General features: G+C 41.5%; 3 protein-coding genes across 10 annotated transcripts; 2 read left to right on the top strand and 1 right to left on the bottom strand.

Moving 5' to 3' along the window:
• Positions 1-1,236: 1,236 nt before the first annotated feature.
• On the bottom strand, positions 1,237-2,268 carry LOC116240293 (2-oxoglutarate receptor 1-like). The gene has a single exon (XM_031610623.1). The coding sequence runs from the start codon at positions 2,266-2,268 to the stop codon at positions 1,237-1,239; it is 1,032 nt and encodes a 343-aa protein (XP_031466483.1).
• Positions 2,269-71,763: 69,495 nt separating this feature from the next.
• On the top strand, positions 71,764-177,147 carry MBNL2 (muscleblind like splicing regulator 2). Of its 8 annotated transcripts, none has more exons than XM_090129785.1 (10): positions 71,764-71,874; positions 106,854-107,694; positions 146,896-147,060; positions 150,730-150,930; positions 151,987-152,250; positions 156,467-156,520; positions 157,166-157,319; positions 160,426-160,461; positions 161,849-161,943; positions 174,468-177,147. In XM_090129785.1, exons 2-10 carry the CDS (start codon positions 107,521-107,523, stop codon positions 174,480-174,482), a joined length of 1,158 nt encoding a protein of 385 aa, XP_089985911.1. In that variant the 5' UTR covers positions 71,764-71,874; positions 106,854-107,520; the 3' UTR covers positions 174,483-177,147. The 8 variants fall into 8 exon arrangements, with proteins under 8 accessions (XP_089985911.1, XP_089985942.1, XP_089985937.1 ...); XM_090129795.1 differs by lacking the exon at positions 71,764-71,874 and adding an exon at positions 86,229-87,138; XM_090129816.1 differs by lacking the exon at positions 156,467-156,520.
• A 17,210-nt stretch (positions 177,148-194,357) lies between these two features.
• Positions 194,358-225,296, top strand: RAP2A (RAP2A, member of RAS oncogene family). Its single transcript, XM_031610624.2, has 2 exons — positions 194,358-194,755; positions 223,590-225,296. The coding sequence occupies exons 1-2, from the start codon at positions 194,442-194,444 to the stop codon at positions 223,825-223,827; spliced, it is 552 nt and encodes a 183-aa protein (XP_031466484.1). The 5' UTR covers positions 194,358-194,441; the 3' UTR covers positions 223,828-225,296.
• The last annotated feature ends 15,979 nt before the right edge of the window (positions 225,297-241,275 follow it).

Raw genomic sequence — 241,275 nt, 5'->3', positions numbered from 1 at the left:
TGGATATTATCAAAACTGTTTTTTTAATTCCTTGTTCCTCCCTTTTTTCAATACATGTACCTTCTTGCACGTATTTCCCTTTACTCACCACATTCTCTACCTTTGGTACTTCTCTCTCATCTTTCCCTAGGCCAGCACTAAGATTTTGTGATTTGGTTCTTCAGTGTCCTATGGTGAAGTTCATTAGGCCAATCAAATTTCATAGAATCATAGAATCATAGAATCATGGGATGGCCTGGGTTGAAAAGGACCACAATGATCATCTAGTTTCAACTCTCCTGCTATGCGCAGGGTCACCAACCAGCAGACCAGGCTGCCCAGAGCCACATCCAGCCTGGCCTTGAATGCCTCCAGGGATGGGGCATCCACAGCCTCCTTGGGCAACCTGTTCCAGTGTGTTAACACCCTGCCTCGGTTTAAAACCATTCCCCCTTGTCCTATCACTGTCAACCCATGTAAATAGCTGTTCATATGCTCCCTTCAAATATTAGAAGGCCACAATGAGGCCTCCCCAGAGCCTTCTCTTCTCCAAGATAAACAAGCTCAGTAACCTCAATTTTTCCTCACAGGAAAGGTGCTCCAGCCCTATAAGCATCTTAGTGGCCCTCGTCTGGTTGCATTCCAAGAGCTCCACATCTTTCTTGTGCTGGAGGCCCCAGGCCTGGATACAGTACTCCAGATGGGGCCTCACAAGAGCTGAGTAGAGGAGAATTTGAAAACATCTGATTTATCTAGGTGCTTTCTAAGTATGTAATTTATGTAATTATGTAATTCAGAGACAATCCTGTGCATCTCAGTCCAGCTGTAATTAACAAAACACTATACCAGTGGCAACACTGAACTCGTTAGAAGTTGTTCTCTTGTCCAAACCCAGCTCCCTGTGTTTCTGCAGCCAGCCTCCAAGTCTGAAGGAAGAGAATCCAGCATTTCCCAAATATCAAATAATCCAATTGGGTAAGTTAAAATTCCGCTTTTAAGGACTTTTACAATTTTTTCTTTTCATTCCTTTATTTTATTTTATTTTATTTTATTTTATTTTATTTTATTTTATTTTATTTTATTTATATGTATATATGTTATATATGTATAAACCTGCTTCTGAGATGGCTTTTTGGACAAGCACTCTACTATGGAGAGTGAGAATCCAGTAGCAGTTCTCACAGCCATAGCTATACACCTGCCTATGTGGCAAGAATGCAATCCCAGGTTTTCTGGAATTTTCTTCAAGGGACTCTTCTATATCCTTAAGGTGATTTCTGACTTGTTCACAAAATTACTGCTCCCAGGTGGCTGGATGCATTTGCTCCTCTTGCACCATGAGAGTGAAAGGATGGCCTGCTGGAAGTTATCTCCCATCACGACGTACAGCAGAAGGTTACCACAGGTGTTGAGTGCAGCCAGAGGTCGAGAGATGATGTAGATGGCATGAATCTGCTTCTCAACATGACAGCTGACTGGGCACAACTGCAGTTCAACCCGAGCTACCCGAAAAAGGTGGAAGGGGAGGAAGGACACATAGAAGACCACCAAGAGGATGATGGCAAGTCTGCGAGCCTTCTGTTTGTGGCTAGCCCATGTCTGGGGTCCAGTGGCCAAGGCAGAAATAATAAGTGCATAGCACAGAGTCACTGTCACCAGGGGCAAGAAGAAGGCCAGGCTGGTGAGCAGCCAGTTATACCACCTGATTGCACCCAGGTTTTCAGAGCTGGTGAAATCAAGGCATAAGGATCTGTTTTGCTCCTCTTTTGAGGAGATCAAGAAGTTGATGGGACTGACAGCTGCCAGGGAGACCACCCAAATGGCTGCACAGGCCACTGCTGTCCACCGCTTCCTCTGGACATGGAAAAACTTCATAGGGTGGACAATCACCATGTAGCGGAAGGCACTGAAGCAAGTGAGGAAGAGGATGCTGCTGTACAAGTTGAAGTGGAAGCCAAAACGAATGAACTTGCACAAGAATTCCCCAAAGATCCAGCGCTCCCCATTGGCATAGTAGTGTATCAGAAACGGAAGGCTGGTGAGGTAGAGCAGGTCTGTGAGTGCCAGGTTCAGCATGATGATGGTGCTGCTCTTCCAAGGCCTCATCTTGAAGCTGTAAACACAGATTGCAATAACATTTCCTGGGAAGCCCACCAGAAAGATGAGGCTGTACATAACAGGGAGGTACAAAGTCTTCAGACTGACTTCTACATCGGTGCAGTTGGGAAAATCACCTCTGATATCTTGCCACGTCGCGGGGTTGGCTAAATCACCACTTGTTGCATTCATGTTTCTTCCTTAATGCTTAAGGAAGAGAGAAATACTTAGTGTTCTCTGACAGAAAAGACCCTGTACTAGCCTCTTAAAAACAATGACTAACCAGGTCTTATTTCAAGTTCCCACCACTGCCTCTGTTATAGTGCCTTTATTAAATAAGTAAAGGCCTTGCTGCTTTGGTGAGAATTAAACCTGATCTATAGGCTTTTTGTTCATATTTATACAGATACAGTAAAAATTGTCTTCCCACATATGTGTTTTCAGGGAAGGGTCTCCACAAGCAGAATCTAAGGGACTCCAAGCACCACGGTGGGTGATGTGTGTCCTCCAGTACATAGAGGTCACCTGCTTTCATCAGGACTCAAGTGCAGCAGAAAGACAGACTGGTTGTGTTGTGCCACTGATGAAAGGCACAGAGAGGAATGTTCAGAATGTTGCTACTACATAAAAGCTATTCACATCATTGCTAATTAACTGGAAAAGAAAGCAGATGTTGAAATGTTTGCATATTCTTTTTAACACTGGAGTTTGGTAGCATTTTTATTCCTCCTTCTCGAAGAAACCCAATACACGAATATTTAATTTTTTTAGTTCATTAACAAGATTAATGTTGCAAAGAAACAGGGTATTTTTATAGATTTTCCATTAGCTGCTATGTAAATGTCTATTCCTTAAAAAAAAATTAAACGGTGATTTTCTTATAGACAGTAGCCTTCAAAGTTCTCTGAAACATTTGAATAAATGCGGCCAACTTTGCAAAGCAGCCATTCTCAAGATATTTTCTGGGACTTGATCAAGATTCAGTGGACTTAAAGATAGTCATAGAATCATAGAATTGCTCAGGTTGGAAAAGAACTTCAAGATCACCAAGTCCAACCTCAACCTAACCCCAACCTAACCTAATCTCAACCATACTACCCTAACTCTAACAATCCTCTGCTAAATCATGTCCCTGAGCAAAGTATATAGAATCTGCAGTATATAGAATCTCCAGCAGGAAATATGGGGCCACTGAAGCTCATAGGAAATAACTGCCAAGGTCACGTGCAGTAAGAGCTCTTGTGTGGATTCCGGTTTTCTTTTAGAGCTGTTTTGATGGGAAAAATATTGAGTAAATCTCAAGTGTAATTATTTCCTGAGGTAGGCAACCTCTTACAGAGTGGTGTCCATCCTCAAATTATTGTGGTCTGCATCTGTTAAAGAGAATCTTATTGAATCATCGCTTCCATTTCTTGTTCCACCTCGAATTTTCTTGATGTGGCTCCCACCCTCAGTCACTTTTGGGATCTCACAGAGACAGGTTCCAGGATTTTAATTGAAATTTGCGTGGAACATACGGTTGAAATGTATTTGAAACACTTACTGTGTGGATAAATCAGTGTCTTGAATTGAGGTGTACAGCAATATACTCAGTAAGGCTTCCCAGGCTAGCATCCCACCCTGTGTGAGAAGGACAGGACCACCTGAGAAAAGACAGTGCTGTCTGTGAACCTCTGCCATATAGAGAGATGCACGTGGATGAGGGCAAAGAGAAGATGACGTGGAAAGATGGCTGGTAAGAAGAAATGCAGTGACATTGTCATACCCAGAACAACCTGTAACATATGGCTAATGTTTAACAAGCCAAACAGCAGAGGCTCTGTTCCACAGCAGCATGCTGTCCATACTGGGAGAACAGCCCTGCTCACAGCATGGTGTTTACAGTGTGCACCTGTTAACTGAGCTGAGGGGCATGGCTGGGTGCTGCTTCCTGCACTTCATGGTTTTTTTTAGGACTATCATTTTGTCAACAGCATTTTTTCCTGCCTATGATTGTGTTGCTGCAGCAAATCCATAAGGACTATAGAGCAAACTCATAGGGGCTGTAGGGCAAATACTTACAAACATCAAAAAGTGTGGTGGCAGCAGCAGCACTCAGATGCTGCATCCATGAGGACCACCACATTCTTCCAGTGGTCCCCTACATTATGGGTGAGGTATCTGACAGGGCAGGGTTTGGGTCCCAGGCCAGTGAGGGAAATCTGGTATGGGGACAAGCACTGCAAGAAGAGCACTGAGTCTAGGGGTCTCCCTTCTGACCTGCCAAAAGATTATACCCAGTGTAACAGGCTGCCAGTGACCAGAGAGAGCAGGCAGCAAGTCTTTGCTGTTGGCCTTATTATTTTACAGTCAGAATTACAAATACAATGTAGACAAAACTTAAATCTAATTAAGCAACAGTTTGTGCTGTGGCAGATTTTATCACACTAAGTAATTGGCCGTAATGGGACTTCTGCAGCCTGAGCTGAGGGCAAGTGATATATGCTGTAGACACATAATGAACTTTAAATAAATTATCCAAGAGCAGAACTCAAAATAAAAGGGAGCTAGATTATTGAAATAGAAACCCTCTCTTAGTCTTAGCAGTGGAGCCACTGCTCCATTACACGCTGTTCTTTACTGTAACCAATTGATTGGAGTCACTTCAAAAAATGTTGTGATTGCATGACTTTAATTGCAGTCACGTATAAAGGAAACGTATTTGCTCCTGCATTGTGATAATTTAATTAGAGCCTGCTGGAAATAAAAGCCAAATGTCTGCAGCCGTGGAAAAGTAACCTAATACCCGTAATTGGACTATATTTCACACAGATGTGTTGCTGAATAAATTAAACAGGATTTGGCTCACAGTGTCTGACTCTTCCACTGGCTCAGTTCTAAGAACCATAAATGATAAATTTAAGGATGAAGATACGAGTTCAACTTTCCTTAGTCTGTAAAATTCTATGAGATATCTCCATGCAGAAGGAGTGTGTGGATTTAACCTGAGCAGTGGATGCATTCCAGAAAAGATAAATCTGTTGTTAATTTGTTCCATGCCTTCATCCCCTTTAACTCTTTGCTCGTTTCTCCTCATTTTGCTCTCTCTCTGCATTCACAATGTTAAAGCAAAATAGACACGTTACCTGTAAGTCCTCAGGACAATCTCCTCTCCTCCTCATAGCTGGACCCTTAAATATCCTGCTCCTGGTGCAGTGGGGTGATCTGGGAGGCTGCAGAAAATCCCCCAGCTGAAGGCAGGCTGTGGGAAGGCTCTGTCTTTGTTTGCAGCTCTAGGTGCCTTCTACAGGTGAAGGCAGCGTGGGCAGCCCCAGCCCCTCACACCTGCATGCAAACTGGCTGCCACATCCCTGTGCCAGCTGTCCCCTGCCTGGCCTCTGCCTCTTGCACAGGATGCAGGGACTGGCCCAGAGTCCATCACAGCATGGGTCAGGACTGCCTGTAACCTGTCTGGTTTGGCTGAGGCGGTATTTTTTGGCTGTTTCCAGCCTAGCAGAGGGAAGCAACCTGGGCACAGAGAAGCAGCACTACAGCAGAGTCTAAGTGAAGGAGCACCAGCTCATCTGGTTCCAGCACATGGGAAGTGGGAGATGTGGGGTGTTGTGGAGAAGGAGCAGGCTGTGAGCTGAGGTGAGCTGCTCTGCAGAGGGCTGGGTGAATGCTGAGGGCAGGACCAGGCCCTGGAATTTCCAGAAAGGTGCCTTTGTTGCCCACACTGTGAGCAGTGGGACCACTGCCTCTCCTGTGGGGAGGAACTTGGAAGGAAGTAAAAGAATCATAGAATCATTAGGGTTTGAAAATACCTCTAAGATCATCCAGCCCAATCATCGACCCATCACCACTATGCCCACCAACCTTGTCCCTCAGTGCCACATCTACCTCTCTCTTCTCTATCCCTCTCTCACATCTGTGCCTCTCTCTTCTGAGAGGGAGGAAGGACACAGGCACCTTTTTGGGTGCTGTGGGACAAGTGTTTTACTTACCTTGCATAGTGACCTGCAAGGAGCATGGGCTTGCCCAGAAGTGCTGAGGTAATTATGTGGGGGGAGGCCGTTAAACATTTTATGGGATGACTTTGCTTTCTGGTGTGGTGCTACCTGAGACTATGACGCTGCTGAGAGTTCCTGCAGAAACTGTGTTTACACATATTGATTGATCTCTCCCATCATCCTTTCCAACAGTTTTGTTTCTTGGGATAGCTGTGCTCCATTGTGGACAGTTATCTTGTTTAAATGCAGCAATCAATGCTCTAGTTTCAAGTTTCTCTTCTTTTTTATCTTGTTTTCTTTTTTTTTTTTCCTCCATGAAGAAAACAAATAAACTTTTTCAAAAGCATAAGCTCCAGATTTATTTTGAATCAAATATTTGCAGACAGGTGGGAAAGTTATTATCTTTAGAGGAAAATGTTGAGGCTGAAAGGAACTTGAATGTTTTCCACTGCTGAGCTTAATTTCATCGTGATAAGAAGTGTGAACTTGGAAACATGGGCAATTATGCACTGCATAATGTAATGGTAAATCGAGCCTCAAATTAATTTGTAAACAGTGCAATTAAAATTAATACATAACTATCCTGTTTCCTTATCTTTATACAAGGGCTGCTCTGAAAGTCATGTCTTATTTTAATTATGTTGGCCCATAACACCAGAGGTGGATGTTGGTGGTAGGGCAGTAGAGGTTGAACCTTCCCACCAATATTCCATTGCATGTTGTTGCTGTGTGACAGATGGCAGCAGAGGGGCAGTCTGACAGCATGATGTCTGACATGGAAGTGCATATGAAGAAAAGGGGTGTCACAGAACTCCTTCACACAGAAAAAATTGGTACCCATTGACATTCATTGATGCTTGCTGAATGATGATGGAGACCAAATGGTGTGAGTACATGAGGCAGTGGGTGATGCGTTTCAGCAGTGGCAGTGTGGTTGGCAGCATGTCCCTGAGAAACAATTGCTATGAACCACTGTTTTTTTTCTTGTTATCGAAAAGTGCTGAAACCACTTTTTACTGTGTGACTAGCTACTACAGAGTAGTACTTTCATTACTATACCTCATGGAAGTTATTTTCCAAAGGGCATTTTTGTTCAAATTTGTGTGGAATAAATTTGTTTGTTTATTCGAGAGCAAATTTAAACAGGAATGATGATAGCCATGCTTGTATTCATGGGAAGAGACTCCTGGCATCAGTACAGTGAGAGTAGTGCCAATCTAGGCTGACAGCAAAGCACAAGTATTTCTTGGTGGGAGTGGGTAGCTACTGAAACAAATCCCCTTCGAAAAGCAGTAGATTCTTCAACTATTGAAATTTTTAAATCAACACTGGAAAGTCTTTTGCATGAAGTAGGAGAGCAGCGTGAGATGATGCCATCATGCAGCTTCATAGGAGATTCAAAAGTTTCAAAGGCTAGAAGAAATTCTAGAAAACTGAACCTGATTCTTGTATACTCATCACTAAAAGGTTTTGCTCAGAATTCCCAGTATAGTTACTGGGAATTTGTTTGGCAGTGTGTATTCTCTTGATTTTTTGTTGTTGATCTTAATAAAGGATGATCTTGGTTTGAAGAGAAAGGCAGAACCCTCTCATTCCTTTGATAGTTTGTTCTGAAGGTGAATTGTGCCCACAGCTGAAATCACATGCTTAGATTTTTATATGACTCTCTCTGGCTTCTGCTTCCAGACTTCCACCTTCTTCATGCCAGTCTCTGCGATAAGAAGCCTGTTTAGCAATGTTTTTTGTTGAAATAAATGAACATTATAACCCAATCACCCTCCATATTTCTTTCTTACTGGGAGGTGGTTAAGTCACCATCCCAGAATGTGTTTAAAAACCATTTGGATGTGGTGCTCAGGGACATGATTTAACGGAGGGCTGTTAGTTAGGGTAGTGTGGTTAAGTTGTGGTTGGACTCGATGATCTTGAAGCTCTTTTCCAACCTGAGCAATTCTATGATTCGCTGATTCTATTAGGTTGATAACTTTAAGGCATCACACAATATGCCTGATCTTCTACAACATATTCTGTCCTTCCTCCCATCAGCCTTGTTAGGTAGAACATGAGGTCCTCCAGACTCCACCCCACATTTCTGCATCTTGGACAGTATGTCAGAGCCAATGGCATCAGAGTCATAGAAAAACCATACATCCACAGTGTGTGTACACAAGTCAGCTCTGCCCATCTACGCCCATGTGACACTGCTGAGGGACATCAGGGATGGCATCTTCTGCACACCTGACCCCCCTGAACCCTAGTATGCTCCTGCAATGTTTGTAATCCTACCTGCTTTGGGGCTCTCTGTCCCTTCACCCACTGATCTCATTGACTTTTCTTCTCTATGTGACTGATGCATCATTTGATTACTGTGGGCATCCTCCTATAGGGACGGAGGAAAGGAGAGATGATCGCTGTATCCATCTTCTTGATAATTCTTAGTTTTTCCCTTGGGAATAACTTTTCTTCAACTCCAATTTGACATGGTGTCCCCAAATTGCAGCTTGTCCTGTAGGAGCTCTGCAGCAAGGCAGTTTTTCTGCTACAGCATCTACACCATTCATTCTTCCGGCCATTCACTCCCCTTTCCTGTGCTGAGTACTTCCTTCCTGTGCCCAGTGGAAAGCCCAGACTGCCAAAATGTGATACTAATGCCCCTGCTATTCTCTTGGTACAACATGTTTGTCCCCAAGAAAGGAGCAGTGTGCCTGCAGGACTTATAAATACAGACAGAGGCACATGAGATGATGCACAGGAGGGATTTCTTCCTGTGCATAGCAGTCAGACACATATAGTCCAAAGATGTACACCTGTTTCCAAATAACTTCCACATATTGTAGCTGTTTGCTGGGGTGATGCAATAAACAAACAAACAAATAAACAAACAAATGAAAATGCCAGAAATGCCTGTGAAAGCTTGAACAGCAGGATGAGTAATTGGTACATTAGTCTTTGGTATGTTTTATTTGTTGCACTTTTTCTTTATTTAAGTTCAGTGAGATTGCAGCACTATGATGTTAGGCGACTGCTGCAGAATATATATTTCAAGGATGGGTTATCTCATATATCACACTTAAGGGCTGGCTGACTGTGTCTGAGCTAGGAGTTCATGCTTCTTACTTTAGTTCTCTGCTTTCATATCAGTGTTCATGACTTTGATGTTTTTTCAAGCTAGTATGGCACTGAGGAAACCTCCCTCCTGCATTATTGTGCTACACCCTGCTGAGGGTTCCTCTTATCTATAAGGATTGCTTTGTCAAGGGTGGGTGTTGCTGACAGATTGTTCTGCAGCTCATTGCAAGTTATTTCCTCATTCCCTTTCCCTGTATGGTTTTGCAGGTTGAGCTATTTACATGTCCTGTTCTTTGCAGTTAGGGATGAACCCTGCTGCTTTTCTTTAGCTACAGTGGTCCAGTTCAGGCAAACTGAGGACAAACATTTCCAGTAACAAAGTGCCCCACTGTACAAACTGTGTATTTGATCTAACCTTTCTCAGCCCAGAATCCCACAACTTGTAGAACCCTTGTAGACCCCTCCTCAAAGCGAAGGAGGATTGGGCTGGCTGGTTGCACATCCCCAATTCCAGAGAGCTTCTGCCTTCTTGATTTGTTGATTTTTAAATGTTAATAGTGTTGCTTTATTCATAAATGTCCTGACTTCTGTTCTGACAGAAGAAGTGATGAGGTGCTGACACAAGCTGCTCAGGGAGGTGGTGGAGACACTGTTCCTGGAGGTATTCAAGAACTGTGTGAAGTGGCACTGAGGGACATGGACAGTGTGCATGGTGGTGACATGTGAGCTGATGGTTGGACTAAATGATCTTAATGATCTTTTCCGACCTTAATGATTTTGGTACTAACGACTACAGGTTTCATTTTTGTAAACCAATCCGAAGTGTGGGTGATTTACTGCTACTTATTATCATAATACTGATTCTCAATCATTGCAATTGATAGCGTGAACTGAAGACCGAAGAGCAGAAATGATCAGAACTCACCTGCATCCGTGTCCTTATAAACCAGGAGGTCAGTGTGCACCAGCTCTGCTCTTTGTAACTAACAGCAGATGTCACTCTTGCCTAACGTATAGAGAGCTGTTTCTCCACTGGAAGAAAGAATCCTTGGTGAAAGTGTTTAAGAGGAGGAAAAAAAGAAAGAATTTTGAGTGCTGGTCATAATTGCTACTGAGTGAAAAGTTTATTTTCAAGTAGAAAATTGTCCACTTTGAAAAACATGTAGTTTTCTGTTGTATTCAGCACTTGTTCTGAATTTCTAAAGAAAGGTATGTTTCAGGTCCTTTTTTTATTGACTTCATTTGTTATTGCCATTATTATTACCCTGAGCACAATCTTTGAAATGTATGTTGGGGGACTGCTGAGTTGCACAGAACCACCCATCTTCTCTACATTTTGCCATTTTGAAACATAAACCTGTGAGAATATAATAGTAAATTTGGACATCCGTGCTACATGTGAACAGCAAAACAGTACTGCTCCACTATCTGTGATGGTGGAAAGACTCCAACTTGGGCTGTGAGGCCAAGTTCTGCTCTCCTCTCTGCACAACAGCTCTAAGGGCTCACCTAGCAGCTGTGCAACTCTTTGCAGTAATCCCTCAAGCACCAATGTCTGTAGTTTGTAAAAGAGAGAGCTTTGTACTACAATTATATATGTTGCCACAGCTGACTTGTTTTTGAATAACTTGTTCAGAGTCCTCTTGAGTGTTTTGGGAGGATGGACTGGCTTCCAGACAAGAGTAAAATGACTGTAAAGTGGCAACCCCTGTGAGCACATGTGCTATTTCATCTTCTCTTTTTCTTACTAATTAAGAACCACATTCTGCAACAGAAATATCAGATGCTCTCAGAGAGGCGACAACAGTTGGTGTAGCTCACTTTATAGAGATATGTGGAATTTGTAGTCATTTCTGACATCTGTTGGAGTTTGGGCTGGTGGTTTCTTATAGAAGTTGTGCTTCCTTAAATAGTGACCATTTTAAAGGCTTTGAACACAAGATCAGGAGTTTTCCTATCAGAAAAAAAAATCCACTATTCTGGCATACCAACTATATAAATTCTTCCAGTTGTGCCTGGATCCCTAGAACCTCAATTTCACCATACAGGACCAGAAGGTGTTTACAGAAAGAAATACCTGTTTTCTTTGTTGTTAATGTCTTCTGAGAATATGCAGTTTCAAGAAGGAGACAGAATGGGGGAACTGTTCAACAGGGACATTACTTGAGGGAGAGATGCTTAGACAAGACATTTCACACTGCACGTCTGGTACCTACTCCTTTCTTTCCTAATCCCACCCTGTACTCACTTTAAGATCTTTGTTGATCTCAGTCAAGCATTAAATGTTTGTTTTTAAAAGAATCTTTGAAAACATAAGATTAATCAGATTAGTGGCATTATTAATAATCCTAGTGAAGACGGTGACAAGGATGTATGTCAGTTTGGCAGTTCTTTAATTTCTCCAGAGGAAGTCAGTGCACAGCTTCCTTCATAACAGCAAGTCACATCCACCCCAGAGATTCTGCAAGAAGAGAGAGGTGCATCAGAAGAAAATAGATTGTAGGCAAATGCCTGAGTCTAATTAAACCAAAGGGTCCACGTAATGCCAAGGGAAACCTCATGGATCCATCCACTTACACTATTTGGAAATTTTATTTTTCTGAAAAGTATCATTTGGAAACAAGCTGTCACAGTGAGCGATAGCCTGCAGAGCACTCAGCCTTATTTAAGAACTAGCAGAAATGCTGGCTAGCCCTACCTGATTACCTGGGGCATCTAGTCCTTTGCTGTCCCTGTGCTGTGGTCACAAGGTCTGGCTGTTCCTTCCCAGCAGGGAGATTGCTGGTGGCACAGCATGGTCAGGCACAAAATTAGGCTGGTTCGTGTTGTGATGCTGCCCTTTGTTAACAGTGTCAGGCACTGTGGGCCAAGGGACCTGGGCGTCCCCCAGCAATCACCTCCATACAGCTGTATGGTCTATATCTTTTCTTTCTTTCATTCATTCTTTCTTTAAAAGGCCAAGTTGAATGGGATTCTGGGCAGCTTGATCTAGTGGTTGGCAACCCTTCCCATGGCAGGGCGTTGGACCTAGATGATCTATAATGGTCCCTTTCAACTTAAGTCATTCTGTCATTCTGTCATCCCCAGACATGAGTGTAGTGTGCAGGAATGACCCTGCCCTGCAGGGACATGGGGGCAGCAGAAGAGAACAAGCTCACCAAGCACTCCCATTGGTGCATGAATGGGATCCATCAGCAATGAAAATGCACTCCTTTGTCCTCAAGTGCTCCTCATGTAAGCTCCTCATAAGCTCCTTGATGCTTAGGGGATGTGACAGGCTGCCCAGTAAGTAAACACAGTCTGTCTGTCCAATGGGATTCCCTTAGTTCTGGTGGTTATTTCCTCAAGGCAGTATGTGGGGAGATGCAAAGTCCCTGCCTACAGCTCAAGTGGGTTTCTCCACAGCTTGAAAGAATCTGGACCTGTGTATAGATCCTGCACACAGACCCCACAATCCCTCTCCAGCCCCTAAAGATCCCTTATGATGAGATATATTGCAACACATCTTGAAAGCTTTTCTGCTTTGTTCTCCATTGCAAATTATTGTGTTGGTGATGCACATCCAGCTTATCCCATGGAAGCCATTATGGAGCAACACAAGGATTGGGGTATGTTTTTCCTTGGAGATGCATGTGGTTCCCTGGTCAGGGCTCACCCAGGCCCCAGTTCAGCTGACAGACTCTGGACCTACGTGTGGTTCTCACAGTACTATGTGATCCCCTGCCAGGCTCTGCAGTCCCCTTAAACAGAAGCCTGCCACAGTGTGGAAAGGAAAACTTTCTTCTGTTTGTTTACAGACCTGCCTGCACGCAACACATCTGGGCTACACTGTTTTCATCAGCCTCAAGGCTTCCCCAGGGGTGGGTGGTATGTCTTTGTTCATTTCACAGTGTCAGCACTTACTTTCGGCCTTGTCTTCCTGTGGAACTTACCTTACCACATTCTCTGCTGTTGCTGGGATGTGGAGAAGAGCAGAGTAGGAATCAGGAGAGCACAGAGTTGTGCCCTGAGATTCTTTGCCCTGTAAAGCTGTGTCTGCCAGAAGCCCCAGCCGTGTGCCTCGTCCAGTGCTGACCACAAAGGCAGAAGTACTTGGGGCAGAGTGTAGAGCTTCCTGGGGGTCCTTCACCCCAGCAAACCGATGCATGATTTGCTTTATGGCAATACAGAGCATCTTTTGGCAACTGGCACCCATTTGTCCCATATTTGTAGTAGGAGAGGGAGAATAGTGTCTGTTAGTAAGATTGTTTGCTGCCATTCAAAACTGAAGAACTTAACTGCAGTGTATGAGAGAAGCTGTGATCTTCTGCCTTTGGCAGATGTGGCCACAGGCACTGGCTCTGCAACTTTGCAGTGGGGTTCTGATTTTGAGCCTTGGAGGAATCGCGTGGGTACGTAGTGTGTCTAGACTTCATTTGAGAGCTGCCAGGCTGCATCCAGAAGGCCAACTTGATCCCTCTGCAGCTGCTGCTTATGAAGCAGTGTATCACCACATGTAATGCAAACGTTCCTCCTCTGTTTTCACTTACTGTTGCACTGAAGATGGCTTCTCTGCCTTCTTAGGCAGATCCTGCTTTTGAGACAGGAGCATCGCAATTGACATGTTGTCAATGTCTGCTTAGCAAAAGGAACAAACATTTCTTTCTTGAGAGGAAGCTACTGCCAAGCTCCGCATTCTCTGCCATTCAAAGCTGATGAGATTCATTCAAATACGCAATGGGAGTTGTTCTGCCTGCAGTGGCAGAGCTGGCCATAGAGGATGGCTGTCAACTTCCAGCAGGATCCTGCTTTGGGTCTTTGGAAGTAAGACATGGGCAATGGACTCCCATTCATTCTCTGAGACATAGCTGGAGGTAGCAACTGTTCAGCCTCTCCCTTGCAAGCAGGCTCTTGCTCAGTAGGACTGTAAGAGGTCATCCTCATCCTCTGCTGCTAAGACAGGAGAATGAGGGAAAGGAATTGAGTGAATAATATAATTACTTGCACTCATCCAAGACACTCTGATTCCATCAGTAGTGCAAAACTAACTCATGAAGGCATTGGGCTGTCTCATTTTCTCCAGGTGCTGGTGCTGAGAGAACTTCAGAGGGTATGGACTACAAAAAGGGAGATCACTCTGCAGATGTGGTGCTTGCCATCCCGTTGTCTCTGCTCATTCTGGCAGCTTTGGGTAATCTGGAAAAGTAGCTGCTGAGTGTGTTTTGCCAGCAGTCTTTGCTAGATGGCTGCTCTGTGCATGGAAATACATGTAGTGAGAGCATCCCAGAGCATAGTGGGCTGTGGGCAGCCCTCTGCTAAGATTTCTCTGGCATTTGTTTCTTAAGTCATACAAATTTGGACTCTTTTCTAAAATCTCTTCTTTCTGTTGCAGGAAAGCAGTGCTAGGTGAAGCTGGGTGTGGAAGGAAAAGTGAAAACCCAGCTCCACTAGAAAAAGCTGAGAAATTAATGAGAATTACCATAGGAATTGATATCAGCACTGCTGGCAGCTGTGCAGCATTAAAGAGTGCACACAGGATTCAGATATGTTGGCAAAAGCAAGAACCAACAACATTGCCACTCAGCAATTGGTTGAAGATACTGTCACCACCAGTCAACCCCAACTGCACAGAGGAGGGCCACAGATGATGTGTTTTCCAGTTCTGTTGCCCAAATAAACATGCCAAAGCCAAAGACAATGTTGGTCATCGCAGTCCTTGCTTGGCCTTTTTAATAACTGTAGATGTAGCAAGCTTTAATTTTCTTCACTGGTTTGATTTTTTGATCTTTTGTGGAATTTTTTATGGCAAAGTTCTCTTTATTGATGAGCATACACCACTGAGGAAGACCTGTAATTTTGTAACATCTCTCATTCACTAAAATTGAAAGGTCTCCTAGTTGGTCTCTGAGGGGACCCAATACGCAGGCCATCTTAAGATGAAGCCCCACAGCCTGGAGTGCCCCTAAGGTAGCTTGTACTTCTTTGAAACATAACCCTGGTGTAAGGTACAGGCTAAGCAAGGTAGGCTGCTGGATTTGGGGACAGTATAGGCAGCCCAGCAGGGCTGTTCCTACAGCACAGGGATTGCCAGGCATGCTCCTCCATCTTCCTGGTATGTTGAATGAGCCCTGCCGTATCTGCCCTCTGCACAAAGAGACACAGATTGTGAGGGACCTCTGTAGATCATCTAGTCCACCTTCCTGCTAAAGCAGGTTCTGTACAGCAGGTGGCAGAGGAAAGCATCCAGGTGGGTTTTGAGTATCTCCAAAGAAGACTCCACAGCCCCTCTGGGCAGCCTGTTCTAGTCATTTGTCCTTTGCGCTGCTCTTCAGGTATTCTTCCACTGACCTCCATTCCCTTTCCTGGCTTTGGGCATCTATTGCTGGTGCTGACACCAGGCGTGTGGGATTCCTGTATTTCTCTACATCGTGTTACCCAAAATGCTCGAGTCTAAATCACCTGCTGCCAGGAGCTCTGAACACGTGCAGGAAGCAGAGTAATTCTGTCATCTTTTACTTTCCATTCTGCACATCCTACCAGAGTAAAGGAATCCTTGGAGATGAAGGCTGCCCAAGACAAATGCAATGCAAAGACATTTTGGTGATTACAGAACAGTGCTCGGCACAGCATCAAGACTTTCTCTCCAAATCAACCCCCTGGCAGATTGTTGTTTGTATTCTATTGCTATTTTATTTTAGAAACATTCCAAAAAAATCATTTCCTTTGACAAAGAAATATGTAAGATAAACTTATATCTAGCAAATATTCTACAGGTCACCTATAGCCCCTTTGGGCAGCATACAGGCACTGTGTTGGCAAGTGTGGTGCTATATGATCAATTAAAGGACTATATTCTCAGGAATATAATAAATAAGAACTAGATTGTATTGTATAGGAAAATGCTAAGCTAAATGTTTGATCATTAGGATAAGCAAAAGACAGCAAATGTTATAATACAGTGCCAAAATCCCAGCAAAACTGACTCAGTCTTGCTAGCTTTTACCCAATGGCTTGGTAATAGCAAAGTTTCTGTTGCTAAGGAAAAGGTATATTTGATTTCCTCAGCTATCTGAATGATATTTGAAGCCACACCAGTCAGGACAGATTCTCATCTGCAGAACATGGCATTTTCTAAGGTTGGCTGCTTATCAGCCTCTCCCATGGCACAGCTCCATGTTGTTAAAATATCTTTGGAAACCAAGTAAGAATGATTGCAGTGCTTACCTGGGAGGCCTGGCTGCTCAGCTGGGAACAGGGATAACTAAGTTTCTTCCTTGCTCCACTGAATGCCCAATAACTCAAGGTCAAGTGCCATCAGCAGAAGGTTTAAGAGCTTTTCCCATGCTCTGTCTTGTAACATGGATGGCAGAATATGCTCCTGAGGCATAGAATATCCAGTTTAAAACCCAGAAGCTAAAAGTAGCTTCCCCACTTCTTGAGGAAGAGTTGTAGCCAGTTGGCCACCAGGTCAGGGGTTGGCAGAACCTACCCACAGGTTTTTTACCTCATCTCCTCTTTCTACCCCCAGTCTTGGTTCCAGTCAGAACAGAGTAAAATTGGTACTGGTCTGGGGGGGGGGGGGGGGAAATACCACTATTTTTGCATTGTTAACCATTTTCTCAGAAAATATTACCCAAATGTAAAAATTATAATTCCTATAGTTTCAATATTCACTGCAAAAGCTAAAAGAGAAAGCTCCCCAGGCTGCAAATGTGAACATTAAAATCACTGCTGGAAGGGGTTTTTGCCCCCTTTCTTTGAAACTGTTTGTGCTCCCACTGATATGAATGTGAATGCTTACCCTTACGTTTGTAACCAGTCTGGCCTACCTGCTGTCATCTACAAAAGTCTGCTCTGCACTTTGCTGAGTGTGTAACAGCTGAAGGTAAGCAATACTGTTAGCTATGTCTTCATGCCTATGCACTTCAGCCCTTTATGGTTAGTGCATGGCTGGATTATACAAAGCAAAGTGTGTACTGTATTGAAAAACGTGACTTTTCAAAGTGTAACTATGAAGACAGCGTGCACCAGAATGCATCTTTCTCCAGGCACTTTACCTAATCAGCAAGGTCTGTATGTATACATATATATGTCTAGATTTCTAGATTCAGGCTGGATGTCACGAAAAGGCCCTTCACCAGAGTCTGGTCAGGCACTGCCCCAGGGCAGTGGCACTGAGATGCCAGAGTTCATAGAGTACCTGGACAACTATCAGTCATCTGGTCTGATTTTTGGGTGGTCCTGGGGACACAAAACGGCCTCAGTGATCTTTAGGGTCTCAGGATGTTCTATGATTCTATGATGTAAGTGTACATATATATATCTACTTCTATCAGAAGAGGTTTTTTTCCCTGCATTCTCACTGCTCAAAGCTTATCTAACATTTCTGCCTAACCTTCAGACACATGTTGACTTCCAGAAGGGAACCAAACTGGAACTTTCAATGCAAATCAAGAAAATGTTCTAAAAGTGCAGTTAGAATTGAATTAGCTATAGCTGCAAATATATTTGGGTATTTGCTTCCTTTTATGGAGTAGATGATCTTCCAATGCTGAGACTGAATATTTTAAAACAGTGCTTTCAAATCACTGAGTAAATTGCTGATGAGCTTCATGTCCTTCAACAGCAATTGTTATTTCTTACACTTTGTGAGCTTTAGGTACCATGTTTTAAAACAGTAGCCAGTGGCTTACTTAAACTGTAATGTTTTCAATGCTTACCAAAATGATCTCATCAGTTAGTTTTAAGCACTGGCCTTGTTCACTCAACTTGAGCTTACACAGAAAGTATCAAAAGTGTTTTCAGGAAAGTGGCTATGATGGAAAACTGTCCCAGTGCAGATGTTCGGCTTCTCTTAGAAAGAAATACTAAAAAAAATCCTTGAAACTGCTACTATTATATAAATCGTTTATCTTATTAAATTTAATAGATATTAAATGTAAGATATTTAATATCTTATTAAAATGTTCATCTAAGATACCAAGGCAGAAATTAAAATGGTAGATTTAATGCTGTGCTAAAGATTTCCTGAAGTGAGATACGCACTGAAATGATGTTAAAGAAAACCATAGAACAGAAAGCTACCAAAAAAAAAAAAAGTGAGGAAGGAGAAGCCTGATGATATGCCTAATATGTGATTAGGAACTTTATCAGAGCAGAAGACAACTCAAGGGCACTCATTTGCTTCCCCCTGCAGTCACAAGCAAGAGCCTTGACAGCAGCTAAACACAGGATGTGCTCTGTGCAGAACATGGGGTATTCTGTTCTTCGTGCTCTGTACAGGACTGGTGGCTGAAGAAGCTCAGCATCAGAAACATTTCCCAGTGTCATGCCGCTGTGGGGCATGGTATTTTTAATCATCATCTTTCTGTATGCAAGCACTGTCTGGGGACCCCAGGGAGGCTGTCACTGCAGGGGAAGACAGAAAGGTCTCCTTTCACAGCCTTTAAAATGTTCTTGCTCCAGCAGTCTGCTCTGCATTTTGACATCATTTTGTTTGTATTTATGGTTAAAATATGAAAAGCTGCATTATGATGCCATTCATTATCTCAATTTGCTGCATTATGATGTCATTCATTATCTCAGTTTAATAAACTTCGTAGCCCTCCATCTCACAGAATCACAGAATTGCAGGGTTGGAAGGGACCTGAAGAGATCATCGAGTCCAATCCCCTTGTTAAAGCAGGTACCACAATAGGTCACATAGGTAGGTGTCCAGACAGATCTTGAATGTCTTCAAATGACACTCTACAACTTCTCTGGGCAACCTGTTCAGTGTCCCGTCACCCTCACGGTCTTCTACAAACTTGTGTGGAACTTTCTATGTTCCAGTTCTTGGCCATTGCTCCTTGTCCTATCACTACATACCACCACTGTTCCATCCAATTGCTTCCTTTCCTTTAGACATTTATAATCACTGATCAGATCCCCTCTCAATCTTATCTTCTCCAGGCTGAACAGTCCCAGGCCTCTCAACCTTTCCCCATACAGGAGGTGCTGCAAGCCCCTCACCACCTTTGTGACCCTCTGCTGGACTCTTTCTAGGAGATGGCTGTCTTTTTTGAACTGAGGGTTCCAGAACTGGATGCAGTATGCCAGATGTGGCCTCACCAGGGCAGAGTAGAGGGGGAGGACCACCTCCCTTGACATGCAGGCCATGCTCTTTTTAATGCACCCCAGGATATCGTTGGACTTCTTGGCCACAAGGGCACACTGCTGGCTCGTGGCCAGTTTGTTGCCCACCAGGACACTCAGGTCCTTCTCTGCAGAGCTCCTCTCCAGCAGGTCAGCCCCTAACCTGCATGCAGTTATTTCTTCTCAGGTGCAAGACTCTTCATCTGTTCTTGGTAAACATCACCAGGTTTCTCCCTGCCCAGTTCTCCAGTCTATCCAGGTCCCGTTGAATGGCAGCACAGCCTTCTATGTCAGCCAGCTTTGTGTCATCAGCAAACTTGCTGCAAGTGGGCTCAATCCCATCAACCAGGTCATTCATGAAGATGTTGAACAACACCAGACCCAGCACCGACTGCTGGGGAGCACCACTAGTTACAGGCCTCCAACTAGATTCTATGCCACTGATCACAACTTTCCAAGCTCTGCCAGTCAGCCAGTTTTCAATCCACCTCACCATCCACTCATTTATCTTTCACTTTCTAAGCTTCATTACAAGGATGCTGTTGAGACTGTGTCAAACACTTTGCTGAAATCAATCTGCACAACATCCACCTCAGCACTTATTTGCTGTTAATGCATAGGCCACAATCACTGTAGTTGCTTTGGCCCAGGTTATTTGCCTATAAGCAAGAAGCAGACATAAACTGCTTTGATATTTGCATGACCTGTAGCTGAGCTTGCTTTACCTCTCTGCATTGCTTAATTGCAACCAGAAATGGCACCACTATGCATTATTTCCATGTTCTGCACACAGTGCTCAACTTGTGCACAATTTAGATCACGAAAAAGTCTGCTTATACAGTTGTTCTCTATTTCTTGCTAATGGAGAAATGGAGAAAATGGAGAAGAAAAAAAAAAACAACAACGAACATATCACCATAATAGCAATAAAAGAAGTATAAAAATAAAGATGACAGTTTAATGGGGATTTGTTTGAACAGTATGTTTTTCTTTTAACTAGTTGTTGTGGTGCATTACTAATGGTTTTCAACAGCCTGAAATGGAGCTGCTGAAAACATTATGAGGTTTGCAAATATCTTATGTTTTGAGCCACTGGTTAGGCATGCAAATGGTCCTACTGAGCTTTCAGAGCCATGATAAGTTCTCTAAGCCTTGGAAAGCAAGTTGTCTTTCTTCTATTAAATGTTGTGCTTCAGCTGTCAGTCTCAATTTTTTATACACAGTTAGCTTTTCTGAACAAAGAAGAATTTGTCTATTACCACGAGGAAATGCTGTCACTTGATAAGACTTAATCTTGTGGTCATTATAAATAACTTTATTGTAATCACTCCCCTCTTATTTAGACTTACTTTCTTGGCGATGCTTTTGGCTCACAGTAAATCTGTGCAAGGGAAGATGCTGGAGAATAAGCACACGTGACCTAATGCAACAGTCTCCCTTCACAAAGCTCATCAGTAGACTGGGATTTTCTTTAAAACTTTACATGTTTCACACCGAGTGCTTCCATAATACTGTAACATTGAAATGGAAAATAATGCCACAGACAAAACCAAAGCCAGGTTCCTGGAGAAACCTAGCAATCAAGCATTTATTATATATGTTTCTATGAAGTAGATGTACAGGTCTTGGTTCTTTTACTGTTTCTCCTTGTTCTGTTGCTTCTCTTCTCCACTACTAACAGAAGTTCAGGGATCTTGGCAACCTGATCACGGCATCACAATAACCCACACAGCATTTCTGTTGTGCAGTGCCGTCTCGCTCTTAAGCCATGCGGGAAATTCCTTGGTTGTCAGAGTGCAAAGCCAGCTGTTCATCTCTGTAACAGGAACAGCACAGAAATAGCTGTTCTGCTCAACGCTTCCAGCCACATCAATCTCCATAACAGGCACTGGGATCTGTGTGTGACACCACTGCATAAAATTACTGCATGATGTGATGGCTGGCACCCAAAATAGTGTTTAAGCCCTGGCTGGCAGAATTAGTTTTTGTTAGTCCGTAGTGCCCTGACTGTAGGACAGTGGGGCTTCTGGTGTGATGAGGAGGAGGCAGTTTGCTCCACATTGACTGCAGCTGGAGAGATCGGTGTTGGAAGCTGACTCATTCAACTCTACGTTCCCTGCTGCAGTATTTTTTTACCCAAACTCTAGAGCAAAGGCATTTATCTTTCCCAAAGGCCTGCAGGACACCGTGGCACCTGGGCACATCTACTTCCCTGCTGCCCTCTTCCCCACGGCTGTACACACATGGAAATGCTCCAGCTTCATTTCCTCCACATCTCATCACAATGGTGAACTAGGGAAACTCAGCTTCTGATAGAAGCATCAACAGCAATATTATTAGTAGAGTCAGTGTATTAAGATGATAAATGATTCCACTGTAGAAAACTCACTCTGAGGGGTGTGTGTCTTCTGTTGTATTGTGTTTCCTCCTCCCCTGTCTTCTGCTCCATGTCCTAGTGAAGCCAGTGAAGCCAGTGCTCTGCCTTTTTGCTATGTTGGGCACCTGACAGAAGGAACATCAGCATCCTCAGAAAGCTCAATAAAAAACTTTGTGCTTTGCAGGCATAGGTACTGAACTCATCATCAGCAATTTGCAAATTGCCTGTATGTTCCTGTAGTTTCATGCTAGTGTTTCCTATTCTTCACTGGCGGGTGTTCCTATGTAGCCTGACAAACTACCGTTTCAATTAATGTAACTCATCTTCTTGCACATGATGTTATTGTGCAGTTGAGTCACCTGATTCAAGTGAGAAAGGGCAAAGCTGCTGAGAACTCCATGCTGCACTGACAGCAGCCCTGCAGAAACTGAGGCAAAAGGCAGCTCTGAAATACTCCACAAGCAAATTGACTGTGTTATCCTTAGCATTGCTACTCTTGCCCAGACTGTGAAAATGTTTTCTGCTTTTTCTTCTATTCTTATTCATGCTGTGCCAGTATCATGTGCTGGCCTCTCTTGAACATGATGTAAATCCCTTATTCAGACTTAAGTACTGCTATGAACCTTCAGATAAACATAGCATAGCCCATGAGTGTTCTAGCACGGATACCCTCAGCTGGGCATCCAGCTACTCAAAGGTGACCAACTAAAGAGGGATGCACTGTGGCTGATAAGAAAAACATTGGCCACATGAGGAAGGAATGGTTGGTGGTTTTTGCTCTTCTGGACTTGTCTTGCCATGCAGCTCATTAGGAGTTTGTATTTGGATTTTTTTTTTGATCTGCTAGTTCTTCAATTTCTCTGTTTCATAGTTGTAATAAATGTAAAGCTCTCTTTTGCTCTGTAAGTTTTTTGGATTTTGGTGTTTTTATTTGGTTGTTTTTTGTTTGTTTGTTTGTTTTCCATACAGATTTGGTTTAAAAATGAAATAATGTATAAATACAAACCTATCCCAAAGTGACTTTCCATTCTATAACCCCACTCTGAAGCCAGCAAGAATGCTAAAGTCAGGAGTGTATTCACCTCCTTACAGCTAAACACATAATCAAGGTTGTTCCTATAGAGGCTGGAAAGCTGGTCAGTACCATCATTGATGCACAGTGTACAGTTACCTCATCCTCAAGTAAGTATTTCCATTTGATCTTAAGACCCCATTGACTGGGTCAGTTAAGGCTACAGTGGCAGACAAGAGATTCACAGTGAGTCTGGAAGCCCATCCACTGACAGTGCGAGGCCAATTGAATGTACAGTGAAGGTGAGATCTTATTTACATGATCTGCCCTTGGAGTGCTCCTGAAAAATGAAGGCAGGTACAATAATAGCTTTTTTTCTTCTTTCTTTTTCTTTTTTATCCTTCGACAACAATAGCACAAATTCCTGTGGTTCAGCTGATGGTCAGCTAAAAAACAACTCCACCTTGTCAGGGAAATGGAGTTGAGGACAGGTTTCTCTCTGGTGGATTTTACATCAAGTAGATTAGAAAAACCTCTGAAGTTTGTGCTCCACACTTCACACTGTAAAAACTAAGCCATGGTAAATAATCTGCAATAAGTCTGTGAGAGCTGATAAGGACGCAAAGGAGCAGGATTTCAAAACAGATAAATTGAAAAAATGCAAAACCACATATGTGCACAAGACAAGCAAAACAGATACTTGTTAAATGTTATCTGGAGGACCCCAGCTGTGTATTAACCCTCCATTGTGCAAATATAGCGAATAGACATTCTTCATCCTACAAAATTAAAATATTCATAATGACTGACAGAATTGCAACAGAGGCGTGGAAAGTGACACCAATACTACTTAAGTGGTAATCCTAATGTTGGTTAGATTTAAAGTATATGTGATAGGCTTCTCCTAACATTTTAATGAGTATATACATGCATATGTTAGCTTTCTTATAGGTGAATCTGGTGAAAGATGGTCTCGGTATGGTGTGCAGACCCAGGACTGTCCCCTCCATGTAAGAGCACTGCCACTGGACTGTAAGGTCCATCCTTCCCGCTTTCATTTTACATCCATTTTTTGGCCTCACCTTCAATGCCCTCCCTTTTCCATTAGCTTTCTAACAATATTAGGAGGAAGCTGTCTGATGGAGAAAAGACATCATCCTCTCACTTAATGTAGAAGAAAGCAGTTGTGGGATTTTGTCAGCCCTTCAGTGCACAACCACTTGGGAGGGCATAGTTTGAGTCTTCCTCACAGTGTCAGAGCCCAGAGAGCAAAGGAACCATCACCTCCTGCAGCTCTTGTGAGGTCAGACATGAGATAGGTACCAAGTGGTTGAAGTAGAAACACTTCCTGTGCCCAGAAGCCTAAACCTAGGCATTTGGGGATTTTTAAACTAAAAAAGTTGAAAGCCTGTGCATCAGGGCTCTGTAACAGTGCAGCAGAGAGCGTGCAGGATCTTCTGTGTCAAGCAGCTAAACTCTGTTCAGGTCTTTATAGGCTGTGTCTGGACCTTATAAATTTCCATCTGCAGTGGTTCCAAGACCCATTCATATAACAGACTAACGACCTGTAAAATTTCAGTTTGAGTTACCTTTGGAGAGTTATAGTAAACATTAAAAATGTAACTGAGAATACATTTTCATTTTGTTTTTACTATTACAACTCTTAGAGTAGAAAGCATTCCATACAAAAAGAGTCTAAAACAAATCTCTTCTCATTTTAATTTTGCTGAAATAATCTATAAACCATTTTCATAAAAGCATTGTAAAAGACATGCCCTTCTGCTTCTCCACTATGTGAGTGATGTGTGAATTTCTATGTCCAAAGTTCTGGAGATAAGGACTTAGAAGCAAATATTGATGCTGTCTTAGCTTTTGTGCTACGACCAACACCACAGTAACAGAGCACACCAATAAAGTGCTGCAGTTGTGTATAATTATTATATTAATTGGAACATTATTTACAGAGAGGGCTGCCTACACAGCATGCACCTACTTTCTGAAATGCTCACAGCACTCAGCACACAGCAGGCAGCCAACATAAAAGTTCGGTTAAAGAAACAGTAAAATAGCCATCCATATAAGTGCAAGTTAATGAACTGAGTCCTCCCGGCAGGAAGACTTGAATGTGGGCAACCATTTTCAAATTTAAGAGAGGTGACCTTAAAAACCTGCTGTACATCAAAAGTAATGCAGTGTTTATGATGATGCTGGTGGGGCCCAATACATTTAGAAGAACAATGAATATCATTTATCAAATTAAAATACATTGTACATAATACACTATATGTTCTAAATTCTATTCTGACAAAGATCTTTTGTGGAAACCAGAGGAAGAAAACAACCATTTCAATGTATAGGGCCACTATGTCACATTTAAATTAAGTACTGAAACAGCATTTTGCATACTAAATCCTGTGCATGGCAGCTGTTTACGGAGTCCCTCTTTCATGAAAGTTATCTAGACACCATGAAAATGAACTGCCACCCTCTCCCCATGCACCTAAAACTAACATTAATGCCAACTATTCAACAAAGCATTTCATATATGAAATATCCCCATAAAATCCTTTCATCTGGCAGAAGGGAAATTGCCACTGCAGTGTCCAACTGACTTCCTAGCAAACACAATGGAAAAAAAAAAACAAACCACCCTGCAATGCATGCAGGATTTCTTCAAAGCTAACAGATTTGATGGATTGTTACTCCCAAGATTAGTATTTCATTATCAAATATGAAGTATGGCACAGCTACTATATCATTACTCATTTTTACAACATCAGCTCAAAGTCCATGAATGACTCTGCAGTTTATTCAGCACAGGTATACAACACTGTGTGATGGAAGAGATTTACAGCACTCAGTATTTCCACAGGATAGTTTGTAAAACCCTTTTCATAATTTGTTTCCTAAAATATATCATCTCTGCAGACTTTTGCACAGACTGTCCATCATGCCTAGGACTTTCTGACCTAGCTCAACTTAATGCAGGAAGATAATTTTTGCCATAAAGGATGAGTTGTCATTAATCATGTTTTCACTGCAGGTTCTTCTGATGCATCATTTGTGATGTTGGAACTTACACACTGTCCTCGTAAAATGAAGCCAGTCACTTCCTTGGTAATTATATGGTATAACAGCAGTCTGGATCCCAGCTAATCTTCAGTGAACGTTAAAGCATTTTATGTTAGGTATTCAGAGGAACAAAGAGCACTCTGGTGCCTAATTTCCTCTGCGGATCATGTCAGAATTGCAGTATTACAGAAAAGCTTGAGTTGGAAAGAACCTTTAAGGCACCCAGCCCCAGCCCACTGCCATGTGCAGGGCTGCCACCCACCAGCTCAGGCAACCCAGGGCCCCATCCAACCTGGCCTTGAGTGCCTCCAGGGATGGGGCACCACAACTGGGGAAATGTGTTATAGAGAAATATTTAGGTTAAAACTGTTTAGCTTTTCAAAATAAGATGGAGAAAAGATTTGGTTACAGTACCAAATCTGTAAAGCTGTACCTATGGGAGAAAATGGCAGTGTTAATCTATTTAATCTAATGAGGAATAGCATAACAAGAAACAAAGACTAGAAGCTGAAGTTAGATAAATTTAAATGATAATTAATGTTTCTCCTTCTAGCAGAGAGAGTCATTAACCTTTGAAACAAAGTACCAAAGGAAGTACCAGATAGTCTATTTACTGAAAATTTCAAATGAAGACTGTATGACTTTCTGGAAAATAAAACACATCAGTGGAGTCCACAAGAGAAGTTTTTCTGTGATTTGAACAGTTCTACACATTAACATCTTCAGTTTTAAATACCCTAGCTCTCTGTGAAGTACAAAAACTTCAGTGCATTTGATAAAGACATGAAAGAAGCTGAGACTAAATTGCTCCTCTTCACCTTCTTCTCCACAAGTTCATTATGATGATGCAGGACATACCTCTCATACAGAATTTTCATCAGAGTGCATATTACCAGATTCCCAGCAGAAGAGTATATGTGCTGTTTGTTTCTGTACAGCAGAAACCCACCAGCAGCAGGACCACCAGGATGCCCATCCTGCAGGGCTGCTCTCAGTGAGTTCTTCTCATATCTGGGATTGCCCTGATCTAAGTTCATCACCTTGCACTTGGTCTTGTTCAGTCTCATTAGATTCTTATTGGTCCACTTCTCAAGCCTTTCCAGGTCCCTCTGAATGGCACTCTGTCTTTCTGTTGTGTCAACTGCACTGCACAGCTGGATGTCATCAGCAGCCTTGCTGAGAGTACCCTCAAATTCAATCTCAATGTCGTTAATAACCTGGCTGCAGCCATCCGGCTAATATCTTATCAATTAAATAGTGCATCCTTCAGATCCATATCTCACCAGCTTAGAGATAAGGATGTTGTGCAAGACCATGCAAAGGCCTTACAGAGAAGTCCAGAATGATGACATCATTTGATCTTGCCTTGTCAACTGATGAAGTCACTCCCTTGTAGAAAGCCAGAAATTGAAAACCAGATTGACTACTGACAATTTCTTTTTTCCTCAGAAAATACTGAAAATCAACAATGTATTTATTTTTTCTTCACATTTTCTGTGGTTCTTTGAATACAATCAATTCCCTTGTGGTTATAACATCAATCTGTATATATCTAGGTATCTATTTTAGACAGACCTATCTTGTAGGAATAAGGAATAGATTACCAGACATTGCCTGGCATTAGTCTATTATCCCTCTAAGGCACCCCTAGCTGGGTGCAGCCAACAGCATTGCACTTATTCAAAAGTTTTTTTAAGATTAAAAGTAACACAAGAAGATACATAAAGTATGCTATCACTGGCACTGAAGGAGCAAACCTGCCAGAACCATCATACTTTGATAGCATAAGGAAAAATGTGAACTATTTTCCCAACTCAGAAAGAAATAATTAAGACATTTAATATTCCCATGCATTGGGAATGTTAGTGAGTACCAGGGTACTGATTCATTCCTGTTGGACAGAAGTATCTATCTAGCTGCTGCACAAACATGATTCACCTAGTTGTTAATTGCCAGTTCAGTGGTCACATTTCATATCAAATCATTTAAGTACCTTGAAAATGGGTGCTTTGTACTCGAACATCACCTGGTTTCTCCTTGGTTAGTGTGAATGTTGAAAAGGTAGTAGGAAAAGATCCATATGCAGTGTTCAGTGGCAAAGTTTGAGCCAAGGTAACATTTTTTCAGTGGTTGTTCTTTGTAAAACAGTCTAGAAAGAGACAGTACAGAGATCTGTAGATTGCATGCAAAAACAATTGCTCTTATGTTTTGCTTATGAAAGACATATTCTGTTTTTCCTCATTTAAAGATTCTGACATAATACTTAAATCATCTGCAGATGATACCTAAGCCTGCAGCTGAGAGTCCTGTGATGGGCAGCAAAAGGATACTTGAAGAGACATGATGTCCATGCTGTTTGGCTTCCCCTCATGCCTTGCAAGAAGTCAGTAAAGGGAGCTAACTGGCAGCTTCCACCCCCTACAGGAATATCAGCTGCTTGCACCAGCCTTCCCACTTCTAAAATAAATAGGGATCTGCTGACCTTGTGCTTTAAGTGAAAAGGAGACAGACGTAAAATAATCATTCTGGCTGAGCTAAGAGCACTAGGCACTTAAATGGGTCAGCCTCATTCAGGCACGCTGAATTCCCCTCCAGATGAGGGGAGGCTCTGCCTGCCAGGCTACCTTACCAGATAGCAGACAATGACAGGGAATGGCACTTAGGATGAGCAGCACTTTCCAATGGGCGCTGGATACTAGAATCCAACTGACAGCCAAGGCAAATAGTAAGACCCATAGCCAGCGAGACCATTTCAAAACTGTACTCCTGGGCTGGAAAGAGCTAGCTGAGCACTACCAGAAGTCTATCTATTTATTTGCAATTAGTAATTATCAAAAAAGATACCCTGCAGTTATACGTTATTTGTCAACCACTAAAAATAAAACCCCAAATTCCCTGACAAATACCATAGAGAGTAGTATTGGCAGAAGTATGAAATTGTTTCATACATTGAATGCTGGTTAGAAAACAGTAATTCCTTGACAGCAACAGACATTCCTAGGAGGTTCAGGAGATGTAAGTATGTGAGAAAGTTCTACCCCTTCTCCATTAATATCTACTGATGTGGCATGCCTCTGCTATCATCACTTTATGCAGTCTGACTCCAGTGCTCTGCAGAGTCTGTTTGATTATAGCTGGGTCTGCTCCTGCACATCACCACCAAGGCTGCTACCACTACAAAGGAAAGAACCAGCTAGGGATTCAGACAGCACTGAGATACAGGGAGGCTTTAGGCACTGACACTTTTTGGGTCCCTTGTGTGGACATTAGAGAAGGTAAGTGTTCTTGCAGAGCAATCAGCTGGAGAGAAAGAAAATCCAAATTCCTCACTTCTCTTTATGTCAAAGCCTATTTTTCCCCCAGAGTAGCTATATTAACTTCATCATTCTGGATCAAATTGAGCAGAAGTAGGCAATAGGCGTATTACTCCTGCAGTTTCAAACACTGGTGGCATTCTCTTGGCTCTCCGACAAGTTTAAAACCATTACATGTTGTTGCTTGATTGTATAAATCGTTACCAAGCTTCCTGTGAATACTTACTGCACTTCAGTAGTGTCTGGATAGCATTTTGCATGACTTAAAGCTGTAAATAGTATCATCTTCCATCCAAGGTGATCTTCCTTCCAGAAATGCTACTCCATACCATTGGCTCATTACTTTTTCCAAACAAATTTGCCTCAAAATATTGAGTTTTTGATTGGTTCCACTTAGGAAATGAAATTTTAAAAGACTTAAGGAAAGTAAATTAAGCCCACCTCAAGTAAGATAAACACACATGTTTAAGTGGACATTTAAGTTAGATGGGTTTTCCTATAACATATCATACCAACCTGTATTTGATTCATAGGTAAATCAAGTTATTAAAAGCTCACATTTCAAATGCAAGCAGGTATGAGGAAAGAATTTTTTTAATTTTTTTATTTTTTAATGTTGCAATGCTACTGTACAACTGTAATAGAGAAAGCTCAGATTTAGGCAAACCTGTGGTAGGTCAAATGTTTATCATAGCCATCTGTTCTGGCACTGGGCTTCTTTCTCCCATTTCTTTCTTAATCCTTGTCAATGACAAAGAGTTTTTCTGGCTCTTTGTACTTCTGTCATAAGTTCATCGAAAGTTTGATTTACTAATGTGAAATATTAGTTGCTCAAACATGTGAATTCATGCTCTTTTCTATTTTTTTTTTTTTGTGTGTGTGTTTACTGGAAGCTTTACAGTTTTAAATTTTGTTTCTGACTCCAAATATATCAAAAACTGTTTATATTGCCAAAATACACAGATGGCGTCCATTTAACAGAGTAGATTTTTAGTATTGGATGTGGACATTTCATGCAATCAGTCTGACATCTTCTCCATAACACCTTTTTTTTTTTTTTAACATTTCCATAAGGTAAATAGGTGTTTGGTCAAATGCTTTTGGTTCTACTCTCAGGAATTAATTTAATGGAACTCACTCTGGTGTACACTCATGATATACAGAGTGCTGGGTCAATGATATTCTATTTATTATTTCATTTGAAGAACTCTTGAAATGCCTTGTAAATTTGATCTTTCTGGTAATTCCTAACACTGCATGTGTATCAGAGCCATATGAACACATTACATCTTTTCAAGAAAGAAAAAAAAAAGCCTCCGGTCTCTTCAAATAAAAGAGAAACTAGAAGCAATGAAGAGCTTCACCTCTGTATATGTGTTCATTGGCCTTGATTGTATTTATTAATTCAAGACATGGAACTAAACAAACATGAAATTATTCTTCTGAATTGCTAAACCTTTTTCTTCCAGGAGCCTGAAAGTATGTCTATGAAGATGGCTGAATTTAACAATGATTTCTGAAGCCTGAGCTTTATGAATAGTTGGATTATGTTATTATAAACCTAACTGTGATAGGACTGGAGAAAGTTACTTGGATCCTGTGGCTATACTACTATATAGAAGTGAGATGAGCTGCTGAGGCCAAGTGATATGCACAGACAGACTCATGTTCTGGGTCTCTGGGACTCTTCCCATATGCCTACATAGCCCAGTGGAACATACTTATTTTCATGAGCTTTTTGTCAGTTCAAGCTGTTGGAAGTGTTGTATAACTTGTTCTGCAGCTTGCCAAAGTGGTGTCTTTGTAATATGAAACTGCATACATATATGTCACATCTGAGACTGTAAAACCTTTTGAGATTGTATTGAGAAATTGTGTAGGATGGAAAGACTCAGACTTCAAGCAGTCTTGCCTATGCCCTCCTGAAATGAACTAGTTTGAAGAACTGAGCCCTGGCATTGGTGAAAGTCAGGAGGCAACCTTCAGGGGCAGCTAAGCAGAGTAGTTCACCCCTTGGTGACCTGAATTAGGGTTAAACGCAATTTACTGTGGTTTACAATTCTCCATAGTTCATCTTGAGATTTAATCTGGTTTTGGTGCCCAACGAGGTTAAAAAGAGCAAAACATTCCTTCATTTCTATCACTGTTTCTGCTTCTGGAATACTACAGTCCAACGGCCCAAAAGTTTAATGTTTTAAATGCTGGGAAATGATTGATTAGCTGAAAGCACCTATCTATAGAGGCAAGCCTAAAAACCCTGCAACTTCCATAAGGCAAGGGAAAGACATTGAAAGATTGTATGTCATGCACTTTCAAACATGCTTTTTCAGATACTTTTCCAGTCAGATGTGGCACTTGTAAAACAGGATCCTAAAGAAACTGGTTTGACTGAGAAGACTTATATGCAGTCCGAGACAAGAGGGACACGGTGTTCTTCTCATAGCAGACGAATAGAGACAGGAAAAATACCAAAGCTGAGGAGAATCTTTACACCAATGCTGTGCAGGATTCTCTGGGATTTCAGACTCCAACAGGAATATTAATTCTTTCCATCTGCCACATTCAGTCACTCAAGGTAGGCGATGAAAGCAAACCTCATATAGGATGCCCTGCAACCAGCTCCAGACCAGTGAAGGCAATTCCCGTGAGCAGAGCTCATTTGGTATTATTCCCAGATATTGCCAATGAGCTGCATGGCACATACCAGCAGTCACTCAGCAAAACCTAGCCAAAGCTCTGTTATTGATCTCAAATGTCTTCTCCTTTTCCCAGCAAGGCGCTGGAAATAGCATAAGGTTCTCCATTTACTTGGCAGCACAGCCTACGGACACAGCAGGGAAGTGCTGTGGGACTCATCACACGGCAGAGACAGATGGGTTCTTCCTGCTCATTACCTCCTCCTATTGCCTGTTCTTACTTAAATGCTGTCCTCCCCTTCCCCTGCCGACTAAGCTCAAAGGATATTGGATAGCTGCACAGTTAGCAGCACTGATACCTATGGCTGTGCTGTCTACTCTGCACTCACCTCCTCAGGAGTTGCCATGTCATTCCGTCCAAATCTCTTCTCTAAGCAAGTCCTGAGGAACATTTCACAGAAGCATCAGTCAAGCTGAATGTTCTCATACAGTCACATAGTCCAGAGGAAAGACTGATGTGCTCCAAGAATAACAACCTAGATAACCACACCAGGATTTGGACATCTCCACATACCACCAAGACACTACACGGAATGTTAGCACTGGACTTATCCCTGAAGGTCCTCCACCACACAGCTGTCTGCTAAAGCCATGTTCCCTTCCCTTGTTGCTGAAGGAGGTCAAGTCCCACTTAAAGTCTTCTGAGGGACTCCAACTGTCAGGTAGAGCTACCTCTCTCAATGGGATGGAGCATAGGTCACAGCTATGGAAATAATACTCTCAGAATACTGTCTGCTGAAATGAGTGTTGGAATAGTCAATGAGAAGAAAAAGAGGAAAAGAGCTTTTATGACTGTTCCTGATGACTAATGTGGTGCCTAGGGCTCTCTACAGGCCATCCTTCTAATTCAGTTAGCTTGGAGCACCTGAGGTGAAGTAAGGCAAATCAGCTGTAATGGTTCAAAGGTAATTTGTTCAGCAGAGTTAAGGAAACAGCCTCCTTGGGCTAAAGCTAGGAAGAACATCAGCCTGGAGGTACATGAGAACAACTACCTGTAGGACACAGAAGGCAGCCTTCCCCCACCATTACAGATGTGAACACTTAGCTGAGAAAGGTGGGAGTAAGAATAGCTTCAGATCTCCAGGATAACTTCTCTACTTATAACTACTGTGTATCCAAGCAAAAGGAGAACTGTGCTTAAAACCTTATGTTTGCGATGATCTCCTCTCAGCCTTTATTATTCCACATCTGTCTGCCGTAGGGTTCTTTTCAGGCCCTGCGTGATGCATGAAGTTGTCTGTGTTAGGGACAGCCTTAGAGTAGAGCTGAGACAGGGAGACCATCGAGAGAATTAAATGACAAAGACCTTCTATTCTACCTGAAGAAACCATCACATATTCAAGTCTGATTCTCAAATATCTTGGATATGTCTTACTAATCATAACCTGTGCGTGCTGTGCCTATGGACAAAGATACAGTGAATACTGTTACCTTGTATTCTGATAGCAGTTCCCACCTCTTTTTGTCACTGGTAATTATTCTCCTGATTGCAGCTGAGTGGTCATTACTATTGTAAGGAACTTATAAAATGCTAATAAAGGATTACTTGTTTGTTTGCCTAGCTGCTACCTCAGGCATTTCTCTTGTACTTATTGCCCATCATTAAAGCATGCCCTCCCTCCCCTGGGTCTCGTTTCCAGATAAGCTCTGTGGCCCCAGGAAACATTTTGCATAGTTTAAAAATTAGCAGTCAGTCTGGAGATGGGAGGACTGCCAGCTAGTCAAGCAGCACTAAAAATCATTGCTTTTTTAATCTGCCTGGCTCAGTACTCCACCTTTCAAAAGCAAATTATATGCTTCAATTTCCAATGTTTTTCCTATACTTGCTTTACTGCCCTATACTGTCTATTGAATTTTATTCTTAGTTGTGAGAGCATTGCAAAGCTACCATGAAATACAGAAATACAGATCCCAGTTCTCCTAGTGCTCCTGTGTTTTTTCTTCAGTCTTAAATAAAATTAAATTAAATTAAAATAGGAACCAAATAAACAAAGGTATATGTAGAAAGAAATAAGGAAGAAGAGAAGGTTAAAGTGAAACCAATGGAATACAGACAAGTAAGGTTAGGGGAAGAAGAAATATGGATTAGCAGATAGTGGCTGGAAGTCAGATGAAGTCAAGCTGTATACATGAGCTACATACTGCTCTTTGGGGTGTATGAAAGAAGTCAGTTTAGTCTCTGGAAAGGAGTTCTCTGTTGTCTAGTGGCCACTGCAAACAGAAACAGGGTGAGTAGGAGGTCATTCAAGCCCATACATTACATATTTAATCATTGTTTCCTCTAATGTACGGCTTATTGCTGTAGGCATGCTTTCCATTTTATGCATCCCTCCCTTGGGCTACACATAATTCTTCATACTGTGGCTGACATTTGGGCATCTAAATTACAGCTCTCCATCTTGCCTTGCAGACTGCAGAGACTTTTTTGACTTTAGAGTATTTGCTGTCCAGATGGTTGCTGTCAAACAAGAAACAGGTGGCAGCACTGACATGTGGTTTGCTTATAAATTTCTTCACAAAGCAGCATAAAACTGCAAAACGTTCTTAAGCTGGATGGTCTGTATTATTAAAAGCCATTTCATTGTAGATAGCTTACTAATGTCCATGGGACTTGGGGAGACAGAGCCTTAAAAATGCCTGTATGCAACTTAAAGACAACTATTTCTATGATTTGCACATTCTTCCCCCAAACACCTGATTGCCCTTTCACGTTTGGCTCTTAGTTCTTGTATTTTCATCTCCTTTCAGCAAATTCAGTGTTCATTTCTAGAGCAGGTGCCCAACAATGGATGTAGCTGCAGCAGTGAAGATGGCATTGGTGAATTGGGCACAGGAGGAAGGTGAGGAAAGCCTAAGGAGAAATGGCTGAACCAGGGGTGCAGGACCCCATCATCTGCAGTCTTATATGTCCATTTAAACCTCTCTCATGCATTCCCTCCACTAGATGGTACTAGGGCAACACATTTGTCTTCACAGGCTCCCCCAGCTATTATAAACATAAAAATATCCTGCACATAGAAACAGTGAATGGTCAGGTTTTTCTGACTACAGGAAACTTCTGGCAAAGACCATTAGACTTTCAAGGTGAAAAACTCAGAATTTAGTAAAGGCCACAAAACAGGTGGCCTGAGCAATCCTAGTCTGCTGTTACGCCTGTTACAACAACGTTCAGATGCATATATCATGTTTCTTTATTCAGTATTTTTATTCATTTCTTCTCTAAGGGCATATATAAAATAGAAGACTGTTACAGAAAACACATGGTAAGAATTATGTTGCAGTTAGATCTGACTACAGCCTTCTTTCCCAAAGTTGCCATTTAATGAAAGATTAATTCATTTGCCCGTCCTCACCAATACATGCATTGCTTGCAGCAACATATGGCATTCAAAGCATGGCAAAACAAATCCTGGTAGTTTGTTAGTATTGCTGGCAGCCATCAGCTCAGTAAACGATAGTATCTGTGACTTCACAATATTCATATGTTTTACAGTGATGATTTTAATACCTGGACTTCCATATCTTTGGGATTTTTTTCAAGTGGAGGAGTGAGTGAACGTATAGAGAGGAGTGAATCTGCAATCAGGCTGGATGTTAGGAAAAATGTCTTCTCTAAAAAAGTGCTAAGGCATTGGAGATAGAAGAGGGTGGAATCACTGTCCCTGGAGGTGTTCAAGAACTGTGTAGACATGATACTGAAGGACATGGTTAGTGAGCATGGTGGTGCTGAGTTGATGTTTGGACCAATTGATCTTAGAATTCCAACCTTAATGATTCTATGATTCTATGTTCATGGCAGTGCTGTGGTTCTTAGGTCCCAGGCAGAGCACAGCAAATTCCTCCATGGACAGGATGGTGAACATCTTTGGCTATTTGAGTCATAGGCTCATGTGAACCAGACAGATTCTGCCATTCTGCTTCAAGACAAACAGAACTGTAATAAAATTCTTGTCAGCCAAAAATGCTGTACAGCAATAAAGGAACAAGCCTCACCCCCTGTGCTGGAGGCTCTGTCAGCTCATCAGACAAGTGCAAAGCTGTCTGAAAGGGAAAAAAAGAAAAAAGATGAAATAAACACTTAGCTATTAGGTCACGTTGGCCACTCTCGTACATCTCTCAGACTTCTAAATCAAAACTCAACTTCTTTGGAAGTAAAATGTATAGACTCTCTGCAGCAATAAGCCACAGTAATTTTCATTTAAAACCACTTCAAACTTCGGCTAAGTCTTGAATGCTTATCCACTACTTCTGCATCACCTTCATTTTAACTGTTGGATATATATATATATATATATATATATATATATATAAGATAATTCATTTTTCTTCATTTTCTCTGTGTGTGTGACTGGAGGATTTAAAGCATTTGCTATATCCCCTTTTCACATCCTATGGCTGTAAGAACCTCCTTAAACTCTAGAAAAACATCAGAAGAGACAAAAGTAAAAGATAATGTATCCTTCATGTTATTTATTGCTTATAATTCTAGAAGACTTTATTGGTCATTAATGTTACAGTATGACATTCCTCAGGAAGTTTCAGGTTGACGGCATCAATCTCTGGCCAAAGTGTATGTAAGATGATTTGAGATTTCTAATGAAAAATGGGATTTTCATAGATTTTCTTCTTTTAATGTACACATATCAGAATTCTATTACAGGCTACATAGTAGAAGACATTTGGAGTTGGTTCCGCCAGCACTAAAGTAAGATTAATTTCTCCTTTTTTATTAGTTTCTGGTACCATTTTTATGTATCTATAAAGAGATTTTCTGCCTGCTAGCAACTCTTTACTTTCTAATGAACCTATGACTGACAGAAAGTTGAGCTTTTCTTTCCTCCCACTAATACTACCATTGTGTGCGCCTTATTAACCAGTATTGTGTATCAGTCACAAGCTGACTCCTTTGTGTCTTTGTAAAGTATCAATTTAGTCAGCATTATCTACTGTGGAGACAATGGCTGTGGTATGCAGGAACACAAAATCATGTAACATCATAAGCCCTAAAAGCAGTGGTCTGGCCAAAAGGGCTGAAACGTGGGAGGTGAAGAGGATGGTGCTGCACATGCAAGGGCAGGACTGGCCAGCACAGCACAGAGGCAACTCAGGGAGCATCTCTATTCTGGCCACTGGATGGGTTGCTTGTTGGGAAATGAGATACACCATCCAGATCTGCCTGCCAGCATTTCTTCTACTTGATTACACTGACATCTGACATCACTGATGTATTCCCAAAGCATACTTTGATTTTTGCTTGATCAGTCTTTTCCAATAGTGAACTCACTCCTCTGCACTGAAAAAAAAAAAACCACAAAAGCAAACCCAGTGCATGGCATACATAGAATGTAACAGCTCTGCTGTGGACCTGGCGCTCTGCAAGGAGTTTACAGCTCCTTGCTCCTGCAGACTTGAGCTAACTCCTCATCGGTTTCTAGGCAGACTTGAAACAGGAAGGGAAGACCAGTTTCATCTCTGCTTTCATGTTTTACTGCTGGGTAATGGTCAACAGAAACACCCAGCCCCCCCAGCGATGGCTGCATCCATCACACCAGAGAGGGGGAGGGCAGCAGCTCTGTGGGGGTTCTGTGTTTTGGATGAAATTGTCCCTTTGTTAGTCCAAAATAGCTCAAATCGGGCAACTTTCCAAGCATGCAGTGAAAGACGTCTGTTTGAGACAGTGCTCGGAGCAAGCTGAGGACGGAAGGCTGGAAAAGAGGTGCCTGACTGGCTGGGTTCCCACTGGTGTGATTAATGTAATGCTGCTGGGATTTTACTGCATTATTAATGAAGTGTTAGGGGTGCCTGCAGCACTGCAAAAACATCTTGGGAAAATTATTACTAAAAATCTGAATTGGTGTATTGGATAACCTTTCCTACTACTTTTTTTCTCTGCCCGTAGAGCCCTCATCGTGCCAGGGGACAGCTATGAATACCAACCAGCAGAGCAGGACCACGCAAGCGCTGTGCCCTCCACCTCCCAAAGAGCTGAGGCTCAGAGCACCAACAGCACACCCCCAACATCCCTAATTGGGGACTGCACCCAGCAGTGCTGGGATCCATCCCACAGTTGAGGTTTGTTGTCTTCATTGATGAGCAAGAAGCTTGCATCTCAGGTGATGATCAGTGTAAAACATCTCTACGTTTTTACTAAGCTGTTATAGATGATATCTGATTTTATTTCTCTTTTTTTTTAATCAGCTTTGCCACGTCTAATTATTGTGTTAATTTTTTTTTTTTCCCTCCAAATCTTCTACTCTTGTTATCTATATTTTAATCATGTTCCATTTTCTGATGGTAGCAACTGTGCGTTTGGTTTAGGGATGCTTTGTTGACATTGTTATCTTGTGGTGGGTTGTTGTTTTTTTTTTTTCAAAATTTAATTTAATTTAATTTTTTCAGACTGCTGTGCTCTCATCAGGCTCTGCCTGTCTGAAGCTTCCCGTTGCTAAGCAACATTTCCCCTCCGCCCTTTTTGCAGCCGGTTGCCATAGCGCTGCCAGCCTCTGCTATCAAGAAGCAGAGAGCAGTCATTACTCACCACCTCTCCTCCTCAAAAAAAAAAAAAAAAAAAAAAGGGGGGAAAAAAAAAAAAAAGCAGGGCTGTACAGGCAAATACACACACTCTTCTCTTTTTAATTCATTTTGGGACCCAGCAGGAGGATTCCTGCACACATTACAGCTGCAGATGCACACTGCGATATTTTCTTGCAGAAGTTCTTGCTTTGGTTTCTGTGCTGAAACACCACGAACTGCAGTGCTGACTCATGGACACCTGTGACGTGGTCCATGGCAGCAACAGATACCTCAGGATGTACTTTCTAAGATAGTTCTTGTACCTGTGCAACTGGCACTGCACCCTCCTGATAGCAATTCACTGAGGTGTAAGCAGATGCTCTGCAACTCCTCAAATCAAAGCATCCTTCCTCAGGAACATGGTTATACGGGTAGAGCTTCTCTCTTGAGATATTTTTTAATAGCAGTAATATCATAATTACTAATATCTGCGCTGTGCTATCATCAAAGCGTAAAAGAATACATTCTGTTTAAAAATTAGCTTTTTAAATGCGTGCAAATTTGTATGAAGAATCATCCCCAGAGAAACAGAGAGCCTTCCATTCTTTTTTAAGGAAAAACATAGCACTAGTGGCTAGGATGAGAGGAAAGTTAATGTCAGTCCTAAACAAAAACTTATTTCTGCTCGAATTTTCTCATTGCCAGCCTACTGGCTGCCAGGCTTTGCCAGCTGGGTGCCACACGGCAACAGGGAATGCAGAAATACAAACCTGGAGCTCTCATCATCCGTGTCATCCAACATGCCTGGTTAAAATAAGTATTTGGCTTCTGTATAAAGGTGGAAGTGTGCATACTGGCCTTTAACATGCCTTGCTAATAAAGAATTTGGTAGTATTTGATTACCCATGTGGGAATATAAATTGTGCAAGTTAAGTATGAGATGGTATTTGGGGGACAGAGGCTTTTACAGCAGCGAATGTTAAAAGCAATACTTGAGTTTGACAGAGAATAGCTTCAGTTATTCTATTATTTTAGTTTCCATTAATCATGACAAAAGCCTCCACCTCGCTTGTCAATAGAAAGCCGCTCTTAACATCCAGAGAACTTTCTTCCCACGTTCTGCAGTTGGTGAGATATTGTGCTAATAAATGCAGCGAGGAGCTAGACTCCGTGTCCTTAAATGCCCTTCCATTTATCCAGTCCAGCATCTGCCTGCTTGAACAAGTGCATCAGATACAGGCAGCCTGCCAGCTATTAAAATGTTACACCTACCGCCATGGAGCTAAATTGTACATTTTGTTTTCCCCTGTCCTTGACAAGGGCTCACTCCTAAAGTAAGAGGAATGTGCTTAATGTCTGCTTGCCTCAAATTCCCTCTTTATCCAACTATCTCTTCCTTGATTTGATATTTTATATTCTCTTCTTTTCATGCTATTCTTGGGAACAATAAATACCATTGTGTAAGAAGAGACATTTAAGAAAGAACCTTTGCCAACAGTACGGAAAACTGATTTAAAAATCCATTTCTACTCTGATGAAGCATGGAAATCAAATATAGTGGAAAAAAATAAACGGGATTATTTCACTATTTCTTTTTCAGTTGGGATATTTTTGTTCTTTTGGGGAGTTGACCTGAGATAACTTCATCTAGAGGTCCCTGTGCCGTCATCAGAATGCAAACATCCCTGAAGAATCCTTTGGTTTCAATAAATTGCATTTTCTTAATGGGAAAAAAAATATAAAAAGAAACACTATTCACAGTTCTAAAGGAATTCAAGATTTGAGAACAGTTGTATTCAATAAATTAGAAATTGAAGGTACATGGAAAGCTCTGGAAATACTGATTTAAGGGAAAATATTGGCAAACACATTACATGAAGACCCTAGCCTAATCACAGGAATAGATGAAGATCCATACCCTTGCTTAGGCTGCTTTAGTTCTGGGCTTCATTTTATGCAGAAGAGAAATTACTGGAATAAATGTTAAATATCCAAATCAGAAGTATTATTGCCTGTGTTCCCTGATGGTTGAAATGGTAATGGAACAAATTGAACATTAACCTAGTAGGACCAAGGCATCTCTTTGTGCCTGATTTTGACATCTGAATTGTGCAATAACTTCTCCTTGCTGAAATTACGCAATGGTTGTTAGTCAGTCTCTCATTTCCTCAAGCATTTGTGCACAGATTACATCCGCATATTATATTTTAGTATGAGTCATTAAAATGCTAATCGACAACAGTACGAGATCACAGTACCAGCATAGATCTACATCATTGAAGGGTCCACATTTTGGTACCTTTTTTACAGCCAACACAACACATCAACTGAAATCCACATCAGCAGCTCGCTTCTGAGTTTCTCAGCAAGGTCAGTTAGCTTTATGCACTGCTAGTCCCTCTGTACTTCTAGGTTTCTGCTTGCTGTGTGGTCTCCTCCTCCTGATATCTTCCTAGTTTTCTACCTTTCTTCTCTCTGTGCTTACCTGTTCTTGAGGTAAACTACAGTCTCATGATTGAGATACTTTCATGAGAGCTGTCTCCTCTGTTGTCTGAATTCTGTATTTCATCTGCCTGTCACAATTACACTTCTTTGTTTGCCCACACAAAACATGGCTATGTCACTTTTGTACCTACCTGCGTGTTGTGGCATCTGTAAATTCTGAAAGACAAGATATCAAGCTGATCAAACAGTACATTGTGCTTGTAGCTGGTGGCAGACAGGACACTTACATTACCCCTTAAAGCCTTTATGTAACGACAGCTTTACAACAGCACAATTTCCATTTTGCTGACTCTTAGTTACTGGGGCTAGAAATAGATCGCAGGAAATTGTTTTTTGCTAGGCATATGACTACCCTGTTCCCCGTTTTCCACCACTGGCTGCACCTTGATAGCATATTGATGGTTTTCCTTGCCCCTGAAATTACTTTTTTCAGTTGTTCTGTAAGATTACTTCCCTCTGACAATAAAAATTTCTCGAGTTTTGCATCCATTTCTTGAAAATTTACATTAAAATTTGAATCTAAGTATTCAAAGATATATTCCCTTCCTTAAAGGAAATTACTGAGAAGGAATGACCAGTTTTAATTCAGAACTGTAGCCTGCCTCTTTTAAAGATCCCACTCTACTGACAGGAGGAGTCATTCATTTTTCAGCCCCATCAATAAGATGACGTCCCCAGCTCTTGGTCTTTGTATCAACTCATATTTTTGTGTCACTAGTTTACATTCTTGTTCCTGGACCACCTGGCCATAGGGGCAGGATTTGTGGATTTATCAGTGTTAATTTGGATATCAATTTATTTGAATTTAGGCCACAATTTTAGGAAGGCCCAGGTTTATCTGCCCACAGACAGCGATAGCAAGTGATGCTGACAATCCTGAGAAATGAGAAAGCTGACTGTGACTCTCTTAAGAGAGTTATAACCTGGATTAGCTGAATCTGGGACTGCCATGACTTTGTTTAGATTGTTGTGACTGAAGAAGGTTGAGGCATTCTGACTGCTTTCAAAATAAATATGTCGATCATCTGCTGCCATTGGCTCCCACTCCAGTTGGCTTACTTGGGTTTTTAAAAGTAGCATGTCTGTTTGTCATGCACCTGGTGTACTTCTATTTTTGTACTAGTATGTGGCATTTTATAAAGTACATAAATCATGCCAAGTACTGCAGTATTTTCAGCATGTGTAACACTAGCACATAGCCCCAAAGAAAATCTTGTGTCAAAATTATAAATCTCTAGATATTTATTATTCACTATTGTTTGCATTTCTGTCCAGAACACTTTATTATCCTTTTAGTCTGATGGCAGTTTTCTAGACCATTGTGCAAGCTTGTGTTACTTAGCAGTTCATGTCATGCAAAACTGGAATAACAGGCCTCTTTTTGTCTACCCAGATTCACAGTTTGTTGTTTGATCTAATCAAAGAAAAAAAAAACACCATTCATTTTTATAGTACCACTTTTTCTTCCATAGAACTCTCAACATACTGATATAATTCACATACAGCCAGAGTTTTTCAAAACAACAACAAGAAAAAACCCCACAACCCCACAAAACACCTTGTAGAAGAGGCTAAGCTTCAGTCTGAAACAGTGTGTGACAGTATCTGTTACAAATAAATAGGAGAAACCTTAGCACATTCTGTGGAGCTTTTGAAGGACTGGCTCAGATCCATACATACTCAATTCTTGCTGTGATGAGAGCTTTCAGAAATGAGTTGATAGATAAAACTGGTTTTTATCTATCACCATTTTTGTTGTTTAAGTTTTGTATGTATGGGGTTTCTTTCTCAAGTAATAAACACGTAATGAGGTTCTTCTTAGACTGATGATTACTTTGGGTAAGCAGTTTCCTTAGCACGATCAGGATGAACTTCCTACTTCCTCTCTAGAAAAGTCATCAACTTATATTACTCATCAATATCTGATTCCAATCCACATACCCTTAAACTGGAGATGCCTATGTAAAATTATTTCTTCTCTTTGCAGATAACAAAATGTAATAGCCCAGGGCTTCAGAGATTAAGGTGTTTCTGTTGCTCTTGTCATGTTTTTGTCATTCTTTTTTTTTTTTCCTTAGTCTAATTCCCTACTCTCCTGTAGATTTGTATTTAAGATTTTAGCCAGAGGCACGAAATGCTTCTTAGAGAGTCTCTTGAAACTTCTCAGTCCATTCCAAGAAATCAGCATGAACGTTCTTGTCTTACGGAACTCCTAGAATAGGAAAAGAAAACCTACAAGGGCATCTACAATGTGAAAAACCACAAAGAAGAAAAAAGTGAGTCAAGTTGACCAGCTTTTTACCATCAGTGAGAAAGTCTGTCCTCTTATTTCAAAATCAAGGCCTCTCTCCAGTCTTCACTGGAAGCAGTGGAATGTTTTTCTGATTCTGTGATTCTGTGATCTGAATGAGAACTGCAATAGTCCGCAGCACTCTTCTGCTATACACCACTTTTAAGCAAGATCTTAGGTCTAGTCAGGCTGTGGCAATACCCCAAATCACTTTTTCCTTCCCAGGCTAAGCAATTATCTGGCAATGTTTTGTCCCTCTACATTTCTTAAAGATTTTTAATACTTTACCAAATCTTTAAGAACACAAATTATATTTTTCAAGACACCACATGCGTCTTGAAGCCTAACATTCATTACAAGTCAATTGAACTTTCAAGTCAGGTTGATGCAGGAGGAAAAAACTTACTGTGCTTCTGAGGTAAGATTTACACATTTTGTCATCCCTCGGTTTCTTTTCAGACTTTTCATAGACACAACTCACACTCTTACTATCTTGTACCATTCCATCAGTGCAAGATGAATGTCAAATGAATTTAATGCAGCTCTTTATGATCTCACTTGATCATAAGTGAGATCCATTGTTTGCACTAGTGTTTGCTTAAGGAATACCAAAGATCAGTTACTGACCATTACCACAGGAAACAGAACAAAAATTTATCCTTATTATTGAATAAAATTCATTGGTGCTATTTACATGTCTGTAGATACGGCCTTTCACAAATAGATTAAAAGCTTTTTATATCCCTGAACTTAGTGTCCACAGGCCGTGATATACAGAGGCAACCAAGATCTAATATCTAAGGTAGATATTGGTAGAAGTTCAGCCACCGAGATTTATACTGTGTCCTTGAGGATCTGATCAGAGAGAGTACAAAAGAGAAAAAATAATTCCAGAATAATGCACATCTCATTCCCCACCCTGGGCACTAGAAAACTGAGACTTGCTGTTCACATCGTGCTGTTCACATCGTGCCCTAATCTGGGCACTAAAGACTCTTCATGTATTTGGAAGTCCTGAAATTGTGAACTAGGACTGGGGATACTGGCAAAGGCACATGTAAACCCCCTCCTTGCAAGAGATTCTAAAAGGAGGCTAAAGATGTCGTGGAGCAATAGTTCAAAGACTTGGAGAACAGAAAATCCAGTGAGGGAATTCCTGTTGGAGAGTTTTGGGAAAATTTCACGTTTTCTCATTTTCCGTTCTTACCTGAACTACTTAAATGGTATTGCATACTTGTAATGTTCCACATAGATGTATCCCCAGAAACATAAAATCTCAATAGGGCAAAACAGACACCTCTAGAGGGCTGTCTCCCTTCACTTTCCCCGCAGGGACCATGAGTGAGTGACTCAGCTTTCAATGGAGGCACATGATGTAGATGTTTTCAAGCAGACAGCATAAACTTTCCTGTTTTGTATGTGCAGAAGGTGATGTAGATGTTGAACTAGAGGTTGTAAATCTAGGATAAACTTTTGCTCTCTTTCAAGAAACCAGTGTCTTCAAACAGAGAGAAGGACGGAATTTCCTTCACCCATTCCTTTTGGTGAGGGAGATAAGTAACAGTGCAGCCGAAGACACAGACCATAGTACATGAACACCTCTGATTATGTGTATTCCAAAATCTTCTGCACATAAGGGCTTTCATAACTGCCACACTGCATAGCATGCTCAGTAGAATAGAAATTCCATTGAGAGAACCTGTTGGAAAAGAGGTAGGGATTGTTTCCACAGTTGAGTACATACTATCTACACAAATATGTGTGTGTTGGCTGCTTTATGTTCTTGCAGGAAAAGTGGCATACCATTTGTGCTCAGTGGACACAGTGGCTCAAAAGCAAACCAAAACCCAGTCGGCATCTCTGCAGTTTTTTATTGCTTTTGTTATTGTTGGGAGTGGAAGGATTTTTTAGTTGGACAGGTTTTTGTTATCGGGATTTTTTTTTTTTTTAATATGGTACAGTGGATAAAGGAACTGTGTAATTTACTATCTAATGTACAATTCATACATATTTTCCATCTTCTCAAGTTGTATTTGTTGTCATCCATTCCATAAGTCCTAACAATCTGCAATCTCTCAAACAGAAACTTCTCTGTTTCCCCACCCTTGCTCTCAGTTTGCCAGCGATATAAATGTTTTAAAAATAGCAGCTCTTCCTCCCCAGAGAATCTATTTATGTGGTACAATAATTACAAAAATAAATACATAGCTAATAATGGACTGAATTCAGATTTTTTTTTCACTTTAAGAAAGCAAAAATTTAGCTTTCACCATGCCCAGGGCATCCAGAATAATCGCAGCAATCAAGAATCTGTTTAAATTACTTTAAATACAGCTATTTAACCTTTGAAGACCTTATACTAGGATTTGACAAACTATTTTCAACAGTAAATTAACTGCGTTTTCGGCTCTTAAGTAGCCTTTGTTTCAGACGTTAATAAATACTTCCATGTTTAACTAGATATACACTCATTTAGAGATATGTAAGAGTTTTCAGCTGCTATGAATGATGGATAAATACCATATTGATTCTACTATATTTGTGAAATGTAAAGAATTTCAGTAGGGAAGTACAGAAAACCTGGTGCTGCCTCCAGTATTGCAGGTTTGTGTACTGTGCTTCTGGTTGTACACTCTGCTGCTGGGACTTCTTCCTAGTCAGCTGTTGCTTGGGCCACACTGAGCCAGCATCCAGTTGTTCTGTTCATGAACACAAGTGGTCTCATTGGACACAGCCATTTCATCTCCATTAGAGCGTGGCCTGGTTAAACTGACACTGGAACAACCTGTTTTGGAGATGATATTGGTCTGATACTCCACAAATGTTTGCGTTCAAAAGCGCAGAGGTAAAATGTCATTAAAGGGCATCGTTTTCTGGAGCAGATGTATCAAGCAGCGAGAGCACACTCTCATTTGCTCTTTAGCACATAGAAGAGGAAATATGGCTGGCAAAGCAGTGAAAAAGCAAGGGGAAAGGGAAAGCACATGAATATTTTGGTTGGCAAGCAACCTTTTGACAGAACAGGGTCTTGGCAGACTTCAGACTTTGTAGCAAAAGAGCTTTGGATTTCAGTGAGCTGAACAGCTGGAGTAAGCAGGTGCAGAGAATAACACGCTGCTGGTAGCTCAAGTTCTCCTTCTCATTCCACTGCTATCACAACAGATCACTGAAGCTAGTTTGTTTCTTGCTGTTTGTGGTTTTGGGTATTTTCATCCCAGTTGCAGCCATTTGACAAAAATGCAACATGGTTTCCCTCCCCCCCTGTCAATCACAAAACACTGACAAGGGAGAAGGGAGAACAAAACAGCACACTGCAAAATTGTGAAATGGCTACAGCAGTGCAGAAGAAGCCCTGAAGATCAGAGCTACAGAAGAGCAGTGCAGGAGAGAATACATTCATTATATGGACAGTTTTATTTATTTAGCCTCATGTTCTTATACAGTTTTTATTGATCACAGAACAGTTTAGCATACCTGCAGAAATGTTTCCTGCATCCCGCTGGGTATTACTGAAACCCCAGCAATATTTCACATTCATTGGGGTCAAGAGAATTTGTTATGTGTACTGCCACAGTAATACTGTTTTTAGCAGTACTAGACAGCATTAACGTTTCCACTGATGAATGCATTAAGGGCTTAATAGTTGTAAATTGCAGATTACTAAATACCTATAGATTTGTTTAAAACTCATCTGGAGTTCAATAAACCAAGGATGCCAAACATACCAGAACAGTTTTAACGTCCCTTCAAAAATATTGATCACTGTATTGCTGATTTTTTAAAAAGCTTTCAGCGAGACCAAAACACAAATTCACAGATAGTTCAGATGTTGGTTGCAAGTTCTGAGCAGAAGAAAATGCCATACAGAAATAATCTTTCATTCCATGGGATTTCTTTCTGAGGGTTAGGGTGACAGTATGGTACTGTTTCGCACTCCTCCAAACAGAATCTACAGCCAGCATTTTCTTGCCACAGGAAGTGGCCTCAATTCCATGCATGGAACTTGACCATGCACAGCTGTATCTCTTGGTGTAACTGTAAGTGCAGGTTTGTGTAACAGACTGCTGGACTGCTGATAGCATGGACTTGTTTTCTTTTTCTTGCAACCATGCTTGGCGCTAAAGTCAAGGTTGAGAAGTTTCTGTATCATCTAGACAGTGGTTGGCCTTGGCTCTCTCTCAGTTATTGTACTGGTCTGTTCCTTTCTTTGCCCTGCTTTCTGTTTTCTACCCTGCTTCTTTGGCCCTTTCTTACTTTTTTAACCCATCCAAAGGAGTAGATTGCTAGCTCCTATTTAGCCATAGTGGACATTCCTTTTTCTCTTTATCAGGAAGGCTGTTTCTCTTTGGTTCTTGCTTAGTAGAGGCATGCTCCTATATAGGCTTTTGGCCAAAACTTCTGATGCACAGACTTGTCTCAAAGTCCTGGGAGTTACACTAGTAAGTTAAGATACTCATTAACTGAGAAAAGCATCCTCACTTCTAATCACTGGCCTAACATTAGTGTTTCCAAAAATAACTTTGTTGTCTCCAGTCTTAGTTGCATTCTTCTATTGCTGTTACCAACTTGAAAACCACTGAAGCTGAAATATGAGTGTCACCCACCTCATTAGGTCAGTCTCATACTTGATGATTGAATGTAAGTTGTTTTTCAACATCAAAAAGATAGGTAGTTTAATATTTGTCTCTGCTTCGGTTCTCTTAGTAAATTCCGAACCTTGTTCTTCTGCTGTTAAAACAAGCAGCTTATTTGCTTTTTTTTTTTTTTTTCCAGCTACCAAACAGCGCCAGTCTGTTTTTGCTATATGTAGAAACACTGGATTTCCTTATATATTTCTCACCAGTACTTTCTGCTCAAATTCACTGGCTTATTGTAGTTCTCCTTCAAAAAAACAGTGTCAAGACATAAAAAAAGCCAAAAAAGGTCTTAAACTTTCTTCAGAGAAGAACGAGTCCAGAAAAATGTCAACTTTGAGCACTTCTGAGTAGCTCATATTACTTAACAAAGACTGTTACAAAATGAATGAGATGACCTCTACTCTTACAAATAGGTCACTTGGATTTACTACCGCCTTGCTCTCCCTCCTGTCTCTTCACTCAGTAAATACAGAGGCACTGTTCAGTGCTACTGCCAACATTTCCGTGAACTCAAGACAACTTAACAGTTCTTGGCACAGATGCCATTAGGACCAAGTGAGCTGTCTCTTCTCCTGACTGCGTCCCCTCAAGTGTGAGGTTTGATTAACTCTGAAGTACAACATCTGCAATTCTCCTCTACCCTGTATACCAAACACACTCAGACTGGGTAAAACTCTTTCCTTTAGTATTCTGTAAATGTGAATATATGAACATGATCTCTTTATCAAAATATTGTCCAGAGAAGGAAGCAAAATTCAACAGTCAAGGCAAAAGATAAATCAAAAGGATTTGCTATTCCCCAAGCACTATAAGGACTATATGGGTATCCAGCTTGGCAAAGCTCTGCCATTATAAAACCCCCAGAACATATTCTTCCCATCTTCTGGAGCCTTTCAGGCAGATGCTTGTTCAGTGCAAATAGCTCACAGATCTCAGTAGAAAAATGTCCTTGTCAATTTAGATTGTTTTCTGCTTCATTTCCTAGAGTTTTTGACCTTGCTAGTAAAAAATGATTTGGTGAGCTCTTCAATGAATAGGTCTTAACCTTCTATGGAGAGCTTTTGTACTTGATACCAAACTACAAGGACTTTCCTAAATGACTGTCCTGTCTTCTGCTTCTTTTCTGATGCAATGTCAACACACTGCAAACAAACTAAAGCAATATAATCTGCTGTGACTATGCTAATAACCAAGCCCAGATCCTCAAATGTTTTCAACCTTTCTGAAGCCCTATCAAAAATAGATGCCCAGATAATTACAAAAGTCTGGGTCCATGCTGCATGCCATACATACAAATCACCACAGACTGACTGTGTCCCTTGCAAGAATGGGATGGAAGGAAGAAGTTTGGAAATACATATTCAAACTTGTAAAAAAAACTTGTACAAAAATCTGACCATAACTAGACTGAGTAACTCTGGTCCTTCCTAAGTCACTGAACAAAAGAGTAATACAGTAGAAATAAAAAATATTATTAAAGATGAGGAAAAAACAGGCTGAGGAAGAAAGTAGATATCAGTGCGTGTACGCCTGTGCTGAACAGTTGGCAGCAGACAATTCCAAAGGAGCTGCTTCCACCATTTGGTTTCATACTGGACAGTGGGAGAAGAAAGAGTTATGTGGCTGTGGGAGGGCTCTCAGGTGACAACTGAAGAGGAAGCAGCAGGGCTGGACTGAGAGACAGCTGACCAGAAGATAGGAAAATAAATTTAGGGAAGGAGTAGGCAGAGCTCTTAGACACATGGTCATATTTTTGGGTTATCCTGTGTGGAGCCAGCAGTTGGGCTCAGTGATCCTTTCCTCAAGGATTCTTATGAGGAACAGCTGAAGGAACTGTGATTGTTTAGTCCGGAGGAGGCTCAGGGTAGACCTTATTGCTCTCTACAACTACCTGAAAGGAAACTGGAATGAGGTAGGTGTCAGCCTCTTTTCCCAGGTAACTGTGATAGGATGAGAGGGAATGCCTTTAAGTTGCATCAGGGGAGGTTCAGGTTGGAAATTAGGAAAAAATTCTTCTCTGAAAAATTGGTGAGGCACTGGCACAGGTTGTCCAGGGAAGTGGTTGAGTGACCGCCCTTGGAGGTGTTCAAGAACTATGTAGATGTGGCACCGAGGGAAGTGGTCAGTGGGCATGATGGGGATGGGTTGACGGTTGGAGATGATGATCTTTGTGGTCTTTTTCAGCTTTAATGGTTCTGTGACCCTTGTGGGTCCCTTCCAACTAGGGATATTCTGATTCCATGGTCTGATGGGAGCTGACAGGGCAGAGAAAGATCATCAAATGGGAGAAATCCAACTTATAAATTTGTGACTAAAATCATGGCAAGTGCTCAATTTTTCATTCCTTCAATGGATCTTCTAGATCCAAGAAACTGAAACAAGCCCACCCCACGCTGCTATGTTGTCCCCAACTATCACGTGGCTGCCTCTTCTCATCCCGTACTGCAAATGCAGCATGATGGTTTTACTCAGAGTTGTTGGGCAGGATACGATTCACACATGAAAACCACACACCACACTGTTATTTTCCTCCCACTGTCTGCAGGATTTATTAACGCTGAGACAGAGCCTGAAAGATCGCGGTGCCGGATCTGACTGCGGTCAGAGCTTGGGGACACACTTCCCACCGCTTGCCACCAACGTCCTTTCACACGGAACCAGGGAAAAACAATCACGGCGTGCCCTCACCGCCGCGGGCCGCAGGGAGCGAGGCGGGCGCCATGTTGCCCCCGGGCGCGGCGCCAGGCGCCAACCGCCAGCGCAGGATGGGGGGCGAGAGCAGCGTGGCGGAGGGGGGAAGCGCAGGGCAGCCGCACGGCGGCCCCGCAGGAAAAGGAAATGGCGCGGCCGGAGCCCGGGGACGGGTCGGCGCCCGCTGCCCTCCGCGGAGGAACCGCCCCCTCCCTGCCCTGCGTTCTCTGACCGGTGGCCTGCTTGGAAATCATAGAATCATAGAATGGCCTGGGTTGAAAAGGACCACAATGATCATCTAGTTTCAACCCCCTGCTGTGTGCAGGGTCGCCAACCACCAGACCAGGCTGCCCAGAGCCACATCCAGCCTGGCCTTGAATGCCTCCAGGGATGGGGCATCCACAGCCTCCTTGGGCAACCTGTTCCAGTGCGTCACCAGCCTCTGTGTGAAAAACTTCCTCCTAATATCTAACCTGAACCCCTCGTGTCTCAGTTTAAAACCATTCCCCCTTGTCCTATCACTATCCATCCTCATAAACAGCCGTTCCCCCTCCTGTTTAAATGCTCCCTTCAAGTACTGAAAGGCCACAATGAGGTCTCCCCAGAGCCTTCTCTTCTCCAAGCTAAATCTTTATATGCAGCCACTTTTCCTCTATGAAACACAACGGGCGTTTGCTGCGGTAATGTGTCTCCATGCAGTGCAAGTCCCTTCTACACCCTTCTTTTTTGGGAAACACCCTTCCACATCACTTTGTATTTATGTACTCTTAATCCCGTAAAGGGAACATGTTTCACTTCCTTTGAATAGACTCCTCTGGCACAGTGTTAAAAACGGGAGTCTTGCTGTTTTTCTAATTAAGAGCCAACCCCTCAGCATGTTGAAAGATGGGTGGTTACAAGCCTGGACAGACAGCAAGCTAGCACAGTCAGCAGCTAGCTGATGGCAGTAGGTCACATTGTGCTAACTGCTTTCCTACCGTACCCTGCCATGTGTAGCAGCTTATCCTTTCACTGAGGGGTAAGCAACCTCAAATTACCCCATCCACACTACAGCTCAAGTCCTGGCCTAAGCACTACATCCTCTAATTGCATATTTTGCTAAGAAGTGCTACTTTTTATCCGTTTTTAATTCGCTACCTTGCAATTTCACTGGATGTCTCTCTAGTATTGTGTTGAGGCAAGGAACAAAGCTGTCTCAACAAAGCTTTTTATCTACCTTCACTTGCACTGTTCTTTGCTTTAAATACTATTATCATGCTCTCTCTTAAATGTCTGCTTTGTAAAACGAACAATCCCAATCATTTCAATCTATTTGTGAGTGTTTTTTCTTTACTCCTAACTTTCTTGTTGTTTTCCTCTCAATAACCCACTGTTTGCCATGGCACAATCACATTTGCAACCTGTATTATACAGGATACTAAGCTCTTGTCTAGATAATTAGTCCATAGTAATTCTGGGGGGACATTTTTCTCTTTCCCACTCTCTCATGCATCACAAAGTCAGGTTTTGTTTCTGAGTATAACTGTGTACTAAAAAAGACTTACATCTGAGCCATCCATTCTGGTGAATGGGTGCCCTTTCTGAGTAAGAATCCTGAAAAATTCAGTTTTCTCTCACACATGCATTATATACTGATGTTGAGCTGAGTATGTCACTGTGTTATTTATTTACCTGGCTGGGTTAAGTCCTAATGTTCCTAAGGGTCTTTTCAGGACTTGAGTAGCCTGAGTGGCCATCACTGCATGTGGCTCATAGCCAAATTTGTAATTTGAGGAACTCTTTAAACCAGCATAAGCTTTCACTATTCCCCAGCTGCTCATTCTCTGCTTTATAGAGTCATACATGTTTGTGTGGTTGCACCATGAACCAAGTTTTGGAACAAATTGATCTGTAGGCTAACACACTGATCGACTGATCTGTCTGAGTGTGTAGCTGTGGAAACGACAGTGTCCATGAAAGAGTAGCAGCAGGGCAGGGAAGGGAATGAGCTGTAGAGCATGGAGAGCATGGTCTTTATTTCATTAGCAGTATTGTCTCATATCATTAAGAAGCACTTGGTGAATTACAGCAGCTTTTAAGAATGACAGATTGTGGTTTTGGTAGAAGAAGCTTTGTGCAGAAGTTTCTGTCTCTGCTATAAATGAACACATTGACAGCACTCAAGATGAGCACCTCACATGGACCCCACCATCCCCAGAGTGAATTGCTGTGCATGCCCCTCAGCACCATGGGATTCTTCATTCTGCATTGCAGTCAAGAAAGGAATTTCAAGAACTTTCATCCAAATTGGTTTGGATCCATGTTGACACTAGATGTTGAAAAGCAGAGTTGGGATGCTGCACTAAAAGTTAAATTAAATTGGTTTGATATATATCAAATGTCAGATATATAGCTGAGGCTATTAGAGGCTTCCAACAATAGGCATATGAAGAATCATTAGCCTTGAAAACATATAGAGTGAGATCACAAACACACAATCCAATTAATCACATGGGTTGGTTTTGGAAAAGCTGATGTACTATAGCATCAATTTGTTTTTACTCTGACAGGCCAATTGGATTAGAGTCAGATCTTCTGTGAGGTAAAAGATTTTGCTTTTAATATATGTTCTTTCCTGAACAGCTTCTCTGGAGCTTTATTATATCAAACACCTTTGGTCTACTTTGGGATTACAAATAGAATATCTAAAATAGGCAAAACTGCTAAAATAGAATTGTTGCAAGATTATTTCAAGATGCAGACTTAGCATTGAAAATTCTCACAGTAAAGTTGCATTACATGATTTAGGTTGAATTGTTCCTCAGTCACTTTGAAATATTTCTAGTTCATTCTTATAACCCCAGCTTTAATCACATCTCCTTCTGAGAAAGGAATCCCTAATCCATATCTTTTGGAGAAAGACTTCAGAGCTAACATGATCTTATTACCTCTTCTAAAATCTTGACTAGAATTGTCTAATCAGAGACAGAGTAATAAAGTTGGGAAGTATGATACAGCTAGAGAACCTTGTTTTTTTAATGACTATAACAGTACTTCAGCTGCTATGAACTGATTTGATTACAAGAGCCTTCACTGCAGTAATGTGTGAAATATTTGTAAGGCATTCATCAGACTTCTTAATACAATAATGAAAATAATAAAATGCAATTAAAGCAAAGAATTTGCTTGGTGTAGATTGATGTCAATCTACACAAAGCAAAAAGATGATATGGCTACTTCCTTTTGTTGTTTTAAGAGAGGTGAAAGAGATATTTTATGTTTTGTGCCATCTGCTCATTTGTCAGGTTCACCCTGGTCTTGCCACTGCTATTAGAAAGTACAGCACTTAACCTGAGTAAGTTCTTTCTTCTTCCCTGTGTTCTGTTTCTCTTTTATTCTCCACATATTGCACATCAGAATTTCAAATGTAACTTTTTTTTTCTCAGATTGCCTCTGTACTTAATTAAAAAAGAAAAAAAGAAAAAAGAAAAAAAGTGCAGCAGAATCTCAACACTATTGTCTTTATTAGATCACTTTTGGATAGGAAATGTTGCTTTGATTGCAAAGCTCTCATATTTCCTTCCTTCCTTCCTTCCTTCCCTCCCTCCCTCCCTCCCTCCCTCCCTCCTTCCTTCCTTCCTTCCTTCCTTCCTTCCTTCCTTCCTTCCTTCCTTCCTTCCTTCCTTCCTTCCTTCCTCTCTGTCTTCCTGTCATTCTGTCTTTCTTTTTCTCAATGATGGTTTCTGCTGCTGTAAACCAAGAGAGTGATAATTAATGTCTCCTTCTGTTTATGCCTGCTGACATCTACAACGATGAGCTGTTATTATTTTGTCTGCTAATACTTGGAAAGGATACCACTTGGATGACTAATCTAGAATGCAGCAGGTAAAGGTCATTGTCACAAATGCCTGAAATGGAAACATTGTTATGGATTCTAGAAGTGAAAGCTATTCATTTTATTGGGTTCATCCAGTTCATCTGGATACTTTTGCACATGCTCTAACATTTCACATAAGAGCCAGGATGCTGTAGGTATTAAATCTATGAGATATGCCTTGAAAAATATCGTGTTCCCTTGAAAAACTGTTTCATATTTATGGTCCTAGGCAGACCTGATATTGAAATGTGGTCCAGTTCAATGGACAGCAAAGCACTGATCTTTCTGCTCAGGTCCATGTACTGGCCTGGAGTCAGTCGGAGGGAGCTGTTAGAGTAAGTAGTCTTCCTGAGGAGATCTAAATTACAAAACAGTGCAGAATAAAAGGCTATGCTCATCTCTGTTCCCATGGGTTGAACAAAAAGAGGAGCAAATAAGCTAGGGTTTGGTTGTGGGAATTTTTTTTTCTATTTATTTTTTTCTCCTTTCTCTTTCATTTGAGGAGCTAAAGTTTTGTGGAAAAGAAGTCCCATGCCTGTAAAAACTCTGTCAAGCCACAATTCTGAGTGTCCGGATGATTTCTTCATGGGGACACGCTTATCAAACAAATGTAATTTTTTCACTGCTACTCTTCATGTTTTCTTGTGGAAATGCAGATGACATGTGCCACTAGAGAGCTCCTAACATCTGTGATTCTTCTCTCCTGAGGTGTGTGTGTCTGTCTTAAAAGGCATACTGCTCCATACAAATGTTACAGAAGCCATCTATCTGGCAGTCCTCCTATAGCATGTGGTGCAGAACCCCCTCTATCCCCCTCATAAAAAGTTTCTTTACCATTTCACATTGCCTTCATCTCCCCCAGAAAAACTGTCTGTACATTATTGCTTGATAACCCGTTGCAATCAATACTTAGTGCTAATCAAGTGCTGGTCACTACCAGGAAGTTGCTCCAGTGGTTCTTACTGATTAAAAGCCATAAGTAAAAAGAAACAGTGTTTGAGTATTTCAAATACATTTTAATTCTGGGCTATGAGACTTTACGTGGTCTGTGGAGCCTTCTGACTTCTCCCTAGATATAAACATCGCTGAAAAAGATTTTAACATCCAACAGAGGAAAAGGCAACATTTTCTTGTGGAAACTCATGAATGACAGAAGCTGAAAGTTAAATCTCTTCAATCGTTCTATAAACTTTCCAAGAAAAACTCTTACCTAGATTGAAATGTAGAAGAGGGATGTTGAAATGTTGAATGTACGTGGGAGGGATCTATGCTGTACAAAGCAGGAGACCAGGAAACAGTGTAGTTCACAGTGGAAAAATAATGAAAGTAAGTGATTTCTTGCAATCAGTGGGAACTGATTCAAAAAAAAAAAAAAAAAAAGAGCTTGAGAGTTTGAGAGCAAGCCTCATTGTAAGGATAATTTTCAATCCACACATCTTGAATATTTCACTTGCACTTCAATTTTAGATGCCTGTTGAGTCACTATTTCCAAGGTAAGGGCCTAGGTCCTTTAAGAAGTGAAGGGCTGGAGGTCTTCACAGAGGCACCCACACCTCTGTACCAGTATCTTAGTGAACCAGTCTTCTTAGAATAAGCGTTTAAATGCTAAGAAATGATGCCTACAATTGCAGATGGTGTTGTAACCAGATTCACAGACCACAGTGGCGTGTTTTCTTTTTTTCTCAGTGCATTTACTTAAACTATGATTGTTGTAATCTGAAATAATATTAAAGTATTCCGTTTATTGTATCTTTTTATGTAGCTGTTCCTACTTGCAGTCTGTGTGTGTTAGTGATCTCAAAATGTAATACACTGCTACTGCAGATCAAAGTAGCAAAAGAGCTGTTTTCTCTCTTGCTTTATTTAAGGCATGCAGATATCTTTAGTTCTTCCCTTAATTCTGTATTTCCATTGCTTTCTTGTTTAAGTAATGTTTACTATCATTATACATGTTTAGTAAATTGTCCACAGCTGTTCTTTTTGTCTGTTTTAATAGGAACATATTGATTCTCTTTGTGCTTATCAGTTAGTACATGTCAGCCTGCTCTCACCTCAGTACCTTCTGATGGCATTGCTCAGGTTCAGCTGGCTTTAGCAGAGAGATTGAAAGAGGAGTTATTAAGTTTTTATGAATTTTACAGAACTAAAAGTTTTGTTAGGTAGGCAAGAGACCACTGTTGGAAAGGCTCCAGCATGACTTTGATCTGTTTGTCTTGCCTGATAGCCAGCTAGCACATGTGTAGTGACTGGCTGGTCAGAATTAACACTGTTTGGAACAAACCCAGACATATGACATGAATCATGTTCCTCCATAGTCACTCTTTTGCTAGACTAAGCAATCCGAAGCCTTTTAGCTTCCTGTTGTGAGGCAAGCTCTACATTCCCTGGATTATCTGAATATCATTTGCAACTATCGGAATCTAAATTCCTCTCTCTTAACCATGGGTGGGCAGAACTGAATATAGGGATCCAGCTGAGGTCACATTAGGACTGGGTGGTAATAATTTTTTCTCGATTTCAGTAGGAATATTATGGCTATAACACACAGGCACATTCTCAAAAAGCGCAAGAAGAGGCTTACATTTGTGTGCCAAACGTGTTTGAAGAATTGATGAGGGCAGGTGTCCCTTTTATATCCACAACTAATTTTTTTTTTTCACCCACTGAGTTGTATTGGAGCAAATTACCTTGACAGTGACATTTCTGCTTTTGTACATCCTCTTAAAATGCACTGAGCCATATGATGACTTTGAATCTCTGGCTAGTGACAATAGCTGCAGTAAGTCTCTCTAGAGCCATGAAGATGATTTGTCTCGGTCTAGGACAGTCCAGAGTTATTAACTTAAGCTTTTCCTTTCTTTTCTTTTATTTGCATGATGCTTCTAGCTAAGATGTAGCTAAAATACATTTCAAGGTTGCATTCAGTATTTATCTTTTAAGAGAGCTTAATAATTTCTTGACTTCTTCATTTGCTTTATAGGAATAAATCTTGCAGAAGCAGATTTTGCTGCTTGGCTGTCCAGTCATCTCTACCCTGCAGAAATAATACTACTTTTTGAACAAGTTGTTACAGAAATTAGCCTTATGATGTCTCTAAGTCAGATAAGAAAGGAAAAGATGAGTACAGGCAAGCAGCTGAACTAACTGGAAGAAGGGAAAGCAGAGCTCTTTGGAAGGTTGTCTGTTGAGATGTCAGAGTATTTAATGCCTGGCATTAAAATTTAGGGCTTAAAAGTATGCTTGAACTGTCATATCTAAAATGTTCACTGGTCAAATGAGTGGATCTTATAGTAAGTATCTTTCAAAGATGTGTCAAGAGAAAAAAACTGTCCTCTTGCCTGTTTGAAACTTCTCTTTTTCAAATACACTAGTGGGTATTTAGATGAAATGCTGAACATATGTTTGAAATTTGCTCATATTTAGTTTGGTTGATAAAGAGAAAAGAGTGGAATGAAAACAGATTTCTTTAACAAGGGATGATTCATTTTCCTACCTAGCGGTAAAGTACTGAGTTATGCTACTGCATATGAAAGTCAGTTCTAGTAATGAAGATGTTTTTCCTTTTATGCAATAAAAAGGGTGGACTATGGAGTACCTATGAAAAAGAAGAATAGGAAATATATTGTTGTGAAGAGCTACACTGTGTGCTTCTTGTTAGGATTTTTTTTTTGTAAAGCCGAGTTGCTGAAAGTAATCCACAAATAGGCTTAAAAATAAGCTTCAGAATTTTATTGTGAGTATCTCATCAAGAACATTATGGGAACATCATGTATATTGACAAAAATGACTCTGTGTCAAGCATTCATTGTAGCTTCAGAGCTGCTGCATTTTTAAGTGTGTTTGCAAAACATCTTTGGGCCTTGTGGACCCACAGCAGTCATGATTACTTTAATCCCTTCTCTGCAGATTTCCCATGATTTCTGGCTTATGAACATGAAAAAGGCAATCAGCCACATACATTTAGATAACCAGAGCTACGAGGAGCATCTGTTTTCCAGACCTCTCTGTGTCGTACGTGACCTATGGTACAGATTTGGCTGAAATCTGATAGCATTGTATAATTTCACATGCCATCGTTAGAACATTCTTGTGAGGGGCACCGGAACAGGCCCCACATCTGGGAGCGGCGTGTTTGGGTTATCTCCTTGGAGCATCTTCCTGCTGGTAAGGAAGCTTCACGCAGAATCACACCCAGCACATGGGGAGCAGTGCCCTGAAAATGGGTTTGGTAGGCAGAAACGAGCCGGTCTGCACGCGAAGCCTCACAAAAGCCATGCAGCAACGTTAGTGCCGTGATCAGCACGTCTCACAGCAAGGTTCAGTAGCTGTGGTTCAGTCAGCCACAGCAATTGCTGCCTCAGTACATGGGCTTGCACAATGGTTTGCAAAAACTTGCAGACATGTCCCTCCCAGCTGTACCAGGTCTACATATACGTAGAAAACTGAGGCTGTGCACGTGTCAGCCAGTATTATGATGTATTAGGAGTGGATCAATAGATCTACTGTTAGATGACAAGCCTCCTTCATATTCAATAAATGCAGTCTGGAGTTTTGACTCAGTCTTGGTCTAATCTGATATTCTGTACCGAATGTCTCTGGCACACATGTGGTTAGAAACTGTCTGCAGTTTGGTCCGATCACTATGGTTTTGGACCCCTTCTGGGGATGAAGCACATTTGGGGAGCACCTGGCATGGTGTTTGAGGTTCAGCTTCTCTAGAAGAAATGTAGGTTGAGTGTATAAAAGCCATTCCTTTTATGCAACAATGTGCACTGAGTGTGAATAACTGGGGAATCTGGTTCAAAACTGCTTTAATAGTCCAGGCCAAAATGTGAATATAGACAAAGCTGAATTCATTTTCTAATTATATTTCTTCACTTCCTCAGTGTTTTCTTTAGATCAACAAGATGTGAACAGTTCATGTAACTTAAAATCATTGCACATGCGTTCTCTTGAAGGAGCACATAAAAAGTATTTTGAAATTGAAGAATGTGTTATCAAGTGGCGGAAAAGTCCAAATGTTTTGTTTTAATGGCTTCTTCTGGAAAAAAAAAAAAAAAAAAAAAAAAAAAGCCTGGATTTTGTCAACAGGAATTTTACTTACATTATGTTGTTATATAGTAAGTAGATTTAAAAGCTGGAGAAACAAGTTCGCCTAACTGAAACACTGAGATGGAGGTTACCACTACCAATGACTGTGTACATAAACTTAATGTTATGTTATTGTGACATTTTCTCTGCAGTATATCCAGAAGATTGGACAAAGAAAAATGATTTGATTGCAAAACCTTTCTAAATCCTTCTATACTTGAGTGCCTCTACCTTTACAAACTTGGGGAAAACACAGAAGAATAAAATTATAAGATATGTCTTTTAATTTAAATTATGGTTTCTAATCAACATTGAGAGTCATGTCTGTCTACTGATATCCACTGACATTCATATAAGAAAAAAAGTCAATTATAAATCAAGTTTCAGGCTAATCCTTTGAACTTGGACTAAAATTTAATCCAATCCTGGTGACAGAGATCTGTTAGCAATGAGATCACAGTTGAGGTGATATCAATCTGGTTTCCCTGAAGACTTGTGGATGGATCACAGAATTCCAGCAGACTCAATAAAGAACTGAAATATCTGAACAGTAGGCAAGTGGAAGAGCACAGAGACAAAAATACCTTCTTAAGCCTCACTAGATAGATATACATATTTGACTTGCATTCAGGTTGCACTGACTCATAGAGTAATATTTTAACACTATGTACCAATGTTTAGTACAATTCAGTGAAGTTCAGTTGTGGTAATCGTAAGCACTTGTCAAAAGCCTCAACAGAAAAAAAGGCATCTGCAAGTGTTCTTTCCAATGTAAGTCCTCCAACAAAGACATGAACATGTTAAAAAAACAACAGCAACAACAACAAAACAACCCTATGGTAACTTTACAATATTTTAAAAAATCAACTTTTATCTCATATTTTATTCATCAAGAATACCTATGTGGTCTGATATGGAGCACATCTAGATTTAAATCATTACACAGAGGGTGAAAGTTGTCTGAGCATCTTCAACACATGCTGTCTGCAGGGCTGATGCCAGAATTATCATGTTGAAGTTACCACACCTGATGACAGCAATCTAATGTGTTACCAGTCAAGTGAGTATTAAAAGGAAAGATTAAAAAAAAAAATAATAAATAAATAAAAAAAAATAAAATCATAAATAATCTCCTGTAGCAATATTGAAATTTCTTTGAAGCAACAGTTCATTCCTTACTCAGAAAAGCTAGAAGCTGAAAAGGTCTCCTAGATTGCCATAGTAACTAAAAGAATAATTTAAGCCAGCCTTTTAAAGAGTTGTAAATAATGCAAGCGTAATATCAGTCACTGCTCATCGCCAAGTTGCATGCTCCAGAACACAATTTGAAGAAGATTGTGGTATCACAGTTCCTCTTGTAAGAAATTCCAGCATCATAAAATGATGGGACCTAGTCTGTCCCTTCCTCTGTTGTTTCCCTCTGGATCTACCTGCTGAGAAATAAGAACTTGTAGAGCAGTCCTCATTTATGTCTCTTTGGGATGCTGAAATGCACACAGGCATCCACTCCAGTTTGTCCAAAACAACATCGTTATAAAAGATCAAGAATATTGATAAGGTTCTGTATGTGTTTGTATGCTGATTGTTGAAGAATATGCTGGTAGCATTGCAGTACTGATACACAGCTGCAAAACTTGTGCCAGGGTCTTCAGAATTACCTAGAAGAGTGGAAACATACAGATGCATGGCAGGGGTGTTGCTTCATATACTGTTAATAAGTTTATATCATATATTTTTCAATAGAGATTTAAATACAAAGAAAAAATGATACTGATGATTATCTACGGACTGTTGTAAGTTGAAAGGCATGTATGTTTCTAATCTTGTTGTGTTGGAGTAGAATATACAGCAGAACAAAAAGTTACTGAAGAACAATTTAGGTAGTAATTTTGTCCTCTAGAAAATGGGCATTATAAATAATTCAGAAGACATCCAACGTATATGTGTGAATTGTAAAGATCTGAATGTAAACTTGAAGTTTTGATCTAATACCCATATGCTGTTTTAATTCCATATGGTGCACAATAGTTTTATGAGATACAGTCAAACTGCAGTGTGCGATTTGGAAAAGCAAATGGGTGTGTGCCTTTAAGCATTAGGCCTTTGTCTCTGACATGGGTAGGTGTGGAATTTCATTGTATTCCTCCTCTTTGACTGGAATCAGATGGTACTGCAGCTCCCAGGCCAATCTTTCACTGTCATGACACTTAATTTTTCCTGACACTGAGGAGCCTTGGACTAACTCTATCTAGGATGAGAGAAGTGTCTCCTGAAAACATTTTGAGAACTGTAGTTGAACTGAATAAAATGCTGCTTTGAAACGACTTTCTTTAGCAAACAACAAATGCGCATTTTCATCTTCTTTGGTCGTTGTTGGGTGTCCTTCTTTGGATACAGGAAAAGAACGGATCCGGTTCACATCCTTTGGACAGGAATCTGGATTAGTCTGCTTTTCTTCCAGAACCTCTGTCACTCGCATTCATTTTTTTCCCTGGAGAAGCTGTATTTTCCTGAAAACGTTATTTTCTTCATGGTTTCTGGTTCTGGAATAGCATATTTCTTGTTAGCATTGTTGCAGAGCCTAGAAATAAGATCTTCCTCTGGCTCCAGACGGCTTTTAAGCCTAGGCAGCTTGATCTAAGAATATATACCTGTGACATTTGTGCCAAGGCTGTTTGGCCTTGGTCCAATCAGCCTTTATGTCCTATCCATTGGCAAAATGTACTACTGCTGCATTTTCTCCTTGACATATGAGGTACTATTTCAGGAAACCTGTACACAAGATGTGTTTTGAAAACAGCAATGTCTTCCACTAGCCTTCACTAGTTATATTGCAGGAGCAATGGGAGTGAATAGACGAGTCCTCTGGTACTGAAAGGTTAGGCCTACAAGAAAAACAAAAACAAACAAACAAACAAACAAAAAGGTAACAAAAGATTTTTCTGAATCTGTTAATGTATATTCCATACAAAGAATTAAATTCCATACTAGGCAGATTATTGACATGAGCCTTTGTCTCTCCAAAGTTATGGGGACTTTGTCTATATCATGGTATTGGTATAAGTAAGCAAACCCCATGATGGCTCATGCAGAGAGAGCAAAAGAAGCAAGGTCTTTTAGTACTGGAGTTGGTCTTGTGTTCAAGCAGATAAGACCAATGTGGATGAGCATAGCACTAAACCTTAAAAGAAAACTTAAGTAGTTCTAATCAATAACACAAATAAGATGACTTTAATGTAATTTCTGACTTCATTGCGTTCTCTTAAACAAATACAACCCTTAGCCTATTAAAGTTCAGTGTAACATTATATTGAGTTCCTAGCACTTATGTTGCACTTTGAAAAGGCAAAGTGCTATAATGTATTGATCATACAGCAAAGGGCTGTTAGTATTTGAAAAGACAGTGCTAACATGTGGTTTTACTTGGGGGTAGGAAAGATTGTATCCATTTTCCAGCTCTTGTTTTTGGCAACGGGAAATTGAAGGCTGAAACTGAGATTCCATTGACTTAATTATTCTATTTAATTCTCCAATTTTTCCTCCAAATTTATTAGAAAGATCAGTGACAGAAATAGTTCTGCAACAACACCTGCGATTTATACACAGTGTGCTTTTTTATTATCCAGTGATTTCATAGACCTGACTCATTTTCTCTGTGGTGCCAGTCTTCCTTTGTATTACTGTTCCGCCGACATGAATGTGTTTTGTGCAGAACTCAACTTCTCTGGCAATGATGCATTTAAAGGTAGATAATGGTAGGTAAAGTACCTGAATAAGAAGGGCTAAATCCTGCTGACATTTGTCATTAAGTAGAAATTCACACAGTTGCAATTTGTAGCTGCAACTGGTTTTCCCAATTCACTTTGAAAACTGACCAAAAGGAAAAGAGACACTCATCATCTGAGCCCTACCCAGCTCCACCGAGATGTGTTGCCATAAAGTAACCATACTTTGAAGCTCTGAAATGGTGATGTGCAAAATCCTGAAATGTACAAAGGACCTTACATACTTCAAATACTTTGGGATCACATATGGAGACATGAGTGTTTAGAATAGCAGAGACCAGCCTGTCCATGTACAATTACAGAGACAGAGTTGCTTACCTCCCAGGCTAACAACATGTCACCATGGACTTTGAAAGCTTCTGTGGTCTCCCCGTGAGATTTACAGATTCTCCTACCCACCAAAAGTGTTAGCCTCATTCTAATTATGTTTCTAAGGTAAAAGTAATTAGAAATAAATATAAATACTGTGGCATTAAATTCAGCTAATTATTTAAAATTTATTGCCATGGCATTATTGCAAAGCAAGCACTGTGCTGGTCCCTGAGAAGGAAGACTACAGTCAAAAAACACATTTCAGAACAAGAAGAACAGTTTTCAGCTCCCTATATTTCATACAACTACAGTGCAGTTGTCTATATATCAACAATATAGGTTTCTTTTTCAGCCAACAGAGGGACATAATTCTAAGACATAATTTGACTATTCCTAGCATACGAGTCTAAAATTGGTAAATCAACTCAAGCAGATTTTTACAGCACAGCTATCAGGACAACTCAGTATTCCATGCCCACAACCTAGGTGTCTGCATGTGAACTTGCTGGATGAGCTTTCATTGTAGTCAGTTAATCTCTGGTTGTTGCAGTCAACAGAGCTGTGAGCTCAGTAAGCAGCTACACGGCTGCCCAGGCTCCAACGGCAGCATTTCCTCGCTCTCTGTAGCTATCTGTCTTATTTAAGGACACACACATTTATCTGATATTCAGTCCCACACCCACATTATGGGTTTATATGTTTTTGTTGTGTTGTTTGCTTGTTTTTTTTTCTCCCACATAAAGCTTTATTTAAGTTTTTGAAATAAAGAAGAATTTGACCTGGATAGGTTGAGGACTTCCACTGTTACCTTCTTTGGTGTTATGTTGTTAAAAAAAGAGAGGAGAGGGGTGACACATTTTAAGCTGCAGGAGTGAAGAGACAAAATAACAAAGACAAAATAACAGGGTTTATTCCTAACATACGCACCTGTTCAGATTTGTGGAACACAGTGTAGACATTCATTTAAGTATAGATATCCATTTAAGGGTGAAAGCGTATATTTCACATACTTAAGTCAGTATTTGCACTCTGCATGCTGTAAATTTGGTCCAGACTAGCAAAAACACAATTAGAGATAGCATGATGCCAAATCAGAGTTTTAATCCATACACAACATATCAAATATAAGATTTTCTGCTCAGAGCCAGATACCCTATTAGCTGACCTATGGATGCACTGCTTCTTCTAGTACTCAACTGTTGCTCAGTTCCAGTTCCATGTTAGGCTGAGGCCGTGGAACTTTATTGTATTGTCTCTAGCTCCCAGCTGGCCCACCTGAGCCCTTGCTCCCTGATTGCCATGTCTGTGTGCTAATTCAGATGGTGATCATAGAATCATGGAATTATTAAGGTTGAAAAAGATCACTAAGATCTTCTAGTCCAACCATTAAACCATGCCCACTAATAGTGTTCTTCTATGTATTGACTGACTGCAAACTTGCTTCATTGCTGTTGGGATAGGTATACCACGCCTTTTTTTTTTTTTCCTATAATTTTTTTTTCATGTAAATGGATGCCTATTGTTTTCAGCTCATGTCAGAATCTGCACAACTGCACTTCCCGATTTATGATACTTTTGCACCTCCAGGTTTCCAGAAATTCTCAGCTGTTTCTTCACACCACAGCTGAGATCCATGTAGATAGTAAAGGACCCGTGCTTACCAATGCATTGCATGTATAAGGACATGAATTATTTAAACATTATCCATTTGCAGCAGCTCTGCATAGGTATGAAGCTCTGCCTTAACTTCTACGAAGGTGTGCCAGTAGCTTTAGGTATTTGTTAAGTATTCATTGAGCGTATGACTATAAGAGTCATTTGCACATTTTAAAAATTCACTGCAGTGTATAAGCCACTGGATATTTCAGTGCTTTGTTCTACATTTCAAAGGACTCATTCTAAAAAAAATATTTGCATATTTTTCCTTGGTAATTTAAAACTAAAGCTCTTAAACAGCCATCATTCTCAGACATTTAGTAGGAGAAATGCTGCAAATCTATATTAAGTTGCAGAATAAGTCTCTATTCCAGAAAAAAAATAAATAAAAAATAAAAAATCCAAACCTGTTAAGTGTATACTTCCATTCATTTCTGTTCAGCAAGCCATTTAAACATACCAGAGCTACACTGGAACTTCAAGATATACTTAAGTGGTCTGACAAACAGTGACAAACTTAAACAAATCCTTACAGTTAAGTGCTTTGTTGAAACTGAATTCAGTGATGTAATTCTCACCCTGTAAATTATTAAATAGGTGTAGGTGAAACTGTGAGGTGTGAGCTTTGGCAACCTTAATAATGAAACTAAGAAAATTCCTCTGGTAGCGCACTAACGATAGTTAAAAACACGTGTGCTGTCTTTCTACAGAGTAATACAGTTTGATTAAATGTAAGTACAAAAGTTATGTTTTAAAAAAGCATGTCTGGAAATAGATAGAGATGGAGTTTTGTATTAAAACAGCTAAAGGTGATTTTAAAATACAACTTCTCTAGTAGGTGAGCATCCGCAGCATGAAATTCTGCACAAATTTACTCTATGTCACAGCGGTAGGAATAACTGATGCAACATCTGACCTCGCAGTGCTCTGAGTTCTAGGAGATATGGCCTCAATGTCCTATTTTAATGCAGGTCTGATTGGATTAGTGCTGTGGTCTTCACTAGCATCAAAAAGCTGTGGGGTAAAATGTGTGAAACAGGTTCTTCTATAAATACATTCTCGAAACATTTGGATCTTACTTTATGACAAGTTGTTTCACACTGAATCTTATGGATTATATATAAAACACCGAAGAGAAAATGCATAACATTAGTTAATTCTACCTAGGAAAGATTTCCTGGACAGCATGTACGGGGAGGGAAAAAAAAAAGTATATAAACTTGAATGGGGAGGGTTATTTTTTCAAGAGTTTCTCAATCCAGCATGCTCTGCTCCCTAACGGAATGACTCATTATCAGACCTTCTCTTGACAGACAAAGAATAGTTAATTGTCACTCCAAACACTGCTCTGTTGTTTATGTATTTCTGATTAGAATCTGATTACACCCCATTTGCGTAAACACGTAATGTTGCCACCAATATTCATCTATGAAACTAGAAAGGAGCTAATTGCCCAAAGCTTAGAGTAATTGTCAGCATAATGGACAGAGAACATGACTGAGAGGAAGGAAGCGTTAACAGAAGCTGCCAGTTGTTCAAAGACGTCCAGTTGGATATGCAGAAAGTCACAATTTCATTAACATGTAAAGCTTTTGCTGGGCTCAATGTCATCCTTGTTAAAAAATGATATGAGAAAATATAAAATCGATTTGTAAAGGCTCAGGTGGGAAAAAAGAAATTAATGACAGGGATTAAAAGTAACAAGGCAGAGAGAAGAAAGAAGCTACTTGCTCGTGTATGAGTGGGCAACTGAACTAAACACAGTAAAAGGACTCTTAGTAAATATTAGGAGGGGAGAAAATAAGTGTTTTTTATTAAATATTCATGAAGTCTGGAGAGTAAACAGTATGAAAACAGCAAAAAAATGTTTCATAGATTTCTGTTTGGAGTTATGTATCACCATGACAAAGTGGCAAAAAGAACGAATATCACCAGCAAGAGAGAAAGCAGGGAGTATCAGTTCAAACTCAATTTCATCTTTCAGCATGGTTAGATGAATGCCTGCCTTCAGCTGTTAACAATGTATTGTTTAGATCTGGGGAAATTCTGGAGGAGTAATGTCAAAATTTTCTCAGCATGTAAAAGCTTGAAAGGACATATTGAATAATTATCGGATGACATTCATAACCATCGCAAAGAGATAGCTAATGTGTGCTCTTGTCAATAAAAATTGGAGGTTAAGATAGCATTCAAACCAGTCTGCAGCATCTCAGAAGGTAGGCCTTACTGAACTTCTTTTGCCAGGGGGCTGTCTATGCCTTTCAGTGTGCTTTGAAAATTTATATAATTCTGAGTGTGAAAACAACGGTGTTCACATAACAGCCATTGATTTCTTCAAAGCATTTTAGTCAATCCCACAATAACACTTTGATTTAAAAGAACTTCTATTATATGCAATTAGCACTGCATGGATTAAAAACTGACTCACTGGTGGATCTCCAGATGTCACTGCTAATGAAAAGACATAAACAAAGACCATTATTGTGAGCAGTTTTTTTACCCAGAGATTGATTTTTTTGTCCAGTACTATTATCAGTGATGTAGACAGCATAAAATATTATGATAAAGTTTGCAGACGATTGTAAATATTGAAGAGCGTATATTACTTTTGCCAGTGGGGCTGAATCATAGGATTGGGAGTTATGATCTAACAAAATGGCAAATTAAAGGGGACAAGTACAATGTATTACGCATGGGGTCTGACAGTATCAGCCATATCTGTGGGATAAGATACTCTGGGTCAGAGAGGAGTTTTGCAGTGTGAGTTTTGAAAAATGCAGCGCATTCAGCTTATATGAGACCAAAGAGAACTACACTGACCACTTGGTACAGCAACAAGCAAATGACAGACCTCAGTCACAGCTCACTTTTCTGCCCAGGTGTTGAAAGCAAAACACTTTACGAAGTCTGGAAGATGGATAGAAACAAGCATCCTGCTAACGGCAAGCATAGTGGTTACTGGGGACAGCAGAGGACTTACACTTACTAGATGTGTGAAAAATCTCATCAGAATTCTCGACACAAGTAACAGCCTCATTTCAGGAGGGGTGGTCACACTGCTGCCTATTTCTTTTGCCTGGGGAGTCTGAGAGGTTACATGCATGCAAGTAAATGGCATGGAGCAACGGTTGGAGGCCCTATAGGTATCAGTCCCTACTGTTTAACAATTACTTAACACACAGCAACTACCACTGCTTCTGACAATACCAAGCACATACAAAGCTAACAGCATCCCTGAAGATCAGGGAGCAACTCTGTACAGCAGGCAGTACCGACGTGGCCAGCCTTATTGGGCTGAATAAGGAAGATGGTTTAGCCATGTGCATGTGGTGCTCACTGCTGCCTTGTTCACAGGGTCAAAGAAAAAGCTGATGCCTGTCTTGTTCAGCAGTGTGGAGATGTCTCTTTGCAGGCCTGCTGCAGAATGGTCATACTGTATTGCCCTCCACATGTCCATTACATTTGTAGCGCTTCATTAAGACAATGAATGTATTAAAATATTGTGTGTCTGGACTTCAGCTGGTTGGCTGCCATAGTAGGGGAAGGCTCCTCTCTGATACACAATAGCCCAATTGTGTTTGGGGGGCAAAGGCCCTTGTATTTTCCATTAGGATCATCTGGAGATGTGGCACCACTGCTTGTTAAAGAAGCCAACCCTGCCAGGCCTTTGGTCAACCTTAGTTTCTCCTTTAACAGCAAAAGGCGTATGGTTTCTGTAATTCCTTTGTCCTCCATGGGTTTAAGAGCTGAAATACTGAAGGTCCGTGAAACTTCCTAATAAGTGTATTGCCAAGGTATTTGAAGCATTATTTCTAAAAAGCATCCCAAACAGATGGGGCAGATGGTCTAATTGTCATATGAACAAATTTAATGACAAATTCCTGAAAATAAAGGGCATCTCAAAACTTGTAAAGAAGAAATATGCAGACTTCATTTCCTTCAATGATTCCTTTTCACAAACTTTGAGTGTATCGTTTATGGAAATGTGATCCTCCAATTCTAAGCAATATGAAGTTTAATATGTTAACTTATGAGTTCATGGGGAAGTTTCATGTGTGTTCTCACTATGAAAGAAAGAGAGGAAGAGAGAAGGGAGGAAGGGAGGAAGGGAGGAAGGGAGGAAGGGAGGAAGGGAGGAAGGGAGGAAGGGAGGAAGGGAGGAAGGAAGGAAGGAAGGAAGGAAGGAAGGAAGGAAGGAAGGAAGGAAGAGCACAGACTACAAATCCTAATGACACATCTATGTGTGTAAGTACATATAAGTGCCCACATAAAGGAAAACATACTCTGGTGAATTTATTTTTCCTTAAAAAACAAGAACGGATATGGTTGGACTGACTTGACTGCCTTTGAAACAGCAATGTCATTCCAACTTGTGCAGACAGGCATAATTTCAATGCAAGCGTGCCAGCTTCCCCTAGCTGCAGCATGTGAATGTATAGGTACTGAGAAATTGTACAGTTTCGTTAAACTGGTGGATTGGGATTGAGGGAGAAAAGGAATTAGGGTCTGTACTTACAAGGTTGCCATGATGCAGAAAAAGTTGTTGGATTTTCACAGCTATTTACTGTAATTCAGCTAAAAGCATGGGCAGAAGTTATTTCACTTCACACGTACTCCCTTGTATGAAATTGCCAAAGAGAAAGGGGCATGCAGCATAGAGCCAGATTTCTAGCGTTGTCTAAAAGTAGAGCAAATGAGCAGGATCCCAATGTTTGAACTTCACGAGCGGAGACACATGGGGGCACCACTGGGCGGAGGATGGCGGCTGGGTGGGAGCGGGCAGCTGCGGGCACCTCCTGCTTTGTTTTAATGGTACGGTACCTTGAGTCTCTGTGTTAGGTTGTTAATAAAAACAAGAAGACAGATGAGACAAAACGAACCTGCAAATATTAAAGAGTTAATGGTATTTAACTTTGACTTGTTTTCTCATAATTTTTCTAGGCTGAATCTCTCAAAGCAAGATAATATTGACTAAGCCTCATTAAACTGATTCAGAGATTTTTTTAAAAAGATGCAAAATTAATGAACCATGTTCTAATATCAATAAGCCACTTCAGAATGTACATTGCTCAACTATTGCTATGAAAAGATACTCTCTCCCCACCAACTCTTTAAGTTGGTGAAGAGATGATCTGAAATTAGCAAGGTCAGGGCAAGAACTTACTGCAGCCTTCCATTGCTTGAGGGGAGCTCATTAACAGGAGGAGACCAATTTTGCACACAGGCAGATAGTGATAGGACAAGAGGGAACAGTTTGAAACTAAAAGAGAGGAGATTCAAGTTAGATGTTAGGGAGAAATGTTTTACTCAGAGGGCCCCATTCCTTGAGACATTCAAGGCCAGGTTGGACGGAGCCCTGGGCAGCCTGAGCTCCACGGCAAAGGGCTGGAACTGAATAATCTCTAATATCCCTACCAAACAAAGACATTCTGTGACTGTATGAAGTGCTTGGTGGGCTTATAGGAAGCCATGACTCTTAGGAAGTCAACACAAAGCAGCCTTTGCCCCAGAGATGGCCCCATCACAGATACATTATCACATATGCTTTATAGAGTTCTACTTTTTTCTTTACTGATGAGGCTCAGCTGGTTTACTGTGTCTATTGTGGGCATCGCATTCAAGATTCTCAGGGAGATCAGCAAAAAATGGTAAATGCTTTGAAAACATGGCAATTTGAATTGAGAAATCTAAAGAGCACATTATCTCATGATACCTTTAGATGTACATGTGGAATATTGCCATAAGCAGGGTAATGCCCATTGTGCTCCACGACCAGAAGAGGAAGGCAAAATTTAATTGGGTTAATTTTCAGAAAAAGAAGCCTAGGCAGAAACAGTTAATGGACACAACAAGCGGTCTGGAGACAATGTGTTCTTCAGTTGAGGTTTTTAAAAGCATGGCAGAAAAATACGTTGGTCTTGATCTGAAATATATTTAATCCTGCTTCCCTCTGAGCAGATGCCTAATAGAAGGCCTCTTGAGATTCTGCCTTTTATGATATCAGCCCCGCACTAAAATCTTATTGATGGAACATCCTGCCCAGGCTTTTTGCATATTTAATAACAGCCAGTTCTCTCTCATCTCTTATAATGACGATTAAAAAACAAACTGTGCCAGGAAAATGTTTCACAATCGTGCTTACTTTCTGCCCCCAAACTGCCATTCACGGGGGGCAGAACTGGGCAAACACAGGTGAGGGACAAGCAGAAACGGTGCTACTGCTGGGTGCCTGGGGCCGGCAGCGCTCAGCAAGGGATGAGCTTTTTTTTGCTGTTGCTCTTCTCCTTTTCAACGCCATTCTCTCCTACCAACTAACAGAGGATAATACTCATGGAATTCTTTCAAGCGGTGCCCAGTGCCAGGACAGGAGGCCGTGGGCACAGACTGTATCCCAGGAGGCTCCCTCTGAACACCAGGAGCAGTGCTGTGCTGTGCGGGTGCCGGAGCACTGGCACAGGCTGCCCAGAGGCTGTGGGGTCTCCTCCCTGCAGCTCTCCAGAAGCCGCATGACCGTGGGCCTGGGCACCCTGCTCTGGGTGGTGCTGCTGGAGCAGGGGCTGGGACGCAGGGACACAGACGGCCCTGCCCGCCTCAGCTCCAACCCGGCAACGCAGACGGCGCACCCGCCCCGCGCCGCCCGCGGGAGGAAGCGCTCGGGCTGAGGGCGGTGCGGAGCGGGGCGGGCCGGGGCGGAGCGGGCCGTGCCGACCCGCCCCTCCGCCCGCAGCCGCCGCCGCGGCGGGAGAGGTGACAAGCAGCTGCGTGGAGGCGCCGCCGCCCGGCTGCGAACGGCCGCTTCCCGGCCCGGCTTCTCCGCGAGGTAAGGCAACCCCGAGCCACGATTCCCGCGGAGAGCTCGGCTCCGCCGCCCTCGGCCCGCGGTACCTGGGCGGGCGGCGGCCGCTCCCCGGCCTCTGCTCCCTCGTGGGTGCCCCCCCCCGCCATTTTCCCCTCGTGTTTCCCGTGGGAGCGGCCGCGGCGCGGCGGCGCCTCCCGTCCCGCGGCCGCCCGGGGCTCCGCGTGTTGCCGGGGAGCGGCGGCCTCGGGAAGCCGCGGTATCCTCCCGGCGGCGGCCCCGCGCCCCGTGTCCCCCCCCAGCCGCGGCCGTGAGTGTGGCCGCCGCAGAGGGCCGGAGCGCCCCGAGGAACTCCGTGCGGAAAGTCGACGTTGTGCCGCTCCGAGTTGCGCGAGGAGCCCTGTGTGCGTGCGTACCTACGGGGAATGCGCACCTAGGTGCGCACGTGGGACATATATGCACGCTGATAGATTTTCCAAGCCGTGACGACATTGCCTGCAGGCTTCTGCTTCCAGATGTTTTCCTTTCTGTTTCTCCCGGGCACGTTTCCCTTCTACTGGGAGCGAGGATGCTTCCCTGGGTGCTGCGGACAGGAGCAGTTGAGCATCTGTGTGCCCGCGGTTCCTCGTGGCCGCACTGCGCCGGTCCCAACCCTGGGTTCCCAGTGCTGTGGGCAGGCAGCGGCAGAAGTGCAATTAATGTTCAGCACGTGACTTGGCCCGGCGCTTATCATCTTAACGTGGTGTTCGTACCTTGGTAAATAGGCACAGGTTCAGAGCCATCTGTCCTGCCTTCTCCTGCTCTGTGTGTGCATACCGCAGCGTGTGTGTGTACGCAAATGAGAAGTGTACCTGTAGGAGGCTTTGGGGCTAAATATGTATTTGAACTCTTCTGGGAAGTGCCCCGAAGTTACTATCAAGGACTGATGGAAAGCTCCTTTGATATGGTTTTTGAGTACGTTCAAAAAAAAAAAACCCAAACCAGTTGCTTCAGGATGGGTGATGCCAGTCAGTTATGTGCAGCGTGCTTGGCTGTTTGCATACACGCACTACAGCTGGTACCGCCGCTGGAAGGCATGCTGCTCTTCCCCTGCAGACAAGGCCCTTTTGTTTAGCTGCGAGCTCCAGGGGTGTGTGAAGCCAGGATGGGCCCTCTGTAAGGAGGAGGTGGTGCTGCTCATCCCACGCCATCTGCAGCCCCAGGGTAGGGCACGTCGGTCTGTGGCACTTCCATGGCTGCTGCCATATGCTAACGGCTTGTCTCTTGCAGGTGAGATTTGGAATGGTGTTTGGCTCCAGCAGGAGTTTGCAGTAGCATAAAAGTCTGTCTTACCAAGGCAGTCTACAGGACGGTAGCTGGATGGTGATGTTTTTCTGTAGCAAAGAGATTGGCTGTGTTGTGATACCTCTGTGCTATATAGATATGAGGGTGGGCCCCATGACGCATGTCACCTCAACACATTTTTCCTCGGAAACTTCTCTCCTTAATCATTTATGGCCCTCTCTGAATAAATAGCGTATTTTTAGAGCTCGGCAGACCTACCAAAATCTCAAATCCTTGAAGTTGATCTGTTTGGGATTGTGATGCTGAAATCTTCATTTGAGCATCATTTTCTTAAATTTGGCTTTTGCAGAATAACAGTTGTCATAAGAAGATTAAAAATAAAGTCTACTTGCTGTTAACACTTGGTGGGCGAAATTTTCATCTTGTCTACTACATCTGCTCTGCAGTTTCTCTGCTGGTTGCACAGTCTCTAGAGCTGTAGGATGCAGCATCACATAGATTTTCTACTAACCTAGGGATTCTCAAACTGTGGTGTGTGTGCCGTGCAGAAGCGGCGCATGGATTCTGCCACCAGTGACATATGAATCCTCCAAGTTTGGGAACCTTCCTGGTCTTGTTTTCTCGGAGCTTGAAAGCTTAACTACAAGACAACAGAAAAAATGCTGTTAACGGTTTATGGCAGGAAGAAGCAGCACACAAAATTGGTATTCCCTGTGCTGCCTGATGGTGTTTGGTCCTTTGGGCAGCTCTTGGAATGTCAGCAATTTTTAAGATTATTTTACTCTTCAGACTGACGAGTAAAATTATAGAGCCTAATTTATTTAGGTTTGGCATGTTCTCACTGAAACTGATGCCATACCAGGTGAATGAACAGCCTGCTTGTTTATACCACCTTCCCTCCCCCTTTTAATAGGCCCCAATAGTATTGCTGTGGTACTACTAGAAGGTTTCAGAATTTGGTCTAACCTGCCAATAAAAACAGAAACAGAGAACCACCAACAGCATTAAACCTGTTATTGAGGAAGGTATTTTAATACTGATGACCATCGAGGTAGAAATCACACTTCAGAGGGCTCCATTCAGCCTTTCAATCACATTTACTGCTCTTTTATATATTTTTTTCTGGCAGTTTATTGTTAGCTGTATGGTGCTGGACTACTCAAGACAGATATGAACATGCTACCTTCATCTTTGCAGAACTGTAAAGTAACCTAATTGGCTTCCAGGTTTTATGCTCCTCTATCATATTTCAAACTCTGTCTACTCATTACTGCCTTCCAGATGTCTTGTACTAATCAAATCTTTGCTGGATCACTTTTCCTCACATGCATTATTATTCATTTTCTTATAGGCATCCAAGAAATTAAAATGCTTGATGTAATTTTCTTTATTTTTTTCCCTCTTTTTCCTTTTTTTTTTTTTTTTTTTTTTTTTGCCTTTCTTCAATATTCTCCCATGTTCATTTGCAACTTTATGTAAGTACAGTTAATTTAGAAAGCGTTCATTAAGATGTTACTGAAGTGGAAATCAGGAAAAGTGTTGATCAAAAATACTTTTCATTTTCTAGTCACTCATTTCTGATGAATATACCTTTAAAAACCAAAACAATCTCCTTCTTCTATTGGTGATATTTCCCCTGCTCCTTTAGTGTAGTCTTTATCATTTTGCGGATGAATGATTTATGATAACTGAGTTCCACACCTTTCAAACTTCAGAGAACTGCAATACTGAAACACTCAACTAAATATGGAATAAAAAGACAGTTGAGTATGGCTCGGACAGACCCGAGTATAAAGGAATAGCAGGCTTCTTCAAAGAGCTGGAAGTATCCAATAATGCAACAGTTTATCCTTGCCTTGTAGACCAACATTTCAGTGACTGATGAAGATGGCCATTGTCGGGTACTTTCTGTGCAGTGCAAGATAGGCCCATTGCTATCAAGGTCTTAGGCCACAGTGTGCTTTAAGACAGCAAATAGGGCTTTAAGCACAACAAGAATGCAGTCTGGAAGATGGGAGGATTGGTGTGGTGATGGTATGCAGATGTATTACTGGTATGCTCTGGAGCAGTAGAATTTCCTTGAGTGGGAAGATTCATGACCTGCTATGGCGTGTTACACAGGCCACTCTTTGCCTAGATAGAGCTGAGACAGCAACACTGTCATTGAGTAATGTTTCAGTATGAAAGTATAATGTCAGTGTAAAGTCCAGAAATACTTTTGACCTATGACCGGTTGAGATCATGTATCTTAAAGCAACAAAGCTAGTCTGTAGGTGGCTGCAGACTCTTTTTTAAAAAAGTGTGGAGGTTTTTTTTGTTTGTTTGTTTTTTGTTTTTTGCTTACTGGTGAATTCCAGCTTTAAGTTCAGTTCAACTTAACATCAACTGCTCTTCAGCAGCGGGTTGTTTTGATCATGCTGCAGCTGTTTGTGCTGAAGGATAAATAGCTTTGTTGTCTTCATATTGTGAGAATTAGAGGCCATTTCTGACTGCTTCACGTGCTGGTTTGATGCTGATGTTGGAAATAGGGCAGAAAGAATTCTGAGTTGTGGGTCTCTGCTTGGGAAGTAACAAGGAGTGGTGGAGCTCCTTCTTACTTTGTGCACCCTCTGCTGAAAGACAAATATTTCATGCCTAATGGTATCAAAAGGAGGACTGGGAGGCTGAGTTTGCATGAAACTGCATCTCCTTTGACTGAAAATCATGTGGTGTTGAGGAAAGTCCAGGCCTTCTGCTTAGCTTGGTGTTCTTGGTCCATAGCTTTATGTTTAATTAAATGAGCCAACGGTTGGCTTTGTTACTGATCTTTCTCAGGAATGGGAGATTTGACACTAGTGAATGGTTGTTCAGTAGATCCATGGCAAGTTTCTTCAGTGGTAGTAGAACTGTTACTTTTTCAAAGAAGAAATACTCAAGAAAATTTACAAGTGTTTTGTTAGTGATTTAAGACTGTAAAAAAATGTGGGTTGAATTCAGAGGTCTGGGAATAAAACCTTTTAAGAAGTATAGGGATGTCTAAATGTTCTCCTCGGGGTTCCAAGTGAGTAGTTAGTGGGTTTGGGTGAAGGGTGTACTTGTTAGCTGAGGGGGGTTTTCAAGTAGGCACAAGGTTTTCATGAAGTAGGACACATCCCTGTGGTGCTCTCAGTTTATATGGACGTTGTAGGCTCTGAGCATTGATGGCCTTGATGGATGGCTTTTAGTTAGTTACTTAATCTTTATTTGCTGTTCTCAAATCTGGAACTTCTGTTTTTTGTATGTTTACAATGAATTGTCGATATATCAAAGCGATTTTTGGATACACTTCTGGAGCAGTGGCTGTTAGGGCTCGTAGGTAAGTGTTCGCTTACTGTAGCCTTTAAGTGAATAAATGTTAACTTTCACTTTTCAGATTAGTGAAATATAATAATAATGCCTTACTAGAAGCATCTTAGATTTCATGTCCAGGTAAACGAAGTGTTTCCTGCCCCCTGCTTGTGCTTGAGTCTTTGGCTTAACAGCATGAGGGAGGAAAAAAAAAAAAAGACGTAGGCTTTAGATATCCTCTAGGAAGCATTGGGTGATGCAACTCATATCAGGTATTTCACTCTTGGGATTCTGCATTGCCTGTTGGCAGTTAGAGATGGGTCTTTTGTTACTTAATTCATTCACTTAATTTCATAATACTTTATGCTCTTTGCTTCCTGTTTGTGTTGGTGTATATTTCTTGTGCTACTTGCAGCTTTTGGATGGTATCTGATTTCTCTGGGTCCTTTCCTAATTTCTTGTACAGTCCATTCCTGTTTACACTGTGGTAGATGGGCGCCATGTAGATTGCTAGATCCATGGGATGAGCTTGGATACCCTGATATTTTTTTCAGAGATATAAATGGTGAATGGTTAGACCTGAAAATGCATCCTATGGGAGCAGTGGTGAGTATGGACAGGGTGAAGGCATAATTAGCTGCAGTGGTAACATTATGACATAGTCCAGCAGAACAAGCTGTTGTCAGTGGCTTCAGTCAGTCATTCTCTTGAAATTACCTGTCCTCACTGCTGTGAATTAAAGGATGGGAGGAAAAATCAATTCACTTTCTGAGCTGTAAAGCGGCATCTTGATCAACAGGGTGACAATAACTAGAGACTAAGCTGGGTGGAGCTCAGCACTCCTCCCTTGTGAAGCAGTAGAACGGTTTGGTTGTCTGAGTTATGATGATGGCCCTAGGGCTGACAGGAGGATTATTGCAGCATTGTTGTCGCTTTCTAGAAAGCTTACCTCATGCTTCTTTAGAAATTTCAGATGATTGATGCACTTTTTCTTACAGTGATGCCAGCGAGGCCAAAACTGCTAGGGCTGGTCCCAGCTGCTGCTGAGTGCTGGTGGAGGAAGCCTGCTGGAGGCAAACTGGGAATGGGGATGATGTCACATTGAGATGCTGTTTTAGAGAGTTTCAGGATTGAGACAATGGGTTTTCTCGACTGGAGGAATCATTAAAACTGTTCTACTTTGTTTACATCAGTGGGATTTTGTCAGGGGGACTGTAATTATTTTTTTGTTTTCTGACTGGGGGAAAAAAAGAGTAAAATAAATGATATGTTCTTAAAGGATTTTTTTTTTTTTTTTTTTTTTTTAATGAGCTGCCAATGCATTTCAAGTTACATTGTCTCAAAAAGAAATATTTGGCCACATCTGTAATTGGAGACTCTGCAGCAGATTTTGGTTTCTGAAGGGATATATCAAGATCTTTACCAAAAAGTTAGCTCTGGTTACTTTGTTCCTTTGTAGTTCAGGTGTATTTCAGTAGCTGGAAGGGTTTTCACGAAACAAAAGTGTGGCTTGGTACTAGATATCTCTCTAAAATGCAAGTGCACTCAATACATAAAATGTCTGAGAGGACAGAAATAATAGGGCCCAAAATTCTGTGGATGTTTCTGTGGAGAATCCAGGGTTTTTAACCTCTCACTTCTGACAGTAGTTGAAAGACGAATCAAAAGAAGCAAATGCAAAACACTTGAGTGATATTCCCTTGTATATGCTGCCAAAAGCAGAGGAAAGGGATAAAGACTGAAGTCTCTCTAGTTCATCCACTGGGAACTGAGCACACATTCACAGCTTTTGTCACAGGCAGTATGTCTGGCTCCAGTGAAGAGCTGTTGCCATGTCTGGACCCAGTGTGGAGCTATCATTATGGGCAAGGGACTGGGCTGAGGGAGCTGGGTGTTCCCGGTTGGATGAAAGGAGGCTGAGGGAAAACCCCATGCAGCTAGTTAAGGACATTGAAGCCAAGCTCTGCTGAGTAGTGCCAGATGACAGCAAGGGGACAGTGGCAACGAGTTTTTCCTTTGGGAATTCAGGTTGGGCATTGCCCAAATAGGCAGCCCCTAATTGTGGGCCTGCCAAAGTCAGGTTCATGGCGGTGCCATCATGATCACCAAGATGGCAAGGAGACTGGTGAGACTGCCCTTGAGATTTTTGGTTCGTAGACTGTATACATGCAAAGGATCTATACAGACTTCACCCTGACCTATTCTTCTGCAGTCTCCTTTGCCTAGTAATACCTTTAAGCCAAAGGCAGCAGGCAAGATACCTTCTAATCTTATTTTGCCTCTACTAATATGTATTAGTTCTAATAATTAATTGTTATTAGATTTGGTACTAGGGGGAATAGACAAATTAATGGCTATGTCAATATTTTATTTTACCTTTTTTTTTTTTTTTTTTTTAAGCGAGAGGAAGAGTAATAAGTTGGAGAAAAATACAGAAGACAGAGTGCACAGCATTAGCTGGAAGCTAGCTGTTTACAGAGTTTTCCCTACAAATAATCTCTCCATTCTGTCTTTGGATCTCTAGTCAATGAAATACTGTGTGCATTTTGATTTTGAGGCACTCTTTTTGTAATTTACTTCATTCTTGAGGTGGTGGGGTTAAATCTTGAAATTTGCTGCTGGAGCTGTACTGTCATTGGAGATCAGGGTTTTCGGATGCCATTTTATCCCCACCTAGTGCTTCTGCTAAAGGACCTTGTTTCTTGCCCTTCATTACTCCTTGTTTGCCTGTTTTTCCTGAGTGAAAGCAATTCTTGTTTCTTCCTCTGTGGACAGATATTCATTTTCTTGGTTTCTGTTAACATAATACGACGTCAGGAAAAATAAAGATCCATGATCGTGTATATTTATGTAGTGTTATATGGCAGAATAATTAGGCAAAGAACCACATGCAATGTTTTAAAACATTGTACACATAAAAGCTTCATAGTAACCATACAGCAAGCTGTAACAAATCAACCTTTTTGAGGTGAAAATTGAAATTTGATGTAAAATTTGTGACTGCTTGAATGCATGTAATTCTGATGTTCAAAGAAAAGCTTGCCTATGTGAACACGAACTGATAGACCTCACAAAGCAGAGCTGCCTGCTAACCAAAAGACTAGTTGCTTGCCAGCAGTTCGCTTGGCATAGCTTTCTCCTACCTGTCATCCATAGTTCACAGAAAGAAATAAAACCCTGTACTTTACATACCCCAGGCCTATCCTCCTTGCCAATGCAATGCTTTGTTAATTACATGGAGTCCTCTACTTTTACATGTGCAGGTCATTAGTTGCTGTGAAAGGATGAGGGATTCAATCCTGCATTTAAAAAGCAAAAAATATTCAGTTGCTTCTCTCTCTTTTTTTTTTTTTTTTTTCTGTAGTCTCCTGGTGCCTGTTTTCTCTGCTTACGGTGGAGATTGCTTGCTGATTTTGCTGCATGCCCCTGAGCATCTACCCTACAGGCTCATGCTGTTAAGTGGCAGCTTGCAGGGAAATGGCAGCTAGCATCACCTGCTAAATAGCAATGGGACATTTTGCACCTACCTTGTAGCAGTGTTTAAAAACAACAGAATAATTTTAGACAGTCAGACTAAGCTGAATTATTATCGTGTTAATTTAAGATGGAGAGATTCAAAATGCAGCTTTGTTCAGTGACGCATTTTCCCCTTTGGGTTTAACATGGAGAAATAAAATAGAACTTGTGGATTTAAAGGATAATTTAAGAGTCCTCATTACATCACTGGTCAAAAGTTGTATTATTTGCAGCCATTGCTTGAATTACGTGCAGGATCTGGATTACGTTAGAGGCTGATAACTGAATCTTCATAGAAGATTTAAAAAATACTTGCTTTGCCTATTAAAAAAACATAATTGGAATAGGCTAGTTTTTTTCAGGTAGTTATGTGAAGGATTATTTCTGGTAATTTAGGAACTTTTTAGAAGACTAATCTTAGTTCTATTTCTTCCTGATAGGCTAGCTGTTACGGGAAGCCACCAAATTCTAGCTTCTCAGAATAAGGGGCAGAAGTTTCTTTTATGCAGCCTTCAGCTAGGTGGCCTGAAATTCAAGGGACTTCTCCTATGTGACTTTGGGGATGAGGCATTTAGGTTCTCTGACAAGGTGATTTATCAAGTGGTTTCCTCTTGCTGTAGGTTTGAACGGGAGCAACTCCAAATATGAGGCCAGAACAATAGCTGTGGAGGAAGTTAGTCATGGAGGGATCTGAGGAGGAAGGAGTGTGTTTTTATCAACAATGGAAGAACTTCCCAATACACAATGGTCTTGCTAAGGAGTACTGAATAGTGGTGACTTACACCTTGGCATTGTTGCCAACTGGATGCTGAAGACATATAGGCACAGTGCAAGACTCCCACCAGCTAATTCCCTGGTTCTGGTAGATGCTGTATAAAATAAAGGACATGAAATCAATTAGCAAGGAGGAAGATGCATCTTGCTTGCAGTGTTGGTGCTTTTACCATGTTATTCCTTCTGACTCATAGAACTGTTCTTCTGAGTAGAGTTCAGAAGCTCTTGATGAAGGTGCGACTCTTAAATCTTTCTGAAAGAGTCGGATGGAACAGACTGCCCAGGGGGATTGTGAAGTCTCCTTCTCTGGAGATATTCAAGAGCCTGGATGCCTACCTGTGCAACCTGCTTTGGGAGGGGAGTTGGACTTGATGATTTCTAGAGGTCCCTGCCAGCCTTTATAATTCTGTGATTCTAATGCATATTGAGGAAATCATTTAGGTTTTTGGATGGGTTCAAATACTCAAATATATGACTTCTAAAATAACAATAGACCATTTTATGTCTGAGATAACTGCATGGGGCTGACAGCTACAACCCAGGGCATACCAGTGGCACCATTTTTCAGCAGTGGCCACTCTGGCTCTCACTTGGGAATCTAAGCTGGCATCAAATGTCTGTAACAGTATTTAGTGAGCATGGTGGTGATGGGTTGACAGTTGGACTTGATCTGATATATTTGGTATTTCAGATCAGTGGACTTCAAAATCCTCAGCTTTTTTTAGTTGTCATGAAGAAACACAGAATCACTGTTTTAATGAAACTTTAGTGTAAGTAGGCATTCAAAGAGCTAGTTAATATAGGTGGTTTGCCAGTTTGTTTTGCCTAGTTTAGTACTTTGCTAGTGTATATTTCTAAGCTTATACAGTGAGAAACAGCAAGAAATCATTTGTTTTACCAACCTTCCCTCCTAAAAAATTTCCCTTGAGAACCTGAAAGAAAATCATAAAGAACTTAGTCTAACTCCTTTTAGGTTAATTTGGTGTCAATCAGTTGTTCAGAGGAAGAAAGCATGGGGGAGTGTAGGGATTGATGTTCAGTCAGGGAAAGAAAACCTGGAGCACGTTCAGCATAGCTTAGAGAACAACTTGTGTAGCTTATATAGCAGCATAACTGGAACATGCTTATAGGAAGCTGAGGATTTACACCAAAGCTGTAACTGTGCATTGTCAAAATACACGTGTTCTTAAGATATATGATTGTGTATTTAATTTACTTGAAATTATTTTGAAAATCTAAAGTGCGATCCAGAGCATGTAACTTCAGTGTCTTCAGTTCTTAGGTTCTTAATAAAGCTGCTTCTGTGGTATGATTTCACTTTTTATTTCTTTAAGAAAGGAATTAATATGAGGATGGCCATCTCAGGTAACAGAGGCAGAACGCTTTTAAGATATGGAAGAATCTCTTAGAATATCTACTTTGGTATATGATGAATCACAGCCTACAAATGCCTATTTCTCTTCAGTGACTATAAAGAGAAAGGAGGAGTAGAATGACTCATTGAGATGTGGTTGTGTTTATATTTGGTCATGTATATTTCAAGCCAAGTGCATAAGGCTACATTCAGAGGCAGCTCAGCCCTCTGGTGCACCCAGGCTATGTCTCTCAAACATTCAGCTATAAAACCTGGTTGCGGTGTTCTGCAGCTCTCTTCTGTCTGGCATGGTCATTACCCTTTCAAACTGCAGCCTCTACCAGAGGGAAGAGTGCGTGTATACTCAGTTTTCATGCTGGTGGGGAATTGGTGTCATCCCAGAATAAAGTCAGGATACAGCCAGGGTGCATGCCTGAACCCATGCATTTGGATCTCACAGTTCAGACATGGCTTAAATTCCATGCACAACCAGCGAGAGAAAATAGAGGATTTGGAAGACCTCCAGAAGGCACCTCAAGTCTGGTAAGGTGAATCCTAACCTCTGACTTGAATATGTGCTTACTTAGGTGATATCTTACTGTTTCATATTATTCTCATTGTAGTTGGTGAGACTAGAACAGTCTGTTTTCATGTTTGTGTACACTCCATTTCAAGGTTTTCTGGGTTAGGGAGATGTTGGGAAGCCCGGGTACTTGAAAGTTAAACCAGTTAAAATCCTCGACTCTAAGTTGTTATAATAAGAATATTTAGAAAATAACAATAATAATTGACCTAGCAATGTCCTTTTGGTAGCATACTTGCTTCTTGTCAGTAACTTCAGTTTTGGCAGTACTAGAGATCTTATTTTCGTAACTTACTATGATTCCTGCCATCACTTCAGCCCCAGTGCCTCAGAAATAGTGAGGTATTTTGCAAAGACTGGCATCAGTGACATTGCCTGTGAATAGGTCTAGGTGTCTAGATTTAAACTCTTGGCAGCTGCCTTGAATTTTCTTTTCTGCTGTCATTCAGATCACAGTTACTAAGGTTGAATTTTGCTGGTGCTAGCTGTTGTGGGAAGAGTCTATTACTGACACAAGAAAGTTTTGAAGTTGTTCCTGCCATTGCTCAATTTACGAAGATGTCACCATTGCTGTAGGTCACCTATGCTCGGCTCAAAATCTTCTTTGTGCTGTAGCCAGTATCATGTAAGTTACTTGTCATGTTAAATGTTAGTGATATCTATAGTCCACTCTTTTTGCATAACTCTGCTAAAATCAAGTTTTGTTGGTTTCTGGTATTAGCTCTAATAGCTATCACTGAAGAGCAAAAAAGGGAAAAAAAAGTGCAGTTTTTGCTTGATCCATTTTACTACAACTTTATTACTTCCAAAATAGTCCAGTTTTCTGGCAATGCTATATCTGTACCCTTCAGAAAGTTGTAAGTCGCCTTTAGCAGTGTGTTTACATTGAATCATTAAGTACAGGAGACTGTGAAACAGAGCAGATGGTATTTTCTTTGTTCAGAATGTACCTTTATTTGATCATCTTTTTTGAGTTTGACATCAGAATTTCTTTGCTTCTCTAAGAGTTTTGTCATATTGCAATTAAATATACAATGCAATTGTATAAGTAGATCTGAAAACTGAAATCCTGTCCTTTTTCTTTGTAACTGATGTGAAAAATGCATGATTGGATGGCTACATCTCAAATTCAGATCAATCACTCTGGAACTCTTTGCTCAGTGTACAGCAGACATATTTTTAAATATACATTTTTTTTCTTTAGCCCTTGAACTCATGCCTTGCTGTATGCTATTCAGACACCATTTTTAAGGAAGATTACATATTTTCTCTTGAGTTTTCTGACGGAGTCTGGCTGAAGGGCTGAGACATACATCGTGTGATTTGAGAGGCTTCTGATCTCTTGAGGAGGGAAGAACTAGAATGTAATCATGTAAAGTAATCCACACAAGAATCCAGGTGAGCATGTGGCTGTTGGTTTTGCATATATAATTCTAGCGACCTAGGTGTCAGATTTTGGAGATCCTGAACAACGGTTTGACTTCACCTGAAGCCCTGAGCTTGCAGCCAACTTGTCTAGATTTAACTTTATTTTTGCAGTTAACTTGCAAGCTTCTTAGAAGCAAACTAACTACCCATGGAAATTCTTTGTGTACGCTGCCGCATTGCTTCATAGGGAAAGGAGGACCGTGGCAGTGTGTGCTGCTGGAGAGGAGAGAGCTGCAGCCCTCTTGGGCCTGGGCTGGGCGCCATGACCGACCTGGATCTCCACTGTGCAGGGCTTGTTCGTCTGTGGGTGGAATGCTGGTATCTGTGCTGCTCATCCTCTTCTTTGGACCCTTTGGGGGTGCTCTGGGGTCATCAGGCTCCATCACTGTTTTGTCCCTGCCTCAGTGTCATCTCTCATCTCTTGGCTGTGCTGGAATTGTTGGTGCTCAGTGCTGGCTGCTCTGTGCTTCTCATCCAGCTCAGGCACTTTCTGCTTCCTTGTTATAACCTTTTGCTCAACCAGACCTGGGATTTCCAGACTCAGTCTCTCGCTTCTCTTTCTCCCCTTCCTCTGATTGCCATCTCTCCTCTCCTGCCCAGCTTCATGCTATATTTTGGTCCCCTCGACCGTTCTCACACCCTACTGCAGTGCTTTCTCAAGGCTCTGTCTCCTGCACATCCGTGGGGCACAAGCCAAAGGGTCACGAAAGCAACAGACGAGGTTGTCTTCCTGCTGTCACTTCCAATGTCTGGTCTTTGGCAGATGGGAGCAGCAGTTACAGGGGAAATCCTGCTAATCTCCTGTAACTTGAGCCTGTTACACGCTCAGTCGCACTGTGGGGCTGGTGCCTTTCCAGCCACATACGGCCATTCGGAGGAGGTGGTGGATTTACATTGCAGAGCTCAAAAGGAAAAATACGATGATATATCAGCACCGTTTTGTCAGGTCCCGTAGCTTTATCAGATAGGACAATATTTTTATAAGAACAGCAAAAGATGTAGCGTTGAAAAATAAAAGAAAAAGTAAGGAGAGAACTGCCAATTTTCAGGACTGCCCTTTGAGGGGAGGGGGCAGAGTTCTCCAGTCAGTGGGTTATAAGAATGGCAGAGCAACGTGTTTCTGTCTAGCCTGTCTCAGAAATGGGCAAACTGCGTTTTGGCAGAAAAGTAAATAAATCCTGCAGCAGATGTCCAGCATGGAAAATTTTAACACAGGCAGCTCGAGTCTGGCAAAGTCAGAAGACTGTGGAAAATCCCAACGAGACGCGCTGGGCCACCTCGATCATAGATTGAGTCGCCAGCCTTGCCAGCAGCGCGACCCAGCTCCAGGTCTCTCGAGGCCTGCTGGAACCAACTGTTTAGGGTTATTTTTGTCTGTTTTTGAACATTAGAGTGGAATGGAGGGGGTGATTCAGCAGAGAAGGGAGGGCTGCCCTGTAGGAGTCTCTAGGCAGAAGCCAGCAGCAGGAGCCAGCAGAAGCCTGAACTTGCTGGAATGGAGGAGGGGGGAGAGAGGAGGAGTGTGTCATGGTCAGATGGCGGGGACACGAGGGGCAGCCGGCAGGGGGCTGCGGCAGGGGGCCTGCAGTGCTGGAAGGGGCAGACCTTGACAAATTGGAGGGGAAATGATGAAGCCTGAAGGAGAGTTTTTGCTTGCGGGATGGCAGGGTAATGGATTTTGGAAAGCTTCGTTTATAATATGCAAAACAGGCGATAGGAAACAATGGGGCCTTGGGACAGAGCTGCTGGTTGAATGAGGGCTTTGTTTTCCTCTCGTCTATTCATATTTTTAAACTTTCGGTGGAATTTTAGATACATTTTACACGTTTTTATGTAAGGGATTGAACTACATTAACTACTGTCTAAAGTAGTATTGCACTGCAATCTTTATCCCTTTTTGGATGAAGATTGACTTCCCGGTTAAGCTCCTTTTTGTATTCTTTCTTAATTGCAACTCATGTTCAATAATCCTTTGCTGCATTGCACTTTTGGTTTAAAACTTCAGCAGAATTTGTGAGAAAACACCAGACCCTGTGTCCCAAGCATACTGATCTGCCCTGGGCATGGCCAAAAAATGGCAACTGGTTTCACAGCCTCAGTACTGACAGGCATTAGTGGTGAGCCACTCACTCTACTGGGCTGTGGGCGCTGCTCGTGTCATCTGTCTGCCAGGGGTATTAAAACACCACCAAATAGGTCGTGTCCTCATCAAGGAGAATCCCATACCTGGAGCTCATAGCACCTGGTCTCAAATGTTCTGAAAAATGCTGCCTGTGTGTGTTGCTGCTAAATGAGCGCGCTGCACAGTGGGATCATGCAGTATTTAAGTGAGAACATTGCGAGCTGGATGGGAGTGCGGTTTTGCTGCATGTTAGAATAAAAGGCAGATTGTTTCATTTACGGTACGTGGCAAACCTTTCCCAATAAAACAGCCTCGCTGCAGTTCTGCAGTTTCAGTAATACTGTTTGTGCATGCGTTTATGATCAGGAGAAGCTTCTAAAATCCTCGCACAAGCTGGCACCGAGCTGCCGCTGTGATGCAGGGGAGGGGAGTTGTTTGCTTTTGCCGCATGTGGTGCTTCATGGAGGTATTGCTTTACCTCGCCAGCAGAAGCCCTCTCCTGTGCGAGGGAGATTCCTGGTTCATCAGCATGGATGTGTTGTTTTTCCACGTTGGGAGCGCCGTGCTGCCGTGTCAATCACCCCCATCCAGCGGGTTCGAGAGCGACAGGGCTGACGATGCGGAGCGTGATTGGCTGCCATATGCTGGGAGGGCTCTGAGAGAAGGAAGGGCTGCAGTCCTCCAGCAACAGAGTTTAGGCTGTGTCTTTGCTTCATCATCTGAGGAAAAATCCCCTGATAAGGCTCAGGGCTATCTGAGTGCAAGGAAAAAAAAAAAAATAGAAAAAAAAAAATGGACGGCTAATCGTTTGGCGTGACATCCATTCATCACAATGATGCGATGGGAAAGGCGCGGCTGTTTGTTGATGTCAGATGTTTCTGTTCACATTGGAAACGTGCCGAATAGACGGAGCTGAACAAGGTAGGAGGACTGTTGTCTGTTGTCGAGTGTTCTAAGAGTTTGCTGCAGTGTGCTGCATACCGGCTGTGCTGCCTGGGGCAGTCGGGCAGGCGAGATTTCCCCGGTGAATACCTGCTGTTAGGGCGCAATATGCGGGTGTTATGCCAACTTGCTTTCAGAGGGACTTTGTTTACGCCGCAAACAGCTCTCTTCAGGAATAGATAGTGAGTATATTAAAAATAACACGAGCAAATAACAGAAATAGGTCAGTGTGTTTCAGAAGTGCTGTACCCTAATTGGATTTTTAGCCGGGCTGTCGCCTAGCAGTGCTTGCTAGCCTTAATAAAGAGAATGAGTCAACCTGGAAATCTGTGAAGTTTATAGCAGATATGTTTGAAGATTTCTGTGAATTAGAATGGCTCGTCTAAATAATTCCCTATCAGAGGCTTTAACTAAAGCCGGGACGGTCTGCCTGGAGCTTGAAGGAGCAGTAGGATAAGCTTACAGCGTTTCACTCCATTACAAAAGTCCAGGCGTTTTGGGCTGCGCAGTGATTCCCTGTGCTCCTGAAGGCAAGCTGTTAGTTTCTGGTAATGTAGTTCAGTCGAGTATTTCCCCTGCTATTTCCAGGTCTTTGTCTTGGCAACAAAACGGGATCTTTATGTGAAAACAAGGTTACTAATATGTGCTGCAATTATCTGATCTGTGTGCATTTTTAATGAGAGGACACACAGCTAGCAGAATAATTTAATGAGCAGGCTGGCTTTCGCAGCAATGATTTCACTGTGTTGAGACGCGTCAACTTTCTTGGTGAGGAGGAGCCTCAGGAAGCAGTGAAGAAGATTTATGTTAAGCACTCTGGAGAGAAGATGATTATTTAGGCAGAAGCCTGTTCAATTTTGGAAGGGTTGAGGAATTAGTATTATTATTCATTATTATTATTTATTAAATGTTGGAAGCAAACTTTGCTGCTGTTTTGTTGGAAGGCTCTGAGAACATTGCCTCATCCTATGATGTGACGTGCTTGGACTTTCCTAGACTGCCATTTGTGCTGGCAGAGCTCAGTACCTATCAGGATTCTACCCAGTTAGCTACCTGATGTAGCGTGCTGTCTTCAGGTGTGCTTATAGCAGCATCAAGTGTTGTATTTATGATACGTAACTTTAAAAATAAATAAAAGATTGCCAGATGGTGAAATAGCAAGCAAATGCTATTATCTTACTTTTCTTCTAATACCCATGAGTATTATATATAAATATTTTTATTCGGAGAAGATGTGGCTAGAAAAATTGTGTGAGCTGAGGAAGATCAATGTCTCAAAGTAGAAATTAGGTATAATTTTTCTGCCTAGAAAAACTTCCAAAAATCTAAAAAAAATCTTTAACTTAAGCTAATTTTAAAAGCGTTGTGTTAAATAGGCCCTGCTAGACCAACAGTTCCCCCGTCCCATCTCCTTCACCCCTACTTCTTCAAGGGGAAGTACAGGACATGGGCAAAAAACTCCTGATATCATCGCCCAGCTCCTCACAGCAGACTTTGTTCAGAAGAGGCTGATTCAAATTCCCCATTATCTGGCTCAGTGCTCGCTGAAGACCTGGGGCTGGGATGTCGATACATCTCCAGTTTATGAACCAGTAATATATAAACACTGCACTCGTGTAAGTAGTAGCAGCTGCATGTTATCTTCTGAGAATTTCCAACTGCTAACAAGTGAAACACGTCAGGGTGTAGAACATTATTATTAATAGGATATGAATATGTACGTTTCACAGTTGATTGCTATTGATGTTCAAATGTAAATGTTTGTGCGCACAGTATGTTAGGCAAGTCAAGCAAGGACTGATAATTAGAAGTCAAATAATCTTATGCAATAAACAGAGTGCAAGCTACTTTTTTATTTTTTGCAAACAAAAGTATTTTCATGCATAACTTGCACAGAAATGTTTTCAGTCTCACATTTTGAGACCCTGTCACGTAACTTAAATGACTGTTTTTCGTATCTTTGAGGTGACATTGTACAGAACAGGCTTTAATGCCAAGGTGAAAACTTGCATTCATCCCTCAGTCTGCCTGCTCTCAAAGAATAGTCATTCAGTCTTGGATTAGCTTCTTCATTTTCCTAAGATAATATTTACTAATGATGTAATGTAGTGTCTGCAGAATGTTTATGAAAGGAAATAAAGTTCTCTGTTTGTACACATGCATTTTACAGAAATCTGCAGTAGTCATATGCTGCAAGTATTTTTTCTTGTGCAAGAAAAGTAGCTATTAATATTGCATGGGATTTCAAGCACTCGGGACTGCTAAGTCATCTCTGCTGTGGATGAATGTTCTTCTCTGTAGCTCACCAATATGTCAGCAATTATCTGTACTGTATTCGCTCTTTTATACCATTGAGAGGTGAGAAAAAGACTTAGGGTTCAAATGGAATTCCTCATTTCTAGTTGTACGTGTGTTTTTTTTTCCTAAATCATAAACATTAGTGATGTGTCTAACAAAAATTTCAGATAACTATTAATGATACCTTATTCTCCAAAATTACTAGAAATTTCTCTGACTATGAGGATTCTCTTTTATCTTTTAGAGAATAAATGCTTTTTAAAGCCCAAAGAATTTTCCTCTTTTTTTTTTGTAAGAACACACAGCTGTTTACAAGAGTGAACCAAATGAGACTATAATTTCCTACTTTAGAATTTGTTAGTATGTTTGCTTTTTAAAACCATTTTGCAGTCCTTGATTGTGAAGCTAATTTGGTATATTTAGCACGGTGTGTTGTGGTCAACTGTTGTGAACCAGTGCTACATAACGTTCTGTAAACAGGCTGAAATTACAACCTGAGGAATATAAAACTCTTTTTAAGAGGGTGTCAAAGCTGAAAACTAGTTCAAATAATAGTAGCATTAACTGCTTGACTAATTAAACTAATCGTCTTATCCATTATTAGCAAATGCAATGACAGTTGTTGGTCATTGATATACGGAGTCCAAAGTCTCCTTTAAAAACAAACATTTCAGCTCTGTTTGGGGTAGAGGGTGCTTGAGGTTAAAAATCATACATTGCCTTCCTAGAATTTACAGATGTCTTAATCTCCACATGAGTAAATAAATGCATTAAATAAAGGATGTAAAATTCTTAGTTCAGTATTTTGGGTGCACTGAAAAAGGAAAGTTTGGGACTGTGGAAATTCACAAGCATACCCAACAGGAGATTAGAGGCATATATAACTAATGCAAAGAATATATATTATAACTATGCAAAGAAATAGCAAGCATGTGGAAGACTTTTCTGCTGTTCTTACCAAAGCTACTGAATGATGCCAGTGTTCAGCTGGCTGCTTTAGCAAAAGACCTGTAGAATTCCTGGATTGATAAGCCTGGCCCAGGAGCTTGTGGGGCTTGTGGTACCAGCAACGATGAAAGTTAGAAGAGCTTGGCTGTTCTGGTTAAATGAAAGAGATGCACAAACCTGCCCAGTGCTTTTTTTTTTTTTTTTTTTTTTCTTCCCTTTTTCTCTTTTTGTATGTAGATGTATGCACACACACATACATATAATAAAAACATTGTATTTCATTTTTGTGATTTTGAAATAAAAATAAATATGTAATGATACAATAATTTTTATATAAAACAAGTTTTAATGGTGCAGTTCTTACATAAAGAAACGGATCAATTTAGAGCAGATGGTTTCTATCAGTCTATTACTCTTTTTTTTCTATTTTTGATCAGTGAGTTTTAGAAATTTCCCAGTGCATGTTACACACCATTTCAAGATCATTTGAGTATCACACACTGTTGAATTGTAAGCCAACAACTGGCAGAGAACCTCATATGCTTGTAAAATCTTTTCTCCTGCAGAGGGTACAGCAGTTTGAGCAATAGGCAGAATTAGAGAATACACGCAAGGAAAAATACAGAAATGTTTTTCCTATAGAGACTTATGGAATGAAGTTGGAATTCTTTTTTTTTTTCCTCTTTTTCTGGGATTCTGAAGGCAGATTTTCAATGATTTTTTGTGTGTGTGATTGCTTTTAAGAAACAGGCTAAGCAAATAATTTTCTCCCCCATCTAGGATTTTCTCCAATCCAGGGGAATTTTTTTCCCCCTGGTTTTCTAAGAATTTTTTTGCTTTTTCAAATGTGGTTTTCAAGCTTTGAGTATGTACACAAGATAGCTCGAAGTCCTACTTCTCAGCACCCATTTGCTGAAACTGTCATAATTTTTTTTTTATTTTATACAAAATATTTTCTACAATATTTATTTGGGACAGTGTTTTGAACTTGTTTTGAGCAGTGTTTTGGACTTAGCCTAAACCTTAAGTTGCAAAGAGGCAAGATTTCCACTTAATTTCTTGAACTTGGAATTAAAAACTTTCAATAAATGGATTTGTATGGTGCTTTTTTTTTTTTTTAACCTGGATGCTCTTGGCAGGACTGTTCTTGACATTGAGGTGGGGAAGTGATTGTGCTATAGGATATCAAAGCCTAGCCTTAGCTCATTTTTTTTTCTTTACTCATTTCCCCCTTTCTAGGTGTTTTTTTTTTGGTGCTGTTATTAACAGCTCCATGAATATTTCACTCCTACAGCTGTGCTGCTTTGTAAACAAACACCTCTGTCTATCCCTCCCTCTCACATGGGTGGCTGGCACACGAGCAGGTAGTGCCCCATTAATGATTCAGAGCTTTAGCACAGCCCTGCATTTTATTTATTTGAAAAGTTGTGGTGATAATTATGTTTTTTTTCTGACAGCTGTATTCATTGACGGCTCGGACCCTGCCTTGTATTGCTGTGAGAAGAGCTGTGCTGGTTTTCCTACTGTAGCCAGCAAGTACAAGGCCCGGCGCTATGAGGCAGAGAACCTCAGGCTGATGGAAGTGGGCTGAAGGCCACCTCCATCACAGAGCAGATGGGAGGCCCTGGGAGTGAGGCAGGCAGTCACAAGGAACGCAGGAGCTTGTCGTGCAGTGTTTTTGAGCAGACTTTTATCTGTGGAGGTTTCTGTGCCAGAGGACACTTCTGTGTGGGCTGCTGGTGCCGCCGATGGCAGAGCTGCAGTCCTCATTGAGATGCTGGGCATGCAGCAGCAGCACAGTACAGTGCTCTCCTGAAGCCAGAGCACACGTGTTAGAAAACTTTTCACGGGTGTTCTTTTCAGTTCCCTTGTGTATTTCAGTTCCCTTCTGGATTGTTTTATTGCCATAATTTTGAAGGATAGGGAATGGAAAATACTAAAAAGCAAGGCATGAAGGCCTTTCAAAGTGATTGCCCTGGAATGTTTAGCCAGTACCTTTTTCTTTTTTTTTTTTTCCTTTTTTTTTCTTTTTTTTTTTTTTAAGACCTCATTTAATGCTCAGGACATTGTGTGATGGGGCTACTTTCAAAGGCTTTGCAGTCCACTGCAGCAGCTCTTTGAAGCAGAAATGCCAGCAGGGGACAAGCTGGCAGCTTAATCCTTGGTATAAAATGTCCAAAGTGGTAAGAAGCCACTGCATCCATCTCAGGGGGAGGAGCTGGAGGGCCACACCTGGAATTACATCCATCTCACAAGCATGGACTTCATCCATGGGGCTGGGAGTGGCTGGACTCTTTTAGAACATGAGGGATACAGTTCCCTTTCACCTTCCTGTTGCTTTCTTACTTTCTGTCCTTCCTTCTTGCTCCAGTCTTTTGAGGAGCAGGACCCAACAACCAAAGGTGAGGGACTGCAGCCTGAGAATCAGTGCCTGTTTCTGCCAGTTTTTTGCCTTCCCAAGCTGATCGCTGCTCCCTTGCAGAGCAGGGCAGTGGCATGCTGCCTTTCTCCATGGGGATTTTTCTGCAGAGTGGTCTGCAGCTCTGTGGGACCTGCAGGATGTACATCCATGCCTTTATGCCCTGAATTGTTCCTTGGAGGTGCCCATCTCTCCTTTGGCATTGAGGGCGACTGAGGAGATGGTACTTTTCAGTCACAGGGGTCGCATTTACGTGCCTCAACATAGGCTGTGTGATTCTGCGGACTCTGAAATCTGTTTGAAATAAGAGATGAGTGCTGACTTTCTCATGGGAGGCCTTGAGGATCAGCATGTCCCTGAGGATCTGTTGCCAGGCCTAGTTGCAGAACTAGGCTGCTTGTAAGGAGTTGCAGTCCCAAAGCGGAGAAAGCAAGAGGGTAAGCTGAGGACAGGAATATGGACTTGACTGGCATGTGACTTCAGCTTTTGGTCACTGGGTTTCTGAGGAGTTTCCATGTGAGAAATTTAGTGTTTAGTAGCCTTTTGGTAGCTGATGGTGCTGTCACTACTCTTCTTCTCCAGCTCTGCTGTCATTGCTCTGAGATGAGGGAGACCCACAATATCTTTCTTCTCTAGTAGAGCCTTCTTTGAACCTAATGGTCTATGTGTATTATTTATTGCTTTTATCATGTGTTTTTTTTTTTTTTTCCCTCATCTGCATGATTTTGGCTTTGTTAAATTCTTATGTCATACTATCATTCATTGTACTCATTGTCATGAGATCCTTTTGTAACTCTCACGGTTGGCTCCAGGTGTGATTTCACAATATTTAACTGCAGACTTTCAGTGATTATGGGCGTACTGAAAAGGGGAGAGGAGGATACTCTGTTGGTAAACTCCATCATCACAAAAATCAGAGCTCATTATGAGAATTGTGCTATTTAGCCACGTGAGCTTGCTGAGGTGGGGTGCTTCATAGAGTTAAGTGACCCAGAACTTCTGCTCTGACTTCAGCCTTTGTGCCATCTGCAAGTACTTTACATTTTTACTTCTTTTAATTAAATTCCTTTCAACATCCGTAAGATTCTTATCATCGTGAGAGTTAAGTCCCACAATAATCATCAGATTATAAAGATAACTGAATCGTTTGCTTTCATTTTGCTTAGTTCTGAGCTTTTTGGGATTGGTGGTTTTTTTTAGCTCTTCACCACGATTATCAGATTTTTAATTTTTAATAAAAACTGATAGTTTCCTGTAAACATATTTGTAGATGTTAAGGCTTTATGATGTGTACTTGATTTTTAAGACTTCCATTGATATGGGTGAGAGTTGGTTGTACTGGTGGAGAATTGTGCAGTAGATCCGTGAACTTAAGGATTCTTATGAAAGGATTCAGTATAGGTTATTTTCTTGGAGATAGGGGATATTAAAACTGACTTAGTAGTAATGATTTGCTTTGGTAAAAATAGCCAACTGTATCTCATTCTTCTTGGTCATCAGACACTGTAAAGTTAACATAACTTTTTACTTAGGGGAAAGGTAAATATGGTGGTTATCATCTTGGGAACGCTTCATCTGGAAGGTAAAAATAATTACCTGAAAGAAGTACTGAGCAGAACAGAAATAGCAAATAAGTTTCTGCTTTACTGATTTAAAAATGCTGAACTTCTTTGATTTACGTGCTTGCATTGACTCCAGTGCTTCAGTTATGAAATTTAGATTGTGCTGTGCCTTATGCTGTGGCAGGATTGTTCTTTAGATTTTTCCTTTTTCCTTTCTCATCAAGCGTGGTGATAATGAAGTTTAAAAAAAAAAAAATCTTAATTTGAGGATTTCCATGTAAAATGACAAAAGTATAATAATTTAACTTAAGTAAAAACATTTTAAGATGTAAATGGAGTGAACTATGTTTCTAACACATCCCAAATGCGTGAAACTAGAATACCACTGTAGCCAAAAACTTTCTCTCATTTCTCTCAGAGTATAATAGTGCTTTTTTGGTAGTGGACAGGCAATTCTATTCAGTTCCATTAAAGTGGTACCGTGGTTACTACTATTTTGGATGATAGACAAAGGGATAAACGCGTAGAAGGACCTTACAGATAGTTTTTCAGGATTTCCACAGTCTGTGCATTGTAATAGATTGAATGTCTCTGTGAAATCCTAATATTGGTGATGTACACTTTGCAGCCCGTGAAGTTGCACAGTATTACTTGAAGGCATAATTCTGACTGAGAGAAAGTTAGTAGACTTACGTTTTATTTTATTTTTTTCTAATCTGGTTTGGTATTTCTTGTCCTGCTTGCTTTGTCCTGGAAATGATGGGAGTTCTTCTCTTTTCATATATCATGGACCAGTACATGCATACAGGCGGGAGGTCAGATGAGATTAAATCTCTTCTTTACAAGCTAAGCAAATACTGCATAAAAATTAAGTACATTCAACACAGAAATCCATTAAGTCATTTTTTTTGCAGACTTGTTTTGTGAAATAGAAGTAAAATCACAGCAGTCCATTTTCTTATTTTTTATAAACAGATGATGTCTTATCTCAGAATGATGTTTTTGGTGTAGTTTATTTGACCAAATCCAAAATATTTTTGTGGTATTTGTTGACCTCGTAACACAGAAAAATTTCTTTAAAACAAAACAAAACAAACAAACAAAAAGCTTTTAAAAACAGTACTGTCTATCAAAGTGAGACTTAGGAAAGTTTAAGGGATTTTTTTTGCCTTACAGTTTAACAGAGAAATTACACAAGGCAATACAAACCATAGAACGCAAAACCAAATGTTCATTCAAATACCCATTTGGGACTAAGCTTGAAATACAACAAACAAATTAAACCTTTGAAAAGGACAAGACTGCTGAGACTTATATTAAACAGTCCAAATCTTGTGCTGCGATTTGAGCAGAAAACATTCTCTTGCCAAAAGCCGGTTGCTTGTACTTGGTGTCATGAGCGTATCCCTTGCTTTGGAAGTGCTCACCAAAACCATGCTGTGCTTAGTAGTCCCAGCAGGAGAAGTCTCTGCAGCCACATGTAAGCAGATCTATAGTAGACAAAGGGCTGGGAAAGTGCTCCATCAAAACATTTCTGGGAAATGCATTTGGTGGAAATTTTCATGGAAAAAATGCTGCAATTCCTTGTTTCCCTAGGATGAAAGAACTTTCTCAACTTTCATATCAAAAAACAGTTTATAATGTATTCCTGAAGAGCTGTGTGCTTATCCATGATGACATTTCAGTTACAATATAATGGTTCTACCATATGGAAATAAAGTATACAGGTGGAATTGTTTCAGTATTGCTAAAATACTTCTTTCTCTGATATTTTCATCTTTCAGTCAACGGAAGCACTGAGATGCTGGGTTTCATTCAGGAAAGTTTTTGACAAGTCCTAGGGAGAGTAGGAAGGACGTTTGCCTATTGCACCGTTTCCATGGAAAGTATCTAGGCTAAAATAGTGATTTTTTGTTTTCATATTGGAAGAAAAAAATACAATCTATTGATTTCAGGCAAGGATGTGTCCAGGTCTTTCTTTATAACCTTGAACTGTCCAAATAACCTTGGACTGTTGCCACATACCCAGTCAGTACTATTACCTGCATCCACACTCAGCTCCAAAGCCAGCAGTAATGAAAAGGAAGGTCCATACATTAAAGTTGGTTTTACAGCAACCTGACAAGTTTTTTGCTTTCACAAATCTGAAAGTGGTTTGTGTCCCTCTTCACTGTTGTAAACAGCTAAACTAAGCACGTGGCAGAAAAATGAATATGAATTCACCTGGTGTTGTTACTACTGGCTGATAAACTTCCTGAGCTTGTTCCCCTGTATCCTCTCTATCCATTGCCGTAAATGCTTTGCCTTCCATTACTTACTTGAAAAATGAATTATTTTCTAAAATGAAACTGGGTTAAAAAGTAACTTTCTTGAAGTGCCAATAGATGGTGAGCTTTTTGGTCCAAGATCAATGCGACCCATTTTTATTGGGTCAGCACTTCCTAATCAGCGCTCAGGCGAAAAGAAAGGTCAGTGCTGCAGATCAACCCCCAGTTTCATCAGATCAGAAAAAAAAAAGGGTCTGATGTGCACTCCTTCCAGTTATAAATGCTTGCTTTTGGTTCAGGATTAAATAGAAGTTTTCAAGATTTCCTGGAAAACAGAAATGCACCAGACTTGCAAGTATTCTGAGAAGAGCACTCTTATTTCTTTACTTTCAATTGCAAAGCTAATCTTTGAGGAAAAGCCTTCTCCTTCTGAACTCATGATACACTGACAACAGAACACTATCTTTGGAGGAGACCAAATGAACCTTCTTTTTCCCTCTCTCTTTGGTGCTGCAGCAAACATTCTTTGAGGAAACCAACATTTATTCATGATGAGGAAGGCTGTTTGAGAAATGGCTTTTAGTGAAAGGTTTCAGCTTAGGTTATTTAAAACCTTTGCTGTTTGTCTGAATGTTGGCATAAAAACATTAATTATTTTACGAAGATGTAACAGAAGGTTGCTTTTGAAGGTACTTGGAAACAGTCCAATACTCCATAGGTGATGCTGAAGTTAGGTCTCTGTTCCATCTTTTTAACTGCTGCAAGATATAAAGTATTCTGACATATACATTTAATCCAGCTATGCAATATGTCCTATGAGATATGTAAGAGGTAAAAAGCTTGCATATATTCAACCTCATGATGATTGCTTTAGTTCTGGAAGTAAATAAAACTGTGTTTGTATGTTACATGCACGCCACTAATGGAGAGAGAAAGGGAAATTGAATATTTGTTTTTAAATGGGCTCTGGTAAAAGATTGCCTGGACAGCCCTTTGAGAAGCAAATACCATATACTCATTATTTATTTTTCCTGTGTAGACACTTCCCTATTGTAATGAGTTGCCTCCAAAATGTGCCTGAACTTGTTGTGAAATGCTTAGGGTCTGGCAGGGCACAATCAGTATGCCAAACTTTGGATCTTGGGTTTTCCTTATTCTCTCTGATAACCCATTGGATTACAAACATAGCATTGCTTTTGGATAATGCATCTGAAGATGCAAAAGGGATCTTGGTGTTTCTTCCCATGCTGATAGTTTTTAAAAGCACTTCTCAAAGTTCCACTTAGAGTGAAAGGAAAAGAGACATCCTCTCTTCTGGTTTAACACATTCAGGAGCAATAAAAAGGCAGTAATAACACAGATATAGTAAAGGGTGGGGGTTTTTTGTTAGTCACTTCACAGGAACATATTTTGTTTTAGAACACGCATACGTGTCTGCAATCTTGATGTATTTCCTTCCATATCAACTCTCTTCTTCAATCTTTTGTCAACAATCTGAAACCAGTAGGATTCCCTCTTGGTATCCCACTTTTCATTTACGTGATGCTGAAAGATACTTCTGACAGGACAGCATTCAATAAGGGAGTAAGCAAATCCATGGAAGAAAAATCCAGTAAGATCTGCTAGATACAAAGTCATCAGTAAGAGGTAAGAATATATTCCTGCAGGAGGCATCTAGTACCTGGCCATGGTTGGAGACAGGATATTGAGTTAGATGGAAGTTTCAGCTCGCCTGCAAAGGTCATCTTTATGTTCTTTAGAATCCTTAGTTAAAATAGAAACGGAGAAAGTGGCGTGGAGATGCAGGTATCTCTGGACAGTGATGTTTCTTGGAGCTCGTGCAGGGAATCTGTTTGTCAGAATGGATTTACTGCCGAAGAGACAGTCAAGGTTAATAGTATTAGATGGTGCTCTTGCTACGCTCTCCTCCAGAGCTTTTTGGATGTGCCATGCAGCTTTCCAGAGCTGGGTAATTTGTTGGAATATATTATTAATAATGCTATTGGCTGTCCTGAGTGTATTTTTAGCTTGCAAGCTCAACATATCTTAATTTACATGGAGTTTTCAGTTCATTCAGAGCTGCCCCGTCTCTCCTTGGAGGGGGATACTGCCTGTGACATAAAGAGATACCTTTGTAAGAGTTCTGTCTTCTGTGCTTAGTGTGAAACTGGGGAAGAGAAAAGAGAAAACTGACAGCAGCCTGAGCTCTTTAAAACTGCACTCTTTTGTAACAGCGTGTTGTCGATCCTTTGGCAGGTGAGAGCAGTCACTTGATCATGGACTCACTCCACGCCAGTCCAGGACTATAAAAATTTCAGAGCATATACACACGCTCTTCTATAAATATTTTTACAGCCCTAAAAACATTGATGTACTTCTGCAGTTGGGTGTGTGTAGGACCTCCTAATGTTCTGGGGTACCCTTCCCTGGGGAAGCAGGTTTGATTAGTAACTGCTGCACGGTGCGCTCTGCCAAAAGCAAAACACCAGTGTCCACCAGAGGCCGAGTGATAACGTCATTGCTGCCAGGGATGATTAACTGCTCCCAGAAGCACAGAAACAGTATTTTTCCCCCTTGTCAAGATGGGGGTAGAATGTTATGTAGGAATTTGTGCAGCTAGAGGATGAAAACTGTTTACATTGGGCTTGAAAACAAGAAGCGTTACAGACTGAAAGAAGATGGGGACCAAGAAAGAACGTTGAGGTTCAGTGAAGAAGGTTTAAAATCATTATAAAAACCAAGTAATTGTTAGAAGAGTAACTATTTTCTACAACTGTATTTTAACGGAAGCACAATGAGTATTAGTTTTATCAGCATGACTTCTGATGTTAGAAAATACTCCTATGGCTTCCAGTCACCTGGAGACTCGAACCTCAGCAGAAATACTTCACGGTCCATTACCAAGGTAGCGCAGGGGATCGCTGAAGAGGTCCTGAGCTGTGGCTGTTGTTTCACAGCTGGCAGCATGCTTTCCTCACCTCCTTCCCAGGGGACAGAGGACATTGGTGGTGTTATGTTATATTGCCAGCTTCAAAGCACACGGCAGGTTTTTTATAAGAAGCCCAGCTGTAAGTGGCATGGAGCGTACTGAAAAACCTGAAGCTCAGAGCACCAAAAGGAGCAACGTGGCACACAAGTGATCTTAGCAAGGAGAATGTGGCTCATTCATCAAAACTGATATTTGGAGGTTATGCACAGTTCAAATAAAACAGACTGGCATTTTCTAACCTGTCTCTGGATTTCTGTCAGCTTAACTGAAATGCTTAGAATTGACTCTTGGCAAATTTTCCATTTGTGTTACACGTGACGAGTGTTCGTCTGTAGTTGTATAACAGACAGAGAGGTGTTGAAAAAGTTATCTGCAACTCAAGCAAATAACATAAATAATGGTTCTTTTGTAAGTCAGAGCACGGTTGACTTCAGTAGAGTTCAAGTCAAATTGATACAGGAACTGGGATTAGATTTTTAGTATTTTTGGCTTCTAGCCACTTGTCAAAGTATCAGGCTTCCTCCCTGATAGGATAGTTGTGTTTCCTTCCTCATTTGAGCAGTAGTGGTTCATTCAATGCAAAATGGAAGCTGCTTACTATCTTTTCAAAAAAGTGCTGGGGGAAAGAACTCTCTAAATGATTAAAGAAATATTCAAAATGTCATTTGAAATTTGTAGGAAAAAAATGGATTTATCACTTTCTACTACAATTGAATGTTGGTGGGGTTTTTTTTCCTTAAAAATGGCAGGAAGGTTTTCTGTCATATTTCTCATCAAAGAACAGATGTTTCATTAAGTCTTTCTTGTTTTCTGTTGTTTCTTGTACACCAAGAATATTATTTTTGTGACTTCACAACAGCTGAGAAATGAACCAGCAGCCTGATTCTTTTTATGACTTTAATTTTCCTGAAATAGGCTAGGACATTACTGAACTCCTTGATACACTGTACAGTCTTACTAGATGCTCTAATATTAGGTTACGTATCAAAAATATGAATGAGACTTTAGAAACTGGTTCACAAGAAGAGTATAAAACTGACTCTGTACTCACTGAGGAGGGATACCCCTATGTTGCTTATCACTTTCTAGTCTTGTTCCCTAATCTGGTGGGCCAGTGGAGTGAGAAAATTATCTACCACACAAAAATCTCCTGCATGTTCTGTCTTTAAGAATATGATTTATTCAGACATGACTAACAAGCATGCCGACTGTCGCATTGCTTGTCGGTAGAATAATCTTCATCCATTCACGGTAGCCTCTTTTGAAATAATATCCTCTCCCTATTGATTAGTGGGGGATTTTGCACGGATAGTCTTAAACCAGCTTGGTCAGCCTTACTTTCCAGGGATAGGGAGTCCATTCTGTCTGATACGGCATTATAAATGTACGGCCTTGCATCTGGGAAACAGGCGGGCTGCTGCAGGAAGATGGAGGGCCAGGAAGGAGCAGGATGCAGACCGTGATGCCAGGCCCAGCAAGTAAGGAGGTGTGGGCCTGGCCCTGCTGACGTAGCCAGCATGCCTGATGCGGGCCTTGTGCCTGCTTTTTACTACTGTTTTGACTCCACTCCTCATCCGGGAATGCTGGCTGTAGCTGATCCAGCAGGTAACGTGAGGTGTTATGAATGAACGGTTTGTGAGCTGTCAGAAAATCTGCTGGAGCAAAGTCAACTTTAGAAAGACTGTTAACAAAGGTGAACTGATAGAGAGTACACAGGATCAGCATGCTGTCATGTGGAGCTTTATGCCCGCCTTTAGCCCAGGATTAAACTGCAGCCTCACTTTCCTGAGCCTCTTGGCAGAGGACCTGAGGGAGAAATACAGAAAGCAGTACTGGGGAGTCAAGGAAACAGCAGGTATGTGGCATTTAAATGGTGCTGGAGTGTGCTTGTGGGTTTGTGCCGGTCATTTGATATGCAGCTCCTATTTGTTTTAGAGGCCTGGCATACTATTTAAAGCACAAATAGTGGGAAAAATGACATTTAAAGGTATGTAATAGTAAGGAGTAGGTGAAAAGCTGAAGTAGAGTCGCACCATCATCGGACTGATGTGCAACCTGGTTGTACAGCCGTGTCCTGAGTGCTTTAAAAGTGGAGTCCACCATGCAGCTCCAACTCAGAGGTGGGGCTTCATGGGATTTGCATACTTTTTTCTGGCCTTGAGGGTGAGGTGTCATGTTCAATAGCTGTCAGTCTTTGAATATCTGTATTTCCATTATGAGTATGTAAAACATGTAACTCAGCATGATTCTGCTTCATATGGAAAAATCCCTTACATATTAGATTTGTACAGGGAATCTCTCCACAAGGTTTTCACTCTTACCATAGCAAATGGCAAAGCGAGTTTCCTTGGCAAATGTCACTAGCCACTGAAGATGCATCCACATTGTTAACTCGTGTTTGAATTGAATGCAATATCCTGTGTATGGTTATGCTTTATCCCATATTGCTTGTCCCTGTTGAAATCACTGATTTGAAACTAATAAGTCCAGATCAAAGGGGATGACTAAGCTGATGGTAATATTTCTTACAGATAAGTTTACCTCCTGGACAAATAGCTGAAACTTGGTGAATATCATGAGAATCTGAGTGAGACCAGTACATGATTAAGACATGGTTGCTGGTTCGTGAACTTGCATCACTGAGAGTGATTATGGAGTGGTTATGGTTAACGATGCCTAATGTTTTGAGGCAGCTGTTCTCAACTTCCTACAACTCCCATCCAGAGTTTAAAACTTCAGCTTGAAGTTCTTTGTGCCTGGTGTCTGTTGCAGGTTCTCCAGAAGTAATTAAAATGATCTTGTGCTTGTACATAAGCACATAAAACTTATAGTAGCAATCTGCTTCAGATCAGGGGCTTAAAATTTGGTGGTAGTATTTCTCTGGGATTAGAGAGTTTGGTCTACTTGAATATGCTTCTATGGTTGGCTAAGTTAGCAGTCTTTGCAGAGTTATAAAATTATGCATGATGATTTTGAAAACTAACTTCTCAAGATGTTCTGTTGGCATGAAAAATCCAACAGGTCATTTCTGGGGACTATGTAGGTAGGTAGGTTCTGAAAGTAAGTTTTATCCTACCTGATTTCTGGCATTTAGCTGAATTTGGGGAAGTTCATATTGTCTGGCATTTAAATAGACTTCTGCCCTATAAGTGACTTAAAGGAGAATCTCCAACTACTTCATGCCTCAAGGAGGAATTTTTTTCCTGATTATTTTTTATCTTTTTCTTCTTTTTTTTTTCTTAAGCAGACTGTTGTAAACAGTTGAACTTGTAAAACTACGTATATTTAGCAAATCTCTACTGACTTGCTGGGAAAGTAGAGTTTGTGTACTTTGCAGTTTTGCTTTGGTGTTACTGAGGGTTTCCTGAATTTTTTAGTACTTCCCATTGCATATATAGAAAAATATGTGGATCATATTGATGGACTCAGACAATAGCAGCAATAAATTAAATCCCATTCTCGATATCTCTCTTGCTGAAGAGTTTGAATACTATGGGATGGTTAATTCTCAAGAGTTAAGTGGAAAACTTTTAAGTCCTTTTGAGTTAATTTAGTGGTTCTTTTGGAGATCTGTGTTGGGATCATGTAGGGTGGACTGTGACCTTGCTTCTTTACTGGAACTTGACTTTACTGCAGAAATGACTTCTTGAAGATGAGATTTTAGATCATTATGATGTGTTTTATCAACAGAAGCATAAATATACCATGCCCAGGAAGCCTCAGCTTCTCCATTACACAGATACTACATAATACTATAAGTAAAGTCAGACTAGAGTATTTTTTGTTTCTAGCAAAAGCTCCTGTTTTCCAGATGAGCAATTCACTGGTTTATAACAAGGCAGGATTTTGTGGGGCTTCTAGCACCTGTATGGTTTGCATTATTTGATACATAAAAGGATTTTTTAATTACTGTTGTAATTTGTTCTGGGAAGGTTTATCTGCCAACTTGGAAAAAGAGAAACAATTTAAAACAGAAGACAGATCTGTAGTCTGACAGGCTCTTTCCTGCTCTCTCAGGAGAAAATGAAATTGGCAAAAGGCTCCCACTCCTCCATGTCTTGCTAACTTTCTGCAAAAGGGAAGTAATGCTTATCTGAAAGAAGAGATCTGGAGCTAAGCATCTTTTCCAAATAAATGTCCTTGATTTTTTTTTCATTTAACTGAACAACAAATTGAACCTCCTGAGCAAACCAAAAAGCAAAGCTTTCTGCCTGGATAAAGAACCTGATTGGTGCCAAGTGCTGTAGGCTAGTGAGATCCTGTTGATTTTAGCAGGGCAGCTGAGCTTTGTCTCATACTTTGGAACAAAAATTGAAGTTAGAGGAACAGAGTTTACACTTGCTGGAGGGTCCCAGTCTTCTCAATATGGATGTGCTCTGCAGCAAGTGGTCAGAGTAAACTGTGGTGGTAGTAACGGCCTGTGTTGTGACAGGCATTTCATCGAGGCTTTTTTATTATTAACAATTTATTCGTGTTGTCTTTCGTAAATCCTAGGTTTCTTTCCCTTGTTTACTTCAATATGTTCACCTTATAACCATATTCTCTTCTGCTTTCCTTCTAAAAATCCTTCTCCCTTTTTCACCTCAGTGTTCTCTTTCTCCCTTTTGACTTTCTTTCACACCCATAATTTTTTTGTTACTCCCCATAACGCCTCTTCCATCCTTCCTCCTTTCCTCCATTTCCATAATAAGCCATTTCACTTTCCTTCTATTCTTTTTCTACTCTTGTATTTTCCTTCTCTTGAACTCTTGCTTCAAGTCTTGAACTCCTGCGTTCCTTGGTTCCTCCTGTATTTTTTCCCCCAGTTTCTGTTCTCTTCCTTCTCTTTGTATTATTTCCCACTCAAACTGTATCTTTCCAAACACTATTCTGTCACGTTCCAGGGATAGGTGTGGGACAGGGGACGTATGGCTGCTGCCAGGGATGTGGCTATGAATACACTGGACACAGTAGTGGTCCTCACGTGCCCCACTATGTTGGTGCCTGCTTCCTAGGGAAGGCATGTCTTCCTTCAGGAAGGTCTCAGTGCTGTCTCTTCTGAAGTCTATTTCAGTAGAAACTGTTACATCCTCAGCACTTACTGAGAAGTCACATTGTGATATTTTTGAGAAGATTTCTGAGATTCTTCATGCTTCCATTTCCTCAGCAAATCTCTACTAGGATGATGACATATAAGAAGATGAGAAGTACAAAGAAGCTGTGCTTCATTCCTCTTCTACTCTACTCTTCCACCCCACACACTGGGTGGCTCTTGCTGCGGTCTCATGAATCTTGTATGTGATTCTGTTGTGCATATTTTTGTAAAAACCGTGGCTACAGTCGTTTATATAACGTGTTTGCTTTGCCATCACGTGTAATGCCTGTTTTTCTTCAGTCTTCACACCTACTATTTGAAAAGTAGCCTCTTCTTTTGTAGTAGTGTGCAGCAGAGCAGACTATTACTACTCGTGACTTTGAGCTGTGTGCAGTGTAACATTTTTACCCTTTTCCTAAAATTCCACTCTGTCTCCTACATGTATTACTGAAAACCATTACTGGCATTTCTGAATTTGAATGCGTGGCTCTAGAGAGAATATTTCCTCTTTTGCATTCATCCAGCTAAATCATCAGCCTGACAAAGTATCAGCTCAGCAGGCTTTTTGGAAAGGCCCTCCCTCTCTTTTCCCCCTTCTTTCCTTTTAATCATTTCCAAGTATTTTCTCACCTCTTTGTACGTTTTCAACTTCTTCACTGATGCTGTAGGACAACACCGATAGAATGTTTAATTAAATAAATGTTCAATTCTTATACTGAATTGTGCCACAGTTGAGTAGAATTATTTTAAAACATGCTCACTCTAAATGTATTAAATTGAATTGTACTAATTCTTAGACTTGATAAGGATCTTCTGGACGCATTGTTGCATGTTTGATTTGAAACTGAGGTTTTGAGCAATTAGCATTTCATTACCTGTATTCGTTCTAGTAGTGGCAAATTTTGTTATAGGTATTAATCACAGCAAAATCCTTCTTGATAGTGTTACTAAGTTATAGAAGAGCCTTTGGATGCAAAGACTTGGAAGTCAGAACTGCGATCTGTTCCTGAAACAGTGTGTGAGTAATTCTTACTCGCATTACTAACAATCCTGGCTTCGATTAAATCAAATGAATCTAAGCACAGAATGGTAATTATTTTGGCATGGGAAAGCTGACAGTGTTTTCAGAGCTATTTTTATTGCTGCATTTTAAAACATCACTTATTCCAATCTTCCCCCTTTCTTTATTCATCTTGCGTAAAAATAATCCATCAACTGTTTCTGGCTGTTATCTGCAAAGTGAAGTTTGTGTGTTCCTTTGAAGCTGAACAGAAGGAAACATCATGACCATGATTTCACTGTCTGCATATAATATAGTCATTTATTAAAAACTGTTTATAACGTCTAACCCTTTGATTTTCAAACCTGTTTATCTAGAAAATATCCTAGGTATTTTATGGTCCTAAAATAGCTTAAGTTCTGTATTTAAAACTCTTAGGCTCTTAGGCTTTGGTGTTGAACCATGTATTTGTATAGGTACATGAAAGCCAATTTAATAACAGGAAAAATCAGATAAGGGCTGCTTTGTATTAGAAAGAGCTAATCAGATGATCTTTTGTGAAGCCTTTTTGAAACAACCTTTGGCTTACCAGGGAACCATTCCATTTTCTGGAAATGTGAACTTTTTTTCCTGTAATTCTGTGAAGGCGGTTCTTTGGGATTTCTTTTTTTCCTGGAGAAAAAAGAGAGAGAAATGAGAAATCTAAACAGAATGCTACCATCTTCATTTCTAAGGAAGAACGAATAAAAAGTAGCAGTTTCCAATGAAATAACACAATCTAAAGGGCCAAATGATAAATTAATGGAAACTGGTTCTTGTATATTGTTTTGGAGACTAAGCACATTAGATTGAATTGTTTCACAACCAGCACGCCTAATTATTGTGTCTGCCACATTCATCTATTTAAATCATTCCCAACTTTTGGATTGCTGCCTAGAATATTATTGCAATACGTGTTTCAGCTGGCTATTCCCTTGTCATGCGCTACTTCGTGAAGGAGGCTGATTTTGTTTGGAAAAAGAAATAGAAGCAAGTATTGGTAGGATATTTAGAGTACCCGATAAGAAGCAATGATAGGTCTCATAACGTTGATGTGAACGAGCTGAATGTGAACTGATATTGTATTTGTTTTGTCAGGTCAGTGATTTAAAAAGTGCCTTTGTGAAGTCACTTTTATGAGAGAGGACTGCTACGCCTGTGTTTTCAAAATACTGTCTTTGCCAGCTAGACGTTGCCTTGACCTTACCTGTGGCGGAAGATACCTCAACTGTCTTGATTTGCCAATTAATTGATGGGAAACTGAACTCACCATAAAAGCAGGAAGAAGGAATTATTATTACTGGGACATGAACAAATGAATGCATTGCTTTTCTTGTGTAATCAGTACCAGCAAGCAACCTGCGGCAAACTAATATTCCATCCGAGAGTGCCATTGCAGTGAAGGACGTGTGCTTGAAACCGGTGCGTCAGTGATACAATCAGCAGACCCACAGTTTTACAGACAGAAATGCTCCTGAGCATGATCTTCTTCAGCCAAAAGTCTACAAGCGGGACTTAATGATTGATGAGTGACTGCTTGCCGATAAACTTTCTCAGTTTATTCAGTGTTGTGTGAATTGGACATCGTTAATCATCCCCCACTCCCCACTTTTTTAAAAAAAAACTTTTAAATTGGAATTATTTTTTTCTGGTGTTTTGGTTGTTTGTTTTTTTTTTTTTTCCTTCATCAGTAACTTTGGAAATTTCTTCGGCGTAATTCGCTTGACGGCGAAATTCTACACAAATTCTACATCAGCCTTTCATCATGGCTTTGAATGTTGCTCCTGTAAGAGATACAAAATGGCTAACGTTAGAAGTGTGCAGACAGTTTCAGAGGGGAACTTGTTCACGCTCTGATGAAGAATGCAAATTTGCACATCCCCCTAAAAGTTGCCAGGTTGAAAATGGAAGAGTTATTGCCTGCTTTGATTCCTTAAAGGTAAGGAAGAAAATTGCATGTGCAATGTAGTCGCTGATACATTGTATTGAAAGCAAAAATTGAAATTGAATTACAGCTAATCAGAAGATAATTGTGTGATTTGTTCTTGGTAAGACGTATGTTAATACAAGTGTTACTTGTCTTAACTTTTGTTTACTGAAGCTCTGAAAAGCTTTCTTTCTAAGGTTTTTTCTTTTCCAGTGTTAATATGTTGTTTACTGAAATGTCATATGACTGTGGGATACAGGGTTGCTTTCAGCTGGTGTGACAACTGTAGTTACATTTTATAAATTACCATTGTTTCACTGCAAATGAAAATACATGGTGGCAGAGTACTGGGCCATTGTCACAGTGCTGGTGACTCAAATGTCATTAAAAGAAAAATACATTTTCACTTAAACCAACAAAAGTAAGAAAAGTCTATGTGTTTCTTCAATTTTGACGCAGCAGATTGTTTACCCTAGTATTGTAGACTCCAAGATAAATGAAAGGCGTTGCTCTTTATGTACATATTGTTAGTATAGATAGCCATCTAAGTTTAGAACAGAGTGAAGGGATGCAGAGTGCCTGCATTAGAAATAGTGTGGCCAGCAGGAGCAGGGAGGTGATCATCCCCTTGTACTCAATACTGGTGAGGCCGCACCTCGAGTACTGTGTTCAGTTTTGGGCCCCTCACTACAGGAAAGACATTGAGGCCCTGGAACGAGTCCAGAGAAGGGCAACAAAACTGGTGAGGGGTCTGGAGCACAAGTCTTATGACGAGCGACTGAGGGAGCTGGGATTGTTTAGTCTGGAGAAGAGGAGGCTCAGGGGAGACCTCACTGCATTCCACAACTTCCTGAAGGCAGGTTGTGATGAGGAGGAGTTAGGCCTCTTCTCCCAGGCAACAAACAGAACCCGAGGAAATGGTCACAAGTTGCACCAGAGGAGGTTTAGGTTAGACATAAGGAAGAACTTTTTCTCTCAGAGAGAGAAATGATTACTGGAATGGCTGCCCAGGGAGGTGGTGGAGTTGCCGTCCCTGGCAGTGTTCAAGAGGCATCTGGATGAGGAGCTGTGAGATCTGGTTTAGTGCTTGTGGTAACAATGGTAGTGGGAGGATGGTTGGACTAGATGATCTTGTAGGTTCTTTCCAACCTTGTGATTCTATGATTCTATGATTTTCTCCTATGGAGGAAATCTAGTACTCATACTGGTGGACCACGAGGTCTGTGTGACCTCCTCATGACATCACGCATGCTTCAGAAAGTTATTTTAAAAGTTTTGCAAAAATATTTTGCTCTGCTGAAAAGACTGAATAACCCCATGGGATTTGAGGAGTACACGATGTTTTGTATTCTCATGTAAACAGAAGAAAAAAAAAAAAACATTTTTCTGTGTATAAATAATGACCAGGAAAAATTAACCATTTGAAATTTTATTTTGAAGGTTGGGGCAATTTGTCTTTCAGGCATGGGGAATGTCTTGGGTTACTTTTTAAATTCAGCTCCATAAATCGGAATTTCAGTTACTTACCGAGAGCTCTTGCTATGACAGTATCAGTGTGAATGAGAAGAAACTTCCATGTTATTTGAAAACATTCATTTAATTCCATTATACTTTCGAAAATTTTTAATTTTTACAATACAAAATGCTCTACTACTAATCTCTTTTTCTGTGTGTTCTGATTTTTTTTCCTCTTCTTTTGAAGATTCAGAAAATGGTAACATGGTGGAAGTGTTTGTGAGGGGTTTATGTTCTGTCCTGTAAACCAGAACAGCACCTTTGGAGTCATCACATCGAGTGCTATTAATGACCTTAATCCATGGATTACTGCACGATAAACTGCAGCAACGTCTTTGTAGATGTTCTAGTATGTTGGTCACTTGCCAGTGGGATGATTTCTTTTTCTTAAATGGACAGGCCAGCAAAGGAGCAATAAGTAGCTTTCATAGAAAATAAGCAAGTTGGTGAAGTTATTTCAAATGCAATGTTTTACCCGTTGTAGAAGCTCAGGAAACGTTTTACAGGCTGCCAAAGAAGTTTAATTTAAAACTAAGGATTTTTTTGAGTGTCTGTTTGTTTATAGAACTGTAAGATTTTTAATTGGTTCAGACCACAGCTTAATTCTTCATTTCTAACATCAAACCTGAATTTGTGTTTTATCCCTATAACCTTGGAAGCAGGGGATTAGTGTGAGAGGAGAATCATTCTTACACTTTTCTGGTTCCCTGACCAAAGGAGTTATTAAACAACAGAAGACTTGGCCACGAGGCAAATCAGTGCCAAAGCAATAGTCTTAATTTCAGAGTTTAGAAGTACAATCCTAGTAGCTGTATAGATAAAAGCGAACGTGGGAAGAACTTCAATTGACTTAAACTCAGTGCTCTGAGTGTGTGTGCCCCTTCTTTTTCTGGAAGATAGAAGGAATTGGTGTTATGAAGCTGCACTGGTTACAATGGGCTTTGTTGCTTCTTCCATGACTGCCCTTGATGGGCAGGAGGCCTGATGTGGGGCAAAGGGGGCTCCGTTCATCCTGTAACAGCAGGGCTGGCAGGGCAAGAGGCTGCTGCTGCATCTTCAGAGCTAAAGCATGCTTGTGCTGCCTGCTCGCCTGCCCTGACATTGCAGGGTGCCCAAGGCTCCAGCACCAGTTATTTGAGCTGGAGGCTTTTGTGCTGGGATGATCACCACTCGAGAAATGGAACTTGTGTTGCAGCCAGAGTTAATAATGCGGCGAGGGATTGCTGCGGATAACTTGCTGACAACCAGCATCGTTGCTCAATGGGAAGAAGTCCTAAACCATTTTAAAAACAAAGTCAAAGCAAACAAGCACGTTTTGTCCTTGTGCAATAGGGCACCAGCTCTGATGGGCTGGCTCTTCCAAACCTGGCATTGGGGACCAAAACCGAGCTGCCCTGCCCTGTCCTCTGCTCTGTAGCTCTGCCCCCAGGCAGCTGGCAGAAGGGAGCAGGCACCCGTGCCTCCTGTGCTGTGTTCGTCAAGCTCATTTGATCAAATTGCCGGTAAAGATGGGATCAGAACGAGAAGCCCAATTGCGGCCTGAAGCCACAGAGGCAGAGGCTCGGGTTTCCTTCCGCTGACCGCTGCAAGCTGGCTGATCATGTCTGCAGTCACTGATAATGTCTGCGCAGCTCAGCATCAGTCAGAGCCCAACCTTCAGTACATGGAGGGCTTTCAGGAATCGCTGAGACTGCATGGCTCGGGGCTGTATCAGCGAGTATCCCGAATCCGTTATCTGCATTATTCCAAAGGGTGTTTGGAAATTGATGCACGTATGGCAAGAATGTGTCCGGATAGCTCAATTTGTTTATAGTGTTGATGGAGAGAGGATGTTGTTAGCCACATAAATCTATCTGATGGCCCGGCTTCCCGAAATGCTGGCGTTAATCATATGGCTTCAGAATAACTCTTTGGAATTCAACAGGCGGGATAACATTTTATGTAAATAAACAGTCCAATGTTATAGATAAAATCAGAATTTAATTAAAAAAAAACAGAAGCTGTTTTCTTTACTGAACACTGAACCATACTTTAATGCGGGCAATTATTTAGAATTTATTTGTATAATAGCCAGAGCTTTGGAGACTTAGCATTTTTGCTGTCTTGGTTTGGTGCATCTGCTGTAAAAATAAATAACAGTAAGTAAGTTGAGTGTCTTTGGATAAATATCTTCCTACCCAGAGAAGAAGCAGGATTTTTTTAGTCTAAGATTGAGGTATATATTACATTTATGTGGTGCCTCGCAGCTACAGCACCTCTGTAAGAAATCAATCAGACAAGATACAGCACTCAGGCTGTGGCTGTCTTTGAACCACAAATCATAAGGGTCCATGTTCAGAGAAAGAACACGTACCCTCTGGATGTGTTCTTCCTTCTGGTTATCTGGGACAGGAGAGGGAGCAGTGTTGTGTCTGTACGTGGCAGCTGGATAAGACTGGTGAAGAACCTGCGTGGAGCCACTGGACAGTTCAGCAGAAGCCCACAGAGATGACAAGAGGACTAGAGCACCTCTCCTGTGACAAGAGGCCAAGGCAGCTTGGTGGAGCTCAGCCTGGAGTGAAGGCTCAGGGGGATCTTACCCATGTCTATAAGTACCTGAAGAGAGGGTGCAAAGACTACAGAGCCAGGCTCTGTTCAGCGGTGCCCAGTGCCAGGACAAGAGGCCATGGGCACAAACTGCAGCCCAGGAGGCTCCCTCTGAACACCAGGAGCAGTGCTGTGCTGTGCGGGTGCCGGAGCACTGGCACAGGCTGCCCAGAGGCTGTGGGGTCTCCTCCCTGGAGCTCTCCAGAAGCCTCCTAGCCATGGGCCTGGGCACCCTGCTCTGGGTGGTGCTGCTGGAGCAGGTAGCCTTCTCACCTCAACAGTTCTGTGATTTTGTGACCAGAAGCATTTTCACTGTCTTTGCCTGTAGTCTCGTGATTGGTTAAAGGTAGTAAAAGCTGGTGTTAAAAGAGGAAATAATCACAGCCAAGGGATGCTCGACTCTGGGCTGCACCACATCCTTCTTTGTGCTCCCATCGCTGTCTTGTGGTTGTGCAGTACACCAGGCTGGGAAATTGACTGTGGTTGAAACAAAGTTGTTGTTGCAGTTGCTGCTGTCAGAAGGGAGCGATTGTGGGGACCAGCAGAGCTCTGCTGCTTCTGCAGGGATCATGGCATGGCCTTAGGCCCAGGCTTCTGGAGTAATGGGATTGCATCAGAATCCAAGTTTTCCCATATTAAAGGGATCTATTTGTAGGTCTGCTGGTTCCAAGTAAAGGGTCAATAGAATGTAAAGAATGTTGTTTGCTTTTAACTCAGAAAGCATTTTTGACTCTGAATACCTGTCCTAGTAATACTTGGCTTTAAACCCAGAAAAATTTGCAACAACCGCCCCTCGGACTGATTGCAGTTTTTCAGATCCAAAATGCTCACTGTCTAGGCTCTGAATATCCTTCATCTGTGAAATGCTCCAGGCTAGACAGAAATAGCTCAGGACTAATGAGCCTGGTTCAATTGCAGGCCAGAAACTTGCTGATGCCAGCTCCTGCCACATGGGCTTCTGAGATAGGGTTTGGCATTTTTTGTTTGGTTGAAGACGGAGCCTGGCCTGAACTACAGAGGGTACTTTGGAGGTTGTGTAGGGGATCGTTCCTGTTATTCCTGTAGGCACTGGTGCAGCAGTCAGTAGATAAGCACCCATTAACCCTTCACAGATAGTGTTGCCTCCAGCATCTGGGCTCCTTCCAGCAGAAGCCTTCGCTGCTCTGTCAGCCAGTGCAGCACCTGAAATTGAATCAGGCAAGTGGCTCCCACTAGCTTAACGTCCGGATGAAAGTGGCTCCCAGCTAATCCAGTTGCCTGTGGCTGACATGGATTAAGGCGTATTTACATGACGAAGCCCAGAGCCTTTGCCAGTGGACAGGAAAGCAGTGAGCTACTGAAGAAGCTCTGCCAGTCAGAGTCTTGTCTGCTGCCTTAAACCATACTGAAGCCTTTCTGGGACTGTTGCTTCCCTTTAGATGCTGCAGTGATTTTGGGTCTTGTGATGAGGCCTATTTAAGGGGAAGTTTCAATTTCAGGAATTCCTCTGTTTATGTTTTCATATTCTTGCTCAGTTCAAGCAGCTTAATTCTTCAAAAGTGAAGAACCTGGATATATAACACTTCATATATCACATGCAGAGAGCTCCAAGTTCAACACTGCAAGCAAGCAATCTTTTAAAGACTTACTTGTCCTGCTAGTGGTAAAGAACAAAATCCTTTAAGAGGAATATTAATATATAATATAATCTCTAGGGACGAGAACATGCAGAACTTTGCAGTATTTAAAAAATAATAATAATAAAACATTAAAATGAATAGTAATGCCTATGAGGAAGAGGGGAGAAGCTTGGCAGGTAAAAATATGTTCATGTGCATTTCAGTAGGAGCAGACTCTCATGCTCTCAGGCAAGTCGAGCTTTTAAATTACAGTCTGAATTGTCTTGACTCACATTTATAACTTTTCTGCCAATTACTAGAAGGATATACTGTCTAAGCTAGTATAGACAACACAGGAGATATCTTAAAGATACTGTCACTGCAAATTTTATGGTGGCAACAAGAAAATGAAAGCATTTTTACGGCTGGAGTTGGATTTTTTTGTATTTTTTTCTAATCTATTTACTAGTGTCTAAATACATTGAACTGTTCTATTTACTGAGCCAGCAGACTAGTGTGAACTGTTCATTTGCATTTTCATGAAAGCCTTTTAAGAACATGCCTATCTGGTCTCATTTGGCACTACAGAATAAAAGGTAATTGAACGCTGTACACAGTAGACCTGTTTACCAAGTTAAAAGGGTTCCAGGAAAAAAAGAAATTTTAGGAACTCTACTTTGTTGAAATATCTGAAACTGAAAAGAATCTGTGTAAGAAGGACTTGATTTTATTTAGAAAAAGGAGGGAAAAAGTCTTTGTAAAGTGAGCAGGCTGTCTGTAAGGGAGTGATCTCACAGTTAGGATGCACCAGCTAGCCATTTGCATTTATGCAATTCTTTTAGAGATCTCTAAATGCTTTATAAATGTTAAAGAATCGGGATCTTATCACACGGTGGGGTAGATGATACCTCTTCTCACTTTGCAGTTGAGGCAATCTGGACAGATTGTAGGTGCATGCCATAGACAGAAGTGACTGGCTGGTTTTGTCCATACCAGAGAGCATGTAAATGAGCAGTCACAGTGTTTTAACTGGCACAATTAAAACTCACAGTTATGTGGTGTGACGCTGTTCAAAGACAAGGTGAGTTCAAGGGCTGTGCCTACAGCTCACCAGCTGTAGGAACAAGGGAAGAATGACTGAAATGAGCAAACTCATTTCTCCTGGGTGACAGCATCGTTTGTTCCTTCTGGGCCCGTGAATTCAGCCAGCTTTGCTGCACAGTGACCTAATTTCAGTTGGATGGAGTAAGTTTAGGATCTGGGCATGTGGGATTCTCAGCCCAAAACTGTTCAGGTAAGGATTCAGAACCCTGGTCCCCCCTCTTCACGCATTATCCATGAAAAAGGCAAAGCAATGGGTTCAGTCCTGTCACTTCTTAATATGCTTTTTAAAAGTAAAACTATGTGAACAAGTTACAGGTAGTCTGGCAGCACCTGGTAGAAGCTTCCCTGTTCCTGAATTCCAGAGAAGTGTGGGCATGAAGAGAAACTGTAAATCAAGGCCAGTTTTAGCTTCCTGAGAAGTAACTCTGTGGGCTCTCTCCGTGTTCAGAATAGCTGTGGCCACCTTGGGTCAGACCAAAGTCTTGTTTAGTGATGAGGAAGGGCCAGTAGTGTATGTTTAAGAGGAGGCATACAAGCATGTAATGGCCTCCTGGAGTGCTCTTGTAGCTGCCATTGGTCTGCTGCTCAGGGACTTTGAGAGCCAGATACGATCTGGCTGTACTTAATACTTCTTGCTGAACATCTTTCCCCTGGACTTGTCCTGCTGTTTTTTGAACCACATATATCTTCAGAACACACAACACGCTGCAGCAAGAGCTTCCACATCTTCGTTACACAGAGCTGCAGCAAATGATCTGCTGTTCATTGCAAACCTCTTGGTTTCATTTGATACCTCCTAGGTCTTATACTGCAGCAGCAGAAGAGAGCTTGCTAGGAATTATCCTCAGGATAAATCTATTTTATTTTTTCCCCCCAGCTTCCCTCTGGAGAGGGTATGCTTCTCTAAAGTGAATTCAAAGGAAGTCTTTTGAGAGTAAATACGTAACTTAAAATCTTGTCCCTGAAAATACAGTTTAAATACAGTTTATGGGATGCAAAGCTCTGCTTTTTTTTTTTTTTTTTTTTTCTTTTTCTTTGAGCCCTGGGAATTTTGTGGCTCAGAATAAAGTTCAGATATTGCATGTGATTATGTTGCTATTTTTCCTGAGAATGTAGGTATAGCTTCATGTTGCACCCTACCCATGTAACTGAGAGCTGCTGCTGAAAGAGATGGTTGCATCCAGTCTTATATTCTGCCACATCTAACTGTGTTGTCTTTTTGTCTTTGTTCAAGTAATCCGTCATTCATCCACAGTTTGTTAGAGATGATCCAAAAGAAAGGAAAAGAACTGCATTCAAATCTGGTGTAAATTAAATTTCAATGGAGTTTAAGAAAGGAAAATCTCTTTCTGAAGGTACTCTCTATCTTTGAGTTCAGGGACTCACAGTTGTTCCTGCCTTGTCAGTCATTGTTCTTGTTTGTTTTCTGCAAAACCCTCTGTTTTTATATTCCAGTTTTAATTCCTTTACTCCTCCCAACACCTACAAGTTCCTTGAAACCTTTTTTTTTCTGTTTGCCACCCTCCCCTACATTCACCTAGCTGTCTCCATGCAAGCTGTGTTGGCTTACCTAAAGGTATGGTCAAAAACCAGCAAGTTGAAGCAATGTGCAGACATACTTAAAAACCCATGAACTTGGCAGGATGGTTATTCACTGCAGCACAAGCCCTGTCCTTTGCTAGATTTTGCCTCTCGAAGAAGAAGAACATTTCTCCTCTGCCTCAGAGCAAAGTCCAGAGGCACAACCCTGCACTGTTAACTGCCCGTGGCTGACACAGGACCTGTACAAGCCGAAGCCCAAGCCTGCTTGAGTAGGGTTGCAGTGCAGGGGCAGCAGCAGCACGGTGCCTAGGATGGAGGAAATCCTGACCTGTTACCAGCAATTCTGGAGTGAGCGTTTTGCCCTCAAACTGGAGCTGTGAAAAACACAGAAGCTGAACCAGTTCACTGTGTAGGCAGTGTTGTCTTGTAGAAAGAACAGGTGTTTCCTTCGGGCCTTGTTTTGTTTCTTTGTTTGTCTCTCATAGCAACAGTACTGTGAGCGTGAAGTTATCCAGACCATCACTATTACCCCGTTTTACCAGCAGAGCTGCTGAAGTCCAGCACTTTGCTTTAATCTGGTATCAACTGGTATCAACCCAGTTGGGCTGTTTGATAACTGAGCTACCCAGACCTCATTTGCTCTGAGGGTGTGGGAACTTCCCTGGTCATCACTGAGCTTTGTTGTGATCAGAGCAGAAGCCTTTCATGTCTGGGAGACCAGTTGTAACAGCTTGTGCCTCCTCTGGCCTGTTTTTGCCACCCGCATGAGCTAGTGAGTGTTTACTGGCAGCTTTCACTGTGGTAGAACTTGCTGAGCAGGTCCTATGGCCTGGGGAGGAGAATGAGCAATAGAAACAGTAAAGGTTGAAGGAAAAGGCAGTTGAAGAACAGTAGCTGAAGGATGTAGTACAAATATATCTTCTTGTTCAGTGAATCACGTTTTCCTTAGGGACCCACATTACTCTCTTCGTAGTTCCTGGCTACTGACCGTGCTGGCTTGAGTTAATTCTTGGAGCTTGCTGATTCCAGAAGCCCCAGCAAAGGCTGACAAAGAATATTCCCTGGTAGTTTGTCATACCCCTTTATCTCAGGCACAGCTGCCACTCAGTTTTCAATCTCAGTCTGCATGACGAGGAGCAAGTAGGCAGACTGGTAAGAGCTGCAGGAAACATTGTGTGGAAGGGCAGATGTTTTTCAGATTCTCATGCTCTTGGGGGTCCTTCATATACCCACTAATTCTCTGTGCAATTATTGTTGCTGCACCAACCCGTGCTCCCCTAAGCTTTATAATAACTGGTCTGTGGGTGTAGTGAAGGCATAATTCAATCAGTCTCTGACTCATCCCATCACTAGGATTTTGAACACAAGAGCAATTGCTCGCTGCCCACTCCTCCCCCACACTCCTTATTAACTCAGGTCACTGTTCCTACAGGCTTGCTCTCTCCAGGTCTTCCCACCTACCTACTCTCTTTTTTTCTTTTTTTTTTTTTTTCTGGCAGGTGGTCCTTTCTTTCCAGGCTTGGTTTTGTTGTTTTTATTGTGGGGGGTTTTTTGTTGTTGTTTGTTTTTCTCTTGGCCCACAGTGTGCAGCTTTCTCTCAGCTCAGGAGTCAGCTGTTCTTCCCAAGCTGTTATACTTGGAGTGCTTTATCAATACAAAATACAGGGTTGTGGTCAGATGCGGGGAGCTTCCTGATGTAGAAGCCTGGTGGAGTCCAGATCTATGTTCCTGTTAAAGACTTCCACAAGACTGGAAAGATAAGTTTAATAGCAAAAGATCAGACAACACTGTTTATCTGCAAGTCCACTTGACAGCCGTCCTGCTTTCCCAACTCACATCTTACACAAAGACTGGCACCTTGTTTCTGAGGAGGTGGATTGCATTGGAAACCCACTGAAAAAAAAAAAAAAAAAGAAAGCTGTTATCATTTTAGAGATGTTGGAACTTAGTGTTGAAAGGCTGGTGTGAGGTATCAGTCCCACAACTAAAATTCAAGAAGAAATCATGTGTGTCTGCTTTCTTCCACAACAGTACGTTGTTTCTGGTGGCTGAGAACGTATTGTGATACCTGGGATTAGTTTCCTGCAAGGTCTTGGCCAAAGTAAGGAAAAAAATAGTAATGGTGAAAAAAAACAGTCTTCTCATCTACTTTGTCCATGAGCCATAGGTCAGGGTTTTCTCAAAGTCTGAAGGCTCCCGTGTTTAAAAAGACAAATCATTGAGCAATGAAGAGAAGGAAGTAGATGTCCAATGGAAAACAGCATCATGCATGACAGAGATAGCTGCATCAGTGAAGCACTGATGGCTTAACATGACAGTGTGGCCATTCTGCTTCCTGTTGGCAGCTGTGAACCTACGAGCTCAGGCATTGCTATACACCAGTACCCTGTGCAGTGCTGTGCTGCTAACCGAAAGAGGCTTTGTAGCATCACTGTATTGGAGTTAAACCCTTTTTCACGAGGCATTCCAACTCCTTACTTCCTCTCAGATTCAAGTGGTTTAAATGAGAGGAATCCATGTGTTCTGTCCTTCCAGCTGGATAGATGGCTTGGGCTAGCAGTCCATCAGCTGTGCTGCTCCTACCTCACTTCCATGTGCCAATAGGACAGACAGTTTCTGAATTCTGTAAAACACTAATTTATTTACTTTTATTTGAAATTCAGCTGGGGCCTTGAGTTGAGCATTCTGCAAAGATGCATCTCTTAATAGGTTCATGTACCATTTTATGTGTTGTCTTACTGTCAGTCTGGTGGCAACTGTGTAGGTAAGTAATAGCCAGAACTGCTTGGCTAAGCTGAAAACGGAGCTGCTAGAACCTCTTCTGTTGGTTCAAAGCGAGCCAAAAATGAAAATCCAGCATGCTGGATGCTAGACTAAGCCACAGTGGCTGCCTCCAGCCAACGGTTCCTCCAGCACCCACCCTCAGCCAAGTAAACAACTTCACATAAGCAGCTTTCCTAGCTAGATGTGAATTTTTAGAGACATTTAATGCCCTTTATTCGAAGATCCTTTCTAGATCAGGCCATCATTATAAAATTAATGCATACTTCTTTGTAATGGGAAGGACTAGATCTTTGGATTTGAGTTTTTGGCCACAGCAGGGGAACATCATGCTGTTTGAGATGTCCTAGAGTGTTCTTGATGACTTTCCAGTGACACGTCAGAAGAGTGTGTCATATCTGTTGGCACTGTGTGGAAGTCTGGAATGTCTCAGTGTGCTCCAAATGGTTCTGCTGACTTCTCTATGGCAACTGACTGAAACCCTTCTCAGGAGGCAGCATTAGCTGCTCTACTAACTTGAGACTGCGATGCTGACTGCCTTGAGTAAAAAGATGTAAATGGGAAATGCTGGGAAATGGTTTTAAGTTGACGGAGGGAAGATTTAGGTTGGATGTCAGGGGGAAGTTCTTTACAGAGAGTAGTGAGGTGCTGGAACAGGCTGCCCAGAGAGGTTGTGGATGTCCCATCCCTGGAGGTGTTCAAGGCCAGGTTGGATGGGGCCCTGGGCAGCCTGGTCTAGTATTAAATGAGGAGGTTGGTGGCCCTGCATGTGGCAGGGGGTTGGAGATTCATGATCCTTGAGGTCCCTTCCAACCTGGGTGATTTTGTGATTCTGTGATTCTTTGATGTACAGTGCATTTGTCTCAGTGATGAACTGGCTGAAAGGAAAATTGGGGTATAGGCTAAGCCCAGAAAAAAAATGTGTTCTGTAGCAGAAGAATGTTGGCGGGTAGAGCAAGCAGGGGAGGAAAAATTTCAGCATGTACTTACAGTTCACCACTAGTAATGTTATCAGCTAATTTAAACTCATTAACTTGAAATAAATGCAACCCATGTAACTAGTCTTTTCTGCTATCTATGACAAGAAGGAAAATCTTTCTAGGCACAGGAATGTTATGACAGTGAACTCACTCCATTTAAAAATAAGATGGGCAATCTTTTGCAAATTTAAATCGACTTCTCCTTAATGAAGATTTTTAAACTAGAAATTAACTAGGACATGGTCTATGCATTTGAAAAACCAAGAAAGTTTGAAAAACCAAACTCTACTCCCTGGGAGCATAATTCTCCATCACTTCACATTTATCACAGATGTGACCATGTGTCAAGTACCATCAGATGTAGCAACACATAGCTGACTATAAAACAAAGAGAAACTATTTGCTTTACGAAGGCTATGTTAGTGACAATTTTCCTAAGTTAGCGGATTTGATAGTGTCACAAAAATGCTTACTGCTCCCTAAAATGCATCTTACCTTTGTGCTTCATAGTGCTAGTCAATATGATTGTGCCAGTGTTACAGTGTTACTGAAAATGAAGACATGGGATTTGCACGTACAGAGATTGAGGTATATGGATATAGATATGGAGATGCAGCATCTGTGTGCATCTGTAAAGGTCAGTATTTGTATGAAGGTGATTTTGTGCTGTGTATTGAATGTGTTTATACTGTGAAGTTCCAGCCTGCAACAGTCGACAGTATAAATCAATACAAACATTAATTTGCTGCAAAGCACTCATTACTTCACTGAGAGCAGCATTGGCTGATTAGTATGCATGAACCGGTCTGTGTTAGAAGTGCAGGGAAACTCTGCGGTTCCCTTTCTTTAATTGAACCTTCTGGCTATAATTGTTTGTAGCCTGGATTCTTGAGGAAATGAGGCTTATGCAATCAAACTGCCTCTCTTTTCCCTCTTCCCCCTTCACTTTTGAACCCACTGGCCAAATTCAGCCAAGTTTGACAAAGAGATTGTAGTCTAAAGGATAATTAACTTCTTACAAGTTTTGTGAAAATAAGGAGCCAAATAGAAGGGGGGGGAAAGAGAGAGAGACTTACTGACCCTCCCAAATGAAAGAAAAGGTGTTGGTTGGAGCTTACTTCTTGTTCCCAGAGAGTATGGGAGACTCTTAAAACTCAGTTAACCCCAGGGAAGTCAGGCTTGGGGATTTGCAATCAAACATGTAAAATCCCCACCTTGGTTTGTCCCAGTGCTCACAGAGCTGTCTGTTTAAATGCAGTCTTTTTACTGGGAAGCAGGTGTTGCAGAGGACTCTGTGCAGTCATTGCTTCTAATCTTTAGCCTCAACTTACTTTTCAAGTATAGTTCTCATGGTATTTTCCTTTCTTGACCTTTTCAAATATCAGATTTATCTTATTGAGTCATCGGGATTTGCCATTACTTCTTATTCTTCAGCAAGAAGGAAATTTCCATTAGGAGTACAGGCTTAGATCTTATTTTAGATGGGTGTAGAAGGCAACAGGAGGATCCCTGAGTAGGTGAGGGTCAGCATCAATGCACCTTTCTGAAGCTGCCTACCGTACAGGAACAACAAATGCATAAAAGGCAGCAAAAGCAAAATAAGGTGCAGCTCTATAGACTTCATGGTTCCTTTTCTGGAAGGAGGGGGTTTGAAGTGACCATCTCTACTGCTTGATTTCTTTGTGCAGCTTTACTTTAGACAACTACTGGATGCAAAAAAAAAATGAAATGTCCTGGGAGCAGAGGTAACAGTTCTTCATAGAAGTACCGTATGCCATTTGGTCCTGAGCACTTTACATCTCATTTTTAGATCCTCACACCTTTTCCTGTGTCCCAGAGCAAGAATAGGCTGGTCTTTGGCATTACTTAGGACTGGCCTAAGAACTATTTGTGTGTCTTTTTCCTTCCCTCAAACTTGATATTTTTGTGGTGCAGCTAAGTGCTTACTGTTCCATGCACAGATGGTCTTTTAAACAAGTACTATTATAAAAAATACATTCAGCCAGCTTTCCCTGAAGCACCAACAATGTTATAAGCAGGTTTTCCTTTATTGGATATTTCAGCATGCCAGCTGTTACGGTATATGTAATGTGTTTAATGAGTGAGGGAGTTTATTATTAGTTATTTGAATATGGCTCTTCTTTCTATATAGTTATTTTTCTTTCAACCCTGGATGTTGCAAAAAGGTCTGCTGTGATCTGAGTCAATAGTATCATGGTGTGCTTTGATTTGGTGATGCACATAAAAATGGGGGGTGCGAAAGGAGGCAGCAGGTTTGTTATGTGAAATGAGAAATGCTGTCATTACCTAATTAGGTAGCAAGTTAATTCATAAAATATATGTGGCCAGATTCTGTTTAGTGTGTTTACTTATTGGTGTAGACATGGAAATATCAAATGGAAAGGTGGTGCAGTAAGTTAATAAATACGTTGCTTCTTTAGAGGCCATAGAGAATTGATGGTAAATTGATTTTTAGCTCAGTTCAACAGAAGTTAATTAAGTGATATACCTAGCATGTTTTGTCGATCCCAGCGTGCTTGTGATTGCAGACAGCTTTATCACCTGAGATGAGATCTGAGCAGAGCAACCCAGAGGAGGAGAATGACATGGCCAAAGCAGCTCTGCCCCAGCTTAGGCTGTGCTGAGCCCTAACCCCAGTGTGCTGCATCGCTGTGTGTGCTGTGAGAGTACACAGAGGGGACAACACCTTGTGCAAAACACTGCTGATTTTTCAGCAGCATTTGCAAGAATAACTGATGTACGTAGAAAGGGGAAAGCTGTGTGCAGAACTGTGTGCTGCTGTTGCATGAGGAGTGAAAAACTTTCCCCTAAAGCGTTTGCTTTTTGTTATGACGGTAAGAACTAGCAGACATGGGGAGCACAGGAATGTTGAAGTTAAGAGTAGGTTGTGATGCTATTGTATGTTCTCTGGTTCAGGTGCCTAATTAGACCAACTGGGAGAACAGCATTATGCAGAATAAAAATTCGCTGTTTAGACAAAGAAAAATTAAAACAGACCTGGAATGATTTGAAGGCAGGGCTGAAGCTTTCTGATATGGTATCTGCAGGATCACTATAAAAACTGATTACTTTGATATGTACTTTGATATGACTTTGCATTTTCATGTGCATACTGAATGCAGTTAAGACCCCAGTTTAAATAGATATCCATAATTTATCAGTATAAATGCAGTAACTTTAACATCTTATTTCATTATATTTTCCTAAAGTGATTTCTTCTGTTTTCCTTACATGGCAGCATTTGTCTGATGATGCATTGCAGACCTCTGTTCATGTCTGTGTAAAATTTACACTATTTTTTGAAGCATTTTCTTAGTTTCAGATCTGCTGTTGGTATGGCCATGTTTTGCACTGATCTTAAACTTAGTGAATCAGAATCTTTTTAAGATATGGATCTTTATATTTAAGCAAACGTCTGTGTCCAGAATATTTGTCTGCCTTTTTTGAGCTGGGATAGGAACAGTCTTGGATCTGCAGTTTGCAGATAGTACTCACTTCATAGCAGATCTCTTCTGGATAGCAGATAACCTTGAGAATTATAAGATGTTTCTTTAAATGGCAGCTTTTGACATGATGTGCTGTTGTTTGACGCAAATTGTTTAATACCTTCGTGCCTTTGTTTTCCCCTTTGTAAAAGAGATGTGGCTGTGTTGATTTTTTTACTTACCTCCTTGGCTTTTAGAAGTAGAAGCCGTTCAAGGTTAGAAGAGAGTGATAACAATAATGGACAGAGCTGGAAAAACCGCAGACTTTTTTGTTCACATAAGAGGCGTTGTAAGTACAGAGTCATAAATAGTTACAAGTCGTGGAAATACAGATCACACCTGTCAGTACTCATCGGTGAAAATATAACATTTTGAAATATCTAGGAGTAATTATGTTTGTAGTGCAACTTACTGGTCACATGGGGGTCTGTGGATGCATCGAACACCTAGATAGATAGATATACACACACATACAGAACATCTAGCATGTTCTGTGCATTAGAGTTGGTAGATCTAGAATGCAAGTCCCTCGTGCAGCATAAAAGCAGTTTACTTGTGGGTTCCTGATACTCAAACAGTAAATTAGTTTGAAGCAATAGAATTAAGAGGAATTAGGAGCTTTGGGGGTTGCTTCTCCAGCTCAGAGAAGGGATTTGTAAACAAAACCATAGAGGGACCTTTGTGTACCTCTGGGAATATGGTAGTTGAAGTGGAGGTTGGGATGCTGATGTTGATGGGGAATATCCCCTAAACATAGTAGCTGAGGTCTCTCCCTTCTGAGTGGTTGACCAGGGTGTTTCGATGCAGGCTTCCCAAAATGGAGGCAGGCAGCCTGCAGAGCCTCTGGTGTAAGGGCCATTGCCCAGCCAGCCCATAGCCACACTGACAGCCTGGTGCTGCACAAATGGCCACGTATGCTGACTTGCTCTGCCGGAGGTTCCCATAAGTAGCTGTTTCCACTTTTTAAAAGCATTGCAAGCCAGAGATTCTCAAAACCTGTCAAGCATTCTATATTTTTGTTTTCATATTAGGGTATCTGCTGAAACTTGATGTAATCTTGTCTTAGCTTCTGAGTGGAGAAGTGTAATCCTTTGTTGAGGTTTCCTATTGCTGTAAATTCTGTCATTTGAAAGACAGAAAGTAACATCTGAGGGGGCTCTTTCCTTGTCATTTTTAATCTTTATCTCCAATGTAGCTTTTCAGTGTGAAATCAGAGGCTCAAAAATCCATTAATGTGGATAGTTTATTTATATTTATAATAGATATCAACTACTGTGGTGTAACATTCAGTTTACCTGGCCTCAGCTGCTTCTCAGCCAAGGTTTTCCCTTAAGCATCCTGGTACAGTGTTTCATGACCAGTGCTTTGCTTAATTCTCTACTGAGCAATGGCTCCTGCTTCTGGATTCTTGACACCATTCCTACAAATACTTACTGTATTAATGACAGGTTGGAAATATGGTTTTGAGGGAGCTGTGTAAGTCAGACCTTCCTGTGCCATTTTTTATCATTGACAACCATGTTGTCTCTTCAGTACATCAGTCACTGATTTCCATCCTAAAAATGAGTGGGGGTTTTGGAGGGCATTTTTCTGCTTCCATCACGAGATTTTCCTATAACTTCTCTCCTCAATATGCCACCTTCTCATTTCCGGTGTGGATTTATTTACTCCTGTATTAACCTCTGTTTAATTAAATGCTACTGTTATTTTGTAGCTTAAGCAATTGCATTGCCCCTTCCCGTTATCCCTGTCATCATCCCAGCTCCTCCGAGGACACTCACTGCAGACAGTCAAATCCCTCCTCAGACCTTGTTTTACTAAGCCAAAAAACCGCTATGCTCTACTTCTCCTGTAAGACAGTCTTCCCTTTCCTTGAGTCACCTTGGCAGCCCTCGCCTCCGCCTGCTCCAGACCAAATTCATCTTTTTTGAATGCTGGTGGCCAGAAGCACACACAGCACTGCAAGCAGAGATTCACCATGAGAGAAAAAGTCATCGTCACATTTTGTTAGCTTAGCTGGAGCTTCTGAAAAACACAGATGTGGTGTGCCGGACAGATGAAGCTTAACAGTGTAATCAAAGCAGTTGCTTTCTGCATCTGTGACTTTATAGCCCCTTCAGCCTCTGTCCCCACAGATGACTTCTCCTGGGACTGATTGTGTGTCCAACTAAGCCTGTAATAAACCTCCAGTTGATTTCATGGGGCATTTCACTGTCCCCACATTTTCTGCACCTTTGTAAATTCAGCCCAGGTTACATGTTTCTAGCATGCAGACTAAATCATAGAATCATAGAATGGCCAGGATTGGAAGGGACCTCAAGGATCATGAATCTCCAACCCCCATGCCACATGCAGGGCCACCAACCTCCCCATTTAATACTAGACCAGGCTGCCCAGGTTGTCTAGACCATAGTTGTTCCACTACCTGTGGAGTTAAGCAGAACAGGCTTTCCCTCCAGCTGATGCACATACTTTATGGAGCACTTTTAAAAAAGAAAATCTATTCATTTAAATAGCTCGAGAGCTCTCAGCTGTGATATCACGATGTAAATGCCTAGCTGTACATTTCTGCAAGGACCATTTCCCAAGAGAAAAACCATTAACACTCATAGTCAAAGGTTCTCAAAAAGTATCTGGTCAGTGAGGTGCACCAATGTGTGCATACACCGTTTCTGTGAACATCAAGTTCTGCTTTTCTCTTGCTCCTGTGTGCAAAAAAGAAAGGAAAGGGAAATCATAAGATTTATCTTCTGTTCAATTATCTTTTTATTTTGAAAGGAATGCTTCATGCTTTCGCAAAGGGTGTGTGTGTCAGACTTTGTTTTCTTTAGGTTTTTTCCCCCTTTTCTGTCAAAATTCCATCTCTGTTTTCCATCAAGGATATGTGAAAAATATTTTCAATATATATCATTAAATGGTTTCCTTGTTCTTATACTGCTCCCTAGGCATCCGCTGCTGACTGCTTTTAGAAACAGGATACTGGGCTGGATGGACCTTGGTCTAACACAGTGCAGCTGTTTTTATTTTCTTAACCGCTGAATCATTTGTCAGAAAAAGTGATTTTTATTTATTTACTTTTATGCAGCTGCAGGGGCTCTCAAGAATTGGAGTTTGCGGTTTGTTCTTGAGAATATAAAAGGCAAATTCAGAGGTGTACAACAGCTCATCTAGGTAATTACGCAAGTGTTTCTAATTGTAACCTTCTGCGGAGTGCAGTCAGTCACCGTGTGTTGCAGTGAAGTGTGCAACTTGCAGAAAGCCTGCGTGTTTGAGGAGAAAAGCTAGAGGACTCCAGCAGCAGGAATGGAGGGAAATGTCCCAGGTCATACTGCAGAGGGAAAGGTACCAGATGGGAACAAAATCTGCCCAAGACTGGGTAGCTGTTGTTGCCACTACTCAGGAAAGCAAATAGGGGAGAACTGGGGAGGTTTCCAAAATCCATAAATATCCTAAACTCTGGATGTTAAATGTTTTAATAGACAGTCAGCAAAACTTTAAGAGACCATCTACAACTCTTCATACATTCTTTCTAAAATTTCTATATTTTTACAGTAATTGATGTCAATCCATAACTATTTTATTCCTTTTAATATGTAACATAATAAAAAATTACCATATTGCTTTTGTTGTTGTTTTTCTAAGGTGTAAACACAGAAATATGGAATCTCTTACCTTATAATGCCTTTTTTGTTGTTCTTGTTCTACTTAAAACGCCTCTGAAGTCGTGCTGTGGTGTGTTGCAGGAAGCCTAGACACTGGACTTTGGAAGATGGTCTTACACTGTTCACTTTGCACTGAGGTCTTTTGAGATTCCTGAACATTCATCTTCTCTATCTGCTTATGTGGCCATATGTTTTCTTGGGATTAGGATTTGAATTCACAGAATTTTCAACCAAATTCTACATCTGGACATCAGCTAGACTTTTAATTTACCTTTACTGTACTTCTAACCATTTAGTTATCAAAACTGATTATACAATTAAGCACAATGCCATCTGATTGAATTGCTTTCTCCACAGTTAGTGTTTTTCACAGACTGCTTTCTGAATTTTTACTTGGTTTAACTGTGCACTCTCATTTATATTTTTAAAAGAAGCTGGAAAGTTCGAAAGCCTTGACCCACATTTTTAAATTTAAAGTTGGCAGAGCATTTACAGCTACTGGGCTTTGTTGACTTGTTGCTCAGGAGTTAAAGTTGGCTGAATATCTGTCCTAAATATTTTCTAGCAGTGGTACTTGGAACACCAGTTTTCCTTTTGCCAGTGATGGTGAACTAGCCAACAAGCAATATATATCTGACTCCACTCTCCTTGAGGGACTTTGATCTTACGGAATGCTAGCATGTGTGTTTGCTTTAGCTTTAAACAGTGAAGAATTTAAACTTCTAGAACAGCTAAAGAGATGTATGAATGTTAGTGTTTGCCCTTAATCTATTAGTGATTGTGGGCAAAAATAAAGATTGGATGCAGTTTGCTTTGTATATAAATTACCTTGCCAAATGGAAGATGATGTTTATCTGAAGGGCATTAAATAATAGGTCCTTATATGTAGCTAATTATTTAAACACACAAGCTCGGGCTGGCTCACCCCATATTTTGTGGGATCTGCCAGTATTAAGGTGGAGGGGATTGGGTTGCGTTGGGGTTTTTGCTATCTTTTCTATTAGGATCTTGGAGATGGGTGCTGGGTTTTAGGCAGCATCAACAATCCCATCCCTAATGGTGCAGCTACTTTGAGAAGGGGAAATGGAAACTGGACACACTGAGTATTGCTGTAGAGTGGCAGCCAGTAGCTTAGGCTCTCATACGTCCCTTGTAGACAACTGACTTCTTGGATCAGTGAGTCATGCTGTATACTTGGGCCATGCATAGGCACAGAGAAATGTCCTAAAATGAATTTCTCATTCCCAGACAGACAAATGCTCGATTACCCTTAGTCCTTTACCAGCATTAAGGATTTTATGGGGCTTTTTAGACAGTTGGAGAGCATGGATAACGATCACATTTCTGTCATAGCAAGGCTGTTGTTGTCCTCTTAGCTGCAGTCAGAGAGATCAGAAAAATACTTCATTATTAATCTAGGGTCTAGTGTTTGCATGACTTTGTTTTTAATAGCAGTCATAAAAGGTAGATTAAAGCATTAGAGCTATGTTTTTAGAGGTCTTCATAGGTACATGATAAATCGGCAGACAGCTGTTTGATGGTATGTGACATGTTGTCTGGTACTCAAGTAGCATAACATTTCCCGACTGCAATCTAGCATGGTTTGTGTAGGATTCTGTTCTGATATCATTTGCTTGCTCACAGCAAATTGAATGTATTAAAATGTATCTGAGATTGTTCAGCTTTACTCTGAGAGACCTTCAATTTCTCATTAATTCTAGTAGTCTATGAGGAGTTAACAACTCCCTAAGGCTTCTATTTCTCGAGAGCCATATTTAATTACCCGGTGATTGGCCTTCATGATGGGGTTTTGTTTGGTGAATGGGGAGAAAAATCCTTTGTATCAGACTTCATGGTGTTTTTGTATTGTTTCACTGTAGTCTCCAAACTGGTCATTCCACTTGTCAAACTGGGTTGCTTTTGCAATCTCTTTTGTTGTGGGATTCTTCTTTGCTTTCCCCAGTGCATTCCAGAAATGGTTTGCTTGCAGGCAATGCTATTTTTAAACTTGTTTCATTTCTGTTTGATGTTTGGGAAGGTTTTTTCATAATTCTTACCTTTCCTTTGGCTTTGCTGTGATATGCTAATCAAATGTTCCTTAACTAGTTAAAACTGAACGCTTATTTGTTAAATGCAGCTGGCCAAGGAGGTCCTTCAGGCATGCATCCCCATGTTTTGCTGTCTCTGCTTCATTGTTCTCAGGATCACATCATGGGAAAACTAAGAAAGTGTGGTCTACAGCATGGTGGGCGGCTGCGTATATGATGAACCTGTTATTGAGACCTTAGAACCTTTAAAATTCCGAATGTTTCTCCTTCTGAAGGCTGAGTTGACATTTAAAGCTAATTTGGTATTCTCTGTTCCCTGAAACTTTGAGTCTGGGACTAACACTGATGGGGAGAACTCAGATAAATACTGATAAAATGGTGTGCGATGGTAAAGTGAAATACATTAAAAGACAAAGTGACATCTATTGGAGGAGACTGTTTTCTTTAAAAATATAAACAGTGTTGCTATGTTCTTAACGTCAATCTAAAATTCATCAAAAGATATTTTACCCATTGGCAGTCTGTTCCTTTCTGCTGAAGGAGAATGGTGATTGGTTACTGTAGTCCACTTGGCTTGCTGTAGGAAAGCAAGTTACCTCTAATCAGTCTGCTACAAGGTGTCTAAATAGCTACAAAAACAAGTAGAGCTTAATAATTGTAAAGCTACTGACAAGGTGCCTGGGGTGCATCTCCAAAGCATCTCTTTGTCAAAGGTCACATCTGTAAAGGTGTGGAGACACTTAAAAGAATCATTCCATACGTAGCTGCTCTGGCTACTTATGAGGTCTGTTCTGAAAATAATGCCTCCTATTTTGTTATGTTGGCTCACAGTGTCAGAGGCAGATGTTGCTGGTATTGGAGTAGAGGTTGAACCTTCCCACCAATATCCCATTACAGTTTTTTGCTGTGTGACAGATGGCAGTCTGACAGAGCGGCATCTGACATGAAAGTGCGTATGAAGCAAAGGGATGTCATTGAATTCCTCAGTGCAGAAAAAAATGGCACCCATTGACATTCATTGATGCTTGCTGAACAGTTATGGAGCCCAACGAGTGGATGTGAGCACAGTGAGGTGGTGGGTGGTGCATTTCAGCTGTGGCAACAGCAACAGTGGGTCACCTCCGCTGGTGCAGATTGTGACAAGCGTGGCATGCAAGTTCTTGTTCACTGCTGGCAAAAAAATGCACAGTTAATAGTGTGACTGTTGAAAAAGGGTGTGTTGTCATTGAGACTTTGCTCTATCAAGGAGTGTTATTGTGTTCTCTATCTGCTGTAGTTTCCATGGAAAGAAACAGAAGGCATTACTTTCAGAGTAAACTATGTATTATCCACACATCCTTTAGAATGTGACATGCCTACAGATGAGATGAGTGCAGAGTCCTTCCAAACACCCACATCATTTCTCTGTGTGCTTGCTATCTATTTGTCAGCTGTTGGGAACAGAGTTTTACTCTTTCTGTATGAATATGCTCCTTCTGGCTCATAGGTCTTCCAGAAGGTCCCTAATGAGTTTTAAGTTTCTATACTGTGTTTGTGGATATCATGACACTTAGCTCTATAAATCAACTTATGTGTCATCACAGCTGGCTTGAAGATGTGAAAATATATGTGAAAGTTGATTTTTCTTTTTGCTTTCATTGTTTTATTACTGAGTACTGTAACATAAGAGTTTAATAGCCTGAGGAATAAGATTTTGTAGCTGCCTTGTAAATGGCTGGTAGTTGGTAAATGACAGCTTGTATCAAGAGCTCTATCTTCTGAGCATGGTTTTACATTATATTTGTTAAAGAAAGCCTGACTATTATCTTTGTCTTCTTAAGATGGCAAGATAGCTTGTAGTGCTGCATATGCCACGCTTCCTACAGTCACTATTTGTTGAGAGAGCTGTCTCTGTGCTGTGCAGAAAACCCATAGTAGGTGTTACTGAGTGCAAAAGCCCTGGTTAAAACCTTTTTTTTTTTTATAAGTTAGCATTGAATTCATGGAATTGTCCAAACTCCCTTACGCCTTCTCTCCACCCAGACACTGAATCCCTGGTGATTAAACAAGGGAGGTGGTTAAACCCTGTCTAGCTTCTGGTTAATGATCTCATATTTTGACTATTTCCCCTGATGAATGGTACTCATCCATCACAGTTTTTCTTCACCAGAAAGCAGCGGGATGGGAAAAAAAAAACAAAACACAACAGTGCTGATTTGGCCACCTAAATACTTCTTTTGCAGACTGTTTGCAATTACAAAGGCTTTGTGAAAATTCTGAATCATGATTGTTTCAACTGTGATTAACATTTCATACCATACTACATTTTAACTTGGATGCTCTTCAGATCAAAATTGAAGTGCCATAGTGATTTTAATCATTTTATGATGTGTGTATCAGACAAATAAAAATAGAATACAGGAACAAGTACTGAATGTTTCCTGGCTCTGAAAGAACCACTCTTGTGAAAAGCATGAGATCATTATGTATTTTTTTTCCATAAAACTTTGTTTTGATTTGTGGAGGTTTAGTTTAGTATGTTCTTCAGTCTTTTGACATTTATAAAGAGTATTTAAACGGAGGTCCTTTCTGACCGCAATGTAGCTGTGGTGAATGATTCTCTAGCAAATGAGAAAAACATGGTTTTGCCATGCCACCAGGCTGGGTAGTGACAGATCACTTGTCACATGCTGTGTGCAGTTTTACAGCCTTGGTTGTTGCTGCCCTCCTCCTCATCCAGAGAGGAAGGTTTTCCAGTCTCTGGTTCTCCCCACTCCTGCTCAAGAGCAGAGAAGAAGGTCTGTCAGCCACAGGTGATGTAATCATCACCTAGAGTTTCTCATTTGTTAACTGTTGTAGCTTTGACATAAACAGCAGTGACAGAGACCTTGTCTGCACCCTGGTTGTGCTTGCATCCTCTCTCTTCTTCCTTGGCACTCAAAAGAAAGCATTTTGACACAGAGATGTTTGAAGGGAATCTTTGTCTTATGATTGCTGCTCAGATGCAGTGCAGGCAGTGGAAGCACTTTATCAGAAAGGAAAGTCATAAATTATATGCTACTCTGATTGCTGTTTGGAGAACAGTATCTAGAACCCAGTGGCAGTTTCTCCTGAGAAACAGATGACAATGCTGCAAAATAGTGAAGGCTTCCAGAAGAAAAGCACTGAAAACCATCAGATTGCCACCTGCACAGGGAGAACCTGCTTGTCTCCTGCAGAAACTTGGCAGGGATGGGATAACCGACCACCAAGGTGATTCATTGACCCAAGGGGGTTTGCACATTTCCTATAGGTTTCATAATAGCCTCTTGGTACTTGTTGGACTGCTTTTATTTGTTCAGAGTTAGGGTGTGAAGAAAACTCAGTGAAGTCCTTGTTTAAGTCAGATGGACATGACTTTGTTTTTGCATACATCATTTGTTTTGGCACTGGAAAGACTTTCTACAGCAGTACACAATCACTTTGATGGAACTTAAAATATAACAATGAGTTTGCTTTGGAACGCCACTTACGTGCTTACAGGCATTATGTTCTTCAAAGCATCATTTGGTAACTCCTTATTGTGTCAGTGGAGTGTATCAGCTGAAAGTAATGCCTCCTATTTCTTTCCATGGAAACTACAACAGATACAAATAGCACGATAACACTATTTGATAGAGCAAATTCTCAGCTACAAAACACTCTTTTTCAAGTCATTAGCTGTGCTTTTTTTGCAGAAGGGAACAAGAGCCTGCATGCCATGCTTGTCAAAGTCTGTGCTTGCAAAGGTAACCCTCTCTCGCTTCAGCTGGAACATACCACCCACCACCTCACTGTGCTCACATCCACTGGTTGGTCTCCAGAAACATTCACCAAGTCTCAGTGAATATTAGTAGGTGCCATTTTTTTTCCTGAATTGAGCAATTCATTGACACACCTTTGCTTCATACGCCCTTCCATGTCAGACACCATTCTGTCAGACTGCCCCTCAGCTGCCATCTGTCACACAGCACCAACGTGTAGTGGACTACTGGAGGGAAGGCTCAACCTCTACTGCCACACCGCCAACATCCGTCTCTCATGTCATAGGCCAACAGAATAAAGCAGGAGGCATTACTTTCGGAGCTGCCCTCATATAATGACTATTTATAGTAAAGTATTTCTGGACAAATAGTCCAGCAGATTTCATTTTTAAAATGACTTGATTACGGTTGTGTTTAAATAATTTTATTTTTCAGTGGGTGCTTGAAGTGCGTGCACTCATCAGCTTTTGGTTGGATTTGTTAGTGAAGCACTTGTGAGGGATTTATTACCAATGATGTGCTGCTGTCATCACCTGGATTTAACCTTGCCCACCACTTTCCATATAGTAAACTCCTTAATGCAGTCCTTTGGGCTGAAACATATGAGTAGATGACTCAGGATGTTTATTTGTAGTTTTGGTGAAACACTTCAACCATTTCTGAGAAACAGCTGAGGTGAATACCTTGATTTTGTTCCTTAAGTGTTTCTTAAAATTGCTTCAACAATAAACTTGATTTCTCATTGTTCACAGCTGAAATTTGAGATCCCCACAGCAGAAGGGTTGCTCTGATATCAGTAATTTGCCTTATGCAATTTCTGTGAAATTTCACCCAAATTTGGTCGTTTTGTAAATCATGAAAACTCACTCTTTATGCCTACCAGAGGCTTTGTACTGGTTTTCATCCAGATCAGACAGGCTTTGTGTGCACTGAGCTTTCTTCAGTGCAGAGCTTCGAGGACTAAGTACAACAGTCCCTATACTTGCTCCATATTGGGTTGGGCATTAGGCAGCAGGTAACAGCTTGCCGTGGTTCTCAGGCCCTTTGTTGCCCTCCTCATGCAGATGTTGTAAAACACGTGTACAAGAGGGAAGGGGTGAAGTAAAGTCTGGGGAGACTGGTGGTGAGGAAAGGCAGAGGAAGGGAAAAACTGAGGCATGGTGGTACTTTGCCACTGTGAGAATTGAGGAAGACATGCTGGCAATGTGTTTTTCAGGTAGTGACAGCATACATTTTCTTTTGCCTCGATGCATGTGTGGCACAGATGGCTTTCTGGAGAGGGGCTGACGTGTGGATGGAATGAGGTCTGTTTCCAGATGAGACTGGCAGGGGGATGGGAGGAGGTGGTCTCCTGGTCAGACCTTTGTGGCTCCTCTGGAGGATTGTGAGCAAGTCCCTGAAACTGGTGTCCTCACCGTTAGCCCTTAAACGGCTGTACTTCCAAAAATGAAGACTGGGAGGAGTCGTACAGGAAGCATCTGCGTGTGCCAAGTGGGCACAACTGCAAAGGGAAGGGAGGACCAAGATCTGCAGTCAAAAGCTGCAGGCACTTCTTGTTGTTTTAACCATATTTGGACTTGGTTTGTTCTGTGTAGAGTGGGAGTAATGCTATGTAATCTCACAAGGAGACTGAGAAACCCATTAATAATTTTAATGGAACCATTCATGATCTGATTCTATGGAATGACTCCTGTGGGTAGGCCCAAAAGGAAATGAATATGTTGCATTCAGGATGGAAGAGATGAATATGCATTAGAGTGTTACTACCCATTGACTGTCAGGGTTACAAAAAGTACTGTTTGACTGCCTATTCACTGTCTGGGAAAGAAAATTGTGTAAAAAAAGTACATATGATCAGGTAACAGAGGTTGGGATCAACACATCTACTCATGACACTGATGAAGTAAGGTGCCATGGACCTCAGTGTATACTAAAAATGTAGATGCAGTATAATAATTGCGAGGGAGTCTGGTGTGTTTGAAAGCCTTGGCTATATGCCTTTGAAAACATATAGGCAATATTTTAATGTGAGATTAACCTAGAATTTTATTTAGTTGTCACCAATTCTGTTTTAAGGAAAAGAATAATTATCTGCTCCTTCAACAGAGCATTGAGAAGGTATAAGCACTCTCAAGACCACAATCTCATGTTCTAGTACTTAGATGAATATAGCATTCAAATAAGGTAATAAGACATCCTAACATGTCTTATCTTTTCTCATAACCATGATTTAGCTCCTAATTCTGTAAGCTACTATTTGAGATAAATGTAACCGCTTTCTGCTTCTTGCTATTTTTTGTTACTTCTGGAAGTTTCCTAATACAGAGTAGATGGAACAAAGAATTATTCAACACCAGCAACAAAAGGTAGGATTTCTCTTCAGTTACTGAGGTGTCGGAAGTTCTTTCTTGCCTCTTGCTTGAGTTTCTTAAGCTAGTGTGGATTGTTGATTCTCTGGATAATTCACATTAATAACTCTCACATCCTACTGCTTCTGGAGAAGAGGTCTTATTACCCTTCCTGCTAGTAGCTCTGTTTTCCCTATCCCCTAAACAGGAAAATCTGAGGTGTGCTGAACTTCAAGAAAAGCTAGAAATTTAAATTTATCCCTGATGTTATTAAGATATATTAAGATAAGTTATTCCAGAAAAGAATTGTGGACTGGTATGAAAGTGGCTAGGAAAGGTGTCTGCTTATCTTCTGCTTTTCGGGTCAAGTACACTTGTTGGATCTTGTTCTCTATAAGTGGTCCTACACTGGAACAATGTCTATTAATCTCATTTGATTATTTGATGCTTCTCATATGGTGGTGGTACTATGGGGGATTTTATTTGTGATTCTTTTACAGAAATACAAGTATATTTTCTTCTCATTTTTTAGGATCATTTTTCTTCAATATTTGCTTTTTAATTAAAACAAAAAACAAAAACAAAACAACATGGCTTTTCTAAAACACCAAGACATTCCAATATGTTTTCAGCAGCTTTCCAATGAACTAGAAACTTGTGTCAGGTTCCAGCTTTGCCGGTACATCCCGGGAGCAAAGCCTATGATTTATTAATAACACAGCTGTGGTTCCTGCACTGTTATTAAGGGCTGGTAAACACTCTTCCTTCTGCAGAGGGAAAAGATAGTGTACTTTTCACCTCTGTAATTATGTAATGCGTCCTAGGCTATTTGTATATTTAACTAGGATGTTGCTTTTTGCCTTTGTTTGTAGGGTGATCAGCTAAGAAAGTGTGAAATCCACAAAAGAAGAGAGGCTTTGTGCGTTGTTTGTGTCTTGATAGTGCCTAGCAAACTCCAGCTGAATGTGGAGCCTGCTATCAAGTGCACATGCACTTGGGAAGCTGTGCAAACTGCTGACATGGGGTGACAAAGCTGGGGAAAATGTTGGTCAGTGTAAGGAGTAGCAGAGGGACTCATCATCAGGAGATCTCTTTTAACAAAGGGAGAAAAGAAGATCCAGGGAGCTATAGGCTGTTCAGCCTCATCTCTGTGTCCGGGAAGATCATAGAACAGATCATCATAGAAGCTACGTTAAGGCACATGTGAGAGAGACAAGAAGGTCTTCAGAGATAGCCACTAAGGGTGTACTGTGCTGTCTGATAGCCTTCCATGATGAAGTGACAGCATTGGTGGACAAAGAAAGGACAACTGTTGTCATCTACTTGCACTTCTGCAGGGCTTTCGATATGCTTCTCGTCACATTTTTATCTCTAAATCAGAAAGATATGGAGTTGAAGGGTGATCTATTCAGTGGATAAGGAATTGATTGGATGGTCACAGCCAAAAGGTTGTGCTCAATGGCTCTATGTCTGGGTAAAGATTGGTGATGAGTGGTGTCCCCCAGCAGTCCGCACTGGTACTGATACTCTTCAACATCTTTATCAGTGGCCTGGATTGTGGAACTGAGTGCCCCTTCAGCAAGTGTGCTGATGACACCAAACTTAGCAGTGCAACTGATACAGTAGAAAGAAGGGATGCCATCCTGAGGGGCGTGGACATGCTTGAAGAGTGGGCCCAGATGAACAAGGCCAAGTGCAAGATGTTGCACTTGTGTCAGGGTGATCCCAGATACATCTACAGACTGGGAGAAAAACTTGAGAGCAGCCCTGCAGATAAGAACTTAGGGGTTCTGGTGGACATAGGACAGCAGTGTATGCTTGAAGCTTGGAAGGCCAACTGTATCCTGGGCTGCATCAAAAGAGGGGTGGCCAGCAAGGAGAGGGAGGCAATGGTTCCCTTCTACTCTGCCCTCGCATGGCCCAGTCCAGAGCATCCAGGCCAGGCCTGGGGCCCCCTGCACAAGAGAGATGTGGAACTGTTGGACTGAGTCAAGAAGAGTCAAATATGATCAGAGGGCTGAAGCACCCCTCTTATGGGGAAAAGTTGAGGAAGCTGGGCTTGCTCAGTCTGGAGAAGGCCCCAGGGAGACCTCATTGTGATCTTCCGGTACTTGAAGGGAGCTTATAATCAGGAAAGAGACTGACTTTTTACAAGGGCAGTACAAGGGGATGTGTTTTTAAACTAAAAGAGGAGAGATTTAGATTAGACATTAGAAGAAAATTTTTTTATGGGAGGGTGGTGAGGCACTGGCACAGGCTGCCCAGAGAAGCTGGGGCTGCCCCATCCCTGTAAGCACTCATGGCCAGGTTGGATGGGCCCTGGGCAGTCTGATCTAGTGAGTGGCAGCCCTGCCCACAGCAGGGGAACTGGAACTAGATAATCTTTTAGGCACCTTCTTGTCCAGTCCTTTCTATGATTCTGTGATTCTTTGATGCTATGATCAGTGGCCATGCAGCAGTCACCAGGCTCATCCTTCACTCTGCTGGGCCCGGTGGTGTTACTTGGTTTAAGAAATGGATGTTATGAGACCTTTGTGGTCAAGGCTATGGCTGGCTCCAATGACATTTTGTTCATCCTTCTCTTTATTGTGGTGGCAGAGTACCTTGGTCATAGGGCACTTACGAAATCACACTGATATGCCTTTTCCAAAGCTGTGATTCACTGTGACTACCACAGTGTCTCCTCAGGTTTCCTTTAGACAGATGACTATCTGACCACTGAGGTGCTTGATTTTACAGCACTTTCCCTCCATTTTGTTGTTATCTGGTCACAGATAGTTCCACATTGCCAAGATGCCTTTCCTGCTCCTTTATGGTGCTATGTAACTGATTTCTATTTCTTCTGAAGCATGTTCAGATTCCAGCCGTCCTATTGAGGGAACCGTTGTTGAGGCATCCTGATGTCAAAGCCCTATCCTCACTACTGATGTCTCATTCTTTGTTTTCTATCCTGATAATGGCAGAAGGTGTGCTGTATGTCTACACTGTGGACATTCTAGCTTTCCTCCACAGCCACTGAGAGAAAAATAAGGTGTCTCAGGGCACAGACTGCCGGTACTGCAGTTACTTTTGCCTACATTTTCACTGCCAAGTGGTATTTCCACACGCACGTAAAAGCACAACTCAAGTTTAAACTCACTCTTGTTCATATGAGCAAGCTTGTATTAAAACCATACATTTGCTTGAAGGCTTTTACAGAAGTTATAAAGGAGGTGAGGAAGGAGATCCGTCAGGGATCAGCATCATGCTGTACTCATTCTCTTGTTTGGTCACAGCTTGGTTTGTGCTATTCTTCTCCATGCCGCTGTTGCATTTTCTTTTGTCAGCTGATCTGCAGTCACGCAAGTTGTCTTTCTTTACTGGCTTTACTTTTGCAGTGGCTATTTTTGTCTGCCTGTAAGATAGTGAGAAAAGTGGAAAAAAATTTCCTCTTACTGAGATTTTCAGCTTTTATCTTCTTTTTTCAATCCAATCAAGTTAAACTCAGTAGTGAAATATGTTGTTTACCAGCAAAACATCCGTGTTGCCCTGAGTTACAATGCAGTCCCACCCAGGATTTACACAGTTCTGTTCTGTCTTAAAAACAGTTGATCTTTGTAATGAGCACTGGGAGCTGCCCAGTCATCAGTTCAGTGTGTGTAGTGGTCTCAGTTCAGCAGATACCAAGCCTCTGTAAAGGCCATGGGCGTATTTTCTGTAATTCATGCAGGAATCTGCAGACCCTTTGACTTGATGGAAGCACCTAAGGCACTGCTCTGTGTTCCTGCAGCCCTACTGAGTCCCTTAGCAGCCCACATCATGCTTAAAAGCCTCACATAATGCACCTTCACATCCAGTGGAGAGCCTCACTCCTAGTATAATAGAAGAAATAGGTTTGGGAAATGTAACTCAACTAAGTTACCCTTCCCTCTGCTTTCTTTATGTTAGTTTCATAGGAGTTTTCCCTTAGCTCCACGTGTCTGTCTTTTATTTCATGGAAATTGCCTGCGTGCATTGGAGTGAAGATGTATTTCAAGGGTTGTCCACAGTTGTTTGTGATACATTCATCAGTGCTGGTAGCCAAGCATGAAGCTGAGGTAAAAATAACTGGTTTAGATTTTGAGTGCCAGTGTGAAAATGAAGGGGAAAAAAAAAAAAAGAAAAAAGTGGCTATGTGATTGGAGAAGAAATAAACTTTATTTCCTGATTATTCTCAAATCATGTTTGAGTTGGTAAACATAGAAATAAAATAAATCGGTATTAGTGTAAACTATTATTTCTTTGAATTTTCTTTGTCTTATTTGTTAATCTCAAGGATGTTTGTCAAATGACTTGCAATTTCATACACATCCGAGCAATTTAATATCGAGTACGCTTCCCCTGATATTGCAAGGCAAATTATTAAACCATTCTCTGTAGCGATCCTTCTCCACATTTGGTTGAAAGAGCATCTTGAGAGACTCAGAGCTCTTTGTGCATTGCAAATGTGCTCTCCAATAGAACATTTTGTCTTTTTCCATTTAAATAAATATCTCCTATTAAGCCTTTAGTGTTAAGACTCTCACATCATTTAGACATCCCATCTTTTTGTAAGACTTCCATTTTTCTTCAATATTTTATTTTATTTTATTTTTTAATGCCAGTTCAGGCATAAAGTAATGTTACTGGTAGCTCCTGTTTTCTAAAATTATGAATAAAATGATCATTTTTACTCTACCAGTTTCTAGTTTCTAGCAAATAGTTGAAATAATTAGAAGAGTAGCTAATGGGTTTGCTGGAAACCAAATCAATCTCAAGTCACCTGAGAATTTTTTTGCATTCATTTTATTTCCTACTTTAAAGCAGGAAGGTGAATTTGCTTCTGCTTTTTCTTAAAACAGAAATGTGTAGGTGCATATAAATATGTATGCACACTCACTAACTTTGGTGGGTGGACTTGCGAGGTAGCTTCAGAAATAAGGAATTAATTTCTCTACAAAATTTTGAGGTTTTTTTCTTTTTTTTTTTAGAAAAAGAGATCCAACAGCTGAAATATTTCAAGTGTAATATATGAGATGTTCTTTGTTCTTGTCCTAAGGTGTATTGGCAAGAAGTGAATTTTCAGATCTTTGAACTCTGCATTAAGAGCTTAATGTTTCTATTACTGTTTGACCTTTTTATTTTTTTTCTTTATCTCAAATAGTTCAGTTATGTCTCATTTTCAAGATACAAGATCTTACACTGATCTCCTTATTTTTTATTTTTAAAATAAAATTAGATACAATTCTAGTTAGGAATCCTGTTTTTATATGCATGCATGTTTGCAAGTCAACATACTCTTTATATGAAATTATGCAAAATTCAAAAACCCTTTGAAGCTTCTTTATATACATTAGAGAAGAAATAAAATAATAAGATATATTTTTAAAAAGCAATGACTAGTCTCTCTCAAGGCTTAACTAAATCCCTTAAGTCCTTGCATATGTGCTTAACTCTGCAGTCATGTATAGTTTTACAGATGGTGTGAGATGCTAAGTATCCACAGCAGATAAAAAAGAAACACTTTATTGAGGTCTCTTCTTTTTTACTTTCTCAGAGAACTTAGGAAGCAGATAGACCTGTGAAGGAGAATTGAATCCCAACGTTGGAATGCTATATGGAAAAGGCTTTTTATCCCAATCCTAACTGAAATCTAGTATTTGGCCTTGATTTTGAGCATTGAATTAGCTGTTGGCATTTCAGCGCTCATGTACAAAAATAAATAAGAGGAATAAGTAAATGCAAGTCCTGTAGAACAAGGGGAATCATCCTTCTATGCATACCTCAATGAATGTACAGTCACTGTTTGCTTTTATGCGTTTTTCCTTTTTGGTATTTTTGCATTGGAAAAATAACATTTGAACTGGATGTTTTGGAGTGAAGAGGAGAGGAGCACAAGTTTAAGTGTCTCAAAGTTATTGCCTTTCTATTGACTGTGTCTGTCAGTCCTATGGAGCCCAAGCTTGTTGGAATTGAGAACTTCCTTATGTATGCAATGGTGAAATTGTTAAATTAACTGGGAGAGATCACGCTCATTCCCAACCAGAATTTGCGAAGGGGCTGCTGAGGAGGAATCCCAAAGGAGAAGAAACTGTCATCAGAAACTCTTCCAGAGTATTTATGGCTTCGGTACCTCCACAACTGCTGACATTGCTGTCTCTGTGGCTATTCTTGCTGTGTGCTGCCACTGTCCCAGGCAGAGGCCACTGATAGCTCTTACTCAGCCAAGCTCTGAACAGCATGTAATATCTTCAGGTATCTAATATCAATATGGAGCAGGTGATATCTGGCTGACTGGCATGCCCACAGTTCCAAATGCATATGGTTTATTAGAATGTGATCTGATCTTTACAAGCATGTGCAAAGTTTGCTGAAGTTTTATGACACAGAATTACAAATATATATATATATATATATATATATATACACATATATTTACAGTTGGAAAAGTTGTTGTAGCATCAGGTGTGTCGTTGATGTTTGGTGGGGTTTTTCAGGTGTTTAACTGACTGCAGAATGTTGGGCTCTAGAACCAGTTACTCAAATATCTTCTAAAGCTATTCATGTCTTAAAAGCCATAAATGTTGTTTTCTTCTTAAGATTGCATATTTAATCCTGAGAGATCATATGATTTTATCTTCATCTGTTAGTAATAACTTGTTTTCTTAAGGTAGAAGATTTTGTGTAACTACACCATCCATACTTTTGTCAGTACCAACCTTGCACCATAATAGCTTTAAACACTCTAGCCAATTTCAGACAATTTTGCTGAAAGTAGATGTCTCAAAGACATATAACTTGATAATAAAAACAATTCTTGCTATTTATGCAAAAATCAGTGCTGAGTAGAAGAGAAAGATCCAAATTACTGCCCAGTTAAGGAAAAGGCTGCAGCCTGAACTGAGCCACCTCTGAGTGTGGTCTGCCAAGCACATGCCCGTTTTGGCTGGCTGTTGAGAACACGCACAGCTCAAGCAAGTTATATTTATTATGTGACTTGTTTGCTGGTCTATAGTTAGGAGAGGTGGGAGGGTGCTTTGGGAAGGAGGAAGTGAGAGGGAGGGATATGGGGTACAGGAGAAATCTGGGAGCTGGACCTTAGGGAAAGGGGATAGGAATGAAGGGCAGACTCTAGCAAAGAAGCAGGCTTCCTTCTTCTTGCTCTTCATCAGATGGCCTGTTCTCTGGATGTAACGTGATGTCTCACTCAGACATTACATTGTGGTGTGAGGTAAGGGAGGCTCGCTTGTTAGTTCCCACTAGTATTGCCAGTAAATTGCCTTCATTGACTTTGTATTTGTATGCAAAATCACTCAGGCAGTGAACTCCGGTTAAACTCATGAGGTTCAAAAAATAACAAGTGCAAGGTCTTGCACTTCAGTTGCAGCAGCCCCCATTACCAGTATAAACGGGAGGATATAGGACTGGAGAACAGCCCTACCAAAAACGGTGCTGGTGAAATGGCAAGCCGGACATGAGCCAGCAATGTGCCTTTGCAGCCCAGAAAGTCAACCATATCCTGGGCTGCATCAAAAGAAGTGTGGTCAACAGGGCAAAGGAGGTGATCCTGCCCCTCTACTCTGTGCTGGTGAGGCCTCACCTGCAGTACTGCGTCCAGATACGAACAGATTGCTCGGAGAGGTGGTGGATGCCCCATCCCTGGAGGCGTTCAAGGTTAGGCTGGATGGGGCTCTGAGCAACCCAATCTAACTGTAGGTGTCCCTGTTTGTTGCAGAGGGGTTGAATTAGGTGGCCCAATTACCACTGAATCTTTACAATAAGCATACTAAGAGTATGTACTGCTGACTCCTGCCTTAAAAGCAGCCTTTGGTTGATGAGCGAAATTCTTGTGGATGAATTAGTTGATCCTCAGCTTAAAAAGATAAAAGAAACGTTATTTTGTTGTTGTTGTTTGTTTGATAAAAAAATTCAGATATTTTTATGATGTTAGCTTATTTTTAAAGGCGATTTTAATAAGTAAAAACTAGCTCATTATTCTGCATGGGTGATGGCAGGGACACCTCCCAGTAGACCAGGTTGCTCAAAGCCCCATCCAGCCTGGCCTTGAATGCTTCCAGGAAGGGCGCATTCGCAGCCTTTCTGGGCAACCTGTTCCAGTGTCTCACCATCCTCACAGTAAATAATTTCTTCCCAATATCTAGTCTAAACCTACCCTCTTCCAGTTTAAAACTGTTTCCCCTTGTCCTGTTCTACATGACATTTTAAAAAGTCCCTCTCCAGCTTTCCTGTAGGCCCCTTCAGGTACTAGAAGGCTGCTGTAAGGTCTCCTTTGAGCCTTCTCCTCCAGACTGAAGAGCCCTAGCTCTCTCAGCCTGTCCTCATAGGGGAGGTGCTCCAGCCCTCTGATCATCTTCATGGATCTTCTATGGACCCACTCCAGCAGCCCCAGTCTTTGAGCTGTCTTGTGCCACTGGTTTTAGGCAAACTACCTAGTGCTCTCAGTAGGGAAATCTATTCCTCTATACCATAATTCATTGGTGTGACAAAGCTCACAGAGGGACATGGTTTTGATGCCAGGCTAGTCAGCCGTTCACAAGAGCACTGCCCACATGGAAACAGGGCTCCTTGTTGCAGCACCTGGGTATGGGCATCATTTGAGTTCCCAGCTCATTGCATGCATTCCTTCTGCCTCCCACCTCCTACTGGAATGAAACCTGTGGCACGCCCCAGGTGCAAGCCGCAGCATGTCCCCAACCTGGATAATCAGCAGTAGAAAAAGCAAAGTTTCTGCTAAAATTTTCCATTACCTGCCTGAAATATGGCGCAGTGCTTTAGGCTAGGCCAGCTGTAGAGAACAATGCACAAGAATTGAGAGGTCAGAGGTTGGTGCCAGGCTTCCAGGGCAAGGAGTGCTGGGAACTTCATTCATTCTCCATTCATCGTTACTGTCAATTACAGATAAGGAGACAGCTTTCTGAGGTTGAGTTTTGGTAAAGAAATCACATGGAAAGTGAACAGCTTGTGATGTGCGTTTTGATAACTTTCATTACATTGGTGGAAGGAGTTTCTGGGAACTAAGTTTCAAGCCAGTGTGTCTGCACCTTGTGTCAGGACTCTGACTCATATGTGGGAGTAAATTAGAAGTTGTATTAAGCAATTATTTTCCCTGCTGCCTTCCCTGTTATTTGAACAGGGGTTGTGCTGCTGTGCACCAAGTCTGGGGCAGCACCTGTGCTACTGTGATTTTAAGAGCTGTGGTGAATCAAGCCTTGCTCCAAAGGCTTGATATCAATGCATCCCAAAGCCAAAGCAATCAATTTTGCCTCTTTATTTGTTTGGAGGTAGTGTGCTACTGTAGTATTTTTTCTTCAGTAATCCAAATGGGCCTTTGTTGTAGACCCAATATGTTGAATAATTTAGCACTCTCTGCTGTTGGTTGATGTGTTGCTATCGCTTCCGTTGGACTTCGGTTTTGCCTTTTCAGTAAATAAAAAACCCAGGGTCACATCTGATTGAGATGATGCCACTAGTTTGAATTTTTATTCTTTAATTGATCAGTTGTTGGGAATTAGCCCAATTCTGTTATTGCCATCAGCAGCTCATAGGGACACAGACCATTTCTCAGCAAAGAAATGAAAAGTCACTTATAGGCATTTTTCCCCAACCACTGAAGGTCCAACAAATGAAAGGTGGTCTCAGAATTCATTTGGTTTGGGTTGCTAGGACTGGATTCATCTGCACGCTATTTTCAGTGCTCATTCAGTTGTGGTTTATTTTGGGTCATTTCACTTTAACAAGGCTCGATCTGTTTATAGTGCTTTCTATAGCAGCCTGACAGGGCCACATAACTCTTTTATAGTAAGTTCATTGCTAACCAGGAGCTCAAAGAAAACCAACAAAAAAACACTAACTAGTAAATGAGGCACAAACATGGATAACTTCAGAGAATAGGGCACATTTTTATGTGTTTGGATTATTTTGGAAAGTTTTCTGAAATAACCAGTCCTTTGTGCACTGTGGGCTGCATTGCTGAACTGGAAGTGCTAGCATAAGCTAGCTATGTGCTTTTGGAAGCAATAGCAGAGGGTTGGCTCTAGGCTCTTTTCAGAACCGAGGTACTTCAGAAGCCACTCTAGTTGAGAGTTACTTATGTTCCTTAATTGAGGATCACTTTCATTTGCATAGGTAGGTATTTCCATCAGATAGAGTGACTTGATTTTGTTTTGCTGTTTGCATTTTCAGATTTGCTGTATGAACTATTTACATACAAATTAGATTAAAGTTAAATAGGTCTCCTTTAAAAATGCCTTAATCAGGAAATCCTCATCAGCCAACAAAAAAGCAGATGCTCATTGCCCCAAACACGTTCCTGTTTAACATGAGAAAGGCAATGGCTTTATTTCTCCATGAATGGAAGTACCTTTTTCTGTGTCCAAGGCAAACTGTGACTATTCCATTTCTGCTTCAGCCTGCGGACAAAGTAACTTTCCTTTTGTGTGCTTGATTAAAAGCAACAATTAGTGACCTGCAGAAGTAAGAAGAAAGAGCACACCATACTGAAAATGGCCTCACCTACACCAGCATGTTAAAACAGTGCCAAGAGATGTTCCTTGGCACTGAGGCTTGGCTGTCTGCATTCTGCAGTCATAGCTTTCTTGAACTCCTAATACTGATGTTCTGGGACATCCAAAGCATACTGGTGGTTTGGTAGGAAAGTGTGTGTGCATACACAGTGTCAGAGTACGTGTGTACTGTGTAATGTTCTCTTGCAGGGATCTAAATGTTCCTGTGGCTATAGGAGGATATTCCTTTTGGCTAAGAATTCTAAAACATTCATAGCAGAGAACAGAAAGTTTAAGGAGCACTTTAAAAAAAAAAAAAAAAAGATCTCCATTTGGAAACTTGTCTTCAACAAGTTGAGTGTATCAGATCCAGTTTGACTAATACTTTGGGTTGTCTGCTCACAGCTCTTAAAACTTTGTGACTGTTTATGAGCCGTGCCATCAAGGAGCCTCTGATCTTAGCATGTCCTGCCTCCCTGATGCACCACATCATTTCCTTTTCTGGGAGAATGTATCAGTTTCTTATGCTGCTCTGCTTATATTTTGGCATGTGGTCAGTAGAGGTGTGTTCCATGGCCATCTTCTCCAACACAAGCCATCTCGAAGGTGGCTGCCTGCTGTACTTCTGTTGTCTGTACTATCTTCTAACTGCCTAAAGCCCCTGGCTCCAGAAGTGCCAACTTCTGTTCCTTTATACTTGGCTGGAAATAGTTCAAAGTTGTACTTGATGTAATAAAAACAGGAGGCAAGAAGGCAGGGAACTGTAATTCAGCATGAACATGCAGGAAAACAGAAGCAGAGAGTTGTCACACGGTTGGTTTTATTATATGTAACGTGCTTAAAAGCTGTATTTCTCCTAAGGAATATTTAAATTTGTTATTTGTGATGTAATTTATAAAAGCACGGTATATTAATGACAACGTGATACTCTAGCCAAGATCCAAGAGAGGCAATTCAGGCAGCCTGGATAATACTCAGGCTGTTAATTGTATCGCAGCAATTTGTACTTAACAATGAAAGTGCCATCAAATGCTTTCAGAGCCTTTCTCCTTGGTTCATGGTTAATAGCTGTAACAGTCAGTCAGATGTAGTGTGCTGAGGCAGAACTCAAGGCTGTCAGCTCCTCCCAGCCCCCTACACCATTCCCAGGAAACACCCTGCATTTCATTAGTTCTTGCTTAGCTTATGGTGTAATATTTTGCCCCAAGGCGTTAAGCTATCATCAAAAGCAATAGACCAATTAGTGTGACTTCTTTTTCCAGGGTCGTTGTACAAGGGAGAACTGCAAGTACCTTCACCCACCAACGCATTTAAAAACTCAACTGGAAATCAATGGCAGGAACAACTTAATCCAACAAAAAACTGCAGCAGCTATGCTTGCACAGCAAATGCAGTTCATGTTTCCAGGAACCCCACTACAGCCAGTGGTAAGTATACTCTCTGATGGTGTTGCTGGTAAGTATGTTGAGGTAGAAGACTATATTGACCTGCAAAAGGTTTCAAAAGTAGTCTTAATAAAAATAAACCTCATCTGTTGACTTAGGGAACCCTACTGAGGTGCTAGAAATGCCTTCTTCTATATTTGCATTGTAAAAGATGAAAGAGTGTTGCTGGAGATTTGATATTTCTTTTTTATCCCAGACTCGCTTCCCCCCCCCCCCCCCTTTCTTTTTTTTTTTCCTCATTCAGTTCTTGTTAAGTTTTGTCTAGATTCACAAGGGTTTTACCCATGGTACTCCTGGAGGCATAAAGCTGTATAATGATTTCTTAGTTAGTTACTTGAATAGGACTACAAAGTTCCCCTCTCAGCAGTCTGTGAGTTTGAGTGGCTTCAAACAATATTTAGTCCTGTGGAAAAAAAAGTGCTGTTATTCTGGGTAGTGATTTCTTTCTCTCTTGAAATCTGAAGTGTCTCAGAATAAAACAGGCAGAGAGTTGATGATGTGTTCACTTGCAAACTCAGCATTCTATCTTAAGTTAACACTTGAAATCCAGAAGGTGACATAAAACTAGAGTCTTGCAGACATGAGCAGTGTCTTTGGGATATATGTGAGAATGATCAATTGCTCTGGGCTGCCTTTGCAGTTCAGCTTCTTGTACCAGACTTGCAAAGCATGGCTAGATAAGTAGTCTGAAAGAGACATTTGGTGGCTAATGATGTTTTCTCAGTTGAAACACCTATGTAAGGCACAGGAGTGAGATTAATTCCTCTAACTTGAGGCATCTGGAGCATTGGCATCTAGAGCAACTTCCACACTGGGCTTCCTTGGTCCATTTATAGTTTATCAAAAGGAATAGGCACTTTTAATTACCATTTGCTTGACTTGTTTCAGAAATTGGTATTCAGATTATATGGTTCGGTTTCTTTTAATTGCTGTTATCTTTCCATGGACTGTCAAAGGGGATAACTATAAACATCTCAGATGAAGAATCTGTATTTGGCCATGTAGCTCACTCCAGATTAATTTTCCAAAAGTGATTTTATGCTTGAAGTATCTGCTGTAAGGTGGGACTCGTGCGCAAAAACTCGTGCGCAAAAACAAGGGGTCAGGAGTCCCTGAGTCTCAGTACATTTTTATCAGCTTTCAGTATGCATGTAAAATGCCTCTGGATATTTTGTAAGAATGTGTTTTGCTATTGCCTGATTTTATACTGCTTAAGTTTTCACCATTTCTTTTTTTTTTTTTTTTTTCCCATGAAATAATAAAATGATTCCACTTCTTGGTATTATAATGGAAAATTGAAGTGGCAAAATCATGCTTTTTTCTGCTCACTCATTTCATCACTTGAACTTTACATTTTCATTGACATAATGCCTTCTGTACTGACGGCTGTGATGAAAGTGGGAAGTTTTTTATTTTTCAGTCTCACGTAAATTGCCAAATGAAGATGACTCAGCCTTGACCAGTTGGATAAAAAGAAGAAAACTCCATACAAGCCATTTGACATGTAGATTTGTTCTTAAAATCGTATCTGATACAAAGATGGTATTTATATTAAACATGACACACGTTGTCCATGAAATAGTTGAAACGTTTTTTCATATATATCTTCATTATTATGCTGTAAAGAATTTGGTTCACACTTGGCATATAGACAATGGTATTTGATATTGAGCAGTTTTGGTTTGAAAAAAAAAAAGCATTATTCACTTGTAACTCTGCAGGTCAAATACAAGGGCAACTTTAAAAGTAATGCCTTCTATTTTATTCTGTTGGTCCAGGATGTCTGAGGCAGATGGTGGTGGTGGTGGTATGGCAGTAGAGTTTAAACCATCCCACCAATATCCCATTATATTTTGTTGCCCTGTGACAGATGGCTGCAGAGAGACAGTCTGACAGAATGGCATCTGACATGGAAGGGCATATGAAGCAAAGGGGTGTCACTGAATTCATCCATGTGGAAAAAAATGACACTCACTGACTTTGTTGGCACTTGGTGAAAGTTTCCAGAGACCAACCAGTGGATGTGAGCACAGTGAAGTGGTGGGTGGTGCATTTCAGCAGGGGCAACAGTGGGTCATCTCCACTGGTGCAGATTTTGACAAGTATGGCATGAAGGCTCTTGTTCATTGCTGGTGAAAATGCACAGCTAGTTGTGGTGACTTTGTTGAAAAAGAGTGTTTTGTAGCTGAGAATTTGCTCTATCGAACAGTGTTATTATGCTCTTTGTATCTGCTGTAGTTGCCATGGAAAGAAATAGGAGGCATTAGAGTTGGAGCAACCTACATAGATGCCATTTCCATACATTTTTGTATCCTAGCTAGTGTGCTGCCTTAAGCATCTTACTGGTACTAACTCAAACTTGTGTATAATTTAGTAATTGGTTCCAAACAGCTAAAAAAAAGAACAGAAAGAAAAGGGAGAGAGGAACAAACAAAAAAATCCACTGAAAATAAACAGAGCTTATTGGCTTCTCTTATTTATTTTCCACATAATGTTTCTTGCTAGCTTCTCTTCTCCAGCACAGGCCATACAAGTCACCTCAGTGAGAAAGAATTTCCTTTTTCATTAATCATTTTTAAATCTCAGTAAGGTTTTTTACAGTGTTCTGTTATTGCAGGGTTCATTTCTTGCTGCTGTCTTATTCAAGAACTTAATTTGTGACAGAGCTAATCTCAGAATTGTCCTGTTTTGTCTGAATTTTTCATTTATAATCATAATTATTTATAATTATAGCTTCACTCTGGAGTAAACATCAGCTCTGCAGAACTAAATCACTTTCCAGTTCCAGTTATGACCGTGGTCAGACCATGGCTATGTTCTGCTTCCATCCCCACTGGAGCTGGTAATAACAAAACCACTATTCTACTGTGGTGGGGCTCGATTTTAGCATCACACAAGTGCTCTTTCTTCTGGTCATGACTTCACTGACTTTTTCTAGGAAGGTATGAAACAGATTTTTAAAACCATATCATTTCTTCCAATCGACCTTTTTTGTAAGATGAACTCAAGCTAAGCCTGAGTAATCCTTTTCTAAATATTATGTCCATTGGAGATTATAATATTTATTCTGCTTGCCACTGGTGACAGTTGGGCACACAAACATTCTAAAAGGTGAGGCTTTCCAATGTGTGAGTTATAGCAACATATAATTGCAGGAGGTGGCGAAATATAGCATGCAAACAGATGGAAGTTGAGCCAAAGAGCTCATTAGTTATAGTCTTATTAGAAATATGGCTTTAATATAGTTAATAATGCTTCACCTATGAAATCTGGTACTTTGAAAAATAGCCTGTTCTCCAAAGGAATGCAGATATTGAGAAAAAGCAATAAAGTCTATGTTATTTCTACTTTTAGATGTGTAAATAAATCTGCAGTATAAGCTGGACCTCCACAGAGATTCAGGTTCGCAGTAGGATTCCCTTTGCATTGGCAGCCTCTTTTGCAATAGCAGAGCTACAAAGTGTGTGGTTCCTAGTATGCAGCTGGAATGTGTTACATGATTAAAAGAAGAGAATACGCTCTTTATTTTGCCAGCTGCTTGAAATTTTTTGATTAAGAAAACGAATTGGCATCAGGGAGAAGATGCAAAAGACATCTAATAAGCACTTGATTAAGATTTTTTTCATCTTGGTCTGTGTTTTCATTTTGCAGCCCACATTTCCAGTGGGTCCCACAATAGGAACGAACACGGCTATTAGCTTTGCTCCTTACCTAACGCCAGTAACACCAGGAGTTGGCTTAGTCCCGACTGAGATCCTGCCCACGCCACCCGTCATTGTTCCTGGAAGCCCACCGGTTTCAGTCCCTGGTTCTACTGCTACTCAGAAACTCCTCAGGACTGATAAACTGGAGGTACTGTAGAAACAACCATGACTAGAAATGCAGTTCTCTGATATGCTGTAGGAAAGCTCCTGGAGGAAAAACTCCATTATTTTAGAAACTGTGCTTAAAATATAGTTGCTAAAAGTACAGGCATCATAATTAGACAGAATTCCTACGCTTGCAGCCAATAGTAATTAAACACTTATTTTGAAGGTAGTTTACTCAAGTTTAATATGTAGAAATCAGCATGAAGTTTCATCTTTCCTTGTCTCTTCAAGTGTCCCTCAGGTTTACATGCCTGTAAAGGAATGCTTTGGTGAAATATCTAACAAGCACATTTTTATTGCGGTGTTAATTCTCTCCTGATCTTGATTAATCAGTATTAGGGTAATTTTACAGGCCTTCAGCCTTGAGCTTCCAGTAAAGGAGTTGCATGTCACACACCTCAGAGCAGACTGGGCAAGAAAGCCCCCAGTTATGTGTAGAGCCTCCATGGAGTTGGCGGATCCCCACATGGCCCCAAAGCGATTTCACCGCTTGGTGGAATCTATGGTCCAAGCACACAAGAAGGCCGAATGCTGCTTACAGAAATGAACGCCCTTTCCCAAAAGCCCAATTCAGCTTATTGACTCTGTCCATTTTTAAGAACTGTTTTTTGGAGGCTCTCCATTTTGCTTTAAGACTCTATACAGTTCTTTGTATCTTCCTTGAATATCAACAAGAGGAGCACCTCCCCTACTGATGGAGTTGAAAGAACTTAGAATACAGTTGAAAGGGACTGAGCATTGTGAGTCTCAACTAGTTTTGCAGGGGCAGTTACTTCAGTAAGAATCCTTCCCAGTTGTTTTCTAGATATGACAAGGGAAGGACATTTTGGAATGTTTCTGTTTCATGTCCATTTAGCTACCATACCACAGAGCTACCCAACGAGTGATAAAATAGATGCATTTTCCCTCTCCCAGAAGAAGATAACAAGTTCATTAAGTTGGATTCGCTGAGCTCATTGGGGGAGGGGGAAGATCCATCTTGGGAGGCGTGGGCTCTCCCTGCCTTTTCGGGTTGCAACCAGTGTTGTTTTGCACATAGGTGTGCAGGGAGTTCCAGAGGGGAAACTGTGCACGTGGAGAGACTGATTGCCGCTTTGCACATCCGGCAGACAGCACAATGATTGACACAAACGACAACACCGTAACCGTGTGTATGGATTACATAAAAGGTCGTTGCATGAGGGAGAAATGCAAGTATTTTCACCCTCCTGCACATTTGCAGGCCAAAATCAAAGCGGCGCAACATCAAGCTAACCAGGCTGCAGTGGCAGCCCAGGCAGCTGCGGCAGCTGCGACTGTGATGGTAAGTGCTGGCATATATGGCTGCTTTTCTTGACAGAAGCTCTTTGATGCCTATTTTGCTTCAATATAATGCTATTTGCTTATACTTTATTTTCCTTTTTGCTTTTTTTTTTTTTTTTTTTTGGTAAAAGATAAGAATTTTTAAAATTACTACTATTGCTTGATGGGAGGAAGCACTCTTTTTCTTTATTCTCTTATTTTAATGCTGTATTTCTATCCAAGACAAGTGAAGCAAATGACACGCTATACCACTTCTGTTCTCTGCCTTGATTATGTGTTAAATTTGCCCCTAATATTTCCAAACAGAAATAAAACTGTTCAGTGTCCCCTGGAAAATAGGGGTCGATATGCTGGCTTAGCTCTCTGACAACAGTTAAGCATGTGGAAATATGGAAGAAAAGGAAGAAAAGCAAAGAGGTGGGTTTTCTTCAGGTTAGTGTTAGAAGAGAAACGTGTTCGCCCCACTTTAGATTCCCTTCAGTTAAATAGAGACTAACCAGCCACCATGGTTTCACTCTATGACAGTGGAGGAAACCTAACATGTTCATCTACACTGTTCATCTGATCCACTCCCATTGGTTCCTGTCTGAGGGAGAGGAAGAATTATCCACTGGAGATAGATGGCTTTTCTCACTGCCTAAGAAATGCGGACTGTATCTTCTTGAACTCTGGCTAAGGCTATTGAGTCTCTTGCTGAGAGGCTTTTCTTTCATCTCCTACTGACAGGGCAAGTCTCTATGCTACCATTTTTTTCTTTTAGCATAACAGGGTTTAAAAATAGTAAACTAAAATGGGAATAATCAAGAAAAAGCAGAGTAAGTGTAGTCAGAATTTCTGTTTTCAGAAATTTGAAAGTTGTTCGAACAAGGCAGCCCATCCATTTACCAATACTGGTTATCTCTTATGGTTGCTACCAGGAAAGTTGTTAAATTTAAATAAATGGTATTGGTAAAATTGAAGAAATAAAGCGTGCAGGATTTGACTTGGGAGACAGAATTGCTGGCAGAAAATCAAAGAATCGTTGTCCTCATTGCTGGCACTGGACGAATAATTAAGCAGATGCAGTTTGTGGACTTGTGGGCAGTGCATACAATAGTTATAGACAATATAGTTATTATTTGAGTCAGGAGCCTAGCAGAACCACAATACAGTACAGTATATAACTACCCCAGGCTATTGTATTTAGCAAATTAGCAAAGAGCAGACTTTTCGAGGAACAAAGGGTAAGTTATGCAACTAAATAAACCTCTAACAGAAGAAAAATTTTCGTTCGTTTTTTTGCACTTCAGTAATGATTGGGCATATGTCCTGTCATTTTAAATAAACCATGTTAGCCTCAAAGTGAGATGAAAAATCTTTGGGAACACAGAATTGAAATTCTAATGTCGCAAGGGAAGAAGTCTGGAACCTATAATTCTAGACAACTTTTTACAGTAAAATATGAAAAGTACTTTCATTTAATACTTAGACTGTCAAACAGAAGAGATTATTTTCAATCCAACTATTTTTTATTTAATGGAGATTTGAAAGAATAAGATAAAGTGAATGAAAAATCATTAGAATGACAACAACAAAATAGTGGTAGAAAAGATGCACACCTGCAAGCTACCCAGGAATGAACAATAATGTGCCGTTGGATCTAGAGATCTAAAGTAAAGCAGAAATACAAACACTTACCTGTAAGTCTCACTTAGAGGTTGTTGCCAGGTTGAATTGTAAGAGGTCTTCCTTCCTGAGGGAAATATCTGCATTGCTTTGGTCCAGGGTGTTTTTTTTAGGCAAGTGTTGTGGACTTTGTTGTAGTAGACATTGTATTGTAGTAGACATTGTAGTTAGACCTCGTAGGGCCATTGAAAGTCAGTGAAGACTATCATCTGGGACCAGAAAATGCCCTGCCTGTATTTTCACACACTAACGATTAGGAACATTTACTCAAATGTCCTAACTGACCTCATTCTCTGAAGTAAAAAGAAAGGGGAAAAATACTGAAAAAGGCTACAAACTATGTATAGCTTAAATCCCAAGTACACTAGAAGACAATCATCTGTCACAGTATTCAGGGAGCTCCAGATATTCATGTACTGCATCAGAAAACATAGAAAGTCACAGAAGAATGTACAGATGCCTAAACTGAGATGTGAATTGATAACTGAGATTGGAAGGGACCTTGAGATTGTCTAGTCAACCTCCCTGCTCTGGTTGGATGGGCTTGAACAAACAGCCCAGGATTGTGCCTGGTTGGCTTTTGAATTTCTCCAAGAATGGAGACTCCATATCTTCTCAGAAACAGATCAGTGTAGTTCCTGTGGGTTAAACTTTGTCTAGAAGGCAAAAGAAAAGCCAGCAAACACTTCCAAGTAGGGAGGTAAGGGTCAGAAGACCAAAGAGAGGAGGTAGAGAAAGGCAGTCAATAAGAGGTATCAAGTGAGGACAGATAATACAGATGCTGGATTATAGACGTAATTAACCGAAGTGCTTTACTCTTATTGATGTCAGTTTGAATTTATGGGTTTCATCATCACATAATACTGAATTCAGTTGTAACACTTAACCTATATGTAGTCTTCCATCAGTGGTGGATGCAAATCCACATCCTCACACTGCACCAGGTGTTCTTGTTATAGCTTAGTCTTGACCCAGACAGATGAGCAGATCCCGTACGTCAGGGAAAACAATCCAGAAGTGTGCTGTAGGATAGATGGGGAGGATGCTGGGAAGCCTCATGCAACATAGCTGCAACAGGGCAGGGAACAAGGACAGAAAGGCTGTCCTGCAAGATACCTTTTGGCATTAGCTAATACCATGACAATAAGCTATTTGTAGGCATTTTGTGCCTTGTCCTCTATTTTAGACTTTTGTTCCCTATTTCCACATACTGATGTCAAGAGAGACATAATCTGCATATCCAGAAAAAAGGTTAAATATCAGCAAATGCTTTGAAAAAAAGGGGAAAATTCTGATGTATGAGTAAATCATCCTTGCTGTCTAAAGGTTTGTAAGAATAATTTACAGTACAAAATTTGAAATAAATATGTGATTTTTTTTTAAAGAATATCATCAATCACAGGTTTAGTCTTACAGTGAAAATATACAACAATATCTGTGTCTATGTACTATGCCTACATATTTTCTTTAAAATTTTTTTATAATGCTAAATCAGTATTATAAGTCACATTTCAGTGTTTAATACTGCTAGGAGCAGTATTTTTACTCCCTGCTCCCAAAGCTGGTACTATAAGTTGTAGTGAAATTTAGAAAACGTGTTTCAAATTCTGAAAGGCTGTTGTTTTTTTCCTCTCAATGTAATGTGGTAAGTCGCAAGGGAAAAAAATTACAAAAATGACCCACCTTTAGGGAAAACTATAAGGAATTAATGATAAGTTAGTGTAATGGGACGTACTATTTATTCTGCACTGGGAATAGAATCATGGAATTGCTCAGGTTGGAAAAGACCTTAAAGATCATCGAGTCCAACCACAACCCAACCATACTTACCCTAAAACTCTAACAACCCTCCACTAAATCATGTCCCTGAGCACCACATCCAAACGTTTTTAAGCACATCCAGGGATGGTGACTCAACCACCTCCTTGGGGAGCCTATTCCAGTGCTTAAAGGGAAAGGAGAACCTCTCTCATTTGGAACCCCAAATCAGTTGGATTACACACTTTTGTTGCCTAAGCCCCTCTCCTTGCAAGCACAACTATTGGGAACGTTTGTGATGCATTACAACTTTCACTAGTGCTTTTTATTTGGACGTGCAGCATTCCAAATTTAATGGCGCATTTGGGAATTTGGTTTGGCTAACTTATCAGAAATTCTTGTAGGAGTATCCTTAAAACTTTCCGCATCTCTGTGAAGTGTTGATAAAATGCTTAATAGTGTCTGCAAGCTGCTGTTTTACTCAACTTTCCTGAATTTCAAACATCTATATTTTACTCTCTTATATGCTTTTAACTAAGGTATAGTAGATGCATTTTTGCTTCAGTACTAATTCGAAATGTAATATTCATTTCTTTAGAAGACATTTTTGTTGTTGTGCATGCCTAGTGTTTTGTATGTTGTATATTGCATTCAGAATATTTTTTTCCTTCTCACCTATCCACAATGCAATGCCGTTCCCATGATGCACCTCTGCTTGCTGTTTACCTGTATGTTAATTCGCTTGAATCCCATTGGCCCACTGCCATCATGTGCTCGCTGCCTGTTATTAAAAGACTCAGTCGACTGCCAAAGCAATGAAGCGACCTCTCGAAGCAACTGTAGACCTGGTACTTTGACCTTTCACCTTTTGCTTTGCATGTAGCTTTTCGGAGAAGCAACTAATGAAATTTGTATTGCTTTCTTTTTAAACATCAACCGGAAATGATTTCACATACTCTTAATTTACCGGAAACTCAGTACCGTATTTATCCATCTCATTCTCATACGTAATAAATGCAGACAATTTAGTTTGGTTCCTAACACGGTTTCATTTTTAAATACCTTCTCATGAAAAGTCGAATTGAGATAAAACTGCTTTTGTAATTGAAAACGCTTAACATAATCCATTAATCTGTATAATAATAGGAAACAGTATTTCAATTAAAAAAAAAAACAACCCATACTTGGCAATGAAACACAAGTGGTTTTTTCTCCCTATGATATCTGAAAATCTCTTTAAAGGAAATGCCATTTTCGTTGCTTTAAAGGCCTTTCTTTTCAGTAGTTGTGCTGCTACAGTTTTAGGTTAATAGTACCATGCTTTTGCTATCAATAACAAAATTTCACTCATTTTACATTGCTGTGCTTTGAGTTAATATGCATGGCGAGGCATCTTTAGCCGCTTTAAAAATAATAAGTTTTTTGTATTTTCGTATATGTTGCAGACAACGCCTTAAAAATTATTCCCTTTTAACTAACTCTCTTATTCACAGGCCTTTCCTCCCGGTGTTCTTCACCCTTTACCAAAGAGACAAGCACTTGAAAAAAGCAATGGTGCCAGTGCCGTTTTCAATCCCAGTGTCTTGCACTATCAACAGGCTCTTGCCAATGCTCAGTTGCAGCAACATGCAGCGTTCATCCCGACAGGTATGTCGCACCCGCACCGAACCCACCTTGCTCTGAGTAGCCTCTGCATCAAGCAGTTGTGCTTACCAAAGGGTGACGCTCCCTGCCCTGCTTGAGATGAGGCCTGCACAGATATTTCCATGCTGATTTAATTCCTTCTGCAAAGTGCGAGGGGTCAGGCTGAAACTTCAACACGCTATTAGACTGCTTGTCATTTTCATAGCCTCCATTATCACCCACAGTTTGCCCTTTTTTCCTACATTGAATTGGCTGTATTTTGACTTCACCTGCTGGAGCTTTCCTAGGGAATGAGAGGGCAAAACACTGCTAGGAAAAGTCTGGGAAAGGTGTACAGCTTTGGAGATGCCAGGGGTGTCCCTTCATGGCTTCTCTGTTGCTGCTCTGCTGCAATGCACCAACATGAGCCTTCTGCTTATACCTGCACAGAAGCATCCTCAAAACAGATTGCTCCCCGCCTTGATGCTAAAGGGGCTTAGAGGCATCAGACTGGTTTTCGTGTCTTTCCTTTCGGCACACAACCAGTGCTTTTCCTAGCATTTGCAGCTAAGAGCTGGGGCTGAGCCATCCAGGTGAGCCAAAGCTTAGGGGATGTGCTCTGCGTGTCTGCACATAAGCCTGGAAGATCCAGTCATCCAGACTCGAGCTGCACCACAGTGCTGGTGTTGGGACTCCTTTCTAACACCATGAAAGAAGGAGCACATGGTATTTGCACAGACAGTAACACCAGGATCCTTTAAATTACATCAGACACCCTCACTCCAAACTTTCTGCTGGTGAACTTCCTCTCTAAGGAGTGAAGTGTTTTGGTCTGTGACCAACAAGTGGCATGTTCTGGTATCAGAACATTATCGAGGGTGAACATCCAGAATCCTTTAAAACTTCTTGTTTGCAAACACACTTGACATTTCAGCTATGTTATTTTTGTTTGTGGAAATAATGCTGGTTATAACGGGGGATGAGACACAACATGCAAGGATTGCCCGATCTATCAGCATCCCCATATGTCTTTAAAGATAAAAATAAACACAGATGGCATTGACTTCATGTGATTTTGCTATAAGGCCTGAGTAACAACCTTGGAGCCTGCCCCTATGTTGATAATAGCAAGTTATAGAATGCTGTATTTTTAGCACATTCTTGCACTAGAATATCTGTGGCAGAAAACACACCGACATTTATGGGAGTCTATGAAAAAAACAGTGAGATTGCCTATATGGATGCGAATGGAAGACCGCCCTGTGCTTACCAACGTACAGAAATCTCCACAAATTTATTGTGTGTCATAATCCTAACAATTTGCACTATGATTTGCATTATTCCTTCTCTTAAGCATTCCCTTTCGGGGCTTATCACTGCTGTAAGCAACTGCCATAGACTTTAAATTAACTCTGGAAAATAAGAGCAGCTTAAACCTTTTCCAGTGAAATAGCACTAGAAATTTTCCAGACTTCTGGAGTAATCATGTTTCTTGAAGTAGTTCATTCTTTGTACCATTTATTGTCTGTCCCTGTTTCCAACTGGTGGTTATCGTTGCAGTTATGTCTTATAAATTTCAGATGGTAGAGAGGGTGGCTCTTGGAACTAAGTCCTAAAAGCCAGATTGTTGGCAAATCCAAAGCAAATGCACAAAAAAAAGAAGAGAGAGGGGGATAATACAGGTCAGTGCCCATGGTGGAAGGCCTTCTTGAGGTGCTGAACCTCCTGCTCTTGTGAATGCCATCAGCACCTAAACAGGATCTTAGAGAGCTGAATGGGATATGGAAGAAGGCTAGAAAGGGAGAACCCACTCTATATGAGTGGATGTAACATGAGTTTTGTTAAAGATGGTTCCTCCTATAGTCCCACGTTTCCTGGGAAGTCCCAGAGAAGGTTGGATCCGGTAGGTGCGAGGCCTGTCACGTCACCCAGCCCTGAGGAGCAATGCATGACATTAACTATGGGATTTAAAATGATGATGTGATATTTTCTGAACTGGTATAATTTTCAAATGTGTTCCCTGTGTGTGTGTGTGTATTTGTGCGTGTGCTATTAAAGTTAAATTTTAAAACAAGTTTTGCTGCTGGAATATATATAAAACTTAATTGTTTTATATAACCTCTCTGCTTTCTTAACCACTTGCTCCCATAATGACAAGTGTGGGGCTTCACTTAGCATGGCTCATTTCCAGATTTCTGCACCTCACGTGTTTTCCATCAGTTTGATTGCTTTGTCACCTCTCCTTCTTGTTTGGTGAATGATCTCAAGAACAACAGATCCTTTCTCTCCTCTCATTGCTGTTCGTTAGCATTTTTATGGCCGCTAGCCTAGGAACTGTGTGTATTTTCCAGGGGTTGTTCTTCCGTAAGGTCATTCATAGTTACACTGCTGCTGGGACAGCTGTAAGCAGGAATATAGGAAGCATATTTGACTTAGTATCAAATATGTGTGTCTGTGTGTGTGGTACCAGTCTTCCTGCCTCCTCACCTTCACCAGCTTGCTTCACACTCTGTGTCGAAAGAACATTGGTTTGTTGTTTGTTTTGTTATTTTTTTTCTGGTCTTCTCAGAAAGGCTAAACCCATTCAGCACCAAGACCCAGTGGCCTTTTTGCTGCCGAGGTTGCACACTTTTAGATGTTTAGCTTGGGAGTTGTGCCACTAGTCTTTTTGTTGGTCAGAAACACCTCCCTGCTTCATGCCTTGCATTAAAAGTGCATAGGTTAATATTAAGCATCAATTTGACAAAGCCCCTGCAGAGTAGTTTTGGATAGTTCCATTTTAGCTTTTTTGGTGAACGTTGATCTGCTCAGCATTAAGCTGTCTGAATCATGCAGTGAGCTCTAAAATTGCAAAATAATGTGATATTTAATCTGTTTCTGTAAACAAAAAACCTGTTGCTGCAGATTTGTGTACACAGAAACACACCAAAAGTCATATACTACTGTAGGAATTTAATATGAACCTAATCACATCTTTAGCATTAAAGCAAAACTATGAATGACCTTAAACTTTCATTTAACTAACGTATCTGTGGTTATGCTTGAATCTCACTTTGAATGTTAACTCTAAACAGCTAACCTGTTTCTTCCCTTTATCCACTTTTTTCACCTATCATTGCATGACACGCAGGGTCAGTTTTGTGCATGACACCCGCTACCAGTATTGGTAGGTTCCACATTTCTTTATTGATCTCTTTTATACTGTATATGATGTATATTCACTTGTTTCAAAACTCGTAGGTGAGATTTAGGCAATGACTAGAACTAAAGGCTCACTTGTCCTTCTGGTTGACTTTGCGCAGTATTTAGATTTGTAGACGAAAGCTGCAGCTCAGATGTGATGTCACCTGCTATAACAACTATACTGCAAAAGCATAATATCATGAATTCCAGTCTGCTTTTCAGTTTTCAAAGTTTTATTTCCCTTTATATTGTCTAGTACTATAAAATCATAAAATACTGGAAAAGCCAGCGAGTTTCATCAGTGTTTTAAAGTTTCATAGTGGTGTGCCTATTTCTCCTTTTTGCTGTGTGTTAGAAAGTTTTATCAGCGTTTCCCAGAAATGTGTACTTTGATCCACAAAAGCTTGGTTGAAACCCATGATACAAATCTCACTCCTCCTTTAAATACGTTTACATCTTGGAATGAACATTCTGGGCATGCCAAATTGAAGTCCAGTGTAGCAGACTCTGAGATGGGATATTTCTCCTATTCTGTAGCTTCATCCCAGTGATTTCTTTTTGTGGCAGGGGAGGCTGCTCAGATAAGCAGTTAAAAGCTTTCAAAAGGTAAGGTTAGTATTCACTCATGAGGGTGCTGAGTAATATTCATTCTTAAAATGAGCAAAAGCAGCAGCTTTCACAAAATTGATCTTGCTTTTTTAGACCAAACAAAGTAGTATTTAAATCAGGAAAATGGTTATCATTCTTCTTCTGATTTTTGCCTCAAAGCAGATGGCAGTTTAACTCTGATAAAGTCTAGCAGTCATGCAGTGCTAGTAGAAAAAAAAACCACACAAATTGGATTATATAGGAAGACGACGAGTATCTGGCTTACTTCAAAATGAATATGCACGATAATAACTTGTTTTGAATTCTGTTTAAAAATTAAGATAAACAGTTACCATTTTCCTTCCCCAGTTCAAAAGACTGTAGGTTATTTTCAGTAGACCTTTATTTTGGAGTGCTTTGTAGCAACACTGGGGAAAAAAAAAAATTGTGTACCAGTTCTCAGGTAACGGGTTGTTTTGGTAGAGACCTTTTCTTAGAGATAACACCCGCATTTGCAGTGGTCCTTGCTCTTTTTTCTGGGAATCGCCGATCGTGTTGACAACCTTCCTTTAATTGTACTTGTAATAAGCTATTTTCCCTTTTTTTGTTTTTTATTTCTCTGCCACGCTTTCTCGCTTTGCACTGTGATTGCATGCCATCTGCTGGTTTAACCCATGACGATGGCTTGCCGCTCTTGATATTCACCATGCCAAAAATACCACTTCTCTTACCATAATGCTGCACCCTCCTGTTCATTGCTTCCATGGTTCCCCTCCTGAAAGTACCCATGATGCACAACGCTACGGCCGCCACTGTCTCTGCAGCAACAACTCCTGCAACAAGTGTTCCCTTCGCCGCAACAGCCACAGCAAATCAGGTTTGCTCCTTTTAAAGCTTTCTTTCACAAGATCCCGAACTCTAAATGAGTGCTGAGATTTTATTTATTTTTATTTTTTAACAAAAAAAATTCTCCCGGAGAATTTTTTTTTTTTTTTTCCTGTGTTTACCCCATCAAATTTTATTTTTAAGTCGTTTATAGCAAGTGTTTGTGGGACAGGTTGCACTTATTTAGAGTTAGCATTTGTTGCAAATAATGATGTAGCTGTGTTTTGTGTTGCAATGTTTGTACCTAATTATTGTGTAATTAACCCAGCTGGAATTACAATCACAATAGTACTGGACTGCTTACGATTAAGTCTGTTATTAACTCTTAAATTCAAAAGGAAGACATCACAGGTTAATGTAACCTTCTCCATGTGGTGTGTGGAAGTCATTAATGTGTAAGCATGGAAGCTGTCCGAAATAACAAGCGGGAGAAGGCAGCTGAAAATAAAATGGAGAGAAACCAAACGGCATGTTTTCTGTAAATGCGAGTGATCAAAACAGCCCTGGGGGTGTTTATGACTGTATCTGCTTTATGTTTGAAAGAGCATCTTCAACCTGGAAATAATGTTTCCCTAAGGAAGCACGTTGTTACAGCCGTTCCCCAGGATTATTGGCATGAACAGAGTAGGCAAGATGAGCGTTTCTACCTTTCTGCTGTGGTTTGTTATGTTAATGGAAGTTTTGATTCCGCTAGGGTATCCCCCTTTTCCATTAGGACTGCTCTGTAGGGAAGCCATATCTATCACAGCTCCCCATGAGCAGCATTGATTCCTTCATTCAATCTTTGCAGGCTCAGCCCTGGCTTTTTTTCTTACTTCGTGAGTTCCACGAGAGTACTCGGATGCCCCATTTTCCCTCAGGTCTGAAGAGGTCAAACTGCAAAGCAAGCACGAAACACGTTTGCTTCCCAGAAGCAAGGAAAGGGCTGGGACCTGGTCACATCTGCCAGTGTTGCTCCTGGCCAGGCTGCACGTCAGACAATCCTCTCCTCCTGCCAATGAGCTATGAGGAAATTAGTGAAAATCTTTTGCTTAGTGATGCTGTACCAGCAGACTGATATATTCTACATTTTTCAGAGTCACAAAACAGTTTTAAGTATCCCATGGAAAACCAGAATTTGTTCTGAGAGTTTATTTATAATACTCTAAGGAAAATATACTACCTCTGAAATACACCCCTTTATAAAGAAACACAGCCTAGTCCATTTTCTCTTCAGTTTTTGAAAGGTCCATTTGCCAGCATTGCAGTGCTTTGTGCTTCTATAGGTGTTTTCATCAAAAGAGAGTTGTTTTGTGCACTCCTTCCTCAGGGCTGGCTTGTTTTAATGAAGAAACTCATGGTATGTACAGGGAGGGAGGTGTACCAGGCAGGTGCTGCATTTAACTGTCCTTCCTTTTGGCATTTCAGCTGTGGTAGCGCAGCAGGTGGGTGCTGGTTGGGTGGGCTGAAGGGCCTGTAGGATGGTAGTTTCCTGGTAGTGAGCATGGAAGAAAATGTCTGCCAGAGAGTGGCCTGGTGGTACCCAGGACAGTTCTGGGATCCCAAACGGGTGACAGAGGGGTTTGGGAATGGAAAATGAGAAAATGGTACTGTTTTGGGGAGTGGCTCAGCTGGGACCCTCTCCGTGCAGTGCTGTGAAAAGTGTCCAGGGAACAAACCCAAGAAAAGGATTGGGAAGCATTCAGGGTTTTTTTTACAGGGAATATTTCACACAAATAACTAGAACCAGTGGTGAGACAGGTGTGTCTTAATGCATTTTCTCATTTAGGAGGACAGCAGGCAGAGCCCTTCTGTTCCCGGTGCAGATTCTATTTGCATTGGAGGATTAGAGCAGTTTGAATTTACAGTAGTTGTAGAAGTGTCTGTACTTATTTGGTTACATGTCTCTGTGTATGTATGCATAATTCTACGCTGAAATTAAAGGATGGTTTAATGCAGGGATAGGTTTCCACTTGTTTAACTTCAGCCACTTGGCGGCTCAGCATCCAGTTCATCTGCTTTTCTGTAAGTCTGTGCTGGGGCAGCATGACTTGCCCTGGAGGGTCCTGCTTCTTTCTTTAAGTAGCTTTAAAAGCTACTTTAAAAAAGAACTGCATTTAAAAGTAGGTAAAGTAGAAGTAGTTATCCTTACAAGAGGTAAATCTCCAATTTTGCTGCTTATTTATAACCACCTAAAGCTGGAGACCAAGCTGTTCTGGAAAAGGCCCCGTGGTAACTCTGTGGTCCTAGCCCTTGGTATTTCTCTAGCCCAAGGAACACAGAAGCAGCAGGTCATTAACTTGAGTTCACCTGTTAAGACTTAGGTCATGGTCATCATGTCCTTTGTTTATGTCCCTCTGTATGGATTTATACTCTCCTGTGTATTTCAGAAAAGGATATCTTTTTTCCCATCTAGGTAAATTTTCCTTTGCTGATCTGTGCCAAACCACAGACGGATTGCTTCTCTGTGGAATCCAGTTTCTTCTTTTGAGTGTATCTACTGCATTTTTTTAATCAACTTGCAGCCTTCAGACTGTCCTGTTTCTGCTCCTACAGCTTCAATGCCAGGCATGAAGGGAAAGTCATATCAGTGCTTAATTGTCTGGCTCTGTATCTTTTGGCTTAATATTCAAGCCTGGGGGAAAGATTGCTGTACTTCTTTTGGGGTCCTATAAGTACCAGTGGGAGGGAACATCAATATCCCAAAAGCCAAGGAGTCTCAGCTAATGGCTGAAAAAGCCTCATAATTCTGTAGGGTCCAGAAAATTATTTAGCATGTGCTAACTGTACTTTGAAAGACAATGAGATGTACCTTCTATATATATTTATTCTCTGAAAGTAATAACAGGGTGCAAAACATGCCTGTGTTGACCCACTAATAACCATTCATGCTCAGCCAGCAGCTCTCTGTGTTTTGTGCTCAGCTGTGTGGGGTTGAGGCCCAAAGGAAGACTGTGTTGGGTTAAAAACTATGCCTTAGTACATACATGCAGGGGGACTCAATTAAGGACACGTGGCAGATTAGGAGTCTCTTGCTTTTCCTGATTACATAAATTAAAAAGATGAGAGGAGCCCTTTGTAACTAACTCCTTCCCCTTTTCCCCTTAACCCATTCACGACTGCCATGCCCACTGGAATGGTGCTGAAAGCTGCAGCTGCTTAGCCTGCCTTTCGGCTTAATGAACTTAGGTGTTCAGGGCTGTGAACGTCGTCTTGCAGGGTGGAACCAACCAAGTCCCAGGAAGCATGGAATAACTGGGAGAAGTGCCAGGGAGAATGAATGGAGGGCTTGGCACCAGCTCCCTCTAGTGCACGCGAATGGGCAGGCAAATGTCAACATTCTTTTAAAGCATTAATAGAGTATCATTGTGTGTAAATACATACTTCAGGAACCTTTAACAAAACTTGTAATTTTAATTTATATTCAAATAGTGGACTGGTCAGTGCACTAGACAGTACCTGAGCAAGCAGATCAGTTGTTCACTACTTAGCTTCACTCAGAGCTATTTGTAAGATATAAAGAGGACAGTCTGCCCTGCCATCACTTGAAAGATTCAGTGTTACTCTGAATTCTGGCACTGAATTACAATTTTGAATGATGCCAGCATAGCTGATTCTGTTGCCTAAATGTGTGTCAGCTGACATTTCAGATTGTCCCAGGATAACCTTGAATGGCTGGGTTATCCAAGACAGGCTTGGCAGATACAGCACAGGACCTGCAGGGCAAACATGCACACTTCTGAATGTGCAGCTGGATGGCAGGACGGAGACCTGAGCCCAAGCAGTAGTGAAGCCTGGTGAGCCTGTGGCAGCCAATCCCATTAAGGGTTTTCCAGACTCCACTGACCTCCTGATGAGATGTTACCACACCATTGATGGCCATGGGAGTTTAAATGCCAGCGCTGATGTGTTTAAATGTGTTTTCAAGCTCAGTGTGTGCTTCCTTAATTGTTGGTTGTTACAGAGTGATTAACAAATTCCAGATTGCTTTAAAGAAGACAGTCTTGTTCATATCATTTCAGTACAGAACAGTAGATGCCTTTATTTTCTATAGCAATGCTGATGGGCCAGAGACTGACCATATCAATGGAGTATTACAGAGAATGCTGGCTAGAGATGCTAACACAACTTTATTTTGCTGCTTATGTGACCTTTAACCAAGGAAGAGAAATTAGAAGGCGGATCTAGTAGACAAATGAACTAGTTAAAGGCTGTGTCTGAAAAGCATTATAAGATCAACAGTCTCTCTCATGCTAAGGCTTATGATTATCTAGCACAGCTGTTTTAAATTATGTATCAGTGTTCACACTAAATGAGGTGGTAATTATGCAGATATTAATTGTGAAATCATTTGTTAGCCTTCAGTTTTGTGAAAATCTGTAAAAATACAAAGAAGTGGAAATAAAAATGATGTGTTACATTGCAGTACCACAAACAAGGGAACAATCAAAATACTTGCCTCGGAATTCACCAAGTCATTAACATTGCATAAAATACAAATATGCCAAATTCTTGGTAGAGATTTGAGAAGCCGTGTGTGGCAGCTCCCTCTGGTGTGAGGGGAACAGGGAAATGCAGCATGAAAACACCTCTCTTGGCCAGGAAAGGTGTGGGGCTGCCCAAAAGGCAGACTGCCATTAGGCTGTGGCACCTACTGAGCCCCAGGCAAGTGAATTTCTTCCTCTGCACATGCTCCCTCTTGCACATAGAACACTGTGTCCGCCCAAAAAGTCATCAAGTCTGATGGTGGTTGCACTCCATTTCGTACTCAAATTCATACTACATCTTGGGCTACAGCTTGATACATCCTCAATAGCTGAAGAGGAGGGGAAAGTGCTGCTCCAAGCATTCCCATTTTAATTGGACGATGACCCGAGCAGCTTCTGAAATCCTACTGGTGAAGGCCAACAATTAGCCTGGCTGGGTTGGCAGAGTCTGGAGAGGCATAGGAACAACTCCTCATCACTAATATATTTTGGGGGAAGGATTAAAAATTTCCATTTCTTTCCTCTTGGTGTAGCAGGAAAAGCTGGAGTTCTCAGTATGCTGCGAGGTTTGTTTTATCATAAACTATTCTTGACTGTGAAGGGTACCCTCCAGGGAAGATATTTGGAATAGCAACAGTCTGTTGTGATGTGAAAGGCAAATTGAAACTGTTTGCTGCCTATTTCTTGCTAGATACCTCAGAATCAGAAGCCTCAACTCAAACCAGTAATAAAGTCTGAAGACACTGAGTCACATGTAAGTAGCCATAACATTGAGAATTATGTTTTCAGACTCAAAGACCACAGCAAATGTCAAACAGTGTCAAGAAAAGATCTTCTGAATTGCCTTGAAACAATTGGCATTATAAAACATGACAAAACTTTGTTCTCTTAAACTGTAAGGCAGCAAAGAAGAGAACACTGAAGTCTACCTTGGGGAATTTGAAGGAAGTCTATTTTAAACCTTATGCAAACTTTAATTTTTTATTCGAATATCATTTTTTTTTTTGGTCTCTTTAGCTGAGATACTGTTTTTTTTTTTTCCAGTAATTCCTATTCCCATCCCTCAGTCCTGTAGGGACTGCAAACTAAACCTGACTTCCCCTGGTTGCCTGCTAGATGGCAGTATCACATAACCTGAGCTCGTAGCAAAGGCCAACACATTTCTTTTATGTAACAAATATCTAGACATATTTCCCTTCCCTGTTATAGACCATTTTAACTTTCATAGCATCACAGTTAATATAACGGAGTTGTTTGATATGATAGCTTTCCCTTATGCTCTTTCTTTCAATTATTCAACAAATGATACTTTGACAAGTTGAGTAAAAGTCTCTTGAGGCATCTATTTATTATTTAAATATAGGAAAATTTTCCCGAGGTCAAGTGATTTTGTAGGCATTTGGGGAAAAAAAAAAAGAGCTAGACTCCTTGTTCTTAGCATGTGCACACAGCTCATATCAGCCTGGTTTTTTCCATCATAAAATTTTAACAAGACAGCACTGTGCAGAGCTCTGGATGTATTTGCTTGGGATTCTGCTCTTTGAAATCACTGTGTCTGTACATCTATAGATGCTTCAGCTATTTGCCCTTGAAATGAACTAATACCATATTTTTTGTCTTTGTATATGATTTATTGGATGAACATTTTGTTCTCCAGAAATGCTGTTCTTTGGCCCTGAGTGTGAAGGAATCAGCCCACAAAACTGCAGTGTAAATATTGATTGACTTATTAATTTGTTGTACCTGCCGTGTCTTTCAACCTGAGGCAGAGGTTTGTTAACTTTTACAGCTTTCACTTTTGGCACAATATTATGTGCAGTGCCACAAAGTTTATGTAGATATGTTTACGTGGAACCATGGAATGGTTTGAGTTGGAAGGGACCTCTAAGGTTCATCTAGTTCCAAACCCCTGCCATGGGCAGGGAGGTACAAAAGTATTCAGATAAGAACAAAAGAAGGAAGTGGTAGGTAGATCATAGTGAGAATCAGTAAGTTTTCCTTAGAAAAGTTATAAATGTAGTGAGTTCTACAAAACTAGCAGAGTTCACTAACTGAGCTCTGTCCTACTATAAATGTGGTGTCTGATGAGTAACCTTGGTGAGGAAAATGTAAATGTGATGTATTTCTGTGTTCAAGAGAAGTTTTGGATGCAGCAGTGGAGCATCAATCTGTGTTTGTCTTCTAGTGGAAGGCTCATCTTGAATGCGGGCTCATCTTCAGCATGGGCTCAGCACACTTCAGCACAACTGAAGTTGTGATCAACTGATCAACTGTGAGTTGTCCCTGTGTCTGACCCTTTGGAATCACACTGAAAAAGCATTGCTATATCTTGCCCAAAGAAACTGGACTGAATTAGCTTGCATGGGTATATGGCTACGTGTTTCATTCTGGCTGTGATGATGTGCAGTTTTGGTAAACATCCCACTGGGTAGAATACATAGACTTGTTAGCAGACCCCAGAAGTGCAAATAATCAAAGTAGTGGGGCAGGTATTTTACCTCAGCAGTCTTTGGCAAGTGGCCAGAAGGGCCGATGGCCCATGAAGCAGAGTGGGAGTGGGGGTACTCAGATTTAAGGAAGAAAAAGATGGACCAGGACACCAAAATTACCATGTCAGGGGATGGACTGGTGGGGGTGGGGGGGGAAGAGGAGGGTTGGGGGTTTACAAAAAAACCCAAACAGAACAAAAACCCAAAAATCAAAAACCCAAGCAAATAGGACCTCAGCTCCTCAGGAAACGTGATGAACCCTGTGTTAGTGACTGTGTGGGAATACAACCCAGGAGATCTATGGCCTGCAGACTTCACATTTATATGCAAAGCAGCGGTCGCCTCATTGATGGGCAAAGTAGACAAATGCATTGGGAATGCATTGGATAAATGGAGAAGCAATAAGATAAAGTCCTGTTCAGTCCTGAATTAAAGAGGGGTGCACGGTTAGAAAAACAAAATGAGCTGACATTAAATAGTAACATGCTGAAAAGGAAAACAGGGCTTCTGGCCATCATGAGAGCAGGAACTGCAAAGGGAAGCAGCCAGTGACACAAAGTGGGGCTAGGTGTGTTTATGAACAGTGATGAAGCAATCAGCAGTGCTGGTGGGAGACAGGACAATAACTAAGGTGGGGGAGATGCAGAGTTTACCCAAGCAGCCCTCCAGCAGAGTGTTTGGAGCAGGCAGGCTGCTTTTCATCCAGGTGGTTGAGGACAGGGTCAGTTCCCAGGCCTTGCATCAGCATTGGTGGGAGTCCTGGAGTGGGACACTGATTGACCAGGGAGAAATCAGAGGTAAAAGAAATCAATCTATGCACAAGGAGAACTGATGGTGATGCACTGATGGTGATGGTGAGCTATAGATGGTGAGCACTCTCAGTAAATGTCTGAATATTCTCAGACACTGTCTGAAACTCATCCTTTTCCATTTTTGATTGAGAAAAGAGAGACTGATTCACTGTGAAGACAAAGAACAAGGCACATGCCATAGTAGAGCATTCTAAGAGAAAATGAAAAATAAAGACATGAAAGCATTTCCCAAAGGCATTGGGAAATATAAATAGTCCTGGATTTCATGTCAAAGGGAAGAAATACTTGGTGTTGGTTTTATTTTTAGAGAGTGGGAGAAGTTATGAGACAGTCTCATATGAGCAGGCTGCCTGAAAATATCTGTCGGTTTTAATGTATACCCTCCTTACATCTGACCATCCTGCTCCTGGTGTGAGAAACATGAAAATGGAAAATGTCACTGTGGTGGGAGTCATCTGCCCTGTCGCAGACGGCTACGAGTTAAGTACCTCAGTGTGAGCTGCTTGCCACAGACTCTGACGTTGGGTGGAGGGAAAAAAAGCATCATGAGTTTGTAATTTGTCTCATGGTAAGATAAGTTGCCTGAGGTAGGGTAGTAAGATGTAAAACAGGGTGACCGGCTGCGGCTTGCATGTCTGAAACCATCTGAGATGTCTGCAGAGAACTCCTATCAGTACATTGCTCTGAAATTAAAAGGCTGGGATGTTTACTGCGTATGAGTTCGCTTTTGGAGGGATAAATGCTTTGCAGTGCGGAGGTCATGTATGATCTTAATCCCACCTGAAAAAGTATTAACACTCATGAAGTGTAATTTGGAGAATTAATTTGAGACCTTCTTAAAGAGAAACGTCTCTGAGCCAGACGCAAAGTCATGTTTTCCAGCATATCCACTGTGACAGATCTCTGAGTTGAACAAGAGTTCATGTGCGCTGAATTCATGCAGCATGGTACATTTTCTGTGTTCATCATTGCATAGTAAGTCTGGAACCAGAATCACAGAATCATAGAATGGCCTGGGTTGAAAAGGACCTCAGGGTCACCAACCACCAGACCAGGCTGCCCAGAGCCGCATCCAGCCTGACCTTGAATGCCTCCAGGGATGAGGCTTCTACAGCCTCCTTGGGCAACCTGTTCCAGTGGCGAGCAGAATAAAGCACACACACAAGTTTCGTGAGTTCTAGGCCTGAAATCAGTAGTATCCAGTCATGATCCTAAGGAATTCAGGTAATGATGTGAATGGCATTAAGTAAAACAGTGCACGGAGTAATCTCGAGGTCAGAAAAGGTTCGCAAATGTGGATTTTACACCTTAACTGGAAAGAAATTGTCTGTTTTACTCTTAAGTCTTGAGACAGTAAGTACTCACAGCCTTCTCTGCTGGGTCTGAGGGAACTGCAGGCTAATGCTGAGTTGTCTGCTGCATTTGAGAGCAGAGAAAGCCAGCTTTTACAAAAAAAAAAAAAAAAAAAAGCAATCAAATGCTTGACTGCAGAAGTTCAGATCCCCTCCCAGATTCATGAGGTCCAGTAACTCACACTGGCACTATGTCAGTGATTTTAGTCTAGAGAGTGGTAGTCTCCAGCACTTGATATAAGCACTAAGAAGACAGTGACATCTGTGGCTCAGAACAATGCTATTTGCTGTTATTAAATCTTCTGTGCATTAGTGTCTCAGTCTGCAAGTGCCAGGCCATTGTGCTTTTGCTAGAAATAGTGTTCGTATTAGATCTGTTTCTGCAGTAGCAGAGTTTCTTTTCCTGCATGTCTGTACCCAGTCCTGCAGATATGGATGTGATATTATCCTTACAGAGCATGAGAAAATGCTTTCCCATGTTTGAGCCATAGATGATTGCACATGGGATTGTGTGCATACACACACAAAAATGCACACTTGTTGTGTACTTGTATTTTTCCATTTGTAATGCTCACATTTACTGTGGTGTCAATACATCACATCAAGTTGTTGGGAAGTTTAATGAATGTAATAGTATCACAGCACATGGGATGAGTCATGTGCATGTACATAAGGAGATGTAATACTTCCAACAGGATTCCTGGTTGTTAGACCTCTTTACAAGTAATGGGGGAGTGGAGACTGTAGTAAGTGTTTGCAGGGGTGTTCTTTGGTCACTACTGTTTGTACAGCTTCTTGTTCAGCGTGCAGGCAGTGGAGCAATTAGCAGCGATGCAGACTTAGATAGCTTCCATGTTCCAACAGAGCTTATTGCTTTGTTTGTAGGTTAAATGGGAGAAGTTCACTGCGTATTTTCCATGTAAAGTAGTTTACCGTTTTGTGTTCCTCTGTCAGACACAGTGAAAAAAACCAGTTGCAGAAGTTGCTACACGTGTACAAAGCTGCGGTGGAGTTGTGATATCTTGGGAGAAATAGGGTGTGAAGATATAATTAAAGACCATGGGATGCATTTTACACTTTGTGGTTCAGGTTAAAAAAGAAACGTAGCTCCTCAGTTCTGCGCCTCTGCATTGGAGAAGCTGCTTCTGAAGGAGAGACTTGAGGATTTTTCCTCAGAGGACTCCTACGTGTGCTAGGAATAGCCAAGGTGCAACATGCCCTAGTTACACACTGCACGAGCATTGGGTTTGCAAGGAAGAGCTGGGAGGAGGAAGATACAGTGGAGTCAAACATAGGGGGGAGAACTCCAGCTGCTGTCGCTCCCCTGCACCCAACACCACGTAAACAGGATGTGCACACAAAGGAGAGGCGTCCACATTGTCTTTGCTGCTTCCTGAGTGCTGAGAGTGGGGACAGATGGCAGGATGGGGATGGGATGGTGGAGGTCCTCACCTGGACCCTGCTGCTCACCTGAATGGTGAAGGGAGGAGGACCCGGCTCTTTCACGTTGCCCGCAGCTGTCCTGTGTTTTGGAGGAGCTGGGGGCATCGGTCCAGTTTGGCCTCTCGAGACATCTAGAAGTGGCAGTGAACTCTCTGTCTTTTCTCTGTAGCAGTGGTGCAGGGAGAAAAAAAGTGAGAGCAAAATGCAAGTTCTGTCCCCTCAAAAGTTGCCAGGGAAGACAGGCAGCTGCAATATCTGAAATCCTAATTTTTAAACTGTGTAGATTTCAGGTTACGTTCCATTAAACCAGACTTTAGGATCCCTTAAATACATTTGCGTGACTATGGCTAACCCAGTATAGCTAAAGCTGCTTTATTAATTACATTGACATGTTGGGTCGTAACACGCTAAAAATACCAGTGCTGATAATCTGGGCCACTTCTTATTTTCAGCACGGCTTCATTCTTTGTACTAACTGCCAAGTCACAGTGCTGTAGATGGACCAGGATTATTACAGGCAAGGCTTTATTATTTCAGCAAAGGTATTTCTCTGTTATTTCAATAGGAAACAGCAGATAGATGATAAGCCCACAAACTCACAATGAGTGGAAGTCTTTACAAATATATATCCTTGTTGTAACTATGATGTATTTAGACGTCCAGCCCTTTAAAGTGGGAGTCACCAAGTTATCAGTGATGATAAGAGATTACTTTCAAGCATGCCAGCAAGTTAGACAGGGTCTGTACTCATTGGCAATCTTTGTGGCATGCTGTGCTGTTCCTAAAGCCCTCCTTGGTGCCCTGGGAACAGAGCAGTGCGGGGTTGCAAGGCATGTTCTGCGTGGTCTCGGGGTGCCTAGGGCAAGGGCTTTCCACACATTGCTGAGCGTGTTTCTTTTCTGTATGTCAGAGGTAGTATGTTGCTGAAGTCATTTTCAAAACACCTTTTTTCTTTCCCTTTTAAAATAAATATTGCATTAAGCAGCGGTCTGTCTGCGTACTACACAAGTAGGTCAAAGTGCTGTCATGCCTGTCTTGCAGACTACTTACAAACACAGCTTAAAAATACACAGAGTGCCAAATCAAACAGGAAGAGCAAGCGATGCACTCCAGTTCCTTGACTTGTGCTTTGGTCTGGAGTACAGATTAACAACACCGTGGTAAAACATCAGATCCTGTGCTTTTGATATCCCATTCACTGACAGCCCTTTATGTGGAAGAGGATGGAAATGCAGATCATCTCCCAGTGCTGCGTGCTGGTTGAGTGGACTGCCTTTGTATTTTGGAAGCTCCTTGAGCACATCCTGCCCAATACCATCGCAGTATTGGAAGCACAATAGCTTGCATCTGCAGAATGGTTGTTTCACTCTTAGGCTGAGGCCATTGGAGACAAGCCGGCAGGTTAGCGATTGGCAGGGGTGCCTTTAGGATCATCCCCCTGGACTTGCTGGTGTGAGGAAGCGTGAAGGAGCTCTCAACTCACTGACCTGCAGATAATGCGTTAGAAATTAGCAGTTGCTAGAAATGCATTAAAAAAAAAAACAACTTGTCACAAACTTCCAGCCCGGTACACCTTTTTGTTTTGGCTTGGTAATGGTGAGCGGCCCTGCCTCCGCCTCTGCCCCATGCTGTTCCCCATTTGGCTGTCACAAGGAGGTGGGCACTGGGGGTTTCTCCAGCCCCCTGGCAAGGTCCAGAGTTGGGCTATCTTGCCAGGCAAGCGTGGTTCCCCGATTCCCTCTCGTGTTTTGTTACCTAAAACAACCCCTCCACGTGTCCTCACGCAGCGGAGGATGCGCTGAGCAGGTCTGTGAGACTCACGGGCTCCCAGCCAGCATTCAGAGCATGGGAGGCTGTCCTGTAGAGGCCGGCTGTAGTCAGAGCAGTGCCGCCCGTTTTGGGGACTCGGCGGCCTCACCCAGCGGCGTGATCACGCTTTCCTTTCTCTCCACAGATAATCCTGAAGTAATCAGCAGGAACGGGACGGAGTGCCACGAAGCCTCCCTGCGGATGGCCAAGCACGGCTACTGTACATACTATCCTGTCTCCTCCTCTCTAGAATTGCCACAAACTGCATGCTAAGTAAAGAATTTGTTCTTACGGACAAATCACAAACTCTAAAAAGCTAGTGCTGCTATGTCATATATGAATATTAAATATGGTATGCTTACTATACTCCGACCTAAAATAGTTAACTACCTGATACCAGCTGTGATGTTTCAAGACATAAAGGGTAACATTTACTTTTGAAGATTTTCTAAACATAGTTTAATTCTTGCAAACGTTGTCTTTTCTCCATAACTATACCTAATGGAAATGGTCCAATTCAGTTAGCCTTGGGAGATTCACAGTTCATGAATCTTTCAAGCTCAGCAATAATTAATTTGTATTGGCTAAAAACATATCCCGGTTGCACGTTTAGTTTGAACCCGAACTATAATTGGGGGTTTTCTTCTTGGTTAAAAAAACTCCTGGTTTTGCTCCCCGAGCAATTTGACTCCGAGAGGGAGGAAGTGCAACAAAGCCCGGCGTCCTGCACGTCACCCTGCCAGTCTGAAATTTTTAGCCAGAAACCCAAAGTAAAGCACAAATTCTTTAGATGCACATGGTTGGTGTTTGACTTGTATGGAGAAGTTGCATTTGAGTCATAGCAGAATAGGAGAAGAAAAAAAAAAAAAAAAGTGAGAAATTTGCACAGTATGAGCTTCATACCCCCTTTCAGTCCCCAAAAGAACAAAGTCTTGAAAATATTATTTTACGAGTATATTTATAATGTTTTTAAAAGAGACTTTGCAGAAGTGCCTAAATTTTGTCACATCAGACTTGGTGAAAGTGAGCCTGATGCCAACAGTCAATCCTAGCAGAGGCAAATATCTCTCAGACTCGTGGTCGGGTTACCCAAAAGATCCAAGCTCTTAGGGAGTAACCTCGGCCGACGTAAAATCAAAAGAAAAGACCAAACTGACAAAAGGAAAGGAGAAAAAGCAAGCTGTAGATGAAGAGAAGTGTACAATACTCTAATTTAATTAAAATTCAGTTTAGTCACTGAGACTTCGTAAGTGACTTTAATCTAGGTTATTAACTGAACACTAAGAATGTAGAATGAGATTCAGTTTAATAAATCATTACTGTATTTGCATTTTTTTTTAATTGGGTTATGCGATTGTAACCACATTAGAATGGAGAAAAAATAGTTCTTTTAATTGTTTTTCTTTAAAAACATATTTTATGTCACGAAAGTATGAAGATATCTTTAATACAATTATATACATATTATATATACATACATACATATATATGGATGAAGCAGATTTTAATGTTGTTTACTTTTTTAAATACTTTGTTGATTTACAAGGTAATTATATATGTATAATTAAAATTTCATTTGTTTGATTTGAGATTTGTTTCAAGCACTATTGTACCAAATATTTCATATTTTCACATTTTATATGTTGCACATGTATCACAGAAATGACATAGTTTTTAAATTATTGTTTGAAAAACAAGACAGCTGTTATAAGTGGATATTATGTATAATTGTTTGCAGCATAAGTTTTCTATGTGGACATTATTAGTGATTGCAGTATTTTAACTTAACCTCTTCAGATTGATTGTAAACTATTTTAAACTTTGGCAGCACTGCCCGTTGGGAACGACTGAAGGCACTAAGAGTGGAACTGTTTGTCTAGGAAACGATTTCCGGGCTAAATCTTGTTCGTCCATTGTCTAATTACTATCTATTTATATATAAAGCTGGAGATTTGATCATCTGACAGGAAAAAAAAAAAAAAAAAGACAAAAAAAAAAAAAAAAAACAAGGATCACAATTCGACTGTAAAATTAACATAGTGCTTGTAACGTTGCGTTAGTTTTAATTTGTGGGAAAATAACGTATCTTAACTTGTTACTTTAGCAGTTAAGGTATCACCATTATATACTATTAAAACACTAATATTTGTAGACTTTCTCAGTCATTATAACTAGGTAGTTGACACTGCAACTTGCCTATATCTGTCAAAGTTGTTTTTATTTTTTTATAATAGTTAATTTAGGCATTTGGGTAGCTTATTGTATAATACTAAATGGTAAATTATCCATGTTGTTTAAATATTTTATGTAGATAACTCTTCAAGGCATCGTTTTGTGTGAACTTTTTATGTTTCAAAATAACTGTTATTCTATGTTTTCTACAAGTAATCCAATACGACTATTTTTTGCCCATGGATGACGAAGCTTCAGATACATCAGGTCTTTCATCCAGATAAACTGACAGACAAAAAGAGAAAATGTATTTTTAATAAGAGATCCACTTTCCGACTTGACGACTTTGTAATATTCCTAAAAACTGTAAAAGTACAAACCTATGCTAACGGTAAGGAGGCAATTACAGAGATGTGCAAATACGTGTACAACAGATTCTGCATTTTATTTATTTATAAAGTAATTTTATAGACTATTTCAAAATTTGGGAAGATCTAAAACTATTTTTCTGTATAAATATTATTTGCCAAAACTTTGTTTATATTTAAAAAAAAAAAAAAAGTCTAACAAAGATGATTAAATTTTAAATGCTTTGTTTAATTAAAAAAAAAAAAAAAAAACCGACAAAAAACACACAAATAAAACCCCCTAAAGGAACCATGAGATGGGCCAACACAGAGGCAGTGAATACTGCGGCTGAGGCGTAGTTTCAAGCTACTTGAGAATGTCTCAGCGTAATTTCCTTCGAGCGATACAGCTCCTCACCAAAATACCTTTTTGTTTGCCTCTCTCATCCAGTATAACTGACAGTGCTCACACCAACACCTCGGTAACAGTTTGAGAAGCCCCTCCATTCGCTCGATTCCAGCATATAACTACTAGTGGTCTGTTAAATAACCATTCTATTTCTGTTGTGACGTTCAATTCATTCACCCAATGTACAACCACTGAAATAAAAAGAAGCATTTTAAAGTGACAGCCGAGTCGGACCCTTCTTTCATCGAGAGGTGACTGAGAAGAAGGGGCAGGGGCAGCAAATATGGACCAAAGAAAGCACAGGTTGTCTTTTAAAAACTTATCATTTTTCTTGATTGCGTATTCAAGGAACAAATTGTTACGTGTGGTCCCCTGCTCCTCAACAAACGTGGTCTTTGCCTTGCTGAACAGCACACGCCTGCTGCCTGCCATAGGACCATCCTGCCTGCTGTCTGCATCCTGCACAGAGCAGAGCTTTGGGCAGTAGTGTGATGTTCTTGTGCCAAGGAGGAAGTTTTTCACACAGAGGTGGTGAGGCACTGGACCAGGTTGCCCAAGGAGGCTGTGGATGCCCCATCCCTGGAGGCATTCAAGGCCAGGCTGGATGTGGCTCTGGGCAGCCTGGTCTGCTGGTTGGCGACCCTGCACACAGCAGGGGGGTTGAAACTAGACAATCTTTGTGTCCTTTTCAACCCAGGCCAGTCTATGATTCCATGACACTGGACCACATGGATTTAGCTCCCCAAAAGTCATTTTGTGTCCCTCCCACCTGCAGGTGCTCACTGGGGTAGCTCACAGATGGGTAAGCACTGCAGGGTTTGTCACGCTCCATCCTCTTGCCTTGCCCATATCTCACAGAGCTTTATGCCATCAACTCGTCCCCTCATCTCATTGTTCCCCTGGGAGAACAGCATTGCCCAAGCGCAGAGATCACACAACGAGCTCAGTGGCAGAGAAGGGATTAAAAACACTGGTTTGCAGCTCCACGGTTTCCTCACACCATCTCCTCTGATCCATTGTTTTAACAGTTAAAGGGGGTAACAATTTCTGCTCCCTTAGGAACATGCAGAATCAAGAATTTGTGTCATAAGGTTGTACACATTGCATCAGCATGGGACTGGTTTGAAAGGAGTCCAAGGTCACAAGTGATGTGGAAAACCACCAGGTCAACCAGTCAGTTTGGATGCATCACAAGTGAATGGAGCCAGAAGCCTGCTGAGAACGGGCATGTGGGTTGGAGGAGAGACACAGGGCTGCCTTACAGAGAGAGGGCTGGAGAATTAGAGGGCTACAAGGGCATTGTGAAGCAGGAGCAGCAAACGATTCAAATTCACCTAAAGATTGAGGAGGTGAAATTTTCTCTGTTTACGCTCTTTTGAGTTAAACCTCAGCCTTCTGGCGAGTTGTCAGGGTCAGGATGTGTTCATTTTCTCATCTAAAAATGTCTTTCTGTTTCCTGCATAGCAATGGAGAAGCTCTTCTGGGAGACGAGAGGTTTTGGGAGCCCACCAAGCCAGTGATCTTTGTACATCTCCATGTGCAAAGATACTTCCAGGGTTTCCAGAAGATGGTTTTTCCAGAGAGGAGATTTTGGAAACCTTTGGTGTTCTCCACAGGGCAGCAGGCCGTGGGCCATGACTCAGCAGCCACGTGTGCCCTCACACACAGTCTGGTGTCACCACTTCAGTGCCAAATGCTGTGTCCCCCCAGGGAGCAGTCCCTTGCCCCGGGGACATCACATTGCTTCACATCAGCCTGGCCAGCTCCATCTCCTCAGGCCTCACGCAGCACATCCATGGCCGTAAGGCATGATTCATACTTCCAGCATGGTTCTGTTTGTTTTGCAGTTCAGAAGTCTGAAGCAATCTGAGGGCTGCTTTTTTTTTTTTGCAAGCCCACTGAAATTAATAACGTGAAACGAAAGGATACGTGACATCTGAGAGGTCAGTACCTGCTGGGATAGCTTTGCATGTTTGTACACAGTGGAGGAAGCCAAAACTGGTTCAGCCATCTCTGTGCTGCGCTCTGGGAGTGTCTGCTGAGCAAGTTACCAAAACAGCAGCTGGGGTTGGTTTCAGAAAGAGCTGTTTCTCTCCAGCAGAGTCTAGCAACAACCCAGCCCATCTGAATTGTGGCTGATGAAGGAGAAGGGACTTGTGGGCATGGCAGTCAGGCAGTGTGACCTCTGTACTGGACCTTCTGCTGGAGGCATTTATTGTGTGAGTTGACGGGACCCAAAAATACACCTTGTCTGGAACTGCTGAAAACCTTCCTTGGCATCTGATCACATGCATACCATGCTCACTGTGCCTGCAATCATTTCTCTAGCCAAGCCCTTACCAAGCCCTGCTTTTCAAGTAACCTCCCTTTTTAATGTCATATAATTGACAGTTCAGAAGGCTTTTCAGAGGGACCACAGTGATTCTGTTGCTTTTGTGGGAGGTGGTGGGGGAAATACCATCTCAGCTGCTGCATCAAAGCAGTCACTGTTCCTGGTATGTAATGTATTTGAGCAAATTGTGATAGGTATTGATTATATAGTTAGATTATCTGTGAATGAATAAATTATACAAAGGTCTGCTGAGTTCTCATTCGTCCAGTTCAGTGGTTAAAGAACCCTCAGAAACTATAGGAAATAAATTACACATTGTTTCATGAAAATACCTTGTGCTGCAAGAGGGGAAAAAACCTTACAAGTAGGATAATGGTGCAAACTGCTCATACGAGCAGTGCAGTGCTGCAGTCGCATCATTTCCATCAAAGTTTCTTTCCCAGTGAGGAAAATGCACATGGCTTTATGATGTGGGAAAATCTCTGCAGGAAAGACACCCTGCTCCTCTCATCTTCAAAGAGCTGCATTTGGATATTGCTCCGAAGGAAAACGAGTTTTGGTGATCATCCTCCTTGGCCACGTTGTTGGTGTCGCGGCTGTGCTCAGGGTGGAGGTGCTGGTGATGGCGGTGAGGTTTGCCGCAAGCGCCTCTCATTTCACAGGGTGTTAGACAGAGGAGATGCATTTAGTTCCTTGTTTTCAGCTTAAGGCCATCACGCTGAATGCCAGCGGAGTGCACTCAGAGATGCTGAAGTTGGTGACTGACAGTGCTACTGTGAGCCAGCAAGCTTCCCACACTTGGAAAGCTGCTAGGAAGGATTCCGCTGTTTACCTGTAGCTGTTCTGTCATGTCAGACACTTGGCCTGGAGCTGCTGCTCTGAAGGAGCACAGAGCTGGATGGATATCTCAAGTCTGGAGGCCCCTGTGAAGGCTTTAGGTACTCAGCATCACCAAGCATTTTTGCATATGTAAGCTTGCATTCACCTACGGCGGTGCCTAGAAATGCTTCTCATGTCACCTAAATGCCCACATGCTCACGGAGGTAAGGCCAAAGAGAAGCTCACAGCATTCTTGAGAAAGTCATATAAATCGCCAACACAGATTTCACATTTAGTGACTTTGAGATGTTGGTATCCCTTACCAGGTTATAGGGAGGAATTTAGAATTACCATACCCCTCTGACATGTAGCATCAGGCATAATCTTCACATGGGCTTTATTCCATCATTGTGATCGTATCAATGCAAGTATGATTTTATCCTTATAACTTAGTGGGAATGCAGTTGTAATCATAGAATCATAGAATGGCCTGGGTTGAAAAGGACCACAACGATCATCTAGTTTCAACCCCCCTGCTATGTGCAGGGTCACCAACCACCAGACCAGGCTGCCCAGAGCCACATCCAGCCTGGCCTTGAATGCCTCCAGGGATGGGGCATCCACAACCTCCTTGGGCAACCTGTTCCAGTCCGTCACCACCCTCTGTGTGAAAAACTTCCTCCTAAGATCTAACCTAAACCTCCCCTGTCTCAGTTTAAAACCATTACAAAGGACCATTCTCGTATGCAAATACACTGTTTTATTCTAAATTGTTTGGGTGGACCCACTTTACTCTGTCTGATCTAGTTCTATGTATGGGAACTTCTGGTTGGTATTTTTCTCCCCAGTCTACTGGGGGTTAGATGGCTTGCACATCCTTTGCAGCTTTCAAAGGTCAGGCTACTTAATTTCCAGTTTGCTTCAGTCCTCTTTAAATGTGCATCTCAGATGCACCCATTTGTCTTCTAGATCAATTCCTCTTATCCCTCACAGAACGGCCTCTGCAGCAAGGTAATTCAAATATTCCTCTGTATGAAGTACAATCCAAAAATAATTTGCAACATACGGAGAGCCTATAAGGCAAATGCAACTGAATTAGTTAAATCAAATTGTCAGCTAACTCTGCACTTTCTCATTTGCAACCGCTCTATTTTCCAGATGTAGTACGGTATTTTTATGGACTGCCTGAACAGTGGCAATAGTTTTCTTCTAGCCATCTTTTTCTCTGTACTGGCCCACTAATGTCAGGTGGAAGATGAATTAGAGTAATAACAGAAGCGTATTTTTACTGCACAAAAGTTAGGCCTTTTGCACTCAGCCCCAGACATTCTGTGTGAGTAAATGGAGTGAGAAGGAGAGGCTGGAGCCAGCAGAGGTGCCTGGGTGACCCCTGCCAGGCACTTCTGGGGCTCACAGTGCCGTGCATCTCCCCACCCACCCCCAGCAGCCAAATCCTCCTTGCTCTGACTTTCACCTCAGCTTCTCTTCTGAGCATATGTGCACCACGGGAACCCCATGCTGCCTGCCAACTTCTGCTCCTTCACTTCTGTCTGAGGTTGCGGGGTTCTTAAAGCATCTTATGCCACACGGAGACATTTCCTGCAAGCTTAAGAATCATAAGAATCACAAAATAGCTTGGGTTGGGAGGGAACTTAAAGATCATCTGGTTCCAACCCCCTTGCTGTAAAAAAAAAGCCTGTGTGGGAGCTATTTCCAGTTAGACTGACCAGACAGTCTTCATTCTCGTAACTAAAGCAGGAAGCCACAAGGATCTGAGTATTTAAAGCACTGCTTAATTAGGGATTCACTTGGTGTTGATGGTAGAGTGGCCAGGACGTTCCTGGAGAGGACTTTTTGCAGACAGTGTCCTGCCTGCTCCATGCAATGTTTTGAGACCAGGGAGAAGATGGTGAAGGCTTTCTTCTAGGCTCGCTGTAAATAAGCCCACTTTGAGAAGTGTTCCAGCCACTGGGTGAGATAAATTTGCTGGTATTTCACAGTGAATGCACCCCATGGGGCAGGTTTTGATGACAGCTATCAGGTATTGTGGAAACCCAATGGAAAGCGAAATGGTAGCACAGTGAGGGGACATTGTACAACAAGAACCCAGCAGGGACACTTGAACAGAAATCCAAGCACAGCGCTGTTGTTCTCTTACTTGCCTCTCACATCCGTCTGCATCAGATGATTACTCCAAGAGACACTTTGCCCTTTCTTGTTGAAATGAACCATTTTCTTGAAAAGACCTGTCTTTTCGGAGCCTACGTTCTTTCTTATTTGCCTGTTTCCTCTCCCTTTGCTGCAATTTTAGCCCAAAAGCAGATGATCTTCTGTGACATGAGACCAGCCTTCAAGTTTTGGTGAATTCCTCTGTAGGAGTAATTATCACAGGAATTGCTTTCAAGTCCAAGTTTCCTGCGCAATACAATTATTCCTATTTAAATAAAGGATGCCAGCAGTGCTACTCAGCAGCACCTCTCTATATAAATCCAGAGCTCTTTCCTCAGAGCACAGCTTGCTTTTTTCTCCTCTCAGAAAATGACTCGGTCAGAATCAAACGTTAGTCACTCAAAGTGCCCAAAATCAACCATCATTTCATAGTCGATCGAATCATTACTTTTATAAATAGCACAAACAAAGCATTCTATTTTACTTTTCCTTTATTGTTACTACTGCAGGAGCTGCTCCAAAAGTAGTGCCTCCATTTTTATTATGTTGGCCCACAACATCAGAGGTGGATGGTGGTGGAATGGCAGTAGAGGTTGCTGGGTGACTTCCCACCAGTATCCCATTCCATGTTGTTGCTGTGTGACAGACGGCAGCAGAGGGGCAGTCTGACAGAATGACATCTGACATGGAAGAGTGTATGAAGCAAAGGAGTCTCACTGAATTCCTCCACACAGAAAAAAGAGCACCCACTGACATTCATTAACATTTGCTGAATGTTTCCGGAGCCCAACCTATGGATGAGCACAGTGAGGCAGTGGGTGGTGCATTTCAGCAGTGCAGACAGCAACAGTGGGTCACCTCCATCAATGCAGATTTTTACAAGCGTGGCACGCTTAGCTAATGGTGCTGACTGTGTTGAAGAAGAGTGTTTCATAGCTGAAAATTTGCTCTATGAGAGTATTATTATGTATCTACTGTAGTTTCCATGGAAAGAAATAGGAGGCATCACTTTCAGAGCAACCTACGTATTACTTCATGAATACTTGCAGAGAGAAACAGCTGTCTCTCTTTTATATTTTAGCTTAATTCAAAAACACAGCTGGATGTGGCTTCACGCTCCAGGAGCCTGCACACTTAAGCCAATTCACCATAAAACTGATGAAAGAAAATGGCTCTGCTAAGATCTGTTTGTGCAGCACCTGGATTTGGTCTTCTCAGAGACGGAAACATGTAGGCCGTGCCCTCACCTCAGCTGCTTTGTAAAGTGCTGCTTAAATCAAGGAGCGACACGGATGCATGTAGCCAGGACTGGGCCAAAAATATTATTTATTTTGACCTTGGCAGGTTGAAAGCTCTTTATTTATACAGTAGTCTCGGAGGTCACCTCCTCGGGTCACACAGACCAATGGCAGCTTTAAGATACTGGAGTTCATGCCAATTTATAGCGGCTGAGACTCCAAAAAAGCTGAAGGCTTTCAAGGCTGTGGAATATACTGCAGCTCAGATTGCTCCTGCTCTTTAATTTCCTTTATGTGTTTTTAAATAGATGTTTCATCTTCTAATCAAATGGTACTATATAACTATATATCAGGGTCGGAGACAGTCCATTCCCCAGGCACTACCTGAAATACGAAAATAAAAGAAAGTGCAAAGAGAGTTGTAAATAGTCTGATTTAACCAAAGCATGCGGCTTTGTCTTGTCTTTCTAAATAGATGGGGGGAAGTGTTGACTATCATCACCGTCATCTGCACAGAGCCTGATTTAGAAGGTGAGACATAATATTTCCTGCTCAAACAGGCACGAATAGGCCGCTCTCTCAAATCGTGGTGGTTGATCTGTACCATTAAGAGAAATGTTTAGGGCTGCAGTGACCAGTAACTTCCTACTCCCATCTCCCTCTGTGTAAAGAAAACTGTGGCAAGGTGAGGAGTGCGTTATTTCTAAAGCAGGCACAGCAGTGAGACACATAACCACAGCTAGCATACTGGATGTATGAGGGGTGCACACACCCCTCCTTGTTAAACTACCCTGGAGCAGTGAGTTGCACCTCTGTCCCCTCAAGACATACATCCCTACAGACCCCAAACCAGCAAGCAGCCCTGCCATGAGCTGCACCATACCTCAGCACAGTGGAGATGTGTATGAATAGCACTGTTTTGGATCTATCACACTGTGACAGAGAGTCATTTGCTCCTGTTTGATTTGGAGCTACTGTTGGCTCCTTCTCCTCCCACGCTAAACTGCAGCTAGTTGTTCTTCTGGGTCTTGGAGTCATTTTCCAGGTTTTGATCCCAACAACTTTTAAATTACTTCAGGGAAACAATTTCCCTGCTACATTAGACCATAGCTGAATAGATAATGGATCACATCTTTCAAACACGTGGATGAGTTGGGGGTTCACCAGCCACCTTCACAGCTGGCTTAAGCACTGAAGGCCACGAGCCACTGAGATGGTGTTTCAGCAGATGCCCATCAAGGTTGCATGGAAAAAAATGGCTCTTACCGCGTGCTCAGTGTGATTTCCCAGTTCAATCTGGTATTGATTTACTGCATAGCTCCCATCTGGTGCATGCTACATGCATGACAACATCTTTCTGGACCACCGCTCTGTGCAATTCCTCGCTGGATATTTATGTGCTCTCTGAGGTTATCTACCCCATGCTTTCCCAGATGAAACTGAGTGAGAATAGCCAATTAAAACACTTTTTTTTTTTTTATCTTACAGGAATGCTGTTGATTTTTAAGCATTTGGTAGCTTTGCTGAAGGAGCACATTTGATGTAACAGCAATGCACGTTTTAGGAAGCAAGAGTAAGCACAATAAAATTATATGGCAACGTGTATTATTCATTAGGCTTTTCGATTAAACAATTAGATTTTGCTAACAGCTACCTGGCATGAGATATGGCCACTGAGGTGAATTGTGTCTCAGTCCACCAAAGAGTTGAGCCATCACAAGTTTTACCCGACCTATAATCTTTTCAGTGGAGGAAGGATCAATGGTGCAGCCATATCTAAAGACACTGAGTGTTTGCAGATAGGAACTTCTCAGGAAAAAAAGAAAGCACTACCTAAAGAATCAGATGAGGCAGTCCCAATTACAATTTCAAGTTAAGAGGGTATTTGTGTGCTATCTATGCTAGCTAACTCAGTTCTCTGCTCTGCCATAATTTCTGTGGTCACAGAGCTGCATCTAATATGCACTGGACTCAATAAAATAAATGTAGTTTCTTATGTAATAAGAGTAAACATAATGAATACTTATTTTGTTAGGGCACTGTCCAGCAACTAGTCATTTATTGGTGAATTACATGGAAAAGACGATGCTTATTAGATTTGAGAATGCTACAAAGCTGAGAAGGGCCTGAAAGTATGTTGGATGACAAAATTAGAACCTGACAAGAGTAGGAAAAAATAGCACAAGATCTGTGATGCAATTCAGTGAAGACAAGTGCAAGGTACTGCCCTTAGATAGGAACAATCAGTTTCTCAAAATTGGGGTGAGGTATCATTAGCTGAGCAGAACTTTTTCATGAAAGAGGTGAGTGGGAGAGGCTAATTACAGATCACAAGCTTAGCACCAATCAACTCGGCCATGGTTTTGCTGTGAAGAAAAGCTTCAGGTTACACTGGTAGGTATAAAACTCCCACCTTCCCTGGGAGGCGAGTTCTTCCTGCCCAGCTCTGCCTCAGCAAGTCCAGTTTTGGATCCTGTGCTTCAGGAAAGAGACGCTTTACTAAGAAAAATTCCAGGGAAGATGGAATTTGATCAGAGATTCTGGAGAAGACAAAGGGGAAAATGAGATTGTGTTACAGTGCATGAAAGTCTGCTGAATGTATTGGATGAGGTGTAACAGGTTTAAAATATACAAAATTAGATTCAAGTTGAAACTTAAACTAACAGTGAAGACAACAACACACTTTGGGCTTCCATGGGACTACTTGAGATCTTTCAGAACCAGATGTGCAGATGTCCATCAGGACTGACCCTGATGCACTCAAACTGCCTCATCGCAGAGCATGAACCTTACCAGCTCTTACAATCTACTCTTCAGCCTTCTCGATAGTTGTAAGGAAATTCCAGCAAGTTTTAGTTGTGGGTCTTCATGGTAGCAATCACGACATTTCTAAGGAAGATCTACCGTGCTGTCCCTCTGTAGGGGTCGAGGCAACACCCTTCATAGGTGATTGTGAAAACCAACAGCTACACCAAGCAGTGACTGTTTATAGGGCTGAGACATCACGATTTGATAAAGCAAAAAAAAAATTGCAAACACTGAACTTCCAATCAAAGCAGTTGGGTTTTTTGGATGTTTTTTTGGTAAGTGCAATCACAACAGAAAAGCAGAATTACATATTTTTTCTCCTCAAGCTATATCACTAACCCTACAGGCAGTGACTGAAAGAGAAGGAGCAATGCTGTGCTGGAACCCAAAGGCTCTGTGCTGACTGGGTAAGAAAGCACTACAAGTGTATATGGTGAAAACTAGCAGACACTGACTGCCTTGAGAAGGCTGTTAAGGGGCAGTTCCAGCAGATTCATCATTCCTGTGCAATGATCACCACAGGCATCCCAAACCCACTAGAAAAAATATGTCCGAAAAAGCCCAATAACATTCATCTCTGTTCAGACACTAGATCTGTATGAAAGGTCCCAAATGTTATTGAAAAAATCTAATTTGGGGGATTTTTTTGTGTGTTTTCTAAGTTGTTCCCCCATTATTATGCAATAATTTACCCGCAAATATACCAGACCACAACAAAGTCCCAAGAGGAAATGCAAGAAGAGGCTGAAGTAAATTCTTAATGCTATTTTCTTCAAGGAAACTAACTATGATTCTTTGTTAAAGTAACATATGTATATCTCCCACTTACAGAATGGACCTCCCAGTATATCACAGCTCCAAAAATTTGCTAGAAAGCAGTAGTCACAGGGTTGCATTCTTGTACAGCATTGAAAACTTACAGAAGAGGATGTGGACTTTGTACACCTCACAAAGCCACTTCCTTTTTTTTTTTTTTCCTCTGCAAGAAACTCACCATACTCAGAATGGTTACTGAGCTATTTTTACCCCGTTCACAGTCCCTCTTGCCACAACTTCTGATTTTATACTTATGATATGGAGTCCTCTTAAATAAACAGTGAATGAATCAAGAGCATCAAGTCCAATCACCAACCCATCACCACCACACCCACTAACCTATGCCCCTCAGTGCCACATCTACACACTTGAACACCTTCAGAGATGGTGACTCGAACACTTCCTCTTCCAATGCTTTGCTGCTCTTTCAGAGAATAAATTTTCCCTAACATCTACAAACAAAACCTCTCCTGGATCAACTTGAGGGCAATTGCCTCAGGTCCTATCACTAGTTACCTATGAGAAGAGTCCACTCTCCACTGTATCACAAAGTAATGAAGCAATAGTACCTAGAGAATAGAGAATTAAAAGGCAAATCCAACAGTTAGTATTAAAAAAAATCCAAATCCTAATGATTTTCAGGCTTCTAATGCTTAGCTTTGAAGCAATTCCTGATTTCAAAGCATTAAATTAGAACTTCCTACTTCAGCCACCACAGTGGCTGCCGAGTCTTCTTTGGAAAGACCCAATCTCATTTCTCCCTGGCCAAAAGCCAGCACCCACCTTGGTCTGCCCACAAATGTCCCTCTCCAAGGACCTGGGGCAGAGGTCGCATGCCATTTGCTCTTCCCTGCCTAAAACAGGCAACACAGATCCAAACATCCAGAACAAACACCTCTACTCTGACATGCACCAAAAGCACTAAACCAGTTTCAGCACATGTACAAAATTATCTCAGCTGTGATTTGATCACATCTGTGGTGATTAAATACTGCCCCATTTAAGAAAGCACGTATTTGAGAAATAAATACAAGAAAAGTGGGTTGGAAAGCTTATTTTAATTTACAGTATAACTCACAGCAATTAAGGCATCTTAAAGATTAATTGAGTTCTGAATGTTTTGCTCAAAGTAACTACATAAAAAGAAAATACTACTGTAACTGTAATACTGATCTTTTTATTGACACATACAAAAATCTAATGCTTGTGAAACACAAGGCCCTGATGCTCATATTCTGGTTATTAAAATGGGGGATTAAACACTTCCTTTCACGTCTGACTCAGACAGCAATGTCTACTCTGTTTGCCATAGATACTCCAAGAGTTTTGTACCTTAATAAAAACAGATCATCATTATTTCCACTTTCTCTTAAATCTTGTGATTGAATTATTTTTTAAACATCATAAGGAGAAAGTCAAATGGAATAATAAATTAGCTGTTTTTAATTTATTTCACTGCAGGTTTTTTATATCCTGAAGCTGACTCCCCTGTTTTGAACCTACATATGGATGACAGCTATTTAACTTAACTTTATTGGCAGACGAGAATTTCTTACAAAACTTAAGACACGTAATGGAAGCTTTTCATTCAAATTAATAACATCAACAAGGTTTCTTCTTTGCTTTTAGGGTAAGTAAAAGAACTCTTTGCTGTAAAATGTGTAACACATCAGCAGAAGTCCACCAAAACTCCACTAAAACCAATAAAAATCAGGTCACAAGCTAAGCCAGAATATTTTCATTTAGATTTCTCAGTGCTTTGGGAATGGTTCGATCAAATTTTCATTCCTAATAAAAACGGGCCAGGAGCAATTATTCTTTTTAAATTTAACCACCATCTTCAATTAAACACGACGACCTTATTACGTGACAGGGATGGATACACAGCTTCACAAAGTAGTTAAAAATCATCAGCCCCACCCCTTGGTGAGTGATCCCCTTCCTCCAAACAGTTAATCTGTAGTGTCAGGAAAGCATTAATAAGATGGTAACAACAGAAAGCTGTCCCCATGTGCAGAGCTACCAAAGTGGTCATCCTCTAAAACAAGCCCACGGAACTGAAGCCTGAATGCTCCTTTCTGATTAGAAAATTAAATTATGGCTGAGAGGAGACTTTGGTATGCCTACTTCTATTGTCTCCATGTCTTTCAAATTGTTAAAAAAAATAAAGTAAAATCCCTGAGGATGGGAGCACACAATTGGAAGTGACAGCTACAACAAGTTAATGAGTATCTGCTGGCAGAGCCACAGTTAACTGCGTTCACACTTGTAGTCCCCTCTAGTTGTACAGTAAAACACATTAATTCAGTCTAGTTCTGCCAGAATGTGATCTAGTTTGCTTTACTTCTCAAAACAAAAACCGTCTCGTGGGAAGCAATAGGTGTGAGTATAAACCATTTTGAGCTGTGGATGGAGTTAACTCTGTTCCTCTGTCCTGTCTGAGTCCCTGACAGCTAGCAACGATTTCACAAGTTGCTTTTCTAGTCTGGATTAATTTTCTATAGGTTCATGAGGCTGCAGTGGCACAGCATAGGGTCAGGCAGGCTACAATAGTGGTATAGCAGAGAGGCAATGTGGATTTCAGAGGGTGAGGAGACTAAGCAAGCAGGCTGCGTCTGTTTACACTCCATGAATCTGCATGGTACGCCAGGTACCTGTTCAAATTTTGTCTTCCTGATTCCAAAGATGCTTAAATGAAGACTATACACAGTTTAACATGAGGGAAAAAGAGCTGCCAGCACATCTTGTCTGATGGTTTAGGATCTCCCTTTTCAGTGTCATCCCTCCTAGCCCTATCATTAGTTACATGGAAGAAGATACCAACCCCTCACCACAACTCTCTTTCAGGTAGTTGGAGAGGGTGATAAGGTCTCCCCTGAGCCTCCTCTTCCCCAGACTAAACAATCCCAGTTCTCTCAGCCACTCCTCATAAGACTTGGGCTCTACTAATGCAAAACACAAGCACTACAACCTTAAAACTTAAATGCTTTGATTTCCTTAAGGACAAACAAACAAACAAACCAAAAAAATAGTAAACCCCAACTGGCCTGCAAGCAGCATAGCTCTATGACACACAATCTTCCAGCAGTACATCAAATCTTACCCTGTGCCCTTCTGGCTCCCTACTATCCTGGCTCCTGTGCATCAAGGGCTGCCACCAACCTCAGCCAAGCTCAGGTCCAGTGTTCTGTCACTTCACGAGTGCCCTGATGTGGTTTCTGCTCTCATCTGGAAAGTTTCTGTTTTCATGAAGATGACAAACACCTACGATTTTATAGTTGGTAAAAAAGAGATAATGTGACTATAGGGAAGAAAGGGAAATTAACAGTGTGATCACCTAGAAGTGCTAGGGATAAGAAAAGTCAGCCACCTTTCACTTCAGCTAGTTGTACTGTGAGTTTGGTAACAGCTGTATGGACAGTTCTAATCAGACATTTTGGAAAGAAGTATTAGATGGAAAAGTAAATATGATCTCAATCCTTAACAGTTAATGCTTCCTAAAATACTGAAATTATGCATGGCTACATGCAATCTGTGCAATGACAGCAAGGCCAGTTCAAATGCAAAAATATGGCAGTAAGCAAGAACCATTGTTCTACTACCCTACAATGAACAAAAATAGATCTAAAGGCCCTCTCCATCTCTTGTACACTAACATGCACTCAGAGGCCACAGCAGCAAGCACAAAATTTATGCAACAGTATGTTGTTTTCTGCGTAAAAATAGAAAATATTTATAGAGAAACTCCAGCCTATCATAAGACGGTGTGGTTAGCCACAGGCTGCTGAAGTCTGAAATATGATAGCTCAATATAAAAGACCTGAGAAGTGAGCAATAAAACTGTCTGAAGCCTAAAGTTTCTAAACTCTGTGAAGGCAGCAAAATTCCAGCCACACGGCACAGAGGGACTGGATAACTCCTGAGAATGCTCTGAGAAGCTGCAAAGGAGGTCGTGCTGGGAAAGGAGACGGCCTGTCTGCCCGTCAGATGTGGATGGAGATATTTGCCTGGACAAGCCTCGTCTAGCTCAATCTTTGGTGGCAGGAAGTTTCTCTTTCCTTGAAACTGTTTTTCTTTTTCCTCCCAACTATTTGGTAGAGAACAGTGCAAGGATAAGCAATGTGCATAAAAGAAAGAACTGGCAGCACTGAAGCAGCCCTATGTTCTCAAACTCACTAAAAATAACTACACATAACTAATATCTGCATTTGTTTTTAGCACAGAAATTCCAGCACTTACCAGCTGAATTTTCCACGTTGTCGTCTTCCCCAGGTGAATCAGAATCAACCAAGGGAGAAGGCTAGAAAACTAGGGCAATGATAAGGTTTTTAGCCTGATGAGTGAAGTGACAGATTCTCAGGAACAGTCATCCATTCTGGGCATCCAGCAGCTCCTCCCACAGACCATTTTGCCCCATTCCTTTACCGTCTTCCAAGCCATAAAAGCTGTTCCCGTGCATCCCATTTTTCTGTTTCTTTGGTCCCTGCACACATCATCCCACTATCATTAAATGACAAAATGCCTCACTGCCTAGGAAACTTGACCATCTCCAGACTGACCAGCTGGTGTGAATCTGTGCAGTCTGAGCGCTCCTGCTGCATCTTCACTCTGATCACCCTCCTCACCATAAACCAGCAATCAGCAGCTTCTCCCTGAGAACAAGTGAACATCAGGGAAGTTAGCTTGCAGAAGAGAAGGCTGTGGGGAGACCTCATAGCAGCCTTCCAGAACTTGAAGGGAGCGTACAAACAGGAGGTGAACGGCTGTATATGAGGGTGGATAGTGATAGGACAAGGGGGAATGGTTTTAAACTGAGACAGGGGAGGTTTAGGTTAGATATTAGGAGGAAGTTTTTCACACAGAGGGTGGTGACACACTGGAACAGATTGATTAAGGAGGTTGTGGATGCCCCATCCCTGGAGGCATTCAAGGCCAGGCTGGATGTGGCTCTGGGCAGCCTGGTCTGGTGGTTGGCGACCCTGCACACAGCAGGGAGGTCGAAACTAGATGATCATTGTGGTCCTTTCCAACCCAGGCCATTCTATGATTCTGTGAAAGTGCTCTAGTCTTTCTAGTCTAAGGGATGTGTAAGAAGGGAGGGCCAAATCTCCTCCTTCTGCACAGACACGTAAATCCTTTTTTTGGCATGATGGCACGTCATCTGAAACACAACACATTACAAAGCCTGTTAGATACATTCATCTTTTACTGTTCTGAATGCAAGGCCAAACCCCCAGTCTGATGACACCTTCACTTTCCACTTATATTTACAATTTAGATCCACGCTGTTCTATCAACCTTGTTTATTAGCTTCAATAGCCACTTCTTAATCGTGCCCTCGCTTATTTGTTATCAGCAGCTGAACCCCTCCTCCACGTTTGCTTTTGCTGCTTTAGCCAGACAAACATTCCAAGTGTATTCTTGTAGATAAGCTTTGCTCAGCTCCAGTAACCCTCCTGGGTGTATTTCTGTACAGGTTCCTTTTCCAGGAAAAGGTTTGTCAGTCCAGAATGCAGTAATGTCTCACTGGCAACTCAGAGGTTTGACCTGATGCCCATCAGTCACATCTGTGGGGCTTTTTTTGCGACTGCGATTCAAATTCTTAGCTTCCTTTCACCACTGACTAATAAACCTGGGTATTTTCCCAGTCCTCTGCCAGAGAGCTCCTTGATTTATGGTGCAAATACCCATTAGCCCATGCACGCAGTATCTTGCAGTTTGTGCTACTGCATGTTCTTGTGTGGGCTGTTTTATTACCTGAAGTTCTCAAGTCGCTAACAGAAATGAGATTATTCACTGAAAATATTACTAATTCCAGGTTCAGTGCCATTTCCAACTGGATCCTGAGAGCCCCGTAGGAATTCTTTGTACCTTTGTTATGGAACATATTTACATCACAAAATGTGTGCGGCCGTGCTTTTGCTTTGGCAGTTTAATACACGGGTCTGGTGGTTGGTGACCCTGCACACAGCAGGGGGTTTGAAACTAGATGATCGTTGTGGTCCTTTATCAACCCAGGCCATTCTATGATTCTATGGGCACTTCTCTCTTCTAGGCAGAATAAATCTGTGGGCATCCTACCGAGATAAGCTCGTTTTGAAGCTCTGCAGATCCAAAAGAAAAGCAGAGAGGAAAAGGCACAAAGGCGACAACGCAAAAGGAAGAAGAGCTCGATGAGAGGCGCAGCCCCAGGAGAGCCCTTTTCCAACAGCGTTCAGAGCAGCGGACCGGCGGCTCTGGCTGAGCCACAATGTTCCTAATGGGAACAAAGTCCCTCCTCTCCACGTCCGATCACAACCAGCGATGGTTAAGAAAGCAAAAATAAAAGCTCCGAGAGCCTCACGGTACTGGAGCCTCACACTGCAGCCACCACAGCACAACCACCCCGACCCCGGCGCCACGCGCCCCCGACCAGCACTTCCGGCCGCGGCCCCGCCCCGCCCCGCTCGCCCCCATCCCTCGCTGCCATTGGCTCCCCTCTCCCGCCGCGTGACAGCGGCGCGGCCGCCCATTGGCCCCGCGGGAAGCGCGTGTCGCGGAGCCGGCCCGCGGAGCGGCTCGGGGGGCGCGGGCGGGGCCGCTGTCTCCAAGGCGACAGCGCAGGGCGAGGGCCGGGAGGAAACCGTCGCCCGCCGAGTCGCCGCCGCTCCTCGGCGTCACGTGCCGCCGCCGCGCTCGCCCGTTGGCCGGCGCCTCCGGGCGGGGGAGGCGGCGGGGCGCGCCACGTGACGCCCTCCTCCCCGTTCTTTCTTCCACCCCGCCCCGCCCCTCCGCGCGCGGCGGCGCGCGCCGCCCGGTTGGCTGTTGCCGTGGCGACCGGGGAAGGAGGGGGCGGGGCGGGCGCCCCACCTCACCCGCGCCGCAGCCCGGGAGCGCGGCCCCGCGGCCGGCAGCACCCGGCGGGAGCGGCGCGGAGCGGGCGGGGGCGGCCGTATGGCGGGGGGGTGAGGAGGGGCCGGCGGCAGGTGCGGGTCGGGCGGCGGCGGGCGGTCCGCGCCTCGCCGGGAGGATGCGCGAGTACAAGGTGGTGGTGCTGGGCTCGGGCGGGGTGGGGAAGTCGGCGCTCACGGTGCAGTTCGTGACCGGCACGTTCATCGAGAAGTACGATCCCACCATCGAGGACTTCTACCGCAAGGAGATCGAGGTGGACGCGTCGCCTTCCGTGCTGGAGATCCTGGACACGGCGGGCACCGAGCAGTTCGCCTCCATGCGGGACCTCTACATCAAGAACGGGCAGGGCTTCATCCTGGTCTACAGCCTGGTCAACCAGCAGAGCTTCCAGGACATCCGCCCCATGCGCGACCAGATCATCCGCGTCAAGAGGTGCCGTGTCCCCGCGGGGCCGGGCGAGGGTCGGGAGCCGCCGTGCCCCCCGCGGCCGGGGTTGAGGAGGGGGGGGGGCTGCCCGCAGGCGGGGCCCGCGCTCTCCGCGCTTCCCCGCGGCCGCCGTGCCGGGTGTGGGCCCGCGGCGGAGCCCCCGCCGCCGTCGGCGCCGCGCTGCCGGGCGGCCGGAGGAAGCGCGGCGCGGGAACGCCGCCGGGCGCTCCGCCGCGGGCACGGCGCTGCCGCCGGCCGTGGGGAGGGAGCGGCGCGGGAGCCGGCCGCGAGTGGGGATGGGGCACCGGCCTGGCTTTCTCGTTCCGCAACCCGTTCTGGACCGCAGCCGCCGTAGGGCTGGCACCGCGCGTCCGTCTGTGCCGTGGTGAAACTGGGCAGGGAAAGGGCAGGCAGGGCCCAGGCCTTCGGGAGGGGTTGCAACTTTCTGCGTTCTTAATACGCGCCCTAACTTTTTCGTAGGGGGTATCGAGACTGATGTCACGTATTTTCTATGTTGAGTTCAAAATCACTTCGTTTTCTTTACCTTTGCGATCCTTGCCGTGCACGCACACGTTACAGAAGAGGTTTTTCCGCGAGTAGCGAAGGTAGGCGTTATTCACTCGTTAGCCTTTGGTTTCCCCCTGCTTAGTCAGTGCTGCGAGCTCAGGCGGTGTCTGAGTGCCGTGCCTGGCAGCGGGGCGGCCGCGCTCAGACCCGAGCTGACATCTGTAGATGCTGAAGCAGAATAGAAAGTGACTGCTACTTCCATGCTTACATTGACTCAGCACTGCTCGGGTAGGTCTGAATGCCACTCTTGTTCTTCTTCTGTTGTGTCTTGTGCCGCAAGGCTTCAACTTCTGGCTTTCAGTGAGGCTCCTAGTGAAAGACATACCAGCAACGCTTTAATTCTAGATTTCCTGTATGCAAAGTAACCTAAAAGCAGCTGAAATCCTGGTTCTAGCCCGTCCTTATGTCTGCAAGTGAGTTGCAGTTGGAAGGGAAATGCAGTTGACTTGCTGAAACCACATCTTCTAACTCACTTTTTAACATTGAAAGTGTACCAGATGCTCCCTAACCAACTTAGCTTACGGTGTGTTTGTTGTTGTTTTGTTTCAGAGCTTGCTGGAGCTAGCAGGCAATGTCTAAGACGTGATATACTGCCATTTTAACCAGTAATAGGGGTGCAAGCTGAACTGGAAGAATGCATATTCACAGATGTGCATCTGTGCAAGTAGTCCTTATATATAATTTACAGCTGCACAAAGGCATTTAATCCTTACTGAGGGACAGGTAATCACAGTCTGATTTACCCAGGGATTCTGGAGGACATGTACCTGGAAAAAACAAGGATTTGCTTATATTGGTGCAAAACCATCTCTGAATTGTACCTGAAAACGGATCAGTGAGGTCTCATAACCTCTTTACATTTTACGTGTTGTCCCTGCTGTTATTTTTGGTGAAGGTGTCCTTGTGTTCTTATATAAGTAGAGAGTTGCTTTTCACAAGAAGTAGAAAAGCTAGGTGAAATTTCCTCTTCAAGTTGAGATACAGGCTTCAATTTTCTGTTTCCCTGGTCTAACCACATACCAGACCAAACTAAGCGAGGGAAGCCCTTCATTCCACCTGATGAAGTTGATTTACTTTACAGGAATGAATGATGTATTTACAGGGCCAGCTGAGGGAGGAAAATGTAGACCTTCACTCAACTCTGAAGCGAATTGTAAGAAGCAGTTAAGATAGCTGTTGCCAGTATAGTTTCCACTAAATGGTTATTTAATATTAAAAAAATGCATAAAAAGGCTTAAAGAGGACTGAAATCCAGGTCTCTGAGTTTCCAGAGAAGTCTCCTAATGGCAAAACTGAAAGTCTGGCTTTCTTTGGTACTGCTTAGAGTGGGAGCCTCGTGTCCCTTTCAGGCATGGTGCACAGCTTTTGCAGGAAGACTGGAGGATGTCTCTGTAACCTTTAGCAGGTAATTTAAGTTCTTTCCTGGGAAATTTTGGTTTAAGTGTAAACTACCTTTTCCAAGTAAACATAACATTTTTGTCTAGATCTTTCTGGGATTGAATCAAAGCACTATACCTTCAATGCAGAAGTCCTGTCAGTGCTGAGGGTGCACTGCCAGCCCTTTCTGACCAGACATAAGATGAGTAGAAGGGAAAGGTTTTAGAAGTGCTTCCTGTGCTGCAGGATGGAGTTTTCCATAGCTAAGCATGCCACCAGGGTTGGATGGAAGATTGTGGTGGTACAGAATCACAGTTGGTAGTTTTTCTTCTCCAGGTGCTGCCTCTTATAGGAGTTCCTACCCAACAAGTGACTTGGCCATAGCTTGTGATGTACAAAGCAGTCACCTCTGCAGTGAGCTGTTCTGGCAGTCCTGCCAGCCAGCCATGTTTATCTGGAGATAAGCTTCAGCATGAGTAAGTGGGGAGAAAGAAACTGTTGAAAGAGTAAGTGAAGCAGTGGCGTCCCTGTTTTGCAGGTTGAGGAATGTAACGAGAAGAGGAGGATGAAGGATGTGTGGTGGCTCAGTGTGAGGCATTGGGTTGTGCAAAGTGAGTCAGAGGTGTAGGGTTGCTGTCTGGATTTGGGAACTTGAGGGTGCTTCTGTGCTTGTTTGAAGCAGTTATCACTGGTGATGATAGATAAGCTTAGTTTGGGAACTCCTACTCGCAACACGATTTGAAATGCATTGTTCAAACCCCGCGTGTTCAGGCACCTAATACCAACTTCTGGATTCCACTTGTGCCAAATCTGTCTCTTAAGCCTTGGCTCTTCCAATTCTTACAGATAAGTACTTCCAAATGCTGAGAGGTGATAGTGTTGGGGAGATGGGATGTACCCCAGCGTAATATTTTTCATGTGGTAGATTAGTATGTCCATTTTTAGTAGAGCTCCATGAAATAGAGAAGTATTCTTATTTCTGTTCAAGTAGAAACTGAAGCACAGAAATAACAATCTCACCAATTCAGTTTGCTGTTCTTCTATTGCTGTAGTTTCTTTAGACATCTGGCCAGTGCTGTGAAGACAGGACTGTTGTGTTCAGGTCTTGGAGAATCTACCAGATAATACTTCTAGCAGCACTCTTGGGAAATCACAGAATCACAGAATCGTAGGGGTTGGAAGGGACCTCCAGAGATCATCGAGTCCAACCCCCCTGCCAAAGCAGGTTCCCTACGCCAGGTCACTCAAGTAGGCATCCAGGCGGGTCTTGAATATCTCCAGAGAAGGAGACTCCACAACCTCCCTGGGCAGCCTGTTCCAGTGCTCAAAATGCTTTATTTCAAGTAGTGGGAAAACAAGTAAATATTAAATTTAATTCATCTACTGCTTTTTACTCTAGGAAACAAAGACTAGAAAATGTTAATTTAGATTGACTGAAAATGAGGGCTAAACAGCCATAGGTATGTTAAGAAGAAATATCACAAGGACGTGTCTAAACTGACTGTTTTTTGTGGCAGTGTTTATCATCAGGATGAAGATCTGCCTCCCGGTCTAGAGATTCTGTGTGGCAATTTAAAACATATGAGAGAAGTAATTATTGGAATTTATTAATTGTGAAATCAGCATCTTGAGTCAATGATAATTGATGTATTTAAGTGACTTACTGGTGATTAAGTCTGGAAAACTATACTTGGAATTACAAATTGCTCAAATGTCTAGTTGAAAAATGTTGTTTTCCAAATGCTATAAAGATTAAATGCTTTCTACTCAAAGATCATTTAGCACATTGGGGACCATATCCTTGTTAAAACTAGATAATATGATGATAAAAAATGGCTGTCAATCTGTATAGAGTTTTGAAGAGATTAAATAGTTTGTTTTTTAGCTCTTCCCTTCAATTAGTACTTTTCAGACTAGGATGACTTTGCCAGCATTTGCAGAATCCCAGAATGGTTAAGGCTGGAGGAGGCCTCTGGAGATCTTCTGGTCCAACCTCAGGTTCTGGAAATAACCACCTGGTTCAACCCCAGATGTTCTGGAATTCTATGTATTTTTCATTTCTTTTTGACTGAAGAAAGTATTTTTTCTGTTTTTGGGAACTGTTTAAGACCACTATTCAAGAAGCAGTGCTATAACACATTTGACAGCAAACAGGCTCTGGCCTTCCAGGAAGAAATAGCTAAACACCCTGTGGGAATTAAACTTGGAAAATACTGCTCTTCTGAAGCACTGTTTGCAAAAGAACAAAGCAAGTGTGTGGAGATTTTCATAGATGCTATCCATGCAGAGATGATAGAAATAAGAAAAGACTGAAATCCTTAAGTCTTTCTTGCAAGAGGGCTTTTTTTTTTTTTTTTTTTTTCCCTGTGCAGTGATTTTGGTGTAGTGAATTGATTACTCATCTTTAAGTGGAAAAGGCAGAGCAGGTAATAAGCATGGTCCAAGTCCTCCATAGCTTTCCAGGTCGAGCTGCCACCCACTTATGTGCTTGTTGGGTAAAACTTACCACTTATTGCAAGAACACATTAATAGCTTTTTAATGGGTGTACTTATTTCTGAGAAAACATGGGAAACTGGATGGAATTCTGACATGATGTGAGCTTCAGACATTGCATTTAAAGAATTTAAGTATAACAGAAGTCCCATAATAGTCCTTTTTTCTTCTTTTTCTTTTTTTCTTTGAAAGGAGGGACATCACAACTGTCTGCAATGGGAGGAGTACCCAATTGCAGGATACAGGACGTGACTCTAAAATTCATTCAGTCTTCAATTTTTAGTTTTTCTTTGTGCTTTTGTTAAATAACTGCCAGACTTTTTTTCTTGCTCTGTGGAATTTAGATTTTTTTTTTTTAAGTCAATCTGCCTTTGTTTTAAGTTGAAATTAATGAAATAATTCTGTCAGACAAAATTATAGGTTTCTTGATTCAAGTGGGGAATTCATACATAGATGGTCCTCTAAAAAAACATCTGACAGCTCACAATTTTAAGCTAGAGAAGATTAGTTTAAAGTTGTTCAACTTAGTCTGAAAGTCAGATGTTTAAAGTATTCATGTGTCTTTGGAGCATGCTGCCTTTAGTGTTTTCCTGCTAAAGCTTTTTAAGTGAATTTCATATTTGTGTTCCCTTGGTTCATTTTTTTCCCTACTTGCTTTCATGATACTTTTGAGTTACTATGTTGAAATGATGAAAAACTGAGTGCCTTTAACTAGAATCTTCTTATTTTAATTTTTGGCTGCTTCCCCCTTCCCCAGCTCATTGATATCTTCTGAGAGTGATTTGTTTTCCTTTGCAAGGTAAAATGACATGATAGTTTGCATATGTTGGCACTGAAAACAAATCGTATCCCCTCCTGCTTTTTGGGTGTTCCTTTGGACTTCTGTTGACAATGCCAGATAGGCAAACTTCTTTTCTATATGCGTTAAGTTTAGATGATGCTTGTTCAGATTACAACATATCATTATCTTTTTAAAAAAATCTCTTAATGATGCTTCTATCACTTAGCATCATTTTCTCTTTTCAGGTCTTAATTGCTGCTGTAGCTTACGGTGCTGTCAAGGTGTGTGAATACATACAGATAGCTACCGTGGTCAAGTAGTAGAACAGGATGTGGTGAGATTTGTCTTCAGTCATGCAGTGTTGCAGATTGTGTCTGTATTGTAAAAATGCTATGTAACGTGTTAAAGATCAAGTGCAACAGTGGCTTTAATGGCTTTTGTAGTTTAGTGCAATAATATGACATTAATGCTTGGGGCTGAATATCTTCTGTCTTGCTCTTCATTAAGCTGTTTTGACAGATTTTGCAGTGAGCGCTTGGAAAGTTCTATCAAAAAATCATTGCTTTCCAGAATTTCTGTTTTGCCTTTGATATGTAGACAACAATAATTCTCTAAGTACTGTTTTTCATATAGCCAACACAGTTGGCAGTAACTTGTATCTTTTCTTTCAAAATAACCATGATTTTCTGCTCTTCAGTTGGCTAGTATATGGAAGAAACAAATTTTGTTGTTTTGGTCATAAATAAAACATTCTGAGTACCAGTTCATTCAGCTGAATTTCTTCTGTTTAGCAGGCATTCTCTTCAGACTGAAACTTTAAAAATAGGTTTTCTGTGACAATTGAAAGTTTTTAGATGAATAGTTTGAAATGCATGAGTGTCTGCCCCAGAATGGTTAAATCCATTCTTTTTCTTTTTTTCCCCTTAATTCAGTTTAAGATATTTTTTCTGCAGCTAAGAGCACACCTGCAGTTACTGGTTATTAAATTTCAGAAATATTGCAAGTGTTGTTCAAACATTTTTTTTTTTTCACCCCCTTGTAAAGTGTGTAGGTGGGATGTGATGATAACGTTTTGAGAGGGAATAGGGAAGCAAATGGGACTGCGGTGCTAAATTATTTTGGCACGTAGTGACTTGTACGAAGATTTACATGATTAAGGCAGCAAGAACTGTAGCTATCTTCTTCATGTTCTCTTAATCATTAGCTTCCTGCTTTCTTTTTTCCTCCTCAAAGTTTCCAGTATGGGACTAGTCCTCAGTTTCTGCTGCACGAAGGCAAACAGTACAGTCTAGGTACAGTTACAACAATGGCTGTAACTCTCCAATGCTTTTCCTTGTCAATGATCTGTGTTTCAGCAGCCGTGTTGTCTTAAATCCTAGTCTAGACGGGAGAATTATAGGTTTGATAGGAGTGTGTTATCCTTTCCTAATGTTGATGTCACGGAGCTAGCTTGATTAGTTGGTATTGTGCTCTTCACATGTGATGCTGGTGTGATCCTTAATTACTTTGGTTAGGTGAAGGCTACCCTAGATGAAATGTCAGGCGAAGGGTAAAAAAGTAGAAAAAGTGTATTTATTGTTGACTAGCTTCTTTTGAAACATTGCATGTTTAGCTTGGAGGAGACAAGGCTCTGGGGAGACCTCATTGTGGCCTCCCAGTACTTGAAGGCAGCATATGAACAGGAGGTGAACGGCTGTATATGAGGGTGGATAGTGATAGGACAAGGGGGAATGGTTTTAAACTGAGACAGGGGAGGTTTAGCTTAGATATTAGGAGGAAGTTTTTCACACAGAGGGTGGTGACACACTGGAACAGGTTGCCCAAGGAGGTTGTGGATGCCCCATCCCTGGAGGCATTCAAGGCCAGGCTGGATGTGGCTCTGGGCAGCCTGGTCTGGTGGTTGGCGACCCTACACACAGCAGGGGGTTGAAACTAGATGATCATTGTGGTCCTTTTCAACCCAGGCCATTCTATGATTGCTCAAGTCATGTGGATAGACCTTCAACATCTAAGATATAGTTGCTACCATATGCAAAAAATCTGGATGATGAGGCAAACACTGTCAAAGCATTTAAAAGTAAAGTGATCAATTAGTATAGTTGTCTGTGGTGAAATAGTTCTGTAAAGTAAGAGTTGTAATTCTTTCTTGAGTTCCCGTTGTGGCTCCAGTTAGCAGGGAGCCACCTAACCAAAGATTAATAGTGCTGGAGATTCCCATGTGAGTATCGACTCAACTGCAATTTAATTTGAGCTGGAAATGAATTGGATCCCACTGAATTGGATGAGGGCACTGAACTTGAAGTGCCCTGCATGTTGTGAAGAAAAAGTCAGTCCCGGTTTCCAGATGAGCTGCAAGAAAAGGTGCTTTCAAGAAATAGCTGCATAGATCACCTCTGGGCAGTGTGTGAGCTTGCTATGGCAAGCTAGTTTGCATTTTGGTAGGAGGCTGTGGGTGCCATTTGCCCTCTTACTCCAAGTGTATTTCACAGGGTAGAGCACAAGCCAAGAGTAATCAACCTACTTTCTTCTGATGAGATCTGCTTGCAGTTTCGCACATTGCTAAAACATCTTTTTAACTGTTTCACAAAGTCTTACTTGAAACATTTTATAAATATGCAAGAAAATCAGTAGGCTTTTTCTTTTTCTTTCAAAAATAAGACGTGAACTTGATAAGATCCCTTTAGAAATGCATAAACGGAGTCTGTTCTCAAGAACTGCTTTTCGTCTGAAATTTCCTTTCAATATTTTCAGTGTTAAATTTTAGAAGCTGACTGGTTTTGTCAGAATAAAACAGTGAGTCTGAAAGGTTTTTGCTTTTATGTCGTTGTCCTAAAAACTTACACATGGGGGGGGAACAGAATCTTTTTTCTTTTTTCCATCCACCCACCTCTGTGTCTTATTGCATTTGGACATAATACAGAATCCTGCAGGTGTGCCTTGTGAGCTACCACACAGCAGTCCTTGTACACTGGCGGGTTTTCTTGGTATGTTTTTTGAAGGTGTGTTTTCGGCCTATGTATTATTCTGTTGCCAAAAGGACTTAATGTCAGCAAGAGTTTTCCTAGTAGTCATCTTCAGGTTCCAAATTTTGCTACTCTTTTGCAGCAAATCGGTCAAAAATGGAGGATTGTTGTTGTTTTTAGCTTTAGGATTTCAGTTTCTTTTTGAAAAGGATTCAGAGGGCTAAAGATGATCACCTTGAAGTGTTTCTTCTGGAGCGTTCTCTCAGATGCCTTTCATAGCCTCAGAAAAAACAAAAATCTTAACTAGTCTGAGTGCTCCTGAGCCTGATCAGATCCAGGCTCTGCATCTCGCTGCTTGAAGAAGGCATCTGCTCTGCTAGTCTCAGAAACAGTGAGATTCTTTGTAGCTGACATGCAGGTTACTCCCTACAATGCCTGAAAGACAGAAGTATGAGTCACCTTCTGCTGGGGTAATGCTGCGATCCACAACTGAAATCCAAGCAGTGATTTGGAACAAATTCTTCCATTGCTTTTGCTGGCATGTTGTTAAGTTTTGGGGGGGAGAGAGGAAGATCAGTGTGGTACCACTTAAACCTCTTCCATCTGCTTCTTTTAACAGATAACCTCCTCGCTATACAGCATGGGATTTGGGGGCAAGGGTGAGAGTGGTTTCATGATTGTGTTGGATGTGCAGGAGACTGTCCAAAACAGAATAGATACAGTGATTCCTGATGTTGATTTTACTGAACATGTTATGCACTGGAGAGGTTGTGTTTTTATCTTCTCCAGTTTCGGCCTTGCCTTTTCTGGCCCTTTCATTGGGAGGCAGGGAGGAACTTACATGAGAAATGGGTATTGCAAAAGAACTTGGTGTCCCTGTGTGCTGGTTCTTTAGAAACCTGCTGTACACAGAAGTGTGTGGTCTTATTGCAGCAAACACCCATCTCCTTACTTAGGTAGAATGCCACCTCCTCAGAGGGAGGCCCTCTCACCAATTAAAACACAGAAGTTCTAACAGTATGGGAGGAAAACAGGAACCCATATACCATCACAGAGCAACAGTTGACCTTTACTTGAAATGCTGTGGTCCCTGGATGAGAGGAGTCCTTTGGTATCTGTTTGGTGTTCAGAGTATTGGTTTTGTGATTTTTGCAGTGACATTTTAATATAAAGTGAATAAACAGTACTGGGGAATCTCTGTTTCAGTCCCTGCTATTTTTTTTTAGATTACTGTTCGTACTGTACACTTAATCTTTTTCTGTTGTTCCCTTGGAAATTGTGAATTTGCCTTCACATATTTGTGTAACAGGAAGATCGGAGCGTTTTCTTAACCTTGCTTGTAGCTTTCTCTTGGAAAAGGCAAGTGAGAAGCTCTTGAGACTAAAGAAGGTGCCTGTCCTTCATCAGTGCTGCAGCTGCTGCACTGCTGTGAGATGAGAGAAACTGCACTGCTACGGCTTCCTGTTAGTCCCATGGTTTTGTGTAGAAGTGTTATCTGCTGTTGTTTTTACTGAGCACTTCCACGTTGTTTTACTAGACCCATGGAAGAGTGTTTAGTCAATTAGGCTTCCTGAGGGACTGAGCTGCTTGCTAGCCTGTTCTATAAATCCCAGGAGCTCAGGTAAGTGACCTTGTTGTGCTTCCAGTATGTAGCTTGTGGGGCTTGCCAGCTGTAAGCCTTCAAGCAGCTCAGTCACTTGGACAAAATCTTAGATATAGGCTTGTAGAAAGTGGGTAAGCAGGAATCCTGTGGAGCAGTCTCTCAGGTGCACCTACTTAAATTCTTCTGGAGTCTCAGGGCACTCACCTACCTCAAATGTTTAGGCCTTGGACTATTTGCTACCAGGATGCTTTTCTCTCTTCATTATAAAATCATTTGAATTGGAAGGAGCCTTTGAAGACCACCTAGTCCAACTCCCTGCAATGAACTGGAATGTTTAACAGCCTAGTCAGGTTTCTCAGAGCCCCATCCAGCGTGACTTTAAATGTCTTCAGGGATGGGGCATTGGCAACCTATTCCAGTGCCTCACTACCCTTACCATTAAAAAAAAAAAAAAAACCACACTTTTTCCTTATATCAAGTCTAACTCTCTCCTCCTTTACTTTGGAACTATTTCACCTTGTGCTATCACAACGGACCCTGCTAAAGAGTCTGTCCCCTTCTTTCTTATACCCATGCTGTCAGGTCTCCCCAGAGCCTTTACTTCTCCAGGCTGAAGCTCCTGCTTTGCCTCATGATTTTTCAGATCATTTGCTCAGAATATAATGAATGAAAAGTAATTCCTAAACACTGTTTGCATGAATTTTATCAGTACAGAACAGTGAGTAGAACAGAGACTTGATTATAAAGTCCACACTGTTCTCTCTGTCCTTTGGAAACTGTTTCTTCTGAGATTTGTTGTCAGTCCCACAGATAAACTGAAGCTTCACATCCTCCACAAGACTATATTTACCAGTGTTCAGATGTCTTCCTTCCCTAAAATCAAGTGCTATGCATAGGTTACGTTGCTGATTATAAAATTATATTTGGAGTAGAATCTACTTGTGTGGCTGTCCTTGTACAAATACTGTCTGAGGAATGATAGACTCTTGTAGGAAGGAACTGGGTAGCAGGTGATACTGAGGTAGCCTGTTGAGAGGCCACAACTTTTAATGTCAAGTATCAAGCTTGAAGAAACTTGTTAGGTTAGTCTTCACGTCCTTCTCTGCTGTATTTCCCCAGCCTGGTTATCTGCAGCCTTACTTAACATTAAAGCTGCGGGCTCTTAGCTGACTATCTCAGTATCATCTGCTTCTACAGTAGTTGTTAAAGCCTGTGGGATATAAGTGGTAGCCTGCTGGTCTTTGATCCTTGACCATGTTGTAGAAAATGTAGGTGTGTCTGCCTGTTCTGGAATTTGACTGGATCTGGATATTCCCAAATTCAGTTCAGGTTGTGGAGAAGCTAGTCTGCTGCTTCTTGATAGGGTGAACATCTATTTCGATCGTGATGGGATTAGGTGTGAAGAACTCTGCCTCTTCAAGTAACGTCATGAATCAGATCATAATTCTTCCTGTACTGTTTGGATACCTAATGGTCTTTAATCTGGCATGTTAAAATCTTTCCCATCAGCATCTGTATACCCTCTGTTGCTTACTGAAGTATTGCTGTTTTTTTTTTTTTTAAATGTAGCTGCTGCAAATCTCTGAAGAATCTGTTTACCATTGAGCAGTTTTTAGTCAAACCTCTTCTAACACTTCTAGTGTTCTCTGTAACCAGATTTCATAGCAACCACATTCAGATGCTAAATCTGCTCATCAGATGAGTCTGTCAGCAGCTGTTGGTGAGAAGTGCTGTTCCTATTACAACTCCAAGTACCGGTTTTTATTTAAAGGTCTGCAGTTATTGTGGAAATCGCCCTGCTGCCTCCAGGCCTTATGCTTTTCTCTCCATTGACCTCTGATTCAGCAAACAGAGGAATTGCTGGACTTGCTCTGCACCTGTGCAATAGGGTGGTTTTCAAGAACTGCAGTGAGCAAATGCAGTCCTTAGACAATCTCCTGGTGAACTGGAGCTGCTCTTTCCATCTTCTTGATTTGTACTTGATTTGTGCTTGTAGTTCCTTCGTGTTCTCCTACAGGTCAGCTTTATAGATGGGGCACATAATGTGAATGTATAACTAACCATACGGCCCTTTTTAAAAAAGGAAGATGATGTCTGACACTGGAAGGCAATGTGAACCCACAAGCATTCTCCTGAAGTGCGTGTTCAAAATACCTTTATCTGCTGAAGAATTCTATCACAAGAAACTCACAATTACCATTGTGGTGTCTGTTCTGAGGATGAAAAAGTTGCTCTTCCTGGCTGCTGCCTCTTGCCACCTCTGTAACTCTTTGATCAAACAGTTCCACATTATTCAGTTTTCCTTCCAAATTGTACAATGTGACTGTGTTCTGAAAAGACAAATGAGTTGTATGGAAAGCTGAGGTCAGGATACTCTATCTTCTAGATCACAATTGCTCTGGAACACAACGAGGAAGAGGGAAGGAGGGTGGCATGTGTATCTTGTAGGGTATAGCACTATTTCTGAAGTGGGCCCATTAAGGGAAGAGCTGTGGTTACAAAGTTTTCATCTCTGGAAAGGAGTGCTACCTTGTGGACTTAACATGTGAGAGAAAATAGGATATATGTGCTTTAAATCAGGTACCCAGTACTCTCTGTGTATGGATTCCCTGGAGCTTGTTCATCTAATGGATGTCAGGACGTCAGGGGGAAATTCTTTACGGAGAGAGTGGTGAGGTACTGGAACAGGCTGCCCAGGGAGGCTGTGGATGCCCCGTCCCTGGAGGTGTTCAAAGCCAGATTGGATGGGGCCCTGGGCAGTCTGGTCTAGCATTAGGTGGGATGGTTGGTGGCCCTGCATGTGGCAGGGGGGTTGGAGATTCATGATCCTTGAGGTCCCTTCCAACCCTGGCAATTCTGTGATTCTGTAATGATTTGTTGTTTATTGCAGGACATTCTGTTTTTGTTTTTTTTTTTCTTTATCCATTCCAATCCTAACAACTATATCTAGATAATGTACACACAAAAAAGAGTATTTTTTTTATTATTTGAGCTATGCGTATTGAAGAGTAAAACGTACTGCCCAGAGGTGGTAAATCACTGATCTTGGTGTATGTTGAACTCCTGCAGATAGTTTTTATTCAGAAATAGTGACTAAAGTCCTGGTAGCTCAGCCTTCCGGAGAGGAACAATGGGAAGCTCTGTCTTGGATGAAAACTGAAAAGGTATACCACTTATTACTCTAAAATTAAGCAGTTGTGTTGCCTTCCTCGCTGGGATAATTGGGCCGGTAATTGAAGTCTACATTCTTCTCTCCAAGATGATCAAAACACCTTCCTTTGAAAGACTTTGTCTGTCAGCAATAAACGTGGTTAGATTAAAAGGACTGGGAAAAGTCTGGGCTTCAAACCCCATGCACCTTTGTGTTAATTGAAGTGGCCTTTCTGCATGGGACGACTTAATGTGGAGAAAAATAATTAGTGGACTGTTTTCCACCAGAAATTCTGGTTACCGATTCAACGAGGAAGGTGTTATGGACGCTGGGTGTGTGGTTCTTTAAATACAGACTTTCTCAAAAGGAATCCAGCCTTTTCTCAAGTAGTTTCTTACCATTATGACCACTATTGAGGGTTAGGTCTACAAATTACCATCCTTTCTGAATGAGAATTTCATCACTAAGTAACTTTCTGAATGAGTTTAGTGAAGCCACGTTGTTTGATCTCACTTCAGATAAACCTAACTGTTTTCCTCACTAATTCAAGCAGTTCCAACTCGGTGTCTGTGTGGGAATTTACAGCATCTTAAAGAAATGACTTTGGCTGGCCTTTCTTATTTCTTACCCCCTGGCTGTGGGGTGACCTCATTGCAGCCTTTCAGAACCTAAAGGGAGCTTACAAACAGGAGGGGAATCAACTCTTTGCAAGGGTAGATAACTGCAGGACAAGGAGAAATGGTTTTAAGCTGAGGGAGGGGAGATTTAGCTTGGATGTCAGGGGGAAATTCTTTACAGAGAGAGTGGTGAGGTGCTGGAACAGGCTGCCCAGAGAGGTTGTGGATGCCCCGTCCCTGGAGGTGTTCAAGGCCAGACTGGATGGGGCCCTGGGCAGCCTGGTCTAGTATTAAATATGGAGGTTGGTGGCCCTGCATGTGGCGGGGGGGCTGGAGCTTCATGATCCTTGAGGTCCCTTCCAACCCTGGCCATTCTGTGATTTCTTTTTCACTCTTTCTGAAGAGAAGTTGTCACTGACAGATGTAGCCTTTTGTTGTGAAAGTTTTCTTATTTTCCCTTCTCTTGCAAGTATTCTCACTGTAATGTAGGAAAGCCCATCCTTCCTGCCAGCTGAGCCCTCACCTGTTTGCCTGATGGAAGCCATGGCAGTGCTGGTGGTTGTGACAGCAGCCTGAGCAGCCATGCAGATAGAGCCCTGGTGATGTGGCCTCTTGGGCAGCTGGGGGATGACAAAGGCCTGGCAGCCAGTCTTCTTGCTGGAGACATGGCCCAGTAGGATGGAACATGTGCAGAATAAAGCTACCTTGACGGTGGTTTAGGTACCACAGACTGTCTTTGTACCAAATAAAATGGCTGTCAGTCACGTTAGTGAAACTCATCTGGGAAAAGCTTCATTTTTCTTTAACCTAGACAAAACACAAAGAAATTAACATTTGTGCATGAATTAAAATATAAATAGCTCAACATCTGGGATGTTGAGCATACCCAAGTTCCTCATTCTAGCTGACTTCATTTTAATAGTTGCACAAATATGAGATTTGAAATGCACATAAGGAAGAAATTTTTTTTGCCATGTTGTGTACTGGATATCCTACATCTGATGTAATTTTATAGACGTTGATTTCGTACTAGGAGAGTTCTGAATGCTAGAATGGTCTGGTATATTCAGAATGTTGATTTAGAAAGAAATAGTTTGTGAGATTTTTTTCTGTAATTGAAACCTGTCTTATTGTAGAAATAACAAAATAACTTCCTAAGAAAATTATATCAGAAGTTTATGATTGACGTAGAGATTCTGAGTAAATCGTACTTCGTATTCTCAGCATAGAAGTAGTATGCAGAGGGAAGCTACTCAATACTTGAAGATGAACCAAAGCTCAAAAAATAAACTCTCAAGATTTTAGGAGTTTTTAATTTGTATATTAATGTTTAGATAAAGAAACAACTTCAGTTAATGGACTGATCAGTTTTCTCTGGATCAAATATTGAGTTGTTAAAGATAGAGGTTGGTTCCAAAAACTGTGGATAAGAAACATTCTTGCTGCTCAGTTTATCCTAAGTAGTCCTTCAGAACATTCAAAGTATATAAACCAGGCTTATGGTAATTAAATTATTATTTAAAGTAAGTTGCACCAACTTTCTGAGGTCATGACTGGATGTTGGTGGGTTTTTCTTCAAGTTAGAAGGTAAATGGTAGAAACTCAGTAGGAGTAAAAGGCTTCCAAGATATCTGTTAATGAAATAACTGGGTCTGTAACCCATAAGTTTATGGTATGCTTTCCTTGGTAACAAACTTTATACCTTTAAAAGAAAGCTTGATTATAATAAAAAAGGTATGAAAACATAGTGCTGCTTCCGAAGTGAAAGACAAATTGGTGAAAGTTATATTATCTCCTAAATTGGTTCTCTATTCTGGTGTTGCCACTCGCTTGGAGTTTCCTTAAAATTGTCTGTCTTACAAATAATACCCAGAGTTATAACATAATTGTATTGTTGTGAGGAAAATCTGTCTCAACAGAGCATTTTTTTTGCAAAGTTTCCTGATAAGCATTGTAGGATGTTTTTATTAGCTTGAAGGACATTAAACTGTATTATTGTGTGGTTACTAGGGTAACAAGGAAGGCTCTGCTTCATACTAGACACTCAAATTCTCTTCAGACTGTGTCACATCACATACACTGTGATATTCTGAGGATTAATATGGGGATCGATGAGAGTGCAGAAGTTCATCAGGTTGTTTGCCTCTTCATGCCATTATTTATCTATCTTTTCCTTAAGTTTTAAGTGACTTGAAGCTAGGTGACAGCAATAAGTCAAATTCTTCAAAAAGCAAAAGGCACTATGGAAATGCAGTTTGTATCCATTTAGGTATGAACTGTATAACTATATGTAAGATATTTAAGGTCAGACTTGATGATCTTCTGAGGCCCTTTCCAACATGGGCTGTTCTCCAGTCTGTGAGTTCTGTGATCCAGGCTTGTATCTGTTTCCAGACTATGTACCCAGGCAGTGGTAAAAATCAGCAGCTCTGACTTACTGAAGTAAGAAGGCTGTTGCCTTGATACTGAGAAGCTGCGTGGTTCTAGTTGGATGGAATGGCATGACGTTCCTAAATTCTTATCCTTTGGGAGCAGGTGATGCTACTAAGAAGGTTAAGAATTAATTGGTAGGCCTATTCTTAAAGACTGTTAAAGTGTAATTCTAATGAGCTAGAAAAAATCCTATTAGAATAGTTTAAGTTTTGCAGTGGGATTTTTATCAGTGATTATAAATTGTTTAAAGTAATATAAGTGTATTTACTTTGAAGAGTGAAATAATGCTTTATGGGATTGTGATCATCTGGCCCTTTGGAAGGGCTTATGCATTTGATCATTTATGCTAGCCAAAATTTTCACTTTATCTATTTGCTAAAACCTCTACAGATATAATAAGGAAAAGAGACTGAAGTTGCTGTAAACTTATGCACAGAGCTGCAGTTCATTTTTGTGAAATCTAGTTAAGTCACTTTGCTTTCATAATGATAGGGTATATACCTACCTTGAGTTCTGTAGGTATAGTTGTCAATCCTCAACATAAACTAATAGCTGCAAGTAGCTCTATGGCTTTGGCATTTGTTTCTTAACCCTTTGTCTATGGAAACCAGCATTATGCAACTCACTTGTCTGGTTGTCTCATCTTCCTCCCTTACCAGCCAATAAGTTTTGAATTTTGTGGTGAAGTTGAACTAAACTAAGTGCTGAGACAAGTTCCAAAAGAGGTTGTGGAAGGTTCCTTGCTAGAGGCTTTCAGCACTCAGCTGTATATGTGGCCCCACGTGGGCTGGTTGAAATCTCCTAGCAGACCTTCCTCTGAGCAAGGAGTTGGATTAGACTGCCTGAGGTCCTTTTCATCTTAGTGATGCTATAGTTCTATGTCTGGGAAGAATTAGGGATCCAAATAATAATCTGAGTTCTTGCTGAGCTATAGGTGGGAGAGAGATCCTGTTAGTGCTCAGCCTGTGGGGAAAAGCTGTGGCATGTGCTGAATTCTAGTTGGAGACCGGAGAGGAAAATAGCTGAGAAAGTACTGAGCAAAAGGAAAAACTGTAGCTTTACATATCAGCATTGACCAAATCTATGGGAAAGTAGACCTACTTTTGTTACTGTAAATTTCTTGCTGGTTTACACACTTTACATAAGAGCAAGATGCTATTTCAGCTCTCCCGGTTCAAATACTGCCAGTATTTTTTGTCTCAAAGCTTTTTCTCTAACCCATCTACAGGCATATGCTTTGATGTATCTGAATTGGTACAAATCTGTTTGGTGACTTTCTGTCCCCCTCTTTGTTAGCACTACCTTATGCAGTAAGTTTGTAGTACGTTTTAAATCCTACCATTATTCAAGTGAAGCTTTGCATTTCAAGGAATACAGTTCCGAGAGAAACGTCTTGTGACAAAGTGTGGATTGCTAGATAAATGGTAATGCATGCTAGGGTCACATAGGTTTTATGAGCACAGTAATTTAATAAACTAAAAGTATGAAACAGTTGGACTCAACAGATTTGCTTTATGATGTAAAAGAGGCTTATATTGCTTTTAATAGGTATCTGCATTTTTTTTTCCTTGCCTTTGCAAAGGGTTGTATGCAATCCTATAGCCTCAGAGCAAGCTGATTTCATAGAGTCATAGAATGGCCTGGGTTGAAATGGACCACAATGATCATCTAGTTTCAACCCTCCTGCTATGTGCAGGGTGGCCAACCAGTAGACCAGGCTGCCCAGAGCCACATCCAGCCTGGCCTTGAATGCCTCCAGGGATGGGGCATCCACAACCTCCTTGGGCAACCTGGTCCCACCCTCTGAGTGAAAAACTTCCTCCTAATATCCAACCTAAACCTCCCTTGTCTTAGTTTAAAACCATTCCCCCTTGTCCTATCACTATCCACCCATGAAAGCAGCTGTTCCCCTCCTGTTTTTATGCTCCCTTCAAGTACTGGAAGGCCTCAGTGAAGTCTTCCCAGAGCATTCTCTTCTCCAAGCGAAACAAGTCCAGTTCCCACAACCTTTCCTCATAGGAGAGGTGCTTCAGCCATCTAATAATCAAAAATTTATTTCAAAACTTTCATGAGTTTGCTGTATGGGAAATCAGGGAAGAGGAGAAATCTCTGTGTCTGTATATGTTTACAGATACCATGAGCTCTGTCACTTCTGCTTCAGCCTGTGTAGTTGAAGTGAGACAACATCCCTGGTGTTCTCCCCCAAAGAATCATAGCTTCTACCCATCAGCCCATCACTACCATGCCCACTAACCATGTCCCTCAGTATCATGTCTTCCAGTTTCTTGGAGTCACTATTCCTGGAGGTATTTGCTAATTTCCTGGTCAGCCTGTTCCAATGCATTACCAAACTTTTTATGCTGAAGTTCTTCGCTCTTGCCATGATGCTTGCCTAATCTAATGGCTTTTCTGTTTCTGCTGGCTAGCTGGATATGCAGAGTTTGCTCTGGTGTAGCTGTTCTCAGTACTTGTAAAGAACCCAAAGATTTGTGCTGTTATATAGTGAGTTGCTGAGAATACCTAGGATGCAGGATGTTCCTCTCTCGGAGAGCACAAACTCACCAGCCTGCTCATCAGGATGCTTGGATGACCTCCGTCACCAAAGATGGAAGGCTTCAACAGTAGTTATGTGCTATAGGCATTTGGAGGCTTAGACTGGTTTTCCAGGTGGAGGTCAGAGGTACAGAGTTCAAGGGACTTGCTAGAAGTTGAGTGGGAAAGTCTGTAGCAGGATATGGCACTGGGCGCACATCTCTTACATCACATCAGCACTCCTCTCATTTGATGCTAGTGTGTTTTCTGTTAAGGGTCAGAGGGTAAAATGTAATTCTAAGTGGTTATGTCTGGAAAGTGAAGAAATGGTTATCTTAAAGAACTGTCTTGAGAGTTTAAAGTACAAATCAAAGATAGGCACTAGTCTCTTTAGTTGTAGGATTTTCTGTTTAATTGTAGTATCTTCATGTTGTATGTTTGATAGCTACCAAAACCCTTGACATATCCAGTCATGTTCATTGCAATAAGCATTATTGCAGAAGCATTGTATATAGCTTGAAGACATTTAAGGTCAGAACACGAATACAGTCATTAAGAGTAATTTTCAGTTATGGATCCAAAGTTCAAAATACTTAAATATGCAGCCTAATTTTCAAGGTGTTGGGCCATTGCTACTGGTAGTTGTGGTATTTTTTGAAAAATTAGATGCTCAGAATTAATGTATCTGGAAATTTTAAGCCTTGTATTTAAGCAACCATACTGTGGTTTATATGCTCGTAGTTTTTGAGGTAAGTAGACTTCTTTCCACATAAACCTGTCTCTTACAGTGTGAAACAGTAACTAAATGGAACTGATGTAGCTGTGAGAATCTCCAGTTTGTAGGATATTCTGATTTTTTTTTTTTTCCTTGCTGCATTGGAAGTATGTCAGAAACAAGAGAACTAGTCATGATGGGAAAAAAAAAGTCAGGTAAAAACACTTGTATTATGTTTTGTACTTGTGGCTATTGCTGCTTAAGTTCTACCAAGAAATAGAAAATTCTTACCTGAAAATTCCAGTGTTTGAGTTGTTAAATATGACTACACTTCAGGATTTCAGTAAGATGATGTTGATATTCTATTGTATAAGACAAGAACTTTGGCCTAATGAAGGAACACAAGGATTAAAATATTGTATGCATATGCTCAGAGCAAACCTCCTGCTAAGCATGTAGGTGTTGTATGTCTCTTAGAGTCTTTTCAGTGCTGATAGTTGATCGCAGCATTAGATATTAATTGTAATGATAGACACTAAGAAAAGGTACATCCTTTAAGGTGAAAGCTAACCTCTTGCTTGCTAAGGTTGTCAGACATCTGAACTGCCAGAGGGTGAGAACTGGTGTTACCTGTGGCATGGGCTCATTGTTGCCAACTCCAGTACTAAAAGGGCTGCTGTCCTGCCCCTTCCTATGCTGGATCCTTACCTGGTGGGAACTAGATGTCATTGGATGCAATTACAAACATATGTGGGCGTCTTTGAACTTCTTGAGGTGGAAGCTTTCCAAAGATCTTGATGATCAGTGATTTTTTTTTTCTTTAGAACTGGTTCAATACTTTAGTTGAATATTGAATTCTTCTACTATTGGGGTGTGTTGGCAAGCCATTGAATTTCCAGGCTTTCTTGCTGTGGGAACTCTTGCACTCTTGCTTAAACTCTAAACACTACAGTTTAAGCAAGTGAACAAGCTACAGACAGAGATGTTATCTGTGGTCACCTGTGGGAGCAAGCTGAATGTCTGGAAGGAGGTTGTTATTGCTCTGTTCCCTTTGGTATCCCCGTTTGTATTCCCATAAATGTATCAATCCTTTGAGAATAAGAATTTCTCTCCAAAGTTGTTGGAAATAGCTTGGAAAATTCTTCAGTGCCAAGCATACATATGTAGAAATAGTGAACTTTGGTTCAAATGCACTTGGAACAATTGGGAAGCAAATAGAGTGCTTCATTACATTGGCTTTTGTTTCTTTGGCTGTTGGTTGGAAGACAACTGTTTCCTCTAATACTAACTAGATTATAGCAGTTGTGAGCCTGTCAGACAGTTTCAGCAAAACTAGAGTTGGCTGAACTCTTTTGTTAGACTTTCAAACCACACTGGGAAATGTAAGCAAACTATAACAACCAGTGAACTGAATTGGCTTTTTAAAGTATTTAATTGAAGTTGAGTTGATTATTTCCAGAAAGTTTCATGTCTAAGAACAGTTTCTGAAGTCTTCTCAAAAGCACTGTGGTGTGGTGGTTATTTATTTTGCTAATATCACTCTTCAAGTCATTTTACAATTATTATTTAATTTGATGTCCAATGAGTAAGTACAATTATCCTGACTGTATGCAGTTATCCTCAGTGTACCCCTCTGCAGAGTTTGTTTCCCAAAGGCTATACACAGAGTTCATGTCAAAGCCTAGAATGAAGTGTTAGATCCCCGTTACTGCAATTAGGCCATGCACTGTTCTGTATAGCAAAATAATTCATGACTCAGCCACCTAATTGCAGTGGGACTTCCAATAAGCTCTTTAACATCTCCTCGTTTATAGAAATGATTTTAAGACTTTTTTTTAGGTGCAAGTTGTTGCTTCAGTAATTAAATCCTTACACAATATAGCTTATGAAACTGAATATTAAATGCAGCTAATTGGCAGACTGGAATTATTTGTTTGTGTAAGACTTGGGGGGGTTTTACAGCTGTTAGTTCCAGATTTATCTGAGAATCTGCAGTAACTTCTGTATTGTGGAAAGCTCAAACTGCATATTGTACATATATATATATATATATATATATATATAAATAATATATGCATCTCCTAACACACTTGATTTATGTATACAGATACAAGCACATCTTCATTGGCATGTATTTGTAGAAATCCATGGGGAAGAAATAGAGTTCTGTAGACTGGGTGTGTGCTGTTGATTTAACCCATGATGTTAAAATTCTTAAAACTATCAAAAAATGAGGAATCAGGGTCTGGAAAAAGGGAAATGTCCTCTCTGGCTACGTTTCTTAAGGTAAGCAGATTTATTTTTAACTGTTAAGGATTTTACATGAAACATCCAGGGAATTTTGCAAAAGGGGTAAGCAAATGTCTTGGAATAAATTCTTTCTCTTCACAAGGAAACTTCAAGTTATGACAGATTTACTGCAGGCAGGCAAAATTTGCAAGCTACATTACAAAATAATGTTTAGTAATAGATACGTATGAATTTGTAAACAGTATAATAAATTAAACTGCTATTTATAGTACTTCATTTCATAGTGCCCAGAACTATTTTACTGTGTCTTTTGGCAAGATTCTTATCACATTTTTTCTATAAGCTTAAAGTGAAGAATAATTATTTTTTTCTGACTTTCTGATTTTATTTGTCATCATTTTCTGTAGCATCTTTACCACTTCAATGGCTTTTCTTTTTGAAATAATATGAAAAGTGCCACAAACACTCTCAAACAAGGAGGAGAGAGAAAAAAGCACTTACTGCCTGTGAAGATAACAAATGTAGTTTCAAACTGAAGACTCCTTTTGATGATTAGGAAATGTTATCGTGGATAGATATCTTTTATATTTCAGTGGTCTTGGCATTTAACGTGTAAAGCTAGAAGTCCATACACCTTTCTCTAATGTTCAATGGGAATTAAGGTAGTCATAAAAACAGTCTTTGAGGAAGCATTTTTTCTTTGTATTTGTTGTTATTATACAGAACATTTCTGCATCTTGGTTGAATGTGCTTGGCTTTGGTGTGAAGCTCAGGCAAAAATCCTGGAAAAGATGCAGTACTCCCTGAAAATGCAATTAAAAAGCAAGAACCCTTCTGAGCCTTTGTCTTCTCTTATACTGATCCAGTGCCCTATTTATTTATTTACTTAATGTTTTAGGGGTACTGGGCGATCTCTAGAACAATTTAAAGGAATGAGATCTATTAGTCAGCTCGATGTACGCTTTTCAATTCTTATTTTCTGTTCCTCATTTTATTATGTTTTCACTTCACACCATCTTTTTCATCTTTATCCTGCGACAGCTCTAACCAGAAATGTGAGAAGTACCTTGTAAACGTGAAAGCAATTCAGATGTGCTGTTGGGTACTGCCTCTGTTTTTCCCTTTCTGAATAAAGCTGGAGGTAGAAAAATGCGAGGTAAAAATCTATGCAGGTCATTTACATACCATTCATCTGGAGACTTTCTAAATGTTTAACAAGTTAATTAAACCGTTACTCAAAGTATACATATTAATCTAAACAGAAATGTGCGTGTGCGTGCCATGTAAGCTAAGATAAAATATAAAAACTGTTTATCATTGTGGCGTGTGAAGCTGCGTGGTCAGTGGTGCATAGCTGAGCTGCATTAAACATTTAAAGCCTATGTGTTTCCTGGCTCCATGTGACTGCAGCGTCCATCCTTGGGAAAACCGAGGTATTTACTCTGGCCTCAGTTCCAGAAGCTTGTGAAGATGGATACAACCAGGGTAGGTTTTTTAAAGCACTGATTTAAGTTATCTGGGACTGATAAGTATGTATTGATTGTGTTCTGTGGAGCAAGGACTGAATGTTGCCAGTAGTGACATTCTAGATCTGATGGTGTTTGACTGCTCCAGTGTTGTCTGTGGGGCTGCAGGTGATCTCAACTGGGTTCTACCTTCAGGAGTTGATGCTGCTTGGCATCCCTCATATCGGAGCTTAAGCTGGCAAAGTCATTTAAGCAGGGTAAAGTACCTTGTTCTTAAAGCATGTTCTGCAAAATGCATGTAATTGATCTTGCAAAAATTTGTTCCCGAGGAGGTCTTGAAAAGTCAAATCTTCCTGTGCTACATCTGAGTATATTTCTTTTAAGCTCCGCTGTGATGTTTGCCCTAGAATACATACTTCACTGCACTGATATAGAGGAACAGGCAGCAGTTCTCATTTTCACATGGCCCTCATCCTTTTCATTAGGAAAGATCAGTGCTGCTCAAAGCTTTACAGCAGCACTGAGAAAATTGGATTTTTCTGTTCCAGGAATGAGAGGCAGCAATGTTCTGCTTCTCTGATGTGAAGGGGACAGGTGGGGGAAGGGGCTGCCCTGAAAGGCAAGGGATACACAGCTCCTGCAGGGGACAACTGCCCTATTGCACACCCCAGGGTAGCAGCAGCAACAATTCCTGTGTTTTTCAGGGCTCTAGTTTAGGTAATGGGATATTAGACTTTTTTTATTCTGCTGATGTAAAATCTGGTAGGTATATTCTGAGATGGAATTTGCTGAATGCTGATACAGGGTTGAATAGAATAAAGAGCATGCTGTCTGTTTTGGGACTGTGTTTGTCAATAGGTTAGGTCCAGCTTGAAGCTTTTGGAAAGATTTGTGAATTCCTGGGCTTGATTTTTGTAATTACACAGAAAGGTCCTGCAACACCCAAAAAGCAAAGCAGAACAGCTTTTTCTTTTTCCTTTCATAAAGAAGCGATTTTCATGTTGGGTCACTAAAATCCACAGGGTGAAAAGCCTGTGGGGAAGAGATGTTCTTCTTCCTTTCAGATTTCATTAAAATCATGTAGTTCTGCTGCATTTGACAAATAGCCCTTTCTTGTTGCGGGCCATGTGGCTGCACACCATCCTGGTTGTTGCACGCCGAAACCTAGGCATTGCAAAGTAATGAGAATGGCAAGTGGTACCTTCGCTCAATTTGGGCAGAGAGGAGCTTAATGAGGTTCAGCAAGGGCAAGGTAGGGTCTTGCACCTGGGGAGGAATAACTGCATGCATCAATACTTGTTAGGGGCTGACCCGCTACAGAGGAGACCTGGGTGTTCTGGTTGGCAACAGGTTGGTCTTGAACTGTCAATGTGCCCTTGTGGCCAAGAAGGCCAATGGTATCTTGGGATGCATTAAAAAGAGCATGGCCAGCAGGTCAAGGAAGATGATCCTCCCCCTCTACTCTGTCCTGGTGAGGCCACATCTGCAGTACTGTGTCTAGTTCTGGCCTCTATTCAGAAAGACAGGGAACTTGTTCTAGAAATAGTCCTGTGAAGGTCTACAAAGATCATAGAATCACGAAGTTGGAAAGAACCTACTAGATGATCTAGTCCAACCATCCTCCCATTATCATTGCTACCACGAGCCTCTATATCATATCTTGTAGCTCCTCATCCAGACACCTCTTGAACGCTGCCAGGGACGGTGACTCCACCACCTCCCTTGGCAGGCCATTCCAGTGCCTGACCACTCTCTGAGAGAATAGGTTTTTCCTTATGTCTAACCTAAATCTCCTCTGATACAACTTGCAGCCATTTCTTCGGGTCCTGTTTGTTGCCTGGAAGAAGAGGCCAAACCCCTCCTCATCACCACCTCCCTTCAGGAAGTTGTAGAGTGCAGTGAGGTCTCCCCTGAGCCTCCTCTTCTCCAGACTAACCGATCTCAGCTCCTCCAGTCTCCTCATCAGTTTCGTTGCCCTTCTCTGGAAATACTCCAGGGCCTCAATGTCTTTCTTTAATGAGAGGCCCAAAACTGAGTACTTGAGGTGCGGCCTCACCAGTACAGGGGGATGATTACCTCCCTGCTCCTGCTGGCCACGCTATTTTTAATGCGGGCCAGGTTGCCACTGGCCCTCTCAGCCACCTGGGCACACTGTCAGCTCATGTTCAGCTGAACATCGACCAACACCCCCAGGTCCCTTTCCTCTTCACATTGTCATGTCATTCAGCCACTCATCCCCAAGCCTGTAGCACTGCATGGGATTATTGTAACCAAAGTGCAGGACCCGGCACTTGGCCTTGTTGGACCTCATCCCATTCACCTCAGCCCAGCGATCCAGCTTATCTAGATCTCTCTGAAGGGCCTCCCTACTCTCAGGCAGATCGACACCACCTCTCAATTTGGTGCCCTCTGCAAACTTACTGAGGGTATACTCAATCCCCTCATCTAGGTCATCAGTGAAGATATTAAACAAGATGGGCCCCAGTACTGACCCCTGGGGGACACAATTTGTAATGGGTTGCCAGCAGGACTTAACTCCATTAACCACTACCTGTTGGGCACAGCTCTCTAGCCAGTTTCTTACCCAAAGAAGGGTATACCTGTCTAGGCTAATAGGCAGCAGTTTCCCCAGGAGAATACTGTGAGAGACCGTGTCAAAGGCTTTGCTGAAGTCTAGGCAGACTACATCAACAGCCTTTCCCTCGTTTACCAGCCTGGTCATCCAACTTACTCTAGGGATCCTGCTTTAATAGTGGGACTGAGCTAGATAATCTCCAAAGTCCCTTCCAACCCCTGTGATTCTGTGACCTCCTGGTGCAGGAGGAGCAGCAGACATAGGTTTTCCCAGGATCTGGAGTGAGGTAGGAAGCTCTGGAAGCTTTAGGGTTTGTGCGGTGTTACCAAAAGCTGGGGCCATAGAGCCTCTGAAGGGAGGTCAGCAGGGGCTGATGTGGAACCCCGTAAGTTCTGCTAGGGCCTGCTATGTCTGAGGTGGCACTATCCAACACTGTCTGTCATCAACTTGCTATATGGAGAATATAACACACAGACATCTGGTTTGGCAGGACTGGTACTGAAATGGAGCTAATAAACCCATACTGCAGCAAGTCTTCTGCTTAGTATAGACAGGAATATTGTGATATTCCAGTCTGCATTCATCTTGATGATGAATAATGGCTTTTCTTTGTATTCTGTATGAAAAATCATATTGTGTGTGTATATATATGTTTTGAATTCAAATAAATTTTAAAAGGCACGCTGAATTTATGCGTACTTTATGTATTTGCTTTGTAAATTTGACTACTCAAAAATGAAGTAATAAAGGATGCATTTTACAAGAGCCAACCTTATTTTTGCCCTTCGAGGAAGAATTTGGCAAGGCAGCATGAGGATTTTGCAGAAACTTTGTTCTTTTACACAACTTAATGTTATGAAGTGGTCATTGGATGAATGTGGATTATAAGATACGTAAGACTATTGACTGTAGGATTTCAATCTCTTTTGAAGTAGTGAAGGTAGGCAGTGAACAAGGCAAACAGAAGCTGTAAAGGCAGGAAAAACCAATACAGAAAAGTGATTCTGTCTGTTCTGTGTAGTAGCTCCTAGATGATTCTGTGCAAGTAAATTCAATTATTTTTTTTTTTATATCTATCCTGTCAGCTCATCAATTCATCTTTGTCTCCTCCAGTACAAAATTTCTGTCTCCATCCCTTCACTTCTCAGATGCTGAGTACTCATAGCAAATAGTGCCTCAAGTCCTTAGTTAGTTGCCCACCTTTTCTAGGCTTCTTAAACCTTTTTGAGCACTCTAATATTTTAGTGGAGCTGTCTGTAAATCTGCAACAAGTGTGTGGGCTTTTTTTCCCTCATGTTTCTCAGTAAATCGGAGCGATTGTGCAGAATGAGAAGTAGTGGTGTTTTAACTGTGGCTCATCCACTTTGCAGAATGATTCTCAAGTGACTGCTTTGAATTTCTTCCTTTTTCTCACTTGTAAAATTGAGACAATAGAGAATATCTAGAAGAAATAGAAGAAAGTTTGCACTTTGGGGCCCTTAGATATCATGACATCCAGTGAGGCTGATCCTGCTTCCACTGAAGGATTTAATACTGTACAGTGAATAAAATGAAGTTCGTGCACCTCGATAATAAGGATTAAGAAATACTCAATTGTTGAACACCATCCGTGTAATTAAAGATAATGCTATCACGTGTTTAAATGCAGGAGGACAGATTTTCCAAGATGCTTATGTGTGTTTTGTTACTTAATGGCAACTTAGCTCTCCTAAAAGCTCCAAAGGTATCATTGTGCTGAATACTGTGTATCTAGAGAGTAAGAAATGGATTGCATCTGTTCAGGTGGTAAATGGAGGACAGGATAAATGGTGAAAAAGTGAGGGGATTCCTCTACAGTTAACAACCATGGCCTTAGACTCTAAATTTGGGTGTTGTCCTCGGAGTTGGCAGAGAGTCATAAGAAAGCTTAAAATTTAACTTGCATCTTATGACATGCTTGGATCAATTTTAGAAACTGAGTGGTGTGAGAAGTCACTGTCCTCATACCCTTTGACTTGGAGCCCACAAGCCTCGTGATGGAGTCAACAGGAGCACAGAGGTTCTGTTTCCATGCAGAGCCTTGACAGCTTAATTCCCTCATCTCTGGTAGGTTAGCACAAGCTGCAGGGGTACCTGCACCACCTCCATTCTGCTGCTCTGCCTGGGAAGCAGGAAGAAAGAGGTAAATAGTTGATATATAGGTGGCATATGTAACATCATAAACTGCTGCAGGTAGTAGCGAAGAGTGTTGTTTGTCCACAGCTTGGTCTTGCTCAAATTCTTTGACTGATTTGAGTGCTACTAAGCTAACACAAAGTAGAAAGTTGGGTTTGTATTAAGAGAGAGCCATCTTGTTTCTCTTGGATCGTAATTTGGTTTAAATGTTAAGAACTGTAATCAGTTTTTCTCTCAGTCCTTGTTGCTTTTTTGAGAAAACCAGTGTTGAGAGCGTTTTGGAAATCAGCCCAGTGTTGTCTTCTCTGTTATGTCAAATATGTAAATTTAAAACCTGACTAAACATTTGCTTAGCTCCAAGTCTAAAGAAGGGTTTTATGCACGTGAGGATGGGGGAGAAAAAATAGTAAAAAACAGGCATTTTAATTAGAAGGAAAAGGCAAGGATCCCCTAGCAGGGAGGTGCAAAGTAATAAACTCCTTGGAACTGTGGCAGTATTGCCTGGTATTTCTTTTTCTTTTCAGCATGTATAACTGACATAACAATATGAATACTGCAAGAAAAAGTTGTATCTTCTGTATTAGCTAATGCATGTTTTTCTATATCGCTATTTATGTGTGTAGAAAGTACTTGAAATGGGCTGCCTGAAATTTCAAATGAATTTCATTTTCTCTCATTTATTGCTCATCTGCGAGTTGTGTATATATTAGCCAATGGTAGATGTACCTTTGAAAGGGAGAATGATACATCTCCCTTATTGCAAGCAAGAAATGCAGTATGCTGCCTGTTCACGGAGAAGGAGGATGTAATGTTGGAGAAAGACTTGAACTTCAGTCTTGTTCTTACACCCTAACTGAGATGAACAGCATGGAAAATATGATTATAGTACCTGTTTTTGTAGTGCAGAAGCACTCCAGGCAGGTTTCATGGTGGAAGGCAAACTTCACCTAAACTTCAAGAAAACTCTGGGAGAAAAGACGTGCAATAAATCACTAGAATGGAGGATATGTAAAGCATTTTCTTCAGTGTAAAAATTTTGTTGCCCAAATGTCTTTCGTGTTGGGTACTGTTTGCAAATAGATGCTTACACATTTGAATATATTCTTCTCTGAAATGTAACTATCACTGTGGATTTTTTGTTTTTGTTTTTTTTTAACTGCAGGTATGAGAAGGTGCCCGTAATTCTGGTTGGTAATAAAGTGGACCTGGAAAGTGAGAGAGAAGTGTCATCGAATGAAGGCAGAGCCTTAGCTGAAGAGTGGGGCTGCCCTTTTATGGAGACCTCTGCTAAAAGTAAAACAATGGTGGATGAGCTCTTCGCAGAAATTGTTAGACAAATGAACTATGCAGCACAGCCAGACAAAGATGATCCATGCTGTTCTGCATGTAATATACAATAGCATTAAAAATGACCTAACCTGGACTTAAATTTGAAGAAATTTTGTAAGGTGGTAAAACTGTCTACTTCACTTCCTGGTTTGTGGGTCACTTGAAATACATCTGTAGTGAAGTAGCAACATTAACTCAGAGCTGAGCATTGAAAGTCAATCACTGACTCTGAATATAATTGGGTTCAATGACCACATCTCACCCGTTTTTCCCTTTGAGCACCTGCAATGTTATGGCATAGCCAGTCGATCTACAGGGTCGTTCCATTTGAGCGTGCGTGTTATCATGTCCAACAGCAACAACAGCAACTTTTGGCAAAGAAGTTGGAAAGCCTTGGAGATGGGAAACTAGAGCAGTGAAGAGAATGTCCTTGAAGACCATTTGCAACTAGCATAAATGCAAAAGGAGAGCTAAGTCTTTGAGTCTGATTGCTGTGCTTTGGGACGTGCGCTATCACTTGTGGCCAAGTTTGTTCAACTGTGTTGATTTCACCTGAACTACTTTTGACAGTGTTAGAGGAAGAGGTTACCAGAGACCTATATTGTTTGGATTTTTTTCAAAATTGATACTATTATTTCTACACTTTATCCCACATCTTGAAATAGAGTACATTGCATCAGCGAGTGAAGCGAGAGGCAAGATCTGCAAACAGGTGACAGGTGAAGAAACAGTATGGCATTGGAATGTTTTAAATCTTTCGTTTTGCTGCTCAAAAATGGAGGATCACTTCAGGTTTTGGTCTGCAAAAAGCCAAACAAACCCTCTGTTTACAAAGCAGGAAGCATCTTTATTTATCACTTTACTGAACCAGGAGGAAGCAACTGTGATGAAAAAATTGCTGAGCCTTACTAACAAGGAACACTTTAATAGATTAACTAGTACCATCTTGTAAGGAAAATTAAGCCATGTTGCATCCATATGTTCCCTTCTGCAGAAACCTCATGGGACAGTACGAACATCCTGCATTTTTAAGTTTGTTGAAGACAACAGTTTTTTCTTGCCTTTAAGGGCTACGTTCTCTGGTGGGATCCCTAACTAACCTTTGAAAATCAAGTTCGCTATTTCATAGCTTTAATGACGAAATCTTAAATTGGATAACCATGTAAAATGATTCGGTTCAGAGCTGAAATAGTTACAGTTATGATTCCTTAAGTGAGTGTGGAAATGGCTCTTTAATTGCCTGAGACACACTATTCAAGGATTGCCCCAATTATTTGAGTGTTAAATGGTGGGAGCAAATATTTTATTTTGAAAGGATGCTCGAGCTCTGGCTTGCTAGTTTCATAGCAGTGAAGTATTTATCATTTGCATGACTAATGGCACAAAAATACCTATTCTGAAGTCTTACAATCAAAGTATAGAGAAGTTTTCAATCACAATGTTTAGATTTTACTTGCTGGAGAGATTGTCTTGAGCTGGATCTCTTATAGGTAAAATTGGCCATAAAAATACAGAGTCACTGAGCCTGTGGTCTAAATAACACCATGCGTTCATTAGTTTTTCAATCTTGTGCAGTAACAGTGTAGTTCCTTGTGTTTAAATGAGTGAAAACAGGGGTGCTGGGCCGTGTGTGTGTGTTGAGTGTGTATGTGTGTGCGTATATGACCCTTAGAAATGCTGTAATTGGAGTTAGGTTCGAGAGTTTTGCCTTCATCTGCAGAACTGCCTAAAAATGCTCTCATCTTCTACAAAGGAAACTTTGTACAGCACACTTAGCAGATTTTCATATACATTCTTAACGTTTAAATTGTAGTTCAGTGGATGGTAAGCAAAAGAAATCATATTAATCAAAGAGAACGGACCATCTCTGCCCTTAATTTTTCAAAACCTTTCTAGAACCAATGGATCGAAGGGCATTAGATGTCACAAAACATCATGCCTTACTCGAACGTTAATACAGCCCTTCTTCCCATCTACCTTTTGGAACTTTTGTTACTGTACTTTGTTCTCCTTGAGATATTCACACCGTTTATTTCTGGCATCTGAATGCCCACTTTGGGTGCTCTGAATTGCCCTCCTAGAGGCACCTACCTCTTTCCATTGACTATATAGCAAAGCTTAGGCTTTTATCTTCGGTCCTCTGAGTCACTTCTATGCCTAAACTAGATGGTATGAATGTTCTCTTCCCCCCCCCCCATCCGCCCGTTTCAGCCACCATGCTTAAGCAAGGTTTCAGATACTGAATTGGTGATACTGTAATTTTTCAGACATCCAGTTATTGAGCAGCACAGCCTATCTGTAAAATAGCTTTTCAGTGTGAGATCCACTGCATAAGCACTCAAAAAAGAATTACAAGCCCCATAAAACTTAGAAGTGCATGTTATGCAACATTATTTACAGAGGTGTTAAAATCTTACCTCGTGGATTGTTCATCGGCCAAGAAAATGGCATGAAGTACAATATGAATGGCCTAACATGGAGTTGATAATATAAAACAGATAAACAGATGAGCTTCTAATAGAAGAAAAATTGCACAGTGAAATTCCTAACAGAAGATACTAATGAAAATACACCCTGGTCTTATTTTTACATTACACTTTCACAATTTCTGAAATTGTGTATGCTGTCACGCAATACTGCAGGGCGGAGGGTGAGAAGGGGGGGAGCATAAGTGTTGTTTTTTTTTCATATAATTCTGAGGAAGTAGTTATGCACTATTTGTATTTCCACTAACGTGAAGATAGTGGAGCTTGAATCAATGACAGTTGCACTTGACAGAGATTTTTTCCAAAATCCAGGGGTAGCAGGAAGGTAGGTGAGTGAGCCACACAGCACTTCTGTGGCTGCCCCGTGGGACTCATGCTTGTTGTTTAATTTGTACCCTGAAAGGATTACCAATTACAGTCTTTGAAAATTTCTTATAACATGCCTTAAAAGATTATGATTTGTTCCAAAGACCCGCTTTTTCCTTCGGCTGTTCTTGTAGAGCTTTGTCCTTTTCTACAAAAACAGCATTTCTCTTTTTTTTTTTTATTGTGCTTTTTTTTTAATGTTGCAACTTTTATTCTTTTAAGCTATGATAGTGATAGCAACTGTTTCCTCTTTCCCTTAAAAGTGCACACAAGAACTGGTCCAAACAAACGGAATCAAATCAAGAGTATTACACATCGTTGCTTTTTTTACTGTTGTTTTTGTTCTCCCTCTGCCCCTTCAGAGCATCAAAAGGACTTGGTGACTTTTTCTGTTCTGGTTCTAGCCTCTCCCTAACCCCAGTGCTACAGTTGCCATTACTTTTCTGTGGGAAAACTACTGGTATTTGCTTTCCTGTATAGAATGTTGCCTAAAGATGTCAGCCATTTGGTTGGGGGGTTTTGTGCATGTTTGTTTTTTACTTTGATTTTTATTTTTATTTTTGCCAGTGTGCCATCAAAGCACTGGTTAGGCTTTAATTGTGAAACTCCGCAACAAAAGCCAATGTTTGACAACTGCAGGAGGCTTTTATCTGCATTGTTGTGCATCTGTTGATTCTTGATCAGGGTTTGAAGAAAGACTGAAGTGGGTGCTGGAACCAGGCTTAACGCTGTTGATTTGGAGTTTCCCAGAGGTGAATTAATGTATTTCACAGATAACTGTTGAGCTCTAATACAACTGGCAACTTAAAAAATGGGGCAACAGTTTGTTTTGTAACAATGTCAGTTGTTAAAACCTTGATGTTTCAAATAAAACAAGAATTGTACATAGAACTCAATGCAAACTCAGCAGTTGTATTTGGAGTTAAATTATTTTAACAAATAAATTTATTTAATGAAAACCCCGTGTTGTCCATTCCGATTTGGTCACCCAGAGATCACCCAAAGCTTACTGAAGCAACGCAGTGATTTTGAACGTGCAGTCTATTCTGCTGGGATTCAGCTGAGCGTTTCTTGCCAACATGCTGCTCTTGTACAAATTAAATAGCAATAAGAAAGAAGAAGTGAGCATAGTTTCATTTTAACAGATGGGTGCGCACGTCGATTTAAGTTATATGCTTGACAAAGAATCACAACAAAGGTTTTGTTTTCCTACTTTCTCAGATGGCTTTATGCTGACAACTGTCAGTAAGACTTGGCATTGTTTAAGATGTGCATCTTGCCATGGCAAAAGAATGTTTACCGTAAAACAATAAAATGATGCATGACCTTGGTCAATATATGATGATTAATATCCAGTGCTCTTTTTATAGCAGTGAGGTTGTAAAGGGTTAAAAGGGGATTGTTTGTTATATCAGCTGTTTAATTGATGAGCGTTTTCACAGGCTTTCATCATGATACAAAAGGAGTTAGTGTTAGAAAGAACTTCAAATACAATTAGCGTTGAAGAGATTTATAATTGAACAGTTGAGCTATTGCTAACAGGATTATTCTAGCTAATTGGCAGTGATCAGCAATTACATTTTAGTCATGCCAGTATCACTGAAATACATTGTTTTCAGTAATGGCTGGTGCTCGGTGGTCTTTTGGTTCCATGTTGTGCATGCCATAAGGAACCTGACTTCTGAGGCTGGGACATCTTAAAAGGTCTAAATTCTATGGATAGAGATAGATTAACACTATAGATAGAATAGTGTTAATCTTATGCTTTTGGTTTGCTGGCGCATTGTGTAAAATGGTTCTAGTGGAGCTTGTGTGGGTGGGTTTTTGCAGTCCCATTAACATAAAGGTCTTTGTGCCCAGGAAGATGTGTAGACCGGGGCAACAGGAATTCATTGGGCTCTTCTAAAGAGCTCCAAAAGAGACTCTGCAAAATATGCACTTCACAGATATTCAGCAACTAGAAATCTGTGTGTCTCGCTCTTAACAAATGCATTCCTCAAGCCCTTTAATTATAGTAATTACTATTTTTTTAGTTACTCCAGGAAGCTAGTTGGCTCTGAGAAAGCTTCTTAAAGTATTTGAAATGGAAATGAATGTCTCACTATCTGTCCCCGATTAATATCTGTCTTACAGGTTGTAGATGGTCTATCTTCTCACACTGGAGGGATTAGTTTAACATAGTGCTATATGCGCAGTGCTTCTCTGCTAACGTAGTGCTACATAAAGAATTGGATGGGTGCTCACACTCAGAGTTTCAGTTCATGGCTCGATGTCCAGGTGGGAGCCAGTGACGAGTGATATCCCTCAAGGATTGGCAATGGGACCGGTATTTAACATCTTTGTTGGCAGCAAGGGTGGTGGGATTGAGTGCAGCCTCAGCAAGTTTACACATGATGCTAAGCTATTGTGGTTGATGTGCTGAAGGGACCATGACAACTTTGAGAGTTGGGCCCACATGAAGTGCACAGAGTTCAACGATGCCAAGTCTTGCACCTAGGTCAGGGCAATAAATACAGGCTGGGTGGAGAGTGGTTTGAGAGCAGTCCTGAGGAGAACTTGGGGGGTCCTGATGGATGAAAAACTTAACATGAGCCAGCAGTGTACTCTTGCAGTTCAGAAAGCAAATGGTGTCCTGGGCTCCATCAAAGGAGGGGTGGCCAGCAGGGACAGGGAGGTGATTGTTCCCCTCTACTCTGCTCTTGTGGGGCCCCATCTGGAGTACTGCGTCCAGGTCCAGAGCCCCCAATGCAAGAAAGACAGAAAGGTGTTGGAGAGGGTCCAGAGGAGAGCCACAAAGATGATCAGGGGGCTGGAGCACCTCCTCTACAAAGACAGGCTGAGGGAGCTGGGCTTGTTCAGCCTGGAGAAAAGAAGGCTGCGGGGTGACCTCATTGCAGCCTTTCAGTACCTAAAGAGGACCTACAAACAGGAGGGGAATCAACTCTTTGAAAGGGTAGATAACAGCAGGACAAGGGGAAATGGTTTTAAGTTGATGGAGAGGAGATTTAGGTTGGATGTCAGGGGGAAGTTCTTTACAGAGAGAGTGGTGAGATGCTGGAACAGGCTGCCCAGAGAGGTTGTGGATGCCCCATCCCTGGAGGTGTTCAAGGCCAGATTGGATGGGGCCCTGGGCAGCCTGGTCTAGTATTAAATGTGGAGGTTGGTGGCCCTGCCTGTGGCGGAGGGGTTGTAGATTCATGATCCTTGAGGTCCCTTCCAACTCTGGCCATTCTGTGATTCTGTGTGACTTAGACAGTCTTGGTGGATGAGAGACTCAATATGAGCTAGCAATGTGCAATTGCAGTCCAGAAAGCCAACTATACCTTGGGCTGCATTAAAAGAAATGTGACAGGCAGGGTGAGGGGTGTGATTGTCCTGTATTCTGCCATCATAAGGCCCCATCTGGAGTATTGTGTCCAGACCTGATGCCCTCACCACAGGAAAGATGCGGAGCTGTTAAAGCAGACCTGGAGGAAGCCATGAGAATGATCAGGAAGCTGAAACATCTTTCTTATGAAAAGAGCCTGAGAGAGTGGGGGCTGTTCAGCCTGGAGAAGAAAATGCTAAGGGGGGAGACCTCATTGCAGCCTTTCAGTGCCTAAAAGGGCCTACAGGAAAGCTGGAGTGAGACTCTTTTATCAGAAAGCATAATGACAGGACAAAGGATAATATTTTAAACTAAAAGAGAGGAGATTTAGATTAGGTATTAGAAGGATTTTTTTTTACTTGGAGAGTGGTAAAGTGGTAGGGCACTGGCACAGGCTGCCCAGAGAAGCTGTGGCTGCCATATCCCTGTAGGCATTCAGAGAGGGGTTTTCTAGGTTCCTGGGCATCCTGATCCAGTGGGTGGCAACCTGCCCACAGCAGAGGGGTTAAAACTAAATCAGTTTAAAATCCCTTCCAGTTCAAACCATTCGATGATTCTATGCTATGATCTCATAGAATGGCCTGAGTTAGAAGGACCTTAAAGCTCACATGATCTTTTAACATTTTTATGTGGCACTTCTGCTTGAAATGTGACCATATTATCGAGGGCTGGGCTACCTCACATAATTGAGAATTGTATCTGTGGAAACTTAACTAGACTTAGTGCCTATTTACCTAGTGACACCAAGACAGCATGGAAGCAGGAGCAGGTGTTTTTTGATCTCTGAGGCCCAGAGCAGGCAGAGCCCACGCTGACTTTCAGACAGGAGGTTGCAGTCAGAAGCTGGATTGCAAGTGGGTGGCAGGGAAAAGATATTCCTGCAAACCAGGCACCAGGTAGTACTGCAATCACTAACAGCAAATCTTCATCCTACTCTGGTAGAAATGATTTCTCTATATACTGTCAAGCATGTTTTGGTTTGACATGAATGCGAAACAGTTTGGGGATCAGTGAAAATTTATTTCCAAGTTTTCACAGTATGATGCCCACGTTTGAAGGCAGCTGGATAACATGCCTGCCTACTCTTCTAAGGAGTGGGAGCAAGGTCAGGCAGCCACAGAAGAACCTCACTGAAGAATGGAGAAGTGAGGTGGGCGGTTGGCAAGAGTGGAGATGCATCTTGCTAGAGGTAAAAACTCAAAGCTGAAAGATTGCCCAGGAATAATTATGAAAGTAGGTTAAGAACGTTATGTAGAATGAGAGTACAGCCTTTATCACAGACGAAGACTTGGTATTCCTACATTAAGACATGTATTAACTTCAAGATAAGTATATTAGAGAACTGGACCATAAAAGGAGCCTTCTGTGCAAAATTTCTTCTAGCTGAAAGAAATATAAAGCTGTCTCTTGAGACACTGATGGGAAAGATTCTAAATATTTGGATTTTACTTCTTTTAGAGTCCATACACAGTTTAATAACCAAAAGACCAATGTTATCCACAAGTAGTTGAGACATGTCACTATCTTTCCAGCTGTACAACACAGTTTAGAAAAACAAAACTCTTTCGTCCTGCAGCTAAGAATATACGCTAGATTGATGAAAAGTTCAACACGAGCCAGCAGTGTGTGCTTACAGCCCAGAAGGCCAATGGTATCCTCAGTTCCACCAGAAGAAGGGTGGACAACAGGGAAAGAGAAGTGATTGTCTTCCTCTATTCTGCCCTTGTGAGGCCCCCGTTGGAGTACTGTGTCCAAGTATGGGGTCCCTCACACAGAAAAGATGTGGAGCTGTTGGAGAGGGTCTAGAAGAGGGCCAGAAAGATAATGCAAGTGCTGAAGCACCTCTCCTATGACAATAGGCTGAAGGAACTGAGCTTTTTCAGCCTGGAAAAGAGAAGGCTGCAGAGAAACCTTACTGCAGCCTTCCAATATTTAAAAGGAATTTATATACATGAGGGAAATCAACTTTTAACATAGGCAGATAGTGATAGGACAAGGGGGAATGGTTTTAAACTAAAGGAAGATAGCAGATTTAGATTAGATGTCAGGGGGAAATTTTTTACTGAGAGAGTGGTGAGGTGCTGGAACAGGCTGCCCAGAGAGGTTGTGGATTCCCTGTCCCTGGAGGTATTTAATGCCAGGTTGGATGGTGCCCTGGGCAACCTGATCTACTACTTGATGACAACCCTGCCTGTGGCAGGGAGGTTGGAACTTGATGATCCTTCAGATCCCTTCCAAACTAAATCATTCTATGATTCTAGGCTACTGCTTTTGGGCTTAATGCCTATGCTTCTTTTTTCTGTTCACCCTCTACTATTCTTGCAGATGAAATAGATAATAGAACAGAATACAGACCAAGCAATGCTTTCAAGTATGAGAAAATGTTCACTTTATTGTTGTTCCCCAAACTAACAGGGCTCCTGTTTTCTCAAGGTTATCTTTACTGTGGGTGGTTTATTGGTTTTTGTTTTGTGTCTTTAAATATAAAGTAAAATGGTTCAGCTCTTTCTCATGATAAAGCAAAGGAAAATGCATCATTCTGCATGTGTGAAATTCTTGAGAATGATCTGTTAAGATCTGGCACCTTACTGGTTTCAACCATATGGAAATTGCCCTAAAGAATGCTGTCTCAGGACTTATGTCTTAACATAGCCATGTAAAAAAGTGGTTAAAATATAAAACAGGATTGAGCTGGCATCCAAATTCTTCAGCTGCTACAGGCTATGCTTTTGGCCCTTTGTAGTTCATATTTAGTAACTTCTGGGAACAAGACACCTTGCACAGTGCATGACAGTGTTCATCCTGGAATGGAAACTGCTGAGCAAAACAATTTTTTCACACTCTCTTTCAGGGCTTTGAACAAGTCATGTAGAAAGTCTTCGCTGTGCCCTCAGTGTTCCTGGTGCTGGTAGCATGATGCTGATCTTTCTTGAAGGAGGAGGAAAGGATGAGAAGAGACTGAAGGCAAGGTGCAGGCAGCCTCATACTAGCTGGGATGAAGAATTTGCAGAGAAGCTGCTGGGGAGGGCAATATATATTTGTATACAGTGGGTGGGAGCTGAGAAACAGAGTGGGAAAGAGTAGGATGAGATTGTTCAGCAGCGAGGATTCCCAACCATGCATCTTAATGTCATCTCGCTCAAGAAGCAGAAATTAGAAATTTGCTGACACTGAAGTCCTCAGGAAGGGATTCAGAGCAGGACTTCACCAACACCAGCAGTAGGGGACTGGTCTAAATGCATGAATATCATAAGCTGCCTGATGGCTCTAGAAAAGCTTTCAAATGGCATTAGGATAATTTTATTTGTGAAATCTTGCTTTCTTAAAGTAAGGCAATGATAGATTAACTTTTGCAGTATTGAAATGTAAGATTGTAATTACAGGAACACTCGTAATTGATCAACCCAAAGAAGATGGGATTCCACAAAGCAAAATGGAAGACAAGTATCCAAGCGGTAGCAAGTGAATGGATGATGACTTTCAATGCAAAACACTTCTCAAATTCTTCATGAACACCTAAGAAATGCACCAACGTTGCCGTGAGGTGGGTAGGATGCTGTAAAGACCTGTGTGTTTCTCTAATCATTTTTAGCTAAAGCTTACATTTTTCCTTTTCCTGGCTCTGCAGTAAATTTGTTCTGGCGAAGACAACACTCACAGTGAGTCCAATGCAGTATTGATTTTATATTTAGCTTTGTGTTTTAAGATGGAAAGAAATAACTGAAGACTCTGCCGATTCTGCTTAACTTATCAGAGAAAGATACAGCTGTGAAGATTTCAAGGCTTTCCAGAAGTCTTCTTAAAAGAGTTGACACCTTCCCACAAAATGAACTCAAGGACCCTTTTTTGATGAAGGTGATTTCTGGGAACTTGCTTACTCAAACACTTAAGAGACCATTAAGAATAGGTACCCTACATGTTGTTTACTTGCTCCACTGTGCATGCTAATTTACTCAGATTATCCCTAATCTCTGTCTTTAAACTGAAAGTAAACCCATCCTTCATCCAGGAGGACACCATCCACCAACAGCTGGGTTTTATGAGATGAGTGGGGAGCAGGCCCTCAAAACTGCTTTAGATCTAAAGCAAATTGCTTGTTTTCTGTGTCACTTCTCCCATTTACAGACGGTCTGAAGGGTAACAAATATTTTCTCCCCATCTAGAGATTGAAGTTCCAGTTTCAGAACTCTTTGGTTTGTCTAGAAAAACTGGCGGAAAGCTTCAGATTTGTCAGTATGGAAAAAGAATAGTGATAAGGAAGGCTTCTTTTACTGATAATCAAGGTTACACAGTTCTTCACCCTAGGCAAGGTACCTTTGCCATCAGATGGGCATCCTGTTTCCATCTTTCACTTTTATTAGGTGAAAAGCAACTTCATTCAGTTAAGTGGAAAGAGATTCCTCACCCATTTCACCCTTTAATTTTCTCTTTCTTGACTTTGCACTTTGAAGCCATTATTTGGCAAACTGTTCTGGAAGCAATAGCTGATGGCAGAAGCCACTTAATCTGTTCTCAGAAATGCACAGAGAGCCTATGCCTCAATAAAATTATACATGTTGCTTGCTTGTTTATTAATGGCAAAGTTTCCCATGAAATGAAGACAGCACTTTAGAAAAATTTGTAATGCTGTATCCTCATTAAACTATTCCATTTGTTCTGCATTTTGGCATCTTGGTCTAAAGTTTTAGAAACCAACACCACCAAAAACAAACCAGAAAATTAGACAGAAAATAATCCAGGTCCAATTCTGTTTTCCTTATCTGAGTAATTGCCACAAATAAGGTTTCTGCTGCTCACATATGAATGTGAATAAAAAGGAAAGGAGAGGGAAGGCTTACAGGGGGAAAGACAAGGGGTTCTGACAGCTCACTGACTTCAGGTGGCAATATCAAAATAATCCATAAAGATCTCTGATCCAGCAAAGAAAGATTCTGGAAGCAGGTGATCACTCTGGACTAAGTGGTAGCAATAAAAAATTCCTTCTTGTCCACATACAAGTTTCCCTGTAAGGCAGCACGTGACTCCAGCACCAAAAGGCTGGATTAACATTGCAGCAGCTGATGGATTCACCATCTTTAGCACAGATTTGATGCGGGTCACAGCTGGGACTTAGTATGTTTCTTCAGGTGCTGTCCCTCACAGGACAGGAGGGCTGGGTGCATGGTGTCCATCAGAAACTGCAATACCAGTGTATGCTGAATAATCAATCTGCTAGCACTTGCTCCTGAGCACCTACACGTCAGTATGGGCCTGAACTGCTACTGCTACCACATCTCTTCTGAGTAGGAGGCCTTAACCAGAGCCATCTCTGTCACACCATCTGGTACGGGTTGTAATTGACTGATCCAAAGATCACCAGGTCACTCTTTTCAATCCATGTGAGAAATAATGTTTGAGATTGGCCCTCTTAGACTAATTAAGCAGAGATTCCTCCTCTAATCCCCTTAGACCTCCCTTTGCCCTGGCTTTGTGCGGACAGACTCCGTAACAGTTCTGTTCATTACGTGATTGATGAAGCACCACGCACTGGCTGAGTTAAACGCGCTGCTGAAGCTGTATCTGTGGGATGTGCTGTCAGATGTGTTAGGATCTCAGTGCAGTAATTTTGCCTGGCTGCACCAAGAACAAAGTGCCTTGATGACCAAGAGTGTAACGTTCTGCTTCTGCTGGGCCTTTAGCACCATGCAGAGCAAGTGACTTCGCACTGTGGAAGCATTTCATAGCACTGTGTAATATCCCAAATCAGAAGGGACCCACAAGGATTATGGACTCCCAACTCCTGGCTCCACACAGCACCACCCAAAAATCAAACCCTATGCCGAGAGCATTATTCACATACTTCCTGAACTCCAGCAGACTTGATACCATGCCCACCACCCTCTGGTGCAGAACTTTTCCCTAGCCACCAGCTGCCCTTCCCCTAATGCTGTTCCCTCGGGCCCTGTCACTGTCACAGAGAGCAGAGCTCAGCGCTGCCCCTCTGCTCCGTGTGAGGAGCTGCAGCCGCCATCAGGCCTCCCCTCAGCCTCCTCATGACAGCAAACCTTGTGTTAGGGTAGCATGCGGGCTGTTTTACCTCTCTTTACACCTCTCTTACCAACGTACCTATCTCACGTCACCCAGAAGGCAGGCTATTTCCCTCAACATGCACAGTGCAACGCCATCACCTGCAGATCAGCATTGGCTGTTCCAACACGGGACTGGAGTTTTTCCTGCAGCTAACTGAAGGACCACGAGGACTAACTGAAGGTTTTCTGAAACTCCTAAAGAGCCAAATTAAAATTGAGCAGAACTTGGCTCTGCTCCCTGCGTGGTGATTGCAGTGCAGCAGTGTTTAACACACTCTGCCAGGACCAGTGAGCTGCTGATGGTAAAAGCAGGCTTTTGAAGGCCTATCTTGAAAGTCTGACAAAAAGTAAAACACCCTGGTAACATCTGCTGAACAATTTTAAGTAGGTAGTAGTTGATCTGCAGCTAGAGTGAGGTTAGTCTCCAGCCAAGAAGACTGGGTTTTTTTTAGTTGTTTTTTTTTTTAAAAAAAAAAACTTCTTTCTTCTATACTGCTATTGTAAAATGTCTTTGGAAAAAAACGAGCAGTCAGCTGAGTGTCTCCAAGGTGAGTTAAATTCAGGACCCCGGGTCAAAACATCTCAAATGGCTCAGGCTTTAAACTTCTTTTCCTTGCTAGGGCAGGGAGACCTCTGCATACCTGTGGTGCTCAGGCCTGGGAAATAAGAAATCCTGTTCTCTGCTGATGCTTTGATCCATCAGCAATTTATCTGGGCATGCATGTAACCTTTATCACCACTAGCTTTTTGTTTTAATGGCCCAGCAACTTCTAGAAGGGAAATTTATCTGAAAACATATGGCTTTTTGGCTTCTGAGCTTATAGACTACGTTGATACGATGTCAGGCAACGATCCTTAAACTCTTGAGTAAGATGAGAGACTTATAGCCTCCTTTTATGCCTGTGAGAAGTCTCATAGATAGTCAGTCACCCAAAGGAGCCCCACCTCACATCTCTGAGAAATATTCCCTCCGGTGATGAGCACAGATATGGCAATGATAAGAATTAAACTGAAACTAAAGGGGCTTGAAAAAATGCCAGGTTAAGAACCAGCTTTAAAACCACCCCTGCTTAGCATGGGGAGAGTGTATGGTGGGAAATTAAATTCACTGCAGTTTTGCTTGCAACAAAACGTTTCAGCTTCAATCTTCATTCTTCCTTGTTTAGAAATCCCAATGATGTAAGAATCAGCTCTTTAAGATTTGTACTTGTGAAAATAGTCTGGGTGAACATCAGCTGTATTCCAGTCCTTCTAGTGCTGTCTGTGGAGAAAGACACAAACCATTCTAAATGCTTAAATGGGGACAGGAGTCTTCTGGAAAGGGATGGCCTGATTAGAGCCAGTTTTTATGATGCCAGGAAAACAGGGGCCTAGGCTTAATAAATTGGCCAGGATTATTCAAGAACAGCTGTTAAAAGTGTAGAATGGCATGACAGTGTGCACCAACACGCTTCTGCTCACAACCGTCATGGCTGAGAAATACAAATACTTGGTTTTGGTTTGACATTCAGGCTCAGTGAATGGGAAAAGTGGAAGCAAAGGGGGGACGCATTCCTTGCTTGCATTTTGATCCTACATGCTGGAAGTTTCAATGACAGGGACAAATTTAAAAAAAAAAAAGTGTGTTGGGGGAGGAGGGGGAGGCACACAACACATTGTAAACCCAAGAGGAGGAGAAAAAAAAGTAAAGCTCTAAATGCTTTCTCTTTCCTAAAGGAAAACAAAGAGGCAATAGCAGAGATGGCTGTTCTCACCACCTGGGCTGTCTGGTTCTAAGAGCTTCTCTGAAGGTCCTGCTGAGGTGATTCAAGCAGGCAGTTTCCATTGGCCTCTACATACCTATAGGAAAACACTGTGTAAAGTTGCTAAAAACATTTAAAAATAAAAATTCAGGCTGATGCTAGCTGACTTGGCTTCTGAGCTTATAGACTACGTTGATACGATGTCAGGCAACGATCCTTAAACTCTTGAGTAAGATGAGAGAGTTGGTAAAATCACTTTGCCTGAAATGGCCTCCAAGAAAAAGAAATAGAAAAAAAAAATCCATCTTATTCCATACCCACCTGCCTTGAAGCTGATGAAAAAGTCAGACCGAGTGTCATCACAAGTGGTCAGTGCTGCAGCACACCCCAAGGGTCCTGTGGGGTAGAATCCCAGCTAGGCTTTGACTGGTACTTACCATTGTGGTCCATTTATTTGACGAATGCTACCAATTAATTAAGTAATCATCATCATCAACTAGCTATTACTGCTGAGCAGACCCATGAGCACTATGGCTTTGGCTGTGACTGCATCCCAGGCGCACTGTCTGCAGAACTGATTTGGAGAAAGCTGAGACCTGGGGGGCAAGTTAGAGAAATGCAGAGCCAGGCACGCTCCAAAAAACCATACCGTCTTGCTCTCAGCAGCACCAGCAAGTCATTTAATGGGCCTGGTCACAGGGAAAAAGGGAAGTTTGTTTATCTCCTATTTAGACGAGTGAGAAGTTCTGGTGACAATGCTGTCATCCGTTCCTTCACACCACAGGTTTTGAGTAAGCAGCCCAGCCCAGCCCATCTTCTCTCACTGTTTGCTGCGAGCTTTGCTGTGGCTCATTGAGATTCACGTCACCCCAGTGGTGCTGATGGGATGTGAGGTTGTGGAGTATATCTATTCCCTGATTGAGCATGGCTTTTCTTGTGCATACATTTAAAATTCACATATGTGAGCTCTCTCTCTCTTGTGGGTTATCTTGCAGTGCCGTCTTCTTGGGGTGCCCTCGTCTCTGCAGGCAGTGATCATCATCTGGAGTTGTGGGTGTGTGGGTGGGATGCCAACTCAAGCTGCCCTTCACCTTCATCAACACAGATAAAGAGGACACTGGAGTCTTTGAAGGATTTTTGTTGGGTTTTTTACCTGGCTGTAAACAGGAAATATCGCCTCTAGAGCTGAATGGGGGATATGTTCAAGGAGACAGATGCTGAGGAGCTCATCTTTTTGCCACTGCCTTCCCCCACATTGTGCCAGGCTGTTTGCCCTCCTCAGCACTGCCAGCACTGTGACTGAATCAGCAGAAACCTGCTGGCAGAGAGCTGCTGGCACTGCCAGACCTGTCAGCCCCACTCGCTGGGTGAAGGTACTCAAGGCGATGGAACTGCAAGAGCAGGCAAAAGATGCTTCTGATTATCAACTAAAATAGGCAGGAGACAATGGAGGTGGGGGAATGATTCATTTTAATGCAACAAGAGGTGAGGAATTGATAGGCTCTGCATCTGGACTGGCAGCAGTGATTAACAGAGCTGTTAATGACCTAGAACAGAGCAGCACTGGGGCAGAGCTGGCTGGCAGCAAAATAAACAGAATCATAGGATAAAATCCTAGAACACTCCAAGTCAGAAGAGATCCACAAAGATCACTGAGTCCAACTCCCAGGACCACCCAAAGTCAAACCCTATGTCTGAGAGTACTGTCCAAATGTTCCTTGAACTCCAGCACTTGGGGCCCTGCCCACTGCCTGTTCCATGCCTGCTGTCCTCTGCTGAAGAACCTTTCCCTACCTCTCAACCTGACCCTCCCCCAACACAGCTCCATGCTGTTAGCTCCACAAAAACCATAGAAGAGAACAGTCAGGTGCCAGCTGGGGAATCCAGACAAATAGCACAACAGCAAGTGAAACTCCTCAAAATACACATGGAAAGGGATGGTTTGAAAGCGCCCATCACACACGAACCACATGTTCCAGACTAATTCAAGTCACTTGGATCCAGCTATCACTGTACTCTACTGTGTTTGGTAACCTGACCTCAAATGAAGACAGCAAATCTGAAAACCTACAGGCTGCTGAGCTTCTTTATAAATAAGCTGTACCCTCCTTGAGTTATTACCGTGCCATTTCAAAACAGCCATCAGGAACAGCAAAGTAAGTCAGAAACAAGACCAATAAGGATCAATTATAAGCAAAAGTTCTGGTGTCAGCGGTGGAAAATTAAGAACTGTTTGAATTAGAGACAGGACTGACGCAGGGGGCTCACAGGTGGAAATGTAATAGTGAACATTGGTCTGCAGAGCCCATTCACCTCTGTGTTCCAGTGTCAAGAAGGAAAACAATTGAAAGCAGCACAAATACAAGGTGGTGGAGTTTATTCCACTCAACAACAGTCAAAGAATTGATAAAGCTGAACTGGACATAACACTTAAATGGATAGTGAGAATACAGGTATTTGGTAAAATACATAGCATGTCAGAGAATGGTACAGCTGAGAAAGCTGGAAGAAGGGTATAGCAACATGCAGGTACTCTGGAGATGCACAGACTGATGTTTTCTGAGAAGTCCACAATTGCTGCTGAAAACAGGGCAGAAGACTCAAGTGCTCTGCCCATGGTGGAGTAGCCCTACGCAGGCAGATAAACAGATGGTGCATGCTGATGGAAGGAGCAGTGCTGTGCCCTGTCTGACTACCTTAGAATTGTAGAATCATAGATTTGTTTGAGTTGGAAGGGACACTTAAAGCAGACCAAATACCCTGCAGTGAACAGGGACACCTACAGCTAGACCAAGTTGAACAGAGCCCCCTTCAGCCTGACCTTTAATGTTTCCAGGAATGGGGCTTCCATCACCTCTTTGGCCAACATCTTCCACTAGCCTCATAGTGAAAAATGTTTTCCTTACATTCACTCTGAATCTCCCTTTCTTGCCCAGCAACAGCACAGATACATGGTCAAACTCTATGAAGGAGGGCTGCACCCCTTCCAGAAGCACCACCAAGCACTGGTCTGGATCCTCTAAGGAAAGGCTCCATCTCATTATGGAAGCATGGTGCTGCTTTGTGCTTAATGCTCTGATTATTAATGCTAAAATCCTCCTGCCAGCTGTTGGGTAGCTGAGTCAGAGATCTCCATGTAGTGCCTGCTCCATGGTGGCCCTAACACTGCAGCCTTCTCCTCCTCAGATCTCCACCGAAGGGACAGCCATAGAATAGACATGGCTCCATGGACTGTGCCATGGGAAACACAGTGCTTATTTTCACAGTAAAAATACATGTATAATCTTAGCCACATAGGCAGAAGGCAAAAGGAGAAGGCTATACAGCATCATGAAAATTGTGATGGCTTTCCTGGATGCACATCCCCATCCTGTACCTTGAAAGCAGACGGGGAGTTTGTGAGTGACTCCCAGATATGGCAACAAGTGTGAGAGCAGGAAAACTTGAAACAATGCAGTATCAGAGTTCAATAAAAGATACTCAAGATCTC

The sequence above is a fragment of the Phasianus colchicus genome, chromosome 1, assembly GCF_987193195.1.
Source record: "Phasianus colchicus chromosome 1, bPhaCol1.hap1.1, whole genome shotgun sequence".
Taxonomy (NCBI): domain Eukaryota; kingdom Metazoa; phylum Chordata; class Aves; order Galliformes; family Phasianidae; genus Phasianus; species Phasianus colchicus.
Note: the sequence above shows the minus strand (reverse complement) of the source record. Positions and strands in the feature narration are given on the sequence as shown.

Coding starts and splice junctions, on each gene's coding strand:
- LOC116240293 (XM_031610623.1), bottom strand. CDS start 2,268: ATGAATGCAACAAGTGGTGATTTAGCCAACCCCGCGACGTGGCAAGAT.
- RAP2A (XM_031610624.2), top strand. CDS start 194,442: ATGCGCGAGTACAAGGTGGTGGTGCTGGGCTCGGGCGGGGTGGGGAAG. Junction 194,756..223,589: donor CAGATCATCCGCGTCAAGAG/GTGCCGTGTCCC, acceptor TTTTAACTGCAG/GTATGAGAAGGTGCCCGTAA.
- MBNL2 (XM_090129841.1), top strand. CDS start 107,521: ATGGCTTTGAATGTTGCTCCTGTAAGAGATACAAAATGGCTAACGTTA. Junction 150,931..151,986: donor TCAGGACTGATAAACTGGAG/GTACTGTAGAAA, acceptor TTTTGCACATAG/GTGTGCAGGGAGTTCCAGAG. Junction 156,521..157,165: donor TCGAAGCAACTGTAGACCTG/GTACTTTGACCT, acceptor TCTTATTCACAG/GCCTTTCCTCCCGGTGTTCT.